This window comes from Thermobia domestica, chromosome 17 (genome assembly GCF_964235325.1).
Source record: "Thermobia domestica chromosome 17, izTheDome1.hap1.1, whole genome shotgun sequence".
In the NCBI taxonomy this organism is placed as follows: Eukaryota; Metazoa; Arthropoda; class Insecta; order Zygentoma; family Lepismatidae; genus Thermobia; species Thermobia domestica.
The window spans coordinates 46,187,012-46,475,369 of NC_137470.1; the positions used below are offsets into that span (position 1 = coordinate 46,187,012).

A 288,358-nucleotide genomic window follows, 5' to 3' on the forward strand; every position below is an offset into this window, starting at 1 on the left:
ATTAATTTTTTAGGGTACACTGAAAGTGTTGAAATGTTTAAAAAGTAAAGCATCATACCCTATGAGTTATACATTTCAACACAACATAGTTGCATACAGGGGTTGTTGTATATCTCTGAGACGATTGTTTCATGGCCAAATTATAATGAAAAACGAAGGATAACCATTTCTTCAAGCTAAGATGAATCCTTATTGTTTGGTGTATTTTGCCCAGTGAACACCATATATCACTGAAATTATAATTAATTGTGTTTGTAATGTAATTGCTTATTACATACTGCATGCAAGAAGAAAGAAAACACTGATCATACATGAATTAGAAACCCATACTGGAAGTAGGATATTGAAAACAGTGCTAGATATTGAAAAAATATTCGAAAAAAAGTCTCCACTTTATCGTAGAATTTGACGATTTTTATCAAGAGGCATGTAAAGGGGTACGTAGAGATGTGAGGAATGACAAGAAGACTAATGTTCATATGTGGATGATGCGTTGTGTAAAGGGAGCTGGTTCAGCTAGTACGAGATTAAAAATTTCATTTTTAAATCATTTATTTTAAAAAAGAGGTGCTTAGATAAGAGCCCCATCCAATTGGATAGATAGTTTTCAATAGATGGTAAAATAAAAATTTATTTTATAGTAATTTCATATGTCCAATCGCTCTGGTAATATGGTGAAATTTTAAGCTTGCTTTAGAGTAACGTAATTCTTAACTGCTTAAAATTACGTTACTCTTAGCACTTATTGTAATTATACCTATCAAAAGTATTGATTTAACGTTATAGAAGCATAATAAATATTTTCTTTTTAAAAGTTTTCCAAAATACGACATTTAAGAAATATATAAGAAATAATACCGCTTTTTCATATCTCCCTAATGGTTTGAAATATCAAATTGCTGTAAACGACATTGAGATTTTCATGTCAATTAAAATCAATGTATGCAATTCGATGTGATGCTTATCTAACCACGTTTTCGAGTTACAGTCGTTCAGAAAAACTCACGTATTCAATTAATAGTATCATTGTTTCTATTCGTTCGAAATACGTTATATTTTGGCCGTAGAATTCGACATTAAGGTACTTTGGATATGGGTTACATTGTTCGTCTCACTTTCGTTATTCCCGTAGTAGAAAGATAAAAATGGTTGGTAATTGATGATTATGATGCTGCAGCGTCGTTAGTTTGTAATACTGCACAACAAGTGTGGTATTGTGTGTTTTCTTTTCTCCACGTATACACGACTCCAAAAGTGCATTATTACATGTAATTTTCCTTTTCCTGCAATAGTAGGCAACCCAAAAGCTCGGTATTTGTGTTGTTTGAGAATTCAAAAGGCGTTGGATCAAACATCAATTGTGTTACGAATATATCAGTGTGGCAAACTTCAAAAAAGAGAATAAAGTAAATTGCTAAAAATGACGGTTTTATTATTGTGAAGGAAATGGATGACACAAAAACTTACAAAATGACCTTACTTAAGCAGTCAAAACAAGATAAATGTTAAGAAACATATATAAGAGGATAGCAGTTCCTTTCCTTTTTAAAAATATCGGAAATAAGAAAATAGGTTACATAATGTAAACGTTTAATATAAATGGCTAACAGCACAGGAATCGGAAAGAGAGACAAACACAGACTAGGGACACCATTAGCGTAGTAATTTAGAAATGCGGGCTTCCCATGCAAGATAAACAGACGGGACCCTACTTGCAAACCCAATTGTTATATTATTATTATTATTATTATTATTATTATTATTATTATTATTATTATTAAAACTCGTTTCTTTTCCCAATCTCAGATTCTGCCTAAGAACAGGTCTGCATATAGCGGTGCAGTGTGCAGTTCTTCTCAATGAGCTGTCTCAAAGGCCAAGGGATGGAAATCTCCTAAAGACAGAAACAAAAACACTTTCGTATGATAAATTCTATGTCTAAGTTCGTAGTACTTGGTTCTGACAGGTGATTTTTTCTTTCTTTTTTTCTCAGGAACAGAAAAGTTTTGGCGCCTAAGAAATCACAATTTATAATATTACAAATTGCATTATATTGCATAAATTTGCAAGTGGATTTCTCTACATTGCTATTTGTGGTAATAAAGAAATTGTCATTGGAAGACATTATTCCAAAAAATTAAGTTTTGTTTCGTCTTAAGGGCTCCTATGTCTCGCCCCCAGGATTGATATCTAAAATTTAGGATATGCATATATCGATGTTGACTTATTTGCCATATCGAATGTTGATATATGTCAATATCGATATCGACGATATCGATATATCTACATATCGCTCAGGCCTACGTCCCAGAAATAATGTTTGAAATATAATGGAATCAATAATCAAAATCTAAATATGTTCTTGCATTCCGTGTCCAACGTTGAGGGGCAAAGAGGTTAACCCCAAGAAACTTTTTAAGCCGAAAAAAAATGTTAAAATAACAGTAGTAATACTTCTTCATTAATAGAAAAATATTACTGTAATTTATGTTTTCCCTCTGTTTTTGATAGTCATCAGAAATCAGCGACAGTACACATACTTCACATAGTATAGCAATATACTCTATGAAATCTTATGATAAAGTGGAATGTTCTACAAACTAATCATAATTCATTGTCCTTGCTTATGTTAGTAATTTTGACACAAACTCAGAGCTACAAGATAAATAGAACTAGAAAAGATAGATTCAATTCATTCTTTCTCTTACACTAAAATACGTCTGCATTTTACTGAGATTGTCTTTTTTATATATTAGTCCCCTATCCTGGGCTAATTCTGACTCTTGGGGTTTCGTGGCAGTCGGTACCGGAAAATGTAAAGGTTTTTGACTCTCAGATCTCGACAGTTTATTAAGAGAGATTTAATAATTCATGTTGTTATTTCTTCTTTACAAAACACTTCTGATTGACTATATTCATGGTGAGTTACTGAACTTATACACTCCGCTTAAAATATTCAACATCTAACACATTGCAACTAGGCCATATAATATATGCCTTCTTATTCCACAATCATATCTGGTAGAGAGACCCCCATTCTCTCCTCCTTTCTTCTCTCTCATAATAACATCAGCAACAACTTGAACATAATTCTAATTTCAAAATATAACTGTAGTAGTGTCAATAAAGGGAAAGAGTAAAAATGAGACAAAATGAGATTCATAATTTGATGTAGAGAGAAATGTAGACGTATCTGAATAAAAAATTGAAATCAATAGATATCAGTAAGAGGTAAAGAAGTGAGAGAAAGAGAGAAAAAGAAAGGGGGCACAGATAAAAACATTGGATTTAAATACAGTAAGAAAAGAACCTAACATTATAAAGTTCCGTTTCCAGAAACAAAAAATAAAGTAATAAGTATTTTGAATTTGCCAGAACTATTCAAATAAATACGTAAGATGCTTGAAGAATTCCTTAATTCATTTTCAAAATGAATACAAAAATTAGTGATCAAATTAAGTACTCAATTTCTATTGCAACTGAAAACTTTCGAGACACATGTAGGAGCATGCCAAAAGTTTAACACATATTAAGTCTTTCCGTGTAGTTCGGTTGCAAATTCGGTAGCGCTCATTAAAAGTACAGATCTGAAATACATTATAATAAACCTAGTAGGTAGCTTAGGTCATACATTCCATTCCAGACTATTAATGCAAACTGAACAAAAAAGGAAAAGTACAGAAAGTAATATTGGATGAATTCTATTTTACTGCTCAATTTCTATCAGAAATAGCCTACATTAAAAGTCGAAATTGTATCATAATGAAGAGTTACAAATATTTAGAAGGAAAATTGGTTTCCTACCGAATTTCCAACCGAACCACGTGGAAAGACAGGACGTATGTTAAACTTTTGGCATGATTCTAGATATGTCTCGGAAGTTTTCAGTGTCAATAGAAATTGCGTACTTAATTTGATCGCCCAGTTTTTTATTCATTTTGAAAAGGACTTCAGGTTTTTTAAGCATCCTCAACGTATTTATTTGAATAGTTCTGACAAAAATTTAAAAAAAAAACTTTATTTCTATATTGCTGTTGGATTTCTGGAAACGGAACTTTGTAATGTTAGGTTCTCTTCTTACTACGATTAAATCCAATATTTTTATCTGTGCTACCTTTTCTTTTTCTTCTTATATCTCACTTTATCTCGTTCTCTCACGTCCGTACCTCTTACAGATATCTATTGGTTTCTATTTTTCACTGAGATATATCTAAGTTTCTTTCTACATCAACTTATGAACCTCGTTTCGTCTCATTTTTATTCTTTCACCTTATTGACTCTAATGCATGTATATTTTGAAATTAGAATTGTGCTCATGTTGTTGCTGATTTTAATATGGGAGAGAGGAATGGAAGAGAGAGGGGGGTTCTCTCTACCAGATACGATTGTGTGATAAGAAGACATATATTATATGGCCTAACTGCAATGTGTTAGGGGTCGCGTTTTTTAAGCGGACTGTATAATTTCAGTAATTCACCATGAATATAGTCAATCAGAAGTGTTTTGTAAAGAAGGAATAACAACATGAATTGCTAAATTTTTTTAAAAAAACTGTCGAGATCTGAGAGTCAACAACCTTTACATTTTCCTGTACCGATTACTTAGAAACCCCGGTAGCCAGAATTAGCCCTGGATAGGGGACTTATAAACAGTATATAAAAATGACAATCTCAACAAAATGCAGACGTCTTTGAGTGGAAGACAAAAAAGGAATTAATTCTCTCATTTCTAGTTCTATTAATCTTGTAGTTCTGATTCTGTGTCAAAATTACTGACATGAACAAGGACAATGAATTATGATTACTTTGTAGAACTTTCCACTTTATTATCACAAGAATTTCATCTTCCGGTTTGCTAAGTTGTGAAAAATTATAGAGTATACAATGTAAACTATGTGTACTGTCGATGATTTCTGATGACAATCAGAAAAAGAGAGAAAGGGTAAATTACGGTAAGTTTTCTATTAAGGGAGGAGTATAACTACTGTTATTTCAGCAATAAGAGCTACTACTGTTACTTTCGGTTTAAATATTTGTTCAGGTTCACCACCTTCCCTCTTAACGTTGGACAAGGAATGCAAGAACATATTTAGATTTTGATTATTTATTCCAGTATATTTCAAACATAATTTCTCGGATCTAGGCCTGTGCAACATGTCGATACATCGATATCGATATTGACATATATCAACATTCGATATCGCAAATATATCAACATTGATATATCCGTATTCTAAATTTTCGATCTTGGGAGTTGGCGAGGCACAGGGGACCCTAATACTTGGGATGGGTGACGAAACAAAATTTAATTTTTACAATAATGTCTTTCAATGACAATTTTTATTACCACAAATAGCATTGTAGAAAAATCCACTTGCAAATTTGTAATATTATAAATTGTGATTTCTTAGGCGCCAAAACTTTTCTGTTCCGAAAGAGAAAGAAAGAAAAAATTACCTGTCAGACCCAAGTGCTTCGAACTTTGACGTAGAATTTATCACAAGAAATTGTTTTGGTTCATCTCTCTCGGAGAATTCCATCTCATTTGGCCTTTGAGACCGCTCATTGAGGAAAACTGCACACATCACCGCTATATGACGACATTCCATTAGTAAGAATAAGAGATAGGGAAAGGGAACTTTTCAATATTAATAATAATAATAATACTAATACTACTACCACTACTACTACTACTACTACTACTACTACTACTAATAATAATAATAATAATAATAATAATAATAATAACAATAATAATAATAATTGGGTTTACAAGTAGGGTCCCGTCTCTTTATCTTGCATGGTAGACCCGCAAATCTACTATGCTAATTGTGTCCCTTAGTCTGTATTTGTCTCTCTTTCCGTTTCCTGTGCTGTTAGCCGTTTATATTAAGCCTTTACATTATGCAACCTATTTTGTTATTTCCGGTATTTTTTAAAAAAGGAAAGAAACTGCTTACATCTGATATTTATTTTTTACAATTCATCTTGTTTCGGCTGGTTAAGTAAGATCATTTTGCAACTTTTTTTGTCATCCATTTCCCTCACAATAATAAAACTGTCAGTTTTAACAATTTAATTTGTTCTCTTCTTTCGAAGTTTGCCACACTGCTATATTTGTGACACAATTGAGGTGTGATCCAACGCCTTTTGAATTCTCAAACAACACAACTTCCGAGCTTTTGGGTTGCCTACTATTGCAGGAAAAGGATAATTACATGTGGTAATGCACTTTTGGACTCGTGTATACATCTAAAATATTTAATATGATTACGTATTACCAATTGGAAATACAACTGTACCTTACATGCGGAAAGTTTGCAGTCAAATGTTTGTAGTTTAATCTTAAGGCAATTTAAGTCGAATATTGCCAGCCTTGGAGACGCTGTAGGTATTTATAGCAATGATGTTTAAAACCCTCATAAAGTAAGCATATACCGAGGCATTTAACGTTGCTTATAAAATATCTTAAAAGGTCTTGTCTATAATGTTAAATATACCGGCTATCGGAAGACCAGTTGGATTCAGGTGAAAAAGGGAAGCAATACTGAGTCTCCGGTTGATCATGGAACAACACATCAGTATAAACAAATATATTGTGATATTATTTGTAGATATAGAAAAAAAAGCTTTTGACATCGTAGATTGGAATATAATGTTCAGAGCGTTGAAGAATCTGAGAGTGGATTGCTGAGAAAGAAGAATAATATACCAACTTTACAGGAATCAGATAGCTATTATAGGAAGAGAAAGAGAAGGAACCAAGAATAAGTAAACGAGTGAGGCAATGATGTGTACTTTCACTTCTTCTGTTTGACGTCTATATAGAAGAGGGTTTGAAAGAATTATTTGATAATAACGAGAAAGGCGTAAAAGTAAATGTTCAGATTTTTAGCACAATAAGGTTTGCTGATGACGTAGCACTGATAGCGAACAAGGAAGAGAATGCCATGATTTGAAATGCTTTCAATCCTGAACGACCAACTGAAGGAAAACATGCGAAATGAAGATAAATAAGAAAGAAACCAAAGTGATAATATGCACAATAGCAGGACAGGGAGGGGCAAAGGTATGGAGGCAAAATCGAAGACGTTAAGGTGTCGCCCTGTTTAGGAATTCTAATATCCTCGAACGGAAGAAGTGAAAAAGAGGTAAGCTCAAGAATAGCGTAGGCTAAAGATGCATTCAATAGGAAAAGAGGATTGCTAACATTGAGAAATGTGTCGTTGGATGTTTGTAAACGATTTATTAAGACACTGATATGGAGCTTGGCGCTTTACGGATCAGAGATGGAGATTGAGGAAGACTGAAATATCCAAGGTGGAAGCATTTCAAATGTGGTGTTGAGGCAGAATGCTGCGCATATCATGGACGGAAAGGAAACGGAATGAAGACGTAGTAAAGGAAGCTAATGAAGGACGACAGATCATGAAGATAATAGGGAAAAGAAGAAGCAGAATGCTTCGCTTCTTATTCGGCACTCCGATTGGATTACCGTATGGATAGAGGGAAAGGCAGAAAGAAAACCAGGAAGAGAACGTCCAAGGATAGAATATATAGATGCAGTCACAAAGAAGAAACCTTATTCAAGTATAAAACAGCTCTCCTAAAGGAGAGGAAAGTTTAAAAATGTCCATGTTGCCCACCAACTTATGGTTGAGAAGATAAAGAGGAAGGTTTAATAATCATTTCTGTTGTTACTTCTATTTTTAGTCTACTTTCAGAGTTATCTAGTTGCCGATAAATATATAACATTTGTGAATTGACAGCACCACTTCAATTCTAGAATATATTAATTAGTAATTTAAAAGTAGGAATAAATTACTATTAGTAGTTTATATACTCTGTTCATGGGATTTAGTTACTAAATTATGTGCTTCTCTACATGGAATAAAAACTTGTGAATTTTATATAAACAATTACAAACCTTTTTACGTTTAATCAGGACAGCGCTTCATATGGTTTCTCTGTAAAACCTACAAAATATTGGACTGTAAACATAGCGGAAAGATGATTGTTAATTGTGACGAATTAGCGTTATCCACATAAACATATTGCTATTACAATAGGATAGATACAGTACCCAGTATAAATGTATTATCTGTTTCAAGATCAGCAACAAAAATAAGTTCATAGATAAAATATTATAAGAAGCTATAACTATTTTTAACATTCAGGGTTATTATAAATGACTGAATCGATTTTTATAAATTCACGTAGAAAATCTCAAAAGTTTTATTTGCTGCAGGTGTATTTTAGATTTCTCCCACGAGAGCGCAGCAGTGAGCGGTGAGGCCAGATGGCGACAGGCGCAGAGAAAGCATTTCATATCATGGCCTACACGCTCTCCTGAACTAACCCCATGCGTAGACTTTTGCTTTTAGGGTGGTGTTAAGTGAAACATTCAGTGTTCATACCTCCTCTACCAGCAAAGCTCCCAAAACTGTGGGTCCGCAGCAACAATGCTTTTGAACTCATTGATAGGGAGATGCTGAACCGAGTGTGGGAAGAACTTGATTTTGGGCTCGATGTCTGTCGAATCACTAAGGGGCACATATTGAACATTTGTAATTGTTACCCAAAAAAGTTTTGAGTTTTTCTATATGTGTATGAAAAAAATTATCGCAATATAGGTATACAGTAACACAGTTATTATAGAGCTGTGAAATCGCTCCAATCTCTTATAATAGCCCTGTATAATAAATGGAAAATAGTTACATAAGTTACCAGCACTTGCATATAAAATTGTAAACATATACATTTGGAAAAATATATATATTTTATGAATATTTAATTTTCCAGCTTAATAATTCATATACAAACTATATGCTTTGGCTAAATACATACATTAAGTACATACAATGTGAATGCTATGGGTCCTAAATCTACAGAGGCTATAATAAGGCATTATTTATAATACCGTACACTATTAAAAAAGCAACTTCTCGAAAACTAATGATTTCAACTTTGAAATTACAGTTAAAAGTTGATTGCCACTTGATAAACATTGATCAGCATTGTTTCAATTACCTTAATGAGATTTAGTAAAAATTTTATTATACTTGACGTGCTGGAATTTAGGAAGATTTACCCGGTAGTCTTAGTTTCTAATAAGATTATACAATGTTGAGAAAATAACAAAAATTGCATACTCTAATGCTAGGACATTCCTAAATACAGTTTTAATACAAATTTATTTAATTTACGTTGTTTGATATTAAAATGATTCCGATTGCAACATTGAATTTTTCAAGTGCAATCAATAACTATAAAATTACGCTCTATGTGTAGCAATTTAATACAGAAACTCAAATTATGTAAAATAATAAAGTAATATTAAATTGTTTGCTTTGTTATTGCACTTTTATTTTAATGATTTTTTTCGTTGAGGAAGTATTTAAATTTGCAGAAAATGATAAATCGAATAAGCCACATTTCATTAAGTTATTGGAAAATTTAAAATAAAATAACCTAAATAAATATATTTACGTTCATTTCTTGAATAAAATTTATCACATTCTTGTAAGCTTCAGTTTTAAATAACATATAACAGTAACATCTTTACAGAGCAATGTAGATTTTAAACTAAAAAGAAATTTTTACCATACCAAGATGGGTTACATCTAGTACCAAAGACAGGTCAAATTTGGTGGCACCAAATAAATTATTTCTTTTGAAAAAGAAGTCGATTATATTGTATTGTTACTATGAAAATTGAAAGTTACATTCAAATGAACAATGTAAAGATTACGAATATTTAGGGCACATTTTGTCCTGCATAAAATTGTGCACTTCAATACCATATCAAAATTTACTCCTCCCGCATGGCACCTACAAGGTACAAATATTCTAATATCCTTATATTTTCATACCGTTGCATCCGAAAAGAAAATCATACATTTTCATCCATGTTTATATAAACAAATTTCCTGCAACAACTTGGTAAGACGCAAAGTAAATGAAGTATAAAAAGATGTATATTCGACTCCCATTTACAGGACGTAAACGTGTATTTTGAAGCATTGATGTTAACACTCTGTGACTTCAGAATTGCTGAAAATAAAATGGACAGAATTTTAAAAACAACTAAATAATACATGCCAATAAGATTTCAGCAAATATTACAATCAAATCAAACGATGCAAACTATATCTAATTAACAAGAGTTAGAAATAAGAAAGATGCTATCCAAACTTATTATGTGTACACATACAACTTTACAACGATAATGTATGTTTCTTACGTACATTTGAGTATCATTTTTAATTATAGGCAAAAGGAGCTATTTAAAAGGCACAAGCTATCAAGAAGATGAAGATATTGCATAAAGAAATAATTACAATGTTTTGTATTATATTGAGATTTTTCTTGTTGTCGTTTCTATCACAACTTATTTATTTGGTGGCGATGGTAATGTAGAAAAACATGGAACGAAGAACCATATTGTTATAAATGGATGTATCTTATTTTAAGGTGACAAATAAGGTATGAGTGGACATATATATATAATCTAAAAGGGTATAACTGTGGTGCAATTCATTTATAATATCGTGGAATTTATAACTACTCCAATTATATATGAATCAGGGAAGGTAACGAAAAGTAAACTAACGTTACACATTTTATAGATGGTGCCGGAACCCGGGGACCTTGAGATTAGTCAGAAGGTTAGTAAATAATCTCAACAACACGGAGTACATTTTACTGTGTTATAACCACCCGGAGTTCGTGGTCTCTGTTTGGGCGAACATTTATTTGTAATCGCCTGGGTGTCAAGTCGCTGTTCGGGCAGCCAATTATTTGTAACCGGCTGGAGTTCTCGTCACTGTTCGAGCGAACATTTATATTTTTGTAACCACTTCAGTTCGTCTGGTCGCTGTCCGTGCCTCGTGGTACTACCAATAAGTATACTTCTGATACTTTAACTTACCTGGACAAGACGATGAAGGACCTCTCCAAGAAAGGTTACAAACTGTTTCCAAATCGCTCGTCGGTCTCAATAATGAGATGAGCATTAGGCGCCGAGAGGTTCAGGTGTCTCGTCTCGAAAACCTCATGGACGATCAGACGGTCATCCAGACCATAACGCACACAAACATCACTCATACAAACAACGAAAACACACTGGATTAAATAACACTGTACTTATTTATTAGAACACTATAAAAAATAGCGAAGAGGAATGGACACAACACTGAACACTAGATAAATATAATAATTTTCGTCGCTGAAATCACGCTTTAACTTTTCAGTGCGCGATAGCCCTTTAAATATGTAAAATTATGATTCGGATTTCACTGTAAATGCTTCTCTCACACCATTGACACACTTGGGGGATTAGCACTGGGGAAAAGTTGTCTGGATCGTCCCACGATGAATCCAGTTGTTACGCTGAACAATCCTGCAGCATAAAGGTAAATCTTCAGTAAATAAACGAAAAGAAGATCTCCACCGTGGAATACTGATATTGGAGGGCGCGTATATAACTTTTTAAACGCACAAGGTCTGCGGACCTGGGATTTCACTAGTTGGGGCTAGCCGTAAGAAATCGTCCTTCACCGGCTAAATAGCTTGTGCCCCTTCACAAAACTTAACCCACGCAACGTGCGTGGTGGCTGCGTACAATATCGGAGTCGAACTCCTCGAGCATCCAAGCTCAAGCTACGGGTTGCAATGGTCAACTGAAAAGTGTTCGCAGTTCATTTCAAAAATCGCTCAGTTAACTCACCTGTATGCACATACAAACAAAATATGGAAAACAATTTATGTTAATTTCAGTCAACTGCCTATAATGCACTAGACACGGCGATAACACTGGCGTGAGAAAGTACAGATAAGGGACTGCAAAAACTGTGAGGCTGGTGCCACTTTGGCTAATGGGACATCTGGTCAGCCCGTATTTCTCTAATCTATTGTAATGTTTCCATAAGTGATTAAAGAAAGCACTTAATTCAGTTCCCAATAACTATAGACTATATACTGTGTATATAATGAGTCAGGGAGAAACACTGAAATGGTTCGTCACTAGTTGAAATGTTCTCAGCAAAAACAATGTTTAAATATATATATGAGAAAACGATGAAAGACTCCTTTGTCCAATTGTGTGGGAAAGAAGCAATTCCCACCAAATAAAGAACTTATGTGCGTTGTAGAATAAAGTATAAATCGAAAATAATAATCACTGTCTTTACGAAATATACAGAGTGTCCACAAAAATCCTTCTATAACCTGGTAGCGGTTATATATGGTATCTGAAAGTGGAACGACCTGTCAAGTGCACACGTAGACAGGTTGAGAACCCTTGGCCGTATGACGAAGTATGAATAAAATTAGGTTTTTCACCTGAAATTTAAAATTAGTTAGTTGGCAACACTGTCATATGGTGTGAGACTTACGTGCATAGACGATGAATGGTTTTTCACCTGAAAAAGGGCTATTTAAAATAGTTAAAGAACTTGTCCACTCACTACAAAGTGATGAGGTTCCTGCATGAGCAATGTCCAATCCAAGTGTTCCATGAAATAATAAGATCCTCTTGAACAATTGGTGCAGTTGGGTTTCCTTATCTTCCGTTTCTTCACATGTTGAAACCATGCTGTCTTCCTGTGTGAGTATCCTCCATGGTTCTCCAACGATGAGTTGATGAGGTTAAAAGAGGAGATTTTTTTTTTTAACACTGGTGTGAGAAATGTGGTATAGTTTAAACACCAGTATGATAACTTTTTTTTTTAAAGTTCGCAGAAAGCGTTTGTAGGGCTATTAAAATTCTTACTTTTTTTTAAACACACAAATACTTCTCGTAAAATGTTTAAGTGTTCCGTTTCGATCACTTTATTTGAGATAATATGAAGTAAATATGCACACACTATAGCTATTCAAGAATACATCGACTTAAAGAATTATCAAATATCTCAATAAAAATTAGTAAATATACTGACATCTGTATTTAAAATATCAAAATGTGAATGAATAAGCAAATAGCAAAACATGTTAAAGGTACTAAAATATTAAAATTATTGTTAAAGTTTCGATATCACTATATTTGAAAAATATGAAAATCATTGAAAAAGTAAAATGAATGAAAATGTAAACATATGATAAACTGACAATATAAAAACAAAATAAGATTTTCACCTGTATGTCCTTTTTTTTACTGTGCCTCGTGTTGTTTCGCAGAAAAAAAACGAAAAATCGTTTTTCAAAAATAAAAAAAAATAAATTTAAGTGTCAAAAATGACGTTCATAGTGATTCCAAGAAATAAGCATGATTCTGTATATCGAAGAAAAGATTGTGATTTCGTTGACATGTATGAAGAAAATTCGGCACGCCATAAGATCAAATGCCATCTGCTCGTCGTGAAAATCGAGACTTTAATTTAATAATGCTCATTACAACAAATGGTTTCGTTCTGAAACAAAGTTATTATTAGCTTAGGCCTAGAATAATGGTCGTTGTTCACTTCCAAAAACGTAAATATTGTAGGGTTACCAGAACATGTGGGTATTATCTGCAAGAAATTTATTAATAAAGTGTTGAAAACTATTCAATATTGATCCAAGTTTTTCGAAGGTCTGAATCCAGGAAGTTGACTCCCTAGTCCAAACATTCCTGAAAATAAATGGTCATTACGCCATGAATTGACCAAAACCATAGGTGGGAAAAATGTGTAATACTACACGTACTTACACACGAAATATGCCATCGACACCTGCGAGGCAAGACTAGAAACGAGGGAAGGCCTGCAACCATAGGTACTTACAAAATGTTTCTATACAGAACTGAAATATCAACACTAATATTCAGTAAAATACACGTATGTTCCCTGGAACATAACGTACATCATCCACCTGGAAAAAGATGTGTAAACACACAAAATACAAATGCTCTCGTAGCATCGTAAAGATATGTCTGTATAAGACAAAATACATGAGATCTATTAAAAGAAAAACATGAGATACAAACAAGAATATAGTCAACGACATTACAACTCTCTGGTCGGTCTGAAACATCCAATTAAATTCCCTACAAAACAATTATGTCACTCCACGACAGTTAAACTTTCTTAGGCATCTTCGCTACAAAATATTCAAAATATTTATTAACACATTAAAATTCAAAGTCATTGAGCACATGAAATAATTAACAAAATAATTTTCAAAATTCGTTATGGCTTCATGCTGTTGGAAAGAAAATAAGTTTATTTTTCGGGATCTATATCAATATTTCTGAGACGGCTGAAACCTCATAAATAATGGGCCATGTCGATTTTTGAAGAAAATCATCCGTCAATGGTAGTATGGCTGAAACCTAAAGATTTGTATTTCAAAATCTTTGGCCATGTTGATTTCTGAAGGAAATCCTCCATACTGTTTGTTATGGCTGAAACCTAAAGATTTATATTCCAAAACTTTTGGCCATGTTGATTTTTTTAAATCCTCCATAACAATAACAATTTTACTACTAAATTCCAAATAGTTTTGGGACATACTGTGACTAAAATATAATTTTCTGAAAATTAATGTACAAACTAAACATTGTAACACATTAGCATACAAATACACATAATAAAATTACGGTTCATAAACATTAAAATATTCACTGAAATGTTACTAGACATCAAAACATACTCAAAAAATCTAACCTAAGAATACGCATGCTTAGTTACGTGTACCATAAAGGAAGAAGATAAATGAAAAACTATATTTTGCAATCGATGGCGAAAATACAGTTAGCTATGGAATATCCAATGGATTAGCCACATCCATATTTGCAACAGATCTGCAATTCCAGGAAATATTGCCTCCCTGAAAAAAAATATTTATCCCCATAAAATATCCTACCCGAAGAAGTTTCCCTACGGTCGTTCAGTGGTCTAGAGAAGACAAAAAAAATGTTAATTAGAAATTACAAGAAAATATAGAAGTTAAACATATTTCCGCATATATATTAACATGGGAGAAAAACGACCGTTTACCATCACATTATCTGTTCATATAGTTCCTTCTAAAATAAAAAGATTATTGCTTTCGTTCGGAGAATTATACTATTCACATGGCATTCCTGCACATACCATTACCAACAAGGAAATGCCTGATTCACTCGTTTAAGGCTTAGCCTACTTTCCGTTCTAAACTTTTCTCTTCGAACAAAATATATCATAACACTGGCGTGAGAAAGTACAGATAAGGGACTGCAAAAACTGTGAGGCTGGTGCCACTTTGGCTAATGGGACATCTGGTCAGCCCGTATTTCTCTAATCTATTGTAATGTTTCCATAAGTGATTAAAGAAAGCACTTAATTCAGTTCCCAATAACTATAGACTATATACTGTGTATATAATGAGTCAGGGAGAAACACTGAAATGGTTCGTCACTAGCTGAAATATTCTCAGCAAAAACAATGTTTAAATATATATATGAGAAAACGATGAAAGACTCATTTGTCCAATTGTGTGGGAAACAAGCAATTCCCACCAAATAAAGAACTTATGTGCGTTGTAGAATAAAGTATCAATCGAAAATAATAATCACTGTCTTTACGAAATATACAGAGTGTCCACAAAAATCCTTCTATAACCTGGTAGCGGTTATAGTGTAATAAAATAAATATTTATAGAAGAACTAAAATGAGTACCAATATAGAAGTTGGAAATATCAATATCCCAGCAACAAAAAAACAATGAATGTGGCTAATCTTTTACGACAGCTTGGACAGCAGATGATTTTCATGACACAAGAGATGGATTTCATGACACAGCAGATGGATTCCAGATTAGAACAAGTAACTCAACAAATAGACAACAGATGGACTCTAGATTGGAACAAGTGAAATTACAAATAGGACAGCAGATGGATTCTAAATCGGAGCAAGTAACACAACAGATAAATACCAAATTGGAAATAACCGACAATAGGATCGAGCAAGTTATGCAGTGATGAGAGATACCGTTGATGTAGTAGAAACGCAAGTCAACGAACATACAAATCAAATTCTGAGATTGCAAACAGAGGTACATACCATTAAAGAAAAAAATCGTCAGTGCAAGGTGTAATCCTGATCCTGCACTGAACGTGGTGTATGAAGAACCTAGAGGAACTGGATCAAGACCCTGTGGAGAAAACAGCAATCCATCGAAAGTTTATCCTTAAAGGGAGGACACCATCTCTGAAGATGAGAGAATAATACCATGTCGAAGGATCCATATGGACGAAAAGCCAAGACATACAAGTTATTTAATACTAAAGGTAATCGCGTGAAATTTAGTCAAATCAGATCCTTGACTAAATTCAGCGGTAGAACTGAGGACATCCCATCGATTACTTTCTAAGAAAAAATTGAAGAAGAATGTGATAGGTATAGATAAGGCTAATTTCCTTAAAATATTGCCAATAATATTGTTACCACCTTGTTCGGTATGGTATAAATTGATAAGAGGTAGTCTATATAGATATTCGGATTTCAAAAATGCGTTGGTGGCAAATTTCGGAACGATTTTACGTTAGCAGACCGGGCTGCTCAAATTAGAAACCGACGTTTTGATCCTAAAGTAGACAAAAGTCTTACAGATTTTGTAAGTTCAACATATAATGACTTGAAGCAAATCAATCCTTATCAGTAGGAATCGCGTATTATCGCATCAATAAGAATATTGTTACCGTTTAGGTTACAGCAAATATTCATTTCGCAGTCTACTAATTTCAATCATTTAATAATGATAGTTCAAAATTATGAGAGTCAGTCTAGATTGCAAGATAATACTAACAGAAACCAAGCTAATCATATTTCTGTGCGTAATATTAATATTAGAGAAGACTATAATCATGATATGAGAGGTAATGTTTGATTTTCTCGTAATGGCAATACGACCGAAACTAACTTTAAAAGAAACAGAAATAATAATCGTACCGTTTTTAGGAAAAAACTTAAACAATCGATCTAACAAACAATTGACACGTTTTTTTAATTATAGGATGTCACTCTTAAGTGCTGTACTGACATGTCGTAGTGGTTTTACTCAACCGCGCACGTATAATTGTGCATTGGCGTTTCAATGAATCCTCAGAGTGCGTTTTTGAATTAATTGTTGTCTAAATTGATGCGTGTGTGATAAGAAAATTAGTGATTTGTGTCCCTTGCCATGATGCGTTTGAGTAAAGCGCCTTCGTAATGACAGCTTCCGGTAAATAGCGAGCGACTCATAAAATACTGATTTCGTAATGTGTGCGCTAGTATAGTAATTTCAAACTGGTTCCTGTATATACATAGAACAGTTCTACGGAAGTGTCATCAACTAACAACTACATATTCAATCATTTTTAAATTTTAAAACTTGTATGCTCTCCAAAAAAGCAAGATTCTGAGATTACAGGTCGGCCGTTGCACGCTGCTAATTGGTAGATCCAACTTTGAATTCTCCTACAACAGACAGTATAGTTACCACTCTTCGCAACCTTAGCACCATCCGGTTTTCGAAATAACACTGTCCCAGAAACATTTTACATACTATACGGGACATTCCATATTTTCTAAGACATTATAGTGTTCGCAGAAGAAATACGTGCATCTTTTATGTGGCTACATATAACAGTCTAGCAATACACTATTTTTTTAGTAATTTCAAGGACGCAAGGGACGTTAAATGGCCGCCATTCTTTTCCCTCCATACAAAGCATGTTCCTCTCGCATCACAGAATGCGATTCTACAGTCTTCGCACTTCTGGCATCGCCAGCATGACCGGATCGCTTTACACTCACTAACGACCGACGGTGAAACGTAGTGTGTTACCTCTTCAAATTAAACTAAACGGAGGATTTAAGTATGCATAAAAATCGTGGAAATTAATCAAGAATTTAACATAAATTAATAAATAGTAATAAGGAAAATACGCACTATATTAAATAGAAATAATTTATGGTTATGTATAACAATGTGATTACTACAGTGAAGTGCTAAAATATTTTAAATTTATTATTTTGTATATCAGTGCATCATTATAAGTATTGAAGCAGAAAATGCCTACAATGTATTAATCTAGAGTGAACTTGGATAACATATTTTGCATAAGGTACAAAAAAAGTAACAGTGTACAATCACTATGTTCCACATGTAACCAAAAGTAAGAAATTACTCAGAAATAACAACAAGATCTAAATCGAAACAATATGTCCACACTACTGATCAAACACTGAACGTTGAAGACGAACATGAAAATGTGTGCTCTTCGGTCCCGTGCTCTTCATGTATTAAGCTGACTGCTGAATTAGCTTCGAAAGAAGAAATCATAAACATTCTTCTTGAATATATTAATAGACTAAAAGAAGCACTGGCAGAATGAACGAAGTTTATGCAGGAAGCAATGTGTTAACTAGGAATGCGGTTATATTCGCATCCCGCAAAACGGGTCTAGGTCAAAACCCCCACAGCCAAAACCCTCACACTCAAGAAATGTCAAAACGCCCACACGATCGGTCATAACTCCCACACAAATGGACAAATCCCCCAAACGCACGAACGGTCAAAACCCCCACATTCAAGAAATGTCAAAACGCCCACACGATCGGTCATAACTCCCACACAAATGGACAAAACTCCCACACATAGCAACGGTCACAATCCCCACATAAATGGACAAAACCCCCACATAAATGGGCAAAACTCCCACATGCAGAAATTGTCACAACTGACACACAAATGAACAAAACCCCCACACAATTGAACAAATCACCCACACTCTGAAATGATCGTGATTGCACGTCTTTGTTGCGGCTCTTTACCACGCCCACTTTAGTGTTTCTGTCATTACAAAACAGTGCAAGAACAGTAGTTGCAACATCAGTTTAAGTGGAATAAAAAATGTTATTAAAAAGTACAAGGGCAATATACAACCAGGATCATTTGAGAGTGTGGGAGATTTGTCCGATTGTGTTGGGGTTTTGTCCATTTGTGTGGCAGTTGTGACAATTTCTGCATGTGGGAGTTTTGTCTATTTGTGTGGGGGTTTTGTCCATTTATGTGGGGATTGTGACCGTTGCTATGTGTGGCTGTTTTGTCCATTTGTGTGGGTGTTATGACCGTTGGAGGTTATGACCGATTACCAGTGTGGGGGTTTTGGCTGTGGGGGTTATGACCGTTCGTGTATTTGGGAGATTTGTCCATTTGTGTGGGGGTTATGACCGATCGTGTGGGCGTTTTGACATTTCTTGAGTGTGGGGGTTTTGGCTGTGGGGGTTATGACCGTTCGTGTGTTTGGGAGATTTGTCCATTTGTGTGGGGGTTATGACCGTTTGTGTGGGCGTTTTGACATTTCTTGAGTGTGGGTGTTTTGGCTGTGGGGTTTTTGACCGGTTCCCCGCAAAACAACGTGGTCATCAGTTGCGAAAAGAACAGTACCTTCCTCGAGTTTAAGTGTTAACCCCTCACCTGTATGTACTTCAAATCGTTTTCAGATTTTAAACGGTGCAGAGTGCAATGAAATCTCACCAGAAAAAACAAGGTAATTAGAGTGCAAAATAGGTTAGAGTCAGGTTCCGGAAAGAATGTATCGGTTAAGAAAGCAGTCACGGTGACATGTGGTAAATCCGTGAGTAGTAACAGAAATAGCTCCTTTATTAAAAGTGATGGTTTGTTAGGTAATGAAAGTGGTAGTCAGAAGTCTAAAAATGAAAGAAAAGGTAAGGATAAAGGAAAGAAATGCATAAGTGTTTATGCTGATAGCCATGGTAGAGGTCTAGCTAAGATAATTCAAGAAAAGAACCCATCAGTGTCCGTAACTGGGTACGTGAAACGAGGTGTTAAAAGTACTGGTAATGAAGTAATGAGAAGTATTGATACATCTAGGAATCCTTCTGACTGTATAATTATTATAAGTGGGTCAAAGACTGTCGCCCATAATGAAGAAAATAAGGCAGTTTCTCTCCACTCTACAAAGAAATGTAACAAGTGAAGTCAGTGTGTTGGTCTACCACTGAGAAATGATCTATTACAAAACTCCTGTGTTAATCTTGCTATTAGAAAAACAAAAAAAGATAGAAAAGGTATGTAAACAATTTGAAAATGTAGTTTTTTTTAAAAAAAAAACAGAGCCAGTAGAAAGAAAATATTTCACACGCCACGGACAACTCTTAAATAGATCAGGTAAGAGCGTTATTGCAAAATTTCTCCATGCTATTTTGAACAAACAGGAGACTAGTGCAAATTGCATTTCTCCTTTCCCACTTTCGTGGCAGAAACAGAGACACATGTGAACATCTCTGAATTGTCCTTCGTACAGAGTTCAATTCAGAGGCTTAGAGGCAAAAATAATTCAATGGAAAATAAATTTCAGGTTTAAATTAAAAAACAAAGAGACCAATGAATCATTGGTAGTCCATCAAAACATACAACCAACTCGGAATAAACAAAATGATTTAGAAATTATGTTAGAGATATATGATAAATGTATTATGTCTCTCAGAACAGTGGCTTGAGGTAAATGAACAAATAATTATTCCGGGTTATAGTTTGGTTTCTAGTTATTGTAGAAATACAATGAAGTGTGGGGGGTGTTTGCATAGTAATGAAAAACACACTTAACCCTTCAGGCCCCAAAATAATTGATAAAATATAAAGCATTGATAGACATTTTGAATATACTGCAATAGAGTTACCAAATAAAACTACTAATCAAATTGTTCTTGTAGTGTATCGCAACCCAGACGCCAAACTATGTATATTCTTCAAAAAAACTACAACAGGTTTTAAGTGAAGTCACCAATAAATATGATACAGTTATACTATGTGGTGATTTTAACATAGATACAAAAGAATCAACCACAATGCATGATACATTCCTCAATATTTTATCAAGCTTTAATTTGCATATGACAATGTTTGAACCAACTCATTTCATGAGATCTTCCTGCAGTTCAATTAACAATATATTTACAAATCTCCATCTAAATTATTAAAGATCCGATACTCTTAACATGGCATTGAATAACCACGTTGGACAAGCGTTGTATTTGACACGTTTTTTCAAAGATAGCGAACAAGTATGTTAGGGAAAAGATATTATAACAAACACAAAATAGCAACATTTCTCTCTTTGCTTGAAAGCGGAAATTTTATAAATGACGAAATTGTCAATTCTAACGTTAATGACATGTACAGATATTTTATTTGTAAATTTAAACTATTATTTTAAAGTGCCTTCCTTTTATCTAATGGAAAAGTAAACAACACACGTAACAAACCGTGGATTACACATGTCATTAGGGTTTCTCGTAGGAAACTAAAAGAAACTTAGCAAAAAAGCAAATCATATAGAAATTCTTGACTATTATAAAAAATATAAATACCTGTACAAAAAATTATTAATAAACGCACAAGGGACTATTATAGTAATAAAATAAACAACGCACAGAATAGAAGCAAAGAGTCGTGGAAAATAATGAAGTGTGAATTAGGAAAGAAAATGAAAAACACAAAAATATAGAGTTACGTATAAAAGACAGTAAATTTACTACAAATGGCCCACTGTTGGTTTTCGAGTACATAAATAATTGCTTTTGTAAGGTTGCAGAGAAAGCTATACGTGATATACCTACCCCAAGCGACACAAGTAGACTACAGCCGCTTAAGTACATCACTAGGTCATTCTTCCCTACCCCAACTTCCCCACAAGAGATCGTGGAAGCAGTAAGTGAATTTGATAATAAAAATCTTCAGGAATGGATGATATTCCACAGTTTCTTTTGAAGAAATGTATCGACATTATCGCACCTTCATTAGCAGACATCATTAATGAGTCATTTTCCCAAGGAATCTTCCCTGATGCATTAAAACTCTCACTCGTTAAACCCTTGTTCAAAAAAAGGATGTAGAAACGAAATAGGAAACTACCGTCCCATATAACTTTCTTCTGTTTTTTTCAAAACTTGTTGAAAAAACTAGTATGTAAGCGACTACTAAGTTTCATTAATGAACAAAACTTAATCACGAAAACGCAACACGGATTTATAAAAGGCAAATCCACAATTAGTGCCATATATGAACATATCAAAGTATCTATAACGTCTGTTGATCAGAAAACCAATACTGTCGGCATATATTGTGATCTCTCAAAAGCGTTTGATTGTGTATACCATGATATACTGTTTGGTTAATTAGAAAAATATGGCATTAGGGGTATTGCTTTGGAGTGGTTGAAATAATACTTGTACAATCATAAACAAATTGTACAAATTCTTTCTATGGACGAAACAACTAAAATTCTAATCAAAATAAACTCAAATGATAGAATAAATAGAAAAGGTGTTCCACAAGGATCAGTTTTAAAACCAATACTATTTCTTCTATATCTTAATGATTTATCCTTAAATATAGAGGAGGGTAATTTACTCCTTTTTGCTGATGTCACAACAGTAATAGTAACTCACAAAGACAGAAATAGCTTTCAAGAAACCATTGAACTTACAACATCCCAACTCACGTATTTGTTTTCTTCAAATAAAAAAAAGTGTGTTTTCTACCATTTAACTCACAGGATATCAAACCAACTGCCACTGATATCATTGAATAATGAAGTATGTACCTTTACTAATACTGTAAAAATTTCAGGTATGTATCTGGATGATAATTTATCATGGCAAGAACACGTAGAGAAACTAAGCAAAAAATTAGCCCAGGCTATGTACACTCATGTCCAAAATGATTGTCGCATATCTGTAACTGTCTTCTTGTAAGAATATAATTTGATGATGATTTTGCAGAGTACTTTTAATACAGATATTATGTGTATAATCGGAAAATGTATATTTGTGGTAAATTTCATAGGGAAATAATTATAAATACGAAAATTAGAATGAGAAAAAGAAAATGTTGCTAAATGGAAAAGAAAGTTTTATTTCCGTTTTATTGTTCTTATTTACTGCTCTTTTGACATGAAATTTGCCACATACATGCCTTTGCCAGTTATACACATACTAACATTATAAGAAATACCGGGTGAATTCGTTATCAAATTATGTTCCTACAACAACATATTTATAGACATGCGTCAATAATTTTGGACATTTGTGTACATAATACAAACTCTAGTCCCAATACTTAATCTGCAATCGATTCTGCCCTGTACTATGCCATATTATTTTCTCATATTAAATACAGAATTGCGTTCTGGGGGTATTCGCCGAAGCTTCAGAATATATTTAAACAACAAAAATGTGTCTTAAGAATCATTACTAAATCATCGAAACGCACCAGCTGCAAGAAAATATTTGAATCATTGAATATTATGAGAGTCCCTTCTTTACACATACTTGAACTTCTGAAAATTACCTGGGATCATTTAGATAATATTAAAAAAGATGGTGATGCAACTACCTTACGCGTGGAAAAGATAACTTATGCACTGTCTATCATAGAACATCAGCATACGGAAAATCACACATTTATATGGGTGTAAAGTTGTACAATAAACTACCTGGGTACATAAAAGTAGTTATGGAAAGTGTTTCTTTGTGAACTCAGTGCGCAAACTGCTACTAGACAAACCACATTTTATACTGAAAATGAATATCTCAGCAGCAAATTTTGAAACTTCCAAAAGTAATTAAATTCCAATTGTATATACTAGATTTATGTCAGTTAATGTAGTTTTATGTATAGTTAAGATGGTAAATACAAATATACAGTAATTAAAATAATAATTAAGTTCATATATATATTATTGTTATTTATATCGTAGAATTGGTTTAAGCTATATCTATTTTCACAAGTTGTTGAACACTAGAGAATTGTATTTTTTCTAAATATTGTATCGAAATTATGTACTGACGAGTTCTATATCATTTTGTACAAATGTACATGTAGCATGGTCCAGAGAATGATTAATAAATCTAAATCTAATTTTCCACATACTTCCAGATTTCGTAGTAATTACATGGGTGGTAGAAATTTTCAAGATAGGAACCAAAGAACTGGTGAAGTAAATAACATAGAGGGCTGTACTCACGATTGTGCCATTCAATGTAACCTAATCGAATCTTTTGACAAGGTAATTTAAACTAGATCAGGTTGACATGGAACCGGTTAAACCAGAGATGGGCATTTTTTGCTAACCCTTACTCACCCTCACCCTCAGTTGACTCCCTTACCCTCACCCTTAGTTGACTCAGTCACCCTCAGTCACCCTCACCCTCAATCGACTCCCTCGCCCTCACCCTCAGCCACCCTTATCGTCAATCGACTCCCTCACCCTCAGCCACTCTCATTCTCAATCGACTCCCTCACACTGATATTTACTTTCATGTAAGTAAAAAATAAGTAAGGGTAAATATGATTCTCGTTCAAGTGATTGAAATTTATATATTGTAATATACTTAGATATACATCATACCTACTGTATATTATTATTTATATTCCATACTTGTATATATGTATAATAGATGACCATTTTGCAGTGGGATCGCTCGGGTTCACTTCTGTCAGTTCTGCTCCTTATTTCATTACAGGTCGCTTTCGCTCGCGCTCAGGTTTTTCCCCTCAGTTGGGGTCGCGCTCGCGCTCACCTCCCTCAATATGGGTTTGTTCTGACTTACTTTATTAGTACTCGGGCTCCCTCTCAATTATTGAGCTCAAGTCCAGTTGGTTTCGAGTGACGATCTCGAAAGCGTCGCGCTCGAGACGTTGGGCACCTATGTGGTAAGCTAGATTTGTAAAATATATATATATATATATATATATATATATATATATATATATATATATATATATATATATATATAGGATTCTTGGATATCTTATGACCTGATGCTGTTAACAAGTTTGCAAAAATGGAGAATAGGTGCCAATAAATATCACAAGTGCTGCTTTTGCCTTCATTAATTGGTATGGTAGGGCAACTGGCCAATTTCACTTCTTTTCTGGGAACAATGCGTGGCTTATCAATATATATGCGACTTATCAAAAAAATTAGTTTCAAATTTGGGACTTAGTGACGATACGTTATACTTGTGGCGGTAAAATAAATTATTTTGGTCAGGCTGTATATTAGACTGCTCTTTAATGACAGGTTGTAAAGTGTTAATAATTACGCATTTTGTAATATCCAGTTATTTAAATTGCGAGTTAATTATTGGGTATAATAGCAAAATGCAGCCTGTGGGAGATAACCCAATTAGGCCTCAGTTAGTTTTGAACTCGTTTTCAAATGGAGATACCGGAATCATAAAACATCCTGTAGATTATTCTATGTTGGAGTTTTCATTTTTTGAGAGTAGTCCTGTTCATGACGTAAATGTTGAATCCAGAATGTTCAGAATGGTGGACAGTTCTGAATATCGCGATATAGCTGATTCACAAAATTTATCTACCAAGGTGGTAGGAGCAGGTGACAGCGAAGGCGATAAAGAAACGCATGTAAATCAACTTGTTCTGTATTTGTACAAACAAGTACACCTGACGAGCTCATTGGTTTTGAAGAAAAAGGATAAAGATTGGGGGAACACTTCAGCCAACGATAAATGCAATAATCATTGGGGTTTTGTGTAAGTCTTCCACTCGATTGCATGCTAAAATATTGGAATTGTACGAGTTAATTTTAGACTGGGTATTCATTAGTAAGAATATTATAGAGGAATTGATGTCAGATTTAGGAAAGATGGATATTGAGAACAAGTTTATTAACAGATTACAACAGCCACATGAAAATACTTGGCAATATGTACATAGTGTAAGGAAAGCATATTTATTGTTGTTTGGAAGGTTCCATTATGAGAGGAAGGTGCTGCGACTTGTGCTTCGAGGGTTGAGGCCTCAGGTTCGTTACGAACTTTTTCGTGGGAACTTACCTAATAATTTAGATGAGTTGTTGTCTGTTTTGGAACGATATGAACTACATTGCCGGGATTTATTAGTGTACGCTGGACTTACGTTAGTAAATGTTGTAGACAAGAAACCCAAACAGTGTTATGGTTGTTTTGGAAATCATCTTTAAAAACAGTGTCCCTGAAAATATGAAGTAAAAGGAGCTTCGACAGCTAATGAACCTATTCTGAGCCGAGCTTGGAATAAACCTAATTCCGGGATTTGACGCTCTCAGCCAGTAGTGCAGTCGACGCGACCAGTATTATCGTCGGAGATTAATGTAAATAAAAGGACTGATAGTGAGTTACCTGATTTGGCTTGAGCGATAAAAATGTTATTGCTGTTTTTGTATGGGGATTTATTATGGGAAAAAGACAATTTGGGGCTGTAGATTATTGTGCCTCTCTTTCAATGTTGCATAAACAGAATTTTGTTTTGTGGAATGAAACTTTACCTCGTCCATTGCAGATTACGAAGGAACATTACAGTGGCATTGGTGTTGATAATAAAACCATCGAGTTTAGTGAGACTGTAATAGTTCCCATTAAGTTTCGTTTTAAAATTTAAAATTTAAAGTTCTTTTTGGTCGAAAACTTAAAACCAGTGTTTATAATAGGAATACGTGAACTTCGTCAGATGAAAGTCAATTTGGACCTAGTTGCTCAATTTTTTTTTTGACTTTAGAAGGAAGACAATTTATCCCACTAACTTATACTCATCCCCCTCCCCCTCAAAATGAAGAAGGTGGTCCTGCTTCTGGTTTTGTTTTTCGTAGTGGTCGAAAGGAAGGGAATGAGGCGGAGGAGTGGAGTAGCGCTCTTCAACGTACTAGTCTGCAACGTAAACATACCCGGCAACGACAACAACATAAGGGCGGCTCTGAGGCACATCAGTAAGCACAAAAATCGACTGACGGGAGTTTGGAGAGCACAGGGAAGGAGGCAAATACTTTTGGTAATCCGCTTATGGTGGATACCAAGTTTTTGGAGCAAGATGCTTCCTTACAAAGTTATGTAGACAATTTAGTGGCTGGGTATTCCGATGTATTTACAAATAAAATAGGTTGTATTAAAAATGTAATGTATGATATACAGTTAAGTGATGAAACTTCGATTAAGCAAAAAGCATATCCTCTCTCTAGGAGTGATCAAATTAAAATGGATGCTATTTTAGATGATTGGCTTGAGAAGGGTATCATACGTCCTAGTACGTCGGCTTGGGCATCATCTTATTTTTTGATGAAGAATAAATCGGTAGATAAGCGCTTGGTTATTAATTTCCGAAAAAATAGGTCAAAGATCACATGTTAACCCACAATTTAACCCTCGGATAGAAGAAGTATTATTTGAATTGTCTTATGGTGGTCTTAGATCGTCCTTAAATGTCAGAAAGGCTTATATACAAGTAAAATTGACTGAAAGGCCATCTAAACCACTGCCTATGAGAAATGTAATCAGTAATGAGGAATACTTTTAGTGTTGCGGTCGAATTTTCGAGCCCAAGCAGAACCCCAAACTGGGTAGTGATGTCAATCGGCTTGGCTCGCTTCAACTGAGTGAAAATCTCTAGCCTGCCCCATTAGGATAAGCCATCAGCTCGAGTTGACTCGAATGGGATGAGCTATTGGCTAGGCTCACTTCTCGGTAGGGATGCGCACGACTCGAGTCGAGTCGAAATTTAAGACTGTCTCTACTCGTCTCGAGAAAAAGCTGTCTCGACTCGAAAACACATTCCTGTCTTCACTTGACGGATTCTCTCTCGACTCGACTCGAAATTGGAAACGAGACGTCTCGAATTTCGAGTCAAGACAAAACGTACGAGGTAATATAAAAATATATAGTAAATAAAATGTAGGATATTAGCAAGATTTTAATTACTTTGCACCAAATGTCACAAGTTGTGACAAGAAGCAACTGACACTTGGGCAACAGATAGTTGATGAACCAATATTTTTATGGATTTAGAGTTGTCCAACTTTCAAAGCTAGAAATATTTTGTACCTTGTGACATTTTGATGTATTGATCTTATCTGTCGCGCCCCATTTTTCTACAGTTTTCAAAATATTTCGAAATTTAAAATTAATACTAAAATTTCTTTTCTTACCTTCGATGAATTTAGTGTATGCATGTCTTCTGGAATTGCGTATATATGTTGTTTTAATTAGACATACAAATAAGAGTTTTCTAAACAAAGAAATTGAAATATGTTTTTACACTACTTTCCCAATGTCAATATTGGGGAGTTTATTGGAAATACAAATTTTTGCATCCCCTTTTGAATACTCATGATTTGATGTAACTAAATGTGTTCACATTTTATGATTTGCCGGTAAAGGAGAAAAACCTCTTATTATACAGTCCAGTTCCAGTTTCCAGTTTCATCTTATGACACAGAGGATTATCTATAGTTTTATGTATGATCTTTAAGAACAGTGCGAACATTTGTGACATTTGTGACAAAACCCATGACAATGCTAAAAGACTGCGCACCCACAGTTTTCAAGCTAGGGTAGAGCTCTCGCAATGAGGTAATTTTTAAAAAATGATGTTAAATTGTAGTATTAGCATGAAACAGTTGGACGAATACACATACCGGTTGAGTTGGTTTTGAGTTGAACGTCCCTTTCAGCAGCGAGGTAACGATATGAGACCTACTGATTAAGGTGGACTCCGAACTCATGAGCTCCCGTTGGGAATCGAACCCGGGTCTCCCATGCCATACACACGCACCGGTTGAGTTGAATGGTAGAAGCTCACTACGCACGCTTCAACAACCAGTTTACCTCTGCTAATTTTCTTTCTTTCTCTAGGCCACATTCGAAATCTTAGACGTACGGTACATATGAGAGGGGAAGTGCCCTTATCCTTCAAGTTGATTCAAGGTCACTGAGCTCAACGAAGTTAGAGATAAGTTTAGGTAAAGAATATACAAAATATGAAGATTTTTACTAAACGTGAAAATATTATCATATATGAAATAGTAAAACACGCTATTTCGATTCGATACATTAGGACTATTGTTCGTAATGGTGTGCTATGCATGTTTAAAAATTGAAAATTCATGTTTTGCTCTCCTTATAAAAATAATATTAATAGTTGTTTTCATATGATAATTTTGGAAAGTAGGCGGTCTAATACTTATACAGTAATACTAAATAAACTGATAGTTGTTTTCAAGATCTGTCTAAGTACGAAAATGTGAATACCCAATAATTGTGACGGAAGAAATTCTGGGATGTAACAAAAATATACAACACCCCTGCTAATATAATTTAAAAAATCGGATGTGCTGCATTGTTTACTATCTAGGTTTCAGATATTCTTTCTTGTACTAATGAGAAATAACAAATTTACGTCGTACTTGTCTCTTCAAGAGCAGTGAATGTGAGGCGAACACAACACAATAAAAAAGCTTTTATTCTTTCTAACCTGGCATTGCTTCTCTTTGTCTGACTACCTGGTAAACACTATGAAAACTATTAAAATCTCAGGAGAGGAGCTTGGATACCGGTATACACTTCCTGTTTATTTTTATTTTGTAGGTTAGAGATAGCAACAGCTTTTTTTTTAAAAGAAAATAATATTGAGGATAATGCCCTAAAGATCAGTGATACCGACAACATTCGTCCCTTTACCGTTTTCTTATTTTAGCAGATAGCTAGACACGCAGTCAAAGCACACTGCATTGGAAAGAGAGAAAAAATAAAAGGTAGTATCTCAAAACACCCCGTGGTTAAACAACATAAATATTTCGTTGTCTTCGAAGACATTATCGCGTGAGTAACTGGTTTTCCCTTCTTTCAAGGAACACTGACAGGAACAAATTGAGTTCAAATGTTCATTTTGGAAAACCCAAAAATTATTGTTATGGTCAGGAATGTACATGAAATGTTTGAAAAACTATTTGTAGAATATCCATTATGCATGGTTTATGATTTTAAAAAAGTAACGATTAATTTTATAATCACTACTAACTTTATTAACGAACATCAATTAAAATGTAACTCCTAAGAACTTAGTTGATTAAATTAAAAATTAACAAAAAAATAAATTGATTATTTTAATTGTTCATTTTTTAACGGATTAATTGCAAGCCTTAAACGCATTAAAATTGTGGGCCATTGTGACTCATGGAGAGTGCTTAGCTCTGATGCGTAGGATCCCTGGTTCGATCACCACTCAAGCAAGTTTGTGGTCGATAACACCGTATCCGTGAGTTTTCAAAAATAGAATTTGCCAGGAGTGAAAATTAAAGTTCAGTATCTCATTAACAATTCTCTCATGCTGGCAATGAAAATCAACTATCTAATTTATAATTTTATAATTTACTGTTTATAAAAATCCTTTTAATAAGATACCTATTTGTCGTAATGAATATAAACATTAGTTTTTTTAGAGTCAGGCTACTTGTCATAAAAACGATCCATTTATTGTAATAAGCTATGTAAAATAGTCGTATATCCATTTCACAATATGTGATACACAACAAATGTTACATCATGAGTTTTCCATTACTCATGATATGCTTAACACATTGTTTGGGGAAGTAAATAGTTCAGAATTATGTAGTCCTATTGCGTTCATAGGAACAAAAAGACGATAGTTACAATTATGTTCAATTACTATAGACAGCCAATTGCTCACATGAGGTTCACTTTACCGCAACAGTTTTATACAAATTAGATATCTGAATAGATATTTAAGCATGCTATTATATTTAAAGGGCTATCAAATATCACGACATATAATTAGCCCTATTAGTTTTAATTAACTGAAATGATATGAAAATTGAAGCTAGCTAGCGATATATTTACGTATTCTGTACCTTATCACGGTAATAAATGCTGGCATTAGTTTCAAGGAAAATAGCTGTTTTTGACTGATTAGTTTCTTCGTAATAATTTTAAAAAATAAGTAAAGATTTTCGAGACATTCGAATCGAATCTAGATTTTTACAAGTAGTCTCGACTTGACCCGAATTTTACAAAATGTGTCTCGACTCAAATCTCGTCTCGAATTCAAATTGAATCGAGTCGTGATTTGAGACACCTCTCGACTCGTGTGCATCCGGTTCGTATCGATAGTGATGAGCAGTGAGTCAAGCTGTGGGCAACCATAAACCTGGGCCAAGCAGTTTTAAACATGTTTGTCCAGCACCCTTTAACTTTTAACAAATTTTGGCTCAATCCCAAATACTTGCTCCTCCGGAACTCAAACCCAGAACCTCGTGAACGACGTCCTTGCTTCTTAGACTTTACGACTACAGAGCAGTGTTTCTTCGTTTAGTGGAGAGGCACTGCTTCTTGGAGCTCTGAGCGTGTACCTTCCCCCCAGAGGAGACCAAAATAATACGTCTGTTATATAATAATACATAGAATGGTACCGTGTGAAAATAATGTATATTCCTCCAAATACTAAGTGTGCCCCCGGAACAGTTTTTCCTTAAAAAAGCACTCCTACAGAAGTCGGCAGTAAATTAGTTTATAGTATTCAGATACAAACCGCCTATCGTTCATGTGTATACACGGTATTCTTATATTATTAATAATAATAATAATAATAATAATAATAATAATAATAATAATAATAATAATAATAATAATAATAATAATAATAATAATAGAAGTAGTAACATTGATAATTATATTGTCTATGTAGAAAAATTGAAGAGAGTACTTGAAACTACACACAGGGTTTAGCTCGTGTTGGCTCGTCTTGGCTCGACTCGACTAAAAACTCGAACCGAATTCGAGTCGAGTTGGAGGAAATTTTTCTAGCCGAGCTCTCGAGTCGAGCTAAAAGATGTCTGTTACGAGTCGAGTCGAGTTTCAAAGAAATCTCGCTCGAACTCGCTCGTGCCCATCCCTACACGAAATACATGTAATGATCACTAGATCTTATTATAACGTTAGTCTACTTTCAACGTAAATACTAACAACTTTCGATAAAATAAATTGAAGTTAATTTACAGAAGTGTCACTACATTTGTGGAACAGTAACCTAGGAAAAGGCTACGGCAGGGAAAAGGACACTACCATGACTGGTCCGTTACCAATTTTAGAAGTTTTCATTATCATCTTTAACATAATCCATTTATAGAATGTTCTCTCTGTGTCTATATGTTATATTGCGTACGTCGGAATAACAGTCTCTTTCTAAATAATAAATTAATGACATTACTACTTTTCGTTCATTTTATAACTTTCTGCAATATGAAACATGAGCCTACACGTTAAAGTAGAATCTGAAGCACATGAGCTCCCAACTTCAAATAGACCCTGGGTCTCCTGCTCCAAAGACACGTACACAAACCCTTTTCTGCATTTTCCGTTTCAACTCTCCATCCACGAACTTGAAGCCTAACTTTTGACAATCTATGTTCTGACCAAATTTGGTGGCAATTCCTCAAGTAGTTCTTGAATTATTTGTCTTTAGAACGGATAAACACACAGAGTAATTATATAAAGAAGTGTTGGTCAGCCAAGCTCCTTAAATACGAAATGAAATTTGTTAATTCAAATTTAAACGACTATCCCCTTTAGCCTAAAGGAGTTGGGGGACAAAGGCAAATGAATAATGGCAAAATTATGTCCTTGTGTTCGCTCACCGAGAATTGAACCTGAGATACTGTGAACCATTGATGCACACGCTAACCACTTGAGAAGCGATGAGGAGGGTAAGAAAATAAGTAACAGTGGTTTAAATTGGTATTAGTTAAAGTTGAACTAACCGTGAATTTTATTTTTATACGGGAGTGCCAAAACATAATGTGTACTGTACATTTAAACAGACAACCAGATATCAAACTTATGAACTAGATTTAAAATACTTTAAGTTTAGTGGTGAAAATGAATATATATATATATATATATATATATATATATATATATATATATATATATATATATATATATATATATATATAGGGGTAAAAGTGGGGGACGCCGTCCCTCACCTGCAAAAAATTTGTAAGACGCCCCCCTCCAGTTCCTAAAAATTACAATGGGCAGAGATAGGCTGGGGAACGACGTGATGTCATGCCGCTACCAACCGTTCCCCTACCTTTTCAGATCAGAGGATATATATATACTGCTAAACAGGCATATAGAAGCTAATACGTCCAGCTATTGTAGATCATCGTTACAACGAATGTTATGAGAACTTCTAGTATTTGACACGTCTTATAAGGAATGCTTTTCCAAGAACTACAGAATTTTCGTGACCTTTCCACCCCTCTCGAGCGTCTATAGCTTGCTTCTGACAAAACGAATGTGTTTCCCGCATGAGTAAGTAACTATTCCAAGAAACAAAGTATGAGATTCTAACGACTGCAAAAATGTTTATAATCTATTTTAAGTCAGATATAAATGCTATGTTCGTGTTTGGTTACATACAATACATTGTTATCTTTTCTATCTAGAGAACAGAGATGGGCATTTTGCTGACTCTCACTCACCCTCACCCTCAGTTGACTCCCTCACAGTCACAATCAGCCACCCTGACCCTCAATCAACACCCTTCCCTCACTCTCAGCCAGACTCAACCTCAATCGACACCTTCACGCTCACCCTCAGCCACCCCCACCCTCAATCGACTTCCTCACCCTCACCCTCAATCGACTCCCTCAACCTTACCCTCAGACACCCTCACACTCATCTACCAAAATGAGGGTGAGTGAGGGTGAGGGCGGCCCTCTTGAGGCCAAAAATGATTGAGGGTGCCCATCTCTGGTTAAAACTACCTCAGCAGTTTACCCTGGAAAAATATAAAAACAGTGATATATACTTAAATGAGAATGCTTCAAATCATTTAAATGACAGGAACCAACATTATTATGAATTAAATTTATATGCAAATTCTTTGATCAGCTTTACTATACATGGAACTATTCATAATGCTTTAGGTTATAGTAACAACCCTCAATGTATTCCTGTAAGTAATTGCCATTGAACGTTTGATGGTGATGTAGAAGATGTGTTTACACGATAATGATTTTGTTTTCTTAAAAACATTTTATACAGATAAATACCTATCAAAATTAATGATATCCCCCTTCAAGCTCTGATTGATACTAGTGCTACCATATTGCTTCTTTCATATTCATTTTAGTGTGAACTTACAAAAGAATATTCTACTCCTAGATTAAAAAGGTAGACAATTTAATTTTAATTGATTATACCTGCAAACATAAGAAAAGAAAAGGAAATGAAATCTTGAAATTTTACGTTCCACGGTATGCTGATTAGTTTAAAGGAGACTATGATGATGAAAAATGAATGAAATAGTGGAATGAAGAAAGCGGGAGGAAACGGGAGAACCCCGAGAAAACCACGACCACGGTGTTTGTCCACCACAAAGTACACACGACGCGAGCTCGTATCGACCCAGTAACCCCAAGCACCGAAGGCGAACGCTCTACCATTGAGCTACCGCGCCCCCTCATAAGAAAAGAGTTGTGGTTAAAACACAAGTAGTAGTTTCCATACAAGAGTATGAAATTTAGATTCCTTTATTGGTTATAAAAGATTTGAACGAAAGTGTATTAATAGGGCTAGATTTTCTGATACAGTTACGAGCGGTTTTAGATATTGAGAACAAGACATTTTCTATACGAAATATTAACGACAAAATTGTTCAAGATTTAACTTGCCAATGCCAGTGATGATTTTACTTGTCAATGCCAACCTCTTATACATAATATTGCTTAACGTGGAGATAGTTGCGATGAACATAAAACAGATAACATCAGATATAGGAATGAAGCGGCTATTGTGGATGGAAATCGTCAATTTGATATTTGTGTAGATGAAATTGTAGGAGCTATTGATAAAATGCATGGAAATATCGTATCCCAATTTAAGGAAATCCTCTGTAATCATATAAATGTATTTTCTAAGAGACCTGGATGTTGTAAAGATTTTGTTTGTGATATTGAAGTGCATAATGAAACTCCTATTGTAACCAAACCATGTATTATACCATATAGATTTAGAGGGGATAAAAGAAAACAAATCAGTGAAATGTTACAAGACGGTATAATAAGTCCCTTCCGAAGTGTTTATTTAAATTCCTTACATATAGTACCTAAGAAGAATGGAAAACGTCTGAGAATAGTGTCATATTTGAGAAAATTAAATAAACGAATAAAATTACAAGTTAGGTATCTTCCTATGAAAGAAATTCTTAGTACATTACAAGGGCATACTATACTTGGAAACTTGGATTTGGTGACGGCCTATAACCAAATACTATTAGGTGAAAGTTCTAGACCATACACAGCTTTTACATTTGAGGGACAATTGTATGAATACAACCGAGTGGTCTTTGGTTTAATCAATGGAAGTTCTGCTTTAGTTTCATGTCTAAATAAAGCGTTAGGACAAGATCTTTCAGCAAACGTGATTTACTATGCAGATGATATTTTAAATATGGGAAAAACACCTGAAGATTATTTTTTAAAAAAAAAATAGATATTGTTTTGGAACTTTTAAGAAACGCTGGTCTGACTGTTAGTTTAGAAAAATCATTTTTTAAAGAACCCTATTGTATTTCGGGGTACACAAAATATGCTCAAGGAATGTGCTTCAGTGAATCTAAAATTCAAACTGTACAGGATCTGCCAGCCGCAAAAAATTTGAAAGAAACTCGACAAGTTTTAGGGTAATTCAATTGGTTTAGAAAACTCATACCTAGGTTTGCAGAATTAGCTCAGCCTTTATTCTTTATAACTAAAAAGGGGATTCCATGGCAATAGGGTGTCTTACAAGAAAGGAGTTTTTACAAACTGAAAGCTTGTATTATGCAAAATATTCGTTTGAACAACCCTACGTTACGTTTGATCGTCCTCTTTATATACAATGCGACGGATCGTTGTCTTCAATTTCTGGAATTTTGTGGCAACCTAACCCTATTGTAGATGAACCAGCTGTCATACATTGCGTTAGTCGTACGCTGAAGAGTTCAGACAAAGGATATACGATGACTGAAATTGAATTACTTGCAGTATGCTTTGTACTTCAAATTTTGCTCCCTATGTAAGTGGTTGTCATTTTATAGTTTGAACTGGCCATAGTTCTTTACAACATCTAAAGAAAGTTCAAGGATACAATAGTCGTTTATTCCGATGGTCAGTGGAGCTTCAGTCTTTAGACTTAGAAGTACAACATATTAAAGGTGCAAATAATGTTCCGGTAGACACGTTGTCCAGATTGTTTCCAGACGATAATCACCGAGTGCTGTCTATAATGCCTTCAAAATTTTACAGGATGAAATAGCTAAAATATCTATTGATGATTTGAAAGAACACCAAAAGAATTGTGAAGATTATTCCAAAATCATGTATCATTTAACTTCTTGCCCTCAGGATTTTGATTATCGTCGTAATTGTAATTCACTGTATCAAATGCCTAACGAAAAGCAACTTCATCTGCGATTGTGCATCGAATTATGAATATATACATACCACATTGAAGACCAATCGAACATATTTTGTGTGATAATGGTAGACAATTTCGTAGTAATGTATGTATTCGTACGATGAATAATGCTAACATTAAAGTACATTTTGTTACTCCATACAATCCAAGTAATTCTATTGTTGAAAATGTTTATCGAAGTCTTGGTATGTTATTTCGACACTGTTGCAAAAGCAAACACACACATTGGATCAAATATGTGAAATAATTACCTACTTTTCAAATTATTTAGTTAAGGATTTCCATTTCTTGTGGTAAATTTTAGAGTTCAACTACTGCTTCCTTACTGTTTATCGTTTGATAATGGTTCATACCTCCATCTTTTCTCCTTCTTTTTTTTTTTTTTTTTTTTTTTTACAATGGAGCAAAATTTCCGCTCGCTTGTGCGTATTATACACCGGAAACGGGAAAATTATGGAAAAAATGAGACTTTATTTTAAGAAATCAGAAATTTTGCGCCAGTCTGACCGGGTCTTGGTCCATGAAGGGATATGATTTAATATATATGTAGTAATGTACCCAATGCGTGTGCAAAATTTCAATCTGTATCTTGAAAACTAAGGACTGGAGAAATTTTTGAAAGTCTTAAGGTGAACCACTTCATATATATATATATATATATATATATATATATATATATATATATATATATATATATATATATATATACCGAGATGTTCATTTATTATCTAATTAAAATCCACTGATAAAATTCTCACACTAAATAAATAAACAAGTCCATATGCACACAGGGCGATAGCCGTGTTGTTTCAAAGTTACATGTTGCCGAAAGTGAGGAAAGTGCAACTTTGAAGCTGCCAAGCTCGAAATCTGTAAGACATATTATGGACGGATAAAGAAATGTCACACGAACTAGTACACTCTCTATAGAAATATTCATATTTGAGAATTAGGTTGTACAGGCGCAACGAATTTTATTGAGGGAACTGGGGTACTGGAATCCTCATTTAAGCACGGATTGGGAAAAATAAGGTATGTTTGATAGAAAATTTCTAATTGTCGGTTTATTAACCTGTTATGTCGTGTACATATTATTATTTGTAAATTTCACATTATCACTAATTTTAATATCTACAATTTTGTAACCACATATAACATAGTTTAACATCAAAGAAAAGTAGTTGATAAAACTTGTAAACCAAGTTCTAACGTTGAATATTATTTCATAATGATGATCTAAGCAAGATAAATGTCATACAAGCAAAATGTGATTGAACGATTAATTGCAGAGATACAGAAGTCCAGAATGTTGAGAAAACGAACATCAGGGTAAAGGATTCGAGAAACTATTTATCTCACTGATATTTCATTTTTTTCTATCCAACAGTAGACATGGTAGATATTGTGAATAAATGATGCTGAAAGGAATGATAGAATGAAAAGTTTGAGGAAATGGGAGATATCGAGTAAACCCATTAACACGATGTTGTCCACCACGAATTTACCTGCTATGATGTATTGATAGAGTATGCATCTTTTGTGTTCTGCGCAATACGCTGAACAAGAATTCATATAATAATAATAATAATAATATAACTGATGTACGATGTGTTCTCAGTTTCAATACAATACTCTGCAAAAGTTGGCAGTGATTTACGATTCAGAGCACGATTGAAACGCATAGGCGTATTACAATTCATTGCCAATATATCACGAATTCTTTGCTTCAATTCGTGTATTTTGTCTTTTTCTGTATACGTTTCTGGTGTCCGCACAAACAAAAATTCAAAGGATTGAAATCAAGGGAGTGAGGAGGCCACTGTACGAGTTCTCCTCGCCCTATTCATCTGTCTTGGAAGTGCTGATTAAGAAATGCACGAACGTGTTGTCGAAAATGTGGAGGAGCACAACCGTGCATAAACCAAAGTTTTTACTTTCTCGGGAAAGGAACATTTTCCAGCCAGTCCGGAAGATTTTGTTGAATGTATTGCAGATGTGTTGCACCTGTGAGGCGTTGTAATAAAATAATTGGCTGTAGAAGTTTGTCCTCTAATATGTCTGCTCACACATTAATCGAGAATTGATATTGGTGTTCAGGTAAGTAAATTTGAGTTAGGGATTTCTTCTGCCCATTGGTATTCGTTGTGGATGTTGACAACACCATCTCATTAGTAAATATGGTTAATGATGGAAACAAAAGTTTTTCCACACACCGATCAAGATACCAGTCGCAAAAATGTCTTCGTGGAGTATAATCTCTATCTTCTATTCCTTGCACATTTTGAAAGAGGTAGTGCTCGCGAAACACTTCCCACACAGTCCCATGGGAAACTCTTTCCAGCATTCCTAGCCTTTTTGTACTGATAGAATAATCTTCTTTAATTGCCTGAAGAATTCTCACTTCTCGATCAGGGGTCAAGACTGTCCGAGGGCGCCGAACTGAATCATATGTAGCACGCCCATGTCGTATCGATGGCAGCAAAAGTCCCTAGGTAATACGGTTGGAAAGAACACAATTGGGATAATATTCTTGATATCGTTGTGATTTATGTGGGTTCCCATAAGGACGACCATACATAAGATACATATCTGCCATTTCATTAAATGTGTACACCTACATTGATCCCATTTGAATAATACTACACAAGAGATGGACATACACTAAAAATCTAACGCCACGCACTGTAACATGTGTTCTATTCAACTAAACTGCCTACAAATCTTACATAATAGATGTGCACACTTAATTAGGAAAGCCGAAATGGAATTTCTGTCCAACCTTGGGAAAAGCACTAGTAAACCGAAAATTTTGTAGAAGTTAAACATATTAGGGATCAAAAACAGTTTAAACAAAATATGGCTAACAATAAATTTACTGCAAATGATCTTAATAACAATTTTTGTGACACTAAAATTTAAGTAATACAGACTCCAGAATGTACAGAAAATTATGAGAGTCCAGAATGTACAGAAAACGTTTTTTTCCTTTGAATATGTCAGTCCTCTAAAAGTCATGAAGACCACAAATAGAATAAAATCAAATGCTACCTGAGCTGACCAAGTTAGTATTGAATTTATTAGAAAACATACTTTTTATACTAAATCACACCACTAATATTTTCAACCGTTCTCTCATGAGCGGCACTTTTCCGTCTGCTTGGAAAACAGCTCAAATTCTAACGTTCCCCAAAACAAGTAATATTACAAGTATTAATAATTTTCGCCCAATAAGTATTTTACCTGCTCTTTCAAAGGCATTACAATACATTGTTATTGATCAAATTAGAACCCATCTAATAGAGTACAATTGTTTGATCCGTTTCAATCAGGCTTCAGAAAGTACGACAGTACTGCTACATCTGTTACTTATATTACTAACGACAGTAGACTAGTTATGGATAGAAAACAAGTAGCTGTTTTTCCTTTAGTACATATCTCTAAAGCTTTTCAATCAATTATACATAAGATTTCCATAAATTGGCGACGAAATTTAACTCCTGCAATTGTGCCGTGAAATGGGTTAAAATTATCTATAGGGACGGAAGCAATTTGTAACCCTAACCGATACTTCTCTGCACTGCGAAATCTTACTCACAACGTCCCGCAAGGAAACGTCCTTGGCCCTCTCCTATTCTGTCTGTACATTAACGGACTTCCTTCTTTCTTACAATACTGTAAGTATCACCTATAAACAGATGATTTTCAAATCTGTATCTCATGTCAAGCCGAAAACTTGGACTATTCAACAAATGAATGAAGATTTGCAAGTCATTTACTTCTGGTCAAATGAAAATTGGTTAACATAAATACACTTAAATTTAAGTGCATTCGTGTCTCCTCTAAATTAATTATACAAATCCATCATTAGAATACACCAACAGTACAGATAAATGGAACAATTATTCCATTTTCTGAAACTGTTACAAATTTCGTGGTAACAATAGATTAATTTCTTGAGTAGAATCCTTACGTTAACGCTGTATGTAAGAAAGCTTTCTGGCCATTCATTCACTCACAAGACTAAAGAAAATCTACCCACTGAAACAAAGCTACTACTTGTAAAATCTCTAAAGTTTCCTCATCTGTAATATTGCGATGTAGCTCTATCGGACATAATTGAAGAATTAGCGTACCGTTTGCAATGTATCCAAAATGGCTGTATACTGTTTGCTTATAATCTCAAATGATCAAATCATTTAACTCCATACTACAGAAAGTAGGTCTTTTGAAACTTGCGATAAACGTTATTTGCATCGACTCACACTTCTCTTTAAGGTTTTGTGATTTGAACTACATTTTGATAGAATTACTAACATCTGAAAAAATGCTGATTTTATTCTTCCTACCTGTTATTTCTTCTTTTGTTTACTAACTGTATGTGACTATATTATGGGGTTATCTGCAGTAATCTATGTTCATGTGATGTGGTGTGTGTGTGTGTGTGTGTGTGTGTGACTTATACATATTTTATTATTAATTTTGTATTACTAATCACGATTATTGCATGCTCAAGTGGGAGACAAGCCATGATTAGCCTTAACTTCGTCATGTAAAATAAAACTAAATAAAAATAATTACAGTAAATCGAACAGGACTAGAAGAGGACGACACCATGTGCGTCTATTCAGATTAAACAAGTTGAGGTGTGTCCACCAAATACAACAATAGCAGGATGTTTCACCACCTGTTATTTCGAGTTCAATGACATTTCGGAATCCACAAATCATTTCGATTTGATTTTGGAGAAACAGTGTGCAATCGAACGGTCTTAACGTGTTAAAACATGTATCCATTTAAAGAAGTGAAATGTCAGAAATCAAGACAACGTGACTTTTTTCTAAATGTTTTAATTTTCATTCAAACCTAACCTTACGCTCATAAAAATACCAATATATCGTCTCCATCTGATTCCACTTACACCACTTCCTCTTATTTTCCTATTTCACAGATGATTCCGTAATCATTCACTTTCTACATTCATTTATCTCCTGAACCGTAAGGGTAGAAACTGTGACATTAATTGTAAGCTTCCGTTTCTTTCCATTTACACCGTTTTAGATTGTACTTACATACTCACGCAAGTAGAACCAACGTCATCTTAAATACGCTATCTTCGTGTTTGCGCTTAATAATTTTCTATGCTCATTTTGGCCCGCACACACGTGCATACTTTGTAAACAGTTATGTAACATTCTTCTGAGCTAGCACTTTGCTAAGTATTTCTTCAAATCCTTTGCGCTGATGTCCCTTTTCAAAACATTTAGGATTTCTGTATCTCTGAACCCATTTGTTTATTATCTTTTATTTATATGATGTTTCCCTTGCCGAGATGACCGTCATCAAATGGAAGTTGCTTTTCAAGTGTTATCAACTAATTTTCTTCGATGTTGAACTCTGTTGTGTGTGGTTGTATAATTACAGATATTAAAATTAGTTATAATGTGAAATTTTACAAATAATAATATTCATGTCTACTACATAACAGCTTAACAAACCGACAATTAGACATTTTCTATAAAAAGACATCTTATTTTTCCTATCTGTGCTTAAATCAGGGTTCTGACACCCCAGCTCCCTCTATAAAATCCGTTGCTCTTGTACGATCTAACTCTGAAACATGAATATTTCTATAGAGAGTGTACTAGTTCCTGTGATATTTCTTTATCCGCCTTTGATAGAGTCTATGTCTTATACTTCGTTTTTTTATTCAGAAAGTGTATATCCTTGGTAATGATCTGTGCTCGGTAATTCATTTCTAAAGATTCAGACATTTTCCAGTAAGAATAAAACAAACAACGTCGATTTCATTCAAATTGGACCAATACTCTTGAAACATCTTTGTGACGTTTAAACTAATTAATTAAAAATGCTGAAATTGTGAAAGATGTAAATATATATTCTCTCCAATTCTCTATTCTCTCCTGACATACTCTTCAATAACACCATATTAAGAGGTACCATTCAACATGTGCTTATGGAAAAGAGCATTAATTCAGATTATCACATATTTCAGATCTGCATAATAAATGAAAAGAAAAATGATCTGTATATTGTACTCTAGCAATGTTTTCAGAAACATAACTATATTTTTTTAAATCCTCATGTCTACATATTACAACAAATTTCTAAGAATGATTTTTGGTAATCACAAAAAGAGGCTGAATGACAGCAGCAGCAACAGTGTAGTGAGTGTACATGTCTATTGATTGTCTGAATGTTTTCAACACGTAGCACTTAGCAGAAGAGGAATCGCTTCTTTCAGTACCATAAGTCCGCAGTAACTCAGACGAATTTTCAGCATGGTGCAGAGTGATGCAATCAAGTTCATAAAATATCAAACATTTCTTACGGTAATTAATGGCTTGCTACCGCTTACGCTTACAAGCATACAACTTGCTTTATATAGAGAAAGCATTCTTGAATAGTGATGTTCGTGAGAGTAGGGAGTGCCTGGAGGACGAGATGAATAAGTATTTAAACTGCGCTTTCAATAATGAACATTCTTGCTAGTGAGAATGACCATTTTATGTCCGAGAAATAAATAGTATTCTCGGCATTAATAAGCAGACCACTGAGACGTATCAGCTAAATAATGTGAAAAACTAGAACTGTACAATCGTTTGTCACAACGTACTCTCAATTTCGAATAGGAGAGTTAGCGGTCGTCAAGTTACAATGACTTCGTCTTGATAGCGGATTCCTCGCCAGATTTATTAGAAACCAGCTACACAGGTGGTAAAATAGTGCTTATTTAAGGCCAATCCACTTGACAAATGACAATTGTAAGCGTGATTGGCCCGAGAAGCCAAGGCAAACCAAAGTACGCATGCTGAAGTCACGAGTTAACCCTTCTTGAACATTTCTTTATCTAAATGGCCTCATTTAGCACGGTTTGATCCACAAGTCTAGGTCATCAATGGCAGCCTCTATCTACAGATCATGAAGCTACTCACTCAGTAATTAACCTTCTAAAATTTCATTAAGGATATTCGGCTATTCGAGTCTCCTTCGCGAGAATATACTTCAAACAACCGCCACATTAACAAAAAGTATTATTAAAATATATGTCATTAAAAAATCATTCCCCATAGTCGCGAAAGTTTGCACCATCTCCCTACGTCTACTAGAGCTTATGTAAATTTACCCCAAGACCAACCCGGTTGAGGTTATGAAGGCTATACAGAAAAAAAAATGAAAGTGTTTGGCGTACATAGAAACGTAGGTTACATGCGGTATGATGTAACATCTAAGTGGGAAAAGGCAGAAGGGCAGTACGTATGTAGCATATGGGTAACGAATGTTCCGTACAGATTTCCGTAGTAAACTTATGGATTCCGTATATTAGTGTAATATACTGCTGTCCGGGTAACGGATTTTTCTCTGTGTATTGAGATGACCATGACGATGAAAACGAAGCATATTCAGAAGGGTGACTTCGACAACAACTCAGCACTAAGTAATTCTGGGTATTAATAGAATACAATGTGGCTAGATAGAAATTATCGTAGCTAGTGTTTTCCATTTTTTAAAATCACACCCAAATGTTTGCTGATGTATTGTTTACCTTAGAAATAGATAGAAATCCGCAACATATCGTTATATTATTAACATAGATTCAGAAACTATCTGCTATTATAAAAATTACAAATATCTATGGTGTTATATCTCACTAACTTCAGTCTCATATACATACACACACACACACACACACACACATATATATATATATATATATATATATATATATATATATATATATATATATATATATTAGCTTTCCGATTTCACTATTTTTACTATAGTTTATTCATCTATGTGTTTCGTTCCATTTCATGTTTAATATGTATCATTTCCTGTTTTATTCTTTTAAGTAAAGTTAATATATTATTTTGCGTTAAACTATTTTCTTATTGTATTTGTTTCACTTTTTGTCTCGCAGATAATGTATCATATATAAGTAAATGTATTTCCTCATTTTGTACTATCTTTCTTCAGTGTCCTTTGGTATCAAGCTATCCATTATATTTATAATTCCAAACCTATCTTAACTATTACTATATTTAAATGTATTAGCATTACCTTGCAAGTTCATCACAACACTGACTCGTACGTTAACACTGGTATAAATACATATTTCTAACATTTTATTTGTGAATCATGCAGTGGTATTATCGATAATATAAGTCAGGATTACCTAACCTGGGGTTCGCTAAGATAAGTGGAAGAGATAAATATAATTAGAATGTAATACCGGAAATATTTCTAAGTATTATTTTTAATTTTGTTCTGAGAGGCATATTTGTATTTTTGTACATATTATTAGCAACAACAAAAAATAGGTCTACTAAACATGTTCAATAAGTGCAGAATTTTTTGAAAATGAATCTAAATGAAGGAGGTACGATATGAAACTAATGAGAATTGGATATTGAAATACCAGAAAATACAAGTACAACAAAACCTGCATATTGAAATACAATTAAAATTGAAAGCTAATAAGATACTTAAGTATGGTGTGATTTCACTAATGCAGCCATCTCCGGTTCAATCTTCATGACGCACATTATCAAGTTCTTTAGAATACTCAGTAAATATTTAACAACTGTCCAAATTTTTGAAACCAAAATTAGAAATCACTTCATTTCTTATCGTATGACCAAAAATTAAGGGAGTTGTGAAATTTTCAAATTTTCAAACGGCCTCCATTTTGAAACAGTATGACACATCGGATTCAATATTTGTAATATGAATGAAGTGACTAAATTGAATTTTTATCAATTCACTTTTAGGTAAGTTGCTGTGTCCACTATATACAACAAATGCATTCTACTATTATAGAAATAGATGGATATCGTGTGATCTCCGCAATAGGTATATTAAAAATCCCACACAAACTTATTACAAACCAGAAATTATAAGGGGGTCGCTGGCATATGATAAAATGGGGGCCGTGATAAAAATTAGGTTGAGAACCACTGCTAAAATTTAATTTCAAGAATTTAGAGAACTTTTAAAGTTAATTTTGAGATGCATTGTACACAATACTTTCTGATATAATGCTAGACAGATCAGTTCTTTCACATTATTCTTATGTCCTTAACTGAGGCAAATTATCTCATCAAATTTTCATTAGTCACACGTTGTGAGAACTTGAAATTTTGTCTTAATATTTATAACCGCCACCAAGTTATAGAAGTATTTTTGTGGGCGCTCTGTATATTTCGTAAAGACAGCGATCATTTTTTCGATTTATACTTTATTGTGCGACGCAAATAAGTTCTTTCTTCGGTGGGAATTGCTTCTTTCCCACACAACTGGACAAAGAAGTCTTTCATTGCTTTTTCACAGATATATTTAAAACATTGATTTTTGCTGAGAACATTTCAATGAGCTACCTTTTCAGTGTTTCTCCCTGACTTATTATTATGCGCAGTATGTATTCTGCAGTTATTTGGAACTGAATTAAGTGCTTTCTTTAATCATTTATGGAGATACTAGCTGACCAGATTTTCAAGTGACCAGAGTGACGCTAGTCACATTGCTTTTGCAATTTTTATTATTTGTACTTTCTCACTCCCGAGTTATCGCAATGCCTCTTGCACTGTGACCAGTGGACTAAAATTAACATAAATGCTTTTCCGTATTCTGTTTGCATGTGTATGGAGGTGATTTAACTTAGTGGTTTTTAGAATGAATTGCGAACACTCTTTAGTTGTCCATAGCAGCTCGTACCTTGAGCTTTGGAGTTCAGAGAGTTTGACTCCGGTATTGTGGGCAGCCACTACGCACGTTGCGTCGGAAATCAAGTATGATTTTGTGTTAAGGGACACAAGCTATTAGCCGGTGAAGGACGTTTTCTTACGGCTAGCCCCAATCAATAAGTCCCAGGTTCATAAACCTTGTGCGCCAAAAAGTTATAAACGCGCCCTCCAACATCATCGTTCCACTTCGGAAATTATTTCGCTGAAGACTCACGTCGACTCTTCAGGACTGTTTGGAGTAGCAACCAAGATACTATGGGATTACCCCTGCGATCCTTTCCCAAGTGCGTCAATGGTGTGAGAAAAGTATTTATAGTGTAATTTCAGACATAATCTAATACATATAAAGGGCTACAGTGCATTAAAAAGGCAAAGTGTTATTTTAGTGATGAAGATTATTATACATATTCTGTGTTAAGTGTTGTGTTCATTCCTCTTCGCTATTTTTTTATATAATTGTATTCTAATAAATAAGTATAGTGTTATTTAATCCAGTGTGTTTTCGTTGTTTGTGTGAGTGATGTTTGTGTGCGTTATGGTCTGGATGATCGTCTGATCGTCCGTGAGGTTTTCCAGACGGGACATCCGAACCTCTCGGCGAATAATGCTCCTCTCATCATTGAGACCGACGAGCGATTTAGAAGCAACTTGTAACCCCTTTTTGGAGAGGTCCTTCATCGTCCTATCCAGGTAAGTTCTGGTATCAGGAGAATACTTATTGGCAGGACCACGGAGGACAGAACCACGAACACCCGACTCGAATTGGTTACAAATAAATGGCGACCCGAACACCGAGCAGGTACAAATAATTGTCCGCCCGAACACTGAGTGGTTACAAATAAATGGCGCCCGAACAGAGACTCCGAACACGAAATGGTTATATATTATTATGAGCAAGGTGATTAAACTTCTACCTTCTAGAAGAAATAAATAAAAGGAAACTTCAATTCAAATGTTAATTTAATTCCTGTAAGGAAAATGATGAAATATTACTATATATACAAAAGGAATCAAGAATGGAAATTTTAGAAGTTCAAGATACAATAGCCAAAAAAACGATTAACTACTTATCTTCGAATAAACCTGTACTCATTTCAGCAAATTATACCAAACAACGGGCAAATTGAATTCATTTTTTTTCTGTAGCTGGAAAATTTATCTTGCACAACGCCATTAAAATTATATTTCCGGTACTAACCTCCTGTCATCACATTGAGATTCGCCATCATCAGTCACTGTCTCCAGTTTCTCCAGACACTATAGAAGCTATAGAAGTAGAAAGAATCATGTATTTAATTAATGAACAATAAGGTGTAACATGTAACAGCTTCGAGCAACGTCTATTATACCGTTATTCATACCCAGAGATATTGTTCATTTGATTGTGTTTGAAAGTTTGGGGGCGGCGGGATCGAAGGTATCCCGTATTCTCATGAAAAAATATGGCAAATTTACACATTATAGTTATGTGAAATGCATGGACGCAGGTTGTTCTGTTGCTCAAAATTACGTATCTTTCATTATGCATGATTTATTTTTTTTTATTTTATTTTTTTTTAATTACCATGAGTAGAATTTAATGTTGTATATTATAGGAAAACAAATTTAAAACACTAGGACCAAAAGTTAGGTTAATAATCTATTCTTAACTGTTTGTCGCTATATACCTCATAATGCAATTTACATTTCAACTCCGTGTCACAATATCTACTTTGTGGTTAGCGTTTGTGTTTAATTTTAGAAATATTAAATGTTAAAAACTTTTCTTACACACTCACAGTTATTAGACATGTATATAAAAAGAAAGTTAGACATATATATGCAAAAAAAGTTTTATAATAAAAAAAACTCGGTTCTTCAGAGGCCTAGGGAAGTTTTCTTATAGCACTTGCAAAACCAAAATATATAAAAGCTGCGACAAAATGCACTTACGAAAAGAGAAAAAAAAACTATTGTGAAATTTATACGCAAGAACTAACTGTGTAGCTAATCAGCTACACGGTGAATTGAAGTGTTAATTACACAATACTACAGTAACCTGCTTCCGGCAGTGATAATTACAAGACGTTCTCACTTACATAGTTTTAAGCAATATTGCAAAGTTTACCAATGCTAATAACATTTTTTGGAACGGTTTGGGATACCGAATTGCTGTAAACAGCACTGTGATTATTATGCATATTGAAAACGATCTATTTGATTGCATGTTATGTAGCGCGCTCACATAGTATACGTTGTTGAAGCCGTCTGCTGTGAATTTTACTGGGCGCAGTCATATTGGTAACAAACAAACTGTTTTTCAGGTGGTTGCTAAGGCAATTTCAATTGCGTCGTATGTAGAAGCAGCGATTCTTGTGAAAGACGAACTTAAAATTATGAAAAATGACAAAACTTTTCACGAATAGCAGTGAATATATTTACTCTATGCGTATAAGAATACCATTTTTATTGTAATATGAAACAAAATTACACTGCATTTTAATTACTGTAATCGCCAATAACTTGCTGGACAATAAGTGAATGACAATCCCAAGCATGTACATGAATGCCCGTTAATAATAATTTTAGCTCGAGTTTACTTAAAATTATTTAAAATTATTATGCTATATACTTTTGTCATATTGTTTGTTGAACTTCAGTGAAAATGCTTAATATGAAAGAAACTTGATTAAAAAAAATAGTGATCAGTTATTCGGAACAAAGCAGTACAGCGCTAAAACCATCAATGTATTTTAAAACATACAATTACGAATACTCTCAGAAACCTAATATCTCTTCGTGGAAATAATTTTCTAATTTATTCTTCATTCTTTTTTAGCGGGTGTCCATTCCCTGCTTGGCACTGGTAAAGTTGAAAGGCGTCACCAGAAATAATTATTTAAAAGGTATAATTCTCTATCTTATCTAATGTCCTAATGCTATCTGAATTATTTTCTTCGCGTCTGCCACTAACGACGTACATATTTGTAACATACCAGCATACCCATATATTGAAACTCATAACAAAAACACATACTTACCAGCTTACGCTGGGTGCACAGAGAAAAATCCGTTTTCCGGACAGCGGTATATTGTACAAATGTACGATATCCTCTTGCTTACTATAGTAATCATACCGAGCATACGTTATCCGTATGCTACATGGGCACTGCCCTTAGATGTTACATCATTCCGTTGCAAGATGTCTGACATCTAACAGTTTTCCGTATATCACATGCATATACTTATGCTACCTTCGTCAGTTATATGTTATGTACGTCCACTTGTATGTGATATAATGACCGCCTACATTGTTTCATAAGAAAGTACGTATAGATTAGTGCTGTCGAATGTTTGTGACATTAGCGATTTCGGTTGTTAGAAAACCGGTTTTCTGAAAACCGAAAACCGCAAACGCGGTTTTCAAAACCGAAACCGAAAAAGCGGTTTTAAAAACCGAAACCGCAAATGCGATTTTCAAAACCGAAATCGCAAAAGCTCTTTTCGAAAGCGAAAACCGCCCGAAACCGTGTTTGCGATTTTATAAGTGAAACCATGTTTATCCTTTTCAAAGCAGAAACAATGTTTGATGTTTTTAATTACACCTTTTAACAATTGTTAAAGCATCTATCGACCGAGACAATTGTATTGGTTTATGTCTGTGTTTTGACTCTTTCTTTTATTTGCTCCAAGACTATTATGGTAATATATGCAGCACTGTGCAAAAGGGATAGTTCGGTGGTGTTACAAGTAGCAGATAAATTTGGGTTGCAATATTTTGTAATCAGAAAAGTGGGGGGTTGTAAACCGTAAGCACTGATGTGAACTTTTGTGTTTTAAATAATGACCTGGGATCCTTCGCAATTTTTTAGTTACTTAATTGATGACATTTCCATTGTACTTTTCGGCTGCAGGGAAGCAAACTGGACCCAATCTGATTTTTATATATTTTGTACAGTAGACCACGAGAAACACGCATCTGAAAGAATTTTGACATTCCCACTTCCCGAACTCGAGATACTAGAACTTATTCAGTAGTTTTATATAGTATGTACAAAATTAACGAAGAAAGTTCTGTCGCTTTTTGACCTATCACCTTAGAGCATTGATATGTCACCTAAGACGTACATGGAAGATCAAAAATAGTACCCGTCAGTATCAACGACCTTCTGCCAACGTTCGAGATGGACATGGATTCCTTCGCGGTGGAACTTGGTTTGCCGTGAAGCGAAGAAGGTATCAAGTGCATTTTGCACCTTTACTACGGAGTTGAACTGGAGTGCTGGAAGGTGAGTGTCCAAGGAATGGAACAGGTGATAATCGGACGGTGCAATGTCCGGGGAGTATGGTGGATGCAATAGTGTTTCCCATCCAAGGTGTAGGATGGTGTCCCGGGTCATTGTAGCCATTTCAGGCTTAGCGTTATCCCGTAATAGGAGAACCCCTTAGCGATAGAGAAGTTCCATGGTTTTGAGTTTTTCTTGAACACGGCTGAACTGCTGACAGTACACAGTCGTATTGATGTTCTGCTCTGACCAACCGGTAGCAGTTCCCGATTAACGATGTCGCGAGCAGTCCACCAAATACACAGGAGGACATTCTGCTGCATTGCTAGTTTCAGCTGTTTTGGAACCGGTTCATGGGGTTTAAACCAATGATAACGACGCCGTGGAGCTTTGTACAAGACCCACTTCTGATCACATGTCAACATTCTGTCCAGAAATGGCTCCTTCCTCAGACAAGACAGCAAAGAAACACAGGTATCTGCTCGCGTAGCCTTCTGACCCGTAGTCATTTCATGTGGGACCAATAGACTCAACTTGTAGTGCTTCCCAAGTTGATGGAGGTGCTGCCGAATGGTTTCTTCACTCACGTTGAATGTTAGCCTCAGTTCCTCACATGTCTCTCCACTATTCGCCTCAGTTGCTACCTGAAGATCTTCATTCTGTACATGTGTTGGTCTTCCGGCACGTGGTGCGCCTTTCGTGTTTTGTCACCGTCCTTAAACTTTCTAAACCACTCTTGCACTGTCTGCGTAATCACGACACCCTCACGAAAGGCCTGAGATATCTTCCGCCCCACTGCAGTGGCGTTTGACCCAAGTTTGAACTCGTACAGCATACACGCCCTTATGACGTTCTGTGGAGGTTCCATATTCACTCTGTCCACAAGCAGGTAGAATGTTGGATACACCCACACCAACATCTGACGTTTGCCTTTTCTCCATTCGCATTCAACTCACGGTGTGAGAATCAATTTAACACAGACCTCCACAAAAGCAACAGAACTTTCTTGGTTACCTTTATACACCTCACAGGACATAATAATTTCGTATAGAGAATATTTCTATATTAAAGTTTTAATATCTCGAGTTCCGAAAGTGGGAATGTCAAAAATCCTTCAGATTCGTGTTCCTTGTGCTCTAGTTTACAAAATATATAAAAATCAAGTGGGGGCCGGTTTACTTCCGTGGTCTTATTTATGTTCGAATATCTCGAGTTCCGAAATTCAGAATGTCAAAATTCCTTCAGATTCGTATTCCTCGTGGTCTACTTTACAAAATATATAAAAATCAGGTGTGGTCCAATTTGCTTCCGTGGTCAATTTATGATCGAATATCTCGAGTTCCGAAATTTGGAATGTCAAAATTCCTTCAGATTCGTGTTTCTCGTAGTCTAATTTACAAAATGCATAAAAAAATCAGTTGGGGCTCAGTTTGCTTCCCTGCTGTCTACTTTTCAAACAAAAGTGAGTTTTCCAGAGTGTACATTTTGCTTCAAACTGAGTTCTGCCCTGGCTAACAAACGTAAATTCGCTTCTATTAGACTCGTTAAAGTTACACTTGAAATTGTCGTTCGGCATTCTTGTAGCTTATGAAGGCATGAATAATTCAAGTATGTTTGTCACAACATCTACAAACGAATATTCATTCGTATAGAACCTCCAATACATTACATTAAAAACACATGAACTACACATAGAAAATCATTGTGCATTAGAGCAGATCTCTTATTAGCAAATGGCCCTGCACACGCGCACTGCTCAGATAGCTCACAGCCTGAGCCTGAGCGCGAGTCCAAATTTAACTCAATCGCGTCTAAGTTTGTCAGAGGTGTATCAGTTTACGTTGAATATACCAACACTTTATCCACTAAGTGGTCTTAGATTTTTTTCCAATCCCAAACAGCGGGTGGTTTCTGTGATTAAGATACGTTTAAGCGAGGGACGAATACAGAATCTGGAAATTGGGTTTTACCCGAAAAAATCGGGTAATATGACAACACTAAGCTAAATAGAAAATAAGGTATATCCCTATTTAAGATCACTACACATGCAACTCATGAAATTCAATTTGAAATCTCATCCACTTAGACTGAGATCTTTTATATTATCATTACTCTTTCACTTTGTTTTTAAATAGTACTGCCACTCTTTCTTTTGTTAACAAAAAACACCACCTCCCTTTACTAAAAAAAGAAAAGAAAAGAAGGAAAGAAAATTTAGATCGCAGTACACAATTTTATTGTTGATTTGTTGCCTCTCCGATAAATGTGTTGTGGTTTTGCATGTGTTGACTGGTTTCTTATCGCAAGTCCCAGACACCTGCAGTAGTTCATACGTGAAGGGAACACCGATCATATTTTATTCTGTATCATTTTACTTCCCAATAACGATAGCCGTGCCTCTTTGTGAGAAATTGCAACGTATTATTTTTTATCCTGCCAATTGTACTCTACAAGAATTTCCCTACACATTAAGACGTTTTAGGAAAAAGTACTTTCTTTCCCCTCTGCAAGTTTTGAGCATTTTTTCCCTACACCGAGGGAAATTTTCCTCCATCTGGCAACTGTGAGCCGAAGATGGGAAAGATTATTTGCTCTTTTTTCGTCGTTACTTGATATAAGTGCTGTCGAATTTTTTGTGATATTTTTGGTTTTTGAGAGAAACGGTTTTCTGAAACCGAAGACCGCAAATGCAGTTTTCAAAACCGAAACCACAAATGCGGGTTTGAAAACCAAAACCGCAAGAACGGTTTTGGAAACCGAAACCGCAAAATATGTTTTGAAAACCGAAACCGCAAAAGCGATTTTAAAAACAGACATTTCGGTTTTATGAAATTTCACTTTTTTCAAAAATCGGTTTTCGGTTTTTCAAAAACCGATTTCCACTGCACTAGTATAGATGGAACACTTATACAGAAAGTATTATTTATACATGCGTTTTCAGTTATACGTCTGCTTCACGTCAAGACCAAAAATTACAGGAATTACGCATGTAACCTATCTTTTTAATACGCCACCTAAATTTTTTTTCTCAGTGTGGTCACTTCACGTAACAATATATATATGATAATTCAGGGCAGCTTAAAGCTCGAGCGCATGAAAGGATGCCTCTGTAGGGAGCAGGTGGATCAGTGAATTTGGGTATATGTGAAAGGGAAAAATACATACGAAAAGCACACACCAACCTGGGCTAGTAATCACTACAAGTAGGTTTGCATTTCAATTTCTTAGTAACCATGACACTTTTTTGACGCTGTTATTATGTTCTCTCTCTACATAAATAATTTTCTTGCACAGATCTATTTTTGTAGATTAGAAGTAAATTTTAGACTAAATTTTAGTAAAAAAATGACCCCGTATTCTTCGTGCGCACTTAGCGTAGATCGATAAGATGGAACAATTAAAGTTTATGTCAAACAAAATGAGACAAATTAACAAGTCCTATTTAAATCTTACTATATTTTCTGCTCTATGCTCTTACCAATATTCGTATGCAGTAAGGTACGGTTAGGATAGCTTGTGCTTACCTAGATGCGGTTGTCTTACATTGATGCCGATTTACCAATTTTAAAATCATCGATTACCTGAAAATCTCAATTGTACCAAGAGTTTCAAATTTTTACACATACATGTTACCACAAGGGTAAAATTGTGCTCGTCCTTGCGCTGGTGAGGCTCGGAAAGAGCGGAGACAGGCGAGTATCACACACATGCTGAAGCAGGCAATGTTCGAAGATTTATGCATTATGCATTATGCATGATTTATTTTTTTTTATTTTATTTTTTTTTAATTACCATGAGTAGAATTTAATGTTGTATATTATAGGAAAACAAATTTAAAACACTAGGACCAAAAGTTAGGTTAATAATCTATTCTTAACTGTTTGTCGCTATATACCTCATAATGCAATTTACATTTCAACTCCGTGTCACAATATCTACTTTGTGGTTAGCGTTTGTGTTTAATTTTAGAAATATTAAATGTTAAAAACTTTTCTTACACACTCACAGTTATTAGACATGTATATAAAAAGAAAGTTAGACATATATATGCAAAAAAAGTTTTATAATAAAAAAACTCGGTTCTTCAGAGGCCTAGGGAAGTTTTCTTATAGCACTTGCAAAACCAAAATATATAAAAGCTGCGACAAAATGCACTTACGAAAAGAGAAAAAAAACTATTGTGAAATTTATACGCAAGAACTAACTGTGTAGCTAATCAGCTACACGGTGAATTGAAGTGTTAATTACACAATACTACAGTAACCTGCTTCCGGCAGTGATAATTACAAGACGTTCTCACTTACATAGTTTTAAGCAATATTGCAAAGTTTACCAATGCTAATAACATTTTTTGGAACGGTTTGGGATACCGAATTGCTGTAAACAGCACTGTGATTATTATGCATATTGAAAACGATCTATTTGATTGCATGTTATGTAGCGCGCTCACATAGTATACGTTGTTGAAGCCGTCTGCTGTGAATTTTACTGGGCGCAGTCATATTGGTAACAAACAAACTGTTTTTCAGGTGGTTGCTAAGGCAATTTCAATTGCGTCGTATGTAGAAGCAGCGATTCTTGTGAAAGACGAACTTAAAATTATGAAAAATGACAAAACTTTTCACGAATAGCAGTGAATATATTTACTCTATGCGTATAAGAATACCATTTTTATTGTAATATGAAACAAAATTACACTGCATTTTAATTACTGTAATCGCCAATAACTTGCTGGACAATAAGTGAATGACAATCCCAAGCATGTACATGAATGCCCGTTAATAATAATTTTAGCTCGAGTTTACTTAAAATTATTTAAAATTATTATGCTATATACTTTTGTCATATTGTTTGTTGAACTTCAGTGAAAATGCTTAATATGAAAGAAACTTGATTAAAAAAAATAGTGATCAGTTATTCGGAACAAAGCAGTACAGCGCTAAAACCATCAATGTATTTTAAAACATACAATTACGAATACTCTCAGAAACCTAATATCTCTTCGTGGAAATAATTTTCTAATTTATTCTTCATTCTTTTTTAGCGGGTGTCCATTCCCTGCTTGGCACTGGTAAAGTTGAAAGGCGTCACCAGAAATAATTATTTAAAAGGTATAATTCTCTATCTTATCTAATGTCCTAATGCTATCTGAATTATTTTCTTCGCGTCTGCCACTAACGACGTACATATTTGTAACATACCAGCATACCCATATATTGAAACTCATAACAAAAACACATACTTACCAGCTTACGCTGGGTGCACAGAGAAAAATCCGTTTTCCGGACAGCGGTATATTGTACAAATGTACGATATCCTCTTGCTTACTATAGTAATCATACCGAGCATACGTTATCCGTATGCTACATGGGCACTGCCCTTAGATGTTACATCATTCCGTTGCAAGATGTCTGACATCTAACAGTTTTCCGTATATCACATGCATATACTTATGCTACCTTCGTCAGTTATATGTTATGTACGTCCACTTGTATGTGATATAATGACCGCCTACATTGTTTCATAAGAAAGTACGTATAGATTAGTGCTGTCGAATGTTTGTGACATTAGCGATTTCGGTTGTTAGAAAACCGGTTTTCTGAAAACCGAAAACCGCAAACGCGGTTTTCAAAACCGAAACCGAAAAAGCGGTTTTAAAAACCGAAACCGCAAATGCGATTTTCAAAACCGAAATCGCAAAAGCTCTTTTCGAAAGCGAAAACCGCCCGAAACCGTGTTTGCGATTTTATAAGTGAAACCATGTTTATCCTTTTCAAAGCAGAAACAATGTTTGATGTTTTTAATTACACCTTTTAACAATTGTTAAAGCATCTATCGACCGAGACAATTGTATTGGTTTATGTCTGTGTTTTGACTCTTTCTTTTATTTGCTCCAAGACTATTATGGTAATATATGCAGCACTGTGCAAAAGGGATAGTTCGGTGGTGTTACAAGTAGCAGATAAATTTGGGTTGCAATATTTTGTAATCAGAAAAGTGGGGGGTTGTAAACCGTAAGCACTGATGTGAACTTTTGTGTTTTAAATAATGACCTGGGATCCTTCGCAATTTTTTAGTTACTTAATTGATGACATTTCCATTGTACTTTTCGGCTGCAGGGAAGCAAACTGGACCCAATCTGATTTTTATATATTTTGTACAGTAGACCACGAGAAACACGCATCTGAAAGAATTTTGACATTCCCACTTCCCGAACTCGAGATACTAGAACTTATTCAGTAGTTTTATATAGTATGTACAAAATTAACGAAGAAAGTTCTGTCGCTTTTTGACCTATCACCTTAGAGCATTGATATGTCACCTAAGACGTACATGGAAGATCAAAAATAGTACCCGTCAGTATCAACGACCTTCTGCCAACGTTCGAGATGGACATGGATTCCTTCGCGGTGGAACTTGGTTTGCCGTGAAGCGAAGAAGGTATCAAGTGCATTTTGCACCTTTACTACGGAGTTGAACTGGAGTGCTGGAAGGTGAGTGTCCAAGGAATGGAACAGGTGATAATCGGACGGTGCAATGTCCGGGGAGTATGGTGGATGCAATAGTGTTTCCCATCCAAGGTGTAGGATGGTGTCCCGGGTCATTGTAGCCATTTCAGGCTTAGCGTTATCCCGTAATAGGAGAACCCCTTAGCGATAGAGAAGTTCCATGGTTTTGAGTTTTTCTTGAACACGGCTGAACTGCTGACAGTACACAGTCGTATTGATGTTCTGCTCTGACCAACCGGTAGCAGTTCCCGATTAACGATGTCGCGAGCAGTCCACCAAATACACAGGAGGACATTCTGCTGCATTGCTAGTTTCAGCTGTTTTGGAACCGGTTCATGGGGTTTAAACCAATGATAACGACGCCGTGGAGCTTTGTACAAGACCCACTTCTGATCACATGTCAACATTCTGTCCAGAAATGGCTCCTTCCTCAGACAAGACAGCAAAGAAACACAGGTATCTGCTCGCGTAGCCTTCTGACCCGTAGTCATTTCATGTGGGACCAATAGACTCAACTTGTAGTGCTTCCCAAGTTGATGGAGGTGCTGCCGAATGGTTTCTTCACTCACGTTGAATGTTAGCCTCAGTTCCTCACATGTCTCTCCACTATTCGCCTCAGTTGCTACCTGAAGATCTTCATTCTGTACATGTGTTGGTCTTCCGGCACGTGGTGCGCCTTTCGTGTTTTGTCACCGTCCTTAAACTTTCTAAACCACTCTTGCACTGTCTGCGTAATCACGACACCCTCACGAAAGGCCTGAGATATCTTCCGCCCCACTGCAGTGGCGTTTGACCCAAGTTTGAACTCGTACAGCATACACGCCCTTATGACGTTCTGTGGAGGTTCCATATTCACTCTGTCCACAAGCAGGTAGAATGTTGGATACACCCACACCAACATCTGACGTTTGCCTTTTCTCCATTCGCATTCAACTCACGGTGTGAGAATCAATTTAACACAGACCTCCACAAAAGCAACAGAACTTTCTTGGTTACCTTTATACACCTCACAGGACATAATAATTTCGTATAGAGAATATTTCTATATTAAAGTTTTAATATCTCGAGTTCCGAAAGTGGGAATGTCAAAAATCCTTCAGATTCGTGTTCCTTGTGCTCTAGTTTACAAAATATATAAAAATCAAGTGGGGGCCGGTTTACTTCCGTGGTCTTATTTATGTTCGAATATCTCGAGTTCCGAAATTCAGAATGTCAAAATTCCTTCAGATTCGTATTCCTCGTGGTCTACTTTACAAAATATATAAAAATCAGGTGTGGTCCAATTTGCTTCCGTGGTCAATTTATGATCGAATATCTCGAGTTCCGAAATTTGGAATGTCAAAATTCCTTCAGATTCGTGTTTCTCGTAGTCTAATTTACAAAATGCATAAAAAAATCAGTTGGGGCTCAGTTTGCTTCCCTGCTGTCTACTTTTCAAACAAAAGTGAGTTTTCCAGAGTGTACATTTTGCTTCAAACTGAGTTCTGCCCTGGCTAACAAACGTAAATTCGCTTCTATTAGACTCGTTAAAGTTACACTTGAAATTGTCGTTCGGCATTCTTGTAGCTTATGAAGGCATGAATAATTCAAGTATGTTTGTCACAACATCTACAAACGAATATTCATTCGTATAGAACCTCCAATACATTACATTAAAAACACATGAACTACACATAGAAAATCATTGTGCATTAGAGCAGATCTCTTATTAGCAAATGGCCCTGCACACGCGCACTGCTCAGATAGCTCACAGCCTGAGCCTGAGCGCGAGTCCAAATTTAACTCAATCGCGTCTAAGTTTGTCAGAGGTGTATCAGTTTACGTTGAATATACCAACACTTTATCCACTAAGTGGTCTTAGATTTTTTTCCAATCCCAAACAGCGGGTGGTTTCTGTGATTAAGATACGTTTAAGCGAGGGACGAATACAGAATCTGGAAATTGGGTTTTACCCGAAAAAATCGGGTAATATGACAACACTAAGCTAAATAGAAAATAAGGTATATCCCTATTTAAGATCACTACACATGCAACTCATGAAATTCAATTTGAAATCTCATCCACTTAGACTGAGATCTTTTATATTATCATTACTCTTTCACTTTGTTTTTAAATAGTACTGCCACTCTTTCTTTTGTTAACAAAAAACACCACCTCCCTTTACTAAAAAAAGAAAAGAAAAGAAGGAAAGAAAATTTAGATCGCAGTACACAATTTTATTGTTGATTTGTTGCCTCTCCGATAAATGTGTTGTGGTTTTGCATGTGTTGACTGGTTTCTTATCGCAAGTCCCAGACACCTGCAGTAGTTCATACGTGAAGGGAACACCGATCATATTTTATTCTGTATCATTTTACTTCCCAATAACGATAGCCGTGCCTCTTTGTGAGAAATTGCAACGTATTATTTTTTTATCCTGCCAATTGTACTCTACAAGAATTTCCCTACACATTAAGACGTTTTAGGAAAAAGTACTTTCTTTCCCCTCTGCAAGTTTTGAGCATTTTTTCCCTACACCGAGGGAAATTTTCCTCCATCTGGCAACTGTGAGCCGAAGATGGGAAAGATTATTTGCTCTTTTTTCGTCGTTACTTGATATAAGTGCTGTCGAATTTTTTGTGATATTTTTGGTTTTTGAGAGAAACGGTTTTCTGAAACCGAAGACCGCAAATGCAGTTTTCAAAACCGAAACCACAAATGCGGGTTTGAAAACCAAAACCGCAAGAACGGTTTTGGAAACCGAAACCGCAAAATATGTTTTGAAAACCGAAACCGCAAAAGCGATTTTAAAAACAGACATTTTGGTTTTATGAAATTTCACTTTTTTCAAAAATCGGTTTTCGGTTTTTCAAAAACCGATTTCCACTGCACTAGTATAGATGGAACACTTATACAGAAAGTATTATTTATACATGCGTTTTCAGTTATACGTCTGCTTCACGTCAAGACCAAAAATTACAGGAATTACGCATGTAACCTATCTTTTTAATACGCCACCTAAATTTTTTTTCTCAGTGTGGTCACTTCACGTAACAATATATATATGATAATTCAGGGCAGCTTAAAGCTCGAGCGCATGAAAGGATGCCTCTGTAGGGAGCAGGTGGATCAGTGAATTTGGGTATATGTGAAAGGGAAAAATACATACGAAAAGCACACACCAACCTGGGCTAGTAATCACTACAAGTAGGTTTGCATTTCAATTTCTTAGTAACCATGACACTTTTTTGACGCTGTTATTATGTTCTCTCTCTACATAAATAATTTTCTTGCACAGATCTATTTTTGTAGATTAGAAGTAAATTTTAGACTAAATTTTAGTAAAAAAATGACCCCGTATTCTTCGTGCGCACTTAGCGTAGATCGATAAGATGGAACAATTAAAGTTTATGTCAAACAAAATGAGACAAATTAACAAGTCCTATTTAAATCTTACTATATTTTCTGCTCTATGCTCTTACCAATATTCGTATGCAGTAAGGTACGGTTAGGATAGCTTGTGCTTACCTAGATGCGGTTGTCTTACATTGATGCCGATTTACCAATTTTAAAATCATCGATTACCTGAAAATCTCAATTGTACCAAGAGTTTCAAATTTTTACACATACATGTTACCACAAGGGTAAAATTGTGCTCGTCCTTGCGCTGGTGAGGCTCGGAAAGAGCGGAGACAGGCGAGTATCACACACATGCTGAAGCAGGCAATGTTCGAAGATTATAGCATGTATTTAAAAGTATGATTCAGTTATCAGTTTACTAAGAAACGATATTACAGTGTTCTGGATGTTAATATATATTAGACAGCGAAACTTGCCTGAAAATGTCACAAACAAACCAACAACAACAACAACAACAAAAGACAGAGCAAGGGTATTTTTGGTAAAAATATATGAATTTTAATTTCTTTCTGGCAGAATATGCAAGGAGAAAAAGTGCCCTTCAAACAAATTGAAATATATCTGTTCACCCAATAAATAATTAATCATTATATCGCTTGCTCTACAGTGTGGCTTTGTTATTGTTTCTCTTTAATATATTATCTAGCACAATAGTTTTAATTTCATTCTTGGGAAAACGAAAAAAAAAATGCATGTATCTCTTAAAATTTATGGTTATATCCAAAACAGAAACCAATCATTTTCAGAGGCAAGAACCACGTAAAGTTCTTTATATAAGCCGCTAAAAGCTGGTTTGTTTGTAACCAGGTAGCAAACAGGAAGCGAAAATTACGTTTTCTTCACCAGCGCATTACCTATACAAAGTAAAAGCTAGTGCTGAAGGAAGTATTTTACGTACAAACATATTCCACAGAACATAAAAACAGTATATCGACAACTTTTATGTCGCACATAGTTTCTGAATTTCAGACTTCATCATGGATGTCGCACACGTTTGTGTCCCCACGATTATTGCATCAGTCATTGTAAAATCTTTCACCGCAGTTGAATAATGTGGGAAATATATTTTTTGCATAGTCCACAAAAACCAAGTAGATATGCTAGCTCTGAGTTCATTACTCTAGATCCCTTACTTTACATTACTTAATGTTATTCATAGACGGTTAACATTTAAAGCACATAAATTGAAATCCTTTCAATCTTTGGGCGACAGTAACACAGATAATAGAGCTCATTGTTGTGAGAAAATTGTGAACAGATTTGAAGTGGATGATAAGTTTCTGTATATAAAGGTAACGAAGAAAGTTCTGTCGCTTTTTGTGGAGGTCTCTGTTCCATTGCTTCTCACACCGTGAGATGATTGCGAATGGAGAAGGCCAGTTGTCGGTGTGTGTACATCCAACATACTACCTAGTCGTGGCGGTTCAGTTACACCGTGAACTTGCGTAAGGAAAGAGTGAACATGGGACCTCCACAGAGCGCCATAAGGGTGTGTATGTTGAACGAGTTCAAACTGAGGCCAAACGCCGATGCAGCGGGACGGAAGATACGCCAGGCCTTTGGTAGGAGTGTATTGACTACGCTCACAGTGCAGCGGTAGTTTAGCAAGTTTAAGGACGGTGACGAAACATTCGAAGACGCACCACGTTGCAGAAGACCAACAGATGTTCAAAATGAAGATTTTCAGCCAGCAATTGAGGCGAACAGTGGCCAGACATGTGAGGAACTGGGACAACATTTCAGCGTGAGGGAGGAAACTATTCAGTAGTTCCTCCATCAATTTCAGAAGCACTACCAGTTGGGCCGAAGAGTCCCACAAGATTTGACACCGGGCCAGCAAGCAACGTGAACAGTCACCTGTGTTACTTTGCTGTCTCGTCTAAGGAGGGAGCCATTTGTGGACAGGTTGTTGACACATGATGAGAAGTGGGTCCCATACAAAGCTCCGGGGCGCCGTCCTCATTGGTTAGCATCCCATGAACCGATTCCAAAACAGCAGAAAGCAGCACTGCACCAGAAGAAGGTGTTTGGTGGACTTTTCGCGGCATAGTGCATCGGGAACTGCTACCAGCTGGTCAGAACATCAATGCAATTGTGTACTGTCAGCAGTTGAGCCATGTTCAAGAATAACTCTGGAACCAGTACTTGTGAATCGCAAAGGAGTCCTCCTGTTACTGGACAACGCTAAGACCCAAGTGGCTGGAAAGATCCGGGATACCATTCTACACCTTGGATTGGAAATACTATTGAATCCGCCATAATCCTCGGACATTGCATCGTCCGCTTATCACCTGTTCCATTTCTCGGACAATCGTCTTAGAGAACGTCAGTTCAAATCTCTAGTAGAGGTGAGAAATGAGCTTGATACTTTCTTCGTTTCACGGCCTACCAAGTTCTACCACGATGGAGTCTGTGGCCTTCCAGAGCGTTGACGGAAGGTCATCGATGCTGATACGGACTATTTTTGATCATTCAGGTACGTCTTAGGTGACATATCGATGTTGAAAGGTGGTGGGTGAAAAAGCGACAGAACTTTCTTGGTTACATTTATGTATAGCATTTTGGTGACAAGATTACATTATTGTATGTAATGTACATAATTTGCAGTATTACAATCGCATCGAATTTTGGTGTATTTATTTTTTCCTGCAATTACTTCTAAGTCCACGCTTATGCAGGCGTTTAATAAACCCTCTACATTGCTTTCTATTTTCCTCGTATCATCTTCTATCAGATTGATATCATTAGCATACGTCCTAACCAGGTGAGTGCTATTGAGCTCTTGGCTGCATTTTATTTCCCTTATGTCATATTCCTAGGAAATTTGGATAACAATAAAGACATCTTGTTCCAGGTCACTTCTGGCACAGAAGGTCATTAACAAGTATTTTCCTACTCGAACTTTTGGGTTCATTTAAACACATCATGGTTAACTACCTTTTTCGAGATACCAAACTCCTCAAAAATGTTGTACAAATTTTCGCCCCTAAAGAGTCGTAGGAATATCTGAAATGAATTTAAATCCACGTGAAGCGGTCCAGGAAAGGAATCAATCATTGCTTGACAATTTTTAAAACACCTGAGTTATGATGTGCAGTTACCTTACCATCTTGTTAGTTCAAAACAACCATTAGTTTAATTTTATTGACTTTCGGTTTCGAATGGTAGAAGAAAATGTTTTCACAGATGCACCATTTGGTATTGTTGTAAGGGGTTACTGAATCTAATGTATCTTAACTTCTATTTGTTGTAAGGATGTGGAACAAAATCCAAAATCGTCAGTAGCTTAGCCATTATCATCCATGAAGTATAGCAGGGTGCTAAATAAGTTTGAAAAAAGTAGGTCATTGACGTTGGAAGTTCGGAGTTGAGCAGACGATTTTTGCAAGAAGGAAAATGATAATTTAGGTGAACTTTTCTGGATAAAGATGTCTCATAGAGAAGTGCTCATTATAGAAATGTCACGTATAGTAATGAAAAGAAATGAATTGAAATGAAATCTTTGAATTTTACGTCCCACGGTCCCGACCGATCTCGATCAAATTTTTGACGCAGATCTAGTTCTGGTCTGGAAGTGCTTTTAGCTATTCACTTTGACGATAGAACTTTGGGCTGGGGAAGGAGGGGAATTAAATATAAATAAAACAACAACTCTTCAACCAAACGACCAATTTCGATCAAATTGTCAACATAGATGACGTTTTTGCCTCGGATAGATTTTACCATTTCACTTTGACGGAGAAACGTAGAGGATTGGTAGGAGGGAGAGATATACAAAAATCAATAAATATATAAACAAAAATGACCATGTTCATGAGTTAATAACTGTTGAACCATCAGATCGATCTCAATCAAATTTTCAACATGGATGCTGTTCAAACCTGGGAAGTTTTCTTTATTATTATTTCATTTTGATCATTTAACTTAGGGGAGGGAAAATATATGAAAACGAATAAAACTTAATAACTGTCAAACCACCCGACCGATCTCGATCACATTTTCAAAATAGATAAGGTTCGGACCTGGGACGTTTTCGTCATTTTAATTTTAGGGTACAATGAAGGGGAGGAGAAGGGATGACATATATGTAAAAAATATATGACTGTGACTTCATCACGCTTAAACCACGGAACCGATCTTAATCAAATTATCAACATAGATGAGATTCTGACCTGGGGCAGTTTTATCATATACCTTTGATGGTTGAACTTAGGGGCAGGAGAAGGGGAGGGGATATATATATATATATATATATATATATATATATATATATATATATATATATATATATATATATATAATAAATAAAACTTAATATCTCTTGGACCACCTGAACGATCTCGATCAAATCTTCAACATAGATGAAGTTCGAGCCAGGAAAGTTATTTTTTTTTAATATTTTCTCTTTGACGGTAGAACTTATGGGTGGGAGAGGGGAGATTAATATATAAAAATAAATAGAACTTAACTCTTGAATCACCCAACCGAACTCGATCAAATTTTCAACATACATGACATTCGGGTATGGGATATTTTTTTATCATGCCGTGCTCTGCAACATGGGGAAGGAAGAGGAATATATAAAAATCGCCGAAAATGACCAATTTCAAGGAGCGCTTTAGTAATAGTAAAAACGAAACATATTACTATTTTTCTTTAATTTAACCCAGAGAAATCGGGGTACGTCTTAGATTCGAGGACGTTCTAAATTCGAGTAATTATCGGGAAATTCTTAATTAAAGTTACTATTAATGTGTTATTAAAACTACTTCGCTAGCCATAAATATTTTAAATTTTGATCATATTCAATCACTCAGACAAAAATAGTGTCCTGCGCTTGCGCAGGACGTACGGGTGTGCTAGTAGTAAATAAATGTGTGAAGCGTTGCCTGTTTGTTCTCCCAACGAAAACTTTGAATCTCATCTTGAATAACGAATGAGAAGTTTTTTTGAAAACTCAACTAAAAAAAATGCACTCATAATGTGAAAGATCCCATTTTTGTCTTCAAGAAAACTAGATTGTACTTTGGACACATAATGGTGTGACTTGATATTTCTGAGATTTGCTGCAAGTTTCTCCAGAAAGTCTTCTCTCAGTTTTACTAGGATGATCATCTCAGTACAATGTGTTTTTACCCATTGCTTGTATCGTCAGGAATGTCGTCTGTGAACTCTACTTGAAACAATAGTTGAAGTAGACTGTCAGGTTCTTGACACTGAATGCAGTTATCCATCATAGTGAGTTGTTGAAATCGTATCTCAACATTTCAAGCAAATCCTTATAATTCACATTTAATTAGCACCGTAGATCATTACCTTCACATTCTAGTGATATATGGATACATATTCAGAATGAGTTCCTGATGAACCAGGAAACACACCAGTCAGGTGTAAGTTAATAGAAGTTAGATCACTTAATTTTACAATCTGAATTGTCTACTTAAAGTATAAGAACTCGTTCAAGCTACCAGATAGTAACTGGTACTGCCTGTGAACATTAACACCATTAATTCGCATAGATACATAGTCTTTTCTGTCAGAAAGGATTTTACTGTTTTCTTCACTTGTATAAAATCTACAATATTCTAAACAGTACCTTCATCAATAGTTTTACCATTCCGTCTGCTACATACATCTGGTAGTATTCCTTACATATTCTTTAGTTTCTTAGCTAGCTTAAGTAAACGTACTGAAACATTAAATTCAGTACTCACCATTTGTCTTGGCCATGGTTCGGGTAGTATGCTTACTATTTTCATTTTTTTCCTTTCAAAACAAAATGAATTTCTGTTTAAATTTTTCGATCAGAACTTCATATTCTACGACCAAAGAGCAACGACAATGAATGTATATTTTCTGTCAGTGATTCATCAGCAACTGAACTGTCAAATGCGGCTTCAACAATTCTTTGCAAACCTGTAGTCAATTGTTTTATCTTTTTTCAAATTGCTCGTGGTCCTTGTTAAACAATTAACTTTTTTTTTCGAAACAGGTGTTTTCGAATAATTTTAAACACGTTGCATTCAAAACATCAATATTTTCTGAGGGAGAGACAAAATCAAGTTCATTTCCTGATTCATCATGATTGTTTTTCCCTTGTAGAACAAACATTTTTGTGTAGCACGGAGCACATGACGATTTTCCAGGAATCAACTCTACTGCATAATTTTCTTCCTTTAGTAAGTGTGCACTCCTTTTATCTTTTATATGGATTTTATCGAGTTGCAACACGAATTACCAAACAGAAGATGATACTTTCGAGAAAATTTTACTTTTTGGTAGTTGCATATGTTTACTATGTCACTGCTTGTTCGCTATCAAAAGGTTCCTCTGTTCTTCACTGAAGTCACTAAGTGTCATCATGCAAATTGATACTGGCACATACAAACACACTTATGGCATTCTTCACCAATTAATTACCTACATCATATTCCATTTTGTTACTAACGAACAGCAGTAATGATCAGAGCCCTGCAAACCCAGGCCCGAAGACGGCCCGGATGCATCTGAATTCTGTGTCCGGCTCGACCCGGCCAGTGTTGAATTCAGACATTTTCACCCGGGGGGAATGTCAACTCCTCGGGGGGAGTTGTTTTTTCTGTATTTTTGCAAGAAAGCAGCATATTTAATAATTCCATTCACATCTTACCTAATATTGAGACTAATTGCTGATAAATATTCAATGTGAGATTATAATTTTAAAAAAACAATCGTTTAATTTTATCTAAAACATTAAATAAAGACTGGCAAAAATATTTTAGACTAAACTTTAACTGCTATTTACAGTAGCTATTCTTCTTATTATTTCCTATATTCAGTAGTTACTGTTTGTTACTAATGAAGAAGTTTTTAAAAAGATTTAAATTAACTCAAATATTTTTGTCCTAAAACAAACATACATAGGAATATCTTAACAAAAAGTTATCATTCTTTCTCACACTTCTGATTCTAAATCAAGCATATTAGCCTTGGTTTCTTCACTGCATACACATCAATTGTTTAGTTTATGTGAAATCTTCAGTAGGATTAGTGCCGTGTCGTGGAAAATCAGCGCTTGGCGCGAGAGTATACGACGGCATCCCCGTATATATGAGAGGCCGACAGACCAGCCGCGAAAGGTGAGAAAATTTTAAAAAGTAAACCCTGCTTTCCCTTGATTTTGAGCACTTTTCATTACTTTCTTTCCTTTCATTTTATATATGTACACATGTGTTTCATTCCTCTGTTTTTCTTTTCTTCTTCCCTCCCGAATTTTGCGTCCCTTACTTCGGCGCCCGCTTGCCCCTCCCCCATGGCACGGCACTGAGAAGGTTCTTCATCACCTTCAATGGCAATCTTTCACTTATATATTACTGTCATATTGATAAATTCTATATAAATCTCTTACCCAGGAGGGATAACTGTTCCTCCCTGATCCCTCTAAATGACACCCTCTGAATCTCACCCTGTAATTGAATTATGTTTAGTTAAAGAAAGGTGTGTTTACTTTAACAATCGTAAAACACATTTACGTCTGTTACTTCCGATGCGAGAAATAGGATTTAGGCGCTCTATTTCAAATAATGCAGGCACTGTACATTTTCAAGAACTGAAGTCTGCTGACATCAGAGATCATATGGAATGATCGAAAGGTCTTGCCTATCTTTCCTTTCCTATCTCAATCTGTGCTAGTGCTACCTACTAATATATAATATAGGGCGAGAGTATAGTACCTACTAAAATACAAACCTTTCTTCAATAGTTAACAATTTCATGTTCTGCCAAACTCGTTCATAGCGTTAAGAACTGCAAGTTTTATTGGCTATTTGGTATTCTATCTGAGATGTTACATGTTTAATATTTATATAGAATGGGTCTGCGTCATTTATATGTATATTGAGAGATCGGATTTCGTCTGCACGTGCACGGAAAGAAAGCAAATAATTGGGTGAAGTAATTTCTACATTTTGTGACTGAAATTTTTTGTGTTTCTCCGGGGGGGAATGGATTTTCTTCGGGAGGGAGATTCCCCCCCGGTCTACCCCCTGGATTCAACCCTGGACCCGGCCCCGGGCTCTAACCGGGCCGGGCACATTCCGGGCCGAAACGGGCCGGCTTGAACACTGTGAAAGACGGATCGGAAACTAATGTTTGCAGCCTGTGGTAATCGTAATGTGTTTGGGAAATTAACTCTTTATTCAGGAGTGTAAAGTACTGTACTTCTACTACTCTTATTATTACTACTACTGCTACTGCTATTATTATTATTATTATTATTATTATTATTATTAGTAGTAGTAGTAGTAGTAGTAGTAGTAGTAGTAGTATTAATACAATTACAACTATTACTATTACTACTACTACTACTATTTCTACTGCTACGACTTCGCGTCAGAGTTGACATGTCTGGTGTGTAGAGTTCCCATCCGCTGTAGGGACAAGAGCCGATGTTAAAAGGGCAACATTCATGGATACCAAAGCTCATGCAATGTTCACCAATCAACACTACTCTAAGTCCAATCTCAGAGGGATCTACGAAGACAAACGCAATTCCACGTCATTCAGCAGTTAACAGATGGATAATTCAGCATAACCAAGCAATAAATGAATATTTAATACCAATTACAAGTCATAAATATATGTACATATATATACATATAATAAATAAATAACAACAACAACAATTCGAATAAATATAATTTATTATAATAAGATACAATATAATTTTGAATAAAATATATTGGGCAACAAACAATTCTTTCTTCCTTCGAAGTCTATTTGTAGGATTGATTCTATGACAATATTCAATCAATGATTATATTAAAGTCCAACTCTCATCGGAGTTATAACCCTATCCAGGAACAATTACGAATTTAATCTAAATACGAATTTCGTGAATAATAATTATTATAATTCTTTTTATCAATTTCAATTTTTTCGACCAGAGAAGAGAGAAAAATTCCTTAAATTGAAATTCAAAATCTTAAATCAAGAAAGTTCTCATAAAAAATCTAGTAATCGATCAAGAAAAATCCTTTTGGGGGGGAAGCAATCTCCAAAAACAAGAGATCCGAAAGGTAGATGTTGGAATCAACGATAATAATTAATTTAACAAGTATATCAAATCTTTCAAAAATTTGGATTGCCGTGCCTCACCGCACCGTTCGCCTACAATAGCAGATAACAATCTAAATCTCAAATCGTTCAAAAACTATATGGATTAACTTCAGTCTTAATCGCATTAATTAATGCTGAAAAATAAAGTAGATTATAAACAATATCATTCGCATCGGGTTTTAGCCCGCTTACCAAAAATGAAATGCTGAATTATCAATCGTATCCTTGAAATTATTAACGCGATTCAAAAAATAATCTATTACTCAACTCTATTGGAATCGAATATGACAACCCACAGACACTAAACACAAACAAAGGACAATCAACTGAAATATATATTAATACACACTCACCTATTATATTCTTCTTTATGTTACCTTTCTTTGGTTTTTATGCCTCGATCTCAGTCTGCTTGTCGTCCGTCCTGTATCTGATTACAAGAATAAATGAGCTTTGGCTGTGTTCAAGAAACTAGCTCAAAGACCAATGCTTAGGTCTGAAAATGAAAATGTCGGAATGCAACTAATGTGTTCACTGATCCAGTCGGCTCTCTCGGACCAAATACACCGAGAGTCACGATACAAATCTTCAGTGAAAACTACGAGACAAAAACCAGGATAAGGTACAGTGTCTCTTACTTAGTGACATTAACCACTCCTCTCGCCTCAATCTCCAACATTATTGTTCCACCATTCAACTAAACTTACTTCCATTGAAAAATAACGAAAGTCACGTTCTTGTTTCTAGGCTTACTAAAACCCCTTTGACCGAACTTAGGTCTGGTTTCATCAAATTGAAATGCTCTCACTCGCCTTTCCACATTATCATTCCACCGTTCCGTCAGACAATCAGACCAAGATAGTGGTCGTGACTACGATTGCAGAGAATATAATTCTATTGTAAGATCATGCGTTCCAACGTTCAATGGGGAGTAGACCTCTGTTCTCACTCGAATATCCCACATTACCATTTCACCAACCGAACAACCACTATAGATTCTGGATATTACGAGTATTGGTACATTAATAACATGCTATTTTTAAGGCAATAGCCAAGAACAGAGTTATTTTTACTCAGTTGCAAATCAACTCTTCCATGCCGTGAGTGAGCCACATGGAAGTTCCACCATTCAATCACTCTCTTTAAGAATACGATGGTTTTGTCGCCGAAATGAAATAGCGACCTACCGACCAAGACTTAGGTCAACTTTACAGATATGTACGTTACAGATTGAAACCATCAAATGCCCCTGCACTCCTGAACACGGAACAAACTTGTCTGACGTAAAAATATGGAAACTTAAGCAATGACAAATTTTCACTCAATACTTCGAGCACCATTCGGAACACTGGGAAAGCCACAGAGCATAATCATACCCTTTCAATCTTACTTAGATTCTACAAAGTCACATGAACAAACACCAACCTTCCGTTTGTAACACTTATATCACTATTTTTTTTCTTTTTTCTAAAAAAAAGAAGGAAATCACAAAACACAATACAGCTTGCACTTTTATTCTTGTGAATTGATTTAACTCCTTCCAACTGTAACTTAACACAGGAAATAGCAGACACCACAAACTAAGCCAAACGAATAAGACACGCGTCCCATTATTCGATATCGAGGAAAAATTATCCGCCTGCTCGTAGACTGCAGAAACGTCCGCCTTCCATCGCCCTCGAAGGACAACGGCGCTACGATCGCGATAAGGCACGTCTCCTACCGCGCAAGCGACCTTGAACTAAGCAACAGTAAAGGAATGTATTTCTCTCACTCTTTCACTCACTACAATCATAAATAGATTCTCTTCATTTCCCTTGCTTTTTTTAAAAAAAGCAACAAACAAGGAAGGTTACAAAAACTTATTAATTTGTACAAATCAGAGAAAAAATAACCATTAATATCGCATAATCATCAACATTTCTTTTCTTCTATTTTTCATAGTTTTTCAGTTATTTTCTTCTTTTCCAACTCATAGTAACGGGATCGTTACAGGTGGTACATACTTTACAATCTAAGTACAGAAAAAAATCGAAGAAATACTAGTTATTATGGCCAGTCTGCGTAGAATGCGAACAGATGCTTGACGAGGGGCAATGGTGGCTCAGTAGGAAAAGCATTCACATCTGGTGCTAGAGGTCGTCGGATCGATCCCTCCTCGTGTTATGTGAGCTTTGTGGTGGACAAACACCGTGAGCGTGGGAGTTTTTGGATTAGCCCGTTTTCGTCCACTGTCTTCATTCCACCAATTCATCCATCATCATCCATATGTCTTGAGCCGTAATTGCCTAAAGAACATATGAGAAAGTCAAGTCCTTGACCTACTAATTAGAATTTTGTCCGCTACCATTAGACCACGGATGCCGAAACCATGAACTGGCGTGTTCATAAGATTAGCGCAATTTGTAGTAATGTTCAATTAGCACGACAGATTCTAAATCATATTACATGTTCCTGTATTCTTTATAATTCGATGCTACAATAATAATAACAAAAAACAATGATCAAATAAATCACCCAGACCCCAGGATCGATGAAGTGTTCCTGGAACGGTTTGTAACAAGAAAATAACAGAGCTATATGACGGAATGCGAGGCAGCAAATCAAAACATACTCCACACATATCATTGTTGAACGAAAAATACCTCAAAAGTCCCCTGAATGAAAAATGTATAGATATCAGCTATCAATAATGCCACTTAAAATCACATATAATACAAGGGATAGTTGATATTAACAAAATGAAAATATATGGTTTCCTAAGAAACCAATAGTGCAAAACGAATATCGCTTTACTGTATGTCCTTGTACGCATCGAATAGCACGGAAATAGAGTCAACAGTCTCAGGCTTTAGAGCATTTCTCTGTTTCTGAGTACTAAAAGCTCTTTCAGTAGACGCACTAGAAGCAGGGATGACGAGATACTGACGCGCTAATTGAGCTGAGCGAAGCGAAGCTCTTATACTCGGGTTAGCCGTTTGGTTGTCCGCGAACTCCTCCTAGACCGTTTGGCCGATCTCAACCAAACTTAGCACGCTGATAGAGTATGTCGTGCTGAGTGACAACATAGGTCGAAATCAGAAATCCGATGTACCTTCGAGGAATAATCACCAAAAAACGCTTCCTCCTAGACCGTTTGGCCGATCTCAACCAAACTCAGCACGCTGATAGAGTATGTCGTGCTGAGTGACAACATAGGTCGAAATCAAAAATCCGATGTACCTTCGAGGAATAATCACCGAAAAATTCTTCCTCCTAGACCGTTTGGCCGATCTCAACCAAACATGGCACGCTGATAGAGTATGTCGTGCTGAGTGACAACATAGGTCGAAATCAGAAATCCGATGTACCATCGAGGAATAATCACCGAAAAACGCTTCCTGATTACGTAGTTTAAGCTCGCTCAGCTCATTTCATTGCAATCGGGTATATACATTGCATTCCTAGTTTACACAATTTTCGTAATGTTTGTTCCTGTTGCTTCCATCACTGCAGTATATCTAGTTCTCTTACACATGATGACATGTAGAGGCAGATGTCTACTTCATCATCAAATTCACCAGAGACTAAATGTCTATCTTCCCAATCCATTAGTTTATTCTTCTTGGTAGGTGGTTCCAAGTTATGCCAACTAGCCTAAAGGAGACGATGATGATGAGAAATAAATGAAATAGTGGAATAAATAAAGTGGAAGGAGACAGGAGAACGCCGTGAATCCCCCACACGGTGTTTGTCCACCACAAAGTTCACTTGGCGACTGCTCGGATCAAACCAGGGACCCCCATACATCAGAGGTGAACGCTCAACCACTGAGCCACCGTTCCAGGAACACCTAATCGACCCTGGCGATTTGGTGATTTATTTGATCATTATATTTTGTTATATTTGTAGCATCATACTATAATCAATACACGAACATGTAACACCATTCGATATTTGCCTTGCTAATTGAATATTACTATAAATTGCACTGATCTTATGAGCACGCCAGTTCATGGTTTTGGCCTCCGTGGTCCAATGGTAGCGTACCAAATTCTACTTACTAGGTCAAGTACTTGATTTTATTATACGTTCTTTAGGTAACTACTGCTCAGGCTGTATGGATGATGATGGGATGAATTGGTGGAAAGAAAACAGTGGGAGGAAGCGGGACCACCCCAGAAACTACCACGCACACGATGTTTGTCCACCACAAAGCTCACATAGCATGAGCAGGGATTGATCCGACAACCTCTAGCACCAGATGTGTTTTTTCTCCTGAGCCACTGTTCTCCCTCGTAGATCAAGCATCGGTTCACATTCTACGCAGACCGGCCATAATAACTAGCATTTCTCCATTTTATTCTGTACTTAGAAGGTAAATTCGGTACCACCAGACATGTCAACTCTGACGCGAAGTCGTAGCACTTGTAGTAGTATTAGCAGAGGTCGTAGTAGTAATAGTAGTAGTAGAAGTAGTAATAGTAATAGTATTACCAGTATGTCGCAGTCTTGAATAAAGAGTCAGTTTCCAAGACACATTACGATTAACATAGGCTGACAGTAAGACCGTACAAACACGGCAAAAATAGAGGTAGTGGAGGACATTAAAAAAACAAATAGGCTGACAACATTAGTTTCCGAACCGTTTTCCAGAGTATCCTGGCCAAGCCGGGCCGGCCCGGTTAGGGCCCGGTCCAGTTTAATATTACTTGAAACGGGTCAGGCCGGGTCGGGCCGAACCGGGCGCGCCCGGCCCGTGCGGGGCTCTGGAAATGATACACAGATCTCCACGAGCATAACCGTCTCCTTGCACTGTATGTATCTGACTGAAGCACTAGTGGTGAATTCTCATCTGGTGCATATCTGAAAAAAGATTCTTCATGTTGGAACACGCAGCATGCTGACTGTGTCTTCAAGTACATTTGTTCTGTTTGCTTCTTAACATGATAAAATTGTTTTTTTGTGTGTTTGCCTTAACCCCTCTGTGAGTTATTCATCCACTACCCATTGATTTATGATGTCTACACAGTAAACTCTCGGTTGTTCGTCCTGATTATGCTTTTTGGAAGTGTAATTTTGTATTAATAATAAAAGTACATACAGTCAAATCTGAAACTCATAATTTTTGGTATATAACAATATTATACATACTTGTAGGGAGGAATTGTATATCCTTTGTCAGGTCCCCACCATATATGTGATCTTCCTAGCAGTACGCACTTTGTCACTTTTCTGAATTTTTAATAATTCTTATCAAAAAGGGGGACATGTCTGAGGGTTGAAACTTGGTGAATGAGCACTTCTGTATAAGAGCTCTTCACCTCAAAAATCTCATCTTCTCCACCATTTCCCTTCTTGCAAAAATCGTCTGCTCAACTCTGAACTTTTTCGCTACTTTGCATCGTGCTACACTTCATGGACGATAATGGCTAACACATAGTCTTGTAGCGAACAATTCGCTGACCATTTCGGTTTTTGTTCCATATCGATAGATCAACTAGGGGCTGAGATACTTTAGATTTGGTAACCCCTTACTACTACATCAATGGCGCATCTTCGAAAACAAATACCACTCGAAAACTAAAGTCACTAAAATTAAAATAATATGTGCTTTGAAATAACGACATGATAAGGTAACTGCAAGTCAGAAATAAGTTTTATTTTAATTTTTTTAAGAATTGTCATGTAACTCACATTGGACCACTTGAAATTGATTTATCTATAAAGAAATTATGTACCAGTGACGTTCCCTATAGGAAAATTAACTGTAGTTCATCAATATTGGATTTTGTGCTAAGTAATAGTAATGCGTTATAATCGTATATGAACACCATCCTAAAAAGCGGCACATACCTCCACGAAATGATATGTAAATTGCTGCTATAATACAATTACAAGGAGTCTTCCAATAATTCATGGACTAGCAACACCTTTTCGGTTAATTGTAAGCGAGTGTGTGCAATTTGCACGTAGGATTAGTCTGTGCCGTGTTATGTTAATGTAAATAAAACCAATGTGCAATTGTTTGTTTAGTCGCAGTAAAAGTCGAACAGCGCTGTTTATTATAATGGAGTACAAAAGTGATATGTCGTTAATTACCAGACATAGGATCGCTATTGAATTTTGTGGTGTGCAAAAGTGAATATAAAACGTTTGAGAATCAAACAAACGTACGTTTAAGAATCAATGAACAGATTGTCCATATTCCGGTAGTGAAAGCATTTTAAATAAAGTAAACGTAATGTACAGGATAATGTAAGAAGCAGGCGTCCACCAACATCAGTGAATGATGTCGAAATGGTGAAAACCGAGACGTTGTTGAAAGAAGATACACACTTACTGATTTCATGCGGTGTAGCATGAATGTTGTTGTTGCAAGATGCCACGAAACTTTAAGAAACACCAGAAAATGTCCCGTGTTAGTGCAATGTTGTTGTCACGTTCGATGAATGAAGAACAAAGCTCCATCACGTTCAATGCTGCGAGGCGTTTCTTCAACGAGTGAAACAGCATCCTCAATTCTTGAAGAAAATAAACATTACTGACGAGTTTTAAATCAAATGATATGATCCCAAATCAAAGCAGCTGTTAAACGTATGAAAACACACAGTCTCACCAGCTTCCGAAACATTTCGAGTTTCTGTTTCCTCAAATAAGTTAAAGTTGATTTCTTCATATATGTCCGCAGAATAATACTACTACATCATTGGTTTCATTTGATGCAGCCGCAGATGGAAATTATTATAGCAATGTGTTGCAGGTCCATTTGAAGGAAGTATGTTTTATTACATTAAAATAATCAAAAACTGAATCCTGAAGAACGGCGTTTCCTGTAGCATAACTCTAGGCTACATGAGATTTGGAAGGTAGTCTTAGAGAAAATTGGTGGGCAGTCTCTATACCATTCTTTATACAGCTCAGACCTTGCATCATCCAATTTTTGTGCTTTTCTCTCACTTAAGGAAGACTTACACAGAAGTATTTTTTTTACGGACTATGAAATATAAGCTGTCACACCCACAATATTCTACCGACTATCAGAAAACAATTTGCAAGATTCCTTTGAGAATCTAATGCACCACTGAAAATGGTGTATAGGGTGCTACGAATGTTATTTCGAAAAGGAAACCCGCACTAACCCTCCTACTTGGACTTAGATTAATTATCTCAAGTCAATAACTTTGGGGAAGCTTCTGTACTCATAGAAATGATACAGTTTTCCTTTGTAAATAAGTAATATTTGCAAACCAGCATTTATTAGAGTGATTCCAGCTATTAAAAGTTTTTTTTTCATTGTACAAGAAATCTCTTAGATGAATTATTATATCAATGAGTTACACTGAAGAAAGAAAAAAGTCGCATGTGGCGTACGTAAAAACGTATGTTACATGTGCAAATCCTGTAGTTTTTGGACTTAATGTGTAGTAAACGTACAACTGAAAAAGTATATTTTATACGTACTTTCTGTATAAGTGATCAGAATAAGTGTACTTTCTATACGAAAGAATACAACTATATATAGACGGTCAGGATCTCACATACAGATAGACGTATGTAACATATAGCTTACGTATGTAGCATATGTATACGCATTCAGTATCCGGAAGACTGTTAGATGTCAGACATCCTGCAACGGCGTGATGTAACATCTAAGGGCAATACATATGTAGGATATGGATAACGTATGGATAACGATACTGATTTCTGTAGTAAACATAAGGATACAGTATATTTGTACAGTATGCCGCTGCTTGGTTAACGAATTTTTCTCAGTGTAAAACTTTGGCTGATTAACATAATCTTTTCTCAAAACGTTTATGAAGTAATGGTAAGAAAATCGTTCACATGAGAAAAATATACAAATTGTATGGTTATCAAACCATATGCGTCATAATCCATAGACTATCTTGTGAAACATTATCACTATTGATATGAAGTCTAAATATTTATCACGACGAAAGTAGCTGAAAGTTAATGCTTCACAAGGGGGAGAAATGTCTACGACCTAAATAAATTAATTGTTTATATTGAGGGGAAAAATTACTTATTAGTTTCGCTACAATTGTGAACTGTGACATAAAATGCTAAAGGGTGTGTTAAAATCCAAAAAGGATTTAGTGGTATAGAAAATAAGAAATTAAAATATGTGTGTATGGTGTATGAAAGGAAAGAAAAATGACAAAATATATGAGATTTCAACACTATATTAAAAACTGGAAAACTTGGTTAACGTTTTTAAATGTAGTTCATTGGATGTAATACTACTCTACTTTAGCTTGTACTGCTAGAAATACATTAGGAAAAGTGTTGTTGAACTCTTCATAATAAATGTAATATTGTTTCTTTGTTCATAAATTCAATGTTTTTTGGCACTGTGGAGACACTTAATAAACTGGAAACGGTAATTAATATGGGAAATCAAATCCTGTGGCTTTAGTAGAAACAGCGGAAATAAGTTGGGACTCATTAAAACCTCAGTGGACATCTTGAAAATTCTCACATTGGATTTGGATCATCGTTTAAACGTAAACGATAAAATATGTCTAATTTTCGTGTAACCGGTGCTGTAACAAATTCAAAGTAGCATTATTTTGATTTATCTGTACACATAACTAAAGAACTATATATTTTGTGTCTTTCTCTGCTATTGACTATAATTACGTTATTAAAGAAAGTAAATATAATTTCACTGATTAATTTCTCTGAGTGCACTCAACCAATTTTAATGGTTCCCATGTAACATTTTTACAATAAATCCAATATTGCCATTTTGAAGATGGTCGTTGAAGACCTCATTCATATAGCCATGTTCCTTTGCCCTTCCATATCGTCTTCGCAGGTCTGATTTCATATTGTACAAGGTATAATCATGGAGATCAATATTTGAGTTTCCCTTACATTTGTGTACAATTGTATAGTTTAATTTCACTAACAATAATTAAATATATTACACAAGAAAAAACAAGCAAATTATACGCACGGGTCGAACATGGAGATCATTCTTTGCATGCTTTCACGCATTTGTTCTGCATTATCCACTTTCTCTGCTCTTCCATTCAACTCTCTTTTGATCATGATGGGTAACGGCAGTTTATCAATATCTTCCACGCTTCTGACGCAGTTCACGATGACCTGTGTAGAAATGAATTACACAAGATGCATATGATTTTACAGTACTTATTGAACTATACCATTATTTTTTTATCTAAACCTTATATTTTAACAAACAAAAATATACATAATGCCGGGTTTTGTTTAACTTCTACAAGGGTTCGAATTTTACATTATATAACTACAAAAATAACATTTTTGTTGAATACTTACTCCTCCTACCTCCAACTTGCACAAATAGCTCCGAATACAGTATTTAGTCGATATCGTATTTTTCTTCGTTATCTGTTATGTAAAGTTATAGTTTTTCGTATATTTCTTGATACTTGTACTTCTAATACTGTACACTGTAAAACTCGTTGCGTTATTTCACCGACATGCCTATGTGTTAACGATATTGTGTTTCAATGTAACACAAACATGCGGTTAGAACAACTCTCCATTTGGAGTTGTGTGTCAAATGCCGGTAGTTGAAATGACACACACCCTGCGTGTTGAATTAACACATGTGTGGAGTTTTCGGTGTTGTTTTCTACGTCATCACCTAGTATGTTGGACATATAATTATTATGAGGCTTATGTATTGAAGATACAGACAAACACTGTAGAACGAAACACTCAAACAAACCCAGGTATTCACAAACGTTCAACATGCAAACCGCGCGATGTGTTCTCAATTGTTTTACATAATGTTTCTGAAAAAAATATTTCACAGCGAGAAACCACCGTATTACTGTGTCACTTATACAATACACTAGGGCTCACCAGTCAATTCCGGGGACTGAGTTTCAAAAATGGCGGAAAAAAGTAGGAACACGGTTAGGAAGCAATCGTATATATGGATATACCCATTATTCATGAACAAAGTTTTCGTCAAGCTTGTACTTCACACCATCGAAAAATACATCATTATAAATGACGGCGAAGACCGCAAAAAAAGTTTATGAATATCTTCTAAATAAAGGTAAGTGTTCTGTACTTTACTGTTCTTATTTTAAAGTAGAATTTGTTTCCTTCCAAGCGATGTTAACATTTTAACAGACCATTTCAAGAAATGGTGCATTCTGAAACACTTGGCGAAATTGACAATGTTCACGAATTGATCTGTTGCAGTTCTTTTCGTTAACTTCGTTCGTTTTGTTATTTCCATACGCAATGAATTGGTTGTTATATTAACTAGACAGTATTCAAGAACGACGAACCACCGTAAGCGTAAGCATGCACACCACAAGATTTTCCAACACAGAAAAAGGGTTACATCCACTGGCGTTTCTGGCATATAAAATTTGGTGGGTCCTCAAAGAAAGTTATTTAAATGGTACTACCTAGCCCAACCTATTTATTATCTTCGATTCCATTTTTTTACCTTTTAGCTTCCCTTCACGGACCCTCTTAGGTATGTATATCAAGAATTCTGTTACAATCGTTTCACAGCATGATTATTATATTCCAAATAAATATAATAGTTATTATTTATTTCTTTTTCTACCGTTAGTAAATAAATTAAATTAGAATAAAATATTGTTCACCCAAAAGGAAATAAAATATTGAATATTTTGTACTTCAAAAGATTGGGGGTCAAGTCCCCCTCTCCCCCGTCAGAGACACCCCTGGATACATCAACACTGCACACGGAGTTATTTTAACACCGAAATAGGTGTTGTAGTAACACAGAAATTGAGTCGAATTAATAAAGAAAATGGTGTTAATCTGGTGACCTGTCCTTGAATTTTAACAAAGGGTTATTGAAGTAACACAAAAACTGTGTTACTTATATGATTTTGACTATAAATTATGACACTGATATGTTGAAAAAATAAGGAAAGAATGTTAAAGTATGGTGTAATATTAACCTTTATCCGGGCCAGCTATTTTTGTAACGTAGAGTGCAACTGGGGCCTTACCAAGCCTATTAGCCTTACCAACTCGATATGTTCATAACTTTAACTTCGACTAAAGATAGAAGAATTCAGAATTTTATGGCAGCGAAATATTTATGGTTATTAAGAGACTCGAAGAAAAATATGAAGCTACTGGGCCTGGTAGGCCCCGGTTGCCCGCACAAGGGTTAAGACAAGATCATTAGCAAACTATAAACCGTGTTACTTTCTTCTTGTTGGTGCAACACTGCCACATAGTAACACTCAACACTTTTCATCACACTACTGACCCTAGCATGGTGTCGAATCAACGCATAAAATACTAACTCAGATCTGAATTAAACACTTGTGAACACCGGTTGTATGTAAAAAACGTAACACGCATGTGTTAAACGCGGGGTCTGTATTGAATTAACACCGCATAATGGTAGTCACAGTGGAACTACTGCCCTGTGTTAAAATTGAGTTGAATTAACACAATCATTTTTTACTGTGCATATTCAATATATCTTGTTGCCGGAAATTTAGAGCCTTTGGGGTTCAAAGTAAAAAAAAAAATGCAATTATTGTGATTTAGAAATATTATTATGAAACCACAGTTTTGTTCGGTGGCTTTGTATCACTTTCCAGCAATGCAATACTTCCTTAGCCATAGTACTTCAGCGCTTTCTAATATAACATTATTTTTTATCTAAACCTTATATTTTAACAAAAAATATACATAATGCCGCGTTTTGTTTAACTTCTACAAGGGTTCGAATTTTACATTATATAACTACAAAAATAACATTTTTGTTGAATACTTACTCCTCCTACCTCCAACTTGCACAAATAGCTCCGAATACAGTATTTAGTCGATATCGTATTTTTCTTCGTTATCTGTTATGTAAAGTTATAGTTTTTCGTATATTTCTTGATACTTGTACTTCTAATACTGTACACTGTAAAACTCGTTGCGTTATTTCACCGACATGCCTATGTGTTAACGATATTGTGTTTCAATGTAACACAAACATGCGGTTAGAACAACTCTCCATTTGGAGTTGTGTGTCAAATGCCGGTAGTTGAAATGACACACACCCTGCGTGTTGAATTAACACATGTGTGGAGTTTTCGGTGTTGTTTTCTACGTCATCACCTAGTATGTTGGACATATAATTATTATGAGGCTTATGTATTGAAGATACAGACAAACACTGTAGAACGAAACACTCAAACAAACCCAGGTATTCACAAACGTTCAACATGCAAACCGCGCGATGTGTTCTCAATTGTTTTATATAATGTTTCTGAAGAAATATTTCACAGCGAAAAACCACCGTATTACTGTGTCACTTATACAATACACTAGGGCTCACCAGTCAACTCCGAGGACTGAGTTTCAAAAATGGCGGAAAAAAGTAGGAGCACGATTAGGAAGCAATTGTATATAAGGATATACCTATTATTCATGAACAAGGTGTTCGTCAAGCTTGTGCTTCACACCATCGAAAAATACATCGATGTTTAAATGGTACTACCAAGCCCAACCTATTTATATCTTCGAGTCCATTTTTTTACCTTTTAGCTTCCCTTCACGGACCCTCTTATGTATGTATATCAAGAATTCTGTTACAATCGTTTCACAGAATGATTATTATATTCCAAAAAAATATATTTATTATTATTTATTTCTTATTCTACCGTTGGTAAAGAAAGTAAATTAGAATAAAATATTGTTTACCAAAAAGGAAATAAAATATTGAATATTTTGTACTTCAAAAGATTGGGGGACACGTCCCCCTCGTCCCCCGTCAGAGACACCCCTGGATACATCAACACTGCACACGGCGTTATTTCAACACCGAAATAGGTGTTGAAGTAACACAGAAATGGAGTCGAATTAGTACCGAAAATGGTGTTAATCTGGTGGCCTGGCCTTGAATTTTAACAAAGGGATATTGAAGTAACACAGAAACTGTGTTACTTATATGACTTTCACCATTAATTATGACACAGATGTGTTGAAAAAATAAGGAAAGGATGTTGAAGTATGGTGTAATATTAAGACAAAATCATTAGCAAACTATAAACTGTGTTACTTTCTTATTGTTGGTGCAACACTGCCACAAAGTAACACTCAACACTTTTCATCACACTACTGACCCTAGCATGGTGTCGAATCAACGCATAAAATACTAACTCAGATCTGAATTTAACACTTGTCAACACCGGTTGTGTGTTAAAAACGTAACACACATGTGTTAAACGCGGGGTCTGTATTGAATTAACACCACATAATGGTAGTCACAGTGGAACTACTGCCCTGTGTTAAAATTGAGTTGAATTAACACAATCATTCTTTACTGTGCATATTCAATATATCACGTTGCCGGAAATTTAGAGCCTTTGGGATTCAAAGTAAAAAAAAAGAATTATTCTGATTTAGAAATATTATTATAAACCTCCAGCAATGCCATACTTCCTTAGCCATAGAACTTCTGCGCTTTCTAATATATATATATATATATATATATATATATATATATATATATATATATATATATATATATATATATATATATATATATAGTTTTCACAGGCATAGAGATGAGATAACTTAGCAATTCAAGAAATTCAGCAGATAACAAAAAAGTACAGTGCGACGGTGTCAAATCCGGGGTATACTGTGGTTGCACTAAAAGTTCTCATTCAAGATTTTGCGATTTCTGACGGATCGTTAAAAATGTACGCGGTCTGGCGTTGTAAGCGTGGTATACGACACATTTTCTGTTTCTTCTCTTCCACCGTTTATTTAAATTATTAATTTCATTCGCGGTAATTGTTGGCAATACAGTTCCTAGTCTAAAGTTTTGGCAAGCAGCAGCAGCTCGTGCTGAACCCATTCTCTTCCAATCCCACCAAACACATAACATAACTTTGCTGAGTCAGTGTAGGTTTTGCCACAGATTGTAGAGTTTCTCCTAGTTTCGACCACGACTTTTATCGCACTTTACTGACGTAGGTTATCCACTTTACTACACTCCGAAGTAACTTCCACAGAAATAGTTCTAATTAGTTACGTTTTAGTATAGATTCGGATATATAAGTTTATTCAAATATTTTTTGTTCAGTCCAATCACGTGACAGCCAAACGTCACTCTTGTTTCTGTAGCGAGCTTTCTTCAAAGGGTTTAATACTGTTTAGCAATAGATGTTCAGGTAATTATCGATTTCGTGACTGCTTTCATGCCGCTCATGTTCTAGTTTTCGAGAATACAATGCACTTTGCTCTGAAGCCACTGCGAAAAGCATGTTCGGCATCAAAATTTGGAAGACCGAAGTGACTGAACTAAATTTACGCTCTTGCTTTTGATAACGAATATTACCCACAGAAAGCTCAAACTTCTTAATAGATTTTGCGGTTTTATTGAGAGAAAATTGTAAAATAAATCTCAGTTTAGGCGAAAACTTCCCTTGTTTTCACGGCGTAATACCTTACGTCTACTTATAATACTTCCATCACTTTTTACGCGTTAAATACATACAATTGTAAAAGGTTAAATGACGTTAGGCTTGACTTGCTGAGACTCATATTCTGTAAGATTAGGGACTCTAACACCATATCATGCGCATGGGCTCAGTCATTTTTAGACTACATAATATACAGGTTAAAATAATGTTAAAATATATACTTTTATTTTTTAAAACATCTCTACAATTGACTACTACAAATTCTATTTCATTCGTTGATTTGGTATATACATAGAGGTATACAGTGCTCCAAGTTTTGAAGATTTCCACAGACTACATCTGAAGAAATAGCTTTTGTAGAATACTTGTGTTTTTTTTTTTTCTGCTATCGAAGTGATTTCATTGTAGAGGTCGTAGTACTTTCCTGCGGCAACCGATGGTAAAATTTGAGAAAGGTCTGATAAATTGTAGATTACTAAGTTAAAGGCTCCTTTATACAGGGTATTTCAAAAAGACACGGCAAAAGTGCAGGGGCAGATTCCTTACGGGTAGACAAGTAAAAACGTTCATATGAACATATGTCCGGAAATGCATCGTTACAGAGCTATAGCCACTGACACCACCTGGCGGTGTGAAATAGTCACCTTCTGTCCGGAACTGTTTCCCGACGTATTACCAGAATGTCCTGTGTGAAAGAATATGCAACACAGGTTCGAACGAAATTAATTATGCCGATTGCGCGTTGAATGGTGCAATAATCAGAAAAAACACGCGCAAATAATGCATACTAATTGGTACTTTTAATGTCCGTATTGGAAAGTGCAACACTAATACAAATGGCAGTGAGAAAAACGCACCCAAAAATGCAATTACACATACTCATCAGGCATAAGAAAATACCATAACGAAAGCATCGTGCAGGAGCTACAACCCAAGGAATGAAGGAGGGAAATGTTGAACGCAAGATGTCTCGCGAGTAGGTGTGGAGGAGTACCATGGCTGACAACAAGAATCGTTACTGATGGACAGCATTTCTAATTAGATTAGTTACAAGTTAAAACATAGCATTTGCCGAAAGGTGCATGAAGCTTTGGACGCACTCTCAGGTCTAGGAGGCCATTGCAACATTAACATCTCGAAGGTATTAAAAGTACCAATTATTATGCATTATTTGCGAGTGTTTTTTCTGCCGATCTTTCAGTTCGATAGCGATAGCAATATCAATATCGACTATAACAGCTGTGACGTACCAAACGTCAGAACGGCTGCTTTTTGTAAACCTGTCCACGATCCTGGGACTTGCTCGTCAGATATTCGCTGAGCAACAGCTATCAGACTTATCTCAGCCAAGGATAGCTCGTTGCGACACGTTTAGACTGGGGCATTTCCTCACCTAAGCCACTATCCGAATGGGTGGCTTCTACCTGCTTACCATACCTTGTTAGCTGTTTTGTGCTTTTTGTGCTAATCACCATATATCATATATCATATCATGGCTACTGGACCTCAAGCTTCTACAAATCTTTTTTTGGGCCCCTCCGCTCCGTCAGCATCTGCCGACAAACGAAGGGAGAGCTCTAAACGCACCTCACGTAGCGAAGTTCATCATAGTCAGCCTCAGTCACCTCAAGCAAAGCGCCATCACACCCTCAGTGAATCATCCACCGACTCAAACTCATCTCATCGCATGGACGCTGAAACTTTTGCTATTACATCTGTCAAACCTACTGTTCATTCATTTCTGCTCACCAACTACGATCCTCAATACCTCGATCTGAAGAAACTGTATCATCGTATCACCAAATACATCCCACGGACAAGCATCGCTCAAATCATCTATACACAGAAAGGCATCATCATTAAAACTCCAGACGATAAATTCGCTTCAACACTTCGTAATACTTATTCATATGAAATCTTTGGGAAGAATGCATCTGTTTCTAAGCTCAACACTCCATCAGCCAAACAACCGCCGCCACCACGCAAACAACCTGCTCTGTCTGTCGTCATCCGAGGTGTTGACCCCTCCTTCACAGACGAAGAAATCACACAGGAACTCCAACTTGATGGTCATTCTATCATCAAATGTCTTCGTATTAAAAACGCTCAAGGAAACACATACATGGTTCGTGTACTAACCAACTCACACGCCACCATTGATTCTCTTCTTTCAAACGGGGCCTTCATCTATCGCAAACGTCATCGTGTCGAGCCATCTCGGTCTCCTGCACCTCTTCCTGTGCGCTGTGAAAAGTGCCAGGTATATAATGACCATCCGACTGCTTCCTGTCCTAATCAACTTAAATGTGGTTTCTGCACTGGCCCTCATAGCACCCGCAATTGTACTAATCTTAAAGACACTCCTAAATGTTCCACCTGTAACGAAACTGGACATGCCACTTACAGCTACAAATGCAAGGCTAAACCTACTGCGGATCCATTCAAGCCTGAATTAACCGTACCACTGAAACCACAGGTCACTCAAACAGCTTCTGCTCCCCACGATGTCTGTCAACCAATCACAATTACACAGTTCTTATCGTTTATAACTGTTACCCTTCAAAATATTCATCCTTTATTGCGCAACCATATTCTGTGTCAAGTTCAACAAGCTGCCAAAACCATCCTCAACATCAATTTCACAGCTACTTATTCTGGCCAAACTGTTTACTTCCATTCTGATCCATTGCAAACTGATGTTTAAACCTCTCTCACACATCATACTGCTTTTAATTAATATGGATCTTAATTTTCTTTTTATGAACATTAGATCGTTACCGCAACATAAGATCTTATTTCAACAACTCCTCTTTGAAAAACATATTTCATGTTTCCTCCTAAACGAGACTCATCTTACGGCCCGCAAGCACGTACACCTTTCAAATTATACCATGCTGCGACACGATAACACGACTCCAGCAAGAAGGGCTAGTGGTGGAGTAGCTATCGGTTTTTCGCCATCTCTTCCTTTCCGCCGTGCTACTCTTCCCCTTCAGCCATTACCTGAACATCTAGTTACTACCTTGTATTTTAGACAGCTTAACATCACGGTTGCGACAATCTATATTCGTCCTGGACATCCTCTTCCATATCAGTTTATTCAATATATCTCAGACAATTATCGCACTTACATCATTCTAGCGAACCTCAATTTTCACAGTCGCACCCCCCATCAACAGCAAGATTTTCACCACTACCTTCTAACTCGTACTTCAGGCCACTTTCATCCGTTACCTAAACCCACTCGAGCTAGTAGTAACACGACGCCGGATGTTGTTATTACTTCTATTAACCTCCAAACTCGTTGTAGACTTGACGTACTAGATCCTCTTGGCAGTGATCATGTACCGATACTTCTTACCATCACAACACCACGTCCTGCTTCTAGTACTACTTCTGAACCTCCTCGCTCTTATTCAATGTTTGATAAAGCCAACTGGAATGGTTACCGCACCACACTCGAACATCAGCTAGAAACTGTCCAGGAACCCACTACAGAAGACGATCTTTATGTTGCGCTCGATACCATTACTGCTGCCATCAATACTGCCTCTGTCCAAAACATTCCGGTTCGCACCGTTCATACTTACAAACCAGCTCTTCCCCCTCATTATCTAACGCTTATCAAACGTTCCCGGGCACATTATAGAGACTACACTCACACAGGCAATCTTGAGTCTCTCCGTCTCCACCGTCAGTATCAACGGACTGTCCATAACTACATAGTTGCTTATAAACGCCGTCGCTGGATCACTACCTGTAATGAACTTTCCACCACCACTCATCCCACAAAATACTGGAAGCGTTTTCACCAACTCACTGGCCGCTCATCTCGCACACCTTACCCACTCTTAGACGGAGACCAACCCCTTGCTGACGATACTGCGAAAGCAAACGCCTTTGCCGATTACCTTCAAGGAATTTTCACTCCTCTTTCACCTGATCCGTCTCTACGCCGCCATCCAGCCGATAATCTCAATCTTTCAACACCAGATCTTCAACCCAATTCCAGCCACCATCTCCCTGCAAATAGTGATCTTACTGCTCCTATTACGGTTGAAAATATACACATCACAGTCGCCAGAAAACGTCAGTCGGCTCCAGGCGCTGATCGTATTTCTTACCGACACGTGAAAGAGGCTCCATATATTCTTCTTCATTTACTGGCTGCTATCTATACATTTATTTTACGCACAGGCTTCATTCCGACTTCTTGGAAATCCTCGATCACTCTCATGTTTCCCAAACCAAACAAGCCTACACATGCTGTCTCTTCGTATCGGCCCATTCAGCTCACGCTAGTGTTCAGCAAAATTCTAGAACGTATCCTTGTTACGCGTCTGCACCGTCATCTATCCGCTCATAATTTACTGCCTCTTTCGCAAGCAGGCTTTCGCCCTTCCTATAGTATTAATGATCAGCTTATGCGCCTTACAACCCATATTACACTGCAGTTCAATAAATCCAAACCTTCCTGTCTGGTCTTATTCGATCTGGAAAAAGCTTTTGATAAGGTATGGCATCTTGGCCTTATATATAAACTCCTCTCTTTCCGTCTTCCTCTATGTTACATCCGTTTCATCATCCACTTTCTCTCTTGCCGCCTTAGTTATATATCTATCAACAACCACCTCTCCCACCCCATTTTCCTGCATTCTGGAGTTCCTCAAGGTTCATCATTATCTCCGTTATTATATCTCTTATATGTAGCCGATTTTCCTCCATTACCTGGCAATATCAGTTTATATCAGTTTGCCGATGACACAGCCTTCCTCGCAACCGCAAACACTGTCCAAGAGATCAATCGAACACTGCAGATTGCAATTGACACCTTTCTCGCTTGGTGCAGACGCTGGAGATTGAAATTAAACGCTGGCAAAACACAAACAATCATATTTCTTCCTCCGAACAAGCGCTCACGCGTCTATCGCAATCCGGCTAACTTCTCTGTCCATGTCGACTACGTTCCTCTCCAGCCACAAAACACTGTTACATATTTAGGCATAGTCTCCGACAGACATCTTAAATGGACAGCCCATCTGAAATCCATATGTGCCAAAGCCTACAATCGTCTCAATCTTTTACGCCGCATCACTGGTACAACTTGGGGCCTAAACACCCGAACACTTTTAACCACTTACAAAGTTTTCCTTCGTCCCGTTCTTACCTTCGGTTTTACTGCCTGGATTGCCGCTGCTCCCTCGTTTTATACTCGACTACAAATTCTTGAACGGCATGCCCTCCGACTAGCTTTCCGAATCCGCCTTCCCAGCCCTACCAACGAACTCTATGACCGCACTCCATTTCCCCACATTCTTTACCATCTCGAAACATTGCGACACCGTTACATTTCTTCTCGGTTTCAAACTCATCACCCCATGCTTCTAGCCACAATGCATCATTTCGCTTTACATCCTTCCAATATCCTTCTACGCCATACACCGCTTTCCCTCCTCTTTACCCTCTACCACTTCTCCCTACCCCCCGACAGTCCAAACCATCTATTCATCACAGACTACATCACCGCCACGGCATCACCTTGCATCATTCCATCTTATGCACAGTAGTCCTATTGTCTAACTGGGCTTCCCCTGTCTCCATCAGATCCGGAGTCGCCCCCGGATCAGAAGATAACACGCATCTGTTTAGCTAACTATACCCGATGTTGTGACGTTTGGTGCACCTCATTTCCATTCATCCCATTCACCTTAATTTATGATTATGGTTAAAGGCCATAATGTCCACCCTTTTCCACAATATATGCTTATTTAATCAAATGAATTAATGTATCCCCACTGTATTTATGATCGTGTATAAACTGATGTTGAATAAAGTTTAATAAAAATAATAATACCCATCCACACTCTCCAAATCCTCACGATATAAAGGGCGGTACCCTTTGGGCGGGAGCTAGTCGACCGCGACTAGCAAAAAAACAAAAAAAAAAAACAAAAAAAAGTTTTTCTGCCATACTCTCGATCGATATTTCATTCGATCCAAACAGCTGTGACGTACCAGACGTCAGAACAGCTGCATTTTGATTCCTTCCTGTTCCTCATCCCGGATTCTTTCTCTTGCATTACTTTTGATCTCTGTCCGTCAGACTTACCTAGTCAAGGGCGTCCAGTGCTACGAGTTTGGCAAGTGAATTTATCCAACCTTGACGGCTATCCAAACGGGTCGTCTCACCTTTGCTTCATTTCATCTCATTTGGTCAGGGACTTCACACACAAACACACGTCATTACGGCTTCGTGCCGCAGGTCTCGTGTTGCTCATGACGGACTCTGGCAAAGCTACTGGACCACCTCTAGAATGCAGACACGGAGGTTTACCACCTGTTTTCACAACTCCCTCTGCTAGCTCCACGAAGGTGGAGAAGCGGAGAGAGCACAACGAAAGACGTCGCCGAGCCTCAGAGCGCTCAACTGCCTCAACAGTGTCAAATGCATCCAGTAGGCCACGATCTAGATCGCCACTGAGTCAGCCCAGCTATGCCAGCAAAGCAAAATCTCCTCCTGCTAAAAAACAACATACTGCTAACGATTCAGAGTTATCCGACATGGACGCCGAAACTTCCATCTCCTCACGCCGAGCATCAGCAACCAATATCTTGCCAAATCAACAATCTGCATCTGTTTATTGTTTTCTACTTCAGAAATACGATCCTAAGTATTCAAACGAAAAGTTCATTATCCTCCAACTTAGGAAATATTTGCCCAGCCTTCTACTCCAGGAAGTTGTAAAAACGCAAAACGGTTACATATTGAAGTCCACCGAGCCCGATTTCCTCACGACAGTACGCAATAAAGCGTCTTTTGAAATCTTTGGTACCAACTCCATTATTACGTCTCTGACTTCTTCTTGACGGAAACAGCCACCTCCACCTAGGCGACCTCCAATGCTCTCTGTCGTGATTCGAGGAGTTGATCCCACGTACTCCGACGAGGAAATCCAAGAAGAACTGCAATATGAAGGGTATACCATTAACAAAGCCATTCGTATTCGCAATAACACCGGGCCAACCTACATGGTTAGAATACTCACTTCCAGTCAGGACACTATCGATACTCTTCTCACTCAAGGCGCCATCATATACAAGCGACGACATAGGGTCGAACCTTCTCGTTCACCTGCACCCTTACCCCTTCGTTGTGAGCGGTGCCAAACCTATAACAGCCACGCAACGGCTGACTGTAAAAATGCCTCTGTCTGTGGTTACTGTTATGGCCCACATCATACACGCCTTTGCCCTAACATGGAACTCCCGCCTAAGTGTCCCACCTGTCAAGATAGACACCCCGCCTACAGCTATAAATGCAAAAGCAAACCAAAGCCTGATGAAACGCATCCAGAATTAGTTGCTCCTCTCCGTACCCAGTCTGCATCCACCAACACTGAGAAACATGTTGATGATCCAGTCACGGTAGGCAAACTATTAGAATTTCTTACCCTTGCACTCCAGAATATACATCCTTTTAATCGTCAACACGTCCTTCACCAGCTTACACTTGCAGCCAAATTAACCTTCAACGTCTCTCTATATGCTACATATTCAAATAACTATGTTCATTTTCATACTACACGACATGAAACAACTGTTTAACCTGTGTATCATCATGGATCTGTCATTCTTATTCTTAAATATCCGATCTCTTCCTAAAAACAAAGTTCTTTTCCAGACTCTTTTACTTGAAGAGCATATTACAGCCTTCCTTCTGGACGAAACTTTCCTGACTAAGTCTGTCTCCTGCCGCATTCCTAACTATACTTTAATTCGTCATGATAATCCACTACCGGCATTGCGAGCTAACGGCGGAGCTGCTATAGGCTTCCGACACACCATCCCATTCAGGCAACAACAATGTCCCGTTTTACATTTACCAGAGCATGTCATTACCACTCTGTATTTTAAAAACATCACGATCACTTTGGCTACGCTCTACATCAGACCAGGCAATCCAATTCCTCCGGATTTCTTCTCACATATCTCCACTACCTATCGCCACTATATAATACTCGCAGACATCAACTTCCATAGTCGCTCCGCTCAAGACTGCACTCGTTTTACAGATTTCATCACGACTCATACTACAGGTGTTATTCTTGATCTTCCAGCTGCCACTCGCCCAATATCAAACACCACACCGCATATTGCAATTACTTCTAATACGCTCAGCACACGTTGCACTATCACCGTCCTTGATTTACTGGGTAGCGATCATGCCCCAATTAAACTGACATATCATACAGGTCTTGCTCATCAACAAGACCAACTGCCAGCCCGTCTCTCACCCCGGTACGATAAAGCCGACTGGCCGAGTTACCGCTCTTATCTTTCCACCGCTATTGCATCTTACCAAGCGCCCAATACTTCAGACGAACTCACTACTCAAATTGACCATATTACCTCTGCTATTCAACAAGCCTCTGCTCTTTACATACCACAAACAGAATCCATACCATACCGTCCAAAATTACCACCACAGTACCTTCCTCTGATCCGTCAGTCACGGCAAGCTTATCGTGAATACCTCCGTACCCGAAACCCGGAAGCACTTCATCACCACCATCAGCTACAAAGAACTGTTCGAAATTACCTCATAGCATATCGCCAAAGACAGTGGGTGAAAACCTGCAACCACCTTGCTGACACAACTCATCCCACGGTGTATTGGAAGCGTTTTAACGCTTTGTGTGGTAAGTTTTCGAAAACCACGTATCCTCTTCTTGTCGATGGAAAACCGTTACCCTCTGATTTGGCCAAAGCAAACGCTTTTGCTGCACACCTTCAAGGCATATTTACACCTCCTGCACAAGTTCATGTTTCCCGTTCTCATCCTGTTACCAGCATAAATACGGACTTACACCACTTTCAGCCAGACGCCAATCATACTCTTCCACCGCACGTTCTAAATGTCCCCGTTCAGTCGGAAGAAATCACAGCTGTGGTTCAGCGTAAGCGAAACACTGCCCCAGGCTTCGATGGAATAACTTACCGGCATATCAAAGAAAGCCCTCTTGCACTACTTCATCTTCTAGCACTTATCTTTACGTTCATTCTTCGCAGTGGCTTCTACCCTACTGACTGGAAAGTTTCAAAATGTCTAATGTTTCCGAAACCTAACAAACCTCCAAGTGCCGTTTCCTCTTACAGACCAATCCAACTAACCTCCACATTCAGCAAAATCTTTGAAAGGATCATCGTTAAAAGATTGCATCCCTATTTAAACGATAGACATCTCATTCCTACCCACCAAGCTGGTTTGCGCCCTGGTTACTCTATTAATGACCAGTTGCTCCGTCTCACGACGCTCATCATCAACCATTATAATCTGCTTCAACCATCCTGCCTTCTTCTGTTTGATCTCGAAAAGGCATTCGATAAAGTGTGGCATTTAGCGCTCATTTACAAGCTAGTCAGACTCCGACTTCCTATGATTTATATACGACTCATTTATCATTTTCTTGTTTGCCGTCTCACTTACGTTGCCATAAATTCTGAGCTTTCACATCCCATTTTTCTGCTCTCTGGCGTCCCACAGGGATCTGCTTTATCGCCTCTGTTATATCTACTTTTCGTTGCTGACTTTCTCGACCTACCACGCACTGTCCATCTGTTTCAATACGCCGACGATACGGCATTTCTTGCTCTCTGCCGCACCATTTCGCAAATCAATATCGTACTTCAGGAAGCTATCAATCGTTTTACACACTGGTGCCGAACATGGAACTTAACAATTAATGCCGGTAAAACGCAAGCGATAGTTTTCATCCCGCCTCGTAAACGCACAAAAGTACATCGAAATCCAACACTCCTTTCATTACATGTCAATGATATACCACTGCACCCTAGCAAAACTGTCACTTATCTTGGCCTCATTTTCGACCATCATCTCACTTGGACCCCTCACCTCAACTCTGTTAAAACTAAGGCTTATAATAGACTAAATCTACTCAAGAGATTAACTGGAACTACTTGGGGTCTCTCTTCCCGGCTTGTTCTCAATACTTATCAAGTTTTCCTTCGGCCAGTACTTACTTACGGTTTTCCAGCCTGGATGTCCGCACCACCATCCTATTACAACAAGCTTGCAGTTCTTGAGCGCCATGCTTTTCGCCTTGCCCATCGTATTTAATTACCTAGTCCCACCCGTGATCTATACTCTCTCATTACATTTCCTATTCTTAAATTTCACTTAGAAACTTTACGCAGTAACTTTCTCACTGATCGCTACTCCCGTCACCACCCCCTGCTTCTCGACACTATGCACTACCTTTCACTGCACCCGTGCAGACCTCGTTACTACTATACCCCTTTGCACCTTCTTTTCACGCTCTACTGCTACACATTACCCCCTAATCATCTTGACCTGGAACTCCTGGATGAATATCGTATTCATGCTCATCTCTCTCACATATTTCCTTCATATACTGCACAGTGATCTTCCTTTGTGACTGACAGGGCTCCCTCTGTCTTCATCAGCCTAGCGTCGCCCCTAGGCAGAAGATAACAGCATTTGTTCATTTAACTTTTCCCTCGTGTTGTGACGTGCTTGCACTTCATTCCATCCTCCATGCCCATCTCATCTATCAATATATATAACTATCATACTTCATCGTCTTTGTTATGTATCTAGTACTATAAGTTTTTTTCTTTTCTTCTTCTTTTGCTAGTTTTCTTATTGTATCTTCAATATGTTTTCTTGTTTTGTTGTTATATGTTTATATTATTACCTTTTCATCCACCTGTATATATGATTATGATCGCAAAGATCATAATGTCCGTTTATACTTATATGTATATTATGCTTTTAATAAATGATGCAATAAAATAATATAACTGTAAAAAATGTACCCTATACATCCCTTAGATCCTCTCCCAATATACGACTTCCACCCTTTGCCTCAATATCCCATTCCTAAAAGAGGGCGTACCCCTCTAAGAGGTTGCTAGCTTCCGAGCTAGCTAAAAAAAAATTCTGCCATACTTAGCTGGTTTCCAGTTTTCTCACTAGAGGCATTCCTGTAGTGTGAAGTCTAGGCTGAGAATATTACGCGTTTGTGGACGCAAGTGTGGCAGTTCTCAGTTTTTGGGCGAGAGAGTGAGAGAGACCAAGGGTTTCACCCGAGTGGAGGCTGCACTACCGTGCACATTAGTGTACTAATTTTTGGGAGCTTTTGCTCCATCATTCATCATCTCATCACATCATCTATACTGCAACAGACATCTGCTACTCATATACACAGCGTTCTAGAAATCATCTTGTCCGGCTACTATGGCCAGTGGACAACATCCTGGTCTTCTGGTTGCAGTTCCTACAGCTTCTACTGTCACTACTAAGGTAGAGAAGCGCAAGAGTTACAAGGACGCTTTTGTAACTTCAGATCACGCTCAAGGATTAGTGGGTAATCCTATTGACGGCGACCCAGCATCTCATTCAAAATCATCTCCTCATAAAAAACATCACGATGACAATATCAGCATCGCCAGTTCAGACGACAGCTCTCGCCTTATGATTGTTGATGGCATTCAACAATTTCCTCAGAAACAACAGATAGAAACTCATAACTTTCTACTCCAGGACTATGATCCGAAATTCCGGAACACCAAACTTCTACTCCAGCAACTTCTCAAATATAGACCACGGTCTGAAATCTCACAGATCATACAAACTCAAAACGGCTATATCATTAAATCGCCATTACCTAACTTCGCAACAACAGTTAGAGACAAACATAGTTTTGAGATATTCGGAAAAACAGCAAAACTCACAAAACTGAACGACCAACGTAAGAAACAAATGCCACCACCTCGACGAACTCCTATTCTGTCCGTAGTTATCCGTGGTGTTGATCCATCTAACAGTGACGAAGAAGTCGAAGAGGAACTACACCACGAGGGATACACCTTCAAAAAATGCATTCGAATCAGGAATAATCAAGGAGCTACTTATATGGTCAGGGTACTGACAGAGTCGCAGGAAACTATTGATGGCCTGCTTGAACACGGAGCATTCATATACAAGTAAAGACATAGAGTGGAACCATCCAAAACATCGCCTCCTCTTCCCATACGATGCGATCGATGCCAGGAATACACTCATCCTACACCAAAATGCGTAAATCCGTTTAAATGTGGCTACTGCGGTGGCCCTCATCCTACCCGCTCTTGTCCAAATATGCAATGACCACCTGAGTGCTCAACCTGTCATGAACGTCATCCAGCCTATAGCTATAAATGCAAAGCCAAACCTACTCCAGAAGAAGCAAAACCTGAACTAGTAGTTCCACTTAGAATGCATGACGCACAGAATCAAACTTCCGAACCCAGCACATCCGATCAACCAATAACTGTTAAACAGCTTCTTGCTTTCATTACTCTCACTCTACAAAACATCCATCCGTTTGCACGTCCCTTAGTTATACAACACGTCCAGTATGCTGCTCACTCAGTCTTTCATCTTCAGTTCCAGGCGACTTACAATGGTCCAACTGCCTACTTTCATACATTTCCATCTTCACAAACCTTCTAAAGATCATCACAGTATGGACATTATGGGTATTGTTTTTCTGTTTGTTAACATACGCTCTCTCTGCACCCACAAAATTCTATTTGAACAACTGTTACTGGAGGAGAAAATCAATGCTTTTCTCCTTAATGAAACGCATCTGACTCCTAAAATGAAATGCAAAATAACAGGGTATACGATCATTCGCAAAGACAATACTTTACCAGCACGTCGGGCAAATGGCGGGGTAGCAGTTGGGTTTTCACCTCACATCCCATATCGTATCCACACTCCAGGAATTCAGAACCTCCCAGAAAATCTAGTAATCACCCTTTACTATAAATCAGATTATATTACAGTGGCCACTATCTACGTCCGCCCAGGGCATCCAATTCCTCTGTCATTTTTTCAATACATATCAAACACTTTTCAGCGCTACATCATTCTAGCTTATATAAATTTCCATAGTCGTTCCAATAGAGACCAAACTCATTTTTTGACTTTCATTCTCACCAATACGACTGACACTTTTCATCACCTTCCTAAACCAACCAGACCTGAATCAAATACCACGCCCGATATAGCTATCACGTCTGCCTCTGTAACGCCACGCTCCACTATAGATGTCTTCAATCCTTTCGGAACCGACCATGTGCCTATAAAACTCAGTATCCAAAGCCGTACTCCTCGACACCTCGACGCACCCCCACCTCGCATGATTCCTCGATATGACAAAGCGGACTGGGAGAAATATCGAACATACCTCACTGAACATCTCGAAGGTCTAAATCCTCCTACAACAGAGTCAGAGTTATATCAATCATTAGAGACTGTCACCAATCATATCAATCAAGCATCTGCACAATATATAGCACAATCCCAATATGCACCACACAAACCTAAACTTCCACCACAATATCTTGCCATGGTAAAACGATCACGGCAGTTCTTCCGTGAATATACGCACACAGGAAATCGTGAGGCACTTAGACATCACCGAGCACTCCAGCGCACTGTTCACAATTATGTTAAAGCCTTTAAATTAAGGCAATGGATCAAAACCTGCAATTCTCTCTCAGAAACCTCTCATCCTACACGATATTGGAAACGGCGAAACGCTCTCTCTGGCAAATATACCAAAACTTCATACCCGCTTATCATCAATGACTCACCTTTAGACTCTGATCTGGACAAAGCAAACGCCTTCGCCACTTATGTCCAAGATATCTTTACACCGCTCACTCCCGGACATCCAGTTCGCAATCACCCAGTGGATCACTTCGACTTTTCTTCACCTCATCTTCAGCCAAACAGTACTCATCCGCTTAATACATCACTTCCTCTTACAGAGCCCATCACTCCAGAAGATATCAGCACAACTATTGCACGAAAACGAAACACTGCACCTGGCACTGATAACATCTCCTATCGACATATCAAGGAAAGTCCATACGCAGTATTATACATTCTTTCTCTCATCTTTACATTCATCCTCCGCACTGGCTATATACCATTACAGTGGAAGACTTCCAAGGTACTGATGTTTCTCAAACCCAACAAACCCGCCGACTGTGTCTCCTCATATCGACCTATACAATTAACTCCAGTATTCAGCAAAATCTTAGAAAAGATTTTAGTACACCGTCTTCATACACATCTTTCCAGATATAATTTATTACCATCACATCAAGCAGGCTTTCGTCCAAATTTCAGTATTAATGATCAGTTATTTTGCCTTCTTAACTACATCACAAATCACTATAATACTTCCTGGCCATCTTGTTTAACTCTCTTTGATCTTGAAAAAGCTTTTGACAAGGTTTGGCACCATGGCCTTTTATATAAACTTCTCAACTTTCGTCTTCCTCTTACATCAGATTCATATATAATTTCCTGTTCTGTCGCATAGCATACGTTACCATTAATCATACCTTCTCTCATCCAATATTTCTTCACGCCGGTGTACCGCAAGGGTCGTCTCTTTCTCCACTATTGTATCTTCTCTATGTAGCTGACTTTCCAACTCTGCCCGATAATATCCATGTTTTCCAATACGCAGATGACACCGCATTTTTAGCGCTGAGCAAAACCATCCATCAACTAAATACTTCTATGCAATCCGCCATAGATTCATTTGTCCATTGGTGTAAAGTGTGGCGCCTAAAGATCAACGCTCTCAAGACACAAACTATAGTTTTCCTACACCCTAAACAACGCACAAAAGTACGGAGGAATCCCAAACTCCTTCATCTCACAGTCAGCGATACACTTCTTCCACTCAGGAAAACAGTAACATATTTAGGACTTGTTTTAGATACACATATCACCTGGAATGCTCATTTGCAGCACATCATCACCAAATCTTACAATCGTCTTAATTTACTGAAACGTCTTACAGGCACTACTTGGGGTCTCAATCCAACTACTGTACTCAATACCTATAAAGTCCTTCTACGTCCGGTCATCACATATGCTCATCTAGCCTGGATTGCCGCACCCCTCTCATTTTACAATAAACTGAAGATATTGGAACGACATGCACTCCGCATTGCTTACAGAATCAAACTACCCAGTCCGACATACGAACTTTATCAACGCATGACCTTTCCACATATTCTTTTCCATCTTGAGTCTCTCCGTCTTAAGTGCATCACTACTCGTCTTGAGGATCACCACCCACTCCTCAACGATACGATGACAGCACACATCGACTTTTCACTTCGTGCTCATACTGTCCATACACCATTGGCGCTGCTTTTTACACTCTATCGCTACACTCTTCCTCCAAATCACCACCATCTCCTCTTAGCCGCAGAATTGAAGTCCGACGTCATTCCACCCTTCATATGTCCATCATTCGCACAGTAACACCTTTGTAACTAATCTGGGCTCCCGTTGTCTATTCATCAATGCTTGGAGCAGCCCCCAAGCGAGAAGAATAACATGCATATGTCCACTAACATAACCCTGTATTTTGTTTGCTGTGTATCGCACTTCATCACATCATGTTCATCACCTCCATCATCACTTCATGATTGTGATCCAAAGATCACAATGTCCCTTCCAAAAGTGAGAATAATAAATAAATAAATAAATAAATAAAATAGCAATTCACAATCTTCCTTCGTTGTTTCACCATTTCCATTCTCTTTATCCTTAACCATCCACATATCAGTATTCAAATATCACATAGACCAACTCCCACTGTTCTTCCTATTAGTTCTCCTACGTCTACTTTCCCATAGAGGGCGTAACCCTTGCACGGGTAGCTAGCCGCGGCTAGCAAAAAAAATTTCTGGCATCATCTTTCAGGTCGATTGTAATATCGACAACATCAGCTGTGACGTACCAAACGTCAGCACGGCAGCTTTTTGTAATCCTGTCCACGATACTGGGACTTGCTCGTCAGATATTCGCTGAGCAACAGTTATCAGACTTATCTCAGCCAAGGTTAGCTCGTTGCGACACGTTTAGACTGGGGCATTTCCTCACCTAAGCCACCATCCGAATGGGTGGCTTCTACCTGCTTACCATACCTCATTAGTTGTTTTGTGTGCTCATCATCATGGCTACTGAACCTCACGCTTCTAATCTTTCTTTGGGCCCCTCCGCTTCGTCTGCATCTGCCGACAAGCGAAGGGAGAGTTCTAAACGCACAACACGTAATGAAGTTCATCCGAATCATCCTCAGTCACCTAAACCAAAACGCCATCACACCCTCAGCGAATCATCTACTGCATCTGATTCATCCCATCACATGGACGCTGAAACTTCTTTCACTTCCGTTAAACCAGCCATTTCTACATTTCTTCTTACCAACTATGATCCTCAGTATCTTGATCTCAAGAAGTTGTATCATCGCATTGTCAAATACATACCTCGTACAAGCATCGAACAAATCATCTACACACAGAAAGGCATAATAATTAAAACACCAGACGACAAATTTGCATCCACCCTCCGCAATACTTATTCCTTTGAAATCTTTGGTAAAAACGCTTCTATCTCTAAACTCAACACTCCGTCAGCCAAGCAACCACCGACACCACGCAAATAACCTGCTTTGTCAGTTGTCATCCGAGGTGTTGATCCGTCATTTATAGACGAAAAAATCAGTCAGGAACTCCAGCTTGATGGACATTCTATCATTAAATGTATCCAAATCAAAAACGCACAAGGAAACACCTACATGGTCCGTGTTTTACCCAATTCTCACGACACCATAGACCCTCTTCTCTCAAATGGCGCTCTCATTTACCGCAAACGTCATCGTGCCGAGCCTTCTAGTTCTCCTGCTCCACTTCCTATGCGATGTGAAAAGTGCCAAGTATATAACGATCATCCGACCGGCGCATGTTCAAACCAACTCAAATGTGGATTCTGCACTGGCCCTCATAGCACCCGCAATTGTTCTAACCTGAAAGAAACTCCTAAATGTTCCACCTGTAATGAAACTGGACATCCTACTTACAGTTACAAATGCAAAGCTAAACCTACTGCGGATCCATTTAAGCCAGAATTAACTGTACCATTAAAACCGCATACCACTCAATTAGCCTCTGTTCCTCAAGATATCTGTCAACCAATTACAGTCACCCAATTCTTGTCTTTTCTTACTGTTACTCTACAAAACATTCATCCACTACTTCGCAACCATATTCTTTGCCAAATCCAACAAACTGCCAAAGCCATACTTAACATCAACTTTACAGCTACTTACTCTGGCCAAACTGTTTACTTTCATTCAGATCCGTTGCAAACAGAAGTTTAAGACTCTCTCCGACAACATCTGGTTTCTTCAGATCATTATGGACATTACTTTTCTCTTTTTGAACATTCGTTCTTTATCTCAAAATAAAATCTTATTTGAACAGCTCCTCTTTGAAAAACATGTTGCGTGTTTCGTTTTGAACGAGACCCACCTTAAGGCCCACACCCACGTACAGGTGCCAAATTATACTAAGCTTCGGCACGATAACTTGATACCAGCGAGGAGGGCAAGTGGTGGGGTCGCCATAGGATTTTCACCATCTCTTCCTTTTCGCCGCACTACTCTTCCCATAACTCCACTCCCCGAACATCTAGTTACTACTTTATATTTCAAACAGCTCAACATTACTGTTGCGACCATCTACATCCGTCCTGGACATCCTCTTCCATATCCGTTTATTCAGTACATTTTTGATAACTATCGTACTTACATCATTCTAGCGGATCTGAATTTTCACAGTCGCACTCCTCGCCAGCAACAGGATTTCCGCAATTACCTTCTAACGCATACTTCAGGCCACTTTCTTCGATACCTAAGCCTACAAGACCTTGCAGTAATACAACACCAGATGTTGTTATCACTTCTCTCAACCTCCAGACTCGGTGCAACCTAGATGTCCTGGATCCTCTTGGCAGTGACCAAGTGCCCATCCTTCTGACCATTAAAACCCCACGTTCTGCTTCTCGCACTACACCTCCACCCCCACGCTCTTATCTTCTGTTCGACAAAGCAAACTGGAACGGTTACCGCATCTCACTTAAAAATCAATTAGAAAATGTCCCGGATTCCGAAACAGAAGATGACCTTTATATCGCATTAGATACTATTACAACTTCCATCCATACTGCCTCTGCCCAAAATATTCCACATCGCACCGCACATGCTTATAAACCCGCTCTTCCTCCTCAGTATCTTACACTTATCAAACGTTCCCGGGCACATTATCGTGACTTCACTCACACTGGTAACCTTGAGTCCCTCCGTCTCCACCGTCAGTATCAACGCACTGCTCACAACTACCTCGTAGCATATAAACGTCGTCGTTGGATCACTAGCTGCAATGATCTTTCCATCATCACCCATCCTACCAGGTACTGGAAACGATTCCACCAACTCACTGGCCGATCATCTCGTACACTGTACCCTCTCTTAGCTGGAGACTAAGCTCTCGCTGACGATACTGCTAAAGCAAACGCCTTTGCTGATTATCTTCAAGGCATTTTCACTCCTCTTACACCTGACCCATCAATACGCCGTCATCCAGCAGAAAATCTCAATTTTTCTTCACCCGATCTCCAACCCAATTCCAACCATCATTTACCTGCAAATAGTTATCTTACTGCCCCTATTACGGTCGAAGATATCCGCAGTACAGTCGACAGAAAATGTCAGTCGGCTCCAGGCGCTCATCGTATTTCTTACCAACATATCAAAGAGGCTCCCTATATTCTTCTCCATTTACTTTCAGTTATTTACACATTTATCTTGCGTACGGCCTACATTCCGACTCACTGGAAATCATCGATCACTCTAACGTTTCCCAAACCAAACAAACCTCCACATGATGTCTCTTCTTACCGGCCAATTCAGCTCACTCGTGTATTCAGGAAAATTCTGGAACGCATCCTTGTCACACGTATACATTGTCATCTTCCCGCTCATAATCTTCTTCCTCTTTCGCAAACAGGCTTTCGACCTTCTTATAGTATCAATGATCAGCTTATGCGTCTTACCACACATAACACAATGCAGTTCAACACGTCCAAACCTTCCTGCCTTGTCTTATTCGATTTGGAAAAAGCTTTTGATAAGGTGTGGCATCTTGGTCTTGTGTTCAAACTCTTCTCTTACCGCCTTCCTGTGTGTTACATCCGTTTCATCTTCCACTTTCTTTCTTGCCGCCTTAGTTATATATCTATCAACAATCATCTCTCGCACCCTTTATTTCTCCATTCTGGTGTTCCTCAAGGTTCCTCACTATCTCCGTTATTATATCTGTTATATGTGGCCGACTTTCTATTTTTCCTAGAAATATCAGTGTATATCAATTTGCAGATGGCACAGGCTTTCTCGCCATAGAAAACACTATCCAAGAGATAAATCGAACTCTGCAGATTGCTATTGACACATTTCTCTCATGGTGCAATCGCTAGCGACTGACCCTAAATGCTGCTAAAACACAAACCATTATCTTTTTTCCTCCAAACGAACGCTCTCGCGTGTATCGCAACCCTGCTAACTTCCATGTTCATGTCAACACCGTTCCTCTTCAGCCTCAAAACACCGTCACTTATTTAGGGACAGTTTTTAACAGACATCTTAAATGGACTGCTCATCTCAAGTCCATCTGCGCCAAAGCCTATAATCGCCTCAACCTTTTACGCCGTATCACCGGTACTACCTGGGGATTGAACACCCATACCCTATTAACCGCCTACAAAGTTTTCTCCGCCCAATTCTCACCTTCGGTTTTAAAGCCTGGATAGACGCAACTCCCTCATTTTATTCCAGACTTCAAATTCTTGAACGGCGCGCCCTCCGTTTAGCTTTCCGTTTCCGCCTTCCCAGATCAACTCACGAACTCTATGATCGCACCCCATTTCCTCACATACTCTATCACCTTGAAACCCTACGCCTCCGCTACATTTCAACTCGCTTTCAAACTCATCATCCCCTCCTACTAGACACGATGCATTACTTTGCTTTACACCCGACCGATGTCCTTCTCCGTCATACCCCTCTTTCGCTCCTATTAACCTTGTACCACTTCTCCTTACCACCTGACAGCCCTGACCATCTTTTCATCACAGACTACATCACTGACACGGCATCACCTTGCATTATTCCATCTTATGCACAGTAGTCCTCTTGTTTGACTGGGCTTCCCCTGTGTCCATCAGATCCGGAGTTGCCCCCGGATCAGAAGATAACACACATCTGTCTTGCTAACAAAACCCGTTGCTGTGACGTCTTGTGCACCTCATATTCATTCATTTCCATCCACCTTCAACTATGATTATGGTTAACGGCCATAATGTCCAACCCTTCTCATACTATATGATATACTAGTCTGTTGATCTGAAAATGGTCCAATATATTTATGATGATGTAAAATAAAATGTTGAAAAAAGTTTAATAAATCTACCAGTACCCATCCACAATTTTCCGATCCCCATCATTCCTTTACTCCACTTCCTGATATAAAGGGCGGTACCCTTTGGGCGGGAGCTAGTCGTCCACGACTAGCAAAAAAAAACTGATATACTTTCCCAGAGTTCTGCTCTGAAGCGCCACCACTTGCATGGTGACGAGTCTTGCTATATCCCTCCTTTTCCTCATCCTGGGCTTTTCTCACTGCCTCTTTCTCGAAAACCGTCTGTCAGACTCATCAAGCCAAGGGTAGCTGGTTTTACAGATCGAGTCAGGGGACCTGCCCCCCCTGGACAACTATCCAAACGGGTTGTCCCACCTTCATTATCTTCATCAACTCCCACTTCATCTCTCATATATTCATCGTACTGCGTTACGACATTTCAGCACACACCGGTTTCTTGCGATGGGAGATTCAGATGCTCCTACTGGATCCTTGGTGGAAGGACGCCATTCTGGCTTACCCCCTGTTTTCGTTACTCCGTCTGCTTCAACCACGAAGGTGGTCAAAAGAAAGAATAAGGGCACTAGACAACGATCGCAGTCGGGCAGTTCAACTGCATCCACTGCTTCAAATGTGTCCACTAGATCCAGGTCTTTAAGGCAGCAGCAACTCTACTCTGAAACTATCAAACAACCTCACCATCAGGCCACGAAACCGCACAGAGACAATACTTCAGAACCTTCTGACATGGAAACCGGAAACATGAGCACTACTGTTATTCCTCAATTTCAACAATCGAACATAAACCAACCTCCTAAACCTATACTTCACTCCTTCCTTCTCCAGCATTTCGACACTAAATACAGTAACGAAAAGTTCATTACCCTACAACTTCGGAAATATCTTCCAAGTATACCACTCACAGAAGTAATCAAAACTAGAAATTGTTATATCCTAAAATCCACAGATCCACAGTTTGCCATCACAGTTAGAAATAACGCTTCTTTCGAAATATTTGGCAAGAATGCTATCCTTACCACTCTTTCTTCTACACGTCAGAAGCAATCACCGCCACCTAGACGTCCTTCCTGTCTGTCGTCATCCGCGGGGTCGACCCATCCTATTCTGACAGTGAGATACAAGAAGAACTCCAACTCGCAGGTCACACCATCCATAAAGTCATGCGTATACGTAACAATGCTGGTCCCACATATATGGTACGTGTACTCACTGCCTCACAAAATACCATAGATTCATTGCTCACTACTGGCGCTTACATCTATTATCGTCGGCACATAGTGGAACCCTCTCGCTCGCCTGCTCCTCTTCCTGTGCGTTGCGAAAGTTGCCAAACTTACAGTGATCACAGCACAGATAGTTGCAAGAATCCACCAGTTTGTGGTTATTGTGCAGGCCCTCATCAAACACGCACTTGTCGGAATCTCGAACGGCCACCCGAATGTCCAACCTGCCACAACCAACATCCGGCCTACAGCTATAAGTGCAAGAATAAACCACAGCCTGACCAACAACGCCCACATTTAATAGTTCCACTCTGTATCCCAGACTCTTCACCTCCTCCCAGCCAACAAACTACCGATCCAGTTACCATTCAACACCTCCTTCAATTTCTAACTCTCGCTTTACAGAACATCCATCCCTTTCAGCGCAATCACATTCTACAGCAACTCACAAAGGCCTCTAAATCTGTTTTCAACGTTAACTTCTACGCCACTTACACGAACAAATACGTCCATTTCCATACATCTCCACAAGAAAAAGCAGTTTAACTCTGTATATTATGGATTTAGTCTTTCTCTTCCTTAATATCCGCTCTCTACCCAAGAATAAAACTCTATTTGAAGCACTTTTACTTGAAGAACACGTCTCAGCCTTCTTGCTGAACGACACATTTACGAAACCACCTCCTGTAACATTCCTCGTTATACGCTTGTACGTCACGACAACACAGCACCAGCATTACGGGCAAATCGAAGCGTAGCAATCGGATCTCGAAATCACATACCTCATCGCAATCACATTTGCTCCATTCCTCACCTCCCAGAGCATATAATTACTACCTTATATTTCAAGTCTATCATGATCACCTTCGCTACTATTTACGTTCGCCCAGGTAATCCTATTTCACTCGCATTTTTTAGTCACATGTCTCACACCTATAAACATTATATCATCCTCGCTGACATCAACTATCATAGTCGCACTCCTGTTGAACGCACACAATTCTCAGATCATATAACCACTCACACCACTGGCATTCTACACATTCCTCCGACTCCTACTAGACTTGTATCAAATACCACCCCTGACATTGCTATCACTTCAAATACGCTTGCTGCTAAGATCACCCTTACAGTCCTGGACCTACTCGGTAGTGATCATGCCCCGATCAAGCTCTCATATCATATGGGCAATGCTCGGCCTCACGATGCACCTCCGCCAATTCGAACTCCACGTTTCGATAAAGCTGATTGGGATCATTACCGCGAGTAGCTTACCTCTGCCGTAGCTCATTTGCACCGTCCCACTACATCAGGTGAGCTTTACACATATTGAAACGATCACTTCAGAAATCACCCAACTTCACCATCAACTGCAACGTTCAGTCAAAAACTACATTCAAGCATACAAACGCCGTCAATGGATCAAAGACTGTAATAATCTTGCTGACAATGCACACCCTTCACGTTATTGGAAACGTCTCAACGCACACTGTGGCAAGTACAGCAAAACCCCATACCCTCTCATCATCGATAACAGTCACGCACCATCTAATCAACCTAAAGCAAACGCCTTTGCTGACTATCTACAAGACATTTTCACACCATCCCGTCATGACTCCATTTTTGCTCGTCCAGTCGATCACGTCAACACCGCACTTCCTATCCTTCAACCAAATCTCAATCATATTTTGCCGCAGCATGAACTCACAGCTCCAATCACTGTTACAGACATCACAACAGTTGTGCAACATAAACTAAACTCTGCTCCTGGTTTTGATTCCATCACATATCGTCATATCAAAGAAAGTCCTATTTCTCTACTTCTTCTTCTAGCCTATATTTACACTTTTATTCTCAGAACTGGCTTTTTCCCCGCTGAATGGAAAATGTCTAAAACCCTCATGTTTCCGAAACCAAACAAACCTCCTAGCGCAGTCTTTTCCTACCGACCTATACAACCTACTTCCACTTTCAACAAAATTCTTGAGCGCATCCTTGTCTACAGACTTCATCCATACCTCCACGCACGTCATCTCATTCCTTCTTTTCAAGCCGGATTCCGCCCGTCTTATTCCATTAACGATCAGCTTCAACGTCTAACCACTCTCATTACAAATCACTATAATTCCGTTCTTCCATCCTGCCTTGTTCTGTTCGACCTAGAAAAAGCATTCGATAAAGTCTGGCACCTTGCACTTATTTTCAAACTCATCAAGCTTAAATTACCCATGTCTTACATTCGCTTCATTTTTCACTTTTTGACATGCCGTATCAGATATGTTAATATCAACAATCATCTATCACATCCTATCTTCCTAAATTATTCTGTCCCACAAGGCTCAGCTCTGTCCCCTTTGCTGTATTTACTGTTTGTTTCCGATTTTCCTTCCCTTTCAGACGACGTGTATACTTTCCAGTATGCAGATGATACAGCCTTCCTTGCCCTTGGTCGCACCATAGTCATATCAAACTCATCTTACAAGAATCTATGAATCGTTTTTCGCACTGATGTCATAAATGGCACCTCACCATAAATGCTTCGAACACACAGACCATAGTATTTCTGCCGCCAAGCAAACGCTCCAAGACCCACAGAAATCTCTCACTTCTTTCTCTAAAAATTTAAGATACAGCGATCCGTCCATCAAAAACTGTTACTTACCTTGGTATTCTTTTGACCACCATCTCACCTGGCTTCCTCATCTTATCTACATCAAAACCAAAGTATATACTCGTCTGAATCTCCTTAAATGCCTCACTGGCACTACCTGGGGCCTCACCTCAACCATGGTTCTCAACACATATAAAGCATTTCTCCGCCCTGTCCTTACATACGGTTTCACCGCTTGGCTATCAGCTCCTGCCTCGTACTACTACAGACTTGCAACATTTGAACGTCATGCCTTCCGCATTGCCTATCGCATTTCTCTTCCCAGTCCGACTAGATACGTATGTTCACTCATTACTTTCCCTACATTACTTTACCACCTTGAATCTCTTCGTCTCAAGTTCATCACTGTCTGATATATGCAGCAGGAACGACTTCTACTCGCCACTATGCACTACCTTGCCAATTCATCTGCTCGCCCTCGATATTACCATCTCCCTCTAAATTTGCAGTTTAAATTGTACTGTTATACCTTGTCGCCAAACCATTAAGACCTAGAACTATTGCAGGATCATCGCTTGCATGTCCATCTTCCACATATTTTTCCATCGCATCAAGCACAGTGATTACCCTCTGTATCTAACAGGGCCTCCCTCGTCTTCATTGGCCTAGCGTCGCTCCTAGGCAGAAGATAACCCGCATTTGTTCTGCTAACATTCCCTACGTGTTGTGGCGTCATTTGCACTCATTCCATCCCTCATGATCATCTCTGCAAATAAAATAATTTTACTCAACTTGTTCTGTAATATATAATGTATGTATGGTGTGTATGTTCCTATGTCTTGTGTACTCTTTACCTCACTGATGATTACGGTCGGAAAGACCATAATGACCTGACATCTGTAGAAATTGTTAAATAAAGAAAGTCTCATAGCCCAACGCCCGTCATTCCACATCCGTATAATTCCTATGCAACCGTTCCCTTAAAGAGTGTGTAGCCCTCTACAGAGTAGCTAGCCTGTGGGCTGGCACTAAAAAAATTTCTGATTCATCATCTTTCCTCGAACCTAACTCCTCTTGTAGCAGTTACTGTACTATGCTGTGATCAAGTATAGCAAACGTAATTGTGAGACTAGTACAGATATCCTACTTAGGAGTCTGACAGAAGGTTTTCATCTTCTGGAGGGTATTAGCTTACGACTTTGAGGGTCATTGTTTTGATACTCTGACCAACTCTTTGTCGCTTTGCGACACGGGCTGCTCTTTTTGATTTCGAACTTCGCATACGACTTAAGGCCATGCATAACGGACTTCCTCGGACAGTATCACAACGTTAATCTACTTCTGCTAAATCTTCTAAAAATGTCTCTTCACCTCCATCTCGTTCTCGCTCACCAAAGCGATCTCGAACCTCTAGTGCCATAGATACTGTTACTCCTGAACCTGCATGTTCTCGCTCACGCTCGCCAGTACGAATTCCATCTGAAACTAATCTCCATGACTCATCTATGGATTACACTTCAACAGAAACTTCTGCTACTCCATCTGCCTCTGTCAATCCTCAACAGACAACTCTGTACAACTTTCTGCTAACTAATTTCGACACTAAATTCAAAACTTCAAAGCATATCTTCCAGCAACTTATCAAATACGTTCCGCGTGTCGAAATCAGCGAGATTATCTTCCGAAATAGTGGAGTCGTTTTGAAATCCTTTAACCCGGATTCCCATCGCCATGTGCGGACAAAGCAACTTTTGAAATTTTTGGCAAAAACGCCAATATAACGCAACTCCAACCCAGACAAAACAAACAACCTCCGCCTCCTCGAAAGCCTCCTATGCTATCAGTAGTCATTAAGGGCGTTACCCTGAGTACACAGACACTGAAATCGAGGAAGAACTAAAAGCGGAACAAGTTCAAGTACATAAATGCATTCGAATCCGCAATGACAAGGGACCCACCTACCCAGTACGTGTACTAACTCCCGAACAATCTGTTGTCGATCACCTATTTCTTACAGGAGCATATATTTACAGACGAAGACACAAGGTTGAACCTTCAAAAACTCCTGCCCCACAGCCTATACGTTGTGAACGTTGCCAAACATACAATCAGCATGTGACCAAAGATTGTAAAAAATCTTTGATTTGTGGCTACTGTACCCAGGCCCATGCTACTCGGGATTGTCCTAATAGAAACACCAACCCCAAATGCAACACATGCTCTGCTCAGCATCCTACTTACAGTTCAAAGTGTAAGGTCAAACCTTCAGTTGATCCTGCTCAATCAGAGCTTACTGTACCAATCAGAACGTTTGACCGTCCAACGCCACCGAATAACTCATTAACTCATCCTGTTACAATTGAAGATATGATTCGTTTCTTTACAGTAACAACCCAAAACATTCATCCCTTTCTGCGTACTCATATTCTTAACCAAGTCATGCTTACAACTACGCAACTATACAACATTCAACTTTATGCTACATATTCTGTTCAACATGTTCACTTTCAACTACATCCTGTTTCAACGCCTGTCTAAAATTATGCATATCATTATGGACTTATCAATTCTGTTTTTAAACATTCGGTCCTTCAACACTCGCAAGGTACTACTCCACACTCTACTGGTGGAAGAAAATATACACGTCTTTGCCTTGAACGAAACATATCTTTTGCCCCACCAACATGTACATTATCAGCCGTATACAATTTCTCGTTGCGATGGTCCACCTGGAGATCGAGCGAATGGCGGAAGTTTAATAAGAATACGAAACAGACTACCTCAACGCACGATCACGCATTACTTTCAGGCCCCTCTTCCAGAACACAACATCACTCTGATTTATTTTCCTTCACGTACTATTGCCTTTGCTACTATATATGTTAGACTCAATGTGCAAATTCCCTTGACATTCTTCCAATACATGGACACCTCGTTTCGTCATTATATTATTATGAGTGATCTCAATCTATCCAGTCGCACTCTTACGCAACGACGGAATTTCTATCAATTTCTTCTGTTGTACACAAATGCCGAACTATGCGCATTACCAAGACATACCCGGCCTTCCTCGAATACAACACCTGACGCAGTCATTGTCTCCTCTACATTACAACCATTCGTAAACTGTCATGTTCTATCTTCCATTGATAGTGACCATGACCCAGTTAAATTGACATTAAATTTTCCAAACCACCGTCAAACTCTTGACACGCCACCACGTACCGCTCTCTGTTATGACCGTGCCGACTGGAACAAATATCGAGAAGATTTGACTACTACCTTATCTAACGTGCCTACTCCATTACATCACTCTGACTACCATAACACGCTTGATGCACTTACTACTGCTTACAACATAGTAGCCATCAACATATACCCACGATTAAGTCTAATTATACTAGACCCGCACTTCCTCCTCAATATCGCACTCTAGTTGCTCTTGCACGGCAGGCATACCATGAATATCTTCGCACACGTGATCCAGGGGTTTTACAACTACAGCGCCAATATTTACGGCAAGTTCATAATTATATCATTGCCTATAAAAGACGTAAGTGGGTCCAAACCGTTAACCATCTTGATCAAGAACATAATCCTACCAAATTCTGGAGTGTCCCAGGCTCTGTGGGACACGCTCTTCTCTCTCTTATACTCTCTCTTATCGTCAACCAGACCTCAGTACAAATTGATACAGAGAAGGCTAATGTGTTTACTCAATCACTTCAAATCATTTTTACGCCACCACTCATCACCTACTCTCCTGAACGTTTACGAACTAGAATAAGCAACGTAACAGATCCTCATCAACCACATCTTCGTATTAGTTCTAGTCACGACTTAGATTTGGATCATCCTCTTACTAGTCCAATTACACCTTTGGAGATCACCGCAGTCTTAGCCAACAAGAAGAATAAAGCTCCTGGGTTTGATGGTGTAACTTACCGCCATATTAAGGAGGCTCCACTGGTGGTTCTGCTCTTACTCTCTGCTATTTATAATCTTATACTTCGAACTGGTGACTATCCGGCTTCTTGGAAAACTTCAAAAGTCTTAATGTTTCTGAAACCGCATAAATATAACACCAAGGCAGAGTCTTACCGTTCAATACAACTTACGTCTACACTGGGAAAGATACTCGAACGTATCTTAGTTCGGCGTCTACACACTCGCTTCTTCCACAATCAAATTCCTATACACCAAACTGGTTTTCGTAATAACTACAGTCTCAATGATAATCTACTCAAACTTACCAATATTCTTACCAACCACTTCAATAGCATCAAACCTTCCTGTTTATTATTATTTGATTTGGAAAAGGCTTTCGATTCAGTTTGGCATGATGGATTAATTTACAAACTTCATCTTCTACGACTACCATTCGCATATATCAGACTGATTTATTACTAGCTGACCAATCGCATAGCATATGTCTGCATTAATTCATCTTTATCTTTTCCTATTTTCCCACTTAGTGGTGCACCCCAAGGATCAGCGTTATCGCCACTTTTATATATACTATATTTTCAAGATTTGCCTGTTCCTCCTGACCCTATCCACACCTTTACCTTTGCAGACGATACTGCTTACCTTGCCTGTGGGAAATCTATTCAGCATATCAATGCTATACTTCAAGAGGCAATAAATAAGTTCTGTGACTGGTGTAATACTTGGCGAATCCGAATCAACTCCACTAAAACACAGGCACTTGTCATCATACCATCTGGGCATACCAGTCGGGTTCGACGAAATAGGTCTCTTTTACATCTAACTATAGCTGGCACACGCATTTCTGTCACACGTACAGCGAGATATTTGGGTGTTATGTTTGATGACCATCTTTCATGGCGTGGACACCTTCAGCATCTCATAACTCTGGCGCAAAATAAACTAAATCTGCTAAAGAGATTAGTCGGCACTTCATGGGGCCTTCATCATGATATGGTGTTAAATACTTACAAAGTCTTCTTACGACCATCTATACTCAATGGACACATTGTATGGCTTAATGGCAACAACAAATTCTACACCCGCCTCCAGATAATTGAAAGACATGCATTACGACTGGCATATCACATCAAACTGCCTAGGCCTACCCGGCTACTCTATGATCGTATTCCATTTCCTCATCTCCTTCTTCATTTAGAAAAATTGCGTACCAGGTATATCACTACTCGTTGGAGACAAGGCCGTAACATCCTTCGCAGTAGTATACGTATCGATGCTGAACAATACGTTCCACCTCGTTTACAACCTCCGCCACTTCAGCACTTAATTACAATGTATGTTCTTACACATCCTGACGAACACATAGACGACTTTCTACTAGCGTATCAACCACCAGATTTATCACCCAACATCTATCCATCGTTTGCACCTTAATTAGCACTAACAAAGGCTTCATGTTGTATCACATTATGTGTCGAGTCGCCCCGGCACAAGAAGATAACCATTCATCTGTCTAACTAACCAATATCACTGTGTTGTGGCGTCTGACTTGCACTGCATCTTTCATCCCATCATACATACAGAATGACAAATAATGAACATACGTTGACTGACGATTATTAATCAATTGATGAATAAAGATCCCCATATAATGGATAAATAAAGATATCAAATAAATGAAATAAAACCTCTTTGCCCTTCCACTTTATCCTTAGTTTCCCTATATAATTAACTTCACTCCCAAGAGAAGGTGTTCCCTTCTACGGGTTTTGCATGGTAAAAAAAATCTGATTATTGTACCATGCAACGCGCAATCGGCTTAATTACTTTCGTTCGAACCTGTGTTGCATATTCTTTCACACACGACACTTTGGTAACACGTCGGGAAACAGTTCCGGACAGAAGGTGACTATTTCACACCGTCAGGTGGTGTCAGTGGCTATAGCTCTGTAACGATGTATTTCCGGACATATGTTCATATGAACGTTTTTACTTGTCTACCCGTAAGGAATCTGACCCTGAATTTTTGCGTGTCTTTTTGAAACACCCTGTATAACGTGCAAGTTATTGGTAGATATAAAAAGGTTATTTATATTACTCAATATAATTTAATGTATAATCTCGCGCTATTTAAATTCCATTGTTATTTGGCTCAATTTATCAATTAACCATTTCAGCATAATCTTATTACGATAACTTAGGGATTCACTTTCACTTTCAAAAGAAAAGTGCTTTAAAGCTTTCTTTTATAATTAATAAACTGAAGATAAGTTAATAGGAATGTAGTGTGATCTTGTAATAATTTACTTACTGTTCTTGCTTAAGTTTTTGATTATTTAGTTAAACTTGATTATTAAAATGTTGATTCATATTTTCGGCCAATAGACTATTAATGAATCCTACCATCTGCAATGTAAATAGAGTGCGTTTGATAATAACATTACCTTTACAACTTCACTAACAAGAGATGTGCGTGACCTCGAACCTTCAGTATCGCACGAAAATGTGTTAAGATTATAAATCCCTTTCCTAATTACAATGCTATGAGTCATTCCCATGGAAAATGCAGCTGTTGTAGCTGTCATCATTCGACCTGCCGAATAAGTACTTTCTCTGGTTGAGTGAATAGTACAACTGCAGTAGGAGGTCTTCTTTTGAAGGGTCCGTTGGTGGGTTAGAGTGTAAAGGATGTATGAGCGCATGAAAAGTGCATTCATACTTACATTTTTTTACATCCTTCAACTGTAGACCACCAACAATGCAGTGAGTACTGGTTGGTTGATAACTAAATCAGGCATTCTGCGAGTGCTCTAGTTTGTTTTAAAAAGGTCGTTGTAGCAACACTACCAAGTCAGTGGTAAAGTTTTGTTGTTCAGATAGCGTAATTATTATAAGCAGACGGAAATATAGCAATCGGTACCGACATTGGAATATTGACTTTTTGGCCCTGTTAATAAATCGATGTTTATTTTTTTCCCGTTACCAAAGTTTCATTCTTTGATCTTCCATAGATGATCATTAAAATATCTCTCATGTTAAGACGCGCACTTTTGCATCCGAGTGGCTCATACCACTGTTTTGGGGATGAGCTATTTATATTCCAAGCACACTTTCTTGACGTTCTTAGAGTTCGAGGTCACGAAGGTCCCTTGTAAGCGATTTCGGAGATAACTTTTGAATCTAAATTCACGACATTGCCCTTAACACTAAATCGGAATCCTATTACTGACGTCTAACTAGTAGTTTGTACTGAAAAATCCAGGATGTAAGAAAGTATATATATATGACTCAATTTGAATGCTAAAGTTGGCTTTGGATTATTTTCTAACATTACATATTACAGGATGGATTAAAAGTGTGGAAACACCCAAATAAGAAGTATGGAAACACCCAAATAAAAGCAAACGCGACACTGTATCTTAGTAGTACAATTGAGGAAAAAAAACTTTTGGGACATGTGATGCCATTGGCCGCCATCTTTATATTCGTCATTTTGAAATTAATTTCGTTTTCTTTATTGGAAACTACATGTTTCCATCCGATTATCTTTTTAGAAATTCAATCCTATGATTGTGTTTGCTCTATTAGTTACAATAACAAATCTATTTCATTTTTTGGTTTCTCTGTATCGTTTCAGGTGAGTAACATAATCTGGTTATTATACAGGCACAATTCATTGAGATCATTTTGATATCAGAAAAGCGAAGTGCAAAACTCGTTGCTGATGATTTCAACAACCGTCATCCACATATGGCGCCCCCTAGCCATACACAACTAAGAAAGTTGAAGAAATTCAGGGAAACAGGGTCTGTGGGTAATAAATCAAAATCTGGCAGGACATGCATGACTACTGACGCTGCAGCGTAAGTATCATTGTTGGCAGCATTTGGCAAAAATTTGAATCGAAGCACTCATCGTTTGTGCCAGGAAAGTTGTCTTAGTCAGACATTCAACTTGCGTGTTTTGTTCCTGCATGAGTGATATCCCTACAAGCAACAATTAGAGGATTGCCCCGTCGGTGTTTGAAATTCGTAGAGTGGGTAAGAGAGCAAATACGCCAATATTTTCGTTCCTCCGACGACGTAATATTTAAAAATAACCTAAAGTTCACGTTTTGGCTGAGGTGAACAAACAGGGTGTTCGCTACTAGTCGCATTTCAATCTCCATTGGTGTGAAGCAGCTGCTGGCGTTCATTAAAAAGTTATGTTGTAGTGTGTTTTGTGTAGAACCCGAGTTGTGGTTCCTTTGTTTATTAGTGGTAGTTTACCACCGAGTATCGTCGAATGTTGGAAGAAGATATCTTGTCATTTCTCTTCTCTGAAAATGGGACATCCTCTCTGTCTTTTATCTATAGGACGGTGTGTAACGGGTTAGGGTTCGAATTCTCTGTTGGAGTGCTATTTTATAATAGGAGAGCAATGGATTCCGCTTTTGTTCCAGGTTTAGTTCAATATCCGGGCAATCAGATTCCTTTAACAATTGGAATGTTCAGTCTCAAATTGAAACAAATTGATTCGAAATCGGTCGTTAGGTTTCAGTTCCTATGAATCAGAAATAATGGTACCAGTGTTCGATTCCAGATTACGCCTCATGAAATATTCGGAACTTTATTTAATATTACCTTATCGGGATTCGAACTAAGCTCGCAAATTATATAGCGATCAGCTTCCTCAATTGCGTGAGCGTACAATGAATCATCATGTTATTAACTGTACGAAATATTGGGTTGATTTTTCGTTCACTCACTCACATTAAAGCACAAACTACACAACATTAATGTACATGTTACTTACAACTAATCATGCACAGACAGAAGAGAAAATTTGTATTAAACAATACTAATTTGGTTTCGTGAATATATTTTGTCGGTTGTCATGGATACATTATTTTTACTTCCCCTTTTATACTTACATCAACCTTTAAAACATAATTTATATTAACTCATATATATTTTTATGCAGCATATATAACATTTCAGTTTTTAGTTTATGTTTCTCCTAGCCCACATAATACTTTCAACCAAACCGACACGATAAGGTACGCGTGATTGAAGCACAAACGCGAATGTGCGGACTATTGATACACATTTACATATCTACTGAACTTGTTCATTATTTCCCACAACTTTAGGAACGATTTTGAGGTGACACCTTGGAATTCATTCTTGAAGTTTGCTGTTTCAAAATCAACTCTGCATTACAGTTACATTTTCCTTCGTCGGGTAAGAGCAACCACCGATAGAATGGATTGAACAAGTCACTTTATGTATTCTTCCGTTACCAGTTGAACTGCTCACTCATATTCTGAGTAAACGAAATATCACTAGTTTATTAATTAAGGATCTTGATTTCAATATATAAGAAAAGGGTGCTATATTATTATATTTTCACAGATAATCACGATGTATACAGATTTGATCGCACTACTTTTCCTAAATGTGTTACTTATAACCATTGAAAGTTCTGCCACTCCTTTCTCGCAGATTCCTTTCCATATTTAGCCATCTTTCTTCACCGGAAGATCTACTCACACTAATACACATCTTCACACAAGACAAACCACAGATAATACAAAACAGAGTATCTTATAATTCACCGAATATATCCTTATTCTGGACAAGGATGAGATTTAAACATATTAGTTTTTTTTATTTGTATGACGAGGCTGCACACTTATAACGGTTCCCCTCCGCGTTATGGGAATTCTGTTCCTGAAGATTTGGATGTGCAATTTTGCAATCCGTGAATCGGTAGACGTGGTATTATGAAGTGCCCACCACGTTCTCCTGACTTCACTCCCCAAGATTTTAATATTGTGGGGATATCTCAAGTCCATTGTGTATTCAGTGGAAATTCAGTATATTGACCACCTAAAGGAGCATATAACAAACGTGTGTGCAAGCATACCTGAAAGCACTTGAACTAAGTTTTCCATGAATGGGAGAAAGAGTTACTCTGTCAATTCAACGGTATGCACAACACATTGAACACATCCTTTAGTCGGGAGAATTGTGTGATAAGTGACTGACGTTGTGAAAACAAAACAGAAAAGTCATAACTTCAGTATGGATATTGGTAAATCCGAAACAAACACAGCATTGAATTCCACGGGGAAAAAAAATAAGATGAAATCTAGATATGAAAACATTTGGGTTCCATTTAAAAATGAAAGTGAATTCAAAATGGCGAATTTCAAGATGACAGACATCTAAATCAAATGTTCTAAACGTTTCTCGCCAACCCGTGCTACTAAGCAACAGTTTTATATTTACAATTATTTTACAATCCTGTCTTTTATGTGGGTGTTTTCACACTTTTGAACCATCATTAGTTTATACAAGTGCTGTATGATAGTAGAGAATAAGTATATTTATCCAGATATAAACCGAGTATAGCATAAACTACAAACATACCTATTTTATGCATTACGATAATTATATGTTATGAATGATTAAAGTCATTACAACATGAATAACACCAACAAAAATAAAATTTTATGAATCTGCTTGCAATCTAATTTTTCTTTAATTTCAACTCACTTTCAGTAGGATTTGATAAAGTAAAAATAATATTAATATGCGATGGTGATGAACTAGAGGTAAGTGTCACTTTTGACAATGAGGGTATATAGGACTTGTATCTATAGCGCAACATGTGATCCCAGCTCTATCAGCTCCCGCTAAGAATGGAACCTATATACAACGGTACGTTAGCCGCGAAGGAGCTCAAATATTCATATGTGTACATACTTAAATAATGCGTGAGTACGAGCATATACGAACAATTTGTTTTTCGAGGAAGTAGAGGAAGAAAGAGCTACCATCAACACCGAAGAGCTTGCGTAGGTTTTTATTTTTATTGTGGATTCGTTTGACTTTAAGCGAGAATAGAGTATGTATATACAACACATCATAAAAACGTGGTGATATTGAGGAACATTCTGGCAGTGCCCTAGTGTTGTGTATTTTCGAACAGTACAAATTCAGTTTCCGGTGAAATCTGACTTTCGGGTTGATGTGCTTGAACACGTGATTTACTCACCTGAAAAGTTTAAGTGCAAGCAGGTTTTTAACTGAACTCATGATACGTATGTTTGTATTTTTATAGACGTACCATAACAGTGGCTATCAAACGATTTAGTCACGTATGAATCTTACGCATGATTTGTGATACAATTATTATTCTTTTTCCAGACTGAACTTCAGATCTTTCAAATCACTGCCATCAAGTTTGATTATATTATTCTTTCAATGGTGATACTAATTAAACAAAAGGCACATATGGCTGATTATGTTACAGTTTCTGTTGAACGCGCAGAGTTTGGACATAGCGAGGTACTAACTTCAACTTACGGCATGGTAACCGACTTTCGTCTTGTGTCAGGAAGCAATACTTCAAAATCACTTACAGTAAAGAAATTCATACATCCTATTACCCATCTTCTGGTCTTAGTTCTTCTGATATCCAATTATATCCTGACCTTTAGCAAGTGCTCCTGTATTCTTGGCGTACTAGTAAAACTTACAAAGCCAGAAACACGAACTGGCTGATTGTGCAATATATATATATATATATATATATATATATATATATATATATATATATATATATATATATATATATATATATATATACATATATATATGTGTGTGTGTGTGTGTGTGTGTGTGAATTTCGTAGTCACGGTTGCTTGATTTTTACTGTAACCTGGCTAAATGAAAGAGTTCATAACAGTAAACTTCAGATAGTCTCATATTCTAACAGTAAAAGTGATCGAGGAAATAGACGTGGCGTTGTTATGATTTGTGTAAATACTAAATCGGAGTGTAAGTTCCGCAATGATCTAACTACAAACTGTGAAATAATATGAGTTGAAATTAAACTTACAACAGGTAAAATACTTTTGTTTGACTGTTACTACAGACTACATAGAAACTCTCCTATTTCTGTGCTCGCGAGTTATAGGGATTCTCTGATTAGAGATCTTAATGAATGTGATATTATTCTTATTGATGAATTCAATTTATCAATAGATTGGATTGATTCCAGGACGTGTGAAGGTAAATGTCTAGTGACGACTAGTTTTTAGATATGTTTATCCAAGGATTAGGGGTCAATCAATTTCACCTATTTCCTATTGGTTGCGAGAACATTCTTGATTACGTGGACTCCCCTCTCAATGAACTTGATATCACTATACATAGAAATTTGTTTCCATCGGATAACGAATCTTCGGACGTTGATATTCCTTTATCTAGGCCGTCATCGAAAAACAACAGCTTCGTGCCTGAACATTTTTTGGGGTATGGAAGAAGACACCGTGGGGCAGAATAAATCGTATCCTTGACTAAATTTCCAGGAGTATACTGAATAACGGTAATATTAGTGTTGATGTCTCACTTTTTACGGATATTATTTCTCCGGTTGCTAAACACTTTGTAACACGAAAACCGAAACGGCACCGTCAGTTCCCTCCGCGGTTTAACGCAGAAGATGGTTTTGTTCTTCGAAATAAACAAGACGCTTGGATGCTGTGGAAGCAGTTTCCGAGTGAACTAACCAACAAGTCTTTTTCGAACTTTAGGCGACATTCGAAATATCTTCTCCGCATGAAATATAAGAAATATGTGGAAAATCTATCATGTCAATTCACTTCTGAATCAAATAGTTCTTGTGTTCTCATAAAGTCCCGGAGAAAACAACCCCGTATCCTGCAAGAAATAGACTACAACTCAAATACTTTCAATGGGAAGCGCAGATAGGTCGCTTTCAGTGAGTACTTTTTCAATAGATTTCTAAGCTTGGGACTTCGTATCTTTATAGCGAACTCAAAATAAGGTTTGAGGTAGACATTTAGAATAAAAAGATGGGACGTTCTGGAATTTGTTCGTGATCTCTTCCTCATTATCCTCCAGAAAATCACAAAAAAATCCAGCTGCGGGTTTTCCGTCATTTTGAATAAATAGTCTGCCATCTTGGATTTCTCACATGCACTTAGTTTATGTCACATAACTTCTAAACTAATTAACGTAGAAGGATTACTCTTTCTTTATTATACTTCTAACATTATAGGCAATGTATCACGTTATTATCTCTTCTCTCCGAGTAACCATTTTTGCATAACTTTAGGATAAAATGAAAAATTTGGGTCTGTATTAGGGGACATATTCTTTTCATTGCCTCATACAACTTAACAGGGTAGAAATATGAAAAAAAAAGTGCTCGAATGAAGGTTGTTGGAAATTTCACAAGATTAAAAATGGTGTATATATTTTCACTATATACAATGTCAGAGATGAGCAATAAAACTTGAAACATCATAGGATTGAGCACAATTTCTGTCGAAACGTATGAACGAATCATTTAACATGAAAAAAAGAAGAGACTATTTAGTAATTTGATACAGCTTTTCATTGGAATTTCCGGTAATTTATCAAAAGGTTTGGGAGTCCGGCTAGGTTAGTAAACACTTCGTAAACAGTGGCGTCGGTAGGGGGTGCGCAAGAACTCTGAAAGTAGACTTTCGCACTATCTTTCTGTATGTAGGCCTATGTGTTCATTGAAATCAGTGTATGAGAGAAACGTTTCAAAAAGAAGATGCAATCTATTGAAATATGTTTTACTGATGTTGTTACCCTGAAAAAAATATTCCAGTTGCGGGGTTTCCGTGTTTATGAATAACTAGCCCTAGTCCAGTTCAATTACGACAAAAATCGATAAAACTTAAAGATTTAAAAAAAAAGATTTAACGTGTTAGAATATGTTATATGTATTGATATTATACCAAAACAGTCCCAAAACTCTAGTTGTTGGTTTCGCGCCGTTTTAAATAAGCAGTACTCTATCTTTATATTTTCCCCAGAACTTATTTTTTTCTTTATGGCTCCTAAACGAATAAACGTAAATGTAACATTCTTTCTTTGTTATACTTCTAATAGTATAGGTTGTATAATAGGTGATCACTCTCCGCATTGGCGTTACCAAAAGTTAAGTGGAAAGTAAAGTTTTATATATTAGTGCTTGAAAATATAAATTTAGAAAAGAATAAAAATGATGATTTTAACACGGGAATAATTATTAAAAATGAAGGAAAATTATTACTTACCGGAATTATTTGAGGTGCGTTTTGTTTCCTATTTAGAACAAATACCATCATATCCTGTTTCATGTTTTCCTATTTCACTATACATACTAGCTTTTATAATTGTGTTTAGATTCTTCTGCGCATCTATTAAACTGCTAAACTTAAAAGTATTGTAGTTGTAAAATGAAGACAATATACACTGATTACCAGTTGAATTATAGACATCTACCTAATAGCTAGTAACAGCAGTTTTAGCTTTGATAACGGAAACTACTCACCGTGGCATGGATCCACGAGGTCCCTGAAGTGTTGTAGTGGAATCTCAATCCATATCTGCTACAAAGTCTCCCAAAGAGCGTACAGGTTAGTTGGAAGAGGGACCAGAGCTGAAGGCGTCGTTCCATGCAGTCCCATATGTGTTAGATCGGATTGAGGTGCGATGACCGTGTTGCCAGATCACAGGACTGCTCATCAAATGAGTTTGTTGCAATCTTAGAGCAGTGAGCCGGCGCATTGTCCTGCTGCTAGATGAGATGACCACCTGGATGTAGCAGCCAAGCAAATGACATGATATATTCGTCCAGAATATCGCGGTAGCGTTTACCTGTGAGGGACTGTTACACGTGTTAGGGGACCCATTTCACTCTACGTAAACATGCCCCAGATTAGAATACCACCACCACCGGCCTGCACAGTTCCCTGCTATCACGATGGATCTACTTCTTCTTGCGGTTGACGCTGCATCCTTACCGGTTCATCGGTATGTACCAATGTGAGACTTTTCAGGAAACCTTTACCCACATTTCTACGGTCCAGAGGCATGTGTTCCTTTGCCCATGCTAGGCGTTGTTTCCTGTGTTGTGCTGTTAGAAGGGATACTCGCGTGGCTTCTGTACCCCGCGGCGAGCAGGTGGTTGCTAATTGTGTGGCAGCTGACACGGCGTTGTTATCTTGCATTGAACCTCTCAGCGATTTGACGCACCGTGGCCCGTCTATCGGCTGTTACGATCCGGGCCACTCAGCGTCTACCCCTGTCAGTTTGCCTGTGTGAGTGCAGTTTTACCAGAAGCCAGGTACTCACGATACACCATTAAAACAGTTGCCTTTGAATATCCGAGTGCCGCAGCCACTTCCGAATTCGAGCCACCCAGTCATCTGACCCCTACGATTTAACCACGGTCAAATGTACTCAGGTACTTCGTCTTGCTTATCGCACACTGCACTGACACGGATACTGAGAGAAGAAGTACACGGCAGCAGTGCCCTCGCGATGCATTTCATTCACATGCGCTAGTGAAGCATGTGCAGGGTTATTTCTGCAACTGTCCTGCTATCTCTAATTCAATTGCTGATCAGTGTATATGGCAAAGTAAAAAGCGTTGCGACGATAAATGAACTTAAACAAAAGTTCTAAATTTGCCAGTGTACTTTGAGACTTACTTTTCTCAATTGTGTTTTGCAATTGAATGTCCCCAATTTTCGTTAACTTCCTTCTTAAAGAAGTTAGTTTTGGTGACAGCTTCTTCTTCACTTCCTTCATCTGTATCTTTAGTTCAAGTAGTGCTATTACCACGTCCGTGTCCACTACTCTGCTCACAAAATGATGTACAATGTAGCTCTCTTCGTTTTTGCTCCAATTGTTTCCGCAATTCGCCTGGTAGTTGCATGCTATAAACTTTAACGAATGTTGTAGAATAGGTTGGGTTGTTCAAATATTGTTACAGAAGGAAGGCAATCAAAACAAATTCTCCAGCCTCATTCAATTGGAGTCATTCTTGATATTTCCACTGCTGAACTTGATAGAACACATGGAAACTATGGCGATTTGCAGCAGCTCTTGTTGGAGATAGTACTGCTAATTTGAAAGTGTGACTAATGCGTTGTTTTGGATACAAACTTTCTGTACACGCAGAATCTTGTACAATCCCGACTTTCTTTCTCTGCACATCTATATAACGCTAAGAACGCTTTTCTACAGCAGCTCTTACATCATCTGCAGATGATGAAGTTGAGTTGTTGAAAACATCAATTTCTCGACGCAGTTCTTAAGTTTTTCCCAGTAGTTTGTACGCAACTTTCTTCCCTTTACTGTGTGAAGGAGAAGTAGTATCGCATCCAGTGAAGGTATACAGAAATAAAATGCAGTTCACCATATTGTCCATTGCTCTCTGAAGTTTGGTACTGCTGTATATCTTATGTGATGGCTTCGAGCCAGGAATAAACATGTAAATATTAGCTGTTGCGAGTGCTACCATCAGAACAAAAATATCTGAATCTTCTCCCACTGTTACTGATGAGCCATATTTGCAAGATTTGTTGCGATTAACATAACTGATGTGTGTGCATCTCCAGGTGATTGATATACGGTACAACCAGGTTTCTCGAGATATTTCTTCAGAAGTGACATCAATCCGGATTTGTTCCTTTTGTTAGAAAGAAATTCTTGTTGAGGTAAACGAACAACGTCCATGTTATCCTCAACGATCACGCGTATTCCTGGTTTATTTGCTCATGTCCACTGTTTTATATCCTTTACGCTAGGTCCATCATCATAGCCATCAGTAAATAATTTATTTACCATAGTGTTTTGCGAATTGGCCTGAAAAAAATATGGGAAACCAACAACTAGAGTTTTAGGGCTATTTTAGTATATCAATACATATAACACATTCTAAGAGGTTAATACTTTTAAAAAAATCTTTAAGTTTGATCGATTTTTGTTGTAATTGCACTGGACTAGGGCTAGTTATTCAAAAAGACGGAGATCCTGCAACTGGATTTTTTTGCGGGATAACAACATCAGTGAAATATATTTCAATAGATTGCATCTTCTTTTTGAATCGTTTATCTCAAACACTAATTTCAATGAACACTTAGGCCTACATACAGAAATATAGTGCGAAAATCTACTTTCATAGTTCTTGTGCACCCCCTGCCGACGCCACTGTTTACGAAGTGTTTACTAACCTAGCCAGCCTTCCAAATCTCTTGATACTTACCGGAAATTCCAATGAAAAGCTGTCTAATTACTAAATAGTCTCTTCTTTTTTTCATGTTAACTGATTCGTTCATATGTTTCGACAGCAATTGTGCTCAATCCTATGATGTTTCAAGTTTTATTGCGCATATCTGACATTGTATATAGTGACAATATATACATCATTTTAAAGCTTGTAAACCTTCCAACAACTTTTATTCGAGCACCCTTTTCATATTTCTACCCTGTTAAGTTGTATGAGGCAATGAAAAGAATATGTCCCTTAATACAGATCCAAAGTTTTCAATTTATCCTAAAGTTATTCAAAAATGGTTACTCGGAGAAAAGTGATAATAACTTGTTACATTGCCTATAATATTAAAAGTATAATAAAGAAAGAATAATCCTTCTACGTTAAATAGTTTGGAAGTTATGCGACATAAACTAAGTGCATGTGAGAAATCCAAGATGGCAGACTATTCAAAATGGCGGAGAACCCGCAACTGGATTTTTTGGATTTTCTGGAGGCTAATGAGGAAGAGATAACGAACAAATTCCAGAACGTCCCACCTTTTTATTCTAAATGTCTAGATTTGGTCCGTTTATGATGTAATTTGACTGGACTATTACCTAAGATCCATTCTGCGTGTTCGCACTTACTGACTACAATTACTACCTCCCCTTATGAAGTGAAATCAACAATTTCCTCACTATCTTATTACCGTTCTTCTGGTCGAGAAAATATCAGGACTACTATCTTTCTTTATAACACAGTGCACTCACTTGCCACCCTTTATCGTCGTTATTCAATAGATGTTTTTCGGAAGGTATCTTTCCTAATCTGTGAAAGTCTGTCAATATCATACCCATCTTCAAATCTGGAGAAAGAAAATACATTTATAAGCCTCTTTCTCTTTTGTTTCCTGTGTTGATTCTGTGTGAGAAAATAGAGAGTAGCGTTTAGCCAAATCTTTTTTAAGTAGTTCTCAGCATGGTTTCCTACCTGAACGCTCGTGTCTTACAAATTTGTTAGCATTAGTTACTTCTGAGGCGCAAATATTTATGGCTAACTCCCAGCTAGATGTAGTTTGTTTTGTTATATTAAAGGCATAAACACCAAGTTGCTTCTTTAAAAACTCTCTAATAGATATAACATTCATGGCCAGATACTCCCTTTCCTAGATTGACATTTCTCAGGGAGAGAACAGCCTGTCACTGCCTGGATCCGTATCTCTACTTAGTGCCGTCTTATCCAGAGTGCCTCAAGGAAGCATGATGGCTCCGCTTTTGTTCTGTAATGTATACGGACGATTTACCTAATATATTCTCGACCTCTTCATCAAATATATTGCGTTTGCTTATGACTGTAAACTCTTCACAGTCATTAACATTCCAGACGATGCTTATTCCATGCAAGCTGACATAGATATATTACGTAATTGGTTCTCTATCTGGAATGTGTCTTTAAATCCGAAGAAATGTACTACAATCTCTATTTCCTTAAAAAAAGAATGTGTTTTGACATGCTAACTATCTACCTATCAAACGCATTGGATCTCATCCAGAGCTATGAAACTACTTGATATATTCCATAGATTTCCGGAGGTACAACATCTTCTTGCCTTTACCATGGTTTATAAGGCATTTAGTTTTCCGATCACTGAAGATTGTTTACCTGTATAGAACATGGCAGTACCTACTAATCTATCACGCATTGGTTCTGTATTAGTCTTCTTTCTTGCCATAGTTAAATTTAGAATTCCCGAGCTACGTAATTACTCGAAACGAGAACTAATGTATTTAATGAACAAACGTTCCCGTCACAAAAGACGGCACAGGGCTGATTTACTTTTCTTGTATATGTTCATCAATGGCAAAGTTGTTTCTGAATTTTTACTATCGCAGACAAACTTCTTGTTCCTCAACGGAGAACTCGCTCACCCAACTTGCTAACTTATAACACATCTAGGTTGTCGATTGTAAAGCGCTCCTCGCTTTACAGGCTAATGCACGAAAATAATACGTTGTCGATAGGGTGTAAGATTTTTACCTCTGACATTGTGAGAGAAACTTCAGAACTTGATGAGAACTCTGCATATTGAGAGTTAAACATTTTATCCTGTATTTTATTCTTTTATGGTTTTGTTGTTGTTGTTTTTTCTTTTTGTCTTTATGTTGTACAGTGTCAGGTAATTGGCCTAGTGCTGTATGAAAGTTTGGGAATAAATAAATATGTGAGTGCATACTGAATTGAAACTGATATCTACATATGAATTAAAAAGAATGTAAATATCAAACTTATTTTGATTTTTGTATTAACACCTACATCAATATATATATATATATATATATATATATATATATATATATATATATATATATATATATATATATATATATATATATATACCGACTGTAAAGCATTATTATTTGAACTAACAATTATAGTACTTTACTGCACTCAGAAACACACACACCATGGGCGGAGTTAGGAAGTCTCCTGGGGGCAGACCTTTCGTCTCCTGAAGGGGGGCCACGGCAAATACAAATGAGAATTGAAGGGTCTTATAGGTGGCATTTTTATTTTTTGTCAAAAAGTTGGGGGGGCAATGCCCCCTAAGTCCCCCATAGCTCCGCCTATGGCACACACTCACACACACACGCACACACACACACACATACATATATATATATATATATATATATATATATATAAAGAGAGAGAGAGAGAGAGAGGAAGGTTACCAAAGAGCATGCACTTAATATTCATTTTTATAAAGCTCCGAAAATAATGAAACAAAAAAACATATAAATTCTACATAATTTTAATTGAAATGAAAATTAAATGAAATCTTTGAGTTTTTCGTCCCACGGTTATACCGGTTAGGCTAAAGGAGACGGTGATGATGAACAATGAATGAAATGGTGGAATGAAGAAAGTGGGAGGAAACTGCAGAGCCCCGAGGAAACCCACGCACACGGTGTTTGTCCACCACAAAATTCACTTGGCGGGGCTAGGTTTGAACCCGAGACCCCAAGCACCAGAGGTGAACGCTCTACCACTGAGCCACCGTGGCACCGTAATTTTAATTGAAGTTTAGGCTACACTTTAAGAAATAAAAAACTTTGCTACTAGATGCAAAAATGGGGATAAACGTCAAAAAATAAAAAAAAATGCTTACTCTTAAGAACCACTGTCCCAAAGAGTGCGTTTTGCGGTCCCTAAGAGCGCGCACTTCAAACCCAAACCAGCTTTATAAGACGAGCCCTGCTTATACCACTATCGTTTACAATTAATGCACTGAATCCAGTCTTCGTCAATTGCTTCTTCATACAATTCATGACAAATCGGGCATGAAATTTGATTGATCTCAGCTGCAGTTTTCTCTGTTGAAGTGGGTAGTTGATTGGAATTTTCAAGAGTTTTCTCTTTGATGTAACACTTCCTTTGGCTCGTTTGCTCTGAAGAACCTTGTGAAGTGGAGAACTAGTAAAAATTTCAGATCTATGTTTGGTATGTGCATCATGTCACAGTTCATACTGCATTGTTTTGCGTAACCATCTCGTTCCTTATAAAGACATACGGTTCAAGATCAGTGGCGAAGCGTAATCCCGCAAGTAGGGTAGGCCCGACAAAGTAATAACACAAATGACATTTAACGTATCATAAAATGGTTAAAATTATAGTCAGAATTCTAATTTCCTTATTGAATTTTTAAAAAAAACTACCAAATCTATTTCAAAGTACTTTCTTAGCTGTATTTCTAACATTGTTTAGGGTTGAATTTATATGCATGTATACATAGTAGTTTTTTTGTTTATTTTAACATGAAAGGCTGAATATATAAGCAAAGGTAGACAGAAAGTAGCCTGTTATTATTATTATTATTATTATTATTATTATTATTATTATTATTATTATTATTATTATTATTATTATTATTACTATTATTACATGAGGAAAACACGTAGTATGTATTAATGGAATATTCCCATTTAGCTCAACTATAAATGTTTTGAAGTGCAGTTCATATGTTCTTATGTCTGGGATTTGCAGCGGGGCTGAGAGGAATTTCCATCTCACTTGCTGTTTTCATTTCCTGCATATTGGAAAATAGAGGGAGAGAAAAAGTAAGTACATTCTTACAGTTAACTGTCGAATTTCTTGGATAAGCGTTACTTATTTGCGTCTCTCATTTACTCTGTGTTAAAGGATCATTTTATAACTTATTAGCATTAAAAGACGCCTTCAACGCTAAAACTAAACTTCCAGAGGCGAGCCTTTGTTCCCAACAATGCGTGCAATCACCAGCGATAATAGCTTCTCTCCCTGACCAGTACAGCCTGTAAACCAGTGTAGCGAACTGGTGAGGCTCAGATGGAAGGGACTCCAAGTGTTTCCAACATATAATTTTCTTACCGATAAAACGAAATTTTGAAATATTGACTTTATTTTATAAGAAACTAAAACTAAAGATAATATACGTTAGAAGACAGGGTAGGCCCGACCTCAGAGTCTCATAGTACGCTTCGCCACTGTTCAAGATAGAGAAAAATTGGGCAAGCGGTACAGAAATTAAAAACATAATTTAGTTTGCTTTCTTTCGCTTTGTGTGGAGGGTCCCTCCACATGGAACAAGGAGGTTGACGAAAAATACGTGGAATATAAACGATAAGCTTTCTCGACTACCTAGATATAATTATGAGATTGTGTTGCTCTTAATTGTTTGTTGAAGTGAAGCACAATTTAAAAACAATAAAACCAAAATCTGGTCCTTAGTTTTGCAGAAAACATAAATTTACGTTATACGATGCAATAGATTACATTTTGTTTAAGTTCTCGAATATCAAGATATAATATTGAAACTTCTAGCTTTTAGTTTTTTTCTTTAAAGTTGACTCTTTGGTGCCCATGGTGGCTGCAATCTTTCTTTTACTCTCACGGCCTCAATTCTTCTTCGTGTCTCCTCAAGGAATTCTTTTGTAACCACTAACTTGCGTTCTGTTTTACGTACATAGCACGGGCCCTTGCTGAACAATAATAAGATAATATAAAACACGAAAGTTTGTCTAGGCTAATTTCTTTAGCTAACAGACTACAAAAGTTAGATATTAACTCTGGATAGTTGCTTAAGGAACAGATCCAAGTCTACGGTCATGTAATAGAGAATAAAATAACAAAAAAAGCTTTATTTTCTAAATTTAGTGTCCCGGGTGGATGAATGGCTAAGCTCGTCGCCTTGGCATAAAGACGTCCTGGATTCGATTCTCGGTGGGGACAAAAATGGTTCGGATCCCACGTTACGCTGTACGTCTTGCCCCTAGGACGTCATTATCATCCCATGAAAGGTAATGGCACACTACCATGAATTCCGCTTGCCCGAGGACTTTCGCGTTAAAGACTTGTCTTCGGGCTAAATACATAATACTCATCATCATTGTAATTTAAGAAATTCTGTAAATTGAAAATACTTCTTACAGAAGATTTACTGTTGGTGCGTGAATCGAAGACAAACAATTGCAAATAATTCTACAATCCGCTTTCTTAGACTAACTGGTAAAGAATAATCATATAGTCTGTATTATGAATGGCACTACCCACATACTCTCTCAAAGGAATTGTCCCAAGGAGTACGCGCGCACTCTTTAGTAACTCACTAACGCGCACTCTTTGGGAAACAGCAGTCAATTCGAGTGAAATTCATCCAGGTGGCTGCACATGCGAAACCCCCAACGCAAGACCGTGATAAAGAATCCTATTTTCGTTCATGTTTTCTACCATGCAACAAGGGTACTGTAGTTAGCTGCTATATCATAATAATTTCTTAACTAAGAGTACTAAGATATTACATCAAGAATTCAAAAAAAAATATTTTTGCCTTTATCTTCTGTTTGCAGCGATACATTAACATCCTTTTTATTCGTATCAACTCTCATTCAAAGACTAATAATAATTACATGTCTTACCACTTCAGCATAATTGGTGCTGCGCGCTCTTAGGGCGTGCGTGCTTTTTGGTAATCCTCCTCTCTCTCTCTCTCTCTCTCTCTCTCTCTCTCTCTATATATATATATATATATATATATATATATATATATATATATATATATATATATATATATATATATATATATATATATAAGCATAAAATTGCTTGACGATAATGTCCTGAAAATGATGAAACTTATAGTGCCTCCAACTTTGGTTACAAAATATAACTAACTAACTAACTAACTCTATGGCCTATGGAACCCGGAGGTTCAGTGCCGCGTTCACAAAAGCTCTCCACTGACTTCTATCCTTAGCTAATTGCATCCAGTTTCTACTTTGTATTCCTATCTCTGCGAGATCCATCTTAATATTATCCTCCCATCTGCGTCTAGGTCTTCCTAATGGTCGTTTTCCTATGGGTCTACCAGTCAAGACTTTGAAAGCGTTTCTACTTTCTTCCATTCTAGCTACATGACCTGCCCACTTAAGCCTCCTAGACTTGACGACCCTAACAATGTTGGGTAAACCGTATAAACTATGTAGTTCCTCGTTATGGAGCTTCCGCCATTCCCCATTCTCGTTCCTCTTGGGTCCGAATATTCTTCTCAGGATCCTGTTCTCAAATACTTTCAGTCTATGTTCTTCCCTCAGACTAAGCGACCATGTTTCGCAACCATACAGAACAACAGGCATGATTATCGTTTTATATATTTTAAGCTTCAAATTCCTCGACAGAATTCGCGACGACAAGAGATTTTGAACCGAGTAGTAACACGAATTCCCTGCTTTTAGTCGACATTTAATTTCTTCGTGAATATGATTTTCGTCTGTTAACATTGATCCTAAATATTTGAAAGTATCCACTTTATCAAAAGCATTATTTAATATTTTAACGCCTCCACAATTTGCCGTATTACGGTCCCGACGCACTTCCATGTATTTAGTTTTCTCTGCATTTACTTCTAAACCCATGTCCCTGCAAGCGTTTAATAAGATCTCTGCATTTATTTCTACTGTTCTCCTATTCTCCCCTACAAAATGTAACAGGGGAGCCATATCAGGCGAAAAAGAGAAGTGCCTAACCAATTGCAATTCAATAATATTCAGGTCAGCACTCATAGTGCGGGACGTGAAATCTATGTAATTGTAGTGGAAAATGATAATAATTTCCGAGTATTTGCAACGATGTTTAGCCGTAGCAAATTTGTGTAACTGGTTCAATAGTTCGCGTAATGCTTGTCGGTGATAAAAGAGTTTTAAAGTAGGCAGGTCACTTACAGCACTTGATAAAAATGCAGCACCTGAAGTCATGACCTTCTTTGAAAATGTTTGTATTGGAAACGTAGTTTACCGCGGATACCCATTAGTGGCACCACACCATTGACTGATGATTAGTATCAGTATCAAATCAATAGAAACAGCTTTCAGTCTAAATACGTACCATGCAAAGAAGAAATTCGGAGTTCTAGACTCAAAGCGAGCAAAAGCAGCATTGGATGTTTCACGTCGTTCCTTCTTCTTATTTACTGTTCAGACATTTCGGGACCTAATTAATTAGAATCTGAAATATGTCCTGCATACTGCAACACAATACAATTCCTCAAGATGTTTTGGCTGACATTCGCCTGTTCTCAAAATTTGCTTCATGGACAACACATTTTGCCGTGTTGTTTGAAGGGTGCTCACTGCAGGGCTCAACTTTCACGATGAAACCCACCTACTGTTAAGAGCCACGCAAGTTCTTATGGCACTAGAGGAAGCCTACTGTTCTGTCAACGTTTGTGACACATCAATGTGAATATCCTTTGAATACTTTCCATGGAAAAACATAACTTCATGGTGGACATACACTCCAAAACTGTGAAACTTAGGACTCCATCATCACTCGTTCAAGACTGAAATAAATGCAGTTAAACTAAAAATATTAAACATTTATTTGCATCATTAAATTTTCAGATATTAAGTTTTTAAATGAAAATACATTGAGGGATTTATGAAGATGGTACTGGGTCAAAGCCAGGAAATTCAGCACGTTTTCGTATGTGTGTAAACTTAATTCAACTTACTCTGGTAGTGACACATTTAACAAACATTTCGTCCGGCGTTTATCTTCCTTATGTACATGGATTACATTATGTAGTTTTTAATTGCGTAGATTTTAATGCTAAGTATATTCATGTCACCCAATGATTGTTGACCATTAATACAAATAACGTACATTGCACTAACCTGTTCTGCCATATCATGTAGGGAAAATAATGGTAACATGATCTGAACATGAACCTCTCCCGGCTCGATTATAGTCGTGTAAGCAAAGTTTGTTGTGTCGAGTCTTGTAGGTAAAATCTGTAAGGAAAATGTGACAGTGTTGGCATCATTTCAGTAATCATTTTTAAGAAATATTATTTCTTACATTTAAGTAACATTTATTTCCCTCAAATAAAGCCAGACCCACATATATCTGGAATCTTCTAAAAGTTAACTTGCACTTAACAATAACAGTATAAGCCTTTGTTTCATTTTAAATAATGATAGACTGCAGCTTTCTAGAAACTGTTCAAGGAACAACAGCTCTTCTACTTCAAATGCAATGTACACTCCGCATAAAAAAATGCGACAGCTAACGCCGTGCAGCTAAGCCACCCAATATACACATTCTTATCAAATAATCGTGTCCGGTAAAGAGTCTCCTATATTTCCTCTTTTCTTCTCTCCCATGCTAAAGTTAGCTAACAACATGAACGCAATTCTCATTTCAAACTACACATGTATTAATATCTATAAAATGAAAGAACAAAACCCAGACGAAACAAGATTCATAAGTTGATTTAGGGAGAAACTGAAACAAATACAATGAAAAATTGAAACCAATGGATGTCTATTATAAGAGGTGAAGAAATGGGGCAAAGAGAGAAAGTGAGAGAGAGAAAGGCGAAGTAAGAAGAAAAAGAAAAGGGAGAACAGATAAAAATGTGGAATTTTAAACTTAGTAAGAAAAGAGCCTAACATTATAAAGTTCTGTTACCAGAAATCCAACAGTAATATAGAAATAACGTTTGCTTTTATATATTTTATCAGGACTATCCGAATATATAAAGGATGCTTGAAACATTCATTAACTCTCTTTCAAAAAGGATAGTATATTCAATTTCCAGGAGAACTGTAGATCTGAGAGACACATATAAGATAATGTCGAAAGTTTAACACATGCTTTGTTTCCGCTTGTTCGGTTGTAAATTGGGTAGAGCTCATTGGACGTAGCGATCCAAACTACATTCTAATAAACCCAGTAGGAAGCGTAGGTCATATATTCCATTCCAGATTAAAACGCAAAGTGAACAAAAAGAAAAAAATACGAAAAGAGAAACGAAGAAAGAGTGAAAGATAAAGTTGAATGAGTGTTACTTTACTGCTAAATTTCTATCAGAAATATCCTATATTAAAAGTCTAAACCGTATCATAATGAATAGTTACGAATGTTTAAATGGAAAATTGGGTGTTCCTTATAGATGTAGCAAACCTTGCATGTTTCAAATTTTAACGTGAATAAGACTCATTGAATTATAAGATGGAAACAAATTTGTGTAGAACTAGGATAAATAAAATTTTGTTTTCAAATAACCAAAGAGGTTGCCATTTTCGAGTCTTTTCTAAAGATTTATCTGTTCCAAACATCCAGCATCACTTTCATCTATTGCGGATATAACGTTGTAAATTGCACAGATAGAATGAACACGATAGAGCTCAAACGGAACATAGTGTCAGTCGGATAATGTTGGTTAGCTTATGAACACTACTGGGTCAAGGACTCAAACCCGTGGTGACCCGGTTATTCAACTGAGACTAGGTGACTAAAAAAGATATTTTCTTATTCCCTTGCGTTTAAACAGTATTTCGTTTAGAGATGACCAGGACTGGAGAGCACAAAAAACTCGACGCTGAAGTTGCCAGTTAATTATATTTTCCAGTCCAGGTCTTTCGGACTCTGGCTCCGTATGCACATGAAGTGCGTGTATACGTGAGAGAGAAGAGGGAGAAGTGAAAGATGCAAATGTGAAAGATGCGGAGTGTACCAGTGCTGAATTTATCGTTTCATACGGCACTGTTGCTCTCAAGTAAAGTCGCATTCTATTGCGTTATGCACCCGAATTATAACTTTAGTGATCATTTAATTGGCATTATTACATTCATACAACATTCATATACATGATTTGTGGGTCACGTGTTTAGATACTTCCAATCTTGGTCAAGAGGGGACAGTCGAATTTAGTATTGTAGAAGCTCTATCTCCTAGTATTTGATCATAGTAGGTTAATGCTGCTCAAGAGCTGCAGATAAGATCTATTTTATGCCAATGTTGCTTTGAAATAAACATTCTTATTTTGTAACCAAAGTACAAAAATACTTCAAAAATTACGAAATTATGATCAGAAAGACATGGTTCAATCATAAAAGCAAAGTAAATATTTTAATGTTAATGCTATGAATGATTGCCAATTAAAGGGTTAAACTTAATTTGTAATCTAAGATACATTGAAATTAGTTTTGAGCAATAAGCTGAATAATATCATAAGGAAAAAACAATAGTTATTAGTAAAGTAAACAAAGGTATTTTGTCTGTTGAAATTTCTTTCAATAAAATTGCATTATTTTCTTTAGATTTATTCAAGAACAATAATTTATTTTCTTATTTTCAAATAACACTTAGTCCAAACACTTTTTGAAGGACGAGTAGAGAGGTACTACTTCCTAACTGTATATCATTCACAATACAGTGAAACCTACCTATGTTGGTTCTACAGAAAACTGAAAAGTGGGCAATATAGATGTCCAATTTACAGAAAATACTTATTATTATCTACGTACTAGTTATATATATATATATATATATATATATATATATATATATATATATATATATATATGTGTGTGTGTGTGTGTGTGTTATTGTGTGTGTGTGTACAGGGTGAGGAAATATCCGCTTCAAAATGAAAGCGAGCATAGATAGCCGGCACTGTTAATTGCAGGGACACGTTACATCAAGGGGGAACCTTTATGGTGTGTGTCAGATGAACGGCAGCCATCTTGCTGTCGGCCATCTTGAATGTTGGTCAAAACTTTTCAATGGGAAGGTGTTCCTGTGATATATGATACAAGTCTAGAATATTAAGAGAGATTTAATGGGTTAATCATATTTAACATTACTGTAGAAACTTTGAAGCTATAAGCAAATAAAAGTCAAATTTATTTCCTCTTTGCAGCTGCTGAACTTCATTAGCCAAAGCAGACATTATCGAGTTCGTCAAATTGTGGGGTGATAAAATTGCCCTTGCTGTAGCGCCTGTTTCTAATGAAAGGCGTCATCAACGTATTTCAGTTTCGCACGTTATATTGGCACAGTGACTGACCTACTTCAAAGACACAGGTACAGACTAAATCAGGAAACTATCAGGTAGGCCCATAAGTACCATTGACGAAGGCGCAGTGCTCGCATCGTTTACGTCTCTACAGCGCAGTACACGCCAGATATCACTGGAATGCCAAGTCAGTCAAACCTCCATTGGTAGGGTGCTACAGACGCATAAGTGTGTGTAGCTGTGGAAACATCTTTCATAGCATGACCCAGAACGGGGAGTCTAATTTTTTAAGTGGGCAGTGGAATAATTTCAATGACACCGTTCAAGCAAAGTTTTATGATAGAATAGAGGTAAAAAAAAATCTTCACTACTGATCTCCAGATAACTTCAAGTGGACAGATCGGTGCAAAATGTTTGGTGTATGGATAATTATAATGTGGCTAGGGAGCCGGGGGACACGTAAAATTGGCTTACCTGTTATCAGTGACACCTTATCTGTAAGCGTTACTTCGATATGTTAGGACAACTTATTCTTCCTTCGGTATCGGTTCCGGATAAAAGCTTTCTTTATTTCACCATGGGATAACTTATTCTTCTTTCAGTGTCGCTTCCGGATAGAATATTTTCCTTATTTCACCAATGTGATGGGATGCCATCATTGCCCACTCACATTTTCTTTCGTAATGGCTATACTTGTAACTATACAACACGTACATTATTATTGCTTCTATAAACAGGACCTTAAAAAGAAAAACATACTAACTTTCATAACGCACCGAATTCCTGTACACCAACAAAAAAAGAGGGAAGGAGAACTCTCAGCACACACGAAGGATCCCTACTAGGAGCGCGCATCATATTCTGGTTTATGACACGCAAGCCGAAATCAATTAATGCAATTTCGATCACTATTTTTGCACAAAATAGACCCTTGGCCACACTAGTTATTTTTGTTATTATATCTCCGTACAATTACCTCCTTTGTGTCAAATTTCATACGCGAAAATCCACGTTAGCGTTAGGGCGCATTTATTGCGACTCTCAATTAGCAGCTATAGTGGTCTTGCATAATTCCCTACCTTTACAGTTCTGTAACACCAAAACCTTCTAATTATGTGCCATCGATGTACAACCTACAACCAGCGAGCCAGACGTGGCTTCGAACGGTTCAACAAACAACTTTCTCAATTTTATTTATTACGTTATTTCAAGCATTATTATCACTTTGCACTACAATTGTCATAGGCATCGTAGTTATGTTCAATAATACTTGCTTCTCTACAGTTTTCTCTTTTTTTTTCTCCCTATAACTCCTAATAAAAGACATACAGAAAAGTTTCCTTCTCACTGCTATAACCCACTCTATGCGTATCGACAAGCGTTTTGCTTTGGCCCTCCCCCTACCGCCCATCCACAAATGTAAATCTAAACAACATACTGTACGGCAGTTTATCATCAACATTTCAGGTTCAGTCATAACACTTCCTTTATATTTTCTCGTTAAAAAGAGATTTGACGTTTCTGTTTCTCTTAGAGAACACGAAGATCTAAACACATTAACATTAGCCTGACTAACGCGCCAACTTAGTTTCTGCAATCAGGATATATGATCAATGTAAATCACATTCATTTTTCAGCAGACTATCTTGCCTTCAACAGTCACACATACAGAGTCTCCATATGCACAACCAACCCAGTGCGTAAATACCGGGCTAGTACAGCTCACAACGAGAGAGGTCACACGAAAACAGGTAAATACATTTGAACAACTTTCCCGATGTCACAACACACTTCTTTAAACGTTGCATACTGTTTCACAATCTCTTTCTCTCAAAATTATTCGGTATTAACATACTACTTTCGGTGCATTCTCAAAATGATACTTCATTTACTACGAATCCACGTTATAGGGAACGGAATGCTTCAAGAATTTTATTACCGTTTAACCACACACACACACACACACAACACACACAGAAAAAAGAACAAAACAAACGCTCTTGTCATGTCGCTAGCACAATTATTGCATGTAATATACTTAATGGTATACAGCTCAAAATTACGATTTTCTCTTCATCTTTAATTTCTCCTTTCAGTACACTATATTGCAAACATAAAATCTAGATTACTTCGTAGACTACATCGAGATGCATAACAACATGTGTGCAGATAATCATTATGGTGGATTTTAAATAACAACTATCCTTTTTTATTGCGATCGTATTCATTCTTTTCCTATCTCATACACCTAGCATGTCTACTGTATTTATTGTGTCTACTCATATTTGATTACTTATGTAAAAGGACTAATAATAGAAGTAAAATAATCTCACTCTCTTTCTGGCCTCAATGGAAACGTAGGCAAGCAATAATAATAATAATAATAATAATAATAATAATAATAATAATAATAATAATAATAATAATAATAATAATAATAAGTATCTCTTACATAAAAATATTTGTGTAAAAACACTAAAATGCGAAGAACAGAAAGGAAAAGTTCTCTATCCCTATATCAAAATTTGCATACAGACTGGGAGCGGTTGGCCATTTCGATTTCTGACGAGGGGCATGTACCTCCTAAATACACCACTGCAATAACCTCGTTACTTTCGGATAATGTCTTACCGACAAGCCGTCCCTCGCAATTAAAACGTAACGTTCATTCAATCATGATTCAGACATATTACGCTTTGCTTAAAAAAGAAAAAAACGAAGAAAATGAATAAAATAAGCAAAAACAATCAAAAGACATAGAAACCGCGTATAGTACGATTCTTTAACGCTCACGAATACACTTCAATTTAATGAAAAATAGCGGGTCAAATTTTTGCCTACGAAGGGGTGCTTCGCCCACCCTAACCTTTCATTCCCCTCTCAAGTACTCTCCGTCAGAAATCACATATGTGAAGAGACCAGTATTTATAATTTATTGATTCATGTTTATTTCCCACATATTCATTTATTGTCTGCCTGAGAAACATAATTTTCATTAAGACTTGTCATCAGGGTTGTGAAGCTATTATTTTTTCTCTCTAATTACATAAAACTGTTTTGTGTATATCAAGAACGCTAGACATTCGGAAGACTTAGCTATTGAAATTCATTTACGTCTGAGAATTCGGTTAATGTTTTTTTTCCGTAGTTTTGTGTCTTCTTTGCTGAATCATGATAGTGTTTGTTTACTTTTATGCAATGTATTATGTCAATGTATATTTTATGTAATAAAGCTGAGAGAGTTCCTTTCTCGATTATCTTACCATCCTGACGTCAAAAGTACCTGTTGAGACGAAACCATCTCATCGACACGTGTCTGGAATCAGCAAAGTCACCAGCAAATTTGGGTCCTTAAATACTCCGTTCAACCCAGAAACGTGGAGGTAGTCTCTGGATTAGTCGAGAGTTAGTTCAGAGGCTGTCAACGGAGTCAGTCTGCTGAGTTCACGGTAGTCAGTTGGTGACAATCTTTGAAATTCGTTGGAGTCAGTCTTTAGAGTTGGCTGGAGAACATCGGAGTCTGTTAAAAATAGACGTACTATCCTTAATTCGGTCCACGGCAGGATCTAGCTGAGTGCCTAGAGTCAGTCCACGTTATAACCAGAACGATCATCTGTCGATCATAGAGAGGACATCAAGAAACCTAGCAGAGATAATGCAACAACAGGTACTGTGATATCAGAATTCATCCTTTCCTTCCCTCACCCCTCACCTACACACACTTTCTCTCTCTTCAAATATCTTGCAATCCTCATTTTTATTTCTCTTATATTGAGATGGATGTCGTCAGGTCCTAGGACCAGATATACCTGTGAGAGACATCCCAAGAAATTATCATTGACGACACAGCTTTCTTTGAAAATCCTTTTCAAATTAAGAACTCGTAAGTGCTGGAGATGCTCTTCTTTTCTCTATAATTTTTCTCACTTCCCATCCGTATTTTTTTCTAATCATTTTCACCACCGCTTTTCCTCCGCCTCCCTCTCTGTATTACACTACTAAAAACTATTAGTTTACACTTTTTTCACTCGCAAAATTTGTTTTCTTTTCTATTAAATCATTTGAAGACTGATAGAGAAGCATCAAATACCTCTTGTACTTTAAGACATCCTCTTATCTATCTTCTTCCCTCTCAGATTTTGCATGTGTAATTTATACTTAATTAGTGATATATGTACACTCTATATTTCGTTAAACTAATGCGCATTTTAGTTCATTTTTTGTGTATATATTGCGACGTCTCATTGACAAAATTTTAGTACCGGGTGTTGAATACTTAAATCTCAGTGACACGATTTATTTCGATACAGCGGCGTGCTCGTCCCCTATATCGGTTAAGTTTACCAGAAGCTGTTTAGACCAGCTTCGGAAAAAGTTAGAATTCTCTGAGGTCTTATCCGATATTACCACCGATTCTTTAGAAGTTACTGTTGAAAAGCTAATTTTAGACATGGCGTCTTGAGCTGATAACAAACCGTTGCCTATTTTCAGCACCATAGTTAGGCCATAACCCCTCTACGATAGATTAGGGGAAGAAGTGGAACGTTTCGTACGAAAATTTGAGTATGGCTGGCATTAATGATTGGGATGGGATGAAACGAAAGCTAGTACTTCGAAATCTCCTTAGGAGTTCAGCCGAATCTTGGTTTACTTCTATGGAAGGAAAGCCGAATTTTGCTCACATGCCTTATGAGCAATTCGAACTGGCATTGATAACACCGTTTAAGGATAATTTGGTTTCTTAGTTGACGGAGACCCAAATGCGAGAACGGGAAAGGGGCGATGATGAGCCAGTTGTTGACTGTGTATATGCGAAACACAATCTCATTCTGAGAGCAGACGCTACCGCGCCTGGGAAAAAAATAGACAAAACTCATCATAGAACATTTTTAAGATCGTTATTCGCTAAGAATACAATAAGGTAGCTGCGCTATTGAGTGATTTAGTAGTGGAAGAAAAGACTCGGTTATTACTCAAGAGGAAAGAGTTGAAAAAATTCTTTAGAAATAATTCTTCGGTCTTGCATTCGCCAGTGCTTTCGCCAAGTCATGGTGACAGTAAGATATGTAGGAGTGCGGAGTCAGAAGTTCAAAGTCCACTTCACAGGCAAGAGAATTTTGTGCAGTCATCCACAGCACAAAAAGAGCAGACTAAGACAATTAGCGGTCAAGTGAATTACTTGCAACAGTAATTGGCAAAAATGGCTCTACAGATATCAGCGTTAACGTCAAATAATGAACATCAAGATAACGATCAAGCACAAAATAGAAAAAGTCAGCAAATGAATGTAGGTCAGGGTAATAACGGAAGAAATAGTGGTTATCAAAACCGTAAAAAAACATTAACAATAAGAAGAACAATTCACGTTCTTCCACGGAATTCTCTTCACAGGACCAGGGTTCGACCCCTAGTAAAGGTCCTATTGTTTGTTATAAATGTAACACGCCTAACTATATTACACGGTACTGTAGCGCGTCTTTAAACTAAAGAACACAGTTGATGACATTGAAGAATCTGTTCTGAGGTGCGTTATAGTCCCAATTTTTTTTTCTAATGAACTACCACATGTTTCTGTTCTTTCAGATGGTAACCAAGTTATTGTCATGATAGATTCTGGTAGTCAGATAAGTTGTCTCGGGGTGAATCTTGTTCCATAGAACGAGAGACGTTTTCGTCTTAGCACCAGATTAAAGGGAGTTACGGGAAAAATAATTCAAGTATCCGAAATTGCCTTGCTGAAATTTTTCTTTGGGAACAGACGTTTTACACACGTTTCTAGGATAATTCCCAATTTCGATTATGGTCCTCTGGTCGGAACTGATTTCTTAGAAAAACATAGATCTATCATAAGTTATGATAAGCAGAATTTGACCTCGTATCGCTTTGGACGTCCTCCGTCCAGAAAGTTACCACCTAGGAACTTAAAGGGTAATTTATCTGAAGTGTTAACATAGAGAATCGCTCCGGAATCTAGAGCAATTTTTAGAGTTCTAGAGAATACTGTTTTATCACCTCTTTCGCACACTTTAGTAAAATTACGTTCCTGTTGGGACATTACGGGTTAAAAGGCATACTGTTACCATCACAACGGATAGAGGATATGATGGCAATTTTTATCCCGAGAGTAACAGTAGATTGTGAGAGCCCAGTGGTATTTGTAATGAATCCCACCGTCCACACCATGGAGTTCCGCGAAGGAACGAACATAGGCGATGCGGAGGAGTAAGTACCCAAGAACCTAAAAGGAGCACGTTGACAGCATCAGAAGATTCTTTGCCGTCTACAGAACAGTTGGAACAGTCTAGAAAGATGTGTGACCCGAAAAGAGTGGATCCCCACCCAGATTTCTCTCCAAAATACCGGGAGCGTTTTTACGACCTAATCTATCAGTTTGCGGATATCTGGAGATGGTAAGAAGACGATGTGGGACTCGCCCGTGGTTTTGAGCACAAGATTCACCTTTCCAACAGCACGCCAGTCAACAAAGCATCTTATTAAATATCTTACCATTTGCGTGAAGTCCTCAAAGAACAGCCGGACACCGTGCTTAAACAAGGGATAATTGTTGAACAGACCTCTCCATGGAACCAGCCGATTCTTTTAGTGAAAAAAAAACGCAATGGACATTTCAGATTTGTGTTAGATTTCCGTTCTCTTAAATTGCAGTCGTAATCTTTGAACTTTGCGACGCAGTCGATTGACGACGTGCTTGCCCGCATAGGCGGACGTCTTCTTTATACATCAAGTGGCACGAAGCATGTTTTTTTTCAAAAGTCCATTGCAAAAGAGAGTCAGTAGTGTACAAGATTCTCCGTACCAGGTGCTTTGAGTTATGTTTACTAAGTTCTGCCTATGGGCCACGTGTCCTCGGCAGCGTCTTTGAATATAGTGACGAAATTGACACTAGCAGGCGTCCTGACTTTGAATGTAATGCACTAAGTCGATGACTTTTATATAGTGGCCTCTACTGTGGACGAGATGATACACTGGTGCACAATACTCTTCCAAAAACTTCGAGAACGTTAGTTGAAATTGTCATCAGAGAAGACCCAATTAGCACATCACTCTATGGTAGTTCTAGGCCATACACTTTCGAAGTATGGGTTACAGATCTCTGACCGAATGCTGAGTACGATGAAGAACTACCAACGTCCAAGCACAAAGAAGAACTTGAAGTTTCATCGGCTTTTGTTCTTTTCTGAAGAGGTATGTCAAGGACATTCACCCAATTAGAGAACCCACTACAGAAATTGATGAAGCGTGACGAAGAATTTACATTGGGTACCGGAGAGCAATAATCCTTTGAGGCTTTAAATAAGATTATTTTGGAAAATCCAACTTTAATGGCCTACAGGCCTGAGAGAGAGCTACACATATTTACAGATGCATGCAGGAAAGGATTGGCTTGTGTAGCCAAACAACCAGCTACAGATGAGCCAGATGCTGAATTGATGCCAATTGCGTATTCGAGCAGAGCGGTTGGTCCATCGGAGAAGAACTTGTCCTCTATCATCTGGAACTGTTAGTCCTTCTCTACGCTCTATGCTCCTTTCGTCACCTTATCCTCGGACGTCATTTTCATCTTCACAGTGATCACATTTCTTCTCCATAGTAAGAATTTGACAAGGAAACTGGCTTGTTTGTCGCCAAGGATTGATTCTCATGACTTTACGGTTTCTCATGTTGCTGGTTCCGAGAATTTAGAACCAGACACCGTCAGCCGTTTTCTAAAAGATCGAAGAGTCGAGGAGGACGAAGAAGCAAGTGCCTCATATCCAAGAATCTTCATAACCGAGGACTTGGATAGCATTGACCATAAGAAGATTAAAGAAATGACCTATTTCTGAGTAAAATCATTGCGTATTTGGAGAATAGACCCGACAAAGACCCGCAGTATGAGAGGAGAGCATTGCGTTTTGCCTTGCGTAACAACATCGTATATAAAGTTAATAAGACAGCTCTGGAAAAAGTTTTCTTTATTAGCTGTGCCCACCAAGTGAAGGGATGTAGTATTTGAGAAGGCCCATTCAGAGAAATTAGGTGTCAATCACGCTGGTTTCAGAAAGACATATAACCTTCTAGTGAAATCTGTTTACTTTGTAAACATGAAGAAATTTGTTTCTGAAAAATGTAAACACTGTATTAGCTGTCAGGCATTGAAAAAAACGTAGTGGCAAGCCTTACGGAAGTTTGCACACGCACCCTTGCGTACCTCCCTTCTACAAAGTTTATATTTATTTAGGAGGGATGTATCCTCGTAATAACATCTTACGGCATAAGTTTTTCATTGTCCTCGTGGATGAAGGGACAGGGTTTTGTATCACTGTATCTTTACCAGATGCTTCGTCGGCATAAGTTAGTTCTTTTCTATATGAAAACGTTCCTCTGAAATATGGATTAGTAACAGAGATCGCATATGACCGTCCCGCAGCTTTCACTAGTGCTGTGTTTGAGGAGCTTTGTAACATCCTTGGAACACAGATACACTTTGCAGACGTTCAAGGGCATTACAGTGTGGGAATATTCGACGTCGCAATCCGGCATATAGATCAACAATTGAAGTTAGCTTTGGACAAATACGACCAGTCGAATTGGATAGAACTACTTCCACAGGTTACGTTTTCGTACATTCTAACCTGTAACTTGAGAATGGGTTTTACTTTTTTTGAAGCCCTACATCGATATTGCCCATGGCTACTATACTTGCCATACTAGACACGCCATGTCAGTTCTGTGAGAACCAAGAGAGGATTCAGCAACTTCAGTACATAAGAGACAAGGGCCAGGAAAGCTTATGCAATAGACGTTTGACTTCTGTAAAGTCACATAATAAGAAACTAGAGCAGCAGACGTTTAAAAAGTATCACCTTGTGCGGATTTACGATGCGACAAAACGGAAGAGTGTCTGTAATGCGTTCTCTGGAAAATATTCTGGACCAGAACAAATAGTATCTCGTAAGCATAACAATAGTTATTATGCGAAATACCGAGCTCCTCGGGGTCAGATAAAGATTGATTCTATATCCATTGAAAAGTTTAAAAAGTATTATCCTCTCCCAGAAGGACTGTCTAAGAATTTGCGTAAATTAGAAACATCTGAGATTGATGTGGTAGGAGGAGGCGTACCCGAGAAAAATCTCCAATATGTGGATAAGGTAAATTCCTTCTTCATGGAATTCCAGGATCCACGTAATGAGACGCAATTAGAATCGTCGTTCATACGGAAAATTGTATTCATGTCCGATCTGCCATCTTGGGATAAAGTGGGTCCGAGAACAATTTCATTGGAAAGTTTAGAAAAAACTAAATTTGCCATCAACAACGACATTCATAGGAACGTTGCGCTGTATTATTTATCAATCACGATGTTGGCTGGTTGTTGTATAGTGAACTCGTCGAATTGTCTTCTAGAGCCAAGAGGAGGCGCGGACAAAGCAATTCAAATTCTTGAAGGAGAGGAAATGCAAGAAGTCTCGTAAAATATCCCACCTTTCCCAGGGTAACGCATGCATTACATACGTTTACAATCTACCTGTAGGTTTTTTGATTCATGTAAGGGTGCCGGATTAGCAGAATCCAAGAATTTAAAAATGTGATACGAAAAAAATGTTGCAATTAGCCGTAGACAACGATATAATATCTATAGCTTTAGCGAACATCTCTACAGGAGTTTATGGATTTTAAAAAGAAGATGCATGACGCTTTGATTTACAAACAGCACGTCATTTCCTGGAAGAATATCTTAACTCAATCGAGAGAATAGTATTCGTTCAGTACGAAAAAAAAAAGAATTAGAAGATCTATGAACAACCAATGCACCTTTATTTTCCTAAATAAAAATAGCTGAAAGAAAATGCATTACTATGTTAATGGATTATCATGGGACTTAATTTAGGTTAATCGACTTAAAGTTATCTTAACGCTAATAATAATAATAATTATATATATATATATATATATATATATATATATATATATATATATATATATATATATATATATATATATATATATATATATAATGAGAGAAAGGATTCATCATCATTGCTAAACAGTTTTCTTCTTTCCTCTCGCCATCATATCCGCCTCCTATTACAATTATTTCTTGGGACAAATTTATTTGGAAATTTCAGATTATCAACTTACCTGGAAAGAAAAGACAAAAATGTAATTTGTTCACAATATTCAGTAAAAAAAGAAATTATAAGTATTTTATCTATGAATTCTAGAAGAAAAAATGAAATGAAATCTTTGAGTTTTACGTCCCACAGTTATGCCGGTTAGGCTAAAGGAGACGGTGATGATGAGTAATGAATGAAAATGGTGGAATGAAGAAAGTGGGAGGAAACGGGAGAACCCCGAGAAAACCCACGCACACGGTGTTTGTCCACCACAAAGTTCACTTGGCGGGGGCTGGGATCGAACCCAGGACCCCAAGCACCAGAGGTGAACGCTCTACCACTGAACCACCGCGGCCCCTTGAATTCTAGAAGAGAAGCGAATTTGGAAGAGATCGTGTTTGGTTTGGAAAAGTAACTTTTGAAGAACAATTTTTTCATCCAGAATTCAACTTCTTAATTTTTGACTTTCGAGGCAGAAGATAAAGGGGATTTTAAGAAGATACGCAATTTTTCTCCGCGAGTTTTCGACCAAGAAAAGGATATCGCCTACCATTTGAACCAATTAGCGAACAAGATGGAACAAGAAGCGACAGCTTTCATATCAGACTTTTTTCAGACGTTGTTACAGTTTACTCAGTTTCTACAGATCTTCAGATATGACAATCTTAGAGATGTGGCGAATTTCAAAGCTAAACCACATTATACCCTACAGAGTTTTGCATGTGCATTTGCCGGAATCGGAAAATATACTTTTAAGAAATGGATACCGATTGGCTATAGACAAGAAATTTATGGAACTGTATTCTTCGATTAATGTACTATCTTGTTCAATAACTGAGTCGTATATTTATTTGCAACTGAATATTCCTATTGTGGAACATAAATCTGCTTTTGGACTCTATCAAGTTAAACCGATACCTTCCGCAGTTTTCAATCAGACCTGTAGTATTGACGTACAAACTTTGGTTTCCGTAGTGGAGAATGGAAAACCCCTGATACATGTAGCTGGATCTGATCTTCTGTTCTGCAGATATTCTTCTGCTAAATTGTGTAATATCCCTTCTCATGTTATTTCAAATTCAAGATTAGACAATTGTGATGCATTCTGCCTGGATGGGACAAACAGTTCGAGAACTGATCACAAGCTGTGATCATACTTGCGTACAGTTAAAATTACCGCATATATTGGACATTGGTTCAAATGAATTTGTCACACGCATCCGCCACTAACGTTAACAGTCCAGTCAAAAGGCAAAACGTCAACGATTAGTGTTCCTGAATCGTCAATGCTATACGGTGCCATCAAGACTAAGATACCATGCAATACGAAACTGATCGTAGATATAAATTTGTTTGAAAGAGCAAAGTTTCCATGTTTTGAAAATGAACTTATGGAACCTGTACTTCTTCATTATTTTCCACCCAACTCGCATCGAACGACTTATTACAGTTAAATCAAAATTTTCAACCTAATTTATACTTTAATACATCTTCTCTTCTTAACAAAGTGTGGACATCAAGCGTTAGACACGTAAATATATCCGCCTTTGTAAACTATTATCGATCAAACACCTACGCCAGTGTCCATTTTAAACACGAATATTTCATACCAGGAGTTATGTTGGAATATTTTTCTTACTCTTTTGGTAGTATAGTTATTGCGAGAACAGGGAATTTTGAGTTTTTTATTAGAAGATGGGCGGCACCTGACATCCAGTAGCTGATATTCGCCCTTTTTCCAGGGTCTCCTGGTAGCAAGGACTCAATTTTCCATTGTCGCACAATACTTGATTCTTCCGTACCGTCCAGCTATGGAAAACTAAACACCCCGAAAACTCGTTCTCTTTACGCCCACTTTTAAGGGATGTACTCGTTCATTTTACGACCCTCTTTTAGGGGTGTACTCGTTCCATTTTATCAGTCCCTATTTTAACATTGCAAAAAATTACACAAGACTGTGAGCCCATTTCCAACACTATTTAACATAGCAGAAATTACATAAGACTACAAGCACGTTCCACAGCTAATAAAAGAGTATGGCATATTTCCCCCCACCTATTTAATACAACTGAGAATATTTTCGGGTATTCGTTTTCTTTTTTTCAATTCGTACTGAATATAGCAGAAAATGCATAAGACTATGAACATAGCAGAGCTATTTTTTGTTTTACGGGGGTAACTACCCCCAACCACCCTTCTTTCGCATAAGGGGCTTGGCACCAGCAACGGCGGAATTAAAAAACATAGGCTAATGCATAGTAGACCAGAGATTAAAAAATAACAAAACTACTTAACATAGCACACACACACAAGGTGTACGGAGAACTTAATCTCGCTCCAGTGTCCGACACACACACGGTTAACGGAGATCTTAATCAGCATGAGTATCAGTAAAGGCGAGTGAGCATCAGTAAAGGCGAGTGAGAATTTGTTTAAGAAATCGCGCTGTGAATAACCATATGCACGACATGCTAGATATAGAAAACAGTAATGGCCACAAAACTGAGATAAGTCACATTGGATACGTCTATTATTCCATGTATAATATAAACAGTTTCGTTTTAAAAAAAACATATATGATGTTGTATGTAGGGTGGTATACCATAGCTATCGAAATACTCCCGATCACAAATATTAGATATATAAATTGCACTCCAATGTTCAATAGGCATATTACTGGAATGTGTATTTATAATTATGGCTGCCGGAAATGTGTAAATAAACAGAGGTAGCTCATATACAGCATATACACCTATACAATGATCTTCAGGTAAATTATTTTGCTGTGTCTCATAAACTTCAAGGGTATTTAACACTTGTTTTATTAATTAATATATATTTTTCTCTGGAAATCAATTTTGAGTTCTGAGGAGATTTGACCGTAAATAATTGCTGTTACAGGATATAGCAGGGCTTCTATAAAATGAACCGCTAATCGTATACTTCCTTGACGTTGTGGACTAGTATGAGATGCAGCACAAGCACTAGAATCGGGAGTTAAATCAAACACCAGTAGAGTGTAACCACTAGGATATTCGACAAACGAAATATCATTACCTTGATTAGAATAATAAATACATGAACCTGTAATAACGTGAAATATGCCTGTAAATATAGCTTATTATCAAAATCAGGTTGTAGTGCTTTGGATGGTACAGACGTTCAATCAACAAACAGTTTAAAAGATAACATACTAAAATGCTTAAAGTTAAACGGATTTGTCTGATAAGTACCATTGAAAGCAGTATTAGTAACAAACCCAATAATTATACGTTTAGGCACTATGTCAGAAAACAGATCGGGAAGTGTACTATCCATAACTCCTTGTGGCAAAGTTTCTGTCTTCACCTGCACTTTTGTTATAGAATATTTTATTCTAAATTTAGGATATTGTAATACTTTATTTTATGCTATTTTAACCGCGGGTGATACATCAACTTTTTTCACAAGCAAAGTTGCATCGGTAATTATAATTTTTCCATCAGCATCAGCTTGACCCATTAGACAAAATATCGTGGATTTGTGTTGTGAAGAATTTAATATTTTACCATTTTAAGTATAACTAGAAGGGCTTATTAACAAATTCTGTATCTTTATCGGTTTGTAGACATAAGGGGCTACGACGCGCAGATGCAAATATTTGCCTACATGCATTTAAAATGTTTTCGCCAGTTTTTATACGTACAGGCACGGCCCACGCAAAGCGACTAAATAAATAAGTCACTGTTAAAATGTAACTATAGCCATCATTATAGTTTTGCAGACTCTGTATATCATTTAAATCAGCTTGTCACTGATCGTCAATATTGAACACTAAATAGTGATTACGTGGAAATTTTTTATTTGCTGGTTGATGCAGTGTATAAGTCGGCTGTTCTTTAACCCACTGCTGCACCCTGTGTTAAGGTACTGATTTCTTCACATATTTCCATAATACTGTAGCTGTTAAAAATGAAGCAGTCTGTGATGGATTATAATAAATATCGTCCATCTTCTTCATATTTTATAATCACACCATGTGTTGACAACTTTACGTTTATGTGGTGGCTTCTCATCCTCCTCCTCTTCTTCTTCTTCTACTTTTGGATCATCATCAGCAGCAGCAGATGTTGTCAGCTTTCGAATATATTCCATACGTTGAGGGTTACCTATATACTCTAAAGGTATATTGGATTTTGCTAACAGTACAGCAAAGGGTCCCAATCTGACGGGGTAATATTTTTCTTACGACACCTAACAAAATATGCTATTAAATCTAATATATTTGCACCAGGAATTAATTTATTATAAATATTAACACTACCCTTGTCATCACATTGAATGGTGGATGGGATGATACCGGTACGTCATCCCTATAATGTAAACATTATGGTACAACAGTACGTCATCCATCAACATTAACTCTCATTACGCAATATCCTGTGGACGGTGCGTTTCTCGATGCCACATGCCACCGCCAACTCCAGTAGCGTCCATCGTCTGTTTTCATACAGGAGCTGCTCGATGACGGCACGTACCACGTCGGTCCGCATACTGACAGGTCATACCGAACGTTGCTCATTACTCTTTGACACACGTTCTTACTCAAACTTTTCTACCCACAGTGCTACTGTCCGGTATGGTAGTGCATTATTCCCAAAGGCTTAAACTAATTCACTGTGATCTCATCGCATTTGTCAATCGGAGAACGGCTATTTTGATTTAAGAGTGCTGCACAACACAGGTTACTTCCATCTCACACGACATTCACAGCCCTCGCTGTGCTACTACCATCTATCACAGAGTCATCTGTTGTTCTGCATACACACTACGCCTGCAGAACTTCCATACGATACATAGAAGTTTGTGATCCGCTTACATATCTACAAGAAAAAAAGTTACCATGACTTGGTCCCAACACTCGTTTTTACACAACTAATTCTTTTTTTACAATAGTCTATTTCTCTTAAAACCGTAAGGCACTGTATCATAAATACCAACAACACTTTTACGGTTTGTATGTAGAATTTGTAGGTTTTCGTTTCTTCCTTACTAATAATTCTGCTGTCTCTTGTACGAGGAATTTTACATGGATTTCTTACAGTTACCGGAGGGGCATCGTTATGAATCATATATCTAATTTGCTCATACTTAACATTTTTTCTTGTATCACTGTTGAGAGTAATCCCACGTACTTTAAAACATGTTTTTGTAATACCTCTACTAAAGACCTCATCAGTATATTTTTTTGTCCCACCACTACAAAATTCTCTAATATTGGCATCGGGGCCAACATTATGTAAATAGTCTTTTAAGTCACCAAAATAATCGCCAAGAGGTAATTTTCTTCCTTCAGGTCTGACTACATAAATAAGACTATCGGTATCCATGTATATGCCATCTTTATCTACCTGTTCTAAATAGCTGTATAATTCTAATCGTGCATACATGGTGGTATATGCTGCAATGATTATATTTGTACATTTAGAGAAAAATTTGCGTCATCCAATATCTGATAATTTAATAATAACTCATCCTCGTCAATCGGAATAACCTGTGTTACCTCTACATTGCTGTCAGATAATCTTTCATAGAATTTTGCTGGTTCTCGAATGATTTCGGTATGACTCATGTTTTCATTTTGGGCAAACTTGCCCCATACACAATTTAATGCCAGTTTACAAATGCTTTTCCGTGCATTGTTATTCTTACCCATTTTTGTACTGTCTAGCTGTATTCCTTCTCTCTCGTAATGATCTTTAATATATTTATTTCTCTGCTCTTCATTTTTGTTCCATTTAGACCATCCATGACTCTCTGTTTTTAATTTCATAATCATGTTTACATATTCCGTGAAAATGCCCCTTTTTAACAGGATCATACGGCACTACTTTATATTCCCATACCTCCTGCAATTCTAATATTTTGTAACCATTCTCTTAAGCTTTACGTAGTTCGTGCACCACCCACGTTCGAGTGAGGGCCCTCTCTTCTTAACTATGTTCACATTCTTCTGTATGTAAAGTTTCGGTACATCTACGGCACAGAGGGAAGAAAAGTTTGTTCTAACTACGAAACGGTAAAACGGGATTATACAAATCCCAGGGAGGGAGCACTGTGCATTTTACGATCCCCTCGAATTTATCGATTGGTGGACAATCAGCAATCACTTAAATTTTGGGGTGACCTATAGGGTATTTTTTTACCTTGCAACAGTAATGGTATAACGAAATGACACATACATAGTGTACCTCCTCCCGTGGGCATTTTATAATAATATTTGACAGTAAAACAGCTTCTCCCTTATAGATCATCCCTCGGTTTAATGGGATCTTTTCTACACAGGGGGTGATTCGCCTCAAGTTCTTCAATATCAGGATTTTTACGAAGAACGAGGTACGTACTCGTTTACGAATTACGAGTAACTCGTTCTTCCATTCACATCCCCACATATCGTGTAATACAAAACCTATTTTTTTAATGATCAATTTTTCTACTAGTGTTTTCATATCATATCTCAAGTGTGGTATGTAGATAGTTATAAATAGTGTTGTTACGCCCTGTTTTATAGCACTCAACACATCCTTGATAAAAACATCCTTCATATTCCCATACATGTAAATGCTCATCTATACATGCGTATCCATCTATCTATTAAAATGCTACAACAGCATCCGAAGGCGTCTGAGCTCCAATCTATAATGTCGAATTTCAAATCTTTGATTTACGGTTATTTGTGATTTCACTTTTAATAAAGACAATTATTTGAAAGCATGTGTACTTTAAATAACTTATTTAAATAGATCCGTTTGTCATAAACTTTATCCTTTTAAAATTATTGTTCAAAGGCTTTGTATTTTATTAAACCTTTTCCACAATCAACTCAATGAATTGTGCTGCCATCTTTGGAGTTCTTTTAAACTATACATTTGTGGATGTTTATATGTTTGTGTCCAATCCTTTCGATAATGAGATCTCGGAAACTACAGGGTCTAGAGAGATAACGTTCTCCCTGAACGATTGTAAATTTTGCGTAGATTGTCCAGTTCTAATTGAATATTTAAAAACCACGGCTATTATTTCTTTATACATTCCAACACTACATAATTGTATACATATGTTGCATATCTTTCAGGCGTTTGTTTCATGGCCAAATTATAGTTATAACCATTTCTCCGGTCTAAGTTGATTTTTTATTGTTTGGAGTGTTTTGCCCAATGAACACCATATATCACTGACATTATAATTAATTTTGTGTCTAATGTATTTGCTTATTACATATTGCAGGCAAAAAGTAAGAAAACACTGATCATACATGAATTAGAAACTCCAACAAGACGTAGGTTCAAAGCTTGCAAACGGTGTGAGACTTGAAAAAGTAATTAAAAAAACTCCCCTATACGGTATCTCTTGCCGATTTTTAACAAGACGTCTTTAACTTGTGTTTGTAATGCAATATGTACAGATGTGAGGAATGACATGGAAATTCATGCTCTTATTTGAATAATGTGCTGTGTCGAGAGCGCATGTTCAGCTAGTCTACCTTAAAAAAACCCATTAGAACCATTTCCCTACTATTTTCCGCATGTTCGATTATAATACCGAGTCTCTCTTCTTCGCCAATCAATCATTGTATCGCTACGACGGACTGTTGACCTGCCCAGCAATATCCATTATCGGCAATAATTCCTATAGTCTCCTCTTTAAATAAATTCCGTCCAAATACCAGATTGTATGCGGAGGCTACACTAATTGTCTCGACTAGTGGATTTACATTGGACATTTGCTGACATTCTACCAAAAATTTAATGCATGCCTTACGTAGAAGTTCAGCATCCATCCGACGAATCAATTCTTTAAAATTAAATTTTTGTGTTGAGGAATTTTCTTACCAGCGCATACACTGTTCTTGCTCTTTTTCTTCATGTGTTGATAACCATAAAATTTAGGGTCCTGCATAGGCCCTTCATATCTGTGGATATCTTTTGTGTTAAAATAGTGGGAAAAATAGTTTTTACTTCGTCTATACCAAATGCTTCAGATAGTTTTGCCAGCGCTATTGGGAAGAAATTTAGACTATGAATAAACGTCAAGTATTTGCAATCAATACACAATATTTTACACCCAATCATATTGACGCTTGGAGTCCAACGTTTTACTGTTATCATTGCACGCAGAATAAAACGTGCATCATATCCTTTAGCATTATGTCAAATGCATTTAACTCTATTGATGTTGGCTGGTTTAATAGACAAATATTCAAGAAATGCGACAACACAACCTTCTCCATAAAAATATTTCCACGTCTATTGCAAATGCTACATATAATGCGCTCACAATTCTTGAAACATTGGTAACATTCTTGCTGCGTAATAAGTAACTAAATCACATGCTCTTGTAATATTTCGTTTTGCCTGCACTCTATCATAAAATAATAACATCCATTTTTCTGTGCCTAAATATTTTCGAGGACAAATATAACATAGATGACGGGGCGACATTATATTTTCACAGCTTATGCAATACGTTTTCCCACACTTATGGGGATTTATATCCTTAAAAGCGAATGATTTAGGGCATGCTGTACACACTTTCAACTGCGAACACAAATCCCTTTTTAAATGATATGACATACATTCGTTAACATAAAAACACTTGTTCCATTTATCACAATTCGGTACTTCCTCTGTTTTTCTACACGGAGGATTTTCCGGCATTTAGGACATAAAGCATTCAGTGACCTATATGTTTTTCCTTTTGATTATATTTTTAATGATATGTATCGCAATAAGTACTAACAACTAAATGTGGCAGATAAACTATTGATGACAGTATAGTGATTATTTATAAAGAGTATATTAATTTTCTTTTCACCGCCCACTCCCTCTAAAAATGTTCTCTCTCCCGTCAGATCATCGTACACTGTAATTGTATAATCAGGTAAATATTTTTGAATTTGTTCCAATTTCGGTATGCCACCAGCATTCATCAAATTAACGCCAGCACTGTTACTCAATAATTTTGCTTGTAAAGACATAGTTCTTTTTCTGATTATAATAGGTTTGATGCATTTTTATCGCCTTTATTATGAATCAGGCCTTTAGCAACTACAAAGGCATGGACAACTGCTACCTTTATTCTTAATAATGACTATACCGTTGCATTTTTAATATACTCTTCATCAGAGGTAAAATTTTGCCTTTTCCTCTCCTCCCCTACAGGTAAGGCCACATGTGGAAATCAAACACAAAACGATTTTGTTCCATAAATTTTGCATTACATTGTATAACGCTATTAACAACCTCTCAGACGAAGCCTGCACAAACATTCGCTGCTTCTTGAAACGAAAACCAAAACGATCTATCTGAATTATTCTGACTCTATAATGTCAACCCTACCTGATGGTAGGAATCTACATTTGACATTAACATATTTAATAGCTGAGCAATTCCACTTCGCAACCAAGTAATTGGGTTTTCCGCTTCAGGGGTTCTCGCAAGTTGTGCAGTTATCATTGTAAGTTTCATTCGGATTTATTTGTACTTTGTAGTGATTTTGCTAATATTCGTAATTTTACTAGAACTCTACATTTTTTCTAATCAAACACTACAATTACTTATAGTATTATAGTATATAAACACCTAAGTCTTACAAGTAGACCTCACCACTTCGCCGTTGCGTTAGCAAAAGGAAACAACTTCTGTCCTAATGTAGGATTGAATATAAGACACTGAGAAAAATTTTAGCTGCTAATGAGCATTAGAAATATGGAAAAAACGAAATAGAAACATGAATGTGGGAAAGTCAAGTACAATATAATTTGATAGTTGCAAGACTGATATTTTTTCGAAATAGATGGAGGAACAATAGTTATGACTTCAACTATGTAAATCAAATTAGGAAGGATGTTTTTATGGCATTCCAGATCATGTCCGCCATCTTGAAATCCGCCATATTGGATCGACGTCAACTTTTTAAAATAGAAAGAGATACATGTGAGGTATCAAACAACAATGATTTTTCTCACCCAATCTCATACACTAATTAGTTTTTCCATATCTAGAACGGTTTACAGCTTACAGTTCTTTGAATGTTGAAAAATTCGTTGTTTGTAGCAGATAACAGGTAACTACAGTGGCAATGAACATAGTTCCAGATACAGCATTCTTACAGAACAAAATTACGGCAATGCAAAAAATGCAAGTCCACAGCATTCTTACAGTGGTTCTAACCTCGCTACTTCGTGTGTGCGTTTGTAAATTCAAACTGTAACTATAAGCAGTTGGGGCAGCACGATGAAGAGAATAGCAATATTGGTTGCTAATGGCATTCCTGGTCGTAGCAGCTACGGTATAAGGTAGGAGCTTATCTGCACCGTGTACCATTCTACAGCGACAAACTCTTTGTAAGGAGACAAGTGCAAAAAATATATTATTCCCACTGTCAGTTCTATTCGTGAACTTGGAAGTGTTTGAGAAAGAGTTATTTCGTTTATTGCATTGTACCTGTAATTCTGTGAGGTGCGTACGAGTGTGTGTTAGGGATAGCGTTAGCAGGCAACAAATATAGACTAAAAAACGACACACCATGGCGTTAAATAAGGCAAACATTACCATGTACCTCTTGCAGCAGTTTCAGACATTACGGTTCAAGCACAAATCAACAAATATATCAGAACAGGAAAGAGTAATCGCAGATGACATAATTGGATTCCTAGCGGATGAAGAACTGGAATTCGAAATGGAATACACTCTAGATATTCTAGATGAGGCACATCATGAGATAAACAATCAAGAAGCTAGTGTGGAAGCGGAAAGGGGTAATCACACAACAGATTCCGAAGATGCCGACAGAACACCAAGTGTCAGACGCATAACTTCCATCACCATCGACACGCAAGAATCGGTTGAGAAGAGGAAACAAATTATTAATTACATGACACAACATCCAAACTACGGTAAAAAAAAAGACAATATGTAACCGATTTCGCATTAGCGAGTGGACCTACGATCGTGTTGTTTAATAAAAAAATACAAGACTATCACGCGAAGTCAAGCGTTCCCTTTTACAGGAGGCATTGTACGTGCAGTTTATCCACGCACGTAAAGTAGTTTTCCAAACGGTATCAGTCAGTGATCTTCAGCGAATGGCATGCAACGTTGCGCGTGATATTGAGTATGAACAGTTTAAAGCCTCGGAGGCCTGACTACTGAACTTCAACGACATTATAATATCGGGCTACGTAAAGTAACAACCTTTAAAACAAGACTTCAACATGAGCGTCAGCCACATTTAATGCAGACTGCTGAAGAGTACATTCATAGCATCAAACAGACGTTGCGTAATTTTGAGTTTAAGTATGTCTGTAATGCTGACTAAAGTGGTTTTCAATTTGAAATGCATCGCCCGAAAACTTTGGATATAAAAGGCAAAAGGAAAATTGAGGCTCTTGCAATAAGTGTAAATGCTATGACATATTCCTACACAATCATGCCTTTAATTAATTTAAAGGGAGTTTAGTTGGTAAACTGTTCATTGTTCTCCAGGTAAAGAACGGAATAGTACCTGCAAAATTGCAGACTGGATTTAATAATTTAGTTCAGAGACTTGGCAATATACATATGATAGCATCAACATCTAATAAAATAGGATTACATGAATTGCGAGAATAGTATGTGAATTGCTATTGGCCGAATACAGGGAGCAGGAATTCACTTATGCTGGATTGCTGAGAATTATTTAATAATGAAGAGGTGCGAAGTACAATAGCTCCACCTGGGAAATCAGTGATAGTGCGACAAATTCCAAAAGGTACCACCGGCATATTTCAACCTTTGATTGTATGTTTTAGACAATACAAAACATAGGCGTACCATATGTGATTATGCAATAAAGGACGAACATTTCCATTCAAAACTGCATGACAGAGATACTGTTGTCACTCTGCATTCCCTTGTCTACAATCAATTTCAGTCTCCTCGCTTCACGGGAAGAATTCAATAACCATTTTGTAAATCAGTATATATTGATGAGCCGATCGAATGGTTCGATGTGCCGGAGAAGCATGCTATCAATATTCCCGGCATTAACTTTTGTGATATTTGTGAAGCTTCATTTCTTATTAGGTGTTCATGGAGATCTGCAAAATTCTTTTTTGACCATTTTATGAATGCTGAGGACTTGCATTTCTTGCATTGCCGTAATTTTGTTCTGTAAGAATGCTGTATCTGGAACTATGTTCATTGCCACTGTAGTCATCTGTTATCTGCTACAAACAACAAATGTTTCAACATTCAAAGAACTGTAAGTTGTAAACCGTTCTAGATATGGACAAACTAATTAGTGTATCAGATTGGGTGGAAAAACTCATTGTTGCTTGATACCTCACATGTCTCTCTTTCCATTTTAAAAAGTTGACGTCGATCCAATATGGCGGATTTCAAAATGGCGGACATGATCTGGAATGCCATAAAAACATCCCTCCTAACTCGATTTACATAGTTGAAGTCATAACTATTGTTCCTCCATCTATTTCAAAAAAATATCGGTCTTGCAACTATCAAATTATATTGTATTTATTTTTCCCAAATTCACGTTTCTATTTCGTTTTCCCATATTTCTAGTGCTCATTAGCAGCTAAAATTTTTGTCAATATCTTATATTCAACCCTACCCTAGGACAGTAGTTGTTTCCTTTTGCTAACGCAACGGCGAAGTGGTGAGGTCTACTTGTTAGTATAAAAGTATCTATATTATTTTAATAACTAGCAAATATTATTATTATTATTAGCGAAATTTTAAAAACAATTAGCGTATTTTTGCTGTTTGATGTTTTGACTATAATTAAGTCTGTTCCCATTACAGAAGACCTAAAAGTGTCTCTTCTAATAAAGTATCATTTGTAACGTTTTACTGATATATTCTGCTGATATTTTTCAAAAATGTAAAGAGAAAACAGAAAATCATTACACTTCATATATAAACATATTTCTAAAACTACAGTACACATAAACTCTAAACCCTAGGTCAAAATAAATATCATATTTGTAATTAGCATGTCCGAAAACCCTGGAACCAAACTTCAATACGTCTCACCGTTTAAAATTTATTCGGGTTTAAATATTTGACCTTTGAGCTCGGTGATTAGTAATTTTGGGACATGTAGTATTTGATGATATATTACTAGATGTGGAAACAGCATATCAAGGTGTCTCACTGTTTAGTAGTTATTAAGGCTTAAATATTTAACGTTTGACCTCGATGGTCAGTACTTTTGGGTCATGTAGTACCTGATGACCTATTGCTAAATCTGGAAACACATCCTAAATACGTCTCATCGTTTACGAGTTATTCGGGTTTAAATATTTAACCTTTGACCTCGATGGTCAGTACTTTTGGGTATGTAACACTTGATGACCTATTGCTAAATTTGGAAACAACTCCTCAATAAAAGTCACCGTTTAAAAGTTATTCGGGTTTAAATATTTCACCTTTGACCTCGATGGTCATTACTTTTACGTCATGTAGTACTTGATGACCTATTGATAAATCTGGAAACAACACCTCAATATGTGGCTCCGCTTAAAAGTTATTTACGATTAACTATTTGACCTTTGACGTCGATGGTCAGTACTTTCGCGTCATGTAGTACTTCACGACTTATTGCTAAATCTGGAAACAAGCCCTCAATAAGTCTCACCGTTTAAAAATTATTCGGGTTTTAATATTTGAACTTTGACCTTGATTGTCAGTACTCTTGGGACATGTAGTACTTCATGACTAATTGCTAAATCTGGAAACACGCTCTCAATAAGTCTCACCGTTTAAAAGTTATTCGGGTAAATCCATTTGACCTTTGACCTCGATGGTCAGTGCTTTTGGGACATGTAGTACTTGATGACCTATTACTTCATGACCTGTGGAAACACCACCTCAATATGTGGCTCCCTTTAAAAGTTATTTGGGTTTAAATGTTTGACCAGTGAGCTGATCGCCTTATGCAGAATAGTCATATGTTAGTCGTACTCTTTAGTGTGCCACTAATCAAGCGTCAGAACGACTCTGCATAAAAGCATTGTGGAAACAACACCTCAAAATGTTGACCTAGTAATAATGAAATATTTGCTTGTAACTTAAGAAAAATAGACACATTAAAGTAAGAGGTTTAATATGTACTATTTGTTTCATTATGTTTACACACAGCTTTATTATACGAAAATACAAAAAAAAAAAAACAATTCTGCGCAAAACAGCTTGAACCATTTTTAATTCTTAAATTTTCATAAATGACTTACAGATCCCATCATGGACCGGTCTCTTCTGTGACGTCATCTTAATTACCCTCAAAGCTATATTTATTTATATATATATATAACTTACTTCGAGGAATGCTAATGAATATTGTTTGATTTTAGTAAAGAGCGCAATTGTAACTTATTCCTTGCTAAGTAATGCCCTTATAAATATTAATAAATTATTATTTTTCCTTAGACTAACTAGGGCAAAAGCATGGTGAAACATGAAAATGCTACATACCTGAACTAACACGTTTATTCACTTAAAACTCAATTCCATTTCATATTAGCCATTGTAATGATACAAAACTTCTAAATAACACTACACCACAATTGACAGTAATTTCAAAACGTGTTTTATTCAGACAAAAATAAATCACAGACACCACTACAATCCGTTCACTACAACAGAGGACTTTAAAATAACGAAAAAAACACTGTTGCCATATCCTGTTATTTACACGTTCATTAAGAAAACAGTAGTTCACCTTTTTCCAGAGCGCATTATCAGTTGACGAGAGTGTACTTTTTTAATACGCTAATATTTATTTTACATCTGCGATTAACTTTTACAATAGTTTCATCATTCCGCATAAAGAACAATGCCGTGAGCATGTGGTAAATGCTTGTAGCTTTTCTGCTGTGTTACATAGTTATGTTTTCGTAGTCTCGGTGCTCATTGTCTTATGTAATATGTGCTATGTTAAATAGTGCTTAAAAGAAGAAATATTCTTTCATTAGTTATGCAACATTTTCGTAACCTTAAGTGATTTCTGGTATGTTAAAATAGGGGTTGAAAAATAAGCCATACTCTTTTATTTGCTCTGCTACGCCCGAAAAAGAAAAAATAGCTCTGCTATGATCATAGTCTTTTGTATTCTCTGCTATATTCAGAAGGGGTTGAAAAAAAGAGAACGAATACCCCCTATTATTCTATGTTTTATTAAATAGTTGGAGGAAAATATGCCATACTCTTTTATTAGCTATGCTAACTGCTCGTAGCCTTATGTAATTTATGTTATGTTAAATAGAGTTGGAAAATGGGCTCGTAGTCTTATGTAATTTCTGCTATGTTAAAATAGGGGTTGATAGAAGTGAACGAGAAAACCCCTAGATAGGAGTCGTAAAAGGGAACGAGTACACCCCTAAAAGGGGGCCTAAAAGAGAACGAGTTTTCGGGGTATTTAGTTTTCCATAACTGGATGGAACAGGGGGCATCACGTATCGTGCGATACTGGAAAATTGAGTCCTTGCTATCAGGGGGCATAGAAAAAAAGGTGATTTTTCAGCTACCGGGTGTTAAGTGCCGCCCACCTACTCTTATTCTTCTGCAAGATGTGTAATGCACAATCCGAAATTTCGATGGCAGAGATTGGTCACGTTGTTGACATTTTGAATTATTTGTACGATCGCGGGTTTCTTTCTACTATCCAGAATAATAAAACTGTCCCACCTCCCGATGAAATCAGAGTGCACGAGATTATACACTTTTTAGAAGTTCATCCGCCCCTCGTACCTCCAATTGAACTTTCCAACGCCAACATACAGGATTCTTATGTGAATAACTACATCGTATACTGTTGAAACTTAGTTGTCGAGTCATAGTCCACATCGACTACGAGAATATTGTCAGAAATTTTTTTGGCACTGAAGGCTAAAGAGAATAATGTTGTGATAACGTGTCGTTGCAACCCACTCTCTTTACTTTTTTATTGATTTTTTAATTGCTTTTCGAACACCCTCTCTTTCCATTGCTATTATTTATTTAGACCATAAGAAATGTCAGCTCGAGTGCTGTTTGACCTTAACCAACACAGCCTATTTTTCACCCCCCTTTGGAGGAAATTCCTTGGGGTTATGGTCGAGATAAATTCCTTTCTACTCCCACCCAAAAATTAGAGTTTTGTCATTTTATTATAAATAGTTATTTGATTTAAGAATTTGGGCACTTCGTTTGACAACTTACTTATGTGTATTCGTATCCGCTTGAGTTTGTCTCTTCTTTTTCTACTCCCGTCTTCTTCCTAAAGCCTACCAACATTAGTTTACCGGTTCTTGTATTTTCCCATACACTTTTATGGTCGTCGCTATTTTTAAGTACACAATTCCTTCGGTTAACTGGGATTAACGCTCTGCCGCCATCTTGGAAATGTTACTTTTAATTTTTTCCCACCATTAATCTTTTATGTTTTTCTCTCTATATTTAGCCACCACACATCTCCTGTATAATTTGAAAACTTTTCTCAGTTATATTTCAATCACCCTGTAGCAAATTAACCCTTATTTTCAGTCTTAACATATCAAATTACGATCCACCTCATGGTCCTACACACATCCATAATATTCCTTTTTACAATTACCCCCTTTACCCTTCACAGTACGCAGCTCATCTCAAGCCAAGAAGATCCCACAGATCTACAGAAGAAGAAGATGACACTAATTATTTTCTATACAGCAATTTGGATAGACCTGAATCAAGGACTTTTCAACTTGACAACATTTAGCGCTGGGCCCGCCTACCAGTTTCAACATATTGTAACCTTCAGTTTTACTCGCCTGATTTATCAGCTACTGCATCAGCTATCGCTATATTGGACACCATTTTTTCACCATCGAAAGAAATAAACATAACAATACACAACAAAAAGTTTTTGAATTTTGCTCGAAATGGAGGTTCTCTCAAAATGGCTACCAGCGTCATTTTTCACCTCCCTCTCATTCAACGTATCTCAAGAAGTCTAACTAGTGCTGCTAACTTGAGGTCACTTTGATAATTATTCTCATAAAACAAGGCCACATTCTCAGAATTGTCTTTTCATCATAACATTGACCCATTGAAGGCGTTCAGTACTGTTGACTTAGATGTTCGCAAGTTCATACAACAACAACAACTACACGGTACACGTGAATCGTAACATGTTTTGTTTACTTCAAGATTTATCCACCATACACACATTGGAAAGATGGAATGTCATTTAGTGCTTTGGGTATATATGTGCAGTGTTTGGCAAATGGCTTATTGCTTATATTCCAATATATAAACATATATTGGATTCTATAAGATTCTGAAAATAGAAATTCGTTTTCTCCTTTTGTTTGTTATTATAGTATTCTACATATGTTTCTCTCATATTTTTTCCCAATATATACAGACAGTTATTAAAATAGTATTTCCGACGATGTTTGTTTTCTTTAAAAAAAAGCCTGTCCAAGGTTAGCGGTGCAAGTGTGAAGAGACCAGTATTATTATTCATTGATTTATGTTGATTTCCCACATACTAATTTATTGTTTGCCTTAGAAACATATTTTTCGTTAAGATTTGTCACCAGTGTTGTGAAGCTATTATTTTTTCTCTCTAATTACATAAAACTGTTTGTATACATCAAGAACGCTAGACATTCGGAAGACTTAGCTATTGAAATTCATTTACGTCTGAGAATTCGGTTAATGTTTCTTTTTCGTAGTTTTGTGTCTTCTTTGCTGAATCATGATAGTGTTTGTTTACTTTTATGCAATGTATTATGTCAATGTATATTTTATGTAATAAAGCTGAGAGAGTTCCTTTCTCGATTATCTTACCATCCTGACGTCAAAAGTACCTGTTGAGACGAAACCATCTCATCGACACGTGTCTGGAATCAGCAAAGTCACCAGCAAATTTGGGTCCTTAAATACTCCGTTCAACCCAGAAACATGGAGTTAGTCTCTGGAATTAGTCGAGAGTTAGTTCAGAGGCTGTCAACGGAGTCAGTCTGGGGAGTTCACGGTAGTCAGTTGGTGACAATCTTTGAAATTCGTTGGAGTCAGTCTTTAGAGTTGGCTGGAGAACATCGGAGTCTATTAAAAATAGACGTACTATCCTTAATTCGGTCCACGGCAGGATCTAGCTGAGTGCCTAGAGAGTCAGTCCACGTTATAACCAGAACGATCATCTGTCGATCATAGAGAGGACATCAAGAAACCTAGCAGAGATAATGCAACAACAGGTATTGGGATATCAGAATTCATCCCTTCCTTCCCTCACCCCTCACCTACACACACACTCTCTCTCTTCAAATATCTTGCATTCCTCACTTTTATTTCTCTTATATTGAGACGTGTGTCGTCCGGTACCAGGACCCGATCTACGTATGAGATACATCCAAAGAAATTCTCATTGGCGACAGAGCTTCTTTTGGAAATCCTTTTTACATTAAGCACGCGTAAAACATATAAGATTTCAGCTTCTCGCTTTGGCGATTCTTGTCATAACACTCACTATTGCCCCCCAGAATCATTCAATCCTATATAGGAACATTTATGTGCAAATCAGATACACAGTACATATGAATATCTCCTCTCAGGGGAGGTACCATCATTTTCTGGCCATGCTAGGCAAGTAATTATATAAAAAAGTCAGAGTACATACCCTCAGTCATTCTTCATCTGGCTTGTTTATCTCAACTAAAGATAATGAAAACTTCAATTTCATGAATCATTACATTAAGGGTTTACACCGGGGCACACGTACACTGTTTCGATAATTTGGTGACAATTATCGACGTCACCTTTGATTTAACACTCCGGAACTGCACATTAAATACTACTCGTTTCGCAGTTTCAGACACCAGCACAAGGTCGACACGGATTTAGTAAAATCGATACGACAAGTACATACTTTCACTCACCGTATGTATTCCCTGCAGATATATTCCCCGTATTTTCACTGCCAAGTAGCAAATTCTTTAAGTTCCTTTTTCACGCAAAGCTGGTTTGCAATACTGAATAAGAAGTTTATTTATTTATTTATTTATTTTATGTCTGACCAAGCTGTTATTCATTTAAACAAGACCTTCTTACTATTTCTGTAGTTATTCTTTCTCTCTCTCAGACACTCACACTTTAAACGACAAATACTGGAACGAAATAAAATAAAATACATAGGAAATCGATGCCCGAGAATTAAAGCCTATGTATCACATACGGGTCCCCAGGGAGCTAGAGCCCAGTCTCAAATTACGTTTGTTCTTTCCTATCTAATTGGGAAATAAATAAAATTATATATATATATATATATATATATATATATATATATATATATATATATATATATATATATATATATATATTGTTGAGTGAGTGAAGTTAAATAGATTTTATTTCTAAAAATTTTATAATTAGATTGAATAAAGATAATTAAATGTGTGAAAATTAAAAGATAAAATTAAAAGACAAATTAAAAGTCAAGAATTAGGTTAAGAAAATAAATTACAAAATTATGTTATCCCAGTATTGTTTTGGTTATGTCAGTTTTAAATGCAAACGTGTGAATGTGCAATGTTTTGATTACACAAAATAACAAAGACGAAATGCTGTGTCAGGAATGTTGTTAAAGTAAGTTAGAATGTTTATGTTATTATTTGTCAATTGCTAACATCGACACAAATTTTAGGATGTGACAAAATTGTCAAATTACGGAGATAGACGTCTGGAAATTTTGTCTACTTAATGATCATTGCAGAAATGTGAATTTCGGCAATGAAATAGCCAACACGTGAAGCAACGTAGAGCAAGGTGGCAGTTTGGAAAGTAACAGGTTTGACATAAATACTCTACAAAGATAAAATCAAAATATTTCAACAAAGAAAGATCTCAAACGATCACTCAACGGAAAAGAAACTCTCAGTTCGGTCATTTAACATTTTATAATTCTACAAAAGTTACTTTAAAACTGTTCATTAGCTATGGTAAACTAGTCTGAAATACCAATTCTACAATCGTTCAACTTTAAAATATCTAAGCAGCATTTTATCGCCAGTAGTTAGAGTTTACTCTGCTGCACCTTAGCTTCCAAACAACATGAACATCTATCCTAAAGGTATGTGTTTGCTATTCGTTTTTCGTCATCAAATAAAAAAAATAGTCAGACTCCGTAGGTTGTAATCTAATAACGTTTGTCCATTCTTCACACAACAAAGTACACTTAAATATTACAAATAATTATTAAAAATACAATGATTTAAACTTTACTCGTCATGTGTTTACTTTTTTAAAAATAGTACTTGTACTTTCCCGAACATTATAAAAATGTTCGGAAAGCAATCTTCCTTTGTCTCTGAGCCACGCAATTGCTAATATAGGCACACACAGGGGGGTCGACATGGTGGAGGCGACGTTAGGTTCGATTCCCAAAACGGTTAGTTGTAGAAAGTAAATTAGCCACCATTAGCATGGTGGACGCGTTTTTGGTTCAATCCCCGGGACAGTATTCCGTTGAGTGATAACTAGCTTTGATATGGTAATTCTTGTCTTCTTTACAAATAGACTTTTACTTCAACCACATCTAATATCTGTATATTATTATTAGTCATTAATCGAGTAAACATTCGTCTATTCAAGTAATTATTAGTGTTATCCTTGTATCTATTAACGTCTCATTATTTCTCTTTGATATATATCTTCTATTCTCTATTTCTTATTGATGACTTCATCTATCTATCAGCTATAACTATCTCTATTATCTAATCCTTATTCCGAATACCAAGATCATTATTAAAGAAGTTGCTAGTATATTTCATAAATAATATTTACTCATAATATTCTTAACTCTCGACAAAAAAAAATCTATTTTTTTTTTCGAATTCCTACGACGTTTACCTAGATAAATAGGACTCTACTATAAATAAATGTATCACCGCTTTACAAAACGAACAAGTGAGACATGACCCAATTCTCTCTTGCGGGTGCCTCTTCTACCTTTATCGTCCAAGACTTATGTGTATTTAAAAAAAATCTCAGAGGAAGTGTTGTTTTCCACCAACTTGAACTTCTTGAGAATGTAATTTCCTACCTATCTAGGGAACCTTCCGATTGAAATATCTATCTAAAATCTACATGTTTTACTCTGCCAATCTTACTTCCTTTTTACATTAATCTAACTGTTCTAATACTTCATACTTGTACTCTGGAATAATTCATTCTTGTCTAATATATTCAATATATCTATCTATATTATATCATATTCTATATTCATTTTTCTTCTTCTAGTTCGAGAATCATGTCATCTAAACATGTATTTAACATCTTTGATGTTCTTCTTTTCTCTTATTTATATTTTTTTCTTTTATTCACTGTAACTCTATGTATATTTAAATTATATATTCATATTCCTAGTACCACTAAAATATAATAACTTATTCATACTAATTAATATGCTCTCAAAAATAACTAATTCCGTAACCTGATGTCTTCTATTTACAAAACTATATTCAAATTAATACATACTAATAATTAACTAATACTAATAATATAAAATATAATATCCTTAACCTAGTCTTAACCTACAACTACTTAACCTACTTTCATGATGCCCTTTAACAAAACGGCAACTTATTTCTACTTCTAAACAGTCCAGCAAATGCTGCTAAGTCTAGAAACATATTTTCGCTAGATATAATAGTCTTTGATTGTTTTTCGTAACTCTTAAATGTTTCGACCAAATCCGCTATTGGAATGGCTGTCCAACACTCGAAATTATATCTGAATCTCTCAAGCCAACTGTCAACTCTCAGTTGGTCAACGCATTCCCTAAATATAGCGCAAATTTTATATTTAGGATCTGTGGACTTAAGTGCAAAGAATATCGCATTTCTCAAACTTAGAGAAGTCTCAACTACACCAGACACAGTTGCCAGAAAATGTCGTCTAAATCCTAGATCAAAAAGATCATTTAAATTAAAATTCTTTTGCTGAAATTGTACCATAAACCAACGTTGTCTTTTCCAAGCTCTAACATTGTCTTTAAATATTTCCTCTGTATTTTCACTATATGTTGGACCATACTCAGTGAAGCTTCTTAAAACTTCTAAATCCAACTTATAAAACTTTGATGATGAGAACATTGTTGCAGGAGTTCCATCATCATGTAGCACAGGGTAATGTTCCCTATGGTTATTCAATAACGATACCATGTTGATAATTTCACTACTATTTCTTAGAAACTACTTAACAACTAGTGCGGGCGGTTGGTGCGGGTCAATCTATCCATTTATCGTTACCAAAATATTGGTGAGTACCTTAATGATATTAAACTAAAGAACCTTCCGGGAATCGAACCAAATAAAGCTTCACCATGCCAATGGTGGGTAATATAAATAACTGCCTGTCCCGGGGATCGAACCAAGGGTCACCTTCACCATGTCATTTGGTGGGTACTTAATTCTTACAACTTAACTGTCCCGGGGATCGAACCAAAAAACGCCTCCACCATGTCAACCCCCCTGTGTGTGCCTATATTAGCAAGTGCGTGGCTCGGAGACACAGGAAGATTCTCCTCCGAACATTTTCTATAATGTCCGGGAAAGTACAATTACTATTTCTATAAAAGTAAACACATGACGAGTAAAGTTTAAAATCATTGTATTTTCAATAATTATTTGTAATGTTCAAGTGAACTTTGTTGTGTGAAGAATGGACAAACGTTACCAGATCACAACCTACGGAGTCTGACTATTTCCTCTACTTGATGACGAAAAACGAATAGCAAACACATACCTTCAGGATAGATGTTGATGTCGTTAGGAAGCTAAGGTGCAGCAGAGTAAACTCCAACTACTGGCGATAATAATGCTGCTCAGATATTCCAAAGTCGAACGATTGTAGAACTGGTATTACAGACTAGTTCACCATAGCCAATGAACAGTCTCAAAGTAACTCTCGCTGAATTATAAAATGTCAAATGACCGAACTGAGAGTCCCTTCTCCGTTGAGTGATTAAGATTCCTTCAGTGACTGTAATAACATTTATAATATTATTATTTGCATGTTTCTATGTTTCTATTTTCCAATCTCATGCTTCGATTGGATCAGACGCAAAGCACCTTTGAGGCTCAAAGGTGGCCGTGTAGAGGGAGTGAAGTTAAATAGATTTTATTTCTAAAAATTTTATAATTAGATTAAATAAAGATAATTAAATGTGTGAAAATTAAAAGATAAAATTAAAAGACAAATTAAAAGTCAAGAATTAGGTTAAGAAAATAAATTACAAAAATATGTTATCCCAGTATTGTTTTGGTTATGTCAGTTGTAAATGCAAACGTGTGAACGTGCAATGTTTTGATTACACAAAATAACAAAGATGAAATGCTGTGTCAGGAATGTTGTTAAAGTAAGTTAGAATGTTTATGTTATTATTTGTCAATTGCTAACATCGACACAAATTTTAGGATGTGACAAAATTGTCAAATTACGGAGATAGACGTCTGGAAATTTTGTCTACTTAATGATCATTGCAGAAATGTGAATTTCGGCAATGAAATAGCCAACACTTGAAGCAACGTAGAGCAAGGTGGCAGTTTGGAAAGTAACAGGTTTGACATAAATACTCTACAAAGATAAAATCAAAATATTTCAACAAAGAAAGGTCTCAAACGATCACTCAACGGAAAAGAAACTCTCAGTTCAGTCATTTAACATTTTATAATTCTACAAAAGTTACTTTAAAACTGTTCATTAGCTATGGTAAACTAGTCTGAAATACCAATTCCACAATCGTTCAACTTTAAAATATCTAAGCAGCATTTTATCGCCAGTAGTTAGAGTTTACTCTGCTGCACCTTAGCTTCCAAACAACATGAACACCTATCCTAAAGGTATGTGTTTGCTATTCGTTTATCGTCATCAAATAAAAAAAAAGAGTCAGACTGCGTAGGTTGTAATCTAATAACGTTTGTCCATTCTTCACACAACAAAGTACACTTAAACATTACAAATGATAATAAAAAAATACAATAATTTAAACTTTACTCGTCATGTGTTTATTTTTTTTAAAAATAGTAATTGTACTTTCCCGAACATTATAGAAAATGTTCGGAAAACAATCTTCCTGTGTCTCTAAACTACGCAATTGCTAATATAGGCACACACAGGGAGGTTAACAATATATATATATACATATATATATATATATATATATATATATATATATATATATATATATATATATATATATATATGTGTGTGTGTGTGTGTGTGTGTGTGTATGTATATATAAATTTTAATTAACAATATACACCATTCCCGCGCACCTCACAGTTATTTTTCTTTTTTTTTCATAGCCTTCATAACGGTTTGGTACTTTTGAATTCACGCTTTAGATTTGACACTTAGCCACGTTGAATTATCGATTGGCGCCGAGTATACCAAGATTAAACATGCCATTCCCCATACTCATATAGTGCCTTTGTTTTATTCCTTCAACCTACCTTCATTTGACCTCACTCATATTACCGTCCCTTGTACCCCAAACGCTGGATCAAAATTCTGTACTACGTAACAGAGGTTTTCATATGCTTTTCAACAATTTCACTATCGATATTCTTCAAGCAACATGCATCCAAATTTGCTTCTTTAGGTCCACAAACACGCCCTAAACGTCCTTTTTTTAACTTTTTAGGTACTTTTTGAACTGTCTTACAGGGACGCCCACAGAATCCCAAATCTCGTGATTTATTAGAAATGAATATGAACGTAAAAAAATTTAAAAAAAAAAACATTTGCATCTTCTAGAAGAGGAACAATTAGGGGTTCATTCATACTTACATAATTTATCATATTCCCTTTCTCGCCTCACCAATGAAGCACGGCTTGGTTTTTCAGGCATTCAAACCGTTTTCCATCCAATTATTCATGATGAACAAACCCTTACGATTCAACTATCGAGTAATCAACAACACCATCTGCCTTTTACTGATTTTTTTTAGTTAGATGCCCTTCTACTACATCAGTTAAACGTAATGTTTCAACTAGATATATTCAACAATATTTACAAAAACTCTAATTGAAACTTATTTCCAACTACTCTCTTATTCATTCATACCTTACAAAATGATCTCTATAAACTCAATACTCGCTTATCCACAAAAGTTCTCAAATTACCCCCTTATTTCCCCACCACTAAACACACTCAATGCGGCTCACCCACTGTCATGTTACTCCAGACAAGATCTATTTACAAATTCCTATTCCAGTCATGCCTTTCTCATCTTCTGTTACTTTATTTCATATTAGGAGTTACTCGATCGTCACACAAAATTAAACCTGTTCGCTTCCCTTACCCACAGATCTTGTCTTCTTTAAATGCTCCCCATTCCATAACCCTTTAAAAAACGGATTTGCCTACTTGTTTTTTTCTTCTCAGCCATTTCTATGTGAAATTCCGGTAATTTCAAACTAAAGTACATAGCTCATCAAGTGCCTACATTAGTTAAGCTTCCCCACAGTAACCGGACTCTTTCAAAGTGTCTGTATTTTTTTTTCTACCCAAGACTACAATTTCTCTATCTTACAGTTGCCTAGCGAAGAATTCATTCTATCCAACACAACTTCTCCTCTTTTCTTCGTCCCGCCAAATGATACCCTGTACTCCTTACAGACACATGACACCAGCACTATTCGTGTCTTCCTACCTTGTGACTATTCGTTATCGACATCTACTACGGTTTTAATCCAACGTCCTTTCCCTAAGTTTGCAAAACACTACCAACCCACGACGTATCCTATTGCACCATACGCTGTTAGTTAATCGTACTTTATCTCCCCTCCCGACCGATCGCTTATTCACCTTTCATTCCGTATTTACTAACATTCCCCTTAATTTAAGCACGCAAATTTCACCTGTTTCCCCCATGATTGACACGTATAACCTTCCTAGTTTGTCGAGTTGATTCCCAAAGAATACGCATTTCCCATACATAGTTCCCTCCTATCTCTCCAATTCATCTTATCTTTTGCCAATTCCGTTTGCAATATTTTCTTATATCACCTCCAACAGTATACCCATCACTCAGACCAATTTCATCACGAAAACCTCCCCTTCACAGCTCAAACACTAGATTTCTGATTCTTGTCCTTTCTGTTTTCCATATTTTATACGACGTTCTACTTCTTCACACATTCCCTCTCCCCGTAGTGGCCTTACCATATACAGATCTAGTACTTATCGTCTTCATCCCTTTAACCATGTTACTCATTATACTCTCTTTTGGGCTCTTCTGTAAACTGTATTTGACTCACCGTTTCTATTCCCTTCTGCTCACCTCGAACAATCGCTTTCTGACTTGAGCACTTCTCGTCGTACATTATTGATTTATTCAAGATCACATTAATTTCCACATATTCTCCCTTCGACGGATAGTACTATGAACAAACGGACGGCGTTGCCATGGGGTCACCTCACTCCAGCAGTGGCAAACTTTTTCATGGAAAGCTTCGAGCAAAAGGCACTCGAAACAACACCATTAAAGCCATCGAGTTTCTATAGGTATGTTGATGATACCTTTGTCATCTGGCCTCATGGGAGAATTGCACTGCAATCGTTCCTTGAATTGCTCAACAATCAACACAGCAACATCAAGTTTATCATGGAAATAGAAACAGAAGGTTGCATACCGTTTCTAGACATCATCATTCGTCGCAAACCTGATGGAAGTCTGGGCCAAAGTGTTTACAGAAAACCTACCCACACTGATATTTATCTTAATGGAAAGAGTTTTCACCATAAATCACAGCGCAATACAGATATCAGCACGCTTGCATTTAGATCAAAAGCCATCTATATTAATACGACCAATCAGCGTCAAACTATAGACCATCCAATCAAAGACCCGGATTCTTACCCCCCACTTTCCTATCCTATATATTGTACACACGAACTGGTGTCAGTATAATCGCCGTGAAGACGAGAACGATGTCAGTTCTTGAAACGTCGGCTCTATCGAAGGACTTCACCTGGCTGATATCCCGAGAACATCTCTATATTTTTATTATGATATTGCGCTACACTAGTTCACCTTTCCTCACAAATGACCACAACTACCGTCAAGTTTCCGAGGCTTACACCTGTGGGGACAACAGCACAGTCTTCTTCGCTCCGAATCCAGATTCCACCTGCTACTGGTCCGGCATCTGGTTATCCAGAAGGATTTTCCTGCTGATCACTGGATCACAGCCATGCAGAGGAGTAAATTAACGCCTAAGGCCATGGGGGCTCCAATTTACACATCTTTCCAAGTGATGCTCTTCCGCAAATCCTCCACCACTGCGCTATACCACACCGTAAACGACGATTCTGACTTTCAATACAAACCTACGTCAATTATAGCACCACTCCTCATGTGATATCAATTTTGCTACCTCCAACACTCGACGACTTGTCTTCAGTGATTTAGTGTTTTGGTGCTCTCAGTGTTTTTTTCTCTTTTCGTGTGAGTGTATGTATATACAGTGTGTTTTTTTCTCGCAGAAAACACCGAAAGAAGGACGAAATAAAAATTTCGTTAAACAAAAATATCACGATGACGACGATGACTGTTGGTGTAATCCTGGTGAGGGACTATCACGTACCCGCCAGGAAGGGCGAACGATTTTTTTTATTTTTAATTGCTAAAAACATTTTAAGATAACAAATGACTGACAACGAACGAAAACCAGTAGACAACTGAATAAACCCTGACCCAACCTTTGGATATATGACTACTAAAGTGTTTTTTAATAACTAGACAAAAGGTAAAAAGAAAGATAAACTTCTAAATAATAAAGGTGGCTGGGAGCAGCAGAGTCATCTCTCTCATTGTGCATCTTATCATCTCGTCAGTTCACTTCAAATGGATCAAGGATCAGGCCTTTTTAGAGCTTGAAACTGGATACAAAAGTGTAAGTCATGTTTCCTTTTCTCCAATATCTCAGCTGTGGATTGGGTAGCTAAACTAGTATCCCATGAGAGGATAATTCACTTGTGTGCACTATACTATTTGCTGATTTTGTAACTGGAACCATCAATAAATCAAATTTCATTTAAATTAAATTTATTATTTAACAACCAAAGTCAACAGGCTAAAACATTATATATACCAAAAGAAATCTATCAATTTTTAAAAGATCGAAACTACTGACTAATAGTGCAGGGGAACACAATTGATGATAGACCACACAAGGCACTCTCATTATAAAGACTCTATCATGCAATTTGTTTGTACTATTTTCAAGTATAATCTTGAATCGCAAATATTCCTCAGTTCTCTGAATGACAAGTCTGTACTGCCGGAAACAGTAAACGTCAGATGGCTGCACAAATCTCATATTCTTGGGAGGAATTATTTGTGTTCGGAGCGTCTTCTTGTATAACATATGTTGTATTTGGATGCTGTTAGAAATATCATTATAAGTCTCCCCACTCCAGTTATCAAATGGCACTAAAGTGTCATCCGTAACATCTGGAATTAACACGTTCATGGTCACTTTTGCATATGTAGTTGCGTAAGTTCTCCCGAATTGCTAGCACCAGCGACAATATTAAACAGTAGGTGTCTGTCTACATAGGTAAAGTTTGTTTAATTTTAGGTTCGAACTGTTCTTTCGATTCTTCCAAACGTATGTAAAATCGTGTCCCTAATGTGCCAGAAGATGACATACGAACTTAAAGAGTGTAGAACTGCGTGGTAGACGTGATTGGTTGCACATCTGCGTGCGTATGTTTTTCACCTGTCTGCACTAACGTTCTACCCGATATCAGCTTGTATTCAAATCGCGTCTGATCAGGTTGAATACACAATCAGCGTTTTATGGAGTTTCTGACGTTATTCACCAACTTCAAATTAGTACCTACCTATACGAAATTTCGTCCAACTGATACTTGGATTAAATGCTTGTCTTATGTTGGATTCTGTTTTGTACCACCCTGTATATCTAGTAAAGTTCAAAAAAGGGAATCGAATAACTATTCTCACGTTATTCACCGTCCTCCAACTAGTATCTATACGAAATTTTGTCCAACTCGGGCTCGAATTACATAGTTGTCTTATGTTGCATTCTATTTTGTAACACCTTGTATATCTCGTAAAGTAAACAAAAGTAAATCGAGTGACTACTCCCACGTTATTCATCGACCTCAAATTTGTATATATATACGAAATTTCGTCGAACTTGGACTCGGATTACATAGTTGCCTTATGTTACATTATGTTTTACATCATCTTGTGTATCTCGTAAAATATGCAAAAGCGAATTGAATTATTATCCCCGCGTTATTCACCAACCCTTATTTAGTGTCTATACGAAATTTTGTCCAACTCGGTCGCGTCTGGTTGAGGCCATTCCTTTGTAAGCATTTCGATTCACGTGGTTGCCTTACACTTTGCGATAGAGAAATAAAACCTGTGTCGTTTTAAAGCAAGTAAATGTTCGTAAAACACTATGCAAAAATGTATTAGTTGTCTATAGTTAGGCATATATTTACGTGCAAACTTTAAAACGAGTATTCAGGAAAGATGATTTTTACAGTTTATGTGGAAATATTTCAAAGAAAACCTACGATATAACCACTACAGTTTATTCCACAATTTTAAAAATCTGTTCTCTTCACTTTGTTACAAAAGTAAACGTCTTGGCTTTATTAGTTATACCGTAAGACTTTTCACATCAGGGGTTACTTCGCACAAAATATGAAAAGAGTTTCGCAGTCCTCTGTCGGCAAAACCATGAGCAGTAAAGAGAAAGTTTCAACTGCCACCGTAAGATAGAACATCTAACGGTATTTTGGTTATAATGTGAGTGGTTAACATTAGTTCTAATTACCGGGAAAGTTCGTTCTTTTAGACGCATGGAAAGAAGTCACTGTAAAAGCCGGCAAAATTTAAAAGATATCACCCACAAGAATTTCCGTCAAAGTTAATTCAGTTTCGTAGAATACTACACTATGTACTGAGACTTTGATGCAATAGTTGAAATTGAAATGTGAAACGTTTTAAAGTCATAAAAGAGTAAAACTGGAAGAAGGCAGTTTCAGTCTCTAATCGGGTTACTTTGCACACATCAAAATATCTCTTAGATAGGAAATTATTACTACTGGAGCCTCCTGCATTCTAAATTTAGGTAAATTTCCTATTTATGTACATGCCGAATGAATTTCTTGTTGGAAAGTAAATTATGAACAGTGGCGGTTCCAGAAGAGTAGTTTGAGAGAGTCTTCACTCACAAAGGCTTCGTTTATTTATTTATTTATTTTTAGAAACAACTAGACTTTTGAAAAGGTTTGCAGCTTATACGCATAGGAATAAATAGCATTAGATTTTTCTGAAAAAGAAATCATGCAATTTGGGTGGACTTCAGCCTAAAAGTAAAAATCTCCGCAAATATTCCACTAATAACGTTTCGGATGATATTCTTGAACATAAGGAATAACCAAGGCAAATCAGTTCACGGAGATTTTTATTCTGTTCCTGAGTTGGCATTTGTGTGAGACGTGTGCTGAACTATTACAATGTAGTTCCTGTGCCGGTACCAGAAAATACATAATTTTCTTCCCAAATATTGGTAATTCATACTAAGTATCGATGCTAGTACCCTTATTCTAATATCAATATTTGTAAACTGAGTGCAGTTTGTGTAGAAAGTAAAATGTATAAATGCTGAAGGGAAAACATTGCACAGAAAGGTAATATTCGTATGTTAACATACTTTTTTGTACGTTGTGTAAATTAACACCAACTATGGGGTTACTTTGCACAAAAGTTTATATTTCAGTAACTATGGTCATATTAGAGGTCTGCGCGGATGCGGATATATATCTCTTTTCTGTGCGGATAGCGGATAAAGTTGCGGATAATGTTTCCTACATTTTTTCTAGCTAACGAAATACTGTGAATTTCTGGTAAAGTTGGAAAGAGCACTAGAAACGTTCGTTTTGAATTAAAAGTTTTAAAACCAGTTTAAAATCACTAAAATCAAAATACAAGTGTGTCTGAAGCTTATGACTCAGTGACAGTAAAAGGACAAAAAATAACACGAGAGAGTTGTACTTGTATTGCTTTTTTTCAATATTTTAGCAGCCGTTTTGTAGGTGAATGACATCTCTGACCTGAACAGAAAGAAACGACAGGCCCTATCGCTACTCCTCAAGTACCACTATTTGCTGTAAAAAAGAAAAATAATTGCCGCCAAAGCCCCTCTGATAAAGCCTTGAAAAGGAAGAAATGTCTTCAAATAAAGTATTTTTAGCCTGAGAGATCAGGAACCAAAACCCTAATTTAAAACACTACAGCCTCTTCCATAAACTGAAAACTGGTCAGCAGAATTATCTTTGTTTTTGTGACAAACTGAAGAATCGCGTAGGTCACCGAAATAGTAAACAAATCACATCATACGCTCATCTTTCTCTCTCCCTCTCTCTTAAAAAAAAAAAAGAAAAAATCTTCTTCACTGTTTCCTTTGAAGTACAGCAGATAATGAATGCACATTTGCGACCCCACAGATTTCTCTTTTCGGAGAGGTGCCACGGACCGCAATGAACATTCCGAGGGATTGGAGTTTTATAACAGCAATTGTTTCTCTCTGTGTTTCTTCTTGTGTGTATGTGTATATGTATGTATGTCCTGGGCCTCTAGTAAAAAAAGGAAGAACAACAAATGCGTTGTTTCTCCTACCCTAAATGTGTCCAACTATGAATGGGGGCTGCAAAGAAAAACAGTAAATTCTAAACTTCCTCTATTGTCTCTTCCCGAAATTAATGGTATAGACTTCCTATTTGTATTCGAAGTTATTTTCATTTCTACTTTCAGTAAAAGCGTGGTTACGAAAGTTTGAGTTGATTTAGAGTTTAACGTCCCGTTCAGCAGCGAAGCTATATGAGACGTGGACCTACTGATTAACGTGGAATCCGAACCACATGAGCTCCCGGCGGGAATTAAACCCGGATCTCCCAAGCCAAAGGCGCCTACGCTATAGGCTTACCCACGAAGGAGCTTGGTCGTGAAAGCATGCATTTTATTGCGTTGTTAGTTTCGTCACTTATTTTTTAAATTTAGTGCAATTACTGGTGCTAGTGTCAGTTCGGGATATGTGGGTGTGTTTGCGGTCCTGTGATTAATTTTTATTTCTTCATAACGATTATTTATATTTTGCCTTTGTGTTTAGAACAAATCTCCCTTTTTATGAATAATGATGAAGTTTAAAAACTTAGTTACGTGCTCTAAAATTAGTCGATTGAGGGGATATTACCTATAGGGATGCGCACGAGACGTGTCGAGACAGGATTTTCCTGACAAAATTCGTGTCGAGACACGGCTCTTCCAATAGAAGAATATACATTTTTTGAGTCGAGACATCAGTTTTACAGCACATTTTCGAGACGAGACAGCCACAAATCCTGTCTCGTGCGCATCCCTAATTACCTACCTGGCATTAATTTGGTCCGATATCTGCATTTGAGGATCTTGGGTAAGTACATAATTCGTTCATTAATTTCTAATTTGTATCTGCACGGTTTATATTACATTTTATTTATCGTATTTGGTATTTGATCATGAAGAAACTGATTATATTGTTTCGTTTCATTCAGAAAACTACGTCTATTATAGAATATGTAAGTTGTGTATATTTGGTACCACATTATCTGCGGATGCGGGTGCGGATAGAGATGTTGCGGATGCGGATAGAGATGCTGCGAATGCGATACAGATGCGGATGCGATATTTTGTATCCGAGCAGACCTCTAGTCATACTGAGTGTTCACTAATGAACTTGCACGAATGATTTCCATATATACCTAGCTATCATATGTTTAAAATACAGTGTTCTAAATCATTACGTTTGTAAGTTACATGCGATTTTCTTCAAAATTCCTTAAATCGTGTGCAAAGTAACCCCGCCTTACCGTACATGAAAATTTATACGCGTTTAAAGATTCCACTATGAATTTTGACGGCAGCCATATTGATGACGCCATAGCTCCAAAACCCGTCACAGGATTCTTGGGGATTTTTTGCCAGAAGTACAACATAACTAGTACTACATGCGCAAGCAAGTTTCTTTTGTTATTTTAAATGTCTGGGTTTACCCTCAAAAATGCCTAATTTGACTGTACTACAATAAAAGTTGATATTTAATTCTGGATACACCTATGGTGTTACTTCCGCAACCTTGAAGTTTGAATTATTTTAACTAAAAGTCGGTTGGGAAGTGAACGTAGGGGAGTTATAGTCTTTGGGACCCGCTCGTACTCACTACTGTAGGAAATAGACTGCAATCTGGAGAGTTAGAATAATGTGCGGTATATAAGCTGTACATACAGCGGGACATGAGGGTTAAGAAAGAATTATGGCAGAAGCTATGATAAATCCAAGGACCCCAAGCGCCAAAGATTCGCATTCTGCCATGCAGCAACGGATGAATGAAGAAATTGAAGTTACATTCCTTAACTCATGATAGATTCGGACAACAAATGTTTTATCGCAATTTAAGCAGAAATCCAAGGTTGTTCATTTAAACCAATTCTTTCCAGCTATTCAAGAACAAACGTTTTTCACAGTGCAAAGAACGTGCGAGGTACACAATCCACAAGTTTTCATATGTTCCATTTTACTTTCTTTTCAGACTTTTGAATTCTTTAACATTAATATTACTTTTCCCATGCGAAAAGCGGGCATTTCAATTTTACATGTCGATAGAGCAAAGTGAAAGACGTTGCTCGTCTTTACACATATCACGCATTTCTTTACTTCCAAATATATTGGAAAGACATTATTCCTGCCCTAGTAGGACTGACAGTTCTGAAAAGATTTAGGATTTAGATTTCTGGGCTTTCGGCATCTAAGGCCATTTAGCCCGTCACGTTTGAGGGATGATTTCCCTTGGGGAGCGCACTATTCGGGGAAAGGGAAGGAAGGAAGCAGCATGGTACCTATAAGTAAGGTACCATTCCGGCATTTGCCTGGTATGAATGAGGAAATCCCAGGAAAATCTCATGTAGGGTGGCTGGCCTGAAAAAGCGTTTTACGCTTTTTCGACCGAATGCCCCCAGCGGGAATAGAACCCGAGACTGCTCGCACTGACATTTCAGAAAGGGGGGGGTCAAGTTTAAAGGGGGAGTCAAGCACCACTACGTCTTATCGGCATCAAAATTCCAAAAATTGACAAACAAATGCATTTGAACGGAGCTTTATGGTCTGCTTGAAAATAGAGATGTCGGAAATTGCGAAATTCCTGCGTGTACAAATATCGATTTCGCGTAATACAAGTGTGTAAGCAATTTATAAAAGACAACAGTAAACGCCGATCCTGCAGAACTCCGCGCATTCTGATATCCGGTGTGAGATGTACCTCTCCAGATGGTTATGACTGGAATTTAGAGTGTCCTGTCCAGGGTTCGTTAACAAATATGTACCTGGGCTAGATTTTATTGACCCGAAAAACAAACTAATCAAGGAGCAATGGACTTGAAAACACCCTCGTTTGAGTAAGGTGTGACAGATATAGCCATTTTTTTTGTTCAAGTGACAATTTAACTTATCATGCACTCATGACAACACACGTCATAAACTACATCTCTCTAGCACAACCTGTCAATGTGAATATGCCGATTATTACAAAAAAGAAGCGCTAAATATAATGTGCTGATCCACTGGAAATAACTTGAGATACTGGATTCTACGCGTTGAGATCAATATAGCAATTTCCGATATACCAGGCAATTTCCGATATTCCCTTAGATATATCCAGGAAGCTATATTTCTATATGACACTACCCGGCTACATGCGTTCCAGAATATTCAAACCTTCTTCTAGGAACCGAGAATATAACTGCTTCTCTAATCTCATAAGTTGTCACCTAACGTGCGAGAGATGCAACTGGTATTCATCTCCATTGACATGGTTTACCAGAGCACAATGTTATGTATTGTAGCCTTAAACACAGCACTGAAATCCTGAAAATAATCAGTACAGTTTGACTCAACTCCAAGAAATATATTAAATCTAAAAATTGTGAAACATATTGTGCCTATATGTCGTTACTGTCCAATATCTCGGGATAAATGAAGTCATATCTATCTGAATTTGACGGCTAATAGTCGAACTAGTAGATGTGCAAAGAGAGTTCGCATTATTATTATCAGACGTAAAGTATTGCAACATGAATATGAGTGTTTTTTTTTTTTTTTTTGATAAAGACTCAAATTCTGCGCTGGCCCCTTCAAGAAATGTGTGCTGTTAATGGACAAAATACATCATCAAAAGCAACATCCGATAGATCGTTCAATCATTTCCATACTTCAAATTTCAGTGTTCAAGATGACAGCAAAAGTGAATGTTATTCGGCCAAAAATAGAGCAAGACAGGCATGTATAAACAGTTGTGATATCATCAAAGATATATATCCATCACGAAACAGAGTTAATGCCTTAGGGAAAGCTGGAAATAAAAGTAGCTCGACTTTTGCGTGCCAAATGATATGATCCAAAAACTTTTTCTCTATTCTACTCACATTGCACACGACGTCCCTAAGAACTCCCATTTTGATTCCAATTATCCGATATAGTTCCCGGGATTATGGGGACAGTTAGTAGACATCCCATGGACGTCTACATTAGGGTGGGCCGATTTTTTTTTCAGATATTCAGGATTGAGTAGTTATCAAAAGTTGTGCATTGGTACGAAATGAAGCCATGTCAAATATGTTGATTTTAAAACAATATTTAACCGGGCCCCCGTGGCCCTAAAGTGCCTATTTTTTTTTTCAAATAAAATGATTTTAGGTAATAAGAACATTTTACCAGACAATACTATTAATACAAAAAACATGAAATACATGGTTTTAATATACGCAAATAACTATTGAGACCTTAAATAACTTTCATAACTACCATATTAACACAGGAAAAACCTTCGTATTGAGCCCAGCTCAGAACTCTCAAACTTTAAGAGAATATCACTTTTTCGCATCTGGATGCAAAATGCACAACACTGGCTTTCCGAAGGCGGCGCTTACATTGCTGAATTCAAGTAAACTAGAAACGATATGACTGCGAGCCTCTCTTCCTGTATTGTCTTGCCTTCGAATTAAGGATATGATTTTGAATTACAGCTCAAAATGCAAAACGGTCATTAACCCCATTAAGAAATAAGATACCTCCATTAAGAGTCAAAGAAATTTAAGAACGGTGCTCAGAAGTTATTTGATATTTTCTCTTGCAAATGCTGCGATAGATTAACCTGTAAGTGTGATAAATCCAATTAAATACCGCCGTGGGAGCTCATATTAGATCAGATAAATCAGAGACAAATGACGAGTTGCAATGTAGATAAAGCAGAAACCCATAGGCTCAAAAGAAAGCACGATACACAGATCGATTATGATGCTGCGGTACCAAACACAAGACGGTTACAATCGTTAGCCTCAGTCCCGCACTTGGAACATACATTAAGTGCATCCACCACGAATTCAGACGATGAAGAGTTCGCATGGAGCTATCGTTTAGAGAATAAAATCTAAAGTAAACCTAAATAAACAATAGTGAGCCCTAAACAAATGAGTACCGCAAAATATTTAACAGGTGTCTCGAATAGGTCGGCTGCTAAAAATGTATCCGCTGTTTTAGAAGATATTAATTTACTGAACAAAACTAACCAAGACAAGGTAGTAGATAAAAACAAAATCTGTAGGAAACTAGAAAAAAGAGAGAGAGAGAGAGAAAGAAACCGTCTACAGTGTAAGGCTACTAATTTTAAGGGTCTATTTTGATGGCCGAAAATACCAAACTATAGTTCTAATTGACAATTGCAGTAGGCAAGGCACTGAAGAATATGTGGATTATATCGATTTGACCTATTGGTCAGAAGTAATAGTAACGAAATCTCCAATTTTGGCTAACGTATCAACAGAAGAACTAACAGAAATGATTGTGGAAAAGAGGAGGTTCCACAGTTTGTCACGTTTCCCTTTCACACACAGGCTTGGAGAGGTGTGTAAAGGTAGTAACAGAATCTTCTTCAGAAGTATGCGGTATGTTGAATAGACAGTTATATTCGCGCAAACTGGAAGCATAAAAGTATCTACCAAGCTTCGAACATAAATCTCAATATTTTGTTCTAAGATTCAACTAAGGAGCTTTAAGTAAGAGGAGGGTGGGTGGGTGGAACTCGCTGTGTAGCCACCTCCACGTGGTGAGTTCTGGGCTGGTTTGATGTTTGTTGGTTAATTTTTCATCTTACCTTATGTATTTGTGTCCGTACTATTATATCTATTAAACACCAATCAGACGAAGAGCTGCATATCAGATCAGAACATTTAAAATTCTGGGGTCCAGTTAAAGTATTAGGAATCTGAACAATCTTTTCTATACATACTTAACATAATGGTCTATATTTAAAAAATAACACTTTTCGGACCCGCAGGACCTGGTAAAATATTTTTATCTGCTTTGTTTTGGGGAAGAAACATAGCATTATACAACTTTTGCACGGTACTCAAACTTAATTTTTTGAAAACAAATATTTCAATAATGTTTTCACTACTCACAACTATATTTTTTGAGCATTAACGTTCTTTCGGGCTCCCGGGACCCGGTTAAATATATTTTTATCCGGCTCTGTTTTGGCGAGGAACATGACATTATAAATTTTTCACGGCACTCAAACTTAACTTTCTAAAAAATATATTTCAATAATATTTTCACTATTTACAACTATCTTTTTTTAATAAACGTTCTTTAGGGCTCACGGGGCCCGGTTAAATCACTTTTATTCCGGCTCTGTTTCTGTGAAGAAAAATAACATTGTACAACTTTTGCACGGTACTGAAACTTAACTTTCTAAAAATATATTTTAATACTATTTTCATTGGTCGCTATTTTTTTGTTTTCTTCACAATTACCGTTCTTTCGGGCCCCTGGAGCCCGGTTAAATATGTTTTTATCCGGTCTATTTTGATGAAGAAACATAATATAATATTATACAACTTTTGCATGGTACTCAAACTTAACTTTCTAAAAAAAAAATATTTCAATAATATTTTCACTACTCGAAACTATTATTTTTTTTCAAAATTAACGTTCTTTGGGGCCCCCGGGGCTCGGTTAAATATCTTTTTATCCGGCTCTATTTTGGTGAAGAAACATGACATAATGTTATACAACTTTTGCAAGGTACTGAAACTTAACTTTCAAAAATATATTTTAATAATATTTTCATTGGTCGCTACATTTTTTTTCAAAATTAGCGTTCTTTCGGGCTCCCGGGGCCTGGTTAAATATCTTTTTTTCCGGCTCTATTTTGGTGAGGAAACATAATATAACATTTTACAACTTTTGCACGGTACTCAATCTTAATTTTCTAAAAAAAGCAAAAAAATCGACCGTTTTCGGCCCACCCTAGTCTACATGGAACGCCCTAAAGAATTTCCACGCAGTACGTCCACGGGACGTCCAGGATGGGATAGAACATCCCAGGGAAATCCCTCGTCGGACATACCTAGGACCACATCATCCCATGAGTTGCCAGTGGACATCCCTTTGATATCCCGTTGGATATCCCGTTTTTCGGGATAAGAGTGGACACCTGCATATCCCGCGGAAGTCCTATGGATATCCCGGGAGCAAATTCGGATGATCCCGGAGTGTCCCGCTGTCCATTGTGGATCAGTGTCGGACGTCCCGTGGACGTCCATGTCTTATGTGAGTAATTTCCACCCGCCTCGTAAATATCTATTGAAATAAATGAATTCGAGGCAATTCTGAAGAGTTTGAACACGACATATAAAATGCAAGTAACCTACGCCAACAATGTGGGTAAAAGATCCTGCTCGAAGTGAGAAGTGCCTCAGTCTGTGACAAAACCCAAACTGACGCCCAGAAATGTTATACTGTGCATTTGTTGGAATTGGAATGGCATCTTGTGTAAGGGAGGATCTGTATGTTAAAAAATAGCACAAGTACTCGTAGTAATTGAAAATAAACGGCTGAAACTGGTCAAAGGAGAGGGTCTCGCATACCACCTTTAGAACGTCTGACGCAGTCATAAATTGAGCGAAAAGTCTAGGAGGTGATAGTGCATTCACCAAATAACTCTGACCTAATACTGTTAGACTGCTATTTATTTCGGCACTTGGAGAATTCTCATTTAAGTTAGTTTCAAGAAAGGCTTGTTAAAACTCGTATCATAATTTTGTAACCAAATACTTGTACTATGGAAGTTTTATAGCGACAATATGATGATGATGTAGAAAAAACTGCAGATCAGCAAACAAAACGTTGCATGATAGGTTGCATAACGTTAGTTTCAAGTAGCAGTAAATAAATTATCAAATTTGATAAATGTTCAATACCTTTTAGACAACCTGATATAAGTTCTGATATCAAAACCTGTAGACTTTACAAGAGTTTATCTCGGTAGGAAGTGTTGTACAGTTCTAAAATTGTTTTGATTTCTGATTATGTGCACAACTAGTCTGTGGTAGAAATTTCATTACACTTACACATGCTATTTGAGTCGTTCATTCTCAAACGGGATTTTGTCCAACAAAATTCAATTTTGAGATATTGACAGCATTGTATCACTGGTATTGATAGATTTCGTATGACATATGGTTTATAGATCCAAAAAATCCGATGAGCGGTGCAAATTATGTCTCATACCACGAGAACTACATATAGTGTAGCTAAACCCAAACTATCAGTTAACTCAATATGATATGCTTATTCCGCAAAATTGCCAAACTCGATTTAGGGACCGTTCAAGAATTTTGTGGACCATGATCTAAAAAGTTCACTTGCCATATATTTCGAGAACTACATATAGTGTAGCCAATCCCAAACTATCACTTAACAAAGCATGATGTGTTTATTTCGTTAAAAAAAATGAAGACTCGATTTAGGGACAGCTGAAAAATTTTATGTCCCCTGACAAGAATTATTACCCAGGACAGCAATCTTCTGATCCACTTTTTGGATCATTCCTAAAACTCATGTTTAAGTTTCATTTCTTGAAGTTTTAAGAAGAGTAGCCATTTGCTTTTAATAATATTATTACCTGCTATAAGAACACTCCAAACCAGTCATTGTTTATTCACAAGTCGTTCTACTTCAGACATTACAATAATAATTTCTTTTATAGCTATAACTTTTATCCTGTTTCCGTTATAATAAAAAAAATAATTACATTATATCATTATATCACTTTTGTCTCCGAAATGCCTTATCTCCATTACAAAATGGCTTCATATAGCTCCAAAAGTTATCTTGTCCTTCAAACAGTTCCAAAACGACAATTTTCCAAATTCCTTTTAAATATTTCCTTCAAACTATTGCATAGAGTTTGTTAAAATTTCAGGAATCATTTATTTTTCCGTGATCAATAATTCAGCAAAAAAAAAAAAAAAAAAAGCACATATTAATGAAAATTTGACTATACAGAACTTTTTTTCATTTCTGGAAAATTTTCTTTGGTAGTCAAGATGCCGTTTGGAAATGGATGACTCATTTGCTGTTGCTAAAGTTGTTTCACTCTGCTTACCTCTGTTAATTCCCTCTCCTCTAGTACCCCTTCTTCCGCTTTAGGAATAAGATCATTACACGTTTTGAAGTCCCGAAATGCCCATCGTAAGGTACATCCGGTGACTGCGTAAACATTCTGGTGCGGCTGGAGAAACTGAAATTAATTATATGTAAACATACGAAAAAATATTTTTGTAATATATGATAAACAACATTTGATATATAAAATGAATCCTTTCAATTATATTGAATACTAGCGATACTCCGCATTGTTGAAGAGAGCAACCCTTCCTTTTCCCTTCCACTAACCTCAAACTCAGGAGCGTCGTTTAGGTGGAGCAGGAGAGGGAAATTGCCCCGAAGGAGTTTAAGGAATACATATACTTTAATCGATTGTCTACTAATATACTAGTAAAAAAACGTGAAAATCTTTTTCGGTGGTGCTCTTGTCTCCTCAAGTGAAGTTTTAAATGACTTCCCGGCCCAAACCATATGAATATATTTGTAAATTCCAACATAACGCCTATAAAGAATTTTAAAAATCGATTTAAGAAAATACTGAAAAAAAATATTTAAAATCGGGGGACATAGGAATTTTCAGACACATTAGGCATATCTCTTAGTAATTATTTTTGAATGCATGAATATAAAGACTATTAACGCATGTACTGAAACCAAGAACGTAATGAGAGGGAATTTTATAGGATGCCTCCATATTCTTTATGCACACAGAAATGTTCATTATATTGTGGTGGATACATTAATAATTGGCAGGTTAGATAGTATAAGTGTTTAAGGGCATCGACTTAAGAATCTCTTGAGTTGCTTAAAAACCAGACTTCCGTGTATACGCACATTGCTCTATAGACGTCTATAGAGCAATGTGCGTATACACGAAAGTCTGGTTTTTAAGCAACTCAAGAGATTCTTAAGTCGATGCCCTTAAACACTTATACTATCTAACCTGCCAATTATTAATGTATCCACCACAATATTTAAGATACTCCATATACGTACATAAGCTGATTTATATTGCTCCCTTTTAAGTGCAGGCGTTATTACACCTAACTTCCAAATTAGTGTTTATTTTAAATTTCCCTTGAATAATAATTAGATTCATAAAACATCTTAAGTCACGTCTACTATTATATTGTTGTATCAAATGTAAAAATTAGAAATGAAATTAAAAATAAAAATTATCTGAGAGGGGGTTTTGGGGTCGTTTTCCGGGTGTCACCATTGCTATCAGGTGCACCACAGTTAAAGTCTCCCTTCTCTGAATTAACTGGTTTATGACTCGATAAAGACTGATTTCACGGTTTGGAAAATCCTATCTCCCCGCGGTATCCCAGGGCTTTAGGGAAATAAGATCCCCTAAACCTAGAGCAAACGAAAATTAATTTTATTCGCACTTGTATCCACGTATCCACATGCTGCAATGCTGAAAAAGAATCTTCCTCTAATTTCTAGTTTGTAGGGACGAACTAGACTGATTTTCACTTCCCATGAAAATTGAATAATATTACTAATAATAATAATAATAATAATAATAATAATAATAATAATAATAATAATAATAATAATAATAATAATAATAATAATAATAATAATAATAATGCAAGAAGTAAACGAACATCTTGAATTTAAAAATTTTGATTGAAAGATCATGAAAATCAGTTCAATTCAGTCCATGGCAGATAGAATCAGAAAATTGCCTATATTGCCTTAACAGTTTAACCTAAAAAAGTGTTACTGTTGAGGTTAGGGATGTAATTTGTTTATGAAAGAAAAAGTTCACGAATTTTAGGTTAACAAAACAATAAAAGCTTTAATGAATAAAAACAAACAAAAATGTTTAGATAAAAAAATCAAGTATTATGAAAATTAACGCTGCATTTGGAATATTGATAACAAGTGTGAAAAATAAGGCAGAAGGCCTTAGCACCAAATTTAAGTGAATTACATCTGTTTTCTTTCTTGACCTCCAGTTTTAATAAATTATTACCAGTAACTTGACATGCATAAACAAACTAGTGAGATCGATATACATAGACAGTCATATCTGAAATTTACGATTGATTATCCTTTCATAACGAGTACAATGCAAGCTGGTTAATTTACGACTTTACATTTGAAAATACCTATTTACGTAACATTGGATAATAAAAGATTAGCGTTGATCTGCTGATACTTTATGACCAATTATATTCCTAAAATTATTAATTTAAGATTTGTATAATGTGATGGAACCTGAATTTAATTACCTACGATTCAAGTTAAGCAAAAATTAATATATATTCCCGAATAAGTTGGAATACATTGAAATAGTAATAACTCGAAATAAGTTGAAATAGGTCGAAATAAGTTGGACTAAGTCATGACTTTAATTTAGAATTTAGTGAGAAATTTGAGAGAAAAGTCGAATGAGCTAAAGAAAATGAGTAAGCCTAAGCCTGACTTCTAATTGTTCTTAGTTATCACTGAGAATAAGAGATAATTACACCATATATTAAATTTGATATCATCATAAACAACAAGAATACCTCATACATAATATCCATGTGATAAATATGGTGATTTAACCATGCATAACACACATATACACACATATTAGCAAATATAGCAAAATATAAAGACACAAATATACACAAATTAATCATAAACATAAACATGCATCCATACACATAATACAATTTATACTAGAACATTCATAATAAGTGCAATGACGTCTTTTGAAAGAAATTTTTAGACAAATGTATCTATTTTTCATGATTTCTCTTTTGTTGCAACAGTAACATACGCACGTATCCGTAGGTTGTCGTAATTAGCCTGGTCTATGCGCATAGACTTCTGATCGCTCTATTGGCTTGAGGATCAGAATAATTTGTTCAAATGCGGCTTTGCTTAGCCTACTTCATGGTTATTGCCAATACATACTTTTCATGATAGAATCTAACAGCTGTTCCGTTCTTAATAACATATTTAGTATCTCTAACAAAAACGACTAATCGTGAGATTATTCGCGTTTTTCTGATTAGTAATTAACATTTAAGCTCCCTACGTCGAATACTTTCATTGAGACATGATACAGACTTTTCATAAAACTCCTATTACCATATTTATTGAAATGAATTTACTCAGTTACCAACTCCTTTGTATATGACTTTACAGACATAATGATTCCATACAATTTAAACAATACACTGAATACACTTTAAAAAAAATATCAAGCTTGCTTTTTAATTATCTCACATTAAAAAAATGCCTGTCAATGGCTTAGACGCATTTTCACTGCATACAAATTTAAACATTCTAATTTGAATATTTAATAGTCATATATTATCGAGAATTGCACCATTCGAACCACTAAAAGTCTACATATATTTTGTTTACATCTAGTTTGTCTCTTTTTATCCTCAATTAAGCTTCATGAGTGACACAAAAACAAAAACTATAGGGATTAATATATCTTGAATGAGAATGATGCGGTCACTAATATCACATGCTACATAAGTAAAATTGGCAAAGTATCTCTACAGTTCAATGTAGGCTGACTTTAAGTTACAAAAAATTCTAATCGTTGATAGCTCAAGTTCGAATTATAATGTTTATTTTCAATGCGATGAAATTATGTTTGGAAGTCTAAACTATTTCCGTACTTTAATTTTCGTAGAGAGAACGTCTTGCATTCTTACTTAATGCTGAGAATTTTTCCGTTTTCTACAAAAAAAAATTAGATGGATCCTACCTTTCGTCGTCACCACTGCCTTGACCACACTCGTTGTTGCCACGGCACTGACCATACATACAGAGGTCCTTACGTCTCCTCTTTCCATGCCTGCGCGTCGAATGTCTTGGATCCTGAGTTCTGTCCTCAGACTTCTCCTGAGTCTTCCTTCTGAACTGCCAGGGGCGGCGTCCACCGAAATGAGCACTGTTCCGCTGCTTCATCTCTCCAACAATGCACTTTTCTGCACTAAAAATTCCAATTATTACACTGCACCATTACTCTTTGTGTCGTGAGTGTTGTGTCTCACGAACTAATTATATTTAAATGTTTTTACGAAGTGTTCATGACAATTTCAAACTAATTTCGTATTGTTAGTGCTAGTCTAACTGCTATTGGAAAGTGTATAGGCAACGTTCAAGTTTGTTTTCACGTCTAGTTGGTAATCGTAGCGTCTTAGCGAAATCAGTTTATTAAGGTTTTTGTAATTTGCAGAAAATCTAAGTATAAATGCCTATACCTTAGTGTTGCTGAAACATCGTCCACCGGGCTACTTGTTAACCTAGCCTCGCATACTGTTTCTTAATTGACGTTTGACTTAGTGTAGTGTGTGTGTGTGTGTGTGTGTGTACTCCGGGTGAAAGTTTTTGAAAACAGTTCTTCCCGGTTTCTTCACTACCACTCACTGACGGACTGACTGACTGACTGACTTGGAATTTTGAATTCTCAACTTCTCGATTGTTTCAGACACGCCTCTAACTGCGTTTTTGCTCCCCCTTAATTTTATTTCATTGGTCAGATTATTTTGGTGTCCTCAATTTTTATTTTCTTGGTCTCCGCCTATTTACGGTGTTCAAGCGTCGTCTCTCCAACGTACGTGATTTTTTAAAATTTCACATGTTATATGGAGAATTTTTATAGGGGTTGATTCGGCGCCTCGTAGTCTCGTGCGTGCTTTTGAACCAAGTTACAGACTTGTGTCAAAATTTTATCTTGGTACTGCGTGGCGACATATGGTCTATGATGTGATTTTGACAAATTCACAGAGATTATTTTCCAGTTGGATTCCACTCAATGTGTTCAGACTTTATTATTTTTCTCAATTTCACAAAAAGATGCTAAAAGCTGTTTTTGTTTTCCTTCTTTTGAGCTCACGGTGGGTCCTCTGTATGTGTGGTCTTTTTTTTTTTTTTACGCGTGTGGCTTAGGCAGCGGAGTATTAAGAGACAATAGAAGGGTCTTTCAAATGTCCTCGCCGCAACGACAGGTATACAGAATAAAACAAAGAAAACATCTTACTCTCGGATAGTGAAGAAAAATAACGAATGTCCTTTGCTTCTTTACACACAAAAATGAAAATAAAAGCGATATTCAGTAACGTTGTTCATAATTATATGCAAAATTGAATTAAATAGATTTATTTAAAAATTAAATAAAAATGATGATGATGCAACTGTCACACAAAAATAGTTAATTTCCTACTTAAATTTTGATATGTGTTTGTTAAAATGTTGATGGATAAAATATCCATTATATTTCAGGCAAAAAGTTTCTTGTACGGCTTATATCTCGACAACTACATACAGTGTAGCCAAACTCAAACTACCACTTAACTCAGTATGATGTACATATTATTTAAAAATAAGAAAACTTGATTTAGGGGCCATTGAAAATTCTTGTGGGCTCTGATCGAGAAAAATCCAATATATTTAATTCAGTCAAACATTTTTTCGTTCGACTCATATCACGAAAACTACATACAGTGTAGCCAAACTCAAACTACCACTTAACTCAGTATGATGTGCTTATTGTGTAAAAATGCAAAAACTCGATTTAGAAACCGTTCAAAATTTTGTGGCCCCTGATCCAAAAAATCCAATATATTTCATTCGACCACAAATTTTGTGGTACGCCTTATATCTCAATAACAACATATAGTATAGCCAATCCAAAACTATCACTTAAGTTAGTGTAATGTGTTTATTTCGTAAAAAATGAAGAAAAATACAAACGAAAACTCGATTTAGGGCCAATTAAAAAAAATTGTGGGCCCTGACCCAAAATCAAATTATTCGGCAAGATCTCAATCTTTTGATCCATTTTTGGATCATTCTTAAAATTCTTGTATTAGTAATACTACAGCAAATGCCATAAAGCCGCAATTTTAATGTATAATTTTTAATTTTATGAATTGATTAGCTGAATTACATTCTCCTATTCAAAAAATAAATTTATATCTATATTTATTATACTATTCTAAAAACATGTATCAAGTTTCGGTTAATGCCTTTGAAATGTATGTTGTACAGCCACCAACAAAAGTATCTCCCCCATAAGTGCTGTAATGCTATTACTTGGGGTCCAGGAAATTTGCAGTTGTGAGATCGCCTCGACAGATGCAACCCAACTTACACGAAACTTTTCTCATAACTGACAGCAGTTGGTAGCCCTGATCTAGATGTTTATGCAAGTAAAATTGTAAAGTAGGTGACTAACGAAACAGTTTTCCATTTTGAAATGAATATCTATGGTATGGATATTTTTGTCCATTGAACACCATATGTTATTCTCAATATCGCTGTGTATGTAATATATCATTTTTATACACTGTATGTTTAGAGAAATAAAAATACTCACCACGCACGAATCAGAAAATGCTTGAAACTAGGTGAAAATATATGAAATCTATAACAACTATTGTAAATAAGTTTGTAAGTTATTGCCTCAATTGACAGAACTCCAGTTCTGCTCAAACGAACATTTTTTTTTCTTTCTGGAGAGGAGATCTTGCTTGTAACACTGAGTATGTATTGCAAATGAAACATTTGAAAAAGTTTGAATGCCGGAATTTGAACCCAGGTCTGCCAAATAGAAGTTCAATACGCTACCCAGTTACTTACTGCGTCACTTCAGCTGCCACTCAAACTATTAGCAAGGGGAAAATCGTTGCATGTAACAGTGTATGTCTGTGTGTTCAGAAAAGACTTCATCACCTTTGTGGAGGTGATACCTGACACCACAGTACAAAAGAAAAGTATAGATCGACCTGGATCTAGAAATACTTCCTTTTGGCTCTGTGACCAATCGAAATGTTATCGAAAAAATGCAAATTAACCGTAACTCGAGAACTATATGTTGACGGAATGGCATTTCGAAGTTGGATCAAAAAAGGATATTCTTAATTTTTAACCATAGATGCATCCGATGCACAATACGAATAGTGCCCGGGCCCGCGAGGGTAGCCCCAAATGTTTTAGGGAATTCCTTGGATATTCTACGAAAAGTAAAAGCAAAAAGTGCGGCTGAATTTATGAGAGGTCATATGGGGATAAGATTCTGGATGCAAACAGGTCTCCGTGCTTATTGCACTTTATCACATAGAAGAAAGGATGTTCGGAGGTAATACCAATAAGCTTCGGGAGATGATTCCTTACATGAAGACATGATAAAATTATGGACAATCATGGTTGCACCAACATGTCATTTCGTACCGAAAATTTGACTGATAGATGCTGGAAAGGAACAGAGCTCAAGAACAACGTATCGGACAAAAGTCAGGTAAAAATGTGTAGGAATTATTTTCATTTTTAATTTGTAATAGCGTACCAGTGTGTGTATATCAGGTCATCGCAAGGTTTATCCTGAAGGAGAAGAAGAAGGAAATTATCAGTTGTTCAAAAGGACCACCATCAGAGACCATTGTTGAATAATTGTGAACAGTTTCCGGTGTGTTAGTTCAGTTCAACACTGTAACATTTTGAACCAGCATCAACAACTTTTGGGGACGGAGTATTGGTTTTGGGAAACATGCTATTTGCTCATCATGACCAGTTACTGCCTGTCACTGTACTGACAGCTTTTGATCGTCCTGCCTGATCGGTTGTATAATAGAATTGATAATCCAGTGAAGAAATATTTCCTGGTTATTTCGTACATTCGGAAAACTGTGCACCTCCAACCGTGATCTTTATTGTACAGTGTAAATTAGGTTCCGCGTATGAGTAAAACTATGTCACCTTAGCTCTGTGTCTAACGTTTTCAGTTGAGATCGTTAATCCCTATATAATAACATGGCAAACTTCTTTTCAAAGTATTATGTAAACTATTTGTCTTATGTAGTTAAAAATTTGTCCAGATGTTAACCTACCCGAATACCACACGCTAACTTTTTTTTATTTTTAAACTAGATCTTACATACATTAAGATTACTTTATACAATGAAATATGACAACACTGGAAAGAACATAAATATATACACAAATTCAGGTATTGGAGAATCAGTAGGGTTTCTTTTCCTGCTCGTGGAGGTGCAGTTTCAATCTCTCCTGATCCATTAATACCATTTTTCCTCACTGATCTTCAAAAAGTTGGTAGGGGAGGGAAATAAGTTACGAAATGAGATAAGATCATTCATCTGAAAATGCGGAGAATACATATCTTCGAAGTTACGTTAGTTGACAATCTGATCATATGGTTGGAAGAAGAAGGGGTTGCGGGAGGCAACACTGACTGCTGTCAGAAATGACACAACCTTATCTACCTATACATCTTTTTACTTGTATTTTACAACAAACCTTGTCAAAAAGGGTGCACTTTCCCTATTTTCCTATTTCAACCATTTTTCATCCTAAATCTTGATTCTTGTGGGGTTAAAAAAAAGGAAATATTATTTTCGGCTGAGGTATCTTATCAAACTCTCAATGAAATTTGGCTGATACATGAACTTCTCGCAAATTGGAATGATGAAAAATCGCACGCAATCAATAAAAATATATCTACAGAAAGCTATATTAGTCCATATATCCACATTCGTGCATACTTCTATTTTTGCAGTTAAGCATCCATCACAAAAGAGTTAATACTTAATCTGTTGATGATTTGTGGGTGAAAATAGCCAAAATCTTGCCGAACGAAATCTATTCTGGCGAAAACATCGCGGGATAAAACTTAGCCATTTAAAATCTCGCAGTACCCAACCTTGCATTATCGATTTCTTCTGTATAGAATGTTTAAAATATATATTTAAAATATTCACTGTAGACTTGGAAAATAGTAACAATTATTTTAAATAAATGACAAGACAAAACACATGATAAGTGGTTTTAATATTTTTAAAAGAGGAAGAGATAGATAGGTAAGCAGTTAATTCGCAGCTTATTACTATAACACTTGCCTCGAAAACAGATCTTCGCAGTTAGCACTCAATATATAATTTAATTAAATAAAGGTGCCACTTTTTTGGGGGGAAATTTACAGGTAAATCCTGTTAACTCAGAAACGAAGAACTCATTTATGTAGGCAGATAACGTGTAACTCATATAACTGAGATATTGTACTGGAAAGTTTGCTCCATCATCGTGATATTGTTCTTTGTGAATAATGCAATGAACATAATTGTTTAGAATTATTATAATGGGTAAATATGTTTTGATTAGTGGCGCATTTATGAGGCAATCGGGCTCAAGCCCCCGCGAAATAATTTCGTTATTATTTATTTTCGCAATATACGTACAACACAAATGCTTCTTACTGGTTCTTAAGCCTCCCTCTCTGAAACAAGATCCTAGATACGCTCCTGGTTTTGATAACATTTGGATCTATATTATAAGTAGAAATACTTTATAGTAAGTTCAAACCTGAATTATCACAGAAATAAAAACACGTAAAATGTTAATAACTGTAGTCGTATTGTCGAACAAACTCCTAAAGGGTTGGCCTCTTGAATGAAGTGTCAGAGGTACTTGTTAATTTGCATTTGAAACTAACATCTCTACAAGCGCCTTGGCAGTTTATACTGGAAAATATTTCACTGTGGCGTAAGTAAAACAAACACTGGATATTTGTCGATATCCGTGATGTATTTAAATTTTAGCAATTCGAAAAATATTTTATTTTTTTTTATTTCTAGTTCACATAAAGATTAGATAAACTTCTAGTTTAAGAGCATATCCACCGTAACTAACGCACCTGCTCCCTACAGGCGCATCCCTGCGCAAGTTCACTAGTTCACCCTATTCTGAACGTAATGTTCTCCATGAGACCAGAAATTTATCTTTTCGTCTTGATTATAATCTCGGAAACCACGCGAAAAGTACCTTTATAAATTCGATGCAAGGCAAGAAACAACGACCATCGTCTCGTTTTCGAGACGATAATTTTCTTGAGTGCTGTGGGCAACACTAATTCACCCAAGTCTTGGATCTCAAACACTGTTTTAGTGTAACATGATTCTTATGTAAAAAACTACAAATTGACAAAATGATGGTACGAAAGCAATGAAGAGCATTTATCTACGTTTAAAATATGCAAGACATTACACAATTTACTCCAATAATAAGTATGGTTTAAATATTATTATAAGTGTGGTTTAAATGTCATTGGGGCATTATCCAAAAAGATAACACTGAAAATGCATTAGGTTATTATTTAAAAAAAAGAACTGAAATCTTTGTCTTTTACGACTCACGATTATGCCGGCTGTGCTAAAAGGAATGATGAGAAGGAATAAAATTTTGGAATGAAGCAAGTGGGAGGAAACGAGAGAAATACGAACACAGTTTTCGTCCACCACAAAGTCCACTTGGTGTGATCTGAGATCAAACCGCGGACCCCACCTACGAGAGGAGAGCACTCTACTACTGAGCCACCACGGTCCTCTTTATTCTTTAGACCATCTTAACTTATGTAAAAGGATTCTTGAAATTCCCATATTCTTAATATGCACGAAAACATATTTGATGAATAATATTTCTAATACCTGAATTTATTAGGATTCCGAATTATTCTATGCATAAGTATCGGAAGTCTAATAGAACTGCTATGTCCGTCTCTCTGTTAACTGGTATCAGACCAAAAGCGGTAAGAGATATTTAGAAGGGATTTCCGAAATCGATTTATCGTTCTAAGAGTAGCGTTCATCTCCGTCAATATTCTATATAAATCGGAAGTGATAGAAATCGACCACTTACTGGCCATAAATCAAAACCTATAATAGCTAGCGACAAGCGGTTTTAGGGAATTGATTCAACGACTCTAGAAAATATACTATCTCCATCCATATCTCTCTATTGAATGCCGGAACTGGTAGAAATTTACTACTATTTCCGGTTCAATATTGATTTTCATAGAGAAAAAAACGATACGGTATATCGATAAACAGTTCTCGGTCTTTTTCTTCTTACACATATATTAACTATTTTGCAGTTCGCTATACATCATATAATCCTCTTTTATCTGCATGTAAACTTTTGTTAGTTGATGCAAAAATCAGGAAATGTACAGTATACAGTTCGAATCTACTATTATAAGACGAACACTTCCCTCATTTAAAAGCAACATAGACAGATTTTCTGATACTTTCGTATGTCGTTACCTACAATATGCCTCTACAGATTCGCGGAGATTTTTCCATAGAATCAACTAAGTCTTTAGGATCTATGAAGAGAGAGAAAACAGACTTGGCTCTTGTCTGCTGTCAATCTGCATTCCATCGCTTTGTTTGTCTCCGGACACAACTTAAAGTTCACACACGTGACCTAGCGAGGTGCACAGAATGAACGAAACCTACCTGGTTAGCCTGGTATCTGCTGTTCTGCGTTGTTGCAACATGTAGGGACATATTTTAAACAGCTTTTAAATGGAAGAAAATTAATTTTTAATTATCGCGTTCTAATATTACCCTAGCAGGAAAAAGTAAAACTGAACATGCAATATTAATACTAGCAAACATTTGGACGAATTTTGAAATGTATAAAATAAATAGTGTTCATAATATTTTGGAAAGAAATATGACATGTTATTATGTAGGGAAATCTCAACGCATTCTGTGTTGGACAGTGCCTTAATGATTGTGCAGAGCAGCTGAACAACAATGATGCGGCACATGCCTAAATTGTCTGAGACAGCAAAAGCAATTTCTTGAATATCTGGCCCCACGGTGTTTCTGAGGAGCTTATCAGGAACATGCTATTGGTCGATGTCCATGAAGTTAATTTCAGTGTTGTGTCACTGACATTAAATTTCATAAATCAATTTCGTATAGTGCGTTGATTCGCCATTTAACACTATACAAGTTTTCGAAAATGTCGTAGTTTGTATTTGGAAAGAAAGCTGTCTATCGGCTGTGTTTTGTAAGTGGTAAACCTATTAGAAGGCTTTTTTTAACATCACACTGCTTCTTGAGTTACACGATATCTTAACATGTTCTCTAAATATTTGAGAATTCAAATTCCTAGGCGTGACTTGGTTCATCCAGTGGTTCCATTCAAGGATGCTGTAAAGTAGAGGATCTGACAGGGGTGTAGCCAGCAGGTTTGTGTAGGGGGCCCGTCGTTTTTGAGGGGGGGCCAGCTACAATGTACAAAACCAAAAAAATGTGTTGCTGCTAGTGTTTCTGAGACCTGAAAGAAAGAAAAATTTTGGTTTCTTTCTGGAAGACTAAAAACACTATTTTAGCTTCTTCTTCTTCTTATTATTATTATTATTATTATTATCCGTAAATTATATCCAAGATAATTTTTATTATGCTTAATCAAGAACTACTGCCCGGGACCAAACGATATACTTTTGGGCATAACTATAAAGGTAACCAAGAAGGTTTTGTCCCTTTTCATGGAGGTCGTCTGTTCAATTGGACCTCACACTGTGAGTTGAATGCGAGTGGAGATAAGGCGAACGTCAGCTGTTGGTGTGGGTATATCCAACATACTACCTGGTTGTGGCAAGTCAGACACACCGTGAACTTGCGTAAAGACAGAGGGAACATGGGACATTCACAGAGCGTCATAAGAGCATGTATGCTGAACGAGTTTAAATGGAGGTCAAACGCTGCTGCAGCGAGACAGAAGATATGCCAGGCCTTTAGTGAGGGTGTCATGACGACGCGGACATTGCAGCGATGGTTTAACAAGTTTAAGGACGATGACGAAAAATCCGAAAACACCACGTGCCAGAAGACCAACACATGTACAAAGAGGAACTGGGACTACAATTCAGTATGTGGTGAAACCATTCGGCAGCACATTCATCAACTTGTGAAGCACTACAAGTTGGGTCAATGGGTCTCTCATATTTTGACTCCGATCCAGAAGGCAACGCGGCAGTCGCCTGTGTTTATTTACTGTTTCGGAGCGATTTCTGGACAGGGCGTTGACATGTGATAAAAAGTGTGTCCTATACGAAGCTCCACGGCGCCGTCATCATTGCTTAGCATCCCATGAACCGATTTAAAAACAGCAGAAACCAGCACTGTACCAGAATAAGGTCCTTCTGTGTGTTTGGTGCATCGTGCATCGGGAACTGCTACCAGCTGGTCAGAGTATCAATGCAACTGTGTACTGTCAGCAGTAGAGCTGTGTTCAAGAAAAGTTCAAAACTCTAGAGCCATCACTTCTGAATTGCAAATGGGTCCTCGTTTACTGGGCAACGCTAAGTCTCACGTGGCTAAGATGACTCAGGACACCATTCTCCGCCTTGGATGGGAAACAATATTGCAACCACTATATTCCCCGGGTATTGCATAGTCCGATTATCATCTATTCCATTCTTTGGACAATCATCTTAGAGGACGCCAGTTCAAATACCTCGTAAAACTCCAAAATGCACCTGACACTTTCTTCGTTTCACGGCCCACCAAATTCTACCGCGATGTATTGCATGGCCTTCCAGAACGTTTTCAGAAGGTCTTCGATGCTGATGGGGACTATTTTTGATCTTCCAGGTTAGGTGACAAATCGATGTTCGAAGGTGGTGGGTGAAAAAGCAACAAAGTTTTCTTGGTTACCTTTATATTTAAATTTAAGACCTTGCATACATAACCTATCTAACAATATTGATTTTCTTTGAAATTTCACTTAATTTCTTCATGGTTTCCTTACAAAAATATCTATTTATTATTCGTCACTAAAAAAAAACAATTATTTATTACACTGAGTAGAAATGAAAGAGAGCGAATGAAATCCAAATAGAATAAAATCATTGTTTCTCACCAAATTTTCGATCCTCTATGTCTTTTAAAACACGTGTTAAAGCATATAAAATATACTGTACTTACAAATCAGTTTAGTGCCTTTGTTTTATGGCTGTATTTGTAGTACCTTGTTAAAACGTTTGTCTTCAAACTGTCAAATATAAATCGCAGTAAATTGTGTAATCTGCTGTCACAAAAAAGTATCATATTTTTCGATCGGTATAAGGAAGAGATACTATACTATTTTTCGATCGGTATGGAAAAACAATATTTCTCCATACTATTTTACCATAGATTATTAATTGTCAATAAACTTTTTTACTTTTAAATGAATGAAACGAGATAACTTTACTATGATGTTTTAAAAGCTGGTCATTTGGGGGGCCAGGAAACCATTTGGGGGGCCAGGAAACCATTTGGGGGGCTGGCCCCGATGGGGCCCCCCTTGGCTACACCTTTGGGACCTGTTTATACGTATCTTCATCCGATTAACTCAATGAAGCCAAAAATAAAGAAAAGAAAAAACACGCGAATCGGCACGTCTACTCTCGTTGATTTGCTACTATGGTTTCCGCCATGAATTTTGGCTCAAAACATTGCGATTTTATTGGGCGGAGCGAGCGGAGTAGAATTGGCGAAACTGCGACGTATGGCTTCATCATTCTGTTCTATACACCGATCCTCTATTTTATAACATCCTTGGTTCCATTACATAGGATGGTTTACCACCAAATGTAAAACTAGACTTTTCAATTGCACCAGTTTAACAGAATGTAAAATGAAACTAAGACATTTAATTCAATATGAATTTCGTGAGTTAGAATGCTGAATTGCCAAACATCAAAAGACTAAAACAATGCATAGCATAGGTGAATCCACGTCTGAGAAAATAAAATTGAATATATATCCCGAGGAAGCAATGAGAAGGAAAAGGTCAATGCAATAAATTCGTCATTTGAAAAATGAAAATGAATGAAATGAAATCTTTAAGTTTAACGTCCCACGGTTATGCCCATTAGGCTAAAGGAGACGGTGATAATGAGAAATGAGTGAAATGGTGGAATGAAGAAAGTGGGAGGAAACGGGAGAACCCCGAGAAAACCCACGCACACGGTTCGTGTCATTTGAATTAGACGAGAAAGTAAACAATAATACTCTAATGGCGATCTGTAAAAACATATTAGTAATCAGTATAAAACAACACTAAGAATTGTTCCCAGATAGCACAGAATTTTTTTTTAAATGTTTAAAAATTTGCAAAGGCAAACTAAAAATTTCCAAAAAACTTGCCTTTTCAAATGAGAAAATTTGCCGAAAGTTCAATGCAAATAACGAAGTTGACGCTGGCTGAGTTTGCAGCAAAGTTGCCTTAGAAAATGATAACATCTGCCAATACAAACGAAATGTTTGCGACTGCACAGCAAGAAAGTTTGCCAGGACTTTACTGCAAATATTTTGTGCAAATTTTCTTTGACAAAATTTCCGAAAATGAGCTGATAAATTTGGTGAAAATATTAAAAGGTTTGCAGCAACATTGCAGAAAGTGTTTTCACGATCGCAAGAGCATGTTTGCTGCAAATGTATCAGTTAATGTTTGCTGCAAATTTATAAAGTGAAACCTAACTTTATGAAACATCAAAATTTTTATAATGTGGATCCGTCCTTTCTTAGTGGCAAGCATTAAACATCTTTAGCTACTTGCCAAAGATAAGAAACATACGAACGATAAACGCACAGACAAAGGATATCGCAATTTATCTACTTACTCAACGATCATATCCCTGTACTTACTCTCACACACATTCACAAAATAACGTCTGGCTGCTTGGGTCAATAAAAACATCTGATAAGAGACCAGTGAGTTTATTCTGGAGTCCTCCGGTGTATTGGGTTTTCTCGATTCTCACTTCCCGCTTGTTTTGTCACAATTGATGTAGCGCAGTGAATTCTGGGTACGATGCGCGCGCGCTCGGTAATATAATCACATATTTGCTTTCAGCAAGTTATTGAAACAAGTTTTTTACAGAGTTGCAAACTGTTTGCGACGGCAAACTTTCAACGCTATATTTTCAAAAAAGATGCAAGTTAATTGCAGTGGTGAATTTATTTTTACAAATCAGCGAAAATTTGCAGATCATATTGAAAGCTTTTAATAAATATTAAGAAATTTTTCCTTCGCAAACTTTCAGATTGTTTGCTCCACTAAACGAAGCAAAAATTTGCCGCAAGTATTCGTGCTATCTGGGGTTGTACACTGTAAATGAAAATAGAGGCAAACCCAATGTGTGTAAAATTGATGTAAACTTAATGTTTACCCATAGTTTATTTAACTCTTAATTAGTGAAGTGAGGTCCCACGGACACCGTACACATTTTTTTAATTCTCCCTCTAGCAGACGTTTGACCTTGAATACCTGCCACTCCTAGTACCTTTCTTCCTCGCAGTTAGCTAGAAGTACCTGTAGAGTTCGGATGCCTAAGCATCAGTTACGTTTCCTTGCAAATGTGGAGTGCAAGGGACCATACAACACTAATTGTGTTACTATTTTGTCCGAGGGCAGTGTTCGTATTTTATTCATTTTCAAAACTTTTTATTCACTTTTTCTCGTACAATATGGTTGACAAACCTGGTCCATCTACTGTCAATGTATGATTCTGACTACACATGATTTCTTCTTATGTGAATGATTTATAGAAAAAAAGTTAACTACATGTTAGATAATATGTTTCAGAAAATGAAAGTCATGCAGTGAGAAGTAAGGTAGAACAGACCTTTGCAAATCTGACGAAACTAATATATTCTTCAAACATTTCACAAATCTGTAAATCTCTTGCTTTCCACCAACAAGAATTTTGAGGAGTTTGTTTACTATAATTTACATATCAGTGTGAGTGTAGCCATATTTAAACTATCTCTATTTACATGAGAAATCTTTACCAGACTGGTTTGAGCGTGCTATTTCAATGCAAATTCCTATATTTTTATTATATCTGTGGTGCTTTATGTCCTATAGCTACAATGTATAATTAAAACAAGTTTGTGTTTCAAAAGTAATTGCGTTCCTTTTTATATTTAACCATGAATAAGGGGCCCACGGTCCTCACGTCACAAACTATGCACTAAAAATTCACTACACCAGCTGAGGGTTAAATTATAGTGAATGTTCAAAATGTTTTCCATGAACTTCAAGGTAGAGTTCATATCGAAGAACCATTGGTTCTCAGACTCTATTTAATACTCCTGAATACTCTCAATGTTAACGCACGGAGCAATTATCCGATCCACTAATTTTTCGGGAGAACAGTTTCCTGATATACGTCTCACTCACAAGTAAACCTCACGTTTGGGTGAATCGAGTTGCTGACTGAGACACATATGAGAAAGTAGTACTAAATGTGGTTAGTATTTCAGTGAAGTTGTAAGTGCGAAGCTCGAGGGGTTTAGGAGATACAGCTACCAGAACATCACATGGAAGTACAGAATAGTCTTCATACAGTTGTAGGTAAAAGCTCTGTAAGACCTCTTGTAACGACAAAAGGTGAATAACAAATATATGGGTACATATTAGGACTAGGGGAAAGTCATATGGTAAGGGTATACTTGACGGCGGCCCTCTTGAAATCCGCCATTTTGAATTAAGGTTAAGTTTTTAAAATAGGAATAGGGTCATGTGATACATGATTTAAGGCGCAAATTTAATCAGAAGAACAATGGTGACGTTAATTTTGATTTACGCGCAATTGGTAAAAAGTTACAGGGAAATTAAATTTTGTTGCAGCATATGTATTAGTCCATTACCCTACCTTGTAAATTTTGTGTTAATGATAATAATTAAATAAAAATCACGTGGATAAATATTAGGTCTATCATAAGAGTTGCCTTGATGGCGGCCATGTTCAAATCCGCCATTATGAATCAGACAAAAGTTTTAAACAAAACGCATAACATTGACACCTTATTAATAGCAAATTTTACCATAAATCCAACGGTATAAACATTTTTGCTTTATCATTAACCAGCATTTGTTATCGCATAAACAAGTTGCTAATTTAAGGAAAAATGACCAAAGTGGAATTGAGTCAGAATTGAACTTGGGTCTTTCTTTAAGAAAAGTCCTCAATTAGTACAATCAATATGTAGTTTCGAAAAAAGTGCATGACTTGCACAAATGCTCTGCTCATAGCGAGCACACCTGACAAAGGCAATCGAGTTACACTTGACACATTTGTCGTTAACAATTCCGTCAAAGCAGTAGTCGTAAGGAACGATCCAGCGTCCAGGTTCTTCATTCAGATATCCAGCCTGATTGAAAGCGAATCGAATCATATTGCGAAAAGGAGAAGCACGGAACTGGTAAATTGTAAACGACTGAAGTTGTATGAACCTATCACGATGCCATATGTTCACGTCACTTTCTGTTACTGCTGTATCAGTAATGAAACGAACAAATGCTCTGTACGGGAGAAAGAAGTGAACATCTAGAGGCTGAATCATGCCAGGATGTATCAGAACTAATACATATGTTGCAACAATATTTAATTTCCCTGTAACTTTTTACCAATTGCGCGTAAATCAAAATTAACATCATCATTGTTCTTCTGATTAAATGTGCGCCTTAAATCATTCATCACATGACCCTATTCCTATTTGAAAACTTAACCTTAATTCAAAGTGGCGGATTTCAAGATGGCCGCCGTCAAGTATACCCTTACTATATGACTTCCCCCTAGTCCTAATATATACCCATATATTTGTTATTCACCTTTTGTCGTTACAAGAGGTCTTACAGGGCTTTTACCTCGAACTGTATGAAGACTATTCTGTACTTCCATGTGATGTTCTGGTAGCTGTATCTCCTAAACCCCTGGAGCTTCGCACCTACAATTTCACTGAAATACTAACCACATTTAGTACTACTTTCTCATATGTGTCTCAGTCAGCAACTCGATTCACCCAAACGTAAGGTTTACTTGTCAGACCTAAAATACTAGGTGCCTGCAGAATCCTACAATGTATTTCGCAACTTTTTGTCACTATGTCCCACCACACACATATATAATAATATCTAGTCCGGGTGGAGATTATTCTACGGATTTTTAGGTGTGTATTTCAGTATTACACACTTCTTACATTTATTCTCAGTTGTCTCTTCCGTCAGTCACTTTCGTCACAATAAGTTTTAAAAATGAAACAAAATCTTTAATTTGCCTGCTTGCTCTTAAGATACATGATTAATGAAAGTGATTGAATACGAAAGAAAATGATAGGATAACAATACAAGAGGAAACAGAAGAAGTCGGAAGTCACAGACACAACATTGTTTGACACAGCTTCCCCTGAGGTAGGGCTAAAACAGGAAACTTACGCAGCAAAGGTTACATCTGAACCATCCTGGTCCCTACAATAATAATTTGTTACGTTGATTCATTTTGTCGATTGATCAGTAATGTTCATCTCCAACTGTTATCCTCCTACTAATTCACATTATTAGTAGATATCTTGAGACGCTTCACGTTAATAGTTTCGGATTTATAATCCTGTTTGTAGAATACATAATACATTTCGTTTCTTCTCTTTGAGGTTAAACCTTTCGCAGTCCCTGTTTTACATCCACTTATACATTAGTCGAAACTAGGATTGAAAACAATTCCGAAGCTTTCTACTAGACCTTGATCCTACACTTCGTTCCTGACCTATTGTCGTTTTCAACATCTCTCAGTCAAATTTTTGACGGGCTACAACTACGAATGAAAGCATTTGTGCACCTATGGTAGATTGTATATCAATTCCAAAAGTTCTCTAATTTTATCTCCAAATACTCTCGTCTGTACGTGCTGACATATTATAAGTGTCGAGAATTATCCAGATTTTCTAGATACTAATCTCATCCAAAATTTTTGGCTCCATATGGACTAACGCATTGCAGTGCACTTTCTTACTTTTAATAAATACTTGCTTTCTCTGCGTTTAGTAGAATACACAAGTAATTACAGAATTTCTTTGGGAGCTACCCTTGTACCGCCACTGCACCACATCCAAGTGTGTGTTAATGACATCCACGACTAAAAGTAATGAATATTAGCTGAACATGTGCTCTTTATACAGCACATCATTCACAGATGAGCATGAATCTCCTTTTCATTCTTTACAACATCTGTACATGCCCCTTTACAGACACACGCGAAAGATGTGATAAAAATCGGCAAAGGATAATATAAAGAGGAGATTTTTTGATTATTTTTTCAATATCTCGCACCGTTTGCAGGATTTGAGCCTACTTCCGGTTGAAATTTTTAACTCGTGTACGATCAGTGTTTTCTTTCTTCTTGCATGCAGTATGTAATAAGCAAATACATTAAATACACAATTAATTATAATGTCAGTTAGATATGGTGTTTATTGGGCAAAACATTTCAAAAATAAAGATTCATCTTAGACTGGAGAAATGCTTATCCTTCCTTTTTTATTATTATTTGCCCATGAAACAAACGCCTGAGAGGTATGCAACCAATGCACACAACTATGTTGTGTTGGAATGTATAATGTGTAGAGTATGATCCTTTATTTTTTTGTTTTTATTTCAACACTTCCAGTGTAACCTTAAAAATGAAATAAAGAAATAATGACCACGTTCTTTTTTTCTAAAAAAAAAATCAATTAGAACTGGACAATCTACGCAAAATTTGCAATCGATCAGTGAAAATATATCTTTCTAGAGCCTCTAGTTTCCGAGATCTCGCTGTCGAAAGAAGTGGTCACAAACATATAAATGCCCACAACCGTATAGTTTTAAAAAACGCCAAAGATGTCAGCAGAATTCATTTGCATTGGTTTTGGAGAAGATTTATTAAAATACAAAGGCTTTGAACAATAATTTATAAAGGAATATACTTTATGAAAAAAGATCTATTTAAATATATATTTTTTAAATGTACACATACTTGAAAATATTTGTCTTTGTTAAACGTGAAATCACAAATAATTGTAAATCAATGGTTAGAAATCAGAAGTTACATGTTGGAACTGAGGCATTTTTACTGCTATTTTAACGTTTTAACTACTTTCTGATTCAACTTCGATAAAAAAAAAAACTTGACAAAGGTTCTTTTTTTCTTTCGATCAACTTTCGACTGACCATAGAGTAGAAGGTTGCATTTCTGTACTTAGCTTGGTATAAACTTTTTTCCTTATTTTGGTGTCAGGAGTCACCCGAAAAAGTTTTGAAGTTGTTTCCAACACCTTGTATGTATCTTCATATCTGGTTCGCAATAGGGATAAAAGTGGATATGAAAAGGTAGACGGGCGGTAGGTACGACATGACGTCACACCGTCCTCCTGCCTATCTTTGATCATTGTATTTTTTTAGGAAATGGGGGGACTCCGTATATATCTTTTGTAGGTGGGATGACGGCGTCCCCCCGCAATCTCCCTCAGTTTTACCCCTGGTTGACAATACTTTCAACGTTTCCGCAAATAACGGAATAAAGTTAAGTTGACAAAAGAAATCAAATTGAAGCTGTCTCATTCAAACTGTTTCCTTTGATATTGTTGTAATATATATATATATATATATATATATATATATATATATAACAAATGCATTAAAATAAGTATGTAGAAAGGAATGTTCTAGAGAATTAAAAGTAAGCCATAAATGTCAAGCAGTATTTGTTAAGTTCTAACTAGATATAAATACTACATTAAATAGCAAGAAAATGTACTTACGCAAAATATAAACTGTTTTCCCACGTTGTTGAGGTATATAATTTCCGCTGTTCTTTCTGTCTTATTCGTGAAAAGGATAAAGTTTCCAACTTGTGGACGGTTATAACTCATCCTTGGTGGGTGTATTCTCGGCAAATTATTCATTGTTTCTACTAAAATCAGAATTTCATTTAAAGGAAATTCAAAATAAAAAGTAAATCACTTCAGCCAAAATTATTCAGAAAAATGAAAGAAGAAATTATACCGATGGAAAGTTAAAAGATCGTAATATAAATATTTTAAATACAAAAACATTCGCATTTTACTTCCATTTTCAACGCAATACGTAGGAAGAGAACACATACATTATATATATAAAGAGAGAGAGAGAGAGGGAGGGAGAGACGAAACTTGGTTAAAATTAATTCTCTTAATTCGCCGATTATGAAGTTTTCTGGTAAGTTAACTAATACAAAATGAATTTCCAAAGATTACTGAGTTAGTTTGTAGTTAGGGTAGATGTCACTCTCGAGGAGAAAATGTTCGAAACAAATTATAATTTTAACACTTTTGAACCACATTATACATTTCAAATTTTTGAAATAAAATAAAATATTTGTTAATAGCACACGATAAACTTCTTAAACCAATTATAGACTGTAAGAATCAACTCCAGATTATAAGAATAACATATTTTATACATATTATTTATTTATTACTCGCTATTATTACTGTTTGATATTCGATGTCGGCCTTCCAGTTACATTAATGTGACATTGAATGTCGAACATATTTTAGGTTCAATTATGACCAATCAATTGCATTATTTCAAGTTATCTCGCAGCAGTTTCTGATGTGTGGGATCGCTTACTACCCACATATAAGAACAAGTGTACCTTGGTTGTTATGGAAAATGGACCAACAAAGAGATACCTTATGTTGTTGAACCAAAGCCAGCGCGAACATACCTAAATGAGTTTTGTTAGGGAATAAACTATAGTAAATATAGGCAAGATATCTACGAAAGGTGTAATACACATATATGTGAAGCTAGTCTCTGAATTAATTTATACGAGCGCATGATGAATGATTGGAGCACAATATAATCAGAGCCATAGCAGATGGATACATTTTGCTAAAATGAATTCCTCAAGAAGAATCGAAGAAAGACAATGAAGTGTCGTGGGGGCCACTGATTTGGATACCATAACTTTAATGTAGCAGAGTTATGCGAAAAAGTTTGTCAGTAAAAAAAACTAGCACGTGTAGGGTAAAACGATTTCATGAACATAAAAGGTATTGAAATTAATTAATTCATATTCTACTTACCCACTAAATAATTCTTTGCATCAAGACGAAATAAATTTGTCAAATAAAAATATTATAATACCCAGACATACCTTTAAGTAAAAGCCAAAATATAAAATCTTCTTTTCTAAAGTATTCCGAAAAACAATTCCAAAATTACAAATTACAATTCCAATTTCCAATTACAAAATTACTTGTTTCACTTCTGTTATATATATATATATATATATATATATATATATATATATATATATATATATGATTATTTTCTAAACCACTCCTTACTAGGAACATGTTAAAGTAATTCATCTTTCGAACAAATAGGAATGATGGGAAGTAGATGACACTCGCGTCGCCTTTTATGTTTATTTCCTGTTAGTGAGCATGGTAAGAATTGCGGAGGTTCACACGTGACTATGTACGAGCCTTCCACAAATATAGAATGTTCGGTTAAACACTGCCGATTTCGTAAGCGGTGCCTCACGCAAAACTTTATCTGACAAAACTTGTTTCTTTCTAAATGATCTTGGCAATAGTGTATGAAATTGAGTACCTCGCAACTTAAAATTTTCGAGTCACATCCCAGAGTTTCAGGATGGGGGTTCCTGCTCGCAAACAAAGGGTTACATTCGAAACGCTCTTTTACATTTTCCTATCTGATTGCTTTCTGTTCTATCCTTTTAAACTAGAATCGTTTGTGATTTGTCAACAATTAACCTTTTATCTAGAGATGCAAAAAAGACGGCTTTTTTGAATCGATGTTTTTTTTGCACATAAAAAGCCGGCTTTTTTGGGAAAAAACGAGAATTTTGGAAATTTTGTTTTTTTTTATTATTTTCATGATTTTTCTGCTTAAAAAGCTTTCTTATAGTATACTATAAAGTTAAATAAGATTCCATGACCTAAATGCCATATTTCGCTCTGGAATTCACCATCATGATCATGGAGTACATGGTTTATGAATTAATGTAAACATAAAGTACGTAGTGCTTGAGGGCAATTTTCGAAGTTATTTAACCTTATTTTACTTCTGGATTATCGACACTTTTTTCTTCTCTAGATCATTTCTTTTTAATCATCCGTGTTTCAATTCTTAGGGCTTAGTCCTCTAGCTTCTAGCACATAATTAAACTTATGTTTCTCAATATATCCATCAGAGCGTACGTTTTTCAATATATCTGTCAGAGCGTACTTCCACATTTCTGTTATATTGTAGCTGTGCAATGATTTAACAATAATCTTCCGGACACAACCTTGAACACCATTTGATAGAAATTATCAGTATCGAATGTAGAAAAATATTTGGGAGGGATTTTTCTCAATAATGTTTTTTTTTTTTTTTTAATCCTCTTATTTAAGAGCAGCTTAAATTTATGAGTACAGGCATAACAAATATTTCGTTTCGTTTGTATATTCAGCTAAAATCTTCCAGATACAACCTTGAAGACCATTTTACACTGATAATCAGTGGCGGATTTAGAAAAGTTTTGGGAGGGGCTTTTCTTATTAATGCTTAGTTTCTCCAAATATTCCTAATTTTTTATTTGAGGACAGCTTGAATTTTATGAGTAAAGGCAAAACTAATATTTAGTTTTTTTTTTAGAAATTTCGTAATTTCGGGGTAGAGGCCTCAATCCGAAAGACATTCCCACTCTAACCCTCTTCGCAAATCCATCACTGCTGGTAATTAGCAATGACAAGGATTTAAAAACGATTAGAAAGGAAATCGGTCAGGACTCACAGTACACGCACTATCTCTACATTCACATATGGAATTAAGAAAAACTTTTTGTCAAAATGGTTGAATGCGGGGTTGAATCCCGGACTTCACAATAGAAGCGCGAAAGTTAACCACTCACTCATGTTTGTTGTGCAGTTGTGCTTAACTTTTAATGTGTTTTCTCTTTCTCTATGGCCACAAAGCTCTCCATTGATTTCTGTCCTTATCCAATTCAATCCAGTTTCTACTCTGTATTCATATTTCTGCTAGATCCATCTTAATATTGTCCTCCTATCTGGGCCTAGGTTTGAAAACTTTGAAAGCGTTCGTACTTTCTTGCATTCTGGCTACACGACCTGCCCACCTGAGCCTCCTAGACTGACTCCCTCCCTGAGCCCCACCTGACCTGACTCTAACGATGTTTGGTAAACCGTATAAATTATGTAATTCCTCCGTATGAAGTTTCCGCCATTCCCCATTCCCGTTCCTCTTGGGTCCAAATATTCGTCTCAGAATTTTATTCTCAAATAATTTCAGTCTGCGTTCTTCCCACAGCATAAGCGACTATATTTCACAACCATAAAGCATAACAGGCATGATTATCATTTTATATATTTTAAGCTTTAAATTCCTTGACAGAATTCGCGACGACAAAATATTTTGAACTGAATAATAAGAATTTTCTGATTTCAGTCGACATTTAATTTCTTTGTGGGTATGATTTTGGTCTGGTAACACTGATCCAAGATATTTGAAAGTATCCACTGTGTCGAAAGTATTAATTGATATTTTAACGCATTCATAATTTGCCGTATTACGATCTTTGTGAACTTCCTTGCATTTAGATTTCTCTGCATTTACTCATGTCCCTGCAGGCGTTAAATAAGATCTCTGCATTTATTTCGATTGTTCTCCTATCAGATTTACATAATCAGCATACACCATAACCTGATGAATACCATTCAACTCTAGGTCCTGGTTCCTATCTTTGATTTTTCTAATAGCGTACTCCGGAACAAAGCTAAATAATAACGGCGATAACGCATATCTATGTTTTAGGTCAATCTCGACGTGGAAGCTCGCAATTTTCTACTCGGACTTTACTCTGGGATTCTTTTAAACACTTAATCAACCTAGTTTTTTTCTTTATTCCAAATTCTTGAAGAATGTTGTACAATGTTTCCCTCCTAACCGAGTTATAAGCCTTTCTAAAATCAATAAACAGTTTATTTACTGTGTAATATATTCCCATTTGTTTTCGAGTATTTGTCGAATGGTAAATATCTGGTCGATTTCGAGTAAATTCACACTGATAATCTCCAATAATTTCGTCTGCGTATGGGGTCAATCTTATTAATAGAATGTTAAGAGAAATGTCTCGATAAATATTACAATCAATTTTGTCGTCTTTCTTGTGAATTGGAACAATGATTGGTTCTTCCACTCTTTTTAAATGTATTCCATAGATTTTCCTTTTTGTAAGAAAAAAAGTTTTGTAACGATATGTTGAATTTTCTTGTTAAAAATTCAGAAACCTTCAGGACTGGGTAAACCGTGATGGTGGTTATATATTCTACAGCCTAGGAAACCATACGCTTGAACCGTCTATTACGTATATGATCCATGAACAGAAAAATCGATACTTTCCCAATTTTTAACAAGCTTAAGGAACAGTCAGCGCATTACAGAATTTGCAGCTTTACCAATTTTGCAGATCCGAAGCATCTGATAGTTGGTAACAGATTATTACGTATGTGATCAATCAGTAAAAAATGTGTTCGAAATATGCATACAATATACAGGAAAGTTAAAACTTAAATGAAAAATTTCAAGAATGTACAGAAGCACCCGAAACGAAGCTCTTGATGAGCAGATTTCTCTCATTTTTTTTCTTTATTTTGCTTCAAAAAGAGGGTGTGTAATATTTTGAAGTAAAAATACTACATACAATTTTGCTAGTTATTTGTGTATCATTTTTTAAAGTACTTATTGTATATAAGAGGTTAAAATATTATTACATATATTGGTTAATCCTTTGGAATTCATAAAGTAAATATGTTAAGAATTTAAAAAAAAAAAACCTTTTTGAAATTCATGGTTTATTTTCAAGGTTTCATATTATTATCTGCATCAACCACTAATTAAATGAGTTTTTTGTTGTAGAGAAACGAAGCCAAGTCTGCTTTATCAGTTTAAAGCAAAATTTTCAAAAAAGCCCAAAATTTCCCAAGCAAAAAAGCGAAGCAGAAGAAACCGAGTTTTTTTTTTTCAGAAAAGCCGTTTTTTTTCCTAGTCCTTGCATCTCTACTTTTATCTGAAACACTTGAACCACTGTGCATTTTTCTAACATGTAACACTTCCCAAGTGTAAATTCCCATTTTGATAATATTTGGCATGTAGATACAACACATGAAAAAAAGGAATACGTTTTTTGTATTTTCTGTGGAAAAACGGTTTTAGGGGACAAAAGCCCCCAACCCAAATTGTGAAAGTTGACGCCCGAAAGGCAAGAAGAAATGGACCAAAGTGAATGAAATTATGCTCAGATATTGTAGAAGTAAAACAAAGGAATATATGTTTCGTATTTTCGTAATATATATATATATATATATATATATATATATATATATATATATATATATATATATATATATATATATATATATATATATATATATATGGTTGGGTGGGGCACAGACCCTTCTAAACCTTTGATTACGAAATATCAAAATTGCTAATAAGTATACGTCAGAAGTTCCTAAAGAATAAAGAGAATTGCAACGAAACTTTGTGTTGGGAAAATATGCAAAACAAATAAACCAAATTTTATTTTATTTTTTATTTTATGCAGTGAAACGGGATTAAGGGGCAAAAACACCCATCCAAAAATTGTGAAAGTTGACGGCCGAATGGGAAGATGAAATGAACCCAAGTGAATGAAATTGCGCACATATATTGCAGACTTAAAATTAGGGAAGAAGTATTTCGTATGTTCCTGGAAATAACACAATTTGGTAGGGCATTCACCTTTCCAAATCTCTGATTACGAAATATAAGTGCTAATAAGTATACGTCAGAGATGCCTAAATGACATGAGGAATTGCAACGAAACTGTGTTTAGAGACAATAACAAGGGGGAAAATAAGCGCACACGTATTGTTTGCACTGTAAAACTGTGTTGGGGCTAATTGCCCCCTCGGAAAAAAAGTAAATATTACTGTAGAAGCAGAGGAAGGAGTGAACCGAAGCAAATGAAGTTGTGCATAGATATTGTACATGTAAAATAAGGCAATACGCGTTTCACAAACTCGTGCGTTTCACAAGTGTTCCCATCCAATTTGCTTCTAATTTGACACATCAATAGGAAGCACAAATAGTATAGCGTATTTTATGGTATTTCGGTTCGCGTTTTGCCCTTACAATATTTCTCCGCAGTGCTTTTCCCACACACAATTTCATTCGCTTCGAACCACTCCTTCCTGCGCATCTACAGTAACATTTACATTTTTTTCGAAAGAGGCCTTATCCTCAATACTGTGGAGACCTTATTGTACAAATTAAAATACGTGTTCGTTTATTATTATTATTATTATTATTATTATTATTATTATTATTATTATTATTATTATTATTATTATTATTATTATTATGCGAATTGTCAATACACAAGCTTTCGTTGCAACTCTGCATACACAGCAAAAAATGGGGTGTTGAAACAACACAAAACGACTACCACTTTGGCGGTTAATTGTGTGTCAATTCAACAATAAGCTTTTTTTTTTTTTTTTTTTTTTGCTAGTCGTGGACGACTAGGTCCCGCCCAAAGGGTACCACCCTTTATATCGGGAATCGGAGTAAAGGAATGATGAGGATTAGAAAATTGTGGATGGGTACTGGTAGATTTATTAAACTTTATTTCTACATTTTATTTTACATCTTCATAAATATATTGATGCATTCACTGATCAACAGAGTAGTATATCATATATTGTGAGAAGGGTTGGACATTATGACCGTTAACCTTAATCATATTTGAAGGTGGATGGGAATGAATGGTAATAAGGTGCACAAGACGTCACATTAAGGGGTTTTGTTAGCAAGACAGATGTGTGTTATCTTCTGATCCGGGGGCAACTCAGGATCTGACGGAGACAGGGGAAGCCCAGTTAGACAAGAGGACTACTGTGCATAAGATGGAATAATGCAAGATGATGCCGTGTCAGTGATGTAATCTGTGATGAAAAGATGGTCAGGACTGTCAGGTAGCAAGGGGGAGTGGTAAAAGGTAAAGAGGAGCAAAACAGGTTATGACGGAGAAGGACATCGTTCGCGTGTAAAGCAATGTGATGCATCGTGTCTAGAAGTAGATGATGATGAGTTTGAAAGCGGGTTGAAATGTAGCGAAGGCGTAAGGTTTCAAGGTGATAGAGTATGTGGGGAAATGGGGCACCATCGTAGAGTTCATGCGTTATGCTGGGAAGGCGGATACGGAAAGCTAAAAAGAGGGCGTGCCGTTCAAGAAGTTGAAGTATGGTATAAAATAAGGGAGCTGCGGCAATCCAGGCGGTAAACCCGAAAACGAGAACTGAGGGGAGAAAAACTTTGTAGGTGGTTAAGAGGGTGTGGGTGTTCAATCCCCAGGTAGTACCAGTGATACGGCGTAAAAGTTGAGGCGGTTATAGGCTTTGCTGCAGATGGACTTGAGATGGGCAGTCCATTTAAGATGTCTGTCAAAAACTATCCCAAAATAAGTGACGGGGTGTTTTGAGGCTGAAGAGGAACGTTGTCAACATGAACATGGAAGTTAGCAGGGTTATGATACACGCGAGGGCGTTTGTTGGGAGAAAGAAAGATGATGGTTTGCGTTTTAGCAGCGTTTAGGGTCAGTCGCCAATGTGTGCACTAGGAGAGAAATGTGTCAATAGGAATCTGCAGAGTTCGATTTATCTCTTGGATAGTGTTGACTATGGCGAGAAAGGCTGTGTCATCTGCAAATTATATAAACTGATATTTCCGGGCAAAGGAGAAAAGTCGGCCACATATAACAGATATAATAAGGGATATAGTGAGGATCTTTGAGGGACACCAGAATGCAAAAATATGGCGTGTGGGAGGTCATTGTTGATATATATATATATATATATATATATATATATATATATATATATATATATAAGGCGGCAAGAAAGAAAGTGGGAGATAAAACGAATATAACACAGAGAAAGGCGGTAAGAGAAGAGTTTGTACACAAGACCAAGACTTTGTCACACCTTATCAAAAGCTTTTTCCAAATCGAGTAAGACCAGGAAGGAAGGTTTAAATGCATTGAACTGGATTGTGATATGGGTGGTAAGGCCCTTAAGCTGATCATTGATACTATAAAAATGTCGAAAGCCTGCTTGCGGAAGAGGAATAAGATTATGAGCGGGAAGAATACAATGTATACGTGTGACAAGAATGCGTTCCAGAATTCTGCTGAACACAACAGTGAGCTGAATAGGTCGATAAGAAGAGACAGCATGTGGGGGTTTGTTTGGTTTGGGAAACATTAGAGTGGTCGATGATTTCCAGTGAGTGGGAATGAAGGCTGTGCGCAAAATAAATGTGTAAATAACTGCAAGTAAATGGAGAAGAACATAAGAAGAATATTTGAAATGTCGGTAAGAAATACGATCAACGCCTGGAGCCAATTGGCGTTTTCGGGCGACTGTACTGTGGATGTCTTCGACCGTACTAGGAGCAGTGAGAAAACTGTTTGCAGGTAGGTGGTGGTTGGAATTGGGTTGAAGATCGGGTGAAGAATGATTGATATTTTCTGCTGGATGACGGCGTATGGATGGATCAGGTGCAAGAGGAGTGAAAATGCCTTGAAGATAATCAGCAAAGGCGTTTGCTTTAGCGGTATCGTCAGCGAGAGGGTCGTCTCCATCTAACAGAGGGTACGGTGTACGAAATGATCGTCCAGTGAGTGGTGGAATCGTTTCCAGTATCTGGTAGGATGGGTGATGGTGGAAAGATCATTGCACGTAGAGACCCAACGACGACGTTTATCAGCAACAAGGTAGTTCAACATCAAGCACATCGCCTTCAGAACATATCAGAAATACCTCGTTACTGGCTGTGAGTGTTTGCATTGTTTTTTTATTGTTTGGTAGAGCAAAGCTTTGCGAAATATATTTTGCTTTCGTGGCAAGTATAACTAAACAGTTTATGTTTTATGTAATCGGTAATAATAATATTGTTGTAAACCTGTGAATGATCTGGCAACAGTTACACAGACAGCTGTGCTTCCATCTACTTTCTTCATCTGTCATTCTTGTGTCTTAGCACTTATGAACAGAAGATGGAAGGACTGTTGCCTATATATCCGTTGCCAGACGATTCACGGGTTTACATCAATATTATTGTAACATATCACGGAAAACATAGAACATTATTCGTTACTTGGCATAAGTATTTCCCAAAGCTTTGCTCATATTAAACGATAAATACCTATGCAAATTCTCTCAGGTAGTTACGAATTATTTCTGATATGCTCTGAAGGCGATGTGCATGGTGTTCATACCTTACCAAGAAACCTAACCTCTATTGTGTTAGTTACTGTGCCAGAGAGGACCAAGCACAGCATTCGTACTTGCGAGCATAGCACAATTACAACACTTAAGGGTCTGCCGATAATTTTCACTTTCGGAGGGTGTCTTGTTTTTTGAACTCCATCTAACATCTTTTTAATTTTCTTCATCTTCATCTAGGCTTCCATCCTCGGCTACTCTATCACGATGACAGACATGGAAAGGTTAACGGATCTACGAACTTCGGTCAGGATTTAGGATTACAAACTCCACCACTCAACATCGGGCCTAACGGACACCAAACAACGCAACCGCGGATTGTTACGGGAACTCCTCGTTCAGACCGTAGCACTACTCCTTCGTCTACTTACGCTGATTGCATCACTAAACGACATGGAATTCCTTTTTGATCTCTCTCTGATGGCGAACAAGCCCTAGATCCAAAGAATCAACGAATTACTACCAATGTTAATCAGACTACAGCTGCCAGCCATTCTACGGATTGGGCATCCACTTCTGCCGATAATCCACAGCAGCAACACCTAGTCAGATCCCGTATACAACTTCTTACTAATCGACTATGATCAGAAGTATGACACTGTTCGTGTTGGCTTCCAGCAATTAGTCAAGTACGTCCCTCGTCCTGAGATCCGTGAAATTGTTAAGACATTCCGAGGCATCATTTTGAAATCCAAAAACCCAAATTTCGCCACGCATGTACGTAACAAGGCACGTTATGAATGTTTTGGAACGAAAACAAAGATTTCTACTTCACAACTGAGTACACGCAAAACTCCTGCTCCACCACGGCGACCTCCTCTGTTGTGCATAGTTATTCGTGTGTAGAACCTGATCTTACTGATTACGAATTTCTTGCTGAACTTCACCAGGAAGGGCTACCTATAAAGCGTTGTATGAGGATCAATAACAACCAGGGACCAACTTATCTCGTACGAGTGGTGACTGATCAACAACACCTAATTGACCAAATTCTACCCAAGGGCACATATATCTAGAGATGTCGATATAAGGTTGAGCCATCTCGCACGCCAGCACCTCTGTCTGTTCGATGTGAAAAATGCCAACAGTATAATTGACACTCGACAGCTGAATGCACAAACATCAAATGTGGTTATTGGTCTCGCGAACATCCTACCAAAAACTGTCCACACCTTCAAGAATCCCCACTTTGTGATCGCTGTTCTGAACGTCACCCAACATACAGCTATAAATGTAAAGCTAAGCCTCAGCCTGATCCAGCTTAGCCTGAACTAGTTTTTCCAATACGTTCTGTCCATGCACCAACTCCACCAGCAAATTCAATACGTCATCCAGTTACTGTAGAAGATCTGTTCCGTTTTCTCACTATTTCCTTACAGAACATCCATCCATTTCTTTATATCCATATTATAACTCAAATCATGCACTCACCCAAACTGTTGTTTAATCTACAACTCCATGCAACTTATTCCGGACCGACAGTGCATTTTCAAATCTAACTACTTGAAGTTTATCTTTAATATGGACAATTCTACCTACGGACTAATATTCACTTTCATTATCAGTTACAATTTACTTTTCCTTAACATACGTTCACTGTTGACGCAGCAACTGCTCTTTACACAGCTCATCCAGGAAAAATAAATTGCCGTATTTGCTCTTAATGAAACTTATCTTGCGCCATATTTAACATTCTATATACCAAAGTAATACTTACTTCGACACGACGCTCCAACTGGACCACGTCTCTACGGAGGCACAGTTATTGGTATTCGACAAAGTCTTCCTTATCGTGCAGTTACTGTCCCACCTGCTCTTCATCTTCCTGAACATAACATCACGACAATCACTTTTAGAGGCAAAACAGTTACGTTGGTTACTATTTACTATCGTCCAGGCAGAGCTTTCAGCTATGATTTCTTCCACTATATTGATACCAACTTCCGGCATTACATTATCATCGCCGACCTCAAATTTCATAGCCGCTCCCAACGTGAAAAAGACAACTTTCCCGATTTTGTTCGGAATGAAATACGAGCTGAATTTCATACTTTACCGAAACCTACACGTCCTGTCAGTCGCACCACTCGTGATGTAGTCATAACTTCATCTTCACTATCTCAATCCATTCATATATCTGTACTTGACTCCATAGGTAGTGACCATGTTCCCATCAAAGTCGAATTTCATTGTTCTCCCAACACTCAGCTGAAGCCTCCTCCTCAGAAGGTCTACTGCTACCAAAGGGAAAATTGGGAACAATATCGAAACGATTTAGATATTGCAGCAACTACGCTCACAATGTCTAGTACGCAATACGAACGCGATCGCACACACACACTGCACTTACTACAGCCCTTCAAGATGCAGCAGAACGTGCCATTCCAACAATCGAAGTTCAGCTACACAAACCTAAGTTACCCACGCAATATTTACCATTTATTTCAGCATCCCGAAGAGCTTTTCGTGAATATATCGCTACGGGTAACCTTCAAGGACTTCGGCTGCTTCGCCAATACCTTAGGATCACTCATAATTATATCGTTGCGTTTAAGAGACGCCACTGGATTCAAACTTGCAACACACTAGTCAATGAAACCCATCCTACAAAATACTGGCGCAAGTTCCACCAATTAAGCAATAGAGTATCTCGTACGCCTTACTCTATTGTTCATAATCATCAAGCAATCCTTACGGATGCAGAAAAGACTAATATTTTGCCTCCTACTTTCAAGATATATTTACACCTCTACCCGGTTGGCATACACTAGACCGCTTGCAAAGCAACGATAAACCGACATACCGATGCAGCATCTACTTCCTTTCGCCCATCTGCAAATCATGATTTAGAACCAAATAATCCTCTAACCATGCCGATTCACCCCGAAACTATTAGTAATACACTTAGAGGTAAATGCAATACTGCACCAGGATTTGACTCTGTTACATATGTACTCATCAGACAAGCGTCTCACTCTTTGCTACTCTTTCTTAACACAATCTATAACTTTATTCTGCGAACTGGATATTTTCCACTCGACTGGAAATACTTCTCTTTCCTAAACCAAAGAAACCTTCATCAGAAGTCACATCCTATCGTCCAACTCACTTCAGTAGTTGTCTCTGTAAAATCTTGGAAAGAATCCTTGTCCGTCGCATGCACGACCATCTTCCCTCACATAATCTTTCAATACACCAAGCTGGATTTCGACCAAATTTTATTACTCAAGATCAATTATTCCGTCTCACCAGAGATATTTACAATTAATATAAGACAAGGTTTCCTTCTTGCCTTGTAATATTTGATTTGGAAAAGGCTTTTTCCAAAGTTTGGCACCCTGGCTTACTATGTAAATTTCGTAACTACCTCCTGCCGACTTCGTACATCCGCTTCATACACTCTATCTTAATAAGTCGACTATCTTATATCTCAATCCATGGAACACTATCTCATTCTATCTTGTTGCAATCTGGTGTACCACAAGATTCATCTTTATCTCCTTTATTATACTTACTGCACGTCGCTGATCTTATTGTTCCTAATCACACCACAATATTTCAGTTTGCTGACGACACTGCTTTTTTCACAACTGGCCCTTCCGTACAATCTCTTAATAAAATCATGCAAGTAGTTATTGATGCATTTGTGCGATGGTGTCATGTTTGGAGGTTGAATATTAAATCTTCCAAAACACAAACTATAGTTTTCTTACCACGTCGACGCCGTTCACGAGTACTTCGAAACCCGAATCCACTTTTCCTTCAGGTTAATCTTACGCCTATTCCAGTTTCAAGTACTATTTCGTATCTCGGTGTCATTTTTTACACTCATCTTACCTGGACTCCACATCTCAACAAACTCATAGGTCAAGTGCAAAGTCGACTTAATCTTCTCAAACAATTAGTTGGTACAACCTGGGGATTAAGGGCACATACCGTTCTCAATTCATACAAAACCTTCATGCAAAGTACATTAACCTACGGACATACAGCCTGGGCAACTGCGCCCTTAAAATTCTATCAAAAACTTGCTATACTAGAACGCCATGCTATACACCTAGCATATCGCATAAGCCTACCGCATCCAACACGTTTCCTTTATGAGATGATCGATTTTCCGCCATTATTAACGCACCTGGAACAACTTCCTATACGTTACATCAGCAAACGTTTGGCACAGCCCCATCCTATGATACTTGATATACACCGCTACGACCGTGGCAACGATGCTCCACCAACTTTCGTTGACACCCGTCTGCAACATTTCATGACATTATATCATTTATAGTTAGATGATGACATGTTGGACCCCGAAATCTATACAATCTACCGACCGCATGAACTTTCAACTCATATCTGTCCATCATATGCACAGTAATACCTATCAACAAGGGCCTCCTCCGTTTTCATCAGTTCCTGAATCACCCCAGGAAGAGAAAATAACTTGATTCGTCTACGCTAACACAACCTTGTGATGTGACGTCCAAAGCACTGTATTTCCTCCATTCATTACACTTGTTCATTTTCATTACTGCAGCTCTCAACTTCCTTTTCCTCTCATCATTTGTGCTTATGTAATAACTGGCTATGCTCACTTCTAGCCATTGTACTATTACTGCTTGTGTTATATATTTATTTATTTTATTTTCTTCTCTTGAAATCATTTCAATCCATGTATGTTTAATATTAATGTGATGAATAAATAAATAATAAACCTGACAACCCTTAGACCGCAGACATTTCCATAGATGCAATAGAGCATTGCCGTACTTTACGAAGAAAGGGCACAACCCTTTAAATGGGACGACGAACTAAAAAATGCATGGTGCTGGTAGTCATTTTGTGTTGCTTCAACGCCTCATTTTTTACAGTGTATCCTTTTGGAGCTTCTAACTTATACTTATTTGCAACTAGCTGAATATACACATTTTTAGGATCAGGGCTGTATTTGGAAGTCAACGCCTATGGGAGTATCACCATTCATTTCAGCGAACGCGAAAACTATGGATGTGATTCTAATATAGGTCATATTGGGCTAATTTTACATGTCTCGATATCCCTCCTCAGGCTGACCACCGGCTTGCATAACGTGGTAGCTGAATTTGCACGTCATCGCTAATGGAAGTCTAACCATTGATCTCAACGACCGTGAAAACTACGGATTTGACACTAATATTGGTCATTTTGGATTACTTTTACATATCTCACAAGGGAACATCTTATATTGATAGTAGCAGTGCCCATGCAAACAATGTACAATCGATAGAGGAGTGAAGAAAAGTGAGAAATCCAAAGCTTTATGGGCCGACACCCAGATACACAGGAGATATAGCGGAAAGAAGGATGTACAATCATGAGAAGATAGCAATGCAAAACATATACTGACAAAGAAAGAGCTTCAAAATGATTAAAGTAATCAAAATGACATTTACATACCAGTATAGTAAGCAAACATTGTACCCACAGACATGCTCAATAACATCTTATGTAATGCAGTGTTGCCAACTGAGTACAAAATGAAGTTCTTAAGCAAGTCTCTACTCATAGGGACCAACATACTCCGGACCAACAGTAACACTGCTAAACTGGCTACCAACAATGAGTGAGGTGATACAATATTACGTGCATCAGAAAAGTGAGCCTGCTAATCAATTGTCAATCCAAGCGCATACATCATTTCAGTTTTTTGTGTTGTGTTTGATACTATTCTGATTTTCCACTTCGGCAAAACTGCTTCGACACTGTACTTCGTCCCTTGTTTCGTACTTCGTACTTTCGGTTATATTCTAGTTTGTGGTCTCATATTTTGGTTTAACCAGTTCGAATCGTGAACTGTATGTACTCTTTCAGATCCAAGGTTCATATAAGCCTATCCTCAAATGTTGGTAACACTGTACATCAAGACGTCACAGGTATGGTTCTACTCATAATTAGATTTACTAGACGTTATAATTTGTGTTCCGTGCCATTTAACAAAAGTTCATTTTGGGCTCAGTTGGCAACACTGCATTATATAAGATGTTATTCAGCATGACTGTGGGTACAATGTTTGCTTACCATACTGTTGTGTAAATGTAATTTTGACTGCTTTAGTCATTTTGAAGTTCTTTCTGTGTCAGTGTATCTTTTGCATTGCTATCTCCTCTTGATTCTAGATCCTTCTTTCATCTGTATCTCCTGTGTATCTCGGTGTCGGCCCATAAAGCTTTGGATTTCTCACTTTTCTTCACTCCTCTATCAATTCTACATTAGTTTTATTCGGCAATGCTACTATCAATATAAGATGTTCCCTTGCCAGCATCGACCACTGACCCCGATAGAGTGAATTTGGAAGTTATTGTGATCAAAGTTTCACCATTGATCTGAGCGACCGGGGAAACTATGAATTCGACACTAATATCACCCATTTTCAACTACTTTTACATGTCCCGGTAAACGCCCCCTTGAGACCGCCTGATTCGATTTTTTTTTTTAAAAAGAACGCTTCGCCTTGGTCTGAGGCCTCGACCAAGGGATCCGTGACCAAAATATCGTAACTTTCGGTCAACTTGACTTGTCCCCAGGAAGGTCCCGGTAAACGTCCCCCCGAGACCCCTCTGGTTCGAAATTTAAGAAAAAAAACCCTTCGTCTTGGTCTGGGGCCTAAGGTAAGGTATCCGTGATCCAAGTTGGGTAAATCTGGGTCTACTTGTCTGGCCCCCAGGCCGCACACAGATACACAGATAGACACACAAACATACCCTTTATTTTATTTATATTAGATTTTGACATTTCGTAATCAACGGTTTGGAAGTACATGTGCCCCACAGAAATTTTTTTTTTTTTTTTTTTTTTTTTTTAGGAAAACACAGAATACGTAATCCCTCATGTTATGTCTACAATATCTGTGCACAGTTTCATTCACTTCGGTCAACTTTCAAAATTTTGGGTGCGGCTTTTTGCCCCTAAAACCGCTTTTCCTCCTAAAATAAAAAACACTATTCGTTTATTTCATGTATAGTATATACCTGCCAAATTTCATCAAAATCGCAGTGTTACAATTGGGAAGTGTTACAAGTAAGTTTTATTTATTTATATAGATGATATAAAATTGCTTCCCGAGAGCATTATCTTTTTTTAGCGCTAATTTAATTTTTCAGGGAAAATATATTTTCTTCCTGTTACATCCCTGTGGTTCATATGAGAGTTTATAATAAAATAATAATAATAATAATAATAATAATAATAATAATAATAATAATAATAATAATAATAATAATAATAATAAAGTATTTTTTTAGTTTCACAGTGTGAAAATACAGTAGATTTTCAAACTACGTGAACTCAATACTCGAAGTAGTACATCTATAACTACTGGTTGCGATTAAGGAATAAGAGCATGTTCTTCGGACAATAAATCCACATCAAAAAGCCCGTATACTCGCTGTCTCTTACTGTTTTTGCTCTATGGGGATTAAATTAAAAATGAAAGTAACATTTGATATGTATCACATCTGACTGCAATGAAAATGAAAAAAAAAAAAAAATAAGAGGTGAAAAATATTATTGATTTTGTATCCAAATGGAGGATCTGCTTGTCGGTAACTATATAAATTTTATTCATTATGTGGTCAGTGTTGTAATCAAATAAACGTAAGTTTCCACCACTTCCGTTTTCAACAGAAAAACAACATACATTTTCTGAGCATTGAATCCATGTCAAAACCGTTTTTTATTTAAATATCCTCTAACTTTTTACTTATAGAAATAAGTATTGAAAATGAATGCACAGTACTAGTAAACTCCAACCATTTTCGATTTTGGTAGACTATTGCAGGTGATGATAGTATATTCTTTTAAGACGCTCAGCCGATTAAGAAAAAACGATTGTCGATATATATACGTTTTGTATACTTTGGAGAAACCATTACCTCCGAGAATGTCTGGGAATCCCTTATGACTTCTGCGCAGTGGTGCTATTCAACTGGTTAGCACCGGTTCGTTAGAACCGGTTGTTAAAATATTTTGAGTTCGCAGAACCGTTTGTTATACCCGGACATAAACACACACATACAGGCATAGGGTGTCAAGAATAATGCTCAGATAACAAGAATGAGAACTGGGGCCATATTAGTGAGACTATGAGTGTTATTTATACTTGATACACCATTATAAACAATTGTCGATCCACTGCTGGATGAAGATCTTTACAATATTTTTGTCATATTCGATATATTCTCAGTGCTACATAATTTCGTCACAGCACCTTGTATTACGATACTGTGTCAGTCACTCCTAGTCACTTGTATATTTTTTTTTAAATACTTTTTTTTCTATCTCACAAACCTATGATTTGTTTCCTAACAAGGGACATCACCTAATTGTCCGGCTCCGATTTCAATGATTTTTTTTTCTAGCTGATAGAAGACATATATGTATTATTTGTGATGACAGAAATTTTTGCCATGGTGCATGTTTTCTATTTTTTTTATAATTTTTAAGATGTGTGATGTGGTTATTAGAGATTACTACAGAAGTCCCTTACTAACATTTGTAAACGGAGCGTTAATGTAAAAAAACAACCATGTAGATACATCTAAGGCCTAAGAGAACGTTGTATGGTAGATATGACCTTGGCGGCAGCCATCTTTTAAATCCGCCATTTTGAATTAAGGTCAAGATTTTTTAAAATGGGAATAGGGTAATATGATACATAATTTCTGGCTAGAATTTAATCAGGAAAATAATGGTGAAGCTAGTTTTGAGTTACACCCATTTGGGGAAAAGTTACAGGCATTTAATTATTCACTTACTACGTGTGAAATAATTACATTGCAAGCCTTCAAAACACAACTACACAATAAATACTGTTCCTTCACACTCATTTTGTACCACTGTTTTACTGTGTAATTATTATTTTTCTAAATTTGTTTGCTCTTTTCTTCACTTTAGCTGTATATACAGTCACACAAGTTGTGTTGCAATTTCGGGAGAAATAGTAAAAAGAGGTAAGTGTGGTTTCTGACAAGAAATTTAAAATAGTAATAAATCAAGGGATATTAATGTTTTCTCTACGATGAAGACTTTTTTAAATATGTAGTACATATGAAAAATGCGTATTTTTTTTTTTAAAAAATGTGTACAAGCAGCAGAGTTTCCTAATAAACAAGAAGTACAAAAAAAAACAAAAGGTAAACAACATTTAGGTAAACAAAAATGCATCAAAAGATTGCTATTTTGGCCAATAATTAGTTTTTTTTATCAAGGGCAACAATATTTTTGAACGGACCCTAAATCGAGTTTCATCTTTTCTGCGGAATAAGCACATTATATGAGTTAACGGACAGTTTGGATTCGGCTACGCTATACACAGTTCTCCAGATATAAGGCCTACAAGAAAATGTTTGATTGAAATATATTGGATCTCTTGATCCAAAAATAAGAAGTAAGAATATGATTATTATTGGTCATTGAAATATAGAGTCGAAGTGCCACTTTACTGTTTGGATACCTACATAATTTTAGCTTTTGTTAATTACACGCATGCTACTAGATCTAAAAATGGTGATCAGAAAAATGGAAACACCTGAACGAAATTGCAACTTACCAGATTAATATGGTGTCGGACCACCTTTCGCCTTCACAAGAGCCTTGAAGCGACGAGGGATGGAGGCATAGAGGTCGTGAATGGTAACAAATGGAATTTTACACCATTCCTCGTGCAGAGAGATGTCCAATTATATTAAGATCTTGGGATTGGACAGGCCAGAGGAGGTGTTGAACTTCATCCCGATGTTCATCAAACCACGCTGTAACAACGCCAGCTGTGTGAATGGGTGCATTATTATCCCGGAAGATGGCCTCATTGTCCGGGAACAACATCCAGACCATAGGATGCCAGTGGTCTCCTAAAATTGCGCCATAATCATTGGCAGTGATTCGTCCGCTAAAGTGTGACCACAGGACCCAATGAAAACCATGATATGGCGGCCCACAGCATCACCGAGCCGCCACCATATTTCACAGTTGGGCGGAGACACTGCAGATCATCTGCTTCTTTGGGCGTTCTCCACACATAAACACGGCCCGTGGTTGGGAATAGGGTGAAGGATGACTCATCCGACCATATCACACGTTTCCAGTCCACAACGGTCCAAGTTGCATGGTCGGGGCACCATTTGCGGCGTGCGAAAGCGTTATGGTCCCTGGTGAGCTGTTTGGCCCGTGCAACACGATACCGTAAGTTCATGTCATGTAATTCGCGGCGGACTGTGATTGTCGGAACAGGGTGGGGAGGTGCTGATTGAGTTCCTCCGTCACTTGCTCCGTAGTGGCACGACGGTTCTGCGAGACAATGCGGTTTAATACCCGGCGTGATCTGTCACTCATGATTTTCTTCCGCCCACTGTTCCGCTTCCCCGATGTGGTTTTCCCGTGTGTTGTGTAGGCCGTCATCACCTTCGACACTGTCCCACGTGACACACCTAACACAGTAGCCACTGCCGTCACACTCACTCCACATAACCGCGCACCAACAATTTGCTCTCTTTGAAACTTCTAGAGGTCTCCCATTTTACACTACCTCCGTCTGCTGCAGCTACTGGACACTGCTGTTCCACTCCGCCTGAAGTAGTATGTAGACCGACCTAACACACCATCACCAGCGGTCCGGCGCTGCGGGAGCCACGACACCACTGCCAACCCATACACCTGACGTGTTGCAAACTACAGGTGTTTCCATTTTTCTGATCATCGTCTGTATATATTTGTAACTATTAGTTTACAAGGGTGCTTTAATATCGATGGTCTAAGGTATGTTATGGACAAGTTATACCTAAATACGCCCTTGTAACTTAAAATATAATAGGTGCATAAGGCTAGAACTTCATACCATACAAATATTGATAAGGAGACATTGTGTAGCATACTTTGTAATACCGTAAGGTCAACAGTGTTGCCAATCCAACATAAAGTTGTAGTTTTATCTTTTATTACATTATTAAATTTACTACATTTATTGATTATATCTATTTTTTTTTCAAAAGGCACTACCTCAGGTTGTTACATATTTCGAATTCACATATAAAACGAAAACTTACAAGTCCAGATGTGTTATACTGTGTTGCAAATTGAGGAGGCTAGTGTATCGCAAACTTCGAAAAGCAATCAAATTTTGGAGGGTTGTACAACATTAATAACGCAAGTAACAGGAGGAGGTCACGCACATTCAAAGTACCTTAGGGCTAAATACTATGGTCATCATATGGCGTTTTTCTAGCAAGCAGAGTCTAAGTTACAACGAACTTAAAATTTGATTTTTTTCAAAGAACTTTGTTTCGAAAAAGTGCTTAGATAAGAATCATATCCTATTGCGTAGATAGTTTTCAATAGATATAAAGATGTAGTCTCTCAGGGTAATTTGTTATCTCAAACCATTCCACATATATGAAATAATAGTAGGGGGCACATAAATCGATTTTTCGGTTTCCGGCTTTTAGAAAAACCGAAATCGATTTTTGAAATTTTTTCAAAAAGACGGGTTTTCTCTGAAGCCAGATACCGCTTTTTTAAACCGGTTCAGATTTTCATCGAAACAGATTCTTTTTTCCAAAACTGGTTCTATTTCTAAATAGAATAGTGACTCGTTGTTGTTCGGAAACCGATTCCGTTGGCACAGAAATAATTTTGTGTTCGGTGAAAACCGAACCGATTTTGAAGAAAACCGAAACCGGTTCTGATGAGAAACCGAAACTTTTTAAAACACCAAAACCGGTTTCGGTAGAAAAACAAACCGGTTTTGGAGGAAACCGAAACAGATTTCGGTGAAAAACCTAACCGGTTTTGGAGAAAATTGGAATGTTGTTTTTTTTTCGGAATTTGGATTTTTAGGGGCTGGTTTCTGTTTTTTTATAAAAACCGGGTTTGCCCATCCCTACGTATAAACACTAAAATTTGATATATTTCTTACATGTAAGTTTTTTGTGAGGATTTCTTAAAGCAATTTTTATTTACTTTCCTTATATAACATTATAATAATATTTTTTCGGCAGGTGTTATTGCTGTAAGCTCCTATAATTTTATACAGTGTTTTCCACATTTTCAGAACGGTTTGAGATATCAAATGGCTGTAAACACCATTGTGATCTTCACCTCTTTAAAATCACCCATGTAATTGTATGTGATACTTATCTAACCAGTTTTCAAAACAAAAGCTCCTGAAAACAACTCAAATTTCAGGGTTATCATCTACAAAGAAATCTTGGAAAATCTGGGAAAGTCGAAAAACGCTGCTTACTTGTAAAAAATCCCGGAAAAAGTCCAGAAAATGTCACTGAAACATTAATAAACCTGGAAATGTCAGGGAATTTCAAGTAGGGATTATACTTAACAGAACATGTTTCTTTTATTGAATTAAACATCTATCTATTGTCAGATACTCTATGAGATAAATTTGTTAGTATTGCTATGCTCCTAAACGTACACATACATTATATACGTGTGCATGCTTAGTAGTGGAGGAAAACCTGATGGAAAAAATACAATTTTTCTTTTACATTATACCTGTACATAAGCCTGGAATTTTGGGAATTGTGACGTGAAAAATTCAGAGAACTCGTGTTCCCCAAACCAGTGGGAACCTGAATTTGCAATCCCTTGCTACTTTGTTCTCATTCAATTGGAATTCGGTGTATCATGATCACAGTATTAGACACTACATTAATTCCCAGTGGATTGTCCCGTACGTCTCACTTGCGTTATTACTGCTGAAGAGGCTATCAAAATTTATATATTTGTGATTGTATGGTGTCCTTAGATTGGAATACGGAATAACAAATGTGATATTTTAGGTGTTCGTTTAACACGTAGATTTGATTTGTCTAATTACCCTAAGAAGGAGCATTTGAAAAAACGTTTATGGTGGGTTTGCTGGTGGTATCACATTGTATATGAAAAGATGCCTTCCAGAGGATATTTACATGCTACTAAATTTCAGTGTTATTGTCTGTTAGATTAAAGTTACAATGTTATATCAAAATAAATGGTCCACTCTGTATATACCAAGCATTATGTGGCGCAACTATTGTGACACAAATATTAATACTAATTTTTAGCGTTCCAAGTAAAATAACTAATTATTTTTTAAAATTGCTTAAAATAAACGGAGTGATTAACCGGTTTGAAAATTTGCAGTGACGGATAATCTGCTTTGTTGAAGTAAAATAAGTTCAGTTTATAAATACTAATAGAGTAAATGGAATACGTATATATTACCCATAAAATTAGTAAAAAATCTTTTCGTATTCCTGAGGAAAATAACCTCCATTATCAAGGACCGTAGAGGCTTATAACACATTCTCAAATACGGTAGATCTTCACATGAGACATGGCTCTACAATATAACATGGGATCTGAACCACATAAGCCCCCAGCCGTGGTTATTTCATGTGAACAAGTCTTTACTTTTCTGTATAGGAATCGATGGGCAAAAGTTGGAGTGCATTAAACTGGATAATGCATGCTCGATTAACATTACGTTTATTTCTTAAAGCTTCAAATAAGTTCTTAATTGCGTGATCTTTTCAATTCAGCACCAGGCGAAGCTGAATGGATGGAATGAACGGAATATGCAAGGACGGGACGGAATGTGCAAGCATGAATGGAATGTGCTGTATGAACGGAATGTGCAAGGGAATGTGGACACTGTTGTTATTCTATATTTTGCATGTTTAGTATTATAAATCTATGTATTGTTTAATGTGTAAAATTTCACGTTATATATGAAGTTTCAATTTCTGGATTAGTAAAGATTACATGGAATTGATGATGCAATTTTACAGGCGCAAATTACAGACTAAACTACAGACAAAATATGGTCGCGCTCTATCGTGAGCTGATAGAAAGAAATTTGTTAGTACGAGGCGCATCCAGAAAGTAACTTTCCCATGCGTCCCATAGCTAGGAAACGGTGTGTTGCCCAAAGTGACTACGTGTTCGAGAGATAGTAATGTCCTAGCATGGCACATGCACTAGCAGAACTTCCCTAGTCCTCTAAGTAGCGTCGTGGCAGTAGTTGAAGATGGACGTTCCTATTCCAGCTTCCGCCGCGTGTGAAGTGCGAGCAGTGATAAAGTTTTTGAATGCACATGGCATAGCACCACCCTTAGCTCTGCCAGGTCCACGGGCCTAACGTCATGAGCAAGCAGTTCCTGCAGATTTTTCGCTCCTTATTGCACACCACTGTCACGGAGTGCCTGTTGATCAAGAAGCTTTGTGCTGAAGCAACTGACCCTAGAGCACAAAGCAAGGCGCACAGGGTCAGCATTGACATTTTTGCAACGATACAGCTGGCGATGGATTTCAATCGGTGCTATGCCCTTTGCAATCAAAAACTTTATCACTGCTCGCACTTCACACGCGGCGGGAGGTGGAATAGGAAAGCCAATCTCTAATCACTGCTACGACGCTACTGAGAGAACTAGGGACGTTCTGCTGGCACATGCGCCATGTTAGGACCTTACTCTCTCACGTACACGCAGTCGCTTCGCGCAACATAGGTTTCCTAGCTATGGGACGCGTGGAAACTTACTTTAAACATGCGCCTCGTATGTCGGTAAATGTGGTTCAAATTTTTACGGAAGTGTTCTCTAGCAAAAGCTAATTACGAAAAGTATTATGTTACACTTTCATAAAATATTGGATAATTTAACCACAAGTCTACAAATTATATAAATTTAATCAAGGAAATTCTGTCACTTTTTCACCTTCGAACTTCGATAAGTCACCTAAGACATACGTATATGAAAGATAAAAGTAGTTACCATCAGCCAGACCCGTGCTGACCCAGCGGGACACCGGGACATGTCCTGGTGCGCCCTCCGAAACATCATATTATAAAAAAGATACAATTTTACTTTTTAAAAGTAATAAAGCTACTGGTAAAGAACCCGTGATAAGCACAGTGCGCTCTTTACATAAGGCGCCCTTGCGAAACAACATCAAAGATAAACGCTTTATTTATTCTTCTGCATGACACAGTTCTGTACAATGAATACGTGCTATAGCGTATTACTGTTGGTAAAGAACCCGTGAAGGGTACAGTGCGCCCTTTACGTAAGGCGCCCTTGCAAAATCACATCAAAGATAAACGGTTTTATTTATTCTTCTATATATCACAGTTCTGTACAATAAATACATAGTGTTGCTGTTGATTAAAAGAAAAGTAAAAGGTACAGTGTGCTCTGCGCGTAGAGCACCCAGCGAAACATCATATTATTGATAAGTAGTTTTAGTTTTTCCGTATACCAGGTTTGTATAGTCAATTCTTATATTGGCTGTTGGTAAAGAACCTGTGAAGGACAAATCTTTGAATTTTACGTCCCACGGTTATGCCAGTTAGGTTAAAGGAGACGGTGATGATTAGTAATGAATGAAAATGGTGGAATGAAGGACGTGGGAGGAAACGGGAGAACTCCGAGAAAACCCACGCACACGGTGTTTGTCCACCACAAAGTTCACTTGGAGGGGGCTGGGATCGAACCCGGGACCCCAAGAACCAGAGGTGAACGCTCTACCACTGAGCCACCGCGGTATCTAACCTGGGAAGGATAAAGTGCGCCCTTATAAAAGACGGATTGCGAAATATCACATTATAAATATTTTTAAAAAAATCTTCTGTATATCAGTTTTGTATTGCATATTCATACAGTTGCTTTGGCAGAGAAAGGGTAAATAGTACAACCTCTTTTCAAAAACTATGTATTAAGCCAGTAAAGCAATTAACATGTAGGTCTATTTGCTAAGATAATGTAGGAGTTTTTTTGCGGCTACTTATTTATTGCAAAAAAAAAACTTTCAGAAGATAAGCGCAATCGATGTAGTTACTTTAAACAATTCAAGTTTTTTTAAAAAAATAATTTACAAATTTATTGTTCATGTGTGTTTTAAAGCAGTGTTCGAATAGTCAGTGCCTATTGTATTTCTAAAATATAGCTATATTGATTTATTGGTATACATTTAGCTTCATTTTCTTTGACAAAAAAATTATTACAAGAACTAGAAAATTTTTCTCTAGTAAAGACATTTTCACAGTTTAGCTATTTAATACATAAAATGGAGCCGTATATATATAGGATATAACTTAATTAATATAACAAACGTCGGGGGGTGATTCCTGACAGAGAGATAAAACATATGTATACACCAACCTGGGAGTAAAAATGCCTCCTTTCGCTACATTGATCACCCGAAAATTTCTCGAAAAAGTATAAAAACAGCCATAACTCGAGAACGAAACACCGGATCGAAATCGGGTAAAAGAGAATATCCATAATTTTTAGTCATAGATTCCATTAGTGCACAATCGGAGGTAGTGCAGTGGCGGCGCAAGGATGACTACCAAAGAAAGTGGAATATTCCTTCGAATATTTTATGAAACGTTGAATGCGGGAAATGAACAACAAACAAGTATAAGATTTCAACAATCAGAAATAATAGTACATCTTTCAAGTTACAAGAACACTTAGAATTCGAAAGAAAGAGAGATACACACGTGTGAGTGATCTATTATGTCTCAGTGCATAATAAACTTTCGGAGGAAAAAATTAAAAGAAACGAAGTCTTTAACGTTTCACAATTATATCTTCTATGCTAATGTTGACGGATGATAAATGAACGGCTTCCTGTCCAAGTTACGAGTGTGTGAAAATGGGAAAATAATTCTGATTCAGATTAGGTTTAAAACAACTGAGCGTAGGACAGTCAGGCGGCATGTAAAGAAACAACACGCAGTATCCAAAAATTCAAAAAATCATAGGGCCTGTGATGAACGTATGTACAAGGGATTCTCCATATGACACAGGGATTCCCAAACATTGCGTGAATACATATTGGGCAAAACTAAGCTGCGATAAAGGGTTTCCTCCCCGTAATATGTAATTCCGTTGAATAGGGCACTTCTCTGCACAAAAGCACCAAAAAAAAAAAAAAAAAAAAAACACCACATGTTGACACATTGAATAATGATACAAAGAAATGCGCTGGGACAGTATACTTGATTTATCCGTGAGGCGAATCTTCCTCCAGGGATACTTTCGAGAAGCTTTTCCCCTCCCATGAAGTTGGCAAACCGCCCCTTACCACTAAACTATGAAAATTGACATTGCTATTGTGAATATACGAAAATAGCGTCCTGGTGTAGCTCACTTACATTTTGATTTTGTCACTGCTTGGAGAAATTTCCTAAAAGAAAACTCGTAGGAATTAGTTCAAAAAATGGGAGAAAATATTTTTTTTCGATGCTCTAATGTACGTTGTAGCTGGATGGAATACCTACACGGAAGAAAGAGAATGTGGCACTTTTGCGTACACGCAGCAGCACGTACGTAGCTCATAGTACTTTCACTAAGGGCATGATGCTTTGGTCGCACACTACGGAAATACCATTCCTTGTGTGCCAATTGCGAGTGACTCGCAAAAGGCTGTCTTGCAGTTTTGTTGTGGAATAGCGTCAATTAGCGTGATTATGTTGTAGTAGGCATCTACGCAACTTGTGAGTGATATATATATATAGTCTGATGCTCTGGCGTTACGTATGGAAGTGCTGTATAACAGGATAAGATGTGTTGCGTTCAACGGTAGAGGGTTGTATCGATCACGGTCGTGTAAAAGTGTAGACATCCGTGTTTAAGCAAAATTGATTGGTTAGTATGTATATGCCTACGCAATGGCAGATTACCCTGTCCACGAGGTGGCCGATACGTATCTTATTTATGGAGAGACAAGGGGAAATAGCCCATAGGCAACGCGTTTATATCGTGACCGTCGCCCTCATAGGAGAGTAACTTTCCCTGTACTTTTTCACACCTCCAGAGAAATAGGGTCTTTTCAATTTCCCCTATGTGAAATCGGAGGAAATCGCACCATGTGGGTAGTTGAATTTGAATACAGGGTATAGGAATGATCAGAGACGGTCCTGAAAGTAATAGGAGCCACGTGTTGGGCGTAAAATTCCACGTGCAACTCTATTGAACGATCAGCAGCAATGATTTAGTGTGAGCGTGCGGTGAGGTATTGTGGATAATGTTGTGATAGGACTGCATTTGTTACCGATCCGCATGCGTAGGAGTACGCATCTTTTATTTTAATGTAATGTTCTCCCAAAATTGTTAGAACACGTGGCCTTGAACATAAGACATCAGATGTGATTCCAGCATGGTAGAGCACCCGCACATTTTGACAGCAATACGCAGACCTATCTAAATGAAACATTCCAAGATCGTTGATTGGGAGAGAAGGAAGTGTGTTATGACCACTCCGTTCACCATACCTCACGCCCCTTGATTTGTCTCATTGGGGGGTATGAAACACTTTTTCAGCCACGACAGCCGAAGAACTTGTTGCTCGAGTTAATATAGTTGGAGCAGTTATCCCCGAAATTACAGGTGTGCATAACCCCACGCGGAAAAAAAATCCTTCGCTGATGTCATCTTTGCAATGCGGTCAACGTCGACAGTATTAGACGCTGACCTGTTATTCCTCACAGCTGTCTCGTGTATACATACTGCATTGCACAAATACTGCAAGGTACCTCTGAGTATTTCACAGTTATCCTACTTTGGACGAAATAAAATAATTCGGTAGTTTGAAACTGCATTTCTTTGTATTATTGTGCAACTCGCGCAACAGCTTGTGTTTCGTCCGTTTCATTGCTTCTCTGCGTATTACGAGGAAGAAATCTTTTGAGGCAGTTTACTTTCGCCCAAATTGTATTCACATAATTTTTGGGAGCCACTGTTGTCACGCGAAGAATACTTTGTACTCCCGTTCATCATATATGATGTTTGCCACCTAATTGTCTTCTGCACAATCGTTATAATCCTAATCTGGATCAAAGTTATTTTTTCCATTTTCACACGCTCTTAACTTTAACAGGAAGCTGTTTATTTTTCATACGTTACCATTAGTCTAGAATATATAACTGTGATATGTTAAAGACTTCTTTCCATTTAAATTCTTCTTCCGAGAGTTTATTTTTAGCTTAGACAAAATAGATCAATCACACATGTGTATCTCTCTTTTTTTCGAACTCTAAATGTTCTAATTTGAACGATGTACTATTATTATTGATTGTTGAAATATTGTACTTGATTATTATTCATTTTCCTTATTCAAAGTTTGATAAAATACTCGAAGGAATACTCCACTATCTTTGGAAGTCATTCTTGCACCGCCCCCGTACTACATTCGATTGTACACGAATTCAATCTACGGCTAAAAATAATGGACATTCCGTTTTGCCCGATTTCGATCCCACATTTTATTCTTCAGATGGTTGTTTTTGCACTTTTTGGAAACATTTGGTCATAGCTCTGAGGCATTTCTACACGTAGGTTGGTGTATACTTTCCGTTTTATGTTGGGGACAGAATCACCTCCCGGCGTTTACTACCATGATTAAATTACACCACACATTATATATATATATATATATATATATATATATATATATATATATATATATATATATATATATATATATATAATACGTATGCATCTTTGTATGGGACTTTTGGTAGACTTGTCTACCGCCCTCGTTAGCATCCCAGCACGGACCTGCCATCAGCATCGACCACCTACTGCCAACGTTCTGGAAGGCCATGAATTCCATCGCAGTAGAACCTGGCGCGGGCAGTGAAGCAAAGGTGTCAAGTGTATTTTTGCACCTCTACTACGGTTTTGAACTGGTGTCCTGTAAGGTGATTCTCCAAGGAATGGAACAGGTTATAATTGGACGGTGCAATGGCCGGGGAGTATGACGGATGCAATAGTGCTTTCCATCCAAGGCGTAGAATGGTGTCCCGGGTCATACTTTCCACGTGGGGCTTAGCGTTGTCATGTAACAGGAGAATCCTTTGAAAGTCGAAAGTGCTGGCTCAAGAATTTTGGGTTTATCTTGAACACGGCTCAACGGCTAACACTACACAGTTGCATTGGTGCCCTGACCAGCTTGTAGCAAGTTCCCAATGCACGATGCCGCAATCAGTCAACCAAACACACACTAGAACTTTCTTCTGGTGCAGTGCTAGTTTCGACTGTTCTCGAAGCGGTTAATGGTATGCTAACCAATGATGACGGCACCGTGGAGCTTCGCGCAGGACCCACTTTTCATCACATGCCTACACCCTGTCCAGAAATGGCTCATTCCTCTGACAAGACAGCAAAGAAACATAGGTGTCTGCTCACGTGTCCTTCTGGCCAGGAGTCAAATCATGTTGGACTTATCGATCCAACTTACAGGGCTTCCCAGTTGATGTAGGTGTTGCCGAATGGTCTTTCTACTTACACTGAATTCTAGTCCCAGTTCCTGACATGTCTGGGCACTGTTCACCTCAATTGCTGCCCGCGAAGATCTTCATTTTGTACATGTGTTGTTCCTCCGGCACGTATTGAGTCTCTGAGTGTTTCATCAAGATTCCTTAAACTTGTTAAACTACCGCTGCATTGTACGAGTAGTCAAGACACCCACAACAAAGGCCTGACATATCTTCCGCATCGCTGCAGTGGCGTTTGACCCCAGTTTGAACTCGTATAGAATACACGCCCTTATAAAGCTCTGTGGAGGTCCCATGTTTACTCTGCCTTTATGCAAGTTCACGTTGTAATTGAACTGCCACAACCAGATAGTATATTGGATATAGCCACACTAACAATTCACCTTCGCATTATCACCATTCGCATTGAACTCATGGTGTGAGAGTCAATGGAACACAGACGTCCACAAGTAGTGGCAGAACTTTCTTGATTACCTTTATATTTTATCCGCCTCAATAAAGGTATAATAAAGTGACACATGTCAGGTGTTTGGACATTAAAACAGTTAGGAAATGTATGTACATGCATGTATAATAGCATCGTTGCATGTGTGTAAAACTATAAAAGGGGACGGTGCCAACTTGTTTACCAAGCCTGTATACAAATCGTTTTACCCTTTTGAAGCGGTAAAACAAAATACATGTTTTACAGTAACGTATTTTATACTGCACGATACGCTTTACATGATACAATGTGAAAATACACCTGCAAGTGTAAAATAATTTATAATGAAACATGTGTTTTGTTTTACGACTTTAGGAATACAAATTTATTTACATACAGATTTGGCAAATACATTGCCATTTTCGTAAATTTAGCTATGAAATTTTTTGCAGTGTATGAGCCGAGGTGTTGTCTATTTTGTAGGAAAATATTATGCTTGTATTTACAATATTGAGTTTGCTTTCAGCAACACTTATTATTGTAAGAAAAAATGTTTCAAAAAAGTTATGTACATAGCAATATTTTTAAAACAATGTCGCAGTATTCGTTCCTAATAGCGGATCATTTGCTACATCGATTTTTCACGTTTTGTTGGGATTATTTTCATTACAACTTGAAAATTTTCGAAGATCTCAAACGTCCCAGAAATTGATACCAACTACGAATGATTCAACTAAACAGAACAAAGTTGTCCGAACTTGTAAGTTCAGTACTTGTGCTCAAACAAGCCCGGTTGAGGGTAGTGGGTTTCTTCTCAAATGATCCAAACGTCCAAAGAATTAAGTGAGTTCGAGCTGAACTGAGAGAAATGAGCCCGAACCCGGGTGAACGCGAGACCAAACAATGTTGTGAGTGCGAGCTCGAGTGAGCGCGAGCCTGAGGGAATGAAAGCAAAATCGAAAGAAGTCAGAGAGAGCGCAAATGAGTGTAACAGAAGTGAGAGAACACTACACGAGTGAGCCCGAGATGAATTGAGAAAAGTGAGCGAGAACCTGACTCACCACAAAAATAAGTGAGAGAAGCAAGTTCGAGCTCAATTAAGAGAAGTAAACAAAAGTAAGTTTGAGCTCAATTGACAAAAGTGATTCCAAGCTCGAGTGTCTGAGGGACCATGAGAGAAGTGATCCTGAACCAGTGGAAACCTATGAGATCACTTATCACCTATGGGAGAAACTGTTACAATCTTTAGAAAACTAATAATATGGGTGTTAAGAAATATAAAAAAGAAAATACTTATAACAAGTACTTTCCGGAACTCGATGCAACCCATGCAACTCATCATTAGTTTGATACGAGTAAATCACTTGATTACGCATTCTTGCAATTTAATCATACATGAAGTGTAATGTATGTCATACTAACGTATATGTAATATTTACTTGATATTTGATAGATGCATAAATATAAATTACATCAATAAACATTTCCGCTTACACAGTTATACGTTACGAGCAAAGCAGATGTACCGAAGTTTATCAGTTACATATTAGTAATTGAAGATATAAACATACAAAAGTATATAGCACTTAAAAAATGTAAGTAGAACATCTTTTCACACACATATGCTCACTATTTACTATTAACAAATATTTGTGTCACTATGAAATATGGAAAAGTGTAACAATCTGCGCACAAACAAATCCGACACCGAGTTATTCGCATATATTTCCGCTTTATTTCATCTCTAAGATGATAACGCACTGTTAACATGGTTTACCTACCGCAAGCATAAATATTAGTCATAATTATTAAAACAGTTTAGTATCTTTAATTAGATGTAAATTACGAAGTCAACTTATCTGTGTTTACGGTACAATAGTTCAAGTACGTAGTAAACACGTACGTAGTATATCTTTGAAGATAATCCTTCAGAAAATTCAAACGCATTTTAGGTATTAGGTCAGTTTGATTCCTAGGAGTACTGTGCCTCATAGCCTTACTTTCCACCGAAAAATACTAACTTTTCCTGAACACTATTTCAATTTATTATTATTATTATTACAACAAATTGTATATATATATATATATATATATATAAATTTTAAAATATATTCAGTTGTTCATCAATAATAATAATTTAACTAATTTTTCCTAAGCCACTGAGCATGTGTCTGTACCAGAATCAACATAGGAAGATAATTAGATCTAAATATTTGTTATAATTAATTTTGTAAACACCAGGAAAGAATCGTTTTAAATAAAATTTTAAAAGCAAAATAAATTATTTAACACACGTTAAATATACGTAACATATTTTTCAATTATATAATGTAAAACAACAGCACCCTTATAGTAGCAACAAATGATGTAAAATTTTATCCTGATAGCTTTTATCATTGACTTAAGTCTTCAGAAGTTATTTACTCAAAAGTATATTCACCGTTGTTACGTAGACACTTCTTATTTATTTATTTATTTATTTGGAAATTTACTATTCAAGATTGGTAATTTATGAAATGTAAACAATAATAAAATCAACAGTAGAACTGAATATTGTTTTAACAACATGACCTGGCAATTAGTAACGAAAACTACAACTTTTAAATAATTTTTTTTCAGAATATCCACTGTCTAACAAAACATTTATCTTTATAATTTTATCTGGTCTTAAATGAAAGTTCAGCATTCCAAATTATTATTATTAAAAATATGTATGCACATTGATACGATTTACTCTTTCCCCATTCTTAAGACACGTAAGGCTATAGAATTCTTATAACGTGGTTTATAGAGTTAAGCTTTGATTTGCGAATTTATTATCAGCTAGTTATTCACGTAAACGAAATATTACCATATATCATGTTTCATTTGGTTGTGTTACGTACATACTTGGTTATGTTGTCGATATAATATTGAACGTACTCATCTTTAAAGCATTTGCATGAACATAAGTGATAATATGCAAAGTTTCTTACTACATGGCTATTTGCTTATACTAAAATGACGGGAATAGCAGTTATGAATATACACTGTTGAAACTACACTAAAGTTCAAAAGTACGTCATGTTGAAACGGTTGTGTGCAACACTACCGAATGTCTGTTAATATGTAAAGGAAAATAAAAACATAAAATGGATAAATACACATGGCGGTGAAGGAAAGGAATGTCTTACCTTATGAATTTTCTGCGAACGATATCCAACTCCACAACTGAGAGTAGTGTTCTGATTTTCTTTCCGCCAAATGAAGTAATATTCTGGAAGACTCCAGAGAAGCGGCCAATAAGAATTCAATACGTCATTATTATTTATTGAGTCATAAGGAGAGCTCCAACAGAAAGACGTATGTTGTTGTTTATTACCACCCATGACGTCATCCATGCTATCTTCTTTATGTGGAAGCAAATGGAATCTAACAGGAAACAAATGAATCATGGGATGTTTTCCAGCAAGCAAAATCAGGTTTACAGACTTCCAAACATTTTCTTACATCTGCGTGTTTAGTACCAACTACAAATTTCTTTTCCAACAGTTTTGTTAAATTATAATAGTAATTTAGGTTTCAATAACGAAGTGAATTTATACAGCATAAACGCAATTGAAATATGTTCCAAAATGATATTGGTCATCAATTTTTTTTATAACACACAAAAGAGCAAGTATCGAAACAACATAGTTCGGAACAAGTAGTAGTTGCCTAACATGCTGGACCTAGGTTGGAAGGAAATAATAAAGATATTTCCTACGGTTTGAAAAAAAAAAATAGTTCGTGATATATTAGCATTTTGTACTATTTTTTGCCTTGGCGATATTTTCGAATATTGGAATGTTATTTGACGTTAGAATTAGTGAACACGTTGCGATTAGTTTTCTCAACTGCAATAAGAGACATATTTTATTATATTATCCTAAACACTTCTTTTAAAGCAAGTATATGCCCAACATAAGTCTACGGTAAGTCCATAAGAGAATAATACTTATAAAAAATAAAATATTTATTGTCTTCATAATAACACTGTCTTATGGTTTGATCCGAGCTTTAATATTTCTCATTTCTTATAATGAATTTGGTATTTACTTAAGAGTCTGTATCCAAGCAATGCATATAATATATTAAAGGTTTACATCTTATGAAATTATATAAAGCTGCGCTAATGTGTAGGAACATTACACGTTTCACAAAAAATATTTTCCTAAGATTGACAAGCCCTATATCTTTTCTTCTGTTAGTAATGCATTACACAATGTTTAATTGTCATATACATACAAGGTAGGCTCACTAAAAAGTTTCTTCCAAAATAAAGATAACATATTTAATATAAATTTTATCTATCTAGTTTTACTAGGTTGGGACTAAGGAAACAGCAATGATGAAATTATCGTTGACCTATAGTCTACTCTCTATATGTCCTCATTTAAAATATTATACAACTTCCAAGTGTTAATAAGTATACAATCAAAGATATTTTCCAAAACGCTGAGTTCTGTATATCCCTCTTCCTGCTATTGTGCGGTTTGCAATGCCGTTGTGAAAAATATAGCATTTCTCGATACTAAAGAAAATTTATTAATACTAGTTGCTATATTAATAGTTTTTTTTTTACAATTGAGCAACCATAATTACAATTTGGCATCAATGTGACAACAGAGTAATTTTTACACCACAGTGAAATCCTGTGTCAACTACAAAACTGTGTGCTACTGTTTGCTTAGTTGCACTGTTTGGTAATTATGCAATATAATAATCCTCTTCGTACATCTTAGATATAAAGAAAAAATGATCTCAGTTTTATATCTGGATATGTCAAAATGAATTAGTATTAAGTTATATCCTATACGAAATTTAGGACCAGAAACTATATTTTTGAATATATTAAGACTTAACTGAAGATTGTTTGCGGCCTTTATCGACATACTTAGGCCTAGATACAGTTCACATTTTGTTAAGTTATTGGCTGATTTTTTATGCTTTTAAGTATAGTGACATCAACTTCGTTGCACTAAGTACGCTTTAAGCTTTGATTGCTCTTGATTCTTCTTTTTTATATGTCATATTCTCAATTTAACTTCTACAGTCCAGAATTTTTTTTCAAACGATAAAAAAATATTTTTGCTATTTATTTGTGTGTTCTGGTTTAGAAAAAACAGAGAAACACATTACTTGTAAAAAAAATGCTTTCGGTTAGTGCTCATTTGAGTACTCTCGGTTTCAATTTAAGTTTAGTAACAACTAGTATAATTTAATGTGCTTTTAATTTGAATTACTTTACACAAAAGCTAATTTATTATTCTAATTATAGCTGATTACAAATCGCTAGAACACACACACATGAAAGAGTTTGCTTACTCTGGAACATAATTTTGATTATAATTGTTGTTTTCAAAAACGGAATAATATATTATTATTCTGTTACGTTTTCGTCAACATTCAGCCATATTGATATCAAACGTCAATCCTCCCTTGCGTTGCCAACCACTCAAAAAATAACTTAGGATACGATACAACAAATGTTTCGAAGTAGAGTAAAATCGAAAAGTATGATGTACCTATATTTATGAATTAAATCTAATAAAAAATATGTATTCAATTGAGCACACGGGGACCGTAGAGGTTAATTTTAGAAAAATGAAATTGTTCCATCGAAATTTATTAGTGTAAGACTCAATTATTATTATATTTTCTTACTTTGCATTGGATTAACAACTGTCTTACTTTTAAGTATATATAGCTCATACACAAATGATTTTTCAGGAATTAAAGGACTATATTAAACAAGTGAAACATTGTTCTTCATCTATCGATTTTTAGTTTTTCTGTCCTAAACTGACCTTCAGTTCCTACTTAAACGGCATATATATATATATATATATATATATATATATATATATATATATATATATATATATATATATAATGTTTCTGATATGTTCAATGATTTAACAATTTGAGTGTGCATTACTCGGAAAGCCAAAGCCTGCGCAACGTTATATTTTACAAGCTAATAAAAAGATCAGATCGAACAGAATTACAGTTTGTTCCCATCCCATGAGTTTGGTCTATGATTTTTTTCATTTTTTTATATTTTGGAAAAAAATGTAGAATGCAAAATTTGACAGTCTGTAATTCTGGAAGCAAAAGCCTATACAATATAATATTTCTATACAACAGGTCAAGGTCTAAAAAAATGTAAAATTGAATGATGACAGTACGAGTTACAAACATATAGAGCACTCTCTCTCGTCTGTAGGAAAGCATACGCTTATGTTGTTTGGAATAGGAGGATTTGATTCCTGGAAGGAATGCATGTGTATCGAATTTCAGTTATAGATCCACGTTTCACAAAGCCAGGCAGCTGATAAGGATGCTACTGTTAAATTCAATACAATCATATGTAGCGTTTATTTTGTAATTATGACCCAAAATGTGACGACTCATAATCCCGGAACCGTAAGCCTGCAAAACATAATATTCTACAGATTTATAAAGCAGATTAGATTTGATGTGATGATATTTCATTTTAGTTTAGCGTCTGTTTCAGTAGTGAAGTCACTTTCGTAAGACGTGGGTTTACAGCTTAACTTGGGATCCGAACCGTATGAGCTCCCACTGGAAAACTAACCGGGTCTCCCACGCTAAAAGCGAATACGCTAACCGTCTAACGGCAAAAGAGCTCTTATAAAATAGGTCAAATTCTACCACCATGCCAATTCTCATGTCAGTCGGAAAACTTTGGTGTATGGGTTATTGCTTTTCAGAAAAAGAAAAAAACTGAAAATTCGACCGCCCATAACTTGGAAACCATAAGCCTCCACAACGTATACAGTTGGTGAAATATACCGCCATAATAAATTTGACCCCAATTGGATAGGGTTTAGTATTTTGAAGATATGAAACAAACATTGAGCAACTTTTAACTTTTGAGCCATAAGCCTACGTAAAATGATATTGCACACACATATATAATAGGTCAAGTTCTATCACTATGCCAAGTATGATATTGACTGATTGAGCTTGGTGTACGAGTATCTGCTTTTGAAAATATAACGCAAAATTCGACCGTCCAAAACTGAAGCCTTAAAAAATAATGTTTATTATACTTGCATATCAATAAAGGTAACCAAAAAAGGTCTTTCGCTTTTCCTCCACCATTTTCAAACATAAATATGTCACCTAAGACGTACATGGAAGATCAAAAATAGTCCCCATCAGCATCGACGATCTTTTTGCCAACGTTCTGGAAGGTCACGGGTTCATCGCAGTAGCACTTGATGGACACTGAAGAAGGTATCAAGTGCACTTTGCACCTCTACTAAAGATTTGAACTGGCGTCGTCTAACGTTATTGTCCAAAGAATGGAACAGGTGATAATCGGACGGTGCAGTGTCCGGGGAGTATGGCAGATGCAACAGTATTTTCCATCCAAAAACGGTGTCCCGAGTAGTGTTGTAAAGGACTGGAAAGAAACCGGAAATTTTGGGTAAAAAAAGATTTTTACCGTTTCTTTCCCGAGCTTGGAAAAAAAATGGAAAAATTGGGAAAAATTGAAGTTTTCGATTATTTTACTACATTATGCGTTTAAAATGAAAACTATTTTATATTTAGTACTTTACAATTAGGATCATTGAGTAGTTATGTTTCTTGCATTAGGATAGGGAAATTTGGTGGAAACAAATATATTAGTATCACTCCTTAAAAAAGTAAGCACAATGATAGAATGGATAAATGGCTACAAAAGTTCCTGAAATATAATCCTAGTTAGATTAATTAATACAGATGCATTTAAATTATCTTAAATAATCTACTAATGTTACCGTTTTATGGCAGGGAAGTGTTAAAATAACAAGGAAAGAAAGATTTTAGTTAATACCAGTACGTTAAAATCAAATACCGTATCTCTCTCTCTCTCTCTCTCTCTCTCTCTATATATATATATATATATATATATATATATATATATATATATATATATATATAATGGAGATAGGTATCTTCCTCGTGCTGTGTAAAATTTCCAGAAATTTTGAACCCATTACAAAAAATCTTTTGTTCGGAAATATTGGCAAAATCCGGAAAATATAATTTAAAAACTACTTCTTCGCCTGATACTAAACATACACGCATTTTCTGTAACGTGTCTGCAGCATATATACAACGTATCTCGCTAGCAGGAAAAATACTTAAAGCAACAGATTTTAATTTTATTTTTTAGAGTCTGGTTTCTGATAAAAATCCACTTTATTATTTGTAATTATATTTTTTGAACAATTCAAAAAGAGAGATGATCTTATTTAGATATACACACATACACCGCACAAGTGCGCAAATTTGGACAGTGACAAATATATTTACAGAATTTAACATGTGAAATTTCCGTTCGTTATTATTAAAGACTAGCAGACTACCGTTCATTGCACGAGGGGATAACGTTTCATTTTGGGTATAAAGGGCACCAAAACTGTCACTAATGAACTTAGGGACCCACAAAACTGTGAATTCGACACTATTATCAGTCATTTTCAGTTACTTTTACATATCAATTTCCCCCTTTAGGAGTAACAAATGGGGCTGAATTTGAATTTAAACGGCATCGGAAGTGTCATTGTTCATCTCATCCACCCCGAAATCTATGGATTCGACACTAATATCGGCCATTTTCGATTATTTTCATATATCCACCCCTTCTCTCTCCCCCAAGTTGTGGCGCTGAATTTGGATTTAAACAGCATCGGAAATGTTAATGCTCATCTGAGGACTCCCAAAACCATGGATTCGACACTAATATCAGTCATTTTCGATCATTTTTTTTATGTATCAGCCCCTTTCTCCCCCTAAAGTTTCGCCGCTGAATTGGGATTTAAACTGCATTGTAAATGTTAGTGTTTATCTCAGCGGCCCTGGAAACTTCGGACTCACAATAATATCGATTGTTTTGCATCATTTATATATATATATATATATATATATATATATATATATATATATATATATATATATATATATATATATGGATGAATTTGGATTTAAACTGTGTCGTAAGCGTCACAGTTCATCTCATTCACCCCGAAAGCAGTGGATTCGACATTGATATCGGCTACTTTCAACCATTTTTAAATACCCCCCTTCCCTCTCCCCAAACCTGATTTTTTTAAAAATTTAAACAGCATCGGAAGAATTACTTTTCATCTCAGCAACCACGAAAACTATGGATTTGACACTAATAGCGGTCTTTTTTGATCATTTTATGTATCTCTCCTCCCCTTGCCCGAAGTTGCAGTGCTGAATTTTAATTTAAGCTTTATCGGAAATGTCACTTTTCATCTCAGCAACTCCGAAAACTATGAGTTCGACACTAAGATCGGTAAATTTCAATATATATCCGCACTTCCTTCCTCCAAGTTGCACTTTCAAAGTGAAATGGTAAAATTCATCCCAGGCCCGAACCTAATCTATGTTGAACATTTTTAGCGAGAACAGTCTGGTGGTTCAAGAGTTGTTAAGTTACAAATATAGTCACTTTCATTTTTATATATGTTGATAATTTGACGCACTGGAAAACAGTATTTGTTTATATACAAAATTTTGTATGTATATTGGAATATAAGAATATTAGATACTGATTATATGTCTTAGTGCATGAGTATTAGTGAAATTTGCCTACTGCTCCTTCGATTAAGAAGTAATTTGGTTAAAATTAACAAAATTTCACCAGATCAAAGAGCATATTAAGAACTCAGTTTCATTCAAGAGCCCTATTTGTTGCAACAGAAATGCTTCGTGTTGGTAGATCTGTATGCAATTGTAAAAGTTCTGTAATTGATACACAACCAGGAGTAAACGACTAAAAGGCACATAAAGGAAATGAGTTCCAACTATTAATTTTCAAGAATAATTACGACAGTTTTATTTTCGAATGCTTATTTTTTAAATATCCACAATATGGAAATTTCTCAATTTATATCTTTCACGCGTTCGAAAAAAAACTGTTCCATTACTAGTAAAACACCAAATAAAAAGATTTTTGTTATTTTTTCAATTTTTCCGGAAAGAAACCGGAAAAAACGTTTTTTTTTTACCAGCCTGTTCAACATTTCCGGAAATTTTACAACACTAGTCCCGAGTCATCCTAGCCACAGCGGTGTCTAGGGGTTTAGCGTTGTCCCGTAACAGGAGTACCTCTTTCCGATTCGGAAGTGCTGGCTCCAGAGTTATAAGTTTTTTATTGAACACGACTCAAAATATGACAGTATCAGTTGCATTGATGCTCTGACAAGCTGGTAGCAGTTTCCGATGCACGATGCCACAAGCTGTCCACCAAATAGACATGAGGACCTTCTTCTGGTGCAGTGGTGATTTCGGCTGTTTTGGAACCGGTTCATTTGATGCTAACCAGTAATGACGGCACCGTGGAGCTTCGTACAGGACCGACTTTTTCATCACATGTCAACACACTGTCCAGAAATACATCTTCCTCAAAGGAGACACCAAAAAATGCGTTGCCTCCTTGACCGGAGTCAAATCATGTAGGACACATCGACCCAACTTGCAGTGCTTCCCACGTTGATGGAGATGCAGCCGAATGGTTTGCCCACTCATACTGAATTGTAGTCTCGGTTCCTCACATGTCTGGCACTGTTCTCCTCCATTTCTACTTGAAGATCTTCATTTTGTATATGTGTTGATTTCCCAGCACTGGTTCGACTTCGAGTGTTTCGTCACCATCCTTAAACTTGTTGAATTACAACTGCACCGTCCACGTAGTCACAACACCATCATCAAAGGCCTGGCATACCTTCTGCGCCGCTGCAGCGGCGCTTGACCCCAGTTTGAACTCGTACAACCTACATGCCCTTATGACGCTCTGTAGAGGCCCCAGGTTCACTTTGTCTTTATGCGAGTTCACGGTGTAACTAAATTGTTACAACGAGGTAGTATGTTGGATATACCCACACGAACAACTGGCCTTCACCTTATCTCCTTTGACATTCAACTCAATGTGTGAGGGCCAATGGAACACAGTGCTCCACAAAAAGGGACAGAACGTGCTTGGTTACCTTTGTATCATTAATTCCAAACAGATCATTTATATGTATGCGGATGTTTGATTTGCAAATATGACTCAAAATTTGGCCGCTCATACTTCGGGAACTATAAAGTAACCCACATCGTAATTCAAACGCTTTTATGGTACATCTTGTTCCATCACTATGCTAAGTCTGATATTTCCGTATCAGTTTTAATGTTTTTAAATGTGGTGCAGGATTCGACCATCCATAACACGGGAACCGTGAATCACCATTTGCTTATATAGATGATTAAGGTCTACCATTATGGCAAATTTTATCCCGATCAGATGGTTTATCACTTGTCTTCTATATATGCCTGAAAATTAGACCCTCCATAATGTGATAAACATAAGCGTGTAGTACATATTCTTTCATATAGTTTCACATTAGGTAATGCTCTAACACTATCCCAAGTTTGATCCCTATTGGATCAGCTTTATTTATTGTTTTTCTTCGAAAATATGACGCATAATTCGACCGTCCTAACTCGAGAACTACCATAACAGAATATTTCAGATGTTGACATAGTTAGTCAGTGTCTTTAATAACCTCTACTTTTCCCTGCCTTTGTCGTTTCATAAGGTCTTATTTAGGACAGACTCAACTGTCTTTTGGCACTAGGTTCCTACTTACTACTTTTAACTTTCGTAGAATTTATCTTTTTTTTCAATATTTTATCCTGAGGCAGAGTAAGTTGGAAATTATTTTTTTTTAATTTGATACCTCACTTATTTACGTCATGTCCTATTATCTATCTTTACTAATTCATTTTCTTATTTTCTATGAATTAAATTTTTCACAGTAAACAGCGACTCGAAGAATCAAAATCTTGATAAGAAGAAGAGCTGAAAAAAAAACATAAAGAACAGATTGTTAACTAAAAAGAATAACAGATTATTATTTTTCTATTTCTGCCTTTTTTGTACTAATGTTTTTAAGTTTCTTGCCCTGCGTGTTTATTTGTTTATTGCGCCTGTTTCATCACTAACCATATAATTAGGGATGTTCCTCAATTTGCGAGGGAAATTGGATTTCCCCATTCCCTTAGTTTTGTTTCACCTCAATTCTGGAAAATTCATAAAGACTTGAGTTTATATTTTGATATTTCTTTTCGTTAGCTTAGCCTTCTTGTCTTCCTTTCGAACACAAAGCACAAAACCCAAACCACACAGCTTCACATAATTCATTTAGAAGACAAGAAATGTAAAGAACTTAACACTAAAACTAAACGTGAAGATCTATCTCTCGGTACTCCATTAGAGCTAATTTGTTCTCTTATCGGATTTTCGGTTAGTTGCTAGTTCTATTTTATTTATTGTTTTATTTGATAAAATTATATTATATGTACTTAATCTGATTCTCTTTTTTTAAACAGATGTCTAATAAATTTCTCTTATTTCACAGATTCTTTAAAACATGTATTGCAACTATATTCAGATCATCTAAGTTTTATTTTCTACGACAATTTTGGTATTTCCATATGCTTATTTTATCACTAATTTCTTTCATTTTATTATTTGTTAAACGAAATCTTATACTTTCAAAATATCTTACTTGGATGTAAATTTCTCCGCCGTGCGTTTATCATCTATTACTTATATGCATTATCTTTAAGCGTGACTTAGAAGGTACATGATATCAAATGTATTCCATTAAATAGTTATTTAAATATTCCATATTTTGTCTTCTTTTTAAATTTGGAATAACATTCCTGTTCCTCTCTGCTTGATGCAAGTTCATCCATTCCGTCTCTTATTTTGGTCTAATTATTTTCTTTTTTAAATATTATATCGATCTCTAATATTTTCTCAAGTATTTCAACTGGTTTTATTATTTCCTTTGTTTAACCAACGCTTTAAGGCATTTTGTTAGTACTTGGAGATGAACCTACTCTTCATAAGAAAGTATATTGTAAAATTCTCTCTGTTCTATAGGGTAGAGCAAAATATAGTAACGGGAGATTTGACTTTCCCATCACCTTCTCATTACAAAAAGTTTCTCTTAAATACAAGTATAACAAGTTTCTTCTAATATGTAAGTAAATAAGTGAAAGGAACCCAATGACCAGACGTCTCAAGGCTTAGTTGATTAGGTTGCTCTCTATAACCGTGCGTCTTGGAGAAGGAATGAACTTGTCGGTCAGGTGCCTCTGAATTGACCAGGCATCTTAGGGAGGGAAATAAACTCAACGACCAGGCGTCTTGTAGGAAAGGCTTCTCTCAGTGGACTAGGCATCGCTCAGTGAAGTAAGGTGTCCCCAGGGCCAGACGCCTTAGGGGTATTGGTAGTTTGATCAACCTTGTGAAATTGATACTTCTTGAGTTGTGCTCTCCTCTTTTACACCATAATATTTCTGACTGTTAGCCCCTGGGTCACAAGTCTAATATTGACAATGATGGACGAAGCCTAATAGACACATTGTTACACATGATGTGAAGACATATGGAACCATACAATAGTTAGTGTTTTGACGCAAATTGATTTAATAATATTATATCATATATCCATCTTAAGATGATTCTCTGCACTCTTACAACTGCTTCTATCACTTCACTGTTCTTAAAAAAAAAAAAAAAAAATATGTGCTTCATATTCCTGCACAATATTGTAGTAGTGTCATTAATCTAGTCTTATTTTATAGTTTAAAAGTTTTGTGCTGAGTCTAAAATATATTTTTGTTATCATCAACAACATATTAAACTTTTGTGTTTCTTTTCTGTAGTTTTTAATATGTGTTGATAAAAGTTATACTTTTTGTCAATTCAAATTTTTAAATACTTAAATTCACTAACAAGATGATTTTCTTTAAATTTTATAATTGGGTTTCTACTCTGTAATTACATGAAGGCTTTAATTCATGTTTTATTCGCAGACTGTGTACATTTATTTTCTTCAAAGTTGGTTTGAAGATTAACAAGCGCTTCTTTACATTCCTTTCTATTTCGGCTCTAAACGGTGCTGGTCATACTATTGATACCTCAACAGCATAGCAAATTAATAGTTTACCCTTGTTTTGTAAAGTGTTTTGCCGATTTCTAATTATTTTAATTGTTCGAATAAAGTAGGGCACTACAAATTATCAGAAGCTTCAGTGATATTTGCATACATCACAACGTGATATTTTTCCTTTTGTCTTTCTTCATTAAATCAACCTGGGCTTTGTGTTGTTTTTCATTCTGTTGGTCTTATTTTCCTAAAACAAACTGCAATATGTCATTATTCTAAATCTTCTTCTCTCTTTGTTCTTTCAACTATTGTCCATTTCAACAATTTTCCTATTACACGTCAGATAGATATGATTCTGGATCTTTTTGAATTCTTTTTAGGAAAACATTATTAAATTGTGCATTTTTGTTAAGTTTAATTTTTAATCGATGTCCAACTCTGCTTATTAATATAAGTAGCGGAGTTTCCTTTCTCATTTATGACTATTGCATTGTTGTTCATTATTAACCCTTCCACTCTTTCCCTCTATTATCAGTTCTTTTTCTGTACAATTATATCGATTTTTCGTTTAAGCTCATATATACTAACATGTTTATTCTTTAAATTTTCGGCAGAATTCGTCAATTCTGTCTAAAGACGATTAGATATTAATACTAAATTAACAGTAATGATTTATTAGTTTACAGTCTCTCATGTCAGATCGTATATCTAGATAAGGGGGCGCGGTGGCTCAGTGGTAGAGCGTTCACCTCTGGTGCTTGGGGTCCCGGGTCCGATCCCAGCCCCCGCCAAGTGAACTTTGTGGTGAATAAACACCGTGCTCGTGGGTTTCCTCGGGGTTCTCCCGTTTCCTACACTTTCTTTATCCCACTATTTCACTCATCTCTCATCATCACCGTCTCCTTTAGCCTAACCGGCATAGCCGTGGGACGTAAAACTCACAGATTTAATTTCATTTCGTAGATTGTACGTAATGCCTACAGCACAAATTGTCTTTTCTAACACAACTAAGTAAAAATGTTTTTATTCTTAGAAAAATGAACTATAATATTATTAGACTAATCGGCACTGACTGTATCATTTGGTGCTATCATGTTACACCTAAGACTAAAAAATAGACTACATAATATTTTGAAGTACAAGTAGGCACAGACATAAAAGTTTCATAAGTTCTTTGTAGATTAGAAATGCAGATCAGAAGAAAAAAATATAAACAAAAGAAACACTTCGATTAATCTCAGAAACAATGGTAACACACATAACGCTGATCCTATTTCGTAAATTTCTTAAACTGAGCCCACACTTCACACTACAAGCACTGTACTCGATGCCTCCCATCCTTTTGATATGATTTGAGATATACTGAAGTACTCTTCATCATTCAATGAACTATAAGTACTCTTACAATGGAGTGTTTTCTCTCTTGTTACTCTTCAAAGTGCCTTTCTCTTTTTCTGGATTTGTAATCTGGTTTCTTCACAATTCTTCTACTTTACCTTCGTTTCACTGTACCAGGACATGTTATGACACCTGTTGCAACTCACCCTTTACCCACTTTACTTCACAAAATGAAGGAAACATCTTCGATATAAATCTCAAAGCAAACATGGCTGTTATTATTTTACAAGTGAAAATACATGTGTTTTATTACTAACATTCTAGTTAATTTAAGTTATTTGTATTAGTCACCAGCCACTTCAAACTAAATTCTTAAAATTTTACTCACCTGGTCTGAAAGTAACAATTCTTGTCTCTGCCAATAATTACAAGTTCGCGATTACCAAGACTCAACCAGGTTTGTTACTCCACAAAATGCTCATGTCTGAAGGGCAGCTTAGTTCTTGTAACTGTTCGCGTTGAGAAGATATTAACAGTGTTGCAACTTGCTTTGTTACAACCAGCCCCGGCTTCCGATATATCCTCCTGAAATTGAAAAAAAAATAAGGTTCTTTGGGAGATTTCCTATGTCTTATATGGATTTATATAGCATTTTGCAGACGTACAACCTACCCAAATATTATATGCAAGATGTGTTGCCTACCCTCTTAATTAATCTCAAAAAGGTACCAATTTTGTTTTCCCCCTTCTCTGAATTTGATTCTTACAATGAGCGGACACATCTAAATTTGCCGCATTTTCTATTAAAGAACTAGAATCTTACCTCAGTTTTGGTGTTGTAGTATGTGAGACAATTTTCTGTGATTTCATTCTCCCTCCTACGTTGTTTGTGCACGGAATTGACAAATGGTCTATATATATACATACTTACCTCGTTTCGATGTGTTGTTTTTATATGAATGTGACAATACACACTTGGCCATTATACGAGGCGCATGCGCCAGCGGAACTTCCCTAATGCTCTCAGTAGCGTCGTGGTAGTGGTTGAAGATGGACGTTCCTATACCAGCTCCCGCCGCGTGTGAAGTGCGAGCAGTGATAAAGTTTTTGAATGCACATGGCATAGCACCACCCTTAGCTCTGCCAGGTCGATGGGCCTATCGGCATGAGCAAGCAGTTCCTGCAGATTTTCGGCTCCTTATTGCACACCAGAGTCACGGAGTGCCTGTTGAACAAGAAGTTTTGTGTTGAAGCAACTGACCCTAGAGCACAAAGCAAGTCGCACAGGGTCAGCGTTGACATTTTTGCAACGATACAGCTGACGATGGATTTCAATCGATGCTATGCCCTGTGTATTCAAAAACTTTATCACTGCTCGCACTTCACACGCGGCGGGAGCTGGAATAGGAATGCCAATCTTCAATCACTGTCACGACGCTACTGATAGAATTAGGGAAGTTCTGCTGGCGCATGCGCCATGTTAGGACCTTACTCTCTCACGTACTGTAGCATGCTCTGCTACATTGAGTTGGAGCTGCCTGAATTTTGGAACACCCTGTATATGCTGGACTCTGGATGTGAAATGATAATATGGACTAATGACAAGAATTGAAAGAAAAGAATGGAAAATATATAATCTCTGGTTGTAAAACTATTACTATTTTTGTATTTCCTCGATTGAGAGAATTTATTGTGTTTGCCTTTTTTTAAAAAAAGAAAAAAGTGAAATCTTTAGATAATGAGAAGAGCGATTGTTGTAGAAGCGAGTTTGTATTCAACAAACTCAAGGTTATAGCGTATGACGTAGTGTCTTGTGGTTTGCGCGTGGGCAGCTGCTTCGCTCGTGTGCGAAAGCCGTGAGCCGGGTAGTTGCTGCGTCGAACGTCCATCTGGTAGTACCTGTCTGTTTGTGCTCTTCTGGTCGAATGTTAACAGAATCTAAAGGAATAGAAAGTTGGAAGTTGATTTTTTCTCTTCGTTTGAATTATACCGGATCGGAAGAATACGAAGTAATTATAAGTTATCGGGTTGGCGTTCTCTAGAAACATCGAATTTCCTACCAAGCTTTTTTCTATTAACTGCACTAATTGGGAAAGGTAGAATCGAGTAGAGGTGATCGAGGACAGACGATTCCTATGGCAGAATAGAGCAGTTTGGAAATTGGGAAGTACAAACCTAGTTGTAGTTTCTAGAACCTAAAACCCTGGTAACCTTGGTTTGGTAAATTAACTAATATTTTGACTAACACGTTTTTTCCTGTTAACGCAAGTAGAAGTAGTTATTAGATTATTAACTACTAGATTTAAGACTTGGTACGGAATACGTTCGTAATTTAATGCCGAAAGAAAAGTTGTATTTAGCGTCCCATTATAGTCTTTTTGAGATTTCTTTTGAGATATTGATTTTTCTACGTCGAATTAATTTTCTTGTTTCTTACTTTGAGAGTTTAATAATTTTCTCGTTATATTGTATTTAAATCGTTGGTCAAGTCGTGGTCGCTTTTGACTAAGTTTTGATATTTTTATTCCGGTTAAATTTCTATTAAGCTTTGATATTGTTAATAGTTTTTGAATTGTTCCTGTTTGGAATTATATATTTAATCAAAGTGTATTTAACCACTATTATTCAACCAATATTCACCTTATTCAATTGCATTTAATCACGTTTTCAATTTTTCATAGTAAGCAACTCATTCACAGAATTTAACTTGTTGTAGTTAGTTTGTATTTTTCCTTAATTTTTGATTAATTGTAATAAAAAGTAAATTGAACATTTTCTTTTTTAATATCTAGTAGCTGTAACATTTTCGATTGAATTCAATATTGATAACCTTGCATTTTCGATTGAGAGATTTGAAGCCAGCATTATTTGGCGGATTTTTTTATGCCAGATATCAGAACCTTGTCAAAAGATAGTTTGGCTATTAAATTGCTTATTTGTTTTGAATAAAATTAAGGTAAGTGTCAAACAATCCTCGGCACAAGGTTCGTTACAACATAGGTTTCCAACATGTGCAACATAGGTTTCCTAGCTATGGGACACGTGAGAAACTTACTTTCTGGATGCGCCTCGTACTAACTATTGTTAATTTTATTTACTATGATCATAGAATCTTAGTACATACATTGGAAACCGCTTGAAAGTTGCCACCAGTGTTCATTGTCATTAAGCATGCTATCACTTGAAGCATGTAGTCACTTAATGTACTACCATTCCATTTACGTTTGTTTACTACACACTCGATCGAAAAAATGTAAAAAGCTTTTTAGGGAAGATTTTTGCAATTACACTTCTTTGCAAAAGGACAGCTATGATACTTTGAAAGGACTAATATACAGGGTGAACGCTAACTACGTGGACAAACTTTGACTGATGATAGTACATCTCAAAAGAATCAAACACAGCCCTAGTGAACATAGGAGAAATTCCGTCCCGTTTAGGTGTGACAGAGTGTCGAAAGCGTGGGAACATGAACTTCAGAGGTCAACAGCTTAAAAACAATACATGGTAGAGAGTGTGGTTAAAAACGTCACTTAGAAAGTCATGCCTACTCTATTGACAAATGCATCTTTGAAAACGAAGCTATACGTGAATACGAGATTCCCCAAAGGAACGGAGGGATTCCCGGACATGCTGTAAAGGAAAAAAAAACGTCACACGTTGTGAATCCCGCGCGCACAGGTAGCTGCGTTTTCAAAAAAGCATTTGTCAGTAGAGTAGGTATGACTTTTTAAGTGACGTTTTTAAACGCACTCTCTACGATGTATTGTTTTTAAGCTGTTGGCCTCTGAAGTTCATGTTCCCACGCTTTCGACACTCTGTCACTCCTACACGGGACACAATTTCCCCCATGTTTACTAGGACTTTTTTTCTTCATTTTAAATGTACTATCAACCGTCCAAGTTTGTCCACGTAGTTACCGTTCACACTGTATGTATAGTCCTTAAACACCTTTATGCGAAACTGACACTGATTTTAAACTTTTCAAAAGATTTGTTTTGAGTTAATACAAAAGTCATATATGGGTTAAGTTACATACAAAATGGATTTACTCACACATATCACACTTTCCAAACAATAATTGGGTTTCATTTATGCACGTAATCTCGAAAGTGAAGTGATTGTAAGTCAAGTTGGAGCTTTTATCATAAAAATTATAGAATAATTTGAAATATTTAGTGACTGTTCTCGAAAGTTAAAGAGCATTTGTTGATAAATAAAATATTAATGTGCAAAATGTCAAACACTGCCGATGCCGTAGACGTAAGATACCCCTAAAATCGCTAGGAATAGAAAAGGGAAAGACAAGTAAGTAAGATCAAATCCACGTAGTATTAGTGTGAAATCCATTCTTAATGGAGTCGCCGATTAATAGTGACGCTCGCGATGGAGTTTGAATCCAAATTAATCCTTCACCAACATGAGAGTGAGGAGTACGGATGGAAAGTTGGTGATTTGTAAGAACAACCTAAAGCGACGGACATTAGTGTCCAATTCATAGTATTGGGAGTCGCTGAAATGAATAGATAAACCTGACAGTGCCGTTCTAGTTCACCCGCCAACGACAAGAAGATAGGATCGGATGGAGGTTCGAATGAATTATTATTATCATTAAGTATTCTGCCTTTTGGCAGGTCCTGGGACTATACAGTTTTTTTTATTTTCAATTTTAGTTTTATGCCTGGAAATGCTTCTTCCAAGTTTTTGATCCTCGGCTTCCTCTTTTGACTCCCAATGTTTTCTTCTGTTTCTCAAATCATCGATCAGTTGTGGATTTCTTCTTCCCATTCCTCCCTTTCCTTCCATCTTTTTTTTCTATGGTGGTATGAAGAAGACAATTTCTTCGGAAGATGTGTCCAATCTAATTGGCCTTCCTACGAAGAATGCTGGCTACAAGTATCCTCTTCTCTCCTATCCGTTTTAAAGAATCTTCGCTTGTTGCCCTGTCTGTCCATTTTATCTTCTCCATCTTCCTACAACACCGCATTTCGAAGATCTATAAATATTTCTTCTCTAACTTCCGTAATGTCCAAGTCTGTGAACCGTACATTCCAATGCTCCATATATGTCTAAAGCACTTGACCAACTTCTTCCTAAGTCCAATATTGAGCCCCTAGTTAAGTGTGATATTTCCTTGTTGAATGCTTCTTTCGCTATGGCAATTCTTGACTTGATTTCGTTGGTGCAGTAGGTATCTCTTGTCAAAACAGCTCCCAGATACTTGAAATTCTCGACCTCTTCAAGTTCTCTTTCTTCTGCTCTTGACCCTTAAGGGTGCGTTTCCTCGGGATATTCTCATGTCTTTCGACTTTTCGATATTGATTTCCATTCGGTAAAGTTTTCCGGTGTCAACTATTTTGCCAACCATCTCCTGTAGTCCTTCTTCGGTTCTAATACCTGTATCATCTGCATACCCGATCTTGTTAATTATCTGCCCTCCAATCTTGAAATCTCCAATTCCCATTAATGCTTTCATCATTAAACATTCACTATAAATGTTGAATAATTCTAATTCGAAGGGATACTATTAAATGTTGCTATCATTGTGCTTTTATTGAAATGCGTATCTTGAGGGAGAAAGATGGTTCAAATACATTCCACAAGCATGTTCTTCCCGTGAGAAGATCGAGTCTTTCTTTTAGTTGACGGATAAAGAATACTTTATGACAGTGGTTCCAAAGTGATGAGTCGCACAGTCCTATTGGGTGTGTTAAGAAATATTAAAACTTGTAAGTTCTTGTGGTCGTTCAACGAGCACATTGCCTCGTAACGAGTGGTGTGTCCGTATCTTTTGTCTGCAATAAATGTGTATGAAACTGAATGATGCTATCTAGGGATACAAACAGAAACGAAACACTTTGTTTAACTAAAAAATATATTGGTGAATAATTACAAAAGAATATGCAAAAGTTGAGAAAAGGGATATTCAGAAAAGAAAACGAAAGAACGAAAGAAAGAAAGAAAGAAAGAAAGAAAGAAAGAAAGGAAAGAAAACAAAGGAAATAAAACAATGTTCAGTTACTTAGCTTTGAAATTCTGCAAGGCTATGAGTCCTCTTCTGCTTCACAGAACACTAAAATGTCTTCAATAAATCAGTACAATACTATCACTGACTGCTACTAATTGCGTTAAACATAGACCTAGTACAGTAGAATCCACAAAGAGTTTGAAAGTGACTTGCATTTTCTATTTGCCGTCAATCCGATTTCATGGGCCGCTTCCCTCACTGTTACCTCAGGTACCAACCGGACTTGTAATCACAAAGAAAAAGAGTATCGTCGTGCTTGCGCTGCACTTATATAGGCGGTGGCAATCACTTGGAGAGTAGTGTTGCCAGATCCCTACTACAGAGCGTGTGGTACGCTACCACAGATACCACATTGTGATGGAGCATTTAATAATTAGTTAAGATCAATTTTGAGAAAGACTGTTCAAGTCAACGCCTACAGCAGCAGTAAAAATGTTAAGCACTACATAGACTCACTATTTTTTTTTTTAGAAACTTGTAGGTTTACACTACTAAAATTGTTGTTCTACATTCTGGAAATCAAGTAATGGTGTCACCATGTTGTGGGTGTTCAGTAAAATATGTCGTGAGTCTAAAAAGGTTGAGAAATACTGCTGTTTGTAATGTGTTTTTGATTGTGTTCAAAATATGATTACAGTAAACCTGGGAAAATTAATTTATGAGAGCACTTGCCATGTTGTAATGGGTCAGTGTTCCTGATGGCTATTTCAATTAGAAACAACCTACACATAACATGTATAGGGTAATTCATTGGTAGAAGGCCATAGGAAGAGATGAACAATAACTTTCATTTGCAGAACAGTAGGGCGATTGAAGTATAACTAGGTACGCGGAAAGTTTTTGATGCACTAGTTAATTATTGCACTCAAGCGGTGCTTACTGTCCAAAATACGCAGCAATTTTAGCATTGTTCTTTTTAAAGCTATTAATTGTTTGGTGGCTGTAGAGAGAAGTAAGCATAAGTGTGAAGTATCTTGTGGGGTTTACGTAGTGTTGGAAATGTGTTTCGTGAGGTAAGAAACTCTATTGTGTTTCTTATATTCTTTGTTACTGTTCCTTAGTCTGTCCTGCTTTTGTCGCATTTTATGACAATGTGACCATTACATTTGTGCAGCTCATACTTTCCCGGCAGAGTTAGCAACTATATTTTCAAGGTATAGTTTAAAAATTATTTTATTTTTTATTTACATTTTGCAGCAAATTTTGTTTGGAGTGTTCTTAAATATACTTAACAAAATTAAAAGAAACTAATTCTGCAATGTACGAATATATGCAGGAAGTAATCATAGCGTCGTGGTCAGAATTTGTTGGAAGCTATTTGCACTTATGCTTACAACTATGGCGGCAACTTCATAACGAGGAAGTACATAAATTATACTTTTACTAAACATTGTTAGGAACATCAAGTCAAGGACGATCATGTTGTTGGATCATGTAGGCAGAATGGAAGAAAGTAGGAACGCTTTCAAAGTTTTAACTGGAAGTACAATCCGAAAGCGATCTTTGGGTAGACATAGGCACAGATGGGAGGACAATATTAAGATGGATTTCTCAGAAATGGAAATATAAAGTAGAAACTGGGTCCAGTTGACAACGGATAGAAGTCAATGAAGATTTTTGTGAACGCGACATTGAACCTCCGGGTTCCATAGTTAGTTAGTAAGTTATGTCTGAAGAAGGTTCCTTTGGATAGAAATATTTTTATTTCGCAAAATTGAAAACAAAATCTGGAGAAATGCTAAGACTAAATAAAACCTGTAACATAAAAAAAATTGAATTTCAAAGAAAAATGTAATATCAAACTGTTAGTCTGAATTTCAGAAGGGTTGCAAAGCACACTCAATAGTGACTTTGTCAGAAAAAGTAAACAAGTTGCAGTGTTTTGAAATAAGTAAGGGATGTTCCCGTCTGTCTCTATCATGAAAAGAATAACCAAAACACAAACTTTCGAGGATAGGATGCCTCCAAGCGCAATTGTCTACATGTTTGAAAAGCAAGCATACATACTTGCAATTCTATTCCCTGAGTGGCTCTGAACGCATTTCGTTCCTCAAAAGCCGCAAGGAAAAGTGGATATTATATCAGCTTGCTATGCACATCGGCTTGGAATTTGCAGAAATGAATGGAATGATGTTGTTCTGTCTGTCGAGCAACACGACACATTATTTTCATCCCTTGGACATGATAGGATTTTAAGTCATTGAAAAGTTAAATCTACATTGATATAGCAATGTGAATGAAGAGTCAACCTGGCTATAAAGTTGCAAGGCTCCAATTTGAAGAATTACTGAGTGAAAAGTAGGGGTGATTTTTTACTCAATTTTAGGAATATTGAATGAAAATCAGCCACAACATAAAATATTATTTCTGGTTTTAGATCCCTAGAACCCCGAAATCCTTCCATAATACGCTTTTCTAGCTGAATCCAGTCACTAGTGGTCCTTCAAGTGCAGAAACAGTTCTGGATAGGCTTAATCGATCTAAAGACGAGTACGAGAACTCCACTGAAGTTTCCACTTATTTTGGTTCAAGAAATTCTGAAACATAACTGAGTACATCTGGGCTTAACACGCAGCAGACTCTTACAGAATATGTGGGTGTGATTTCACCGGTACCATCTTTCGAAAGACTTACTCTAAACAAAATTACAAAGATTCATGCCACCGTTTTAACTTCTACAGAGGGCATAAAGAAGTAAATGCTAAATAAACATTAGCACGAAACGTAGAACTAAGTGCCGTTCTAAGAATATTTTCAATAAGTTGATTCTGAGAAATCGATCTGTTTTATTCAGCAGCAGCACGAGAGCAAGGAAAGCTTTGTATTTAATGACATTGTAGTAATGATAAGTTTACGGATCTTACTAATGAAGGTATTGAGTACGATGAACACTATAAAAACAAAGAAGAATGATAATTGGATCGCTGCAAACTCTGGCTTCATTAACTTGCAGTGGATTCATTGATTTTTTTTCGTTTTTTGCTTGTGGGAAAGTGAAAACAAGGAAAAATTAAATGATTATTTTTCTGAGAGATGTATTTGTCATTAGAATTTATTTCTACCTGATATATTGCTACTTTCGTAGTCCTACACTTTCTAGCTAGACTTTCTTAGTCCTTCATCTGCTCGCGTATTGCCAGTTCACGTTTCCGCTCGCGCCGAGGGCAATTTGGCCGTCATCGGTTATTCATGTTTCTCAGCATTGTGCATAATACAAAGTGTATGTTTTGGAGTAATTAAGTTTAATAAATTAAAACAAATCATTGTTAACCAAAAATTTATATTTAAATTAAAATACAACACTGCTAAATGTGAATAAATACACAGTGAACAAAACTAGAAACAACATAATCTAAAATAATCAACATCTATATCACTGTCCTTGTTGTGAGATTGCAGGCATGTATTGCAACTAATAATAATGAGTTCAGTGCTTTTTGCAGATGTTTTTATCACAGTCTTTACATTCAAGTCGAGTTCCGTTGTTTTTACTTCACCCTCAGAAGTAGCAAATACCTCTTTGGATTGGTTGGACTGGTTCATCGTCGGTAGTTTGCTCTCGTTATTGTGCCAAGAACACCAGCAAATCTTTCGGCAGAGTTGAGATTTTAGAACGAGCTTTCAAGTTCTCATTTATTGGCTCTAATGCTAGCTTTACAGATTTGGTCTTGTATTATTTTTGATGTTATGGCACTTGAAAATGAAACAGTCAAAGAAAAATAATGAAACTTTTACTTACATTTTCATGTAAATGCGCAAAAAATCACGTTTTTGCTCGCACTCACGGCAGATTGGCCGTCCAGCCTCCACCACTAACTTTGGGATTGTACTGAGCCGAAAGTAGTCCCTGGTTAGACTGCAACCGCACATAGTCTAAAGGACGGAATTGTAAATAGAGAATACACACACCTCCAGTCATAATATTAGAACTCTGGGACGAAGGGCACACAAAAACTAAAAATGACAGCCAATTTCCCGCGGGCGGAACAGGATGAAAGTTAATAACGCGACATATACTATGAAAAACTCAAATATTGAAATTCCTCTTACTATATTCCTTGTTCAAAAAATAAATATCCGTAATTCTAACTTTAAAAAAAAATATTGCTAACTATGTCGCTATTCTATGTTTATCTATTTTGAACATCTCTGGAGAGATGATCAATGTGATACTTTTTCCGATGGTAATAGTTTTTCAGGCAAAATTCTATATTTCCCGCACATCTTGGACAGTGCGGGACATCTTGTTATCTCTATAATCTTTCAATACAAACTGAATAATTATGGTTCTCCCTCTGTCGCACTGTCGCACTTTACATCTCTCCGAAACTGATAGTTCATGGCTGAATGTAAGTTTTCTCTATATCTTCACAACAGCATTGCTACCTTCTGTCTTAAGATTAAAAAAAAACACATTATTGTCACATAGACTCGACACTTGCAAGTTGGAGAGCTGTTCCTTTGTTGTTTAAAAATTTAAAAATAATCCACAATCGACAGAAGAGTTAAATTCTCGAAGTTAGCAGACTACAGTGTGCAGTTAAATATTAACTATAAGAGTGGAGGATTGGTTATATGAATGGCAATGATTAAAAGCGAAAAGTTAGGTTTGAATAATCGTGCTTGATGGCATAAGTTTAATTTGTAACCAAGCAATATCGATATTAAATTTCATGGAATTGCCAAAGGTTGCACTTCATTTTAAAACTGGCAAAAAATACATATACCGGTACAGATTAATGGTTGATTATCCTGATGGACTATTTGGTGTTAGAATTGAAATGCGTTTCTGTAGTTATAAAGGTAACCAAGAAAGTTCTGTCGCTTTTTGTGGGGTCTGTGTTCCATTGGCCCTCACACCGTGAGTTGAATGCGAATGGAGATAAGGCGACTCATACTATCTCGTTGTGACAGTTTAGTTACACCGTGAACTTGCGTAAAGATAAAAGTGAACATGGGACCTCCACAGAGCGTCATGAGGGCGTGTGTGCTGCACGAGTTCAAAGTGTAGTCAAACGCCGCTGCAGCGGGGCGGAAGATATGCCATGTCTTTTGCGAGGGTGTCATGACTACGAGGACAGTGCCGCGGTGGTTTAACAAATTTAAGGATGGTGACGAAACAATCGGAAACGCACCCCGTGCCGGAAGACCAACACACGTACAAAATGAATATCTTCAAGCAGCAATTGAGGAGAACAATGACAAGACATGTAAGAAACTAAGACTACAATTCAGTGTGAGTGAAGAAACTGTTCGGCAGCACCTTCATCAACTTGGGAAGCATTTCAATTTGGGTCTATGTTTCCCACAAAATTTGACTCTGGGCCAGTAGCCAACGTCACCAGACACCTTTGTTTCTTTGCTATCTCCTCTGAGGAACGAGCTATTTCTGGACACCGTGTTGACATGTGATGAGAAGTAGGTTCTGTGCGAAGTTCTACGGTGCCGTTATCATTTGTTACCATCCCATGAACCGGTTCCAAAAGAGCCGAAACCAGCACTGCACCAGTAGAAGGTTCTGCTGTGTGTTTGGTGGACTGATCGCGGCATCGTGCATCAACAACGCCTATAAGTTGGTCAGAGCATCAATGGAAAGGTGCACTTCCAACTCGCAATGTGGTCCTCCTGTTACGGGACAGCGCTAAACCCTACGTGGTTAGGATGACCCAGGAAACCATTCTACGCCTTGGATGGAAAATACTACTGCATCTGCCATACTCCCAGGCCATTGCACCATCCAATTATCACCTGTTCCATTTCTTGGACAATCACTTTAGAGGACGCCAGTTCATATCCCTAGTAGAGGTGCAAAATACTCTTGATACCTTCTTCGTTTCACGTCCCACCAAGTTCTTCCGCGGTGAAATACATGGTCTTCCAGAACGTTGGTAGAAGTTCGTCGATGCTGATGGGGGCTATTTTTTCTCTTCCAGGAAAGTGGCATATCGATGTTCGAAATTGGTGGGCGAGAAAACACAGCACTTTCTCGGTTACCTTATATTTAAACCAAACCACAATTTTGTCCACATATTACTCATTAAAAAAAAAACTTGTGCTCATTGAGGGAGTTAAAAGGGAAGGCTGAATATCCAGAAACGTAGTAGAAACATTTGTAGACCCAAGTCTTTTAAAGATAGTCCCAAAATCTCCCGAAAGGCTGAATATTTAATACTAATATTTGCATTTTATTTAATTCAACTAGCAAGTCTCCGAACTACTAAAACTTTTCATGCAATAATGCATTGGAAAGTTTTATTATGTTTAAATAAGAAGTTTGTGATTTACAGCTATGTTTAATACTTACAGCATAATCGACACTTGATTCGAAAAAAGTTATTTATTCTTCTAAAAGTTTATTTACTGTCCTAGAAAAAATTCAATACAACGATATATAGCAAAGCACTGTGGTGCATTTATTGGAGTGAGCGTTAACGGTGCTTCAGTCATTCGATCGGATGAATACTCGAGTACATTGTGTCTGTACGAGTGTACGCCCGTCTATAACATGATAACTCACATAAAACATCTCTGATTTTAATGGAACTTGAAATACGCATTCCTTTAATTTGCAGAAGTAGATTATTATTTGGGGTTTTAACCCTTCGAGTTTAAAAGGTTTAGGCCACCTCGTGTTGCAAGTACGAGCATATTCATACAATAACCCAACGAATAAATTACATGATTTTAACAAACAGGAACGTACGCAGGGGTTGGGTCTTCGGGTCCGAACATACCCCTGAAATTAGACTTCTCTGTAAATTTAGTCTACTTTGAGGCATGATTTCGCAAACTCTAATGTAATTTATTCTCATAATGAATTTGAGCCCACACAAAAGCTTGCCCCGCCTGAAATAAATTCCTCTATTCGTGCCTGTTGACAAACGTGATGCATGTACTCTCTCCTTTAGTCGTATTCTGTCCATCTCCATCGGATGCGGTAGAAAATCAGTGGGAAAAGTGGAGTGAGTACCCCTAAGCTTTCGTGTTTCCATTTTGAAAGTAATTTTCTTAGGCGATGTTCGCCAATATGATTCGATTTTGATGCAGTACAGTCAGCGATATAACTTGCACCACCAGATTCTGCGTTGTGTAGGTGCTCTCAGTCTAGGAAACCCAAAATGCTCTGTTGTTAATAAAGCTTCAGAAGCATTTCCAGTGCATAAAGTTTAATTGAAGAGCGAGACGTTGACTTACTTTCCCTAATTCGATACTCCAGAAAACAATTTCGTGATAGCTTTTATAAAATTATTCGATTTTTTTTCAATGTGAGGTATATATTATTTTCGGACGATCGTGTTTGCAATTAAAATCAGTCAAACGTTTGGTGAATTACACCGTGGAACTTAAAAGTATGTTCTACGGTAACTCTCTTTCAAAATTTTCGAATTTCCTACAATGTGTGTGTGTCGTATATTCTTTATGAGCCTTCGTTGTCTCTTCAGTATTAAGAAAGAAATTTTTATAGAAATAAATGGTGATAAAAAATACAAAACATGTAAAAAACGCACTTTCTATGATAAATATCATAAAATTGCCTGGAAGGTGTATTGCAACAGTCTATGGTCATTAACCGTGGGTACTGTTGTGAACAAATATTGAATTTCACTCAGAGATTTTCCTTGAACTTTAGAGAATAAATAAAAATAAGCAAAATGACCATATACTGTTGATATAAAACTTCTCATTTGACTATTGTTATATTTATAATACATACAATGAAGTTTTAAGAATGCAATGCGTTGTGGTACGTTAGGAGGAAGATCGTAGCTGTTAAAATATTCTCCATAACCACAATTATCAATGTAAATTGCAATCCAATGGCTCATTAACTTCATTGATGGATCTGTATTCGCAAAGATTTCCAGAGGAAGAGAAATCCGTGAGGGCAACTCATCGCTTGCATATACCCAGCAAAATTATTTCTGAATAATGTACTACCGTTTAAGGCACTAGCTAGTTGTAGTGTATTTAACTTATGAATGGAAATAATAACGTATACTTTCATTATTATTTAAAAATCCGTAATAGTGTTGCGCTGGTGGTCGATCTCAAGCAGTGATGAAAACTCAGTATTCACAAGACAGTTTGCAGGTGTTGATAATTTCTCTTGGAAATGAACTTCCAAAGGGATGGCTCCGTATCGTGTTAAATTACAATAGTGACAATCTCCAGCAGAAGAATCGGGAGTTAGATCAAGTACAATCAGTGTATATTCACTCTTGTAGTCTGATCATGAAATTGTATTTCCAGTATTGGTAAAATGTATGTCTGAGCCAGAGAACAAGCTGTGGAACGAAGAAATATAGAAATTCTCTTGAAAACTATGTTGCAATGATTTTAAAGGTACAGCTTATCCATCCAAGTCCAATGTAAAGAAATTCATGTCTAGATGTTGAAATTCAAATGGATTGATGGTAATAGTTCCACTGGATGTTTCATTCGATGTAAATCCTACAATAATACGATTTTGCAATGTTCCCATAAATAGGTTATCAATAGTTTTGGATTGTACATCTTTCGGGATGAAAAATGATTTCATTTGAACCCTTGTCAGAGAATACTTTAAAGGTATGGATTGTAAAATTTTATTGTGTGCCAATTTGACACTAGGGCTAATGCTGAATTTTTCACTTGCAACTATGCATGTGAGTTATCGAATTTTGCACTGACACCACTTGCATCATCCATGAGACAAATGTTTGGTTTTGCAGGAATAACTTTCACACGTAATTCCACTCCAGAATGAGCTCCTCCGTCGCTAAGCGGTAAGCGTACGCGCCTTTGGCGTAGGAGACTTGGGTTCGATTCCCGGCAGGAGCTCATGTGGTGCGGATTCCACGTTAATCCGTAGCTCCACGTCTCATATAGCCTCGCTACTGAACGGGACGTTAAGCTCAAAATCAATTCAACTTCACTCTATGAATTAAATATTTATCCTAATTAAAAATGTCACAATGAAGATGCCCAATCATATCGAATTTAATACTTTGTTTTGTCAGTTCATAGCGTTGTTGATTTTTTTTGTTCTCACCGGCGGTTGCGTTCATATGGCCACTAGTATCTTGAAACCACATTGCTGCGTGTAAATGTGAATTTTTAGCTTTTTAGCACTAGACAAAGTCATCCAACAACTAATTGCCTCCATGTAATTCGCAGTAGATTCACTTGTTAATTGGTGTAGACTGTGGCGCCTAAAGATCAATGCTCTAAAGACACGGTATTTTGCTTTCCCACCTCCGAAAAAGTGCAAAACTAACATATCTAGAATTTATCTTAGATACATATCTCACTTCAAAGACTTATTGGACTACATCACAGCAAAAGATTACAATCATCCTAATATATCAAACCCGTGTCCTTTAGCTTAGCCAGCATAATTGTGGGACGTAAAATTTAAAAAAAAAGAAAAAAGTAGCAAACGTCCTACATGCGTACTACACGCACAACTTGAAGCCTCAGTAAAACCAAAGTATTAAATAACTATAAAATATTTTTACGTTCAGTCATTACCTATGCTCTTCTAACCTAGATCGTCATACCTCTTTTATCATACAATAAACTGAATATATGGGAACGACATTCACACCACATTGCCTACAGAATCCAGCTACTCAGTCTGACAAACTTTCATCGACGTATGCTCTTTCAAAATATTATTTTCCATTCTAAAACCCTCCGCCTTAAGTGCATCATTACACTTCTTCAGGATCACCATCCATTTTCCACCAATACGATGACAGCTCAGAAAGATCATACACCTTTAGCACTGGTTTTGCACTCTATCATTACACTCTACCTTCAAATCACCAGAATATCCTCTTAGAAGCAGAATTGAAGTCAGGCAATAGCCCGCCGTTCATATATTTATCATTCACACAGTAACTTTTATTTACAAATATGGGCTCCAGCTACTTTTATCAATGCTTCTAGCAGTCTTCAAGCGCAAAGAATAGCTTTCGTCTCATCACTAGCATAACCAAATGATATATTTGCTGTGTATCACGTCGTCACGTCATGCTATCAATCTCCCCACAATCACTTCGTTGTTATGAAAAGATCACAATGTTCTACCAGAAATAAGAATAATAAATACATAAATAAAGACATCACCAGTTCTAGTGTCCTACAGCAGTCCTTAAAGCATGCATGGAGGGCATACCCGCTGCTGGTCAGTTTATTTGATGGACTGGTTTCACCAACATAAGCACGCGCCCGTATTTGCTCCTCCGTGGAATGTATTCCTCGTGCACAAAGTGCACTTTCAAAATCTGTCCCTCGACCTTGAAGCCTTAGCATGTATCCTCTATTCTCTAACGGAGTTTGATAAGAATACTACGCGGCAGAAACGAAGTCCCACCTACCAGTCACCCACTGGTGGAGGCGGGCTGCTAGCAAGCCAGTCCTCACGTGCTCTGCAGGCATGGTGCCCGAGAATTTTAAGACAAGCTTAACTCCTGCACATATTTGCCGTTGCCCAGTGTAGCTCTTTCGCACCCAATAGAGGATAACCGTCTTTCGACATTCAACCAAAGATTTCCAAAAAAATAGGTATAGAATCATTACAGGCTGGTTAAACTCAATATAGTAGGGTGCTTTAGATGGCTTCATAGCAATCCAAAATCTCCTGAACACAAATCCAGCGACCCTAACCTTGAAGTTAATTTCCAAAGTTGTTCTAAATACTTCAACAGTCACAAAATATACTCAACATTGCCTTAAACAAATAGGACACTAAGAATTTCCGTTTAAATCTAATAGCGCCAAAACCAATTTAACAAACTTTTAATTTCTTTTCACTGATAAATATAATTATGCCAATGAATACTGAGATTTTAATTTAAATTCAAAACACAACCTTCAATAACCCTGTTTATATATTGTGAATATTCAATTTTAATGTCTACTATCAATCGTAGGATTAATATATTCACAATAAAAGTTTAATCAAATATCCTTCAACATTTTAAACAGTCTCCAAATAAGCAATTATTTAATTTCTGACCAATCAAATATTTCAATAACTTCTGAATTAACATTTAATCAGATTTTAGTTTCACACTTTTTCCTCAACAATCACAACTAACTAGTTTCCATAGTATTCTCGCCATTAAACCATATATAAAATAATTCCTAACCATATACCTGCTAAAAGGCAACTGATAATTTGGGGAAAATTCTGTACATTCACAGTTACTAAGGAGAGGGCTTCAAAATTTAACTACTTTTAAAAGCTTTATTTTAATTTCAGAAAAATTCTCCTTTTAATTTAAGGAAAAAATCAGTTTTCATTGTCTAGTTATTTTTTTAAGTATAATGAACGTTGAATCAAAGTGTGGTGTTATACCCACCAGATCTGAATACTTTGAAACAAATGTAAGTTATCTGAGAACAATAAATCCAGTGTTATTCAAACTACTAATCCATAAACGAAGCTAAACAACAGCTCAAATTCCTACTAAAGCAAAAATTTACTCAGAGAACAATCAAATACCCAATTAAACAAGCAAATTACTACTCAAAAGAAATCTTACCCACTTTCAATATCAAAAACGGAGTAGCTACTAGCTCTCACTAATGAATCTGCTCAAAATAACGCCAAATGATAAACTAACAAACTTACGAGTACCATAATGAATTCAGCAATAATACCTACAACAATATTGCATAAACAACGTCAAAAAAACGGAAAAACTCTAAAGTGAAAAAGTAAATGTATCCATATATCAAGAAACAAATAATTAACCAGAAGGTAAATGCCTACTAAAGTTCAGACAAAAGAAACCAAGTCTAGAAATAGAAAATACCACTATAACTTCTACTCCCACCAAAAAATGTTGATCAAAAATAAATAAAAACTGAAAATAATTATAATAGCCAAGTTAAACTCAACTAATACCAGAATAGAAATCGAAAGCAAACCACGAAATATATCGTCCTTCACATACTGCAATATTGCAAACAGCAGGGCTTAATCAAACTCCTTTCCACAATTTTCACCACGTTGAAGTAGAAAAATGGAATCAGCTTCAATCAAACAATTATTGAGCTGAAATTCTAACCGTTTGGGTTTCGATTCTTGTACGTCCTTGTTCGTGAAACCATTTTTGTGACCGTACGTGGTTCGATTCTTACATACTCCTGTTCGAGATGGGGGCCGCGGTGGCTCAGTGGTAGAGCGTTCGCCTCTGGTGCTTGGGGTCCCGGGTTCGATCCCAGCTCCCGCCAAGTGAACTTTGTGGTGGACAAACACCGTGTGCCTGGGTTTTCTCGGGGTTCTCCCGTTTCCTCCCACTTTCTTTATTCCACCATTTCATACATTACTCGCCGTCTCCTTTAGCCTAACTGGCATAACTGTGGGACATAAAACTCAAAGGTTTCATTTTTTCCTGTTCGAGATGCCATTACTCGTAAGCGTTGTGGTTCGGATCCTGTTCAGTGCGCTATATCACCACATTGCAATTCGAATCAAACTGTGAACTACTTAGTGATCAGATCCTTCAATAGAGCGCGAACATACTGAAAATCACCATGTGAATAACTGTATGAAATTCCGGTACGATTTCCATTCAGTTATCCACATTGAAGCACAAACATTACTAATTTAACATGCAGATAGCTTATAACTAACCATGTAATTATACAGGAACACTTTCATTAAACAAATTCAATTTAGTTTAACATGTATATTTTCGGGCTGTCTTAATGACATTTGTTTTACTGCCCTCTTTACTGTTCAAAAATTCTTACATACATTATAATTCACAATACTATAGAGTAAACCTTTTAATATTTTCTTCAAACCTGAATTTGTGAATAGTAGTCTTTTCAGCCTATATTAAAAAAAACCGACGCAACACGCACACGAACGATTACGATAACGGACGCGGAATTCACACTGTTTATTATCAGTTCACATATTCAATAAACTTTAGTAATTACTACAAAAGTACAAACAAGTTTAGTATTAATTTAACTTATGATTTTTTCTTTTCACTAATTTTACATAATATCTGCAGTACGCTGGTAAATTTTTTCCTCCTGTTTGTATGTGTTATTCAGAGTGAGTGTGTGCATGATTTGTTCGATTGTATTCTTCCGCTGCTGAAAAACTGCCACATCATACATTATTTACACGTGATATAACTAATTCACTAATAATATGTATTTCTTCAAACTTGATGAATCAATATTGAAGGAAAAAGTATTTAATTGTAATATTTTTATAGTTATATTACGATGATTACAGATATATATATATAAGAACTACTTTTTCACAAAAAAACATTCTTGTCCTCCGCAAGTCTGCTCGCGGTTCTTTGCTGCATACTTTGACTAAATTAGGATGTGATTTTGCACCGGAAGATCTACTCACACTAATACAAATTCATACAAGTTCAGCCACAGATTACTCGAAACAGACTATCTTGCAGTTCACTAAAAAATGTTCTTATTCCTTACTGGTTTGCGATTTAAAAACTTTTTTTTTGTATATAATAGGCTTGCACACTTACAAACTCTAACCGGAATTCTTAAATTTTCTTTCCAAGCTTTACTGCGATTCACTTTCGGCTACAAAACCAAGTAAACTAAAGAAGAAAATAAAGCATCCATTCGAATTTAAACTTTACTAGACAAATACAAACCTTCGATCAGCTAGCCAAGTTGTATTAGTTGCTACGATCACTAGTTCCTTCGCGTAATGCAAAAAGGTGACTGCCACGTCAACACACATCAAACTATTCATCGTCATTCCTTCTGTGTATCTGATTAGAGCAGCCTTCGAAACCAGTTACACAGAAACGCAAAAGAATACAAAAAATTCGCTGTTGGCATAATCACAAAGGAATTTTCTCTACAAAACACAGTGCCTATTGTATTTAAGTAGTTATTTTCAAGTCCATATTCTTTCATTTTTCTTTCTCTTTTCAAAAAAAAAAAATAGGAACAACTTTCAATTTTTGATTTCACAAAAATAAAAATAGTTCATCACATGCCAACCACTACTAATCTCACTCTCTTCCAACCAAAAGTCGTTATAGTAGAAATGAAACAGCAGGTACAACAGAAGTCTGGTAACAATTCTGGAAAGATGCAGAAGTCCATAATAAATTATTGTCACAATTATTTCCCACTGATTTAAATAAACATTTCCAATCATTTTTCTTAATTTTAGGTACACATCGATACATAACTAAAAAACTCACAACAAAAAGAGTTTGAGAAATACATATTAAATATTTTCAATATATTTGTTAATAAATTACAAAATAGCTCTTTTGGTATTCTGACTAGTCAATTTATATTTTCTTTTATTAGAATATTCTGAGATTATTCAATTTTCGAATAATATTAAAATGTTTTATTCCACATTAAAACTCTCAAAGAATCTGACATTTTACAATAACACTTATCTTACAACTTTACATAATAGATTTTAGTTCTTATAATTAAACTCATGAGTTTCATTTTTACAAAGCATATTTTTAACCCTTTCCGGCACCTGGTTTTTTGGGCTATTTTTTAGACTTTCAGTCAAGCAGCTACTGCATCGTCACTATTTATCCTAGGATCATGGTTCATACCTCATTCTCTTCAGAATGGAGCTGGCTTTCAAGTGATACCACTGTATGCTCATACCATATACGAGGAGAGGGAAAAATGATGTCAAAAGGAAAATTTCGGAGGGAAACTTTTTTCTCGCACTTTGGGCCCCTCTGGAGCGGCCCTGTGAGAACGTAACCATATACAAAAATGTGATAAATAGTACTTCGTATACTGAATGTGTGTGCCAAATTTCAAGTTTCTATCTTGAATACGAAGGGCGGGAGAAATTTTATCAGGAATTCCCACCATGCCCCAAATTACCGTAAAACACCATGACCTCAGGTAAAAAATTTCATGAGACATCCCTAATTACCCTAGGGTCATGTTTCGCCCATCATTCTCTTAAGCTTAGAACTGCCTTTCAGGCGGTATGTATCAAGTGTCTCCATCGTGTATCTAAGGAAGGAAAATGAAAAAACGGGATTTTTTTGGGTCTAAATATCTGTTTTTCAACTTTTAGCCCCCCTGGACCCCCTGTTTTAACGCAGAGATCTGAAAATATCTGGTATATACTACTCGATGGGCTGATTGTTTATGCACAATTCCAATTTTCCAGGTTCAAAAGTAAGCCCGCCAAAAAAATATACCGACAATGTCCAATATTCCCGTATACAGGGGGACATTTTTAAACATTCCCTGAGACATCCCTAATTAACCTAGGATCATGTTTCGCCCAGCATTCTCTTTAGAATAGAGCTGCCTTTCAGGCAGTAGCATTCACATGTCCCCATCATGTATCTAAGACGGGAAAATCCCATGAAAGTGATTTTTGGTGAAAATTTCTCTTTTTCAACGTTTAGCCACTCTCTACCCCCTGTTTTAACGCAGAAATCTGAAAAAAATCTGGTAGATAGTACTCTGTGGACTGAATGTTTGTGCAGAATTTAAATCTTCTACGTGCAAAAATAAGCCCACAAAAATAATACCGAAAATGTCAAAAATTCCCCTATACAGAAGTATATTTTGGTAAAAATTCCCTGATACTTTCCTAATTACCCTAGGGCCATTTGTCACACATCATTCTCTTCAGAATAGAACTGAATTTCAGGCGGTACCATTCACTTGTCTCCATCATGTATTTAAGGCGGGAAAATGAGGAAAAACGGGATTTTTGGGTAAAAATGTACCTTTTTTCAAATTTTTGACCCTCTGGATCCCCCCTGTTTTAACGCAGAAATCTTAAAAAAATCTGGTAAATACTACTCGGTGGACTGCATGTTTGTGCAAAATTTCAATCTTCTACGTGCAAAAATAAGCCCGCCAAAAATACTTTACATAAACCCCCCAAAAAGTATTACACGAAAATATAAATTTTAGACTTATGACGTCATCACCTCCTATGTCTCGACGCAGGAAGGTGTGAAACCATACGTAATGTCTTCTACAATGCCTCTGGACTTGAAAAACAAAAAAACGGACGAAAAAGCTCAAATAGGAGAGTTATAATGCAATGTATCATGAAACACCCCGTATGGTACAAATTGTACCATGGGATCCCCAAAGGGTTAAATGTTGTTAATAATTTATTAGTAAAATAGTCAAAGTTATCAAAATAACAGACCTTTTACAGTTTTCAAGGTTTTAAAAAAATCTCACCAAATTTCTGTTTTAAAAGTACTAGTTTTAAAAGTTTGAATATATAACAATGAGAAATGTTTCTCAATCAATATTTATTCCAGAAAAGTTTTTATTGAGCTTGGACACGTGCATAAGTTTATAAGAACTATCAATATCGTCCAGATTAAAAATAAGAACAGTATTGGGAGTGAAAAATTTTGTGATACCTAAAGGACCTTCTACTTATCACACAAAGACCTCGACACTTTATCCGCCAAAGAGGATTTAACGTGAGTGCAGTCTCGCCCAGAAGAACCTCCTCTATTTACGGTAGAGGTACACGATCCGACGCAGACTGTCTCCTTTTAAAGACAATGACCATTGAGGAACTGCGGTTTCTCTGTTATGGTCGTAAGTTTGTGTGCACAGCATTCCCTGACCCGGGGCTAGTATAATTCACTACTTCTAATTACGATAGAGGTTCACCGTACATTGCCGATGTCAATGACTCATGTAGACCGTCTACCATAGCAGACATGCTCATTTGGAGAAAGAAAAGAAGGAAGAGCTCTACCCCAGTAGGCTGGTCCAAGCAATACGCAGCTACATATCTTTTACGTCTCTAGGTACCAAGTACACGTCGTAGCAAAGTTACATACCGAACCCAATGGTACGTGTAAACCACCATTGGGAGAGACCACCACACCCTCCCACTGTAAGGCCGTTCAAACAATACGGAACTTCCTCTATTTCTGGTAAGGGTACACCGTACATTACCTGACCCAACGGCTGATCTAGACTATCTCCATTTGAAGACAGTGGCCATTTGAAAGCGGTTGCTCCCGTGGTAGGGTCGCGAATCCTATTTCTTCGGAGTAGTCTTCACTACCTCAGCGCTCCTCAGGTACGTGTGCTCGTTAGGATACTATGTATCAATTGCCAGATCAATGAGCAAGCACGACATCCTATTCGAGGGCAGTAACTACATCATCCTTCTAGTAGGTCACCCCCCCATGGACATACCAACTACCCAATCTTTCATTGGTTTTGGGTACCACATAGCCCTATCCCCCGGACCCAAGGGCACGGCCAAGTTGCCCATTTCGGAGGATAGACGAAGCCTCAGCTCCAGCGTTGGGGCTGGCAGTTAAAGTACTTACCTCGCTTAGAATGTGATAAGATCACAAGTACTCTCCTGGATCCAATGGTATGAGTTAGTCGCCAATCTCGGAGGATAGGCTATGCCTCACCTTCGCCGGTATGTTGTTATCCTGATACACACGGACAACTAGTATACGTTGATAGCTCTTGACATAGGATAGACGGGATTTTAACATGTCTCCACGTTATTCCCGAAGTTCATCTCCCGCTAAGGGTACTATCAGCCCACCACATGACATGTGACCTGGCCAACCAATAGGAGGACCCTCCTCGTTTCTCAGCACGGGCTTGCGACTGGTCTCCTTCCTTTCTCACAGTAATCGTTTGGTCAACAATCCTCACTAAATATTGCAATATGAAATAGACCAACTCCCATTATTCTTTCTTCATACCTACCTTCCATAGCGGGCTCATCCCTAGTTAACTAGCTAACGGCCAGCAAAAAGGATAAAACCGAGCGGGCTTGACCTTGAAAATTTATCGTCCTCAAAGAAGAAAGGATCTCTCCAACCTCCAGGAATGAGAGTATAATGTGTAAGTACATTTTAGCAGTATATTATAACCAAAGATTTATAATAGTCTAAATATTGTAATGAAATTACAGACGCGAAGCTTTAGGTTAAATACGAGTATCGACATTCTAACTACTTTGGAGGTTACTACGCCCAAGTGGCAATACGGTAGACACGAACAGTGAGACAAAGTACAGATATTGAGAGTGACTATAAAGGTTAAGAATTTTCACTGTACGGAACAGTGCCAACATAAGCGTGTCTTACAGGCAATAAAGTACCGGTTTGTCCTAAAGTACCAGCAAAAGCCGTAATAATACGTGTCAAATAAACTTCAGGTACAAATGGACCCTTTTACTTCTATCAGAGTAATTAAACGTTCATTACTAAAACGAGAGTATTTGCAGCAATTAAAATGTTCATATCTTCAATCAGAGTACCTGGAGTACTTAGAGGGTAAGTACATAGAGAACTTAGAGTATAAGATCTTTCAACGTCAGAGAAAATGACATTCGGATATATTTATGCTGGTCTCAGATTTGTCTTCTGTTGCAGGACTCTTAGACTTAGGTTGTGTATTACGTTACTTAGTCCCACCTAACATATGCAGTGAAGCCTTCTTAAAATTATATTCGATATTATATATATATTGCTGGTATATTTTTATGGTCTCGAAGTTTTCTTTTGAATATCACTTATAATGAAATAAATAGTAGACTAGCAATATGTGAATAACTTCAACATGTGATCAATATATTATAAGCCTAAACCCGTGTATGAAATGGTACATGGCTTCTGAAAGAAAGAGGAAGATTACTTTTTAAACGTGTTTTTAGTAAAAAAAATATATTTATTAGACGTATACTTGACTTGTCCTTATTTTTAGTTTGACAACTACAACTTATAGCCAAGCCATTAAATTGAGGGGCCGCGGTGGCTCAGTGGTAGAGCGTTCACCTCTGGTGCATGGGATCCCGGGTTCAATCCCAGCCTCCGCCAAGTGAGCTTTGTGGTGGACAAACACCGTGCTCGTGGGTTTTCTCGGGGTTCTCCCGTTTCCTTCCACTTTCTTCATTCCACCATTTCATTCATTACTCATCATCACCGTCTCCTTTAGCCTAACCGGCATAACTGGGACGTAAAAGTCAAATAATTCATTTCATTTCCAAGTAATTAAATTATAAAAGTATTTAAAACTACCAGTAAAAGGACAAATCTTTAATTATGTTGCATACAATAAACGAATATAATCATTTTCTAACAGTGACAAACCTTGATACATCTTTTTTTCTATTTCGGTATTTTTTTTTATCTATATATAACTCATAGACTGCTGAAGCCAAGGCATAAGTTAGAAAAGAACTTACGATATCTGAAGAGCATGAATCCATACTAAGTACGTTGCTAAATTATGATCCTTCATTTTTATTCATTTCCTTTTTTCTTCATTTTTATTTACTAAATGTTCTAAACCAGAAAACTCAAACATTTGCTTATAGAATATATTTGCAACACACATCATTATGAATAGTTATTTTACAAGTAACCAATATATTTAAAATGGGATCCCAACTACTGATAGAGATTACCCAGCGAAGCCATTGTCTTTCGTATTTCACGTTAAGCTGTAAATCCAAGTACCATATTACTTCACTTCTGAACGGAACAGTAAACTTCAATTCTTACAACTAAATAGATGAGTTTGTATTAATGGCAAGTATTTCCACGGTGAAAACCTAAGAACGTGCGCACAGGAAAAACATAATGTTATCTACATTACACGTTCTACTTACAGTGATGAATTACTAGCTTTGAAAGATGTCATATAAATTCAGTTCGCGGGCGTGAACAAGAGACGTCTCTTCAGACGTAAAAAAATAAAAAAAATACGTAAGAGAAAAGTGAGAACGCTCCCTTACGACCCCCCAGAGTAGCTCTGCATAAGGCGTAAGTTAACAGAGAAAATTGTGCTATGTTTATAAAATTTCTGGTTTTTGAGTCATTGCGATATTCAAAAAGAAGAATATAAAAGAAAGGTGATAAAGCATTTGTACCGTTACGGATATTTACAGTACAAAAGACGATTTTGTCTTCCGTATTTGAATTCACATTTTAATGATTAAGTTTGGTATTTATTTTATTTTATTTTTTTATTATTATTTTTTTACACTAAAGTCAATATAGGAAATAGGAAAATTTTGTAATTGTCTAAAGCTCGAAGTTTTCGAGGGATTTATAATTGTTATGTTCCATTTATGCAAAAGAAAAAAAATAATCGTTACATGCATTTTTTCCACCGTTGGTCTTGATGTAAGTTATGCCTAGAAAACACACTGTACAACTTACAAGGACAAAATATTGCACTTTTTTTAGCTTTCACCGTAAAGAAAGTATTCTACCTCCTTTTAAGGTGTTCTTAATTGATACAATTTACTCCCTCATTTTCTGTTATATTCATGATTCACTGCCTGGGCCACTGATCAACTCTCAAGCGTTGCGTAACACCGGATGATTATGATCGAACTGCATATTTATAACCAGATGCGACTTCTGAGATTGCATTAAATTAAGAATGCTAATGACAATTTTATACGGTATAACTAACTACAAAAATTAGTTGGAGAATTACTTTTCTTTAAATGCTCTAACTTAAGAAATTTAAGACCTAATGAAAAACAGTTTGCAGACGCATTACTTTCATAGCAGAAATATGAGCAATCGGTTTATGCACTGGCGCCTTTTAATAAATATGTGTAACAAGTTGTAAATGGGTTGGTATGATGACTAAGTTGACTGGAATGTATAAAGTTGTGGTACGTGCAAATAAACAAATTTGCTAGTTCTAATCGAAGAGGTAGTAACAGACATAAAGAACATTTTCTTACGTATTAATAATTATGAAGGTCGAATATTCATATACAGTTAATTGATACTTAATCTTACAATGACATCCTCGTGATCATTGGCAGTTCATGTGTTTCCGGTTAAAGTGTCTTCCATCAAACGTTGATCTAACAACTTGATTTGACCATTTATTTAATTATTATTTATAGGTGTAGCTAGTGTATTTTTCCTATCCTTAACCTTGCAGCACTGTTTTTTTTTTTCATTCAACTAGACGAGGGCACGGTGGCCCACGAGCAAGGTCCATAAATTGTGAGAGTTGAATTTTGTTGAAAATTAGTGACAAAATCCAGTTTGAGTTGCTAAGTAACGTAGTAATAGTCACTCGATGCGCAAATGATTCGTTCAGCTGCTACACCGACGCCATCTTGAAACCCAGTAGGCAATGTCCAAGAATACCCTTCTGGCACAAAAATTAAAATGCTTTTGGTAGATCTGACTTCAGTATTGTAAATCAAGGTATATGTGAGAGTACTTCTAGTGCATGATCGCCATCTTGAAAGACGCCATACTAAATCGGGTTCAAATGTGATAAATAGCAAGGGAGTCATGTAGGGTATCAAATAATATTGGAATTTACTCCTTAATCCATTTCTGCAACCGAATATAACATATTTGTTTCCACTTTAGAATTAAGAGGTCTCTCACCCACAGGAACATATAAAAACTGTGCGAGTTAGATTTGTGTTATGAAACACGGTCGTGCGAGCACTTGCAGGGTTTTAACGAATGCAGTAGTAGTAACTCGATCTACAATAGCCACTATACTAATCAGATCTTGAACCTAATGAGATAAATCATAATTTAAACTCAAATGCCTGTAGTGAAAAATGGAATAGCAGCATGTTACAAATTATACCTACTTCGAAGTGCGATGGAATAACTGGCGGTCGATGAAACACATGTTTGATAGTACTCATGAGCTGAGAATATCAAAAAGATTGTTCGGATATATATTAGAAAAATGATGTAAACTGGTGGAATGACCAAAATGGTTTGGATTTCACTATAATCAGTAGGTCCACGTCTCCTTTAACGTAGCGGACATAAGTGTGGAACGTTAAACTAAATGAAACCAAAAATCTATTTTAGGCAATTTCATATGATCCATTATAGCGTGTTAAGTTTTCTTCTCCAATTTAGAAACGTTACGCAAAGACCTTCATTGTTGCAGAATATTGCGTTCTTTTCCAATACTCATACTTGACAACGTGTAATTTACCGTGCATATTACGAAGTTAAAATACTTTAATGTACTTATTAAGGATGGCTAATTCCGGAATTTTTACTTTCCGGAATCCGGAAAGTAAAATCGGAAAATTCCGGAATTCGGAAAAATTCGGATTTCGGAAAAATCCGTATTTCGGAATATTTCCGGGTTTCGGGAAAATCCGATTTCGGAGAAAATCCGAATTTCGGGAACATTCCAGATTTCGAAAAAAAATCCGTTTTGTAATCCTAAGATTAGTATTCAAATGCAAACGAACAAGTTCCTTTTTGTAATCGTAAGAATGTATGATGCAAGTTAAGATGAAACTTACATCCTAAAGTATACACTACTCAACAATTCCATGGTAAATGAGATGTAGCCAAAAGTATGATGTACTTCTAACATTTAATTTTTGTTTTACTGTGATATTATCCAGAGATGAGACATATATCACTCCGGGATAAATAAAACGACATAATGAAGGTAAGTCATCTTGCGTAGTTTTCAAGAAAATAATGAGAAACGAATTTTTATGAAGTTAAAATATGCGTCGCTTGTTGCCAACGTGATTCAGTAGATAACCTATATGCTAGATTATTATTATTATTATTATTATTATTATTATTATTATTATTATTATTATTATTATTATTATTATTATTAGTTTGTGTACTATAAAATAAAAATATGAACCGTTAAGTAGTAGATTTTATCTATTGTTTTTTGATATCTTCTAACAGTAATGCACATACTACTTGTAAATACGCAATGACTATCACGGACAACGGCATATTAATAAAAGGAATATTTTCCAGACTAGCTCATCTCTGGTGCTTGGGGTCCCGGGTTCGATCCCAGCCCCCGCCAAGTGGACATTGTGGTGCACAAACACCGTGCTCGTAGGTTTTCTCGGGGTTCTCCCGTTTCATTCCACTTTCTTCATTCAAGCATTTCACACATTTCTCATTATCACCGTCTCCTTTAGCCTAACCGGCTTAACCGTGGGACCTTAAACTTAAAGATTTCATTTCAGTTTTTTTCTGCAGACAAGCAATAAATAACAGATAAACAATAGTTCCAAATAAAAGTAGCTAACTTGAGCACGTCAGGCAGCACATCTACGTTGCGCATTATCTTCAAGAGAACATAATGACGCATTGAGACTAACAAAGACCGTGGTATTATCATGTTCGTTTGGCTAATTTTAATAAAGTCAGCCTGATGTATAAAGTTGTTAAAGTCATATTATTACTCCAAGAGATGTACGATGGAGGCATTAATGTTAATATCAATGACACTAATGAGTACTTACATTGCTCTAACGGTTAACACCAATTTTGAGATGATTCTTAGACGTGGGACTGTTGGCATGCAGTTAGAAGACCAATACTCATTACTTAAAAAGCACAGGTTATCTGTGGAGTACTAACGACTTGCGTCACTATCGAACACTAACGTAGCATTAGCGACGTGCAAAGCCATATTGGGGTCTGACGTAAGTGGCTTGCCAACTTCATGCACATTATATTTTTTTTATTCATACAGGGTTTATGTCACCCAAGGCAAACAAGAAATTCCATGCTCCATAATTTATATATACATCCAGGGGTAAAAATGCGTGGGAATGCATGGGGATCATCTCCTCATCTCCAAAAAATATGTACGGTGTCTCCCAAGTTCCCAAAAAACTAAAATGGGCAAAGATAGGCAGGAGACGACGTGAGTTGATGCCTACCGTCCCCCCAACATTTCAAATCCACCTTTATCCCTGTGTACACCCAGCCACAAAATATCTCACCCCTAAGTCCTCTATTTCCATCATTTGGGGTCCAGGTAATTTGCAGTTGTGACCACGCCTAGACATATGCAACCCAACTTACATGTAACTTTTCTTGACACTGACAGCAGTTGGTAGCCATGATCCAGGTGTTTATCCAGGTAAAATTGTAAAGTAGGTGACTAACGAAACATTTCTCCATTCTGAGATCAATATCTCTGGTTCAGAGCACGTTGTCCAATGAACATAATATGTTAATCTCAATATTGCTCTGTATGTAATGTATTTTTTTCATTATATACTGTATATTCAAAGACATAAAAACACTGATCACATATGGATCAGAAAATGCTTGAAAGTAGACGAAAATATCAAATCTAGAACAACTTCTGGAAATAACTTTGTAAATGATTGCCTCCATTGAGACACCTTCTTCAATTCTCCTCATTCCAACATCTTCTTCTTTCTGGAGGAGAGCAGATCTTGCTTATCACACTGAGTATGCATAGAAATTGAAATTGAAACAGAAACACTTGAAAAAGTTTCAGCCTGGCCGGGATTCGAATCCGGGTCCACCAAATAGAAGTTCAATGTGCTAACCACTCACCTACCTCGCCATTTAAACTTCCACCCAAACTAATACCTAGTTAAAGTCGTTTCATGGAAAAAATAAACAAGATACTCAAATATAACAAAAACAAACAAATATAAACAAAATATAAATAAAAATATAAATAAGAAAATATAAGCAACTTTTGTGCGTGTGTTAATGACTTACTCGAGATTTCCTTGTTTAACTTAAAAATGCCCCTTGTTTAACTTAATAAAAAAGCTAAATTTTCTTACTCCATATACGATACGGACATGAAATGAAATGAAATATTTGAGTTTTACGTCGCACGATATGCCGGTTAGGCTAAAGGAGACGGTGATGATGAGTAATGAATGAAATGGTGGAATGAAGAAAGTGGGAGGAAACGAGAAGACCCCGAGGAAACCCACGCACACGGTGTTTGTCCACCACAAAGTTCACTTTGCGGGGGTTGGGATAGAACCCGGGACCCTAAGCACCAGTACTGAACGTTCTACCACTGAACCACAGCGGCCACAATACGAACATGAAATTAGAAATGAAGCATCAAATAGGGTCGCCACATTACATAAACAAAACAGCATACAAATGGTAAATAGAACAAAAATGAGTCGTGGACCCATGTCAGTAATATTTATTCGTATGGCTTGAGATTTATCAATATTGTCCCATTAATAATTTTGTCATGTACGGAATGGGCTGAGGGAGTAACTAACGGAACCTCAGACCTTGCCGTGCGGGAGGGGCCACAGGCTCCGGGGAGCCCATAAGGATTGAGAGAATGTTGGAGAGAGGGTGCACAATAATTAGAAAATCAACTTTTTGTAGAGGGCCAAATAAGCTTATTAATGCCTGCTCCCCCCCAAGGAAAGGACCTCAGTTACAGCGCTGTTCATCGCTGTTCATCGGTTTCAGAGATGGTCCAGATTTACATTACATCTCACCTTTACCATAACTTTTAATTTCCAAAGAAGAAAAGACGACAGAATTTATTTTCAAATTCTTTAAATTGCATCAACACGTGTAGAAATAGACAGTTCTATGTTTATGTTCAATAACTACCAGTTTATTTTCTTATATTCACATGAGGAGTCTGTGGCGAATTAAACCGGTAGTGTTCGGTTCGGTTTCTCATCATGAGGCGCAATTCACTACGGGTTCGAATTCCTCTGAAGAGCAAGGTCGTAATTTTAATTGTCATCAGTATTTCTGTGTTTATGTTCGTGCAGTGTTTGCAATACGTCGAAAGCACATGAAGTGCCAGTTGCGAACACTACTCCGGTTGGTGCGATTTGTTTAAAAATAATTGTGAAAGCAGGAAAGTCCCATTGCAGCTACTTGGGTTCAAATCCCGTCGTGGTAATTATTAATTTTTCAGAATGGAAACATAATGTTTATGTAATTAATATTGTAATTATGTTATTCCCTTATTATTATTATTATTATTATTATTATTATTATTATTATTATTATTATTATTATTATTATTATTATTATTACCACAATCAAAAGAAAAGATAACAATGTCGACGGTATTCATAGGAACAGAAAGATATAGAGTATGCCAGATGTTTCTTAGGTTTACACATGAACGCAATAATACTATTACCTTTACGGATTTACAGATATAATTATCATTTTATGACAAAAAATGGAATATAAAGATTTGTTAGCTGATAACAGTAATGCATTTTGTTTCGCCCTTCTTCTAAGTAGAAAGGTGAGGTGAAATCTTAAATAGGACCATTCTCGTGACTAGCAATCCCTATTGTAAGTTCGATCACTATTAGCAATTTGTGCGCAACTACGAACAAATCCTTGGAACTCATTTTTGACCCATACTACAGCAGTAAGAACGTGTTTAGCCCTTATGTGTTCATCAATTTTTGTCCAAACACGTTACTTGCCAGACAGGTACGAAGGTTGATACAGATGACGTAATTTTCTGTTATTGGCATTTCTCCTGTAAGGGAAGTTGTCTCAACTCTTATATCTAGACAAATTGAAATTTTTTCATGTTTGTATACGTCAGAAGTATCAGTTTTGTAGACTGCAAAAATTTACTGAATTGCCACACCCGGAATCGAATTCGCGTCCGCAACATTATGAAACTAACGCTTAAGCCACTACTCTAAGACACCACTGTTCTGGGAAAAGGAAAAATGGAGCTGTAGTGAATTCAGTAATTACACGCTTTTACGATTCCAGTGTAATAATGTTGAAACTTTCTGATTTCAGTCATGATAAAATAGTAAAGTATTACGCAGAAAGAATAGTCCAGAGAAGTCAACTTTAAATTGACAGTTCATATGTATGGAGGCGCTACCATATGCTCTCGCCTCGGGCCCTGATTGTCCACAGCACGGCATTGGACATATACTTATATTGATTGGAATCTGGTGTATCAGGGCACTGGATTATTTTTTTTAAGTTAATTAATTTAACGAACCTTCCTCGATATCTTGTTTCCTATTTTTTCCGCGTTTTACTCACTTTTTAAGTTTTTCCACTACCTCTTTAAGAAGAGGAACAAAAACACAGAGACATGGAGGACAGTAAAAATCAGAAACATTATTCGCGCGTTCTTCCCTTGCCTGAAGTAAAACAATAAAAAATTGTGAACATGCAATTTTTGGTCTTCCATTTTCTATGTAGTGTCAAATCCAGAGTTGGAGTGGGTCAGTGCGCCGTGGGTCAATAGCATGTGACCCACTGTGACGCACCACCCACCGTGACCCACCACTCACTATGACGCACTCTAACCCACCGACCCTCTCTGCTCACTGCATTGTAGACAGCATCTTTTGACGCGACAAAACGCCAATGAACCACAAAATTACTCCCCCAAAATATGTTAAATCGCCTATATGTGTGATTTGATTACATTAAGGTGAGTCTAAAAAAACTAAAAAAAGTACAAGAAAAGTACCCAGGGTGAGGCTCGATCCACCAACCTTATGATTACTGGGCGGGTTTTCGGAGATGGATACTTCGCTTGTAAAGGGATAAATCGTAGAGACGTTTTAACTTGGTCAATCAGAGTGCTCTTTTAAACGTATATATGAGACGATAACTGTTTGGAGTAAGATAAAATGCGTTCGCCATGTAATTTTATAGCAAAACGACGCGTGTCTATTTACTTTATTTCATAGTTCTCCCATACTCACTTTCTAATGATCGACGACAGTTGCCATCTAAATTCATACAATTATCGGACTCAAGAATTTTCACTTTATTATGTTGAGGCAGAGATCATTCTTGACCCCCGGAGCTCACTTTAGGAACAATTCGTCGGAAAAATATAATATATAATAATAACCGCATGCACATGACAGGCGATAGTTCGTGTTGATCCTTTCGCGCTCCTCAGAGACAATCGAAGGAGCCCGGACCAAAACCAAGGCCTCGCTGCTACGCAGTGGTAACTTTAACACCCGACGTTACATATCTGTTTCCACTCGACGAAATCCTACCGACAGTGGGACACTGGCGGCAATCCTTCGACTCGTCTCTATATTGACGATCGACGTTTACCCGCAAGTGGGCCACTAGGTGTTGGCGACGTTTACGGCATGGGGTAGGTCCATTTTCATATAGCCTTGCTGCTGAAAGGGACGTTATATTCAAAATCAACTCAACTCGACTCAACAAAACATACAGTGCTTCGCATCATATATGCTTACCATGCGCTTTATAATAATTGGTCAAAGCTTATTTATTATATGGGGCCCTTAGAACACAGTTCAATCAACCCATAAAGTTGTGAGAAAAATAGACATAAAATTTTTAATGTAAGCTTCTGTGTGTTGGTCTACGTACCTTGATTTGGGAGTATCAATCCCATCTGCTTTTCCACTGAGAAGTATCGATAATTCAACTAGGAAATTGTTGGACCATGATAATTTAATTGAGATTCAT

General features: G+C 36.7%; 1 protein-coding gene across 1 annotated transcript; it reads right to left on the minus strand.

The window, feature by feature from the left end:
* Positions 1-47,250: 47,250 nt before the first annotated feature.
* Positions 47,251-190,969, minus strand: LOC145674005 (uncharacterized). Its single transcript, XM_081743830.1, has 6 exons — positions 190,767-190,969; positions 190,164-190,230; positions 187,038-187,172; positions 133,200-133,316; positions 78,276-78,427; positions 47,251-47,310 (listed from the first exon to the last, which is right to left on the minus strand). Exons 1-6 carry the CDS (start codon positions 190,967-190,969, stop codon positions 47,277-47,279), a joined length of 708 nt encoding a protein of 235 aa, XP_081599956.1. The 3' UTR covers positions 47,251-47,276.
* Between the last annotated feature and the right edge of the window lie 97,389 nt (positions 190,970-288,358).

Coding starts and splice junctions, on each gene's coding strand:
- LOC145674005 (XM_081743830.1), bottom strand. CDS start 190,969: ATGAAGCAGCGGAACAGTGCTCATTTCGGTGGACGCCGCCCCTGGCAG. Junction 190,231..190,766: donor GGCAGTGGTGACGACGAAAG/GTAGGATCCATC, acceptor TTTTTTTTAAAG/TGTATTCAGTGTATTGTTTA. Junction 187,173..190,163: donor AGTCATATACAAAGGAGTTG/GTAACTGAGTAA, acceptor AATTAATTTCAG/TTTCTCCAGCCGCACCAGAA.